Source organism: Stenella coeruleoalba (genome assembly GCF_951394435.1).
Source record: "Stenella coeruleoalba genome assembly, chromosome: 13".
Taxonomy (NCBI): Eukaryota; Metazoa; Chordata; class Mammalia; order Artiodactyla; family Delphinidae; genus Stenella; species Stenella coeruleoalba.
This window is the reverse complement of record NC_137159.1, coordinates 11,838,114-12,092,143: the sequence shown is the minus strand read 5'-3', so window position 1 is coordinate 12,092,143 and position 254,030 is coordinate 11,838,114. Positions and strand designations below refer to the sequence as shown.

General features: G+C 41.6%; 4 protein-coding genes across 12 annotated transcripts; 1 reads left to right on the top strand and 3 right to left on the bottom strand.

The window, feature by feature from the left end:
• Positions 1-18,114: 18,114 nt before the first annotated feature.
• On the bottom strand, positions 18,115-71,182 carry ZC3H6 (zinc finger CCCH-type containing 6). The gene is made up of 12 exons (XM_079941617.1): positions 70,659-71,182; positions 51,554-51,734; positions 44,651-44,773; positions 38,545-38,821; positions 35,938-36,071; positions 30,873-30,989; positions 30,136-30,247; positions 27,795-27,904; positions 26,536-26,789; positions 24,178-24,689; positions 23,623-23,856; positions 18,115-20,739 (listed from the first exon to the last, which is right to left on the bottom strand). Exons 1-12 carry the CDS (start codon positions 70,688-70,690, stop codon positions 19,271-19,273), a joined length of 3,555 nt encoding a protein of 1,184 aa, XP_079797743.1. The 5' UTR covers positions 70,691-71,182; the 3' UTR covers positions 18,115-19,270.
• An 8,095-nt stretch (positions 71,183-79,277) lies between these two features.
• ZC3H8 (zinc finger CCCH-type containing 8) lies at positions 79,278-114,594 on the top strand. Of its 3 annotated transcripts, XM_079941618.1 has the most exons (9): positions 79,280-79,532; positions 82,585-82,681; positions 93,120-93,357; positions 94,250-94,389; positions 96,443-96,565; positions 96,965-97,078; positions 98,085-98,192; positions 99,447-99,496; positions 114,019-114,594. In XM_079941618.1, the coding sequence occupies exons 1-8, from the start codon at positions 79,390-79,392 to the stop codon at positions 99,474-99,476; spliced, it is 993 nt and encodes a 330-aa protein (XP_079797744.1). In that variant the 5' UTR covers positions 79,280-79,389; the 3' UTR covers positions 99,477-99,496; positions 114,019-114,594. The 3 variants fall into 3 exon arrangements, with proteins under 3 accessions (XP_079797746.1, XP_079797745.1, XP_079797744.1); XM_079941620.1 differs by lacking the exon at positions 82,585-82,681 and having other exon boundaries at positions 79,278-79,532; positions 93,125-93,357; XM_079941619.1 differs by lacking the exon at positions 114,019-114,594 and having other exon boundaries at positions 79,278-79,532; positions 99,447-103,434.
• A 17,731-nt stretch (positions 114,595-132,325) lies between these two features.
• FBLN7 (fibulin 7) lies at positions 132,326-177,641 on the bottom strand. 2 transcript variants are annotated; one of them, XM_079941199.1, is made up of 9 exons: positions 177,399-177,641; positions 163,520-163,596; positions 155,563-155,722; positions 150,790-150,960; positions 138,501-138,626; positions 136,294-136,431; positions 135,145-135,282; positions 134,307-134,445; positions 132,326-132,918 (listed from the first exon to the last, which is right to left on the bottom strand). In XM_079941199.1, exons 1-9 carry the CDS (start codon positions 177,475-177,477, stop codon positions 132,546-132,548), a joined length of 1,401 nt encoding a protein of 466 aa, XP_079797325.1. In that variant the 5' UTR covers positions 177,478-177,641; the 3' UTR covers positions 132,326-132,545. The 2 variants fall into 2 exon arrangements, with proteins under 2 accessions (XP_079797325.1, XP_079797324.1); XM_079941198.1 differs by lacking the exons at positions 136,294-136,431; positions 163,520-163,596 and having other exon boundaries at positions 177,403-177,570.
• Positions 177,642-182,821: 5,180 nt separating this feature from the next.
• Positions 182,822-244,244, bottom strand: TMEM87B (transmembrane protein 87B). Of its 6 annotated transcripts, none has more exons than XM_079940202.1 (19): positions 244,006-244,244; positions 241,024-241,084; positions 237,446-237,537; positions 235,498-235,632; positions 234,479-234,532; positions 232,753-232,843; positions 230,840-230,901; positions 230,417-230,600; positions 227,422-227,521; positions 223,403-223,496; positions 221,794-221,864; positions 216,265-216,374; positions 216,121-216,179; positions 214,772-214,875; positions 213,389-213,462; positions 205,237-205,310; positions 202,856-202,908; positions 197,608-197,638; positions 182,822-183,034 (listed from the first exon to the last, which is right to left on the bottom strand). In XM_079940202.1, the coding sequence occupies exons 1-19, from the start codon at positions 244,162-244,164 to the stop codon at positions 182,870-182,872; spliced, it is 1,773 nt and encodes a 590-aa protein (XP_079796328.1). In that variant the 5' UTR covers positions 244,165-244,244; the 3' UTR covers positions 182,822-182,869. The 6 variants fall into 6 exon arrangements, 5 of the variants coding, with proteins under 5 accessions (XP_079796328.1, XP_079796329.1, XP_079796331.1 ...); XM_079940203.1 differs by lacking the exon at positions 182,822-183,034 and adding an exon at positions 192,316-194,631; XM_079940205.1 differs by lacking the exon at positions 182,822-183,034 and adding an exon at positions 194,506-196,464.
• Positions 244,245-254,030: the final 9,786 nt, after the last annotated feature.

Here is a 254,030-nt window from a genome sequence, read left to right as displayed (position 1 = left end):
TAAAAATCATATGATCATCTCAACAGATGCAGAAAAAGCTTCTGACAAAACTCAACATCCATTTATGATAAAAACTCTCAATGAAGTGTGCATAGAGGGAACATACCTCAACATAATAAAGGCCATATATGACAAGCACATGGCTGTCATTGAAAAATTAATCAGTCAATCTAAGAAAGAAATGGAAGATTTTATTTGAGCCAAATTGAGGATTGTTACCTGGGAACAGCCTCAAGGAAAGTTCTGAGAACTGTTCTGCCCATTAGAGGTCAAAGCACAGTTATGTAAGTTTTTAAGACAGATATTCTAGAATCAGCTTGTCTGTTATCTCCAGAAAATTATGCTGGGGTTTTGATTGGAATTACATTAAATCTATAGATCAGTTTGGAGAAAACTGACATCTTAACTATGTTGAGACTTACAATCCATGAGCACAGTGTATCACTCCAGCATTTTGTAGTTTTTAGCATAAGGTTCCGTGCATATTTTATATATTAAACCTCAATATTTCATTTTATAGAATTGTTGTAAATGGTACCATTTAAAAAATTTTTGTTTCCAAATTTTATTACTAATATACAGAAATACAACTGATTTTTAAAAATGTTAACCTTGTATCCTGCTACCTTCCTAAACTCACTTATTGCTTCTAGGAGCTTTTTGTAGATTCCTTAGGATTTTCTATGTAGATATAACTGTCATTACTGTAAAGTTTACTTCTTCCTTTTTAATCAGTCTGTCTTTTATTTCTTTTCCTTGTCTTATTGTGCTGGCTAGAACTTCCAATATAATGTTGAGGAGAAGGAGTGAGAGTGGACATTCTTGCCTTGTTAGGGGGAAAGCATTCAGTCTTTCACCATTAACTATATTGCTAGCTGTAGGCCTTTTTGGTGAATGTCCTATATCAGGTTAAGAAAGTTCCTTTCTATTGTTATATGTGAGAATTTTTATCATGAGTGGATGTTGAATATTGTAAATACTTTTAATGCATTGCATTAATTAATATAACTACGTGGGGGTTTTAATTTTTGTTTTGTTTTTGTTTGTTAATATGCTAGATTACATCAGTCAACTTTCAAATGTTGAAACAACCTTGCATTCCAAGGATAAACACCACATGGTCATGACATATTATTCTTTTGATGTATCGTTAGATTCTATCTGCTAGTATGTTTTTGTTGAGGATTTTTGTGTTTGTGCTCATGAGGAACATTGGACTGTAGTTTTTGTTTGTTTCTTTGTACTGTCTTTGGTTTTGGTATTAGTGTAATACTGGCCCCGTATAATGATTTGGGAGGTGTTCCCTTCTATTTTCTAGCAGAGAATTGGTGTTATTTCTTTTTTAAATGCTTGATAAAATTCATCAGTGATACTTTATGGGCTTGGTGTTTTCTTTATGGGAAGATCTTAATTAAAATATTATTTTTAAATAGGTATAGGATATTCAAGGAGTTAACGGAATTGTTTATTTCTTTTAAGGTCAAATTTATTGGCATAAAGTTATTCATAATATATTATTATTCTTTTACTATCTATAGGATCTGTATTTATGTCACTTCTCTCATTCCTGATATTGGTGATTTGTCTTTACTCTTTTTTTCCTAATAAGCCTCTGTAGAGATTTCTCATCTCGATTTTATTTATTTTTTTATATAACCAGCTCTTGGTTTTGCTGACTTTGTCTTAGATTTATGTTTTCTATTTCATGAATTCCTTCTCTTATCTTTAACATTTATTTTCTTCTGATAACTTTTGGTTTAATTCTCTCTTCTTTTTCAAGTTTCTGAATGTTGATGGTAAGGTCTTTGTTTTGTGGCATTCTTCTTTTCTAATATGGGCATTTACTGCTGTACATTTCTAAGCCCTATTTTTGCTTCATCCCACCAATTTTGATATTTTTTTATTTCTCATTATACATTCTAATTTCCTTTTTAAATTATTTGTTGACCCATGGATTACTTGGAGCTGTGCTATTTAGTTTCAAAATATTTGGGGGAATTTCCAGAGATTTTCTGTTTTGACTTCTGATTTAATTCCTTTGTGGTCAAAAAACATACCTTGTAGTACTTGAATCCTTTTAAATTTATTGAGCCTTGTTTTATGGCCTGGGTTATAGTCTATCTTGATAAATGTTCCATGTACACTAGAAAAGAAAGTGCATTCTGCTGTTGTTAGTTGGAGTACTCTATAAAAACCAATTAGGTCAAGTTGACTGACACTGTTGCTCAAGTATTTGATGTCCTTACTGATTTTCCTTCTACTTGTTCTATCAGTTTTAAGAGTAGGATATTGAAATTTGCAAATGTAATTGTGAATTTGCGTGTTTTATAGTTCTATCAGAGTTGCTTCATTTATTTTAAAGCTCTGTTATTAGGTGCATAAACATTTATATCACTTGGATGAATTAACTCTTTTATCATTAATAAATTAATCTCTTCATTCCTGGCAATATTATTTGCTCTAAAATTTGATTTTTTAAATATTTCCTAAGCTTTTACTTAACTTACGAACATGTGGGATACCATTCTAATAATTCTTTTAATGTCTTTTTCTCTACAAATTCTTACATCTGTGCCCCTTCTGGGTTGCTTTCAATAGATTCATTTTTCTCCTCATTATGGGCAGTATTTCCTGCTTCTTTGCATGCCTGGTGATTTTTTTTACTGTGTGCCATACATTGTGATTTTGCCTTTTTGGGTGCTGGCTATTTCTGTGTTCCTATAAATATTCTTGAATTTGTTCTGGGAGACAGTTAAGTTACTTGGAAGCAGTTTAATATTTTCTGTCTTGCTTCTAAGATTTGTTAAGTGGGATGAGAGTAGAGTTCAGTCTAAGGTGAAATAATTCCTTCTGAGGCAAGACCCTTCTGTGTACTCTATACAATACTGTGTACCCTATCCAATGTAGATTTTTGAAAAGGCTGTGGGACCTGGGAGTGTGCACCTGTGGCCTCTGATTTGGAACCCCGGTCTGTCCTACACCATAGTGAATATTCAACGAGCTCCTGCTGAGGAACAGACACTGTGTGAGGTCCTGGGGAGATGGAAGCAAATGGGAAGATAGTTCACAGTGCACCTGAGAAGACAAATTTGTAGTTCATTAGAATGGAATGTGATTGATACTATGGGAGCACATAGAGAGACCGATTAGTTCTCTGCAGAACCAACTGGGTCTGGATCTGTGGATCTAGGGGTGTGACAGCCAGAGTCTGGAAGGCACTTGGAAAAGGAGCCTCGATTGCAAAGCCAAGGAGTTTGGACCCGTCGTACAGATAAGCGAAGTCCCTGTGGGCTTTTAAGCCAATGAGTGGCGAGGTATTCGCTATGCTTTATGAGAACTGGTTGCCCTGTGGGGGACTTGCTCCTTTGGGGTGATTCAAGTGTGGGATCCAGCACCCCACCCCAACTTGAGCCAGGATGTCTCTGCTTTCATCCATTTTGTAGGCTGGATTTCACATACATTTTTCATTTGAGAAACGTAGGATAGAAACTCCCTGAGGACCAGGTCTTTTTGTTCACAAATGAGCCTAGAATTGGCAGAGAAGCTGATAAATAAATATTTGTTGAATGAGTATGAATGTTTGATACAGAGAATTGATTCAAGTGTTCTGATAGTTTAGACTATTATTCAGCAATTTCTCACCCCACTCCCCTTCCCACTGTGGACAGAGTGTATTTCCCCAGATTAAGATGTTAGTTTTGGCCACGGAACTTGTCTCAGCAATGGAATGTTGTTGATATGATGTGTTAGTTGAAATGTGCTTATATAGTTGGGTTCATCCTTCTGTGCTCTTGCCTTTTGTGATAAGAAGAATGTGCCTTAACTAGACTTATTGTGGTGATCATTTTTCAATTCTTACAAATATCAAATCAATACGTCGTACAACTGTAAGTAATTTAATGTTACATGCCAATTATACCTCAATAAATTAAAGGAGGAGGAGGAGGAGAAGGAGGAAGAAGAGGAGAAAAAGGAAGAGGGGGAAGAAGAATGAGAATATGCCTTAATTAGCTGCTGGCCAAGGAGAATAAGATGTGGACCTGAACTGCCGCTTGACAAATGTATACACCTTGTAACCACGGTCACACTATAGAATATTTCCCATCATCCCCCAAAGTTCCCTTGTGTTCCTTTACAGTAAAATTTCACCCATCTCTGGGCCCAGGCAACCACTGATCTGTTTTCAGTAACTACAGATTTGTTTTGACTACTCTAAAACTTCACATAAAAGGAATCATATGGTAAGGACTGTTTTGTGTCTGAATTCTTTCATTCAGCACAACCATGTGGCTTTGTGTATCAATAGTTTGTTACTTTTTATCACTGAATAGTATTTCAATTATGGATATAGCATAGTATCTTCATCCATTTGCATGCTCATAGCTATTTGGATTCTTTTCAGGTTTTGTTATTTTGGAAAAAAAATGAACGTACGAGATTTTGTGTGGACATGTATTTTTATTTCTCTTGAATAAATACCTAGGAGTGGAATTGCTGCATTGGATAGTAATTATACTCTTACTTTTATTGGAAACTATGAAATTATTTTCAAAAGTGGTTGTACCATTTTATATTCCCACCACTTGATATTGTCAGTCTTTATAAATTTAGTCATTCTCAAGGGTGTCTAACGGTATGTCACTGTGGTTTTAATTTGCATTTCCTTGTTCACTAATAATATTGAGCACCAAGGGACTTCCCTGGTGGTCCAGTGGTTAAGACTCTGCACTTCCACTGCAGGGAGCATGGGTTCGATCCCTATTCAGGGAAGTTCCAAGTGCCACATGTGGAATAAATAAATATTTATTTATTTAAATTAAAAAATAAAATAATAATAATATTGAGCACATTTTCTGGTACTTATTGGCCATTTGTATCGTTTTCTTTCATTGCCCATATTTTTTGGTTAATTTTTATTAACCAGTGAGTTATAACAAAGTTTCTTATATATCTTGTATACAAATCCTTATTGCAAGTATTTTCTCCCAGTCTGGGGCATGCCTGTCTGTGTTCATAAAGATATCTCCTGAAGAGCAGAAATTTAAAATTTTTAGTGAAATCAAATTTACCATTTTTTCTTTTATAATTCACTCTTTTTGTTTTATATCTAAGAAACCTTTGCCTATCCCAAGATTGCAAAGATTTTCTATTTTTTTCTATAAGTGTATATGTAATTTTAGCTTTTACAATTAGGTCTAAGATCCATTTCAACTTACTCTTCGTGTGTGGTGTCAGAAAAAGGTTAAGGTTTATTTATTTATTGCATATGAATATCCAGATGTTCCAGCATAACTTGCTGAAATGACTCTTCTTTCTCCATTGAATTACTTTAGCTTCTTAGTGAAAATCAGTTGGACATATATATATATATATGGGTCAACTTCTAGTGTCTCTCTTCTGTTACACTGGCCTGTATGTCCATCCTTAAGGCAATCTGACTCTTGATTATTGTGGATTTATAGTGGCTCTGACAATCTCTGTAGTTTAGGTGGAGTGTTTAGACCATTTACATTTAATGAAATTATTAACAAGGTTTGTTTTCCTCCTTTTTCTCCTCTTTTCCTGCCTTCTTTTGGATTACTTGAACATATTTTTATGATTCCATTTTATCTCCACATTGTTTTATAAGCTGTACTTCCCTGGTGTATTTTATGCTAATTGCTCTGGGGTTTACAATATTCATTGTTAATTTATCACAGTCTACTTTTAAATGATATTATACCACTTCATGTACTGTATATCTCTCTCTCAAAAAAAACAAAAACAACAACAACAAAAAAAACAACCTTCCATTTCCCTCTCCTTTCCCATGTGCCACTGTTGTAACATATATTTTATAAACACCACAATCCACAGTTATAATATTTTCTTTAAATAGTAATTTTTCTTTCAAAGTCTTTAAAAGTTAAAATTTTTAATATTTTCTTACATATCTACCATTTCTGATGCACCTCATTCCTCATTTATTCCTGCCCAAAGAACTTCCTTTAACATTTCCTATTGTACAGGTCTGATGGCAACAAATTCTCTCAGCTTTTGTTTGTGTGAAACTGTCTTAACTTTTTCCTGATTTGTGAAAGGTATTTTCACTAGTTACCTAATTCTACATTGATAGTTTCCTTTAGTACTTTAAAGATGTCTTTCCATTGTCTTATGGTTCATTTGGATTCTGAAAAGAAATTTGCAGTTATTGTTAGGCTTATTTCTCTGTACATGTCTTTTGTTTCTGTCTCTCGAGTTTCCCTTAATCACTGATTTTCAGGAATTTGATTATGTGCCTTGGAGTGTTCTTCTTTGTGTTTATCGTGCTTGAGGTTCATTGAGCTTCTTGCATCTGAACTTATAGCTTTCATCAAATTTTGAAAAGTTTCTACTATCTCTTCAAATATTTTTTTCTGCTACTCCTTCCCCCACCAATCCTCCTCCTGGGAGTCCAATTACATGTATGACAGACTTCTTGGTATTGCTCACAGGTCACTGAAACTCTTGTTCTTTTGTCGTTTTTTTAAATTTATTTTTTCTTTGTGCTCCATTTTGGATACTTCCTATTGCTACATCTTCAAGTACACTAATATTTTCTTTTGCAGTGTCTTATCTCTTTTTAATTGCATGAAGTGAATTTTTACTTCTGATGTACTTTTCAGCTCTAGAAATCTCATTATTTTCAAAATTATCTTCCATTTCTCTCCTCAATATGCTAATATTTTCCCTTAAGTATGTAAACTTATTTATAATAGCTGTTTTTATATCCCTGTCTGCTAATTTCATCATGCTATACTTTCTGGATATGTTTCTACTGACTTACTGTCTCCTAGTAAAAGACAATACTTTCCTGCTTCTTGGCATGTCTACCAATTTTTGGTTGGATGCGGGACATTGTAGATCTTACGTTGTTGAATGTATGGATTTTACTGTCTCACTTTAAAGAGTGTTGAGCTCTGTTCTGGCAGACAGTGCAATCACTTGTGGTTTAGTTTTATCCTTCTGAGCCTTATTTTTAAGCTTTGTTATATCAGACAGAGAGTAGTCTCTACCTTAGGGATAATTTAAACCTACTATTAAGCTTCAGCCTTTCTGGAGTCTCTGCTGCATACTCAAGTGATCAATGAGAACTCTCCCCTCTGACTGGAGGAAGCCTGAACAATTCCTAGCGGTGGTAAGAGTTCCTAGAACAGTATAACTCACAGCTCCCCAGCCACTCTTTATCCAACCTTGTGGAGTTTCACTCCACAAATTCACATTTCAGTGTTCAACAAAGGCTCAAGGGGACCCCTACACATATTTCTGGAATTGTTTCTGCTAGCTCTCTCCTCTCCAGAACTCTGCCACACAGCTGCCTCTGCCTCCTGCTTCCATCTTTGCCTCCATTTAGTGAGACTGCTGTGCACTGCCTGGGATCCTCCTCCCTACTCTGTGGTCCAGAAAGTAATGACAGGCAAAGAGCTGGGGTGATTGCAGGGCTTCCTTAGTTGTTCTTCTTCTCTTAAATATCAATGTCTTTCATGGACTATGGTCCAATGTCTAATAGAGTAATTTCATGTATTTTAATCCAGTTTTCTAGTTGTTTAAAGGAGGAGGATAAATCCAGTCCCTGTTACAACATTATGACCAGAGCAGAAGTCATGTTCAGTAGTTTTCACTGGAGGGATATAGCACACATGTAGGTGAAGTTGCCGCCATACAGAGACTGAACAGAGAAGGGATGCCTGGAAAAGCAAATCCTTAGGGGAAGGAGGAGACAAATCAAGATTTGAAAGTGGGGAGGTAGGATGGACAATCCCTTCTCTAAAACAAAATGAAGTAAAAACTGGTAAAAACCTAGGTATGGCTGGAGATCAAAAAACAGAAGAGGGCAGGAGGAGGGGACTTAGAAGGAGTGGACAGGCAGGCCAGTCTTCCTCCTCCTCACAACCCTGCACACTGAAACTGGAACACTCAGGAACTTGTATGTTGAGGAGATAGAAAACATTCTTTTCCTTCTACATTTCTTAACATTATCATGGGACTTAGTAGCCTCCTGAGACAATTTACACTTAATTCACAGAAGAATATTAGGGTGCTTCTCTTAACTTCCTACATTTAACTCTGAACTGAGCTGGTACCTTGTCCTGATTATATGGACCTAATAGGCAACTGGCACCGATTCCAAAACTAAACACTGGGACATCTGGTATGTCAGCACAACACACACACACACACACACACACACACACACACACACTTAAACAAAAAATGGACACAGAGATCCAGAAACATACATATTTATAATTTTTAATCTGGAACAAGAAATTTCATTCCTCAAATTAAATGCATCATTTTACTGAGGAGACAACCCAATCCCATAGATGGGGCCTTGATAGAATACCAACTTAAGATTTCCAAACCAGTCTTAGAGCAGTTGTAACAACGAATGCAAACCTTTGTGAGGCTGTCTCACTGCTTCCTAGGTCAACTATGTCCACTTTAGTTGTACTTAAACTTGTATTCAGTTCATTAAATGAAACCACAGTTTAGCCTTATCCATAGCCTTTATTTTTCCTCTGAGACTCATTTAAATTAATTTTCTATCTAACCTATCTTACAACTATGCTTGCTTGGCCTCACCCATGACACTCTTCCTTTCTATGTATACTGAAGCCCTCTTGAACAACACGTTGCCAAATTTCAGGGTCTGCTGCCTTCCTGGAAATGGATGGCAGTAACTAAACTGCCAACACCACCTCCTGGAACATGTAATGAGATATTGTCTCAGTAAACCCTTGGGTTCTGTGTAAGAATTGGACATCTGGTGAACTCTCTCTGAGCCAGTGTTCCATGGAAATAGTGGACGAGGCCTCAGAGTAAACACTGAACTTCTGTTGCCCCGTCTGCTGTCGTGAGCCTGGGGGAACTACAAACTCCAGATGCTTGATGGAAAGTAAGCTGCTCTTCAGTAAGTGTCTCTTGGGTTGCAGATTTTAGCTCACACAACTCAGATATGGAAAGGTTTTTTGTTTGCTTATTTTGTCCATAACAAAATAGACTGTCTGGCCTTTCTCCTGAGTTCACACCCAATGATCAGCAGGAGAAAATTAGGTGTCCAAGCTGGTTTAAAACTTAGTAGGATTCAGTCTCTCCTAAGATGGCATCTAGGGGTGTGTGTGTGGTGGGGGGGGGGGCGGAGCGGGGTAGGTGGGGAGGTTCGGTAGTGAGCCCTGTAGTTTGCACACACATTTTTTGGCTTGGGGGTAGGGGTAGTGAGCCCGGCAGCTTTGTGCTGATCCTGGAGTGGCCACTGGTTGAAATCCATTGCTCTGATCACTATCCACAACACCTACTGGCCTCTCATGCCGTATCTACACCTGGGTAAACTGTGGCCCTTTCTTCGGCTTGGGAAGTGCTCCCAGGGAGCATAAGACAACTGCCCTCACAGCCTTTGCTTCTCCTTGGCTCCTAATGGCTTAAGCTCTTAATGACCCCTTCCCTAGCTTCTGCTGTGTGGTCACATCTTATCACAGAGGGCACCCATGGACACACAGGTTTGAGAGTGCCCCAGGAGAATCAGGACATCCTGAGCAAATACTTCCATGTAACCTTGGCTGCCCCACATCAGTGATGGGACCTCTGCACTACAGTCTCCTCCCAGAATCTCAGACAGAAATCAAAGCTCTCGTTACCCACAACCCCCAAGAAAACAATTCTGGACACCCATCTGATCAATCCCCTCTTCTCCTTTCCTCTTATGCTTTTTCTTAGAATTCTCCAGGGATAGAAAGAAAAAGGCTTCCTTCCTCCACCACATTTCTCTTTTGTTTGCCCCCTTTTTAAGCAAAACTCTGGTCATTGATATATTGCAGGGGTGATAAAGGAATTCAGATAATTATTTCAAACCAGGTTATGATATTGCTGCAAAATCCCATTTTTGAGTGTTAAAGCTGAATATTACCTTCATTCTCTTTGTATTCCTTGTAACAAGCCATAATGGTCTCTTCTCTTTCACTCCACTATCCCAGTTGGATGGCTGTCACAAGCCAATGAGGCAAGAGTTTGCAAACTCCAAAAGACAAAAGAGAAAGTCCGTTAATAATGTGAAAAATGACACATATTTTAATGACTGTTTCTGATGCTACTTAGGGGGAGGAGGTAGATATCAGGGATGTAGAGAGGCTTGGCTCGCTTTTGGGAAACGAGCTTCTAAGGATAATTAAAAGCACTTAGGGATCCTTGAGAGACCTGCCAGGTTACATGCCTGTAAGATCAATGGAAACATGTGCTCGTCTGTGGTTATGGCTAATAAATCCTATGCTGGAATTTTGCTTTGTTTTATAGGAACACTTTGGTCTTTTCACTTCCTTGGATGCCATCAATGTGACAGTGGTGACCATATTTCACTGGTCTAATTCCAGCTTCAGCAGCTGATTGGAGATCTGAGAACAAGACCAATCTGCATTCTTTCTCACTCACTAGGTACTCCACATGCAGGAGAAGATAACTGCAAGTGTGTGAGTCTTTCCAAAGCCTTTCTAAGTTGAAATTAGTCCATTCAGTCAATAAATATTTATCGGCCATCAACAAAATGAAAAGGCAACCTGCAGAATGGGAAAAAATACTCGCAAACCATCCATCTGATAAGGGGTTAATATTTAAAATATATAAAGAACTCATGCAACTGAATAGCAAAAGAAAAAAAACCAATTTGATTAAAATATGGGCAGAGGATCTGAACAGACATTTTTTCAAAGAAGACATACAGATGGCCAACAGGTACATGATAAGGTGCTCAATATTGCTAATCATCAGAGAAGTGCAAATCTAACCCACGAGATATCACCTCACCCCTGTCGGAATGGCTACTATCAAAAACACAAGAAATAACAAGTGTTAGTGGAAATGTGGAGAAAAAAGAATCATTGTGCACTACTGGTGGGAATGTAAATTGCTTCAACCGCTACGGAAAACAGTATGGAGGTTCTTTAAAGAATTAAAAATAGAACTACCAATGGTCCAACAATTCCACTTCTGGATATTTATCTGAAGGAAACAAACAAACAAAACTAATCTGAAAAGGTCTATGCACCTTAATGTTCACTGCAGCATTATTTGCAATAGCTGAGACATGGAAGCAACCTAAGTGTTCATCAATGGAAGAATGGATAAAGAAAATGTGGTACATATGCATAATGTGAAATATTTTTCAGCCATAAAAGAAGAAGGAAATCCTGCTATTTGTGACAACATGGATGGACTTGGAGGGCATTATGCTAAGTGAGGTAAGACAGACAGAGAAAGACAAATACTGAATGATCTCACTTATATGTGGAATTTAAAAAACAAAAACAAAAAGCCAACTCAGAGATACAGAGAACATATTAGTGGTTACCAGAGGCAGGCTGGGGCAGGGAGGGGTGGGGTGCAAAGCTGGTGAAGGAGGTCAAAAGGGACAAACTTCCAGTTATAAAATAAATAAGTCCTGGGATGTAATATACAGCATGGTGACTACAGTTAATAACACTGTATTGCATATCTGAAAGTTGTTGAGAGTAGACAAAAAATTTGTAACTGCGGGGTGATGGATGTTAACTAGATTTATTGTGGTGATCATTTTACAATACATATATAAATTGAATCATTATGTTGTACACCTGAAACTAATAGAACGTTCCATGTCAATTATATCTCAATAAAAATATTTGTTGAGTATTTTATTGATGGGGTATCCAAGAATATATTGTAGTAGAAAAAAGTAACCAGCGTGTTCGTCACATGGTGAATATTTAATTAATCCCCAAGCACACTGCCCATCATTTATTGAGGTTTTACTGTAATTATCATAAACACTTTTGGGCTCTAAAATGTTAGGCAGACGAATGTGCCATTGTGGAGGATGAAGTTTAAGGGGCAGAGCCATGACCAATGTGAGGATATTAGAGACGGGCATGGTTTGCTTTGAAAGAATTATGTAACATTATGTCCACCATACTTTTTTTTTGTTCCTTGTCATTTTCTAAAACATATCCTTGTGCACTTGATCATTTGATATTAGCCGCAAAGCACTGTGACTTCACTCACTTTGTAGTAAGTCTGATTTAAAAAGCAGTCTATCTTACCCATCTCTGTAACTCAAAACATAATAGCAAATGCTAAGTGCTCAAACAATCTTTCTTTAATAAGTGATGAGTCCCCATTTTGTCCATGAGGAAAGTGATACTCACTGAAGTCCTAACTCGCCTCGCGTTGCACTGCTCAGGAGAGACTGCACCAGGACCAGATCACGCTAGCTCTCAAGGAAGAAGTTTCTGATAATCTGAGTTGCTCCGTAATTAAATCCAGTAATCTACTAGGTTCCCTTATTTGAGACAGGGTGCCCTTGGCCATTGAACATACTAGAACAGAAGTCAGAAAACACCTTTTAATGATACTTCCTGACCTTTGAGGGAAGCGTGACTAGCCACTTCTTTGTTGCTCCTGATCTTGGAGGGAAGAATGACCAGTTGCTCTCTGAGAGCCTTTCCTGCAATGAGATCCTATTTTGACCCTGAAGAGCTCTTGTTCTACACCAAAGCATTACATTTGCTAGCAACCTCTCAGATTCAGATCTTTTAACAGAAAATTGATTTAAGCTAATGTAAGAGGTACTCCCTTACGCAGGATAGGGCCTTAAATGCTGTTAATCTCTGTGGTTAAGTGAAGCACACTCTCTGTGCACTAAGGATAACCTGAAGGACAGTTTACTGCTGTCCCCTTCTTTCAGGAAGACCTGGAGGTGTTCCATTTACAAACTCTCATACGAGTACACGGCTCCCCAATGCCCTATCTTTAACTACTGAAGATTTATTAAAGCAAAGCAATGCACTGCCAGACAGATATTATTAGAAACATTTTTATTTAAAGTCAGACAATAGAAAGATGTCACAGAAGAAAACTACAGAAACTTGCAACAACAGAATGCAACTTGGAAAAGTTTTTAGTAAATGAGAAGGGGAAAAAAAAGATATTCCTGATGTTACCAAGGGATTTGTTAGTCCTCGTGTAGAATAATTTATCAATTCAGCCAAGTACACCCTTTGCTGGTGTCTTTTGAACAGACAGTAGGTTAATAATTTAGTTAATCTACTAAATTGGCATCTATTAAAACCCTCCAAAGTGAAACAGTCAAGGCAGCATTTCCCCACCATTTGAGATACAATGTGGGGAACTGAAATAATTAACAGTAGGAAGTTTAAAAAAACCCACTACTTCATACTGCATAGGTTTAATCTGGATTTCAGCCTACCTTACAGATGGTGCTTGTAAATCTGATAGAAAGTGGGCGACCAGGAATCTGGACACAACACCACCTCCTACCAAACACACAGACACATGACATCCTAGGACACAAGTGCCATCAATGCCCTTACCATGTGCAAGCACAGCAGCCCTAGACTAAAAGCAAAATGGCCTAGAACCCTGGCTTTATACTGAGCCCTTTCTGAATCCTTGGTGGAGGAGCACTGGGTTTACGGTAAGAAACATAAACTTTTTAAAAACTTTGGCAAGTAAGTATAGAAATGACTATTTCTTGATTGTCACTTTTAAAGGAAATTTCATTCTACTTCAGGAAAAGATATTCTCCTATCTTATGTGACTTCTCTCTCAAACATTTGGAGGGCAAATTCCTATAAAATATAGGTGGACTAAGACCTCTTATCTGCAATACTAGTTAATTATTTTTCACCTTCTCTACTTAAAAAGCACATAAAATGTATAGTCTATCACGGACCACAAACCCCAAGATCTTGCTTGTAATGGAAGTTTGGGAAGAACATGACTAATTTTCAAAAATTGGGTCTGTGTGTATTTAACTCCTTTACAATAACCTATATATCACATCACTGACAAAATAATATTATCTAACACAAATTTCGCCATTCCTCTCAACCTTTAAAACCTCACAGAGGTATTAAAATCAGTAGAGTAATGAGCCAAGGAGCGTGGAGCCGGAGATTTTCTTCTAAAATGCCATAACAAGCTATATATTAACTTTTTTCTCATAAATTCTAAGTTTAAAAAAACAAGAGATCCAATGATAAACCAAGCTACAAGATATTGTTCCAAGAACTCATAGTTGTTGGAAAAAACGGATTTCCTTTATGCTCACAACTGTAGCACATGACTGTTCTGTTCTAAAGGGTAAGGAAGGGTGTTTAAGGACAAGACACAAGACCCAGATTTAGAGTCCAATTCATGACCTGAAAGGGTAAGTTAATGGTCTTAGGATAAAATGCGATTGGATATTCACTAGGTTAGGCATATCTTCATAATTTTGGTTGAATTTTGAGGAGAATAGGAGGGGGAAATTAGAGAAATATATTTTAACATAAAAACATAAGACTCTAGCATGGAGTTCTTTCAGATTACAGAAAGAACCCTTCATAGATCTATGGGGATAAATTACTGATCTATTCAAACTTCCACAATGAAGTAGTAAAATTATCTTGTAAGTCTGGAGGACTCATAGAATTACGAACTATTGTAGAAACATATAACTCCTAAGTAAAGCTGCCATAACCCTACTTTCACATTGTTTGGGTGGGAGGTGGGGAGGGGAGACAAAAAAAGAGAAGGTTGGTGCCCTGTGTCCACTGAAGGAGGTATAATTTATTATTGTACTCTTTCTAATACGATCATGGAATGGCTCTGTCGCATCTACTCTAACAGATGACAGCACCTGCAAAATCTAAACTTGGATGGACGTTGGGAACAAAGCACCCACGGTGTGCGTAGCACTAGGCTTGCTGCAATGGGAAAACAGAGAAGCAAGGAGACACATATGGGTTCTGCCTCCAAAAGCATAAAATACAGTTTAAAATGTCCTTTTTATTTCTTATTTTAAAATGAGAAATTCTAAATGTTATGTTGACATTAACTTAAAGTCCTTTCTTAGGTATGTGTCCTTTCCAAGAAAGGCAGGTTAATTTGGACTTTGTTACAACTGGCAGACGCTGCTAATAAATAACATACTCGAAAACATAACGCCAGCAATAACAGCGATTGGTAGCTACTGGCGCTGGTTCTGCAAATCACGTAAGCTACTTCGGGAAGAGACATTACATAAACACCAAGTCCTAACACATAAGTGAGAAAAACAGCTTTAAACACTCAGACCCTGTTTGGTTACATTTTGTCAAAGCTTTAATTTCCTAAACTCAGCCTTATTTAAACTAATTAAGTTTACTAATGACCACTAAATTTTGAACATAACAGCATCAAGTGCTGCCAAACCATTTCTGAAAAGATAATTACAACCCTTCATTCTAGAAATTCACAGAAAGCCCAATATTGAAGGTTGCAGGCACCCTATCAGTGGACTGCTTGACTGCAGACCACCTCGCCGAGGTACAGCCTTTAGCACAGACAACCCCTCTGAGGTGTAGCCCTCAGCCCAGAAGGGTGAGCTCAGGGAGAACATCTCCACCGTAAGACTCTGTCCTGTGCAAATGGAAATACATTGACAAGCCCTCACATCTAGATCCGTAGGAACTTCCAACGTCAAGATGCCATTAACCGAAGGAAAATGTACCTTTATCAATATCAAGCAAATGGTCACTAAGAAAGACCTCAATGTCACATGCTTGCAGAAATATATATTAAGAGGTGGGAGTAAACATCCCTAGTGTTTCTAAAAGCCAACAGCCCTTATACTGACTGAGTTGGCCACTTCGCCCACAACACACGTGCTATGATTCAAGCAAATACGTCATACAACACTGACTATCAGAGGATTTTCACCCTCCATCAATATCCAACTTGCATAAAATGGGCAGAGCGGTCAGATCTTGAATAGACACTACAAGTCCATAGAGCTCTAAAATAGGAAAGTCCTGTGTTTTACTGATACACAAAATGTTTAAGGAAATTGCCAACTTGATGGGTTAATATTCTCTGAAACAACTTCTCAGGCAATTCTACTGTGTCTCAAATGTGTATCGTCTGAAACTTCATAGAACTGGTGCATCACACAAACCATATCATGTTATTTCGGAATCTGTACAACTTAATGCAAACCCAGTGGGAACGTAATGATTACGTTTGTGAAAGTCATAAAGCAATTTTATATTTACAAATACTTAAAAATGATAATTACTTCACTCCTTACATCAAATCTGTAAACAGTCAAAATTATACCCATTTCACAGAAAACGAACTAGACATTAAGATAAAACACCTATAAATCAATTCAGAACAAGAATATGAATTCATTGTCATAAACCTCTAGCCCTCATAAGTTCTCCTTTCCTCCCTCTCTCTCTTCTAATTAATTCAGCAAGTAGCTTATACGAACACTCATACAGGATTTTTTTTTACTAATCAACTATTCTTCTACTCTTAAAGTAAGTACGACTATCAAGGAAAACTACTAAACTCCTAAGGCAAGTTAAAAGACAAACAAACCTAAGCAAACATCATTTCATAATTAGGCTACTTTGGTTGCAACCTAATTCTGGGGTTTAGTGCATATGGCTGGGTAACACAGAGGGTCTGTACAGCAACAGACCTAACTGCTGAGGCAGAGTTTGAAATCACTCCAACATTTGGTTCATTTTCAAGATTCAGAATGAGGTCCTAACTAGGAAACCTCCAGAGATAGGAGTTGGGAGCAAACTAAACAAGACATGGGAAAGTAGCTGCTCAATCTAAATTATGATCATCTGGATATCCCAACTCAACACCCTGATATATCCCACTCTATTCAACATCAAAGGGAACAGGTATAAAACTCTCACAAACCAGTATGAATAGTTAAGTTACATCTCAACCAATGAGTCTAGCAGACTCTTTAAAGACACAGTTATTTCTGTTATCTGTAAATGTTTGGCTTCTAAGAATAGGGACATAATGTACTTTTCAGTGTAATAGTGTAAATCAAATTAGATGGATTCTAAAAACACCAATTCACCTTACAAGGAGCTTATTAATTAGAGAGAATGGCTACTTATTAAATTTTGGTAAAAAAATGGGAAAAAAGGATATTAAGATAATCCAGGTTGATAGGATATAATAGAATATTCCCTAAAGTTATCTCAATTAAAAAGCATTACAAATAAAAAATCATTATTTTAAACATAAATAAAACATTTTCATAAAAAATATATTGTTAAATTTGAAGGTAAGTTCAAACTTTCTTGTAAAATAGCCTCCAGGCCACTAGCCGATGTAATAGGGGCTCAAGAATACTAAGTAAATGAACTTACTTAGTAAGTAAGTATTAATGGTTTTTAAATCTTACTTTTAAATTAATCTTTTAATATCTCTCTTAGTAAAAAGGATCTTCTGTTAAGAATCTGGAAAAAAATTTGGATTCCATTTTGATCTTTAACATCCAAATTATCTTTTTTTGTGTGATATTTTAAATGTAAACAGCATCACTTAACAATAATTACAAAATCATGAATTAAAGATTTGCTAAAATTTTCAATTTAATTACTAAAATTCAGCAATTTTACTGATTTTATCCTGATAAAGGAATATTATTCTTAGGAATATAAATGTGTCTATATTTTTTTTTGTCAGTTTTATCCATTTTATTGACTTTTCAATTAACAATAAAGTTCGTTTGGATAGTAAGTCAAAAAATTCTTTCTATCATGGCTTTAAACTGCATTTTTTAACCCCAAAACATTATCCAGAACCACTTTAGGCTACAAGGTAACCAAAGTATAAATAGTAGGAACTCACATTCCCTTGAACAACTGTCCTTCCACTTAGAACACAATGAACTTCTTAGGTAGGCAGGCAGAATTCTTGTTCACTTAACTGCAACCCCATTTAAGCACGGAATCAGGGCAAAAAAAGTAAAAAGTGAAGAAGGGAATAGAAAGGATATACATTAGTATTAAACCATATGCTATCTGAGTGTTAGGTTCCCACATAAATATTTTACTGTATATTTTAAAAATCACTTCTCAAGGACTGATTTCCTCTACTTCCATTATTTTTATAATGAAATACTCCTTTTCAAGTTACTTATTAGAGTTGTTACTAGCAAATACTGTCACATACCTCTAGTTCAAGATATTAATATATACACTTAGCCTGAAACTAAGTGTACTACTTAGTTTTAGTTATAAATAATATATGTATAAAACAGGTAGGGTTGCCATTATTTATATACTGCAATAAATATACAAGAATGAGTACAAATTATTTTTCATAAAAATACAACCTCTAATCAATTCAGGAGGTTTCCAAACTATGACGACATTGAATACATTAAAACACCAGGCAGTCTCCTCTGTTATAGAATGCCAGTCAGGTGAGATCTGAAAGAGATTCTTTATTGGTAGCCATATACAGTTGACTATACCATCTCTGTGTTTTCTCGCTATTTAAGAAAAAATATAGAACCTGGACATTTAAAACATTATCAATGAAATAATCACCACAGACTCACTGGATCTTTTAAAATTTTGTTAAAAATTGCCAAAGTCATGATGAATACAATTATTGCAGCTACATCATTTGAAAAAGTAATATAAATTATGCTGCTAAAGACAAAAAACATCGAAACGCATAAACATCATAATGTAACACAGCAGTAACTCATAACTATTAATATGAAAAATTAAAAAGTTATGTTAGAGAACTCGGGAATTTTTCATTTTAGCAAAACATTCTATTTATATATCTCCAACTTCTATGATACAGTATACCATAAAATACTTTTAAAAGGTACAACATTCAAATGCTTCATTTACACAAATAATATTGCCAGTACTAATAAAAGTGATGCCCTTAAACATGAACTGCTCTGCTAATTATGATTTTAAAAATGTTTTACTTCATTTTACATTTTAGCTAGCAGTCAGCATTACATATTAATCAGTTCTGTGTTGACAAATAGGATCCTAGTCAAAATACTGTTTCTGAAAAGTAATGTACATTATATTGCTTGAAACTAATAACCATATAAAAGTGGTAATCATTTATCTAAACACTGATTATGAAAGACAACTGGCATATATTCAGGCAGAGTGTTGAGTTCATGATGGTTTATTTACAATAAAAGTACTTTTACTGAAGCTAACGTGATATATAGGTTTCTATGTCAATTACTACAGTCTCTTAAAATTATAAAAATATTATATAAAATACCACAGGCTTTAGAGGATATAACTTCATGTGGTTCTGATACTAGCAGCTGAAAAGTGTTTATAATTTAAAAATAAATAAACTATAGAGGTAAACCAGTTACAAAACAGCAGGGGACTGCAATAGTCACAAGAGTGAAAAGAACTGCTTAATTACACAATAGCTAACAAAACGGTGAAGCAGTTGGATCAAAAGTTTTAAAAACCTCTTTCAGAGATTTGTCATCTGTTGCTCTACGAGGGTCATCATCTGGGGTGGGGCTCACCTGACCCGGCTGCTTTGACTGTCTTGGATCGCTGTACTGGGGTCTAATTAAGCCTGTTAATGCCTGAATCGGAAGACTGTGCACTGCTGGGACCTGAACAGTACCGGAACTCCCAAGAATATCTGCCTCTGGGTCAGCTGGCCCATCAACAGGGACGTCCACGTTTGGAGCGATTTTCTGTGGTAGGACTGCTTCTCCAGTAGGAGGCTCGTTTTTATCACTACTTTTTAAACCACCACTTTTTTTCTGGCTCTCTGCATTTTCTGTTGCTGGCTCTGATGTAGATGATGAACTATGCTCCCTAGGGTCATACAAACTAATAGCACTAAGGACTGAACCTGGAGTTCCCAGGGGAAGGCCAGCTGAAGATGAGAGTTTAGGGGCATATGGCGGCAAAGCCCCAGGACCAGAATTGCTAGATACTGCCCCTAAGGGCTGTGATGAACCAGAGTTTGATCTGGCTACATGAGGGGCACCCTTTGATGTATGTGAATCCTTCATAACTGCTTGATGAGACTCTGTACTATGCAGTCTGTGAAGTCTAGGATCAAAACTTTTTTGCAGCCTAGGGTCTCCTAACTTACTTCCTGAACTATGTGCGTCTCCAAATTGTTCTAGGTAGCCTTCTCTGTTTGCTGGGTTAATTTTGGCCTTGCCTGCTAGTTTTGCATCAGTGGGCACTGTGCTTTGACGAAGATCACTTTTTGTATTCCACAACCTACTGAGCCTCTGATCAGCTATAAGAGGGGGCAGAGGTAAATTGATTGAAGATACTGGGTCAGGTTTAGGTAAAGGGACTGGAAGTAAGTCTTCTGGAGCCCACACGATGTGTTTTGCAAAGTTGGGTTTGGTTAGGGTAATATCCATTTTAATGTGACTAAACTGTCTCAGTTGTGACCTTGGATCCTGGAGCATTATACCAGGGGAAGAATCCAAAGGTATTAAGAAAGCTTTTTCTCTCAGTTCTCTTTCTGTATCTTCATCGTCATCGTCTCCTCTTTTGTGTTTGACATTAGGGCCAGCATTTCCATGATGTAAATCAAACTTTGCTCCACCAACAGAAGAACCTATGTGACCACTTCCATTCCCTCTTAATTTCCTGGGATCCCACGCAAGTCTAAGATCCAGTGGGGTAGACTCAGAAGATTTTCTAACGTCTTGCCTTGAGATAGTCCTAAGTCTAGGGTCAACCACTTGGCTTCCTTTATTTTTCTCTTTAGCAAGTCTTGGATCAGTAGGAGTGCTGAGTTCTGTGGAAGGTTGTTGACTCCTTAAAGTTTCTGTTTGTTTCTGCAATGTTTTCAGTATTGACTTGACACTGCTTCCTTCTTCCTCTTCACTACTGGAATACCAGTTAACAGTATCATCTAAATGCAGACAAAAACTATGGTAAAGAATGAAGCATTCATATTTGGCCTTAATTAAGATGAAAAAAAACACATATACTATTTCTGAATAAGTGTAGTCTAACTTCAAGAAAACGCATCATAGAAATGACAGAGTTTCAACACTGGAACAAGATAAGATGTGGTATAACAATCAACAATTCAGTCACTATACTTTATAAAGAAAGAAGTATGATATTAGAACATGTGTAATGTCCTACTAGTCAGAGAACAGTCTGAACCTTTAATTCCAACTGATCAAAGGGAGCTCAGAAATGTGTGGTAAGACAGAGCTGGGGGAGAAGGGAAAACACTCTTGAAAAGGAATACCAAAATGTTTTGGCTCTCTTTAATTCATAGCTCTGGATTTAACTTCATAGCTTAATCCCTTAAACTTCATAGCTCTGGATTTATCAGGATAACAAGGGAGAGCTATAAAAAAAAATACCTGGAAAGAAAACAAAACACTAACAATGATGGTTAAGGAAGCAAAGGGAACCGAGCAAGTGTGGGCTCAGGTGGGGACTTTTCACTCATACTATATTTTTAGATGTTTGACCTGTGTGAATATATTAATTATTCAAACATTAAATTAAAAACAACAAAGAAGCCTAAAATTTATATACTTTAACTTTACGAGAACACTTTGGGCCTTACTCTTAAAGCCTATGTAACCCTAGTGTATTAGGCACAATGTTAAGACGCTTAACCATCAGAGGTCTTCTCTCTAGTAGAGAAGGGAATAAAAACTGATGCTTCAGGAGGGCGAGTCTCCTTCCTCTCCATTAAAACACACACAGGTTATCTCTGAATTGGCCATATGTATATATGTGTATATATATATGTATATATATATGTATATATATATATATACACCTATATATATACACATACACGAACATATGTACACATACTCATACGTATCCTAGAATATCTTGGATCAATAGAACAGCATATATATTCTCACTTTTACCTCATCTCACTGCTCACTAATGTGTTTCCACAACATCGAACTTTAGTGCTACACACTTAGTTTGAACAGAACAGTGCTGACAAAACAAGCACTCGGGAAAGCAATTATACTCCAATAAAGATGTTAAAAAAAAAATACGTAGAACAGATCCTTCCCTCACAGCCCTCAGAAGGAATCCACCCTGCCGACACCTAGATCTCAGACTCCTGGCCCCCACAACTGTGAGACAATAAATATCTGTTGTTTAAGCCAAAACCAAAACAACAACAACAACAAAAACAAGCACTCGTATTTAGGGTGGGGATGTGGCTTAAAATAGTATATATCAATATTATATCACAATGGCAAAAAGTTTTACTCATATCTCGGTGTCTGAAAAAACTACTTCTAGACACCGGATCTCTTTTCTTTTTTTTTTCCTTTGACTTCCAGGAAGTCTAGAGCTAGACTTGTGATTCACTTTCAGCTGTTGTAGTTATTTTAAATATTTCTGTATAGGAGCTTCACTCCTCATAGAATTTGGTACTTGATCCAGATAGGTAAGACAATCCAAATCTGATCCAAATAGGTAAGATGCTATTTTATTTTCACTTTCATATCAATGTATTTTATAAGCAGTCTTAAATTCTTTTTGGAATAAGAATGAATATAGAGCAGAAAGAAAGTAGAACAGTAGAGAAAGGTCAGTGGAAAGCAGATATTAGACAGAAAATGATAGTTAAGAGGTTTCTATGAGCATTTTATCAAAGGACAAATAAAATTTATAAAGGCAATAAAATTTCTAACAATGAACAAAAACACAAAAAACCTAGCTGTTTAAGAAGTTTTCTGTATTCCGAGAAAACAAGCCTCATAAAACATTACCAATTTTATAGTATTATAGTATAAAATTTTGTATCATGTAGAAAAGTTTTAATTTTCTTATCTATGAAAACATAAAGCTTTGTTACTTTAAAGAAAGATTACCATTAAAATGGCTGCATATTAAAATTAGCACCTAAAAGAGTACACATAAATTTTACAGGAATTAACTTATTAGAAATTCCTCATTTCCCTGTCATGCTAAATAAATGAAGAGTTAATAACACCTTTTTTGAAAACATAACAATGTTTATATAATAGCTTGTAGCTACCTAGTGTTATCTAGTTTTACATAGTTATTCATAAATTTCATGGGGCTTTGTTTTTTGGCTGCACCTCGAGGTATGCAAAGCTTCCCAGACCAGGGATCAAACCCGTCTCCCCTGCAGTGGAAGTGCAGTCTCTTAACCACTGGACTGCCAGGGAAGCCCTAAATTTCATGTTTAAGAGTGGCCAAACATCAATTTTGTAATTCATAAGAAGAACTGGGTGATTTAAAGTTCTCTGCCCTTAACTGAGTTAACTAATTGCTGTACACATATCAATATCAAAAATACTAAGGGAAACTTAGTGTCCCCACGTAGTCTTTTAAATTAAAAATAATATTCCTTAATAACATAGCAGAACCTGAAGTATACAGCCTCTGCCCATGAAAATCTAATAATCAAATAACTTTGAGCTTGAGTTACAGGTTAAAATTCCTGAACTGGAAGGTATCTTGTTCCTGTTCTATTTATTTTCTTTAAAAAAGAAAAAAGAAAAAAGGCATAATAGCAAGTCTGCTTGCCCAGGCCTCACACTCCAGCTTCAGTCTCTTTATTGCTTCAAATCAAACCCTTTGCAATTAACTACTAATGCATCAATGGCACTGGAAACTACAATCAATCCCAAGAAGATAGGAGCTATGAGATAAATTGGAAATAGAATAGATAGTTCACAGGAACTCCTTTTTCAAATTTTAACTTATTCAAGACCATTTCAGGAACTGAGTGATCCAAATAGGTAAGATGCTATCATACCACCTGACACACCTTCTTCCTTGCTTGGTGCCCTCTGAGGTTGGGTGCTGCCTGGTTCTTCATCTTCTTGGTATTTCTGAGTAAGTCTAACAAAAAGAGCTCTCTGCACTGCAGGGAGGAGACCTGGTGCAGGCAGGGGGCCATGGCCTGTCACATTACTGCTGCTGTCAGACCCACTCCCGCGGGTAGGTGAGTCTTGAACGATAGGAGGCTGATGCTGGGCAAATTCACCATGCCACGTCCCATCTACATATATAACATGGAAAGAGACACTGATTTAGCGTAAAACTCCACTAGACAAGTACCACTGTGAGTTGTAAGAAATTGAGTTACAGTAATATCACATTTGATTATCAGATTATTATGTGATTGTAAGCACTTTTCAAGGTTATCTAAAGGTCTATTGTTACAAATATTTGGTTAAATTTAAATCATATTTTAATGTTTCAATTTCATCACATTTTACGTTGCTTTATTTAAAACATGCATTCTTTCCATGCTTTTAAAGAAAAATAGGACTTCAGATATTTTAAATTAGAAATGAGTTATTTCAAAAGGTAAGCTTACCACCAGAGTTATTGGGTGGCTGAAAATTATGTACAGCATGCTGTGAATAGTAATTGTCATAAAACTCAGCTGGGTTTTGTAAGGACTCATAATTGGTATTGAGCTGCATTTCACCAGGACTTTGCAGGTGTGATGAACCTGGAGAACAGTGATTCTCTCTAGGTACTTTCATCATGTGTTCTGGAAAGCCAGGGCAATGGTAAGCACCACTCATATTTGGTGGTGTCAAAGGTGTATCCGGTTGAACAAGTACTCCCGCTTGACTGTGAGGGCCTACAATTCCAGGTGGACCAGGCGGCAAAGGTGGGCTCTGCGGCATTGGTAGACCAGGAGGTCCTGCGCATGGATGATGTCCAGGGGAGCCTGGGTGCATCACAGGACTATTGTGTCCCTGAGACATATTAGGTCCGGGACCTGGACTTGACCCAGAACTATACATATGTTGAGTATGTGGGCTGCTTTCCTGAAATTGTGGTCCTGGTGGTGAGGCACTGTTATAAAATGCTGGTGGCCTGTAGACAAAAGAATAATATTTCTTAGTTCAAAGAAAAGAGGCAAACAAGAATGTTACATTTCTAAATAGATATTGGTTGAATGTTTTACAGTATCAGAAGAGAAAACTATATTTTTAAGAAGCAATTTATTCCATATTATCTATAAGTAGAAACACCAACATATGTATCTTGCCTTCATTTTAGCACACAAGTTTTCTAAATTGCTGCTTACTATCATCTGTTCTAAAACTTAATATTGATGTTTTCAAAAATATAGAAAAATACAAAGATAAATATGATTCATCTCTAATCCTATCACCCAGAGATAAACTTTTTGATTGGTTCTCTTCTAATCCTTTTTCTAGGTACACACAGACCTTTTTATAACAAAATTAGAATTATACTATATAAACGTACTGCTTGTATTATAATTTCTAATTGGTTATTGCTTGACATGAAAAGATTTTAGTTTTTGAATGTTGCTCTTCTTTCTGGGCATCTTACTAATTTAATTACAGTTGGGCCTCCATATCGGCAGGTTCTGCATCCACAGATTCAACCAACTGCAGATCGAAAATATTCAGAAGAAAAAAATTGCAAAAAGTTCTGAAAGCAAAACTTGATTTGCTGTATGTACTCCAGCAACTATTTACATAGTATCTACATTGTATTTACAACTATTTACATAACATTTGCATTGTATTAGGTATTACAGATAATCCAGAGATTATTTAAAGTATACGGGAGTATGTATGAAGGTTATACGCAGATACTTCACCATTTTAATATAAAGGACTTGAGCATCTGTGGATTTTGGTATCCATGGAGCTCCTGTAACCAATCCTCCTGAGACACCCAGGAACAACTGTACAACTTCTAATAGTTTTGTCAGTGATTCCTTTGGGTTTACTAAGGGAAAATGCCCAAATAATGAGTCTGCCCCACCATTTCTAATCATATCTATTCTATCTTTCTCTTTTTGCATTGACTAGGATCTAATCTATAATATTTAGCCAAGCAGTGGACAGACTTGTCTTCTTCTTGACTTTAATAGAAACACTTTTTTTTTTTTTGCGGTAAGCAGGCCTCTCACTGTTGTGGCTTCTCCCGTTGCGAAGCACAGGCTCCGGACGCGCAGGCTCAGCTGCCATGGCTCACGGGCCCAGCCGCTCCGCGGCATGTGGGATCTTCCCGGACCGGGGCACGAACCCGTGTCCCCTGCATCGGCAGGCGGACTCTCAACCACTGCGCCACCAGGGGAGCCCAATAGAAATACTTTTAATGGCTCATATTAACTGTGATATTTGCTACAGATTTCTTATTCCTCAATTGCTGAGATCTCATTGCTTCCCCGAGTCTTCAGGATTAAAAGAATAATCAACAATGGGACTTAGAGCCCAGGTGCACAGACCCTGGTGGATGGGAAACAGGACCGGAAAATGCAAACTTGGATGCAGCCTCATCCAGAGGTTTTCCTCTAACAGCCCAAGGAACGACTTCTCTAAAAGAATGAATATGCTGGAGACATATTACCCACTATTTGAAGATGTTATCAGTGACAGTCCTGCCTCATAACAAGGTGGTAGGAATGCCAGTTCCATCCACCTGGCAGTGCCCTTCAGGATTAGTGTGTGGAGAGGTTTCTGAAGCTGTGTTAAGGATTCTGTACAGAAAAGCACTGATGGCATGGCAGGCAGCAGAGGGTGGGGCAAAAAGGAAGTGGGAAGCAGCAGTTGGGGTGCATGCCAGACATCTGCTACCTCTACCTAAGTTTAATTATATGATTGACATGGAATACAAGTTAGTTTCTTAATAAGAATTTTTAGGGGGAAAATGCAGCCATTTTTTGAAAAATTTAACTTACTTCTTCCCAATTTTATGTGCTAAATCCACAGTAGGTTTTACAACTATTTCAAAGAGAGATGGAATTTTCTTGAAATCATCAGAGAGATCTGTCTGAAAATCATCTTCGGGATCAGAAAAGGGAAAATGCTCTGGTGGGGTTGGCAGAAGCCCAACTCCTGGAGGCGGTTTGGGAAGAGGAGTTATGCCACGCTTTCTAAGTTCTTCTAACTCTCTTTCATCTTCATTTGTAGCTTCTTCTTCAGTATTCAACACCTAAAAATAATCGGCAAGGATTACTATTTCAAAACGAGCTTTCTTCCTCACATTTAAAACTGTGACGACTTGAGTAAACTAGTTTTGTTAATAGAAAAATACAGTATTAAAGTTGAAATAGATCAGAGATAGCTAACTACTTTTTTATAAAGAATATGAGGTTCAAAGAGGTAAAGGATATTTCTTAAAGTAAATTAGCTTTTTTAGAGGTCAAATTTTGTGGTTGCCAAGGTAGTGGGAGGAAGAACTGGATGAAGGTACTAAAAAGGTACAAACTTCGAGCTATAAGATAAATAAGTACTAGGGATGTAAAGTATAACATGGTAAATGTAATTAACAGTGCTGTATATTATATATAAAAGCTGTTAAGAGAGTAAATCCCAAGAGTTTTCATCACAAGGAAAAAAATCTTTTCTACTTCTTTAATTTTGTATCTATGTGAGATGATGGATGTTCACTAAATTTACTGTGATCATCATTTCAAGATGTATGTAAGTCAAATCATTATGTTGTACACCTTGAATTTATACAGTGCTGTATGCCAATTATATCTCAGTAAAATTGGAAAATAAATAAACTGCATTTGAACAGAAGCTCAACTGAGAGAAATAAAATTTATGAGGGACTGGTTCAAAAAATTAGGTTTTTTAATGGCAGAACAATGATAAGAACAAAAGATTCTGTTTTTTTTTAAGGTTAAGGCAATTGTATTACTTACTATCATTAATAAGTAAAGGATACTATAACAGGTGCCACTATTGAGCATTTACTATTTACTAGGAGTGGTATGAAGTGTTTCATATACATCACATAATTTAATCTTTTAAGAACAAAAGATTCTTAATTCTTAGTCCAATATTCCTGCTTTTCTAACACATTACATTAACAGAATAAAACATAAACTAACAAGTCCTTGATCTCTCAGCAGAGTTTTATAAACTATGACTTATAAAACATGATTCAAGTCAAATGAATCTGTAATCAAGGTACAAAAATATTACTCACTTTGTCCAAAAGTTTCTTTGTTTCTTTAGTGAGATCATCATGTGAAAATTTACAGTTGTCTCCTTGGTAACATTTTGCTCCACTATGATAGAACTTGCATGGAAATTCATGTAAATAAAAATATTAAGGAATAGACCACGTAAAATCAAACTCTCATATTTTTATACCCAAAAACATAACTGCTGAATCAATGACTTTATTACTAATACTGTACTAAATTTTCTATAATCACACAATTTTTTAAATTTTAAATATTTTAAATACATGGCAAAACATTCAAAAAATTTTAAGTCTCCTCTACTCTATTAAAACTAGAAAACATTTTTTAAGAGCTTAACTTTTGTATTTAAAAAAAACTTAACTGTACAAACTATATTACCTGTTATTTTTTTCTGTCAGTGATAAATGTTTATATCTTCTATCATAACAGAGTTAGTAATGTGGGTAATTAACACAGACTTCCTTAGAAAGAGCTTTGGGTCAAGATTTTACAAATCATCTCCCAAATTACCATAATATAAATTATGCCAAAAATTCTGTGCAAAATCTAGATGCCTTCACCACTGATCAAAAGAGTCATGTTAAAGTTTCAATAGTTTGTTGAGAGTACCATGATACGAAATGTTAAGTATAAATGTTAAGCTTGGATAATTAGCTAATTCCATTAATATTCTTTTTTCTCAATAACCATTTTTTTAATTGAAGTATAGTTAATTTACAATGTTGTGTAAGCTTCAGGTATACAGCAAAGTGATTCAGTTACACATATATGTATCTATTCTTTTTCAAGAAAACAATTTTTTAAAGTAAAAATATTTATGATGGCTATAGCAAATATTATAGTGTAATTTAATTATGTAAACTCTGTTACTTTACTCAATAAAATAAAATATAGAACAAATAAATTTTGTAGCAAGAGCTCATATCTATGAAGAAAATAAAGGGGTCTGATATGTCAAATATCCCAAAAATGAAAACTACAGGCTAATCTTACTTAAAATTTTAGAGACAAACTTCTAAAGAAAATATTAAATCTAGAAGTATAGTGAAAAATATACCATTTTCAGGTAGTGTATGTTCTGGAAATTTCTGGGTAGTTTTAGGAAATTTATTATTGTAATCATCACATTGATAAGGTCAAGAGAGAAAAATCATGTGATCATCTTAGCAGATACAAAAGGCAACTGATAAAATTCAAGATCTTTTTTTGATATTAAAAACTGTTAGTAAAATAAGGATATACATACTTGAGTTTTAAAAAAAATCAATATTAAAACTACAGCCAAAGCAAAAGGGCATTATCTTTGAAACATGTATTATGCTGCCACAATCACTATTATTTAACATTCTTCTGGAAGTATGGACAATACAGTTGAAATTGTCATCCCACAGATGGCATGACTATGGAGAAAAACATAAGAATAGATGGAAAGCTTTAAGAAACAGTTCAGTAAGGTATCTGGTTTCTAAAGAAGTACGTCAAATCTGAAAAAAAATTTTCTTTGATTGAATAAGACAAATTTATCATAACATTTTGATAAAGAAAAAAGGAGTATCTGCCCTAGTATCAAATATAATATTACAGAGGGGAATGGTCAAAGAGCACAACGTGTAACAGTAGTATAGAAGCAGAATTATGCACAGAGGAAAATTTAGAATATGGTTAAGGTGATCTTTTAAATCTGTGAAGAGGGGACAATGAGCTAACCATTTGGAAAAAAATAAGGTCCTTACTGAAGGACAGTATACATATATATATATATATATATATATATATATATTTATATTTATTTATTTATTTATTTATTTATTTTTATTTATTTATTTTTTTAAAGGACCATATATAGTGAAATGCCATAGGGGTGGAGGTAGGAATACAACTGAAATGTATAGATTTCCAAAGGGAGAAGTAGGGAAGACTATATAGTGCTTATCATTAGGTGGTAAGATTTGATAAGACTTTGGTTTAATAATTTCCAACAATGACAATTTATTACTTATGAACCTAAGTAAATAATCATTTAGTCACAGAATAAATATGTTGCGAACTACTCCTTCAGGAAGCACAGTCTCTTGAAATACTTATAAGCTGAGTATATTAAATATGAAGTATATTTATTTCATAGATTTTTTTCCAAAGGGAAGTTATTTCATTTCCCTAAAGAAAAAAATTCAGTTTGCCCTTTTGAAGTGCAAAGGCTGATTAGACCTGGTTTATATAACGTGCTATTTTAAATTTAAAACCAAACTAGGCTTTCTGGGTTGTACTTATGATTTTTAAAGTCTCAGTGATGCTTGAAAACTACAATATTTTGGTTAACATGTTTTTAATAAAGGATATTATGCATATAAATGCAGTTCTCTCCTTTGGTACAATATCCTTGTAAATAAAATTTGCAGATCTCTTTTCTCTTCTCCAACTCTGCATCATGATCAAATTTACATTGATCTCCCTGTTCACAAAAAAAGAAAAGAAGAAAGAGGGAAAAAAAAGAAACCACTGAATTGAATTTTCTCCATGGTGTTTCATGGTAGAACTATGGTCATATCTCCAGTCTTTAAATAATGAGCTAATAATAATTCAAACAGTCCTTAGAATTCTTGCCCAAGACAGTGGATGTGGCTCTTTGCAGAGAGCCAGCACAGTCAGCATGACCTCAGAGGATACTGCCTGGCTCCACCAGCACTCACCATTTGTAGCTGAGCTACTCTGGGGACTTATTTAACCTCCTGGTTTGGCCATGTTAAAAATGAGGATAATAACAGTGACTACAATTCACTGTGTCACTGTAAAGATTAAAACATTTAATATTAGTAATCTACTTTGAACAGTACTTGCCATACAGTCAGCATCATGTGTTTGTTAAATAAAATCTCATTTCAACAAGTTATATTACTGCCCCAGAATATAATTAAATGAGTTCTGATATACAGTATTCAACGCAAGATACATTTTGAAGAACCAGTTTTATTACAACTATATGAGAAATGAAAAAACTAACCACCCCCTAAAATGACTTTACATTTTAAAGATTATTTCAGAAGTTAAAATGATTTATGATACCCCTATAAATTTACCTTAATACATCTCCCTTCCAGAAAGTATTTACAGATTTGTTTTCCTTTATGTTCCACTGTGTGCTGATTAATAAATTCCTGAGTCATAACCTTCCATTTTTTCCCTGGTTTACTATACTGCAAGAAAAAAAATTATTTAAATAAAACATATGAAGTAGTAAAAAGGTATTAAAATGTATAGTCAAATGAATCTAGAAAGCAGTATACATTGATTATTAAAAGTAGTGAAGACTGGACATTCTGATGCTATTCATTTACTTGGAGAGAGATATGCTTCTAGAAAAGTGCTTATTGCTATACTAGTAGTTGCAAAGAACGCTATTTCTAATTTAATGAGGACATACAACTACATTTTTCAAAATAAAATTATGAAAATCTTGAAAATTAACAATAATACTTTGGCAAAGGTACAATAAAATATTTACTCTCGTGTACTGTTGATGGAAGACGTACAACATCCATACTGTTTGACACAAAATTTGTACTTTTCAGGATTATTCTGAAGGAATTATCCGGAAGGCACACAAAGAGTTATTCACAAAAATAACTACTGCAGAATTATTTACAAGTAAAACAAACAAACAAAACAAAATCTAGAAATACTGTACCCATCCAAAACTAGGAGACAAGTCAAACACATTATGATACACTTAGGTGGTAGAATATTATACTGTCATTAAAAAATCATGGGATGGAAAGACAATTTGGGGACATAAGAAAATGTTCACAATACCTTACCAAGTGAAAATGTGACCCCAGTTTATAATAATAAAGACAAAGAAAAAGACTAAAAGAATATACCCCTACCTTTAACAGTGTATGTCTCTAGGTATATCTCTAAAAAATTATAGATTGCTTGCGTGTGTGGTTATTTTGTACTTTCTATAGGAAAAAAATGGAGGATGCATTATCTTTAACTTTTAAATTAAGAAAATTAAGAAAAATTAGTATGTGGTAGAAAATCTCACAGCCCTACCTGTTTTTCTTAGTTCTTCTCCTCAGTCTCCTATTCAACTTTTGCTACAAGTATAAGAGGGTGGAGTAGCAAGAGAGTATGAAGCTTAGCCAAGCTAAGGACTTCCACTCATGAGTGCTATAAAATATCACTGTTTTTCAGGCTCTTAGCATGCACAGTGCCTTGAACATCGAGGAGCTTAATAACTATTGATATTTGCTCTTCTGATGTGATATCAGTTTTCCCTTTTCCCTCAATTTGTTAGAAGATGGAGAACAAAGCACAATCTACTGAAAACAGGAAACCGCCTCTCAGCAAACACTTAAGGAAATAGATGGCTAAACTTAAATCTGACCCTCAGGGCTCCCAACTGATGAAATATACATTTTACTAGAAGGATTCTGAAAAAAAGTACAAGAATACCAGGAAAATAGAGAATCTTTGAGGTTCTTTTAAAAAAATACATATATATACCCAAATTGCCCAAGGAAAACGCAAAGAAACTGCTTATACTCTACTCTGATGGGATCATTTAAAATGTCTTAAATCTACGTAAATTTTACTTACAAACATTTTCTATTTCTAGGCTCACTTAGAACAGGTAGATATAAATGACCAGTTCACATATGCCTTCTGTACAAGGAACTGTGGCTGTAATAAAATAGGCAGCCAAAGAGAGTGCATTGTGCAAAGTCAATGAGCCAACCTGAGGAATATAACTCTGAAATTAAAAAGTAAAAATATTAGGTAATCACCCTCCCCCCAAAAAAAACGCTGAAAAATGTACCAAGTTGTACCTATGTTTCATTAATAACTTACTCTTTCTATGTTACTTTCTAATGATACACCTCGTTGTCTTAACGGAGGATCGCTGGGGGCTGTTTTTTTCCAGTTTAGTTCTGTTTAAACAAGTAGCAAGTACTGCAGTACCCATAACTATGGGAAAACTGACTATAATCAAGGTATTCTAGAAAATCTAAAGCAACTTGAACAAAATTTCAGGATAAAATAAAGTGCCTAGAAGGTCTTTTAAGCTTGAGCATACAGAAGAACCACAAATGTCCTCTATACATTTAAAAAATTTTTAATTTAATTTTTATTTTATATAGGAGTATAGCTGATTCACAATGTTGTGTTGTCCTCTATCCTTAAGATCTTTTATGAACTATAAGAGCTGGAAGAATGACAGAAGTAATCTAGTTCATCACCCTTACTGGACAAATATGAAAACTGAAGATTAGTGAAGTTAGTGACTTGCCAAAGTTTACGTTTCATGTTAGGAGAATCAAGATAGAACTCTTTGCACTGTACCACACTGTTTCAAAGAAAACACAATTCAAGAAAGAGGGAGAAGGAATTCCCTGGTGGTCCAGGGTTAGGACTCTGCGTTTCTACCGCAGGGGGGCATGGGTTTGATCCCTGGTCAGGGAACTAGGATCCCGCAAGCTGTGCGGTGTGGCCAGAAAAAAAAAAAGAAAGAAAGAAAGAAAGAGAGAGAAGGAAAAGACAGAGAAAGGGAGGGAAAAACCAAACTACCCACTTGGTGATTTTAAAATTTATTTACTCTAGAGGATGTATTATGTTGGTATAGGGAACAAGAGCATAAAAGATTTTTTAAATATACTAAAAAGAGGAGGAAATTAAAGGATCTACTGGGAAAAGAATATGTATTTATAAAAAAAATTTAATAGCTACTATAAAGACTAAAAAATTTTAGGAGTTTTATGGCCAAAAGACTGAATAAGGCTTTAAAATCCATCAAAAGTTTGCATGTTCTGTGACTATACTTGAGTTTTCAAGAAAATTAGTGTGGACATGCAGGTATTCCTAAATTTATCTGGCCTTTGGAGGATATTATACTCCTTGAAAAGGCAAGGGTAAAAATGGGTCTATGTTGGCCACTCCAAGTATGTTCACTCTACCCTGGATGGGCCTCCACCAAAGCACTCCTGAACATGAGCTGCTTCCTTGGACTCTGACACGCTCCTGCTTGTTTCTGGAACCGTAAGAAGAAATCTCTCATGAGAGCCAATAAACTGACATAGTGTTAATAACATATTTTAATCTTGATAAAGAAAGGAAACATATTCTAAATCTGATAAATGTAAAAGAAAGAATTTATTCTGATTTTCTACTACATGATAAAGAAATCTTTTAGTTGCAGCCCAGATCTGCAAACATCTAAAATGTTAGTGCTTGAAGAGGCCATTAGAATTAATACTGTACTCTAATTTTACAGATCGAGCAAACTGAAGCTCAGAGATAGGCAGTAACATGATCAACGCCACACTTCCTCGGAAGCTAATATTTTTTCACATATAGGGTATAAGTACTGAATATAGAAGAAGACTTACTTAGAAAACATTCACACTAATTTCGTCTAGTGAAAGCAGCACATCCTAGACATCTACACGTGTCTAGAAAGATGGACAGGCAGGTTATAGTCACCCAGAAATTCTAAGTTTGTTTCCATGGAGCGGTGAGTTAAGAGTAAATGTTAGTAGGTGTGTAGGAAAAAGAGTTCATGGTCAAGTAAATTTTGAAAATGATGGGTTGAACAAAGTAAAACAGACTTCTTTATGCCTAACCTGCTCAGAGTGTTTAATACATTAATGTTGACTGAGAATCCCCAAGAGTAGCGTAGCATGTGCTGGGTTTCACAAATTCATTTGGGCCCAAACTTCTTTTTTCTGTTAACAACTCCCTAAGTAGTACCTTAATGAGTACATATTAAGAAATCTTTGCCCATTATCTTTAAACCCAGAAATGAGAAAACTGAGCATTTTCCAATTATAATATGTTACTATCCCTTTTCTTTTTTTTTTAATTTTTAAAAAAATTTTGCCCGCATTGGGTCTTTGCTGCTGTGCACAGGCTTTCTCTAGTTGTGGTGAGTGTGGGCTACTCTTCGTTGTGGTGCGCGGGCTTCTCATCACAGTGGCTTCTCTTGTTGCGGAGCACAGGCTCTAGGCGCGTGGGCTTCAGTAGTTGTGGCACGTGGGCTCAGTAGTTGTGGCGTACGGGCTTAGCTGCTCCGCAGCATGTGGGATCTTCCCGGACCAGGGCTCAAACCCGTGCCCCTGCATTGGCAGGCAGATTCTTAGCTACTGCACCACCAGGGAAGCCCCTACTATCCCTTTTCTATCAATCAAGGTTGCAGCTACTGATAATCCACCCTTGCTCTGTACAATTCAATCAAATCTTACTGGAACAGTGGCAGAATACAGGAATTGGACCACTCTAATCCAGAAAGTCGCTACAAGGTTGAAATGTACTGTTCAGAGTTCAGTTCAATTCAACATGTATTTATTCAATACCTACTATACACATAATTCATAAATTCATCTTTCCAACCATTTATACCTCCTTTTTTCTCTTTTAATGATTTCAACTGTAATAAGTAAGTGAATTTACTGCTATCTCCCTTCTTGGTCCTGCTACGTATTGAGCTATTAGCATTTTATTGCCATTTGCATCTAGGGACCGTGACTCCTAGGAAAGGAAAGTACAACAGAGAACTAACAGAACAAACATTTTTGCTTTCAGACATATCAATTTTATTTTGAGGTGCTTTCCAACTTACCGATTTTATTTCGAGGGCACCAAAACGTGCATCTGTGTGCTACTATCAAAACTAATTAAAACAATACTTCTTTTCTGGAGTTCATCTATACTCATTCGATCTGAACTGGAAAATTTTCATTTACTAGGAAAGTAGCATTAAAATCACAATGCTGGGCTTCCCTGGTGGCAGAGTGGTTAAGAATCTACCTGCCAGTGCAGGGGACATGGGTTCAAGCCCTGGTCCAGGAAGATCCCACATGCCACGGAGCAACTAAGCCCGTGCGCCACAACTACTGAGCCCACGTGCCACAACTACTGAGCCCGCGCACCTAGAGCCCGTGCTCCTCAACAAGAGAAGCCACCTCAGTGAGAAGCCCGCTCACCGCAACTAGAGAAAGCCCACACGTGGCACCGAAGACCCAGTGCAGCCAAAAGTAAATAAATTAAATAAATAAATTTAAAAAAAATCACAATGCTTTCTTTTGCAGCCAAATAAGTTACAAAACGGAAAAGCTCCTCTCCTCATTATATATAAATTCTCAGTACCTCTTGAAAGTCATCCGTTCCTGAAAACACATTAGGCCCTTTATTGGCCCTTCCTCCACGGTCTTTGCGTTTGATTTTCTTCGGCAAGCCGCGTCCACGAGCAACATTAAAACTTTTAACCCTCTGTTCAATACCTAAAAAAGTTAAAATGTACTTCAGATAGTTAAAAAAACAGCACACTAGACAATCTACTAGTTTACAGGGAATAGCTTATTTTAAATAGTCTATAATGTACAGTGTATTCTTTTTTTCCCTTTAGATTCAGTGAAAACAATTAATTCAGTCTTTACATTTTACTTCGTGGGTACTGCTCCTTATTGTTTTGTTTCTTAAGGGATGTTAACAACATAAGGAAGGCAAGAAACAAGGACATATACATGGCTGGAGAGGTCAAATCTAGTTTTATTCTTCTCAATTTTCCTTAGAATAAGCAATTAACAATGTTTTCTGTTTTTAAGAGAATTAAATATTACATTCATCTCTAAGGAAGACATTGTAGGTATTCGTGATTAATTTGTGGCAAATTGAGTTTCTACTGATAATGTTGAACAGACATCACATATATCTCCAAGCAAAATTTATACTTGTCTTTTACTTTTGAAAAACTTGATATTTAAAAGTCTCTAAAGAGACACTCAAATGACTAAAATTATATATTAGGGTAGTAAGTTACAATACAAAGTGATTTCTCATTATATCAAAGTCATACTGAACTAATAAGTTTTCTAATGATATTAAACCTACAAAATAGCCAATAGATATATAGAAAAATGTTTCACTTCATTAAAGAAATCAAAGAAATTAAAAATTTAAAGATAACATAACTATTTTCACCTCATAGAATAATGTTGGTAGGGATTTGGAGAAATTGGCATTTGCACACACTGGCAGGGGTGTTATAAATGGCTACATCACCTTTTTGGATATCAACTTTGTATATGGATCAAAAATCTTCAAATGTAGCTATGTCTTTTGACTCAATTCTATATTTCAGCATTTACTCTCAAAAAAAAAAAATGTTTGCCAAGATGTGTATAAATATGCAGGGTTAATCACAGAATTTTTAAAAATGGGTGCAACTTAAATCCCAAATAATTACTAACAAACAAACCTAACAGTTTAGTAGACAAATTATGGCATATCTATTTAATTGAATAGAATGTAGACATTAAAATCTACTTATTAACATCAGAATGACTGAGGTACAATTCACAGTTAAGGGAGAAAAACAAGTTATAACAGTGTATATAGTTTTTTGTTAAAAAATAATTGTCAAAAAATTCTAGACGAATGTATACGGGGGAATTCCCTGGCAGTCCAGTGGTTAGGACTCCGTGATTCTACTGCAGGGGGCCTGGGTTTGATCCCTGGTTGGGGAACTAAGATCCCACAAGCTGTGGCACAGCCAAAAAAAAAAAAAAAACAAAGTATACCAAAAATATTAATAGTAATTGTCTCTGGGAGTAGGGATTCAAACTGCTTTTGTTTTATCTTTGATCTTTGCTGGGTTATCTTTTCTACACATAGAAAAAGTTTTCTACATTTGACCATATATTATTTTCATAATTCTGGGGGAAAAATGAAAGTCAAAATAAAATGCAATACTCAATTCTTTAACAGAACAAACAGAAAGAGTTTGAAAGGAAGAACCCCAGGTGGGAAGGGATGAACAAGGCCTCTACATTCCCCTTATTCCCCAAGTGGAATGATCCCTGACACCACTATGTCTGGACTCCAGGAACAAACTTACTAATTACAATAGCATATGCATAGACAAATTCCTGTCTCTTTAGTTCAACAAAGCCTAGATCCACATTTTTCAAAGGAATTTTGCTTGGAAATCAAGAAAAAATAAAGCCATAAAAATAACCAAATTTACTCGTAACTGATTCCTTTTTTCAATGATAATTAAATGATAGTTACATAGGGCTTGGTGCTCACTACTTCACCTCAGCCTCATCTCGCTCCAGTTTTCTTGAAGCAGACATATTGACCGGACAGTTCTTAAGGCTGATTTGACCCTGATGTTACCCATAATTTCTATGGCAATCTTGTACTGGTCTCTCCAGGGACGATGTACCTCAATATAGCAGATGAATAGGTTATCACTCCAGAAATTTCTTTAGACTATGTTCTTATTTCTGATCCTGAAGGATGTCTATAGTCCTGAGTACATTTACATAGTGAAGATGATCACTACATTTTAAAGCCTAATAAAAGAATAGCTTCCCAGGATTCTGTCCTTAACAGGTCTAAAACATAAAGTAACCCAGAGTAACAGAGACAGCTGAAAAAGGTAGGTTATTTCTTTCAGTATACTGATACCATATAGAAGGGAGGGGAAAAACATAACAGGAAAGTTGTTTTACATTTTTATACACTTTAAAAATATTAAGAAATCTTTTAGATTCAAATTTTAAAATATCATGCAGATTGAAATATTTGTAGATTTTTGTCCTCAAGGTCTACAAATAAAAAAAAAAACGAATTCAGGAAGCACAGGAATAAGCTGATCATGAGAAAGGGCAAAGAAATTTAAGATTTTACTTCATATTTACCTGTTTTAATAAGGTTCTCATATTAAAAAACAGACAATTTCAAACTTACCTTGCTGAATCCCTTTCAATCTTTGTTTTTTCCCTGGTTCTTTAGAAAAGGATGATCCTAAAGCAGTATTTGAGGTTTCTTTAGCTTGCCTGTATTGTTTCAGCCGACTGGCAAAATCTTCCTCTGTTTCCTGACTGTAGTTACCAAAGTTGTCATCACTGTAGTTACCAAAGTTATCATCACTGTAGGTACTGTACTCATCATATTCTTTACTTCTAAATTTTCTGTTATGTTGACTCTTCTTTGATGCCATGTAGCTTCCTGATATATGTCCATGCTAAGTGAAAACGCACAACCATTACCAAGATTTTTCAGTTATATATAGGAATTGATAGTAACACAGGACATCTTTTCCCCCCCAGAAAGCTGGGAGAAAGAAGGGGAAAAGACAGTTATTAGTTCTGCCTCTTGGTTAGAACTTATCTATGGCACTATTTAAAACTAAGTTCAAAAAGCTAAATGCTACTCTGATGTTATTAAACATTATTAATGTTCATAGAACATTGCTGGAGAGTGTGTTTTGTTCACTTTTTGTTTTCCATGCCCATGTCTTATGTTTCTCATGCTCCATGCCTCGATATTTATACACATAAGAGTACTTTAAAATCCATACTGTCATACAAAAATTCCGTCTCCAAAAAACTGAAGAGGTCTTTTTGAAAACAGAAAAAAAAAATAGTGAAATAGCTTGGAGCAAGGGTAGAAAATATATAGAGTCTCCTAAGATTCAAAAATTCCCACATGACACGTTTAAGCATATTATATTTAATTAAAAAACTATATGTAAAGTCAAATTTGTAAAAAGAAAATATTTATATTTGAGGTCTAATAGAAAAAACAGAGATTTCCCTAATAGTAAAAAACATCTAATGAATAAATTGCTCATTAGAAACTATTTATTGCACTTATACATTATTAATTTTATTGCTTTTTACTAAAGCATGTAAAAACAAAAAATACATTGTAGTCCTAGAAGTTCATTTAATGATAGTATTCAAGTATATCTCTATTTACTGAAATATTTTTATTACTTCTATCATATCTATTGTCAATTTTTTTATAAGAAAGCAAGAAAAAAATTGCACATAGGGCTTCCCTGGTGGCGCAGTGGTTGAGAGTCCGCCTGCCGATGCAGGGGACACGGGTTTGTGCCCCGGTCCGGGAGGATCCCACATGCCGCAGAGCGGCTGGGCCCATGAGCCATGGCCACTGAGCCTATGCGTCCGGAGCCTGTGCTCTGCAATGGGAGAGGCCACAACAATGAGAGGCCCGCGTACCGCAAAAAAAATTGCACATAATTACAGCTTGAGGATCTAGAAAAAGTCAGACCATGACTCATTTTCAGTTTAGTACATTTTAAATGTGATATAAAAACACTGCCCTGGCAGAATACCAACACGAGACTGTGTTTTTAATAAAATGCAGAGAACATACAGAGTGAAGTAAGTCAGAAAGAGAAAAACAAATATCGTATATTAACTCATATATGTGGAACCCAGAAAAATGGTACAGATGAACTGGTTTGCAGGGCAGAAATAGAGACACAGATGTAGAGAACAAACGTATGGACACCATGGGGGGAATGCGGGGGTGGGGGGGCGGGTGGTGGTGGTGGTGGTATGAACTGGGAGATTGGGATTGACATATATACACTAATATGTATAAAACAGATAACTAATGAGAATCTGCTCTATAAAAAATAACAATAAAATAAAATTCAAAAAAAAGTAAAATTCAGAGAAATATTAAGTCCTTTTCAGCAATTATAAAATAGAGAAAAAGTATATAAAGCAATCAAGAAAATCAATTAGCTCATCAGTTTTAAATTTTGAAGACATTATATTAGATTTCCAAATTTTTTTAAGCAACATTTTTAAAGTTTATAAACTGTTCTCAGTCTAGCACTTCAGAAATTCAGAAGGGGATCTACAATTATAGCCAAAAGACTGTTTCTTACATTTAAAAAAAAGCCACTATGAAAATAAAACAAAAAATAATTGCTTTGATTAAGTTGAAGATTTATTAGTTGAGTGGTACTTACATTTCCTTTTATAAAAAATGTGATTACATTAATTCTTCAAAAATATATTTCAATGCCTAATGAGCAAGGATTACTCTCTGTTAATGGGCGAGTATGAATTTTTCTCTAGAGATTAGATGCTTTTCACAAAAGCTTTAAGTCTTAATATTAATCCAATTCTCTGATTTTTCACAGCCTTTACAAAAATAATCTCCATAATTCCTACTTTTTCAAGCAGAATTATCCCTAAACTTTCAATCCATCCCTCCCTTGTTTTCCCAACTGCAAATAATCCTAATAGCCCTCTAATTATGCAAACCTCAGGGCTTCTTCTGCAGTGACAGACTCTAATGTGGCTTGCTGCAGTGCTTAGTGTTTGCATCAGGGCACCACCCATGCGGTGCAAGCTCTCCAGGAAGCGCTAAATGAATGAGGGGTTACAGAGCAGCCCCAGTTCTCTAGGAGGGTATCTCCTCGTGCGTCACATGTTCACCATTTGGAATGAACAAAATGTACTCACCAGCAAGGATCTAGCAAGTATTTTTAAAAGCCCTCCTAAAGATAAAAGAAATGAAAAAGACTATAAATTTTACTGAAGGATATAGTTTCTCCAATCACTTTGTTTATTGATTATTAGGCTATCTACCTGCTAGAATGTCTGTGGGGGCAGATTTGGTTTCTGTTACACAGGCTGTCACTCTAAGCATGAAATAAGAGAACAGGAGACCCTGAACAAGGATGAGGAAAAAGGAGATATATTAAGTACTAATTTAATAGCTAGATGCTAATACTATATTCTATTGTCGGCCTATAACTGTAGAAGTGTCATATAGTAGATACTCGTTATCTAATCAAATGAGATTTTTAGGATATACTTTCTAACCTCAGTGAGTCAACACTAAACCATATGTGAAGGAAATGATCCTGAACTTTCTCTTCTAATGGCAGACTAGGTAATTTAATTCAGATCAGTCCTCCTCCTAAAAAAATGCAGCAAAGATAGACAAGATATTTCTTTCAGACCACTGTAGACATCAGAGAGCTAACAAATTAGTGAAGGATTACTGAACCGTTTCCCATGGAGTAGATGAAAATCCCCAGAAGTGAGCAGTACTTGGAGCTGTTTTTGCTCTGAAAGCATCAGCCCAGCATGAAAAATCATCTGAAAAGGTTCAACAGCACTTTTGACTATCCTTTCAATCTTTGGGAACAAAAGGAGTCCAGAGTCTGGAAAAAGCGGAAGCCTTAGCGACCCCCACCCACCGGAACTCAGAAAGTCTGGGGTTTTTCAGATACATGCACACTGACCTGAATACTCCTCAGTGCTCCTGAGAGCATCAGGATTTTTCTAGCACAAAATAATATTCAGATTGAAGATTCTGTTCATACAGTGCAACATATTTAAGGAAGACATAAAGTATATCATGTTGTTTTAATTTTTTTTCTGTTTAAAACACATCAAATAATGTTTGCACTTGAAGAGGTAGGTGGCACAAAATTCATATACTGAAGCCCTCACCCCCAGTACCTCAAAATATGACAGTGTTTAGAGAAAGGGCCTTTAAAGAGGTGATTAAGTTAAAATGAGGATGTTAGGGTGGGCCCTGATCCAATTTGACTGCTGCCCTTATAAGAGGAAATTTGGACACACAGAGACACAAGGAGTCCACGTGCACAGAGAAATGACCATGTGAGGACAAAGCAGCACGAAGGTGACCATCTACAAGCCAAGGAGAAAGACCTAAACAGATCCTTCCCTTGTGGCCCTCAGGGGAAACCAAACCTGCCAGCACCTCGATCTTGGACTCAGATCTAGCCTCCAGACTGTGAGAAAATAAATTTCTGTTGTTTAAGCCACCAGTCTGTGGTATGTTGTTATGGCAGCCCTAACAGACAAATCCATGACATAGTCTTTATTTTCAAAGGTTTAAAATTTGTAGCATATGTCTTATAAAATATTTTTTTAATATCAGAAAGCAAAGAATGAAATTGAAAGTTTAATTTTTCTCTTTAAAAAGCAGTAACTCAAAACCACAGTGAGATATCATTTCACACCAATTAGGAAGGCTGTTATCCAAAACAAAACAAACAAACAAAAACAGAAAATAACAAGCTTGACAAGAATGTGGAGAAATCAGAAAAATCTCATGCATTGTTGGTGGAAATGTAAAATGGTGCAGCCTTTGTGGGAAACAGTTGGTAGTTCCTCAGAAAGTTAAATGTAGAAATAACATATCATCAAGTAATTCCACTCCTAGGTCTATACTCCAAAGAATTGAGAGCAGGGTCTCAAAGAGATACCTATACACCCACGTTCATAGCAGCATTATTCACAATGCGCAAAAGGTGGAAGCAATCCAAGTATCTATCGACAAAATGTGGTATATACATATAATTGAGTACTATACAGCTTTGAAAAGGAAGGAAATTCTGATACGTACTACAACACAGATGAACCTTGCAAAAATTATGGTAAGTGAAATAAGCCAGACACAAAAGGACAAATACAGCATGATTCCACCTATATGAAGCACCTAGAGCAGGCAAATTCATAGAGATGGAAAGTAGAATAGTGGTTACCAGGAGTGGAGGGAGGGGGAAATTAGGTATTATTGCTTGATAGGTACATGGCTTCTGTTTAGGAAGATGAAAAAGTTTTGGAAATGGACAGAGTGATGGTTGCACAACATCATAAATAAACTTAATGTCATTGAACTGTATATTTTAAAATGGTGAAAATAGTGAATTTTTCCAAAGACATACAAATGGCCAACAGACACATGAAAAGATGCTCAACATCACTAATCATCAGGGAAATGCAAATCAAAACCACAAGGATAGGGCTCCCCTGGTAGCACAGTGGTTAAGAACCCGCCTGCCAATGCAGGGGACACGGGTTTGAGCCCTGGACCAGGAAGATCCCACATGCCGCAGAGCAACTAAGCCCATGTGCCACAACTACTGAGCCTGCATGCCACAACTACTGAAGCCCGTGTGCCTAGAACCTGTGCTCCACAACAAGAGAAGCCACTGTGCACCACAATGAAGAGTAGCCCCCGCTCCCTGCAACTAGAGAAAGCCAGCACACAGCAACAAAGACCCGATGCAACCAAAAATAAGTAATTAATTTTTAAAAAGCACAAAAACCCACAAGGACATATCACCTCACACCTGGCAGAATGGCTATCATCAAAAAGACAAGAAATAACAAGTGTTGGTGAAAATGTGGAGAAAAGGGAACACTTGTACGCTGTTGGTGGTAATGTAAACTGGTGCAGTCGTTGTGGAAAACAGTACAGAGGTTTCTCAAAATATTAAGAATAGAACTACCAAATATCCAGCAATTCCACTTTGGGGTATTTTCCCAGAGAAAATAAAAACACTAATTCGAAAAGATATATGCACCCCTATGTTCACTGCTGCATTGTTTATAATAGCCAAGATATGGAAGCAAGCTAAGTGTCCATTAACAGATGAACGGATAAAGAAAATGCAGTATATATATATATATACATGCAGTATATGCAGTATATATACAATGGAATATTACTCAGCCATAAAAAAGAATGAAATCTTGCCATTTGTGACAATAAGGACGGACTTAGAGGGCATTATGCTAAGTGAAATAAGGCAGATAGAGAAAGATAAATATCACTATTATTTCTCTTATATGTGGAATCTGAAAACCAAAACAAATGAGCAAACATAACAAAACAGGAACAGATTCACAGATAGAACAAACAAGTGGTTACCAGAGGGGAATGGGGATGAAATAGGTGAGGGAGATTAAGAGGTACAAACTTCCAGTTGCAAAATAAATGAGTCACAGGGATGAAATGTACAGCATGGGGAGAACAGTTAATAATAATGTAATATCTTTGTATGGCGACAGATGGTAACCAAACTTATTGTGGTGATCATTTTATGTACAGAAATATTGAATCCTATGTTGTGCACCTGGAACTAACACAGTGTTGTAGGTCAATTATACTCCAATTTAAAAGAAAAAGAGAGAGAAAAAGAAATAGTTAAAATGGTAAATTTTATGTTCTGTATATTTTATGACAATAAAAATAAAGGCAATACCTGAGGAAATGGAATGTCATAATCCCTGTAGAAACCACTTCTTTTTCTGTGGGAACTTTCTGTATGTTCGACCTCTGAATCAAGGCTGTAGTCTGAACTATCATCACTGGATGGAGAATTATGCTAAAAGAAGGAAAAACCAAAAATGTTACATTTACAAAAGGAAAAAAATTTAACTAGTATCTAGATAAGCTTGTTTCAGCCAGAGGTGCCAACCAACAGATTATATTATCCTAGTAGGTTCTGAAGTATTAACTGGAAAATTCTTGTTCCAAAGACCACCTCCACCCCAACTCCTCTGAAATTTTCTGAGGAATAGTACATCTTCCTCTTTTCTCGGGGATTTTAATGGCAGCATTTTCCCCATCATCCCTTTGGCCCAAGGACTTCAAATAGAAAATACTGCACCTCTATGCTCTAAAGTGATCTTAAATTTAAGTTAATCTTTATTTTTAAAATCTTTGGCTGCGTTGGGTGTTTGCTGCTGCGTGCGGGCTTTTAGTTGCTGCGAGCGCGGGCTACTCTTCGTTGCAGTGCACGGCTTCTCACTGTGGTGGCTTCTCTTGTTGTGGAGCATGGGCTCTAGGCACGCGGGCTTCAGTAGCTGTGGCACGCGGGCTCAGCAGTCGTGGCTCGCGGGCTCTAGAGCGCAGGCTCAGTAGTTGTGGCGCACGGGCTTAGCTGCTCCGTGGCATGTGGGACCTTCCTGGACCAGGGCTCGAACCCGCGTCCCCTGCATTGGTAGGCGGATTCTTAACCACTGCACCACCAGGGAAGCCCCTAAGTTAATCTTAAAGGAAATAAAATTGGTTCCTCATCACCAAAAAGAGTCCTAGAACATGAATAGAGTATGAAGTAATTTATTTTTACCTAAAACAGCTTTAGAGTTCTTAATCTATTGCATAAGTACCCTAAATCTAAAAGATATCAAAACATTCCAAATCATAAATATAACATAAATCCAACCCACAAAATTGAACAAAGATGAAATGCAAACCACAAGTAATTGACAGTGATTGACAAATATCAAGAATAAGCTTTTTCAAGTATGAATGCAATTTCAAAAAAAAAAATCACGAAATATCCTCCATCTAGCCAAAATAATTACCTTCCCAGGTTGAGCACCCTCTTTAAAAAAATTTTTTGAAGTTCTTATCAACAAAGACACTGACTCTGTATTTTATCATCCTTGCATTCCCAGCATCTAAGACTAGAACAAACTCAGTAAAAATGTGCTGAACTAAATTGACCTCTTGATACTTTTACAGTAGAAGGATCTGTTTTCTTCTACTCCATTCTTAAATGCTGGTTTAAGAAGACAAACTGTTTTCCTCCACCTTGTTCTTAAATGTTCTGGGGTTTAGTTTTGGGGTGCTGTTAATTCTGCTTTTGTTGATCTGATAGGTGATATGAAGATCTTTTTATAATTATGCTATGAAACGCTTCAAGCTTAACTACCTAATCTTTTTGGTTAGGACTTGAAATAAATATTGTCCATTTAAAAGCCAAGTTTGCTCTGTTACTAGCAGAAGTCAGCTCTGGCTCAAAAGAAAACCTTTACCTTGAAGAACACTAAAGGGGTAAGGCTTGCTTAAGAAGAAGTTCAAACAGAGGCACTGCTTCAGGAAGAGCCATCAGAGAAGAGAAGATTCTGTTTAAGGGAGAAGATTCTTCAGGCTAGCCCCCAAAAATGAGTCTAGAACACAGACGTTAAGAAGTCATTAGGAAGGCTATTATAAAAAAATATGTATGTGGCTCACCTACAGTAATAAGAAGTAATTATTAACCCAAAATTAAAAATAGCTGGAAATAGTAGAGAGTAATTAAAAATTATTAAATTTTTAAGTGAAAAGGATAGTATACTTTTTTTATTTCAGAATTTTTGAGTTTCTTTTTTTTGGTTATTGTTTGGTATCTGTTTGGTGCTTGAAAGTGTTCCCTTAATTTTGTTATTTTACCTATAATACACTGGTGGATTATTTCTTTCAATACACTTGGTTGGTAAGTACTAAAGTTCAAGTCTAGGGACTTTCCTGGTGGTCCAGTGGGTAAGACTCCACGCTCCCAATGTAGGGGGCCCTGGTTCGATCCCTGGTTGGGGAACTAGATCCCTCATGATGCAACTAAGAGTCCGCATGCCACAACTAAAGATCCTGCATGCTGCAAAGAAGATCCTGCATGCCACAACTAAGACCCAGCCCAGCCAAATAAATAAATGTTTTAAAAATAAATAAAGTTCAAGTCTCAGTGATTATGCTTTCTGTAGAACTCTTAACAAACATGACACCACAACGTGGTGAGTAAAGAGGGCAAAAGACATAGTCAAGAACTAATTAACAGGATAGACATTTAGTGACCCCTTTAAATATTCAAACAGTAACAGAAAGAATTTAGGGACTTCAGTGACTTCCCCAAACCATGCCAGCCTTTTCACACCTTTTTGCTTTTGTATTCTCTGTGTCTCTTTGGTCAACGAGCTAATTCCTACCTGTCCTTCAAGATTTATCACAAAAAATCTCCATGTCCAATAGTAAGAGAATGATACTAAAGTATAATACAATACAGAGCAATCAATTAAAATGGTATTTTAGAAGATTTTATAGAAACAACAAAATGTTTATCTGTACTATTAAGTGAAAATGCAAAATATAAAATCAATTAAATGGCATTTCTCTAATAATAATTGTCCACAAATTCATTATTACTCCTACCCTCAAGAGGTGGAGATTAATTCCTCTCCCTTTGAGTGTGGACTAGACTTAGAAGCTTGCTTCTAGCAAACAGAATTTGTCAGAAGTGATTAGGTTATAAAAAAGACTGTAGCTTTCATCCTGGGTGCTCTCTCTTGCTCTCTTGCTTTGGAGGAAGCCAGCCAAAGCACGAGGTCAAAGAAGTGGTATGTAAAGGGGTCCACATGGTGAGGAACGGAGGCCTGCCAAGAGCCACATGACCGAACTTGGAAGAGGATCCTGCCTTAGTCAGGAGATGACTGCAACCTCGCAGGAAGCGCTGAGCCAGAATACCAAGTTAAGCCGTGCCCACGTTCCTGACCCACAGAAACTAGGAGACAAACTTTTGTTGTTTTAAGCTTCTAAGTTTGGGGTAATGTGTTGCGCAGCAATAGTTAACTAATACAGGTTTTGGTATCTGGAAATGCGGTGCTGCCAGTACAAATATCTAAAAGGTAGAACTGGTTTTGGAACCAGACAGTGGATAGAAACTGGAATGATTTTAAGAGGGCACTAGTGAAAGCCTAAGATCACCCTGAATTATTGTTAGTAAAATTTTGGACTTTGGGGCGACTTAAAAGGAAAGTGAGAGAGATCTTATTAAAACTGGAAAAAGGGAGATCCTTGTTATGCAGTGGCAGAAATCTAGCAACACTGTTACATTCAGCAATATGGAAAGTAGAAAATGTGTCTAATGAACTAGGTGATCTAGTTAAGATTTTCAAGCAAAATGTTGAAAGTACCTATCTATGAGGAAAGATAGATGAATTAAAGGAAGAACTGTTAAAAAGGAACCAGGACTTGATGGTTTTAAAAGTTCTTAGCCTCAAAATATCTAACTTTGTTTTTGTGCTTCCCTTTTTTCTTAATTAGTTTGGCCAACCCGTGCTGCAGGGGGCACAGGTTCGATCCCTGATGGGAGAACTAAGATCCTGCGTGCCGTGCAGCATGGCCAAAAAAAAAAACAAACTACTGACTTTTCATTCTAATTTGTTAAATTCTACTTATAACTTTATTAAGCCCTTCCTTTTTGTTTCTGTCTTACTTTGCTGTTTTCTAGATTTTAATACTATAATAATTTTTCTTCTGATAATTTTTTAGCTATCTTCCATATGTCAAATTCTATTATTATTTTCATGTAATTCGGCAGATTTAGTCTGCATTCAAAAGTGTTTCTGTTTTTCGACTTTGTTATTTATGTCTAGATTTATTGCATTGTGGTTTGAGATTGCTCTTTGTACTATTTCTACTCCATCAAATTAATTGGAGTTTTCTTTGTTGCCTATGACATGGTCTATTTTTATGAATATTCCAAGTATACTTGAGAGAAAGATATATTCTCAGGATTCAGAGCTTACTATATATTTATAATATTTATAATACTATATATTATAATATTATAATATAATATTATAATATTTCTTTAATATCCTTACCACCTTTTCATCCATTTGATTAATCTCCTTGGGTTAAGAGAGGTATACTGGTGTATCTCCTGTTATTACTGTATTCCTGTCTATTTCTTCTCATAGTTCCTATAGTTCCTGCTTTATGAAAACTGATGTTTAAGGGGATATTAAATAACAATAAATAAATAAATCTTCACTGTGAATTATAACCTTAACATTATAAAATGCCCTTCTTTGTTTCTTTCAATGCCTTTTTGACCTAAATTTGACTTTTTCATATATCAACACTGTGATTTCTGCCTTTTCTTTCTTTGCATCTGCCTGGTATAGCTTCACCCACTTTTCATTTTTTTATTTTTTTTAACATCTTTATTAGAGTATAATTGCTTTACAATGGTTTTACCCACTTTTTAAATCTTTCTCTTTTACATAGCTTAGAGTTGGATTTTGCATTGTTGGGAGGTATATCTTTTGGTATTAGAAAGATTATATTTTTGTTTCAGTTATTTCTTTCAAGTTGTCTTTTTCCAATAACCTTAGTCCCTGTCCCTTCTTTGCATACTATTTGTTTACTAGTAGGACCAATATTGAAATTAGGCAGTAACCTCTTCTTCTACTTCCTCTCTTTCATTCCCAGGATAATAATTTGAAGTATATTTAAAAAGTCTCAGTTAATAACTAAAAAACTACCAAGAAGGTTATCCTGCTTACCATATATTCTTCTGCTTTCCCTGACGTTTTTTACAGCTGTAATGTTTCAATACATAATTTACTGCCCCCCATGTCCATCATTTAGTCTTAGCTTTACAGACTAATACGTAGTGTATGTAGATCACTCTCACTTTTTCAACCAGTCATTTTGGTTATCTGAACGTGTGCTCTAGGAGATTCTATGAGAAGTCTTATGATAATATTTCCTGACTTCTATTATATACAGCTTTTCTGAGGACTTTATATTTGAAGTTCAGTATTTAGCTGGATATAAAATGCTTGGCTTGCATTTTATTCAAATATGTTACTCCATTATCTTCTGGCATAAAATGTTGATATCAAAAATTTTTCTATAAATCTGACTTTCCTTTCTTAATAAGTGGCTTGGTCTTTTTGCCTAAATGACCAAAGGATTCCCTTTTCCCCCAGTTCTGCTGATGCTGTTTGATCATAGTCTGTATTATTTTCTTAATTTTTAAAAATCATTTTGAAATGTTAGGTTAAGTTTTTCATGTTTTGTGGGCATTCTTTCCTTTCTGGAAGAATATTATTCTCCCCAGTTTCCTCTTTTTTTTTTAATAAGAATAACGTATATGGAATGTGGTCATGGTCCAATCTTGTTGCTCATGTGTCAAAGGAGGAATGAGCCAGGAAAACTTTCCTAGCTTCACTCTCTAGGGTTATTTCTTCTGTCGTTAGCACATGAGGTATTAAAAAACATGGCTGTGTATCTTCTGAGATATGCCACCCCTGCTCCCTTCCCCCATTTTCTTTCCTTGGCCCTAGTATTCTTGTCCTCTCAACTTAGATTCTACTCCTAGCAGTTTTCTCCTCAGGGTGGGACTCTGTCCTAGAAGAGATTTAGTTGATGAGTATTCATCAGGCACAGACCATTCTAGCACCATACAATCTTACGTGGTCACCTTATACTCATGTGGGAATTGGGAGCTAGTAAAGCCCCCTCTCAGTTTCCATTGCTGTTTCTCAGTTTGGCCGACAGGCTTTCCATGTTCACTGCAGACTCCTGCATTGAGATGAATACCTGTTGGTAGTTTGTTTTCTGGAAGTTCTTTTTACCTTTCTTCTGCTTCATTTCACACAATTGCTGATCCTACTCTGGTCTTGTTGCTGTCTGTGGTTGCTGTCTGTGGTTTTTTATTTTTGAGGTTTGTGAAGATAACTTGTTAGTTCATTTTTTGGTAGATGCTGCCAATGAATTTTTGGTTTTGCTATTCTAATTGCTCTGTTTTTATGGGGGAAATTCAGGGAGTTTCAAAAACTACCCCACCACTGCTGCCAACTTTTCTCTGATTTCTCTGTCAGTATAGGTTTCCCTTCTTCTCAACCGCAATCCACATTATTCTGTATCCAGCACCCAAGTGCTCTCTTGATAGCATTTGTTTTTCAATTGTTTACAGCTCTCTCCTTCCCTTTTCAATGTAATCTCTATAACAGCAGAGACCATTTCATTCATTACTATAACCCCCAGCATACAGCACAGAGACTTCCACAGCAAGCACGCAATAATACTTACAAATGAATAAATAAATGAATGGATGGACAATGCCAGTGCTGTTAATCTACATCTGTAGAGAATGAAACTTTCTTTCCTTAAGCTTTCAGTATTCTTGCATACAATCTTCCATCAATTTAAAAGATTTATTCTAATTTGCATTAAAAGTTACTTTGATTATTTAATTTTTTTATTGGAGTTGAGTTGCTTTACACTGTTGTGTTAGTTTCTGCTATACAGCAAAGTGAATCAGCTATACGTATACATATATCCCCTCTTTTTTGGATTTCCTTCCCATTTAGGTCACCACAGAGAACCTAGTAGAGTTCCCCTGTGCTATACGGTAAGGTTCTCATGAATATTTTTTAAATCTTTAAAACATTTCATATAATCTTTATGTTCATAAAATTTCTTAAGCACATAAAAAGATCTAATCCATATATTTTATAAGAAAACAGGCAATGATTTATACTTTGTAATTTTCAGTGTTTTATATTTCATAAAAATTTACCAAAAGAATAAAAAGTAGATTCTAACTAACCTTATGTTTCTCACGTTTTCTCCTTTTGGACTTTTTCTTCTCTTTTTCTTTCTTGTGTTTTTTCCTTGATTTTCTGTAGGCTTTCTCATTTTTCTGCTTTTCATCCTCTTTTGCTTCCTGTTCTTGTGTTTCTTCAAATCCTGCATCATCTATTTCACCATCTTCTAATTCACCATCTTCTCTGTAAAAGACAATGAAAATTTTAATTTTCAAAAGTCAATTCTAAAGAGAATCTTACAGAAACAGTTCCAAAAGAAAAAAAAAGCATGAGCCAAGAATTTAAGTTATACTCATTTAGATCAGGGGTTGGCCAATTTTCTATAAAGGGCTAGATAGTAAACATTTTAAATTTGCAGGCCACATATGGTTTCTGTTGCAAAATCTCTCTTTTTTTACAACACCCTTCAAGAACATAAGAAGCAATTTCAGCAGCCATAGTTTGCCAACCTCTGATTTAGAGTAAGAGCATTGACTCTCACTCAGTAAACGAATGAATGCATGAATGCAATAGTATCCCAAGGTAATACAGCAATAGTTACCATCTATAATACTAAGCTACCATAAAAATGAAAGAAAGAAAGAAAGAAGAAAGAAAGAAAAAGAGGGAGAGAGGGAGGGAGGGAGGAAGAAAGGGAGGAAGAAAGAAATTAAAACACTTTAGGAAGCAAACATTCTAACTACAGGAAGGAATTTAACTTAGTGACCTGTAGACAGCTATAAATAGCTTTAAAATAAAAGCAATGTAATATATTAATTCTCACCATAAGAGTAAACTTCAATAAGAAGACAAATTTCAATAGGTAGATAAGTAATCTACCTACTGAAACCTGAACCACAAAAGCAGAATAATAAATTCCTCAACTTGAATCTGTAAAAAATATTCAGAGTAAAACCCCAAATCTACAAATCTTTATATTAATTATGACATTTTTATAGTTATAGAAGCCCCAACGTTCACTAACAGTATTTTAAATGCAAATTAACCAACTGATCTACATGGGAAGATAAATACATAAAATAATTTTAACATTTTATCCTGTTTCCATACAGTTTGAAAAAATGCAAACAACTACAAATATTACATGGTGATACAGAAAGATAAATGTCTTTTGTGACTGGAAGCAAATGAGAAGCACACAAACTATGGTGTGTGCATTTTAAAGATACTTTTAAATTACTAGAAATGTGTGATTTCTAAAATGCAAAACTGATCATGTAGCACTCTCCTGCTAAAAATCTTCAATGATGTGATATCTCAAATTTGCTTCAAACAATCCACTGAGGATGAAGGAAGTGGTCTCAACAAGACTGGCCATGAGTTGGTAATTGCTGAAACTGTGGGCTGTGTATATAAGGATTCATTCTACCATTCTATCAATATGTGTTTGAAGTTTTCCATAATAAAAAAGACAGTATCAGTGATTCCCTTCTGACCTGAGGATGATGTCAACACTCCTTGACTCCAAAAGGCCCTTTATAATTGAGTCCCTGATTCACCAGCTAATTTCAATTCAAGTCCCCAAGCCTTAAACATTGCCTTAAAAACTCTCATTGCCCTGCTCCTCTCAACATCCACCCTCTCACCTCCTTCACCGGCTAAGTCCAATTCAATCTTTAGGACCCGGTTTAGATGTCCCTTCCTGCAAGATGCCTCCACTGACTACTCAGGATTAGGTGAGCTGCTCCATCCTAAGCACTCCCCTAATAATTCTCATTTCTTTATCTCTGCACTCTACACGTTATGTCTGAATGACTTGCTTATTGGTTGGTGAAAGCAGGGTATGGGACTGTCTTTCACAGCTGTATCTCCTAATCCCTAGCACGGTGCCCTGCTTTTTACTGAATGACTGAATGTAAAATACCCATAACCCTTGCCATTACAGAACAGGCACACAATATCACCCTGTATTGACTGTGAAGTCAATGTTGTTTTTCTCCAGTTTCCATCATAAAATCAGAGGTATATGTCTATTTAGGTGGACTTGAAAATTTCATGTGAGGCAGGTTCAGCATACTGGCTGTTTTAATTTAAAAAGTTTTGAGCTTTCATAACACTATAATACCTATGGCCCAAGAAAAATGAGTGCATATATTCACCCAAGGACAAGTATAAAGAAGTTTTTTAACAGCTTTAGTCATGATGGTAAAAAACTGTAAACAACCCAAATCTCCATGAACACGTGAATGGATTAATAGTGTTTCATTTACATAATGGAATACTATAAAGCCAAAAAACTTAACTACTGTACTGCTACACATAATACGATGAATGTTACAGACATAAGCAAAAGAAGCCAGACACAAGGGACTACTGTCTGACTCCATTTATATGCACTTCAAGAACAGGCAAAACTAATCTATGGTGATGTGAGTTAGAACAGCGATTACCTCTTGGAGGGTTATAGCTGACAAAAAGGGAGTACTAAGAAGCCTCCTAGGTTGTTAAAATATTCTCTATAGATGGGTATGGTGATTACTACATATACACGTGTGTAAAAATGCATCAATTCTTAAAAATTCATTTAAGAATTGTGCATTTTACTGTCTACATGTAAAAATCTAAATGCAAACAACAACAAAATCTACAGGTGTTCATCCTTTCTTTTACCATCATTCTCCTCCAGTTTGAGCTCCTTAAATCATACCTTAAAACCACTAATTCATAATTAGCATTTTTGACTAGAGCTATTTAAATAAAATACTCAAGCTGAAAATGCTGCACATGATTATGTTCTACTTTACTTAAATTCTTTACCTGTGACATACGGGAATTTATATTTGTTATTAAACATAAAACACTGAAAGTTTAAAATTTTTTCTTTCTTTTCCTTTAGCCTCTTTATCATTTCAACATTCATACAATAACACATTTAAATTTGTAAATTTATGTTTGGTTACATAAAGGAGAGTAAAAGGAAATGAAGAACAATGATCCACACTTCTATGAGCTGCTTCCAATGCTTTAAAAAATCACCTTTGGGCACAGATGGAAAGCATGTGTGGCATAATGGAAAAAGGAGACTTAGTAGGAGGAAAACTGGATTCTAATTCTAGCTCTGTCAGCAAAATAAAATAAAGCTTTCTTGACTGAGCACCTACCAATGTATCAGATACTAATCCAGCTCTGTGAAAAATCAAAAATAGAAGAGATAATAGAAGTAATTAAGAGTGCTTGCCATTCTCTAGATTTTGAATTAACACTATTATGAAAGCTGTTGTGGTTATTAAACCCAAGATAATTTGTTTTTTTTTTGTTTTTTTTTTTTGCTGTACGCGGGCCTCTCACTGTTGTGGCCTCTCCCATTGTGGAGCACAGGCTCTGGACGCACAGGCTCAGCGGCCATGGCTCACGGGCCCAGCTGCTCCGCGACATGTGGGATCTTCCCGGACCGGGGCACGAACCCGCATCCCCTGCATCGGCAGGCAGACCCTCAACCACTGCGCCACCAGGGAAGCCCAATTTGTTTTAATTTAATAAATAAAAAATAAAAGTTCCTAAGTCAACCATATATGAGTGACTTTTTATTAATGTAAAAATAGGGGGCTTCCCTGGTGGCACAGTGGTTGAGGACCTGCCTGCCAGTGCAGGGGACACGGGCTCGAGCCCTGGTCTGGGAGGATCCCACATGCCGTGGAGCAACTAGGCCCGTGAGCCACAACTACTGAGCCTGCGCGTCTAGAGCCTGTGCTCCGCAACAAGAGAGGCCACGATAGTGAGAGGCGTGCGCACCGCGATGAAGAGTGGCCCCTGCTTGCCCCAACTAGAGAAAGCCCTCGCACAAAAACGAAGACCCAACACAGCCAAAAATAAATAAATAAATTTAAAAAAATAATAGAATGATTATGTCCTTTTTAGAAGGAGTCATATTCATGTCACAGACATGTACATAACCGTCCAGTTAATAAACAAAATTATCTTTAAAAGAATTTCTCTCAGGCATATCCATAAAGACAGTTAGACTAGAGGAAGAATGGGGAATGATTGCCAATAGGTACAGAGTTTTTTTTAGGAGTGATGAAAAGTGTTCTAAAATTAGATAGTGGTAGCAGTTGCATAACTCTGGAACATCCTAAAAATCAGTGAATTGTATACTTTAAAAGGTGAATTCTATCTCAATAAAGCTGTCATTTTAAAAAATAATAAAATAAAATTTTAAAAGATTTTATCTCTAGATTTAAATATCTAGACTGGAGACAACTAGAGAAAATCATAATACACTGTAGTATAAATTAAAGACTCTGAAACTGGTCAATGCCCTCACTGTTCTTATTCTGAGGTAACTAGTCACTAAATCCTTACAAATTGATACGCCTCAATAGAGAATTCTACTTTTCTCCATTTTGATATTGTTGGCTATTAAAATAAATTAACCTGAACCATTCAGTCTTACCTCCACAGGTAGTGTCTGCTTTTTCTTTATGCTTGCCTAAAGGCTCCTGTTACAAGCTATAGATCAGAAACTGAGTCTTCTGGAAGAAACACAAAAGCCTCAATAAAAGACTATACAGGGCTTCCCTGGTGGCGCAGTGGTTGAGAGTCTGCCTGCCGATGCAGGGGACATGGGTTCGTGCTCCGGTCCGGGAAGATCCCACATGCCGCAGAGCGGCTGGGCCCATGAGCCATGGCCACTGAGCCTGCGCGTCCGGAGCCTGTGCTCCACAACGGGAGAGGCCACAACAGTGAGAGAGGCCCGCGTACCGCAAAAAAAAAAAAAAAAAAAAGACTATACAAGTGCTCCTGATGGATGATATTACAAAGATATTACTCATGAACACAAGCTTCCTGGGATAAGCTGATAATGATCACTACAAAAAAGACATTTTTCAGAGTAGACAAGTTTATAGAAGTAGACTGCTTATCCTAAAACCAAGAGAACACAAATTTTCTAGATGCTTGAAAATGATTGCTTGTAGCACTTTTCATGCTTTGTTCTAATTCATCCTGTCATTTCTCCCTTACCATGGATGATAAATGTAGAGGAACTGCTCTGTACCAGTGCCCTGGCAACCCTACATGTCTCCGCATAGGCCACACAGGCAAGGCTCAACCACAGGCTGACCTAAACCTTAGCAGATGCCCTGTGGTCCCCCCGAAGTATGGAAAGATAGGTGCTGCTGCAAGGCTATTTCTCACCCACCTCCTTATTTCGTGGGAGGCTGCTATAAGGCAATTTCTCACCCACCTTCCCTGCTTCCGGTGAGGACTTAGATTTTCCACCTTGCCCACTCCTAAGTGTACAGCTGCAGGCTGAAAAAAACTGCATAGCTGCAGTATGGAAACTGTTCCTCAGCAACAAGAGTGCCCTACCACTCACATTACCTATGATCCTCTGGTCTCTTTGATTTCAGTGTTATCCTGTAGGACAAGGGACACGAGAAGCTGACCCGATGTTGATACTGAATTTGTCGTCTATGTATGAAATAAACTCTCTGAATCTTACTCGCTGAACCTGTAAGCAGGTGTCACAAAAAACTTGCTTGGGTCTAGGATTTGCCCATGCCTGCTCTGATTGTTTCCCTCAATCTGTATAGCTTATGTGTGATCCTCTTGATTAAGCCCTAACCTAACTCCCTACCTTATACCTCCCAAACTAGGTATTTCCCCTCAAGGAAAACACTGGCTGGCCATATTGGGGTCATGGAAGAGCTACCTAACTTGAGTTTCTGTGCTTTTATGTTTATCCCAAACTGGACCTTGAACATTTACATCCTAGATGGTTTATCAGCATTTGTTTCAGAGAGTTTGTCTTTACAAATTACCAGTGGTAAAATCTGGATACCTACCAGCCTTCAAATCACTTTTTATCCTTATCCTTTACCCAATACATTCTTACACCCTCTGGAATGTACTGGTTTGCAGAAACTCAGCTTATCCCTTTAAAATGACTATCTACAGCCACGGCAATTTTCACTTGGTTTGTTTTACTCCCCACGCCTGTCTTAGAACTTAGTCAAAGTCTCAACCCAAATACAAATTCCTTCAGGAATGGGATTTTGTACAAATATATGGGCGAAATTATATATTTTAACTAGCCTAATAGCCTTCATAGTCCTATGACAATCTTTGCAAATTTTGTTTAATTCTATGTATGTTATCTGTACCCCAGAGATAACAGAATTCCTTTGTTACTTTTGTTACAAGTAATTGCTCTTTTGTTTTTAAAACTATATGTGGCCCTTCTAATCTTTATTTCCTGAATCAACAACATGGTTTCACATATTTACTTCATCAAAACCTAACTTGCATATATAAATAAAAAGTATATATAACAATGTAATAATTAGACATTTTTAGATATTTCCTTCCTATCTCCTTCAGGAGACCATGCTTCTCTGGGAAGTGTCTGAAGGGACACTGATCTCCCTAGAGAAAAAAAAAAACAAACACTGTTGCTCCCTTAAAGCTAGAATCCTTAGGGCTCTATCTTCAACTAAGGGGGTCATATAACTTGGAAAAATATATCAAAAATGTGTTGTTAACATTGACTGAAAGAATAAATAATACTGTAAAGCCCTAAAAGTACAACAAACTAAAGTCATTGATCCACGTGGTTGTAGATCACAGCATGGCCCTGGACTTCTTCCTGGCAAGCCAAGAAAAATATACAATATGGCTGATACTTCCTGCTTCTTATGGAATAATTCCATAAGGAAAGTTGACCAATCTATACTCAAACTAAAAGACAACTTGGCTATCAAATGTGGACTCAGCAGGAGCCTTAACATCTAACCTCCTGGTCAAGTGAGGAATCTTTGGTCATCATTCTCAAGTGCCTTCCAGTTTCTCCTTTTAACAGTCACGGCTACTCTTACTTTTCTTTCAATGCCTGGTCTCCAGAGTCAGATATGCTACTGCACAGCTGTTATTTCATGAGATGGTACAAAAATTTATTTTTATAACAGAAGGAAAACAAAGGGACTCAGTTAAGCCAAGGCCTTTTTAATCAGAGTTCCTACAAGATCGTAGCGTACACGTTAACTTGCTGTTTACGTGAGTAGGACAAGGGGAGACTGTTAAAGCTCTGCCAAGTTCCCAACATGCGCATACAAAAAAAGTGCTGTGTGTCCTTGAGCCTAACAGACACTTTCACATCCCTCCTCAGACATCGTCATAAAGCAATGCCTGTGCTTTTGTGACAGAAGCAGAAAAAAATCAAAAGGAAGAATTTCTATTTCCCAAATGAACCAATCAGAACGTAATATCTCGAATTCCTCCCAATATGTAATAAACATTTTATACTCCTCTTTATCCCTTCCACTTTCAGCATGGAGAGACCCACTGAACTTGTTTCTTAGCCAGCAAGCAGATTAACAGATTAATTTTGCCTTTTTTTTTAAGGTTCTGATAGAGTTCTATTATTCCTTGGAAGCTATTTATAGAGACTTTTATTGAACAAACTGTAAAATATGTAAATAAATCACAGTTAAAATTCTAAAGCTTAAAACAGTGCTAAGACTAAGATTAGTTTACATAGCGGCATGCCAGAAATCCCGGACTAATTTCTAGATGTAAGCTGCAAATTTGACCCTGAGCTTTAGGAAACAGGATAAGGTATAAGACAACAGTGCTTTTAGGACAAGAACAGATCAGTTGCTCAAGAGAAGCACAATTTTGTTTCTGGGAGAAGGGAGAGAAATTTCTCCTCTGAGTCCTTATAAATATTATCAGATACAATGGGCAGTACTTGATACAATGGACACTATCTTCAATAGTGTCCATACAACAGTTTATCACTTACAGCATACCCCAATTTGAACCAAGGGCATGATGCCAAAGTTCAATTGAGAAGAAGCAATTATATGAGGAAACAAAGTAATATTGTCCAAGTACACAACTGTCTGGTGTTCTGATTTAATCCAGGGATGAAAACCACAGCATCTAGAGCAGCATTTCTCAAAAACTATATGTTTATAAGAATCTTCTGCCCTCCCAGCAAAAAAAAAAAAAAAAAGTGTCATTCATTCATTTAACGTATTTATTCACTACTAACTGGGGATACGATGGTAAACAAAAAAGACACGGCTTTCTTCTCTCATGAAGTTTTCAATCTAGTGATGGCGGAGACAGACATCAAAGAATCACACAAATAAATATAAAATAACAACCATATACGAAGGAGGTAAAAGTGCTACGAGTGTACACAATAGGGAAAAGTCATGTCAGGGAAGTCTGGAAGGCTTTCCCTGAGGAAGTCATGAATGAACTGAGATGATGAGTTAGCCTAGGAGAATAGGGGTAGGGAAGGGCCTCTGGCAGACAGAGAAAATAGGATGAGCAAAATTTCTTTGTATGAGAAGTGAGGCAGGAACGGAGACAAGGCCAGTGTCACTGGATCATAGAGGAAAGGGGAGAAGCTGGTTCGTAATTATACTGGAGTGATGGGTAGCACTAGATCATGCAGGGCTTTGGGCATGTTTGGAGTTTATCCTAGAGAAATGAAAAAACACTGAACGTGTTTTTTCCAGGAAAGGAGGCATTGTAATTAGATCTCCATTTTGAAATACAAATTTTGGCATTGTAATTAGATCTCCATTTTGAAATACAAATTTAATTGAGAGTGAAAAACAGATCTAGAGGAGAGACAAAACAGATACAGCAAAAGCAGGATGCCACTGCAACAATCCAAAAGAAGAATGGAACAGATATGGAGATGCTGATACTAGACGCACTCCACTCGAATACAATCACTCTGTTACTGATAGGAATGTTTTTTCTCCAACAGTGTTGAAGCAAAAAAAAAAAAAAAAAAAATTAGCTGAAAGCTACTAATATCGAGAAATGAATAGACTATTATCTTTCAGGCAATCCTCTGTGAATATTACAAACATTCCCATGATTTATACCTTTAAAATGTCACCTCATTATTGCTGAAGTGACCATTCCTTTGAATTGGGTCAAGATTTCCCTTAAAAATAGTAAGGATATGAATGAATAATATGTTAATATTCTCTATCATAGCAGCACGTAATCCCAATCATTTAAGCCTCAAATTATTCAAAGAAGGCATTATAATTACCTGATGCAGTAATGAATGTATCAGTAGCATAATAAAGAAACATCTAAATTCAAGCAATGTAACTTCCTGGTGAACTTCCCAGTATAAATTTTGTGCAGAGTACACCATGAAGTTATTAAATTAAAAATCTTTTGAACAAAGAAAAGGAGTCCTTAGAGGGAGATTTATGCTTTTATTTAAACACATTTTCAGGAAATAACAAAGATTAAAAACAAATGATCTATACATTCAACTAAAGCACTTGGAAATGGGTAAACTGAAAAGAAGAGTGAAAATAATACATAAGAGGACATAAATCAACAAAATAGAGAAAAACAATAGAGGATACAAATAAAACTAAAGGTTATCTTTTAAAGAAGCATTACAAGTCCCCATTCACTACAGTACCAGGTTGTCTTAGTCCTGCAAGCATTCAAATCTAGATATGAACAAACAGAAAGTGTAAATGATTCAATTTTAGCTGTAGTAAGTTAACTCTGTTTCCCCATAAAGGCCAAAATATTGCCTGGAACCTTTCAAAAGCTTGGGGCCATCAGAGGATTATGGATATATGACTTAAACAAATAATTTAAAAATATTCCTCAGGGCTTCCCTGGTGGCGCAGTGGTTGAGAGTCCGCCTGCCGATGCAGGGGTATACGGGTTCGTGCCCCGGTCCGGGAAGATCCCATGTGCCGCGGAGCGGCTGGGCCCGTGAGCCATGGCCGCTGAGCCTGTGCATCCGGAGCCTGTGCTCCGCAACGGCAGAGGCCACAACAGTGAGAAGCCCGCGTACCGCAAAAAAAAAAAAATTCCTCAGCAATTTTTCGTCTATACTTTTCGTCATCTAATTATTTCACTATTTGTCTATCTTCAATTCCAGCTAATGTGTTCATGATAAACTAATATTAATTCTGAAGTAAAATAACATCTCAATCCAAATCTGTAGTCAAAAAATAAAATTATTTTTATATCATCATATAATACGATTGTCAACAATTACTGAGCACTTACTAGGCTGCCAGGCATGTTGGGTCAGTTCATTTTACCCTCATGTTAACTCTATGAAATACAGGTGACCCTTGAACAACATGTGGGTTGGGGTGCCGACCCTCCACGCGTAATTTATAGTCGGCCCTCTATATCTGAGTTCCTCAAAACCATGGTTCCGTATCTGCAGATTCAACCAACCCAGGTTCGTGTAGTACGTAGTCTTTCCTATTGGGAAAAAAAATCCAAGTGGAAGTGGACCCAGGCAGTTCAAACCAGTGTTGTTCAAGGGTCAACTGTAACTATTATTATCCCCATTAAACTGGTGAAGAAAGGAGACAAAAAGCTTAACTAACTCTGCTAGTAGATGACAGAGCTAGAACCCAGCCTAGGCCGTCTGATTCCCAGGCCCATCTTTCTTAACCCTGTTGCTATAATAGTCACAACATGTGTTTAGTCTTAGGAAGAAAGTGCAAATAGCTAAACCCCTTAATAGTAGCTGATATAGAGATTAAGAATCATACCAAATGGTGGCTAACACATGAGGGTGTTTACTGTAAAAATTTTTTCAACATTTTTGTATGTTTAAAGTAATAAAATTTGGGGAAAAAAACTTCATCAACACATGATTTGGGTGGTATTTTAAGAGATGATACAGAGAAACTTGCGGTCTGGAAGTTGCATTTCTGACACGTAAAGTAAATGTGCTATACTCCAATAAAAATTAATTAAAAAAAGAGTAAATGTGAGTTACTTAAATTCCACAGGAGTTATTTTAAGATCTGTCAGGAAACAGAGCTACCAGGCTAGACCAGTTGGATTGATGATATAGGGTTTTCTTTTTAATGAACAGTCTGTTTTTAAGTGCTCAAAGGAAAATTTTTTTATTGAACAGATTAAAAAAAAGACTTGATCAAATCATGAGAGCTGGAAAATGGGTCTCCCTATTTCATTTCAGGGTTCCAAGCAAGCTGATAAAAAGGAGTGCAGTCCAGGTAACCGCCTACCAAATGAAATTCTCTACATCAAAGTCAGAGAGGGGAAGAAAAGAGAGGAATGTTGCAAGAAACGAAAATTGCTATGTTATTACTAAGGCTTGCCATTCAATTAAAACAAGACGGGGCTAAGCACCAACATCCAGAAAAGAATGTGTAATACTTAATAAGGTAGTTGGCTTTGACCCAAACCAAAATCTAACAGGCAAAAAACCTCTCTTATTTAATGAGGACCCAGGGCTCTGGCAAAGTGAGGTCACCTGAACCTGGAAATTAAAGTAGGAGTGTTAAACAAGTAACCAACAACAGATTTCTTAAAAGGACTATATAATGCTTTAAACTTGTGATATGTTAAAACTGAATACTTAAAAATAATCATAGTAGGGCAGAAGAAGAAAGGTTCTAGAGCCAGAAGGATGTGGCTTCAAATTCTGTTTCTAGGTATATAACCTTGAACAAATGATCTCAACCTCTAATATTCAGTTTTCTTAACTACAAAATGTAATGAATCAATTTACCAGCACAGAGTTAAGGAGTAAGTGAGATAAAGTTAGGTAATTACTTAGCACTGTACCTAGGAGACAGCCCTCAACAAGTTTCCTTTCTTCTTGTGATCTACTTGAAATACATGCATTTGAATAAAATGGGTATGCTAGACTACAGGTACTTCCACAGAAACTGGGAAAGGTTATAAATCCAAGGAGCATGGATTGTAACGGGAAATTTCTCTTATTTTCCTTCAGAGAATAACAATGAAAAACTATCTGAAACAAGTAGAAGCAGAAAGGAATCTGGGGTAGACTAACTTTGGAGTCTGTTCCTGAGGGCCTTTCTACTTATCATTAAGCAACACCTAGCAATGACAGTCTGTGTGAAAGCTTCCATATTTCCAAAGTCTCCTGAATGCAGCAAGACACAAGATGGAGTATAATACCTAGTATTCAGAGGGATTATGATGACAATACATATTCATGATGATCCTAAGTAACTAAGAAAAAGCTAAATCAGTAACTATTTAGTAAGACATGCCATGTATTTTAAGAGTTCCTTCAAAAAAATTCACAAATTTGGTTTCTGATAAAATCTTTGCTAATGCTTAATTCCCTGCCCCCATCCAATGCCAGCTAGAATAGGTACTGCTGTGTATCAATTTATGAAATTAAATTTATTTAACGCATCCTTAAACTTGTATGTTTAACATCATGAAGGAAAACCATACTATTCCTCAAACATCCTTTATGCCATGAGCAGAGACTATAACATAATTAAAACTGAATTAGCTTGCCATAGTTTTTTTTGAGACTACATTTAAAAAATTCCTTGTTTTTGGCCCCGCCATGTGGCTTGCACGATCTTGGTTCCCCGACAAGGGAATGAACCCAGACCACGGTAGTGAAAGCCCAGAATCCTAACCACTAGGCCTCTCCCTAAAATTCTTTTTTATATTTCATTCACTATCTTTGCTATCTCACTAAGCTAAAATTCATTTACTTTCATTCCCTTTCAATTTATCCTTTTGATTTAGGTCCTCTGATGTTGACCAGAGAAGCTAGAAATCCAACTGAAACGAATCTCAGCAAATAAAATACCCTTAGAATTTGAAAGCCAGAAAACAATCTTCTAGGCATCATGATATCAAAACAAAAGTTGAAGAAGTCTTGAATGAATCTATAATGAGCTGGGTAAAACTGCGTGTGACCCAATAATATCCAAAAAGGATACTTGGTATATAAGTGTCCAATATCCCAAATTAACTGATAACCACATTAACTATAATATGAGGAACTAGGGCTCCAGGATTTGGGGAATGTGGTGGGAGTATATATATTTTTTAAATCCAAAATAGGCTTTGCCTGAAGTATCCAACTAAAGTACCTTTCTTCGTTCTACCTTGGCCTGCTTCAAGTCAGCTCTGGTATCCCTGAATGTGACATGATCAGGGATTGTGTGATCATTAGTTTAGTGTAACAAGGTCATATATTAAAAGGCTGTATCAAGTGAATTTACTGTTAGTATCTGAATATTCACTTTCCAAGTTAAGAAGATATTCTAGGTGCAATTTAGAACTAGAATCTCCTTGTGTGCTTCATATATTGACAATTTATGAATTAGATGAAGTATAAACGTACATTATTAATGCAAGAGAAAAATGTCACAATTGATGATTATGAAAGCTATTTTACGTACAAAAGAAATTTTCAAATAGTCAAATAGTGTAATAATATTGCAAGAGTTAGCTGATGACTTTAGAAAGAATATTATATCCTTTCTGAACTGACAAATAATTATAAAAATTTAAATAAAAAATGCAAAGTAGAATAATAGAAATCATGTCATAATTCTAACTTTGTTCAATTATTGGCATACTAATATCGACATCATTGAACAAAATAACTTCTAAAGACTATGTTTAGTTTTTAATTATTTAATTCCATAAATCTTTCAAGAAAAAAATGCCATTTGGGAATTCACATCTTTTATGGATAAATGAAAAACAGAATGTTAACTTTGCTACCTCAAAATTTCATGAGGAGAAAAAACTCCAGTTATGTGCAACGTAATCAATCATGTTTGCCCCAGAGAGTTAAAAAATATATAAAAAAGAAAACGTTAGAGGAAAAAAAATTCCCTCAACTATCTTGAATTCCACTAATCTCAGTTGAAAATGACCCTCCATTCACTATCATGTGCATTACAGTAATCACAGGAGCACCTAACAAGAGGCAGTGCTGAAAATTATTGTTACTGTACTGTAATGTCCTATTTTAAAAATTAGATCTCTAAAATTTCTAATAATAAATTGAGGGACAATATTTCAGATTTATTCACATATTTCAAAAGTTTAATCTATGGCTTCAGCCCTAGCGTTAGTCAAATACTGGTTTTCACACTTGGACATTTGGCATTCGGGGAAAAAAATGGTGTGTGTGTATGTATATATATATATATATATATATATATATATATGTAATATATATACAAAGTCAAATATGCAGGTATTTCTAACTTAGATGCGTTATTCTATTTCATTTTCATTTGCTTGCACAAAACATAATTTTAAAACAGACTCCTATGTACTCCAAGGGTGTAGAAAAGAAATCAACCCACAACCTCCTTTATAGGCCAAAGAGTAGAGGTTATAAAGAACTTAACCCCACACACAAGTACCAGTGAGCTAACATTTTATTGTCAGCTGCAAGTATTCAAGGAAAATCCAAGCAAAGAGGTAACGGTTCTTCTGACCTCTTACGAATTTTCAGTGAATTCCCTTAACAGTTTGAAACTTGTGTTTTCTATAGTTAAAAATTTGTAGATTTAAGTTAATTTAATTGATTTCATAATCCCTTTTAAAAAAATGTGAAAAAAGTAATATTCTTTATAAATTCGATTTTAATGTTTTAAGATTTAGAAAAACCCTTTGTCATATAAGATGAATTTATAATGAACTACAATGAAATTGCCTGTGATCAATACCTCAAAAAAAAAAAAAAAACTTTTAAGTGTCCCAAATCCAACCCAGCATCTGCTATCAGATTTCCTACCTTTATGACAAAATGGAGGCAACATAAAGAGTACTGAAACCGAATGCCGTAAGACACAAATTGTGCTTCTCAGCTGCCTAGCCACCTTGGTCAAGTTATTTACCCTCTAAATCTATTTCCGAAACTATAAAATGAAGACATTAATATCTGTTCTTTCTATATGGACCAAATGAATTCAAGTACATTAATTATAAACAGCAACATATGTATAATATTGAGTATCATGAATTCTAAATCTAGGTTCATTTTTGTACCACTTTTATAAACAGATTGTTATTTTTATGTGGTTTTACGTTATAATTTTAATGATAATTAACTTAGGACACCTTAAAAACTCGTTTTACGTGACTAAATTGGCATTCTGATATACATATACATCCTCATGTGATGAAGATGTCTATTCTACCATAAAAGTGTGGGCTCTGGAGTCATTATTTGAGCTCCCACTGATTTACTCTGTGAATTTTGGAAATTTACCAATCTCTCGTTTACTGGAGTCAATGCCTTCCCTCACTAGGCAATTAGTTAATTTATTCTTCCAGTTTCATTGAGATATAATTGACATACAGCACTGTGTAAGTTTAAGGGGTACAGCATAATGATTTGACTGGTTGTTTGTAAAACCAGACATTGTGTAGGAAATCAAAGTGAACTCTGATGTAAGAAAAGGCATCTGCAACTTTTTAAATGAAAATTATTGACTTCTTAAAGTAGGAAGGGAGATTGGAAGTAATCTAGTTCAACTACCTTATTTCACAAATAAGAAAAATAATCATGAAAAAGAAGAGAGCATTAACCAAGCTAGAGGAAAAACTAGGATCACAACCAAGGTTTCATTCAGAGAACGGAGCTCTCTTAAATATACCACATTTCAATCCCAAACAATTCAAGAAGTAAAGGCTAGAATTTACTGGATTACTTCCCCATGCAAACTTAATGAAGAGTTAAAACTAACACTGCAGGTAGGAGTTTGCATTCTGGATTCTTACCTAGGCTCTATCTGTGGGATCTCAGAGAAATTACTGAACATTGCAATACTATATTACCTCATGGGATTAATGTGCGAATCAAAGGAAAGCCCTGTTACAAATGGAAAGTGTAATCATCTTCTTCACCCTCACCTCTTCATACTCTCCCGTGTAAGGTTTCAATCGCTATGTGGGGGAGGGAAAAGAAGGGGAGGGAAAGGAAGGGGAAATATAAACTACTACAATTCTGACTAGCTGGAGTTTTGGTGATCTCGGTTTACATGAGGAAGGAAAGCGGGGAGAGGAGGGAAAGAAGGTGGGAAGGTTGTTCATCATGGGCAAAGAATAACTTCCTCCCAAAGGAAAGTATTACCCATACCTCCTATCAGTTAGACTCTGAGAATCACAAGCTCTCATACTGATCATGTTAAAATTATCCTTTTCCCCAGTGTAGGCCCTTAAAACTTTTGACCTTTAGCATATTTCAAAAAATATGTAACAATTACCTGGGCATATATTTATCTTTCCTTCTCAACTGTACTTGTGTCCAGAGCAGGGCCTCATACTATTTAGCCTTTAAGAGTTATCTGTGAGTTGTTTTAATTAGGTCAACATCCAGCTGAAATATAAAGCTAGGTGGCTGGAGCTGTGCCTAAGAGAACTGGCTGAAAGGGAAGAACTGAATGCAAAGAGAGACAAGACCTTTATCTCCCTTTGACTTGCTCCAACTCCTTCTCCACCTCTATTAATTCTAAAGATCTATGCATAAGTCCTCTTCTAACAGTCTACATAATCACAAGTTCATTTATAGGTATTTTTATATTAATAACACTTTATAAAAATACAATGTTTTCACTCCAGGCATGAAAATATTTAAAGGAAAGTACAAATGGGTATTTTTTTTTAAGTTAACTAATTTGGCAAACAAATCTTATGCAAAATGTTCACCATATAAAACACGTACAAGAAAACAATTTTTTAAAAGAAAAAATTGTTCATTCTGTGAATTTCCATTTACATGTAGAATCTCATTCTCATGTAAACCATCATAGTAATATTTTAATTTGTATAATTATAGCAGTTGTAAATAAAAATCATAGATTTAACTTTTTTCCTGTATCTTTTTTTCCAATATCTTAATTTTCAAAAATGACAAAAAAAGAATATCCTTGAGACAATGCCAAGCTCCAAATACCAGAATTCATATATCTTCTCCATTTAACTCATGGAAAGTTTTATCACAGTATAAAGTAACTATAGTATGAAAGCACAGAATATTTTGGGATTCCACAGATTAGTCCATTTTTTCCCAAATTTCTTAAAAATTACCCAGGGAGCCCATTAAAAATACAGATTACCACAATCCTCCCCTAGAGATTTCTTTTCCCCCCTAGAGATTTTGATTCAGTTGCTCTGGACAGGACAAAAATCTTTATTCCGCAAAGTGATTCTGATGATTAGCTAATATTGACCTAGTATAGTGGTTCTCAATTTGATACATGTTAGAATTACCTGAGGAGCTTTAAAAAAATCTTAAAGCTCAGACCAATGGAAACGATTTCAACATTTTTTAAAAACCTCCCCAGAGAAGGTTGAGAACCACTGATCCTGTAGAAGTCGAAAAATTCTTATACAACCCTCTTAACAATTAAGAAACTAAGCCTGCTCAAGTTCACAAAGCTAAGTAGTAGCAAAGCTGGAGCCAGAACCACTTCTCCTGAATCCTAGTTCACTTTGTTTTTAGATATAGTTGTTTTGTTTTTCATGTAGGTTGACTTAAAAAAGTGTGAAAAAGATAAACCTTCTTGCCTCAGAATAATACTGCCACTTAACAAATGGATAAATTAAAACAGAGCTAATCTTTTTGCTTCAGAAATCACCAGAAAATAGTTTTCCTACTCCTAATATAAAACAAAAAAAGACTAAATACACTACTGCTTAATCCCTACTTCCTATCGCCAAGCTGGTTATATATCTTACAAAGAATTATTTAAATTTTTATTTTTAATTTCTAATTCAGTATTTTAAAATTTCAAATTCTTTTTAAAGTCCAGCATCACAGTTCCTTACTAGAAAATTAATTCGATATCTGAATTTGGCAACATGGTTGCTTCCTTAAGTAGAATACATAATTCTACATATTGAAGTTTCTCTGTGAACTAACAGAGAACAGATTTCCTTCTTTCACACAAAGAATGAATTTTAGGCTGCATTAGCAAAACCCCATCATTGGTTTGTCCACAGATACTCAGAGTGGGAAACTTCGCAGGTTATTAGTTAACCCATTCCAAGAATTTTCTCATTTTAATAACAGGATAATGTAAAATAATCATGAAAAATGTGTCAAGTGCAAGCTTACATACCCATAATTTTTTTAAGAGCATTTTTGACTTTCTAAAAATTACGACACGTTTAATTAACCTGCCTTCTAGCCGTCTACATTTATTATTACGGTACCAAGGTTGTTAAAATAACATTTTTATCCCTCTCAAAGTTGCCAGATATTTCGATATTTCAAATTTCAGTAATGTTTGTGATTTCTGCTTTTGGATTTAAAAAAAAAAAAGAAAAAGTGTTTGGTATACTTTACCAAAGCAGGTCACATTACTTCACAGGTAAAACTTCAGCAATTTGTATACAGCCTAGAGTACAATGTATACTTCTGATTAACGCTATTCACAAGGGAGTAACTGCCGGGTTCTGGACCTTTTAAATATTCTAAATAAGAATCAGATGCAATGGGTTTTGTTCCAGCAATTTTAATGAATGAAAGCCCACCCTTTCTTTTCTAACGATTAAGATGGATATCAATATGAATTCAAAACCTAACCGAAACTTAAGGATGCTACTTGCGCTATTTAAAATAGTAAATACCCGCAAACCGTTAAACGGAACGAAGAATGGGCCTCTTAAGCCATAGTAAAGATAAAAAATCAGAATCTCAGTTAAATGTTCAAATGATACATCACAGCATTTAGAAAATCGGGCTAGACTGGACAATCCATGGAGTTTTTACTTTAGGAGAGATCTGTGCTACACTCAGGTTTGCAAAGTCTAACTATTTTGTGTTAACATTTGAAACTTCCCATTTCAAATTGCGAGGGGTAAGCCTGTACAGATACACGGCCTTTAGGAGCTGCTTAAAATTTTCCTAGAAAAAGACCGAAAAACCACACATGTTTATTTTTAGGAGTGTACTAGGGTAGTAGTCAAATAAATCACCAGTTATTGACAATTCTTGGCGGGTCCTCGTCGGACGGGGACGCCGGGCCCCGCACCGGGAACCGCTTCCTCCGAGCGCGGGCTGGACCGCAGCCCCGAGCCGGCGCGCGGGAACCGCCCGGCGCCGCCGAGCCCGCCCGGGGGCGGGGGGCTCGCACGTGCGGCCGGGGGCGGGGCCGGCCGGGAAGGACCCCGCGCGGGGAGGCGGGCGCGGCCGGGCCGGCCTCCCCGCGGCCGCGGGCCCGGGCTCTCCATCCGGGCGCACGTCATGGGACGGACGGAGCCACACAGAGACGTCTAAGTCATGCAGGAGGCGCGCGGCCCCGGCCCGCTCCCGCCGCCCCAGACCCCTCCTCTCAGCCGACAGAAAGACAGACAAGAAGGGTTCCCGACCTGTCGTGCCCTGCATGTTCAGAGTCTGTCATGTTTGGTCAAGAACGGGGCGGGGCTGGAGGGCAGGTCTGCGAGGCCGGCGGCGGCGGGGCGCGGGGAGGATCCCTGCGCCGCCTGCGGGTACCTGCTCCCGGCCGCCGCCGGGAGGTGACGAAGTGGTAAAAACTCACGGTTACTAGTGAGCGACACAGACACAGACTTTCCAGTCTATTAACAACCACGCCAGAGAGGTGGGGCTCTAACTGCAAACACTGGGCCACGGCCCCGCGCTGCCGGCGCTGCCGCTTTAGTCTCTATTCGCCGCCGGTGGCTGAGGCTTGGGAGCGGGCGGGCGGCGCGCAGCGACGCGGGGATTTGGACAGTGGCCGTAACGGTGATTTCTCCTCACCAACATGGCGGCACCCGCGACAGGCGACTCGGTAAAATGGCGCCTGCCGCAACACCTAGCCCGGGACTAAAGGGCAGGAGAGATTCCTCCGCGTGCCGCGGCCCTTGCCCAGCCCGCCGGGGCCGAGCGCGGCGCCCATTGGAGGAGACGCCCCGTCAATCACCTCCGGGGGCGAGCTCTCACGCTTCCCCTGCGAAGCGGCGGAGGAGGCAGTCTCTGATGGCGATGCCGGGCGGCGCTTGTAGTTCAGGGGGTGGGGGTGGCGTCCCGCGGGACCTGCAGTCCTTCCGCGCCTCCGGGGCCGGTCCGCGCCGGTCCGAGGTTTTCCCTGCGAGACGCCGCCTCCCAGTGATGGGGAGTTTCAGACGTGCCCTAACAAACGGGCCCTTAAAGCCAGCGGTTGTGAGCCCGGGTGGGGTAATAACTCGCGGCTGCTGGGTCGTCATTTATTCTTTTTTTTGAGTCGTCATGAAAAAACAAAAAACCTTGGTTGCTTAAATAATGGGGAAATGTACTTTCTCGTTCAAGGTTGTAGCGAATGTCTCTTTTTGTAATGTTTAATACTCAGAATCACGTTGTGAGGAAAACTTGGCATGTAACTTTTTCTGTTATTTAATACTAAATTTACCTACCCGGTTATTAATAATGACAGAAAAATCGTTAAAAGAATCATAGGTTTTGAATGATTTCATAAAAACGTTGATAGCAAAATACATACGAATATTTTATAAATAAAAACAACTAGCTATTACATTTCTTTGCACTTATGAACGTGATCTTCAGAAAAAGAATTTTTAATGACAACATTTTGGCCTGTTTAGTGTGCTACCTTAGTTTTGAAGGAAGGTCCTTGTTTTTTATTAACGTGATGGATTGATTAATCCTCTCAAATATCTGACTTCCTTTGAGTAAATGTGTTTTGCTGATGCATAAGTGCAGTGCATTTAGAAGCAAATGCAATTAGATTAAATTTTCAATTAAAAAATGTGGTTATGTGTATTGAAAAAAAATCGCACTTTCTTTTTTTCTAAGTTGAATGCAGCCGTTGACAGGAGATGTACACTGATGGATAATTCTGGAGGCACCTGCCACGTTTGGACATAATACATTTCTAGGAAACTTTCAAAAGCAGCTATATGAGCGTTTGGAGTTGCATTAGAATCTCTACTTTGTCTCTTGTAGCTGTGTTACTTAGATCTTACTGTAGCTAATTAGGAGAGACATTTCTTTGCAGTTTTCCGAGGACGTTTGAGGTAAACAGTTGCTGTTCCTTCTTTGCACTTCAGTTTTTCCTCTCCCCTATATCTGGGGGCATCAGGATCTCTTTCGAACTTTAGGGCCTTTGGTTTGCTGTGGTGTGGAACAATGAATACAGTTCTCCCTAGATGAAAAGACTCCTTCCTAATCCTTGATGCACACCACTTAATAGGGCATCGGGCCCTGGTCTTTTCTTTTCCCTTGGGTAGCTGAAAGGGAGTGACAATGTGGGTGGTATGGAGGGCGGGAGGTGGTGCTCCTTTGAAGCCCTGTGTTTCGAATCTAAAAGTGCTCAGAGATGTTAGATAAAATATATTTAAGTTGAGGGCTAATCCAAGCTCAGCATTCCTCACCTTTAACTGCCTAAATTAAGAAGGCATGCATTCATCACAGATTAAAAGAGATCATTAGTTTTCAACCTCGTAAATGTTACCTAACATTGAAAGATGGACTATAAGAACTGCAGAACTCTCTGTGCATAACAACTCCAGGGAAACCTCTGCCCCAAGAGATAGCTATATTCTAGCATGACTTCTAGCAGCATAAGACCAGACCCTTAGGAGGACTCCCACCTCCCATTAAAACGCCCGTCTGAGAAAGCTCAATGCTGCCAGGAGAATTACTGTTTGTTCTCGCCAACACCTGACACAGGCCCCTGCCCCCTGTACTTTTGTTTCTCCTCCAATTCAGGACTGTCTTTCTCAAGGACCTAAAAGCCATTCCTTTGAAATGTAATCATCAGGAAGATAAGAGCCTGTCTCCCAGTCTCTGGCAGGGGGGTGGGGTGGGGTGAGGGCTTTACAAATAAATACCTGTTTTAATCACATTCTTCGGAAATTTTCCAAAGAAAAACAAGCACCTGCATATTAGCCCAGGCTTTGCAAAAGTGCTTTCAAAATGTTGCCTCCAAATGAGATTAAGATACTGACACAGATGGCAGGCTCCATCTCCAGAAAAGACGGCGGTGGTCCCTTCTCTAGTTCATGCTCTCTGATAGCCTCAGATGGAAAAGGTCAGGATTGGTCCATAATACACTTCAGGTGTCTGTCTCAGACGCAGAATTCAGAGGTCAATGAGTCATATCAGGGGAATTCCCTGGCTGTCCAGTGGTTAGGACTCCCAGCTTTCACTGCTAAGAGTGAGGGTTCAGTCCCTGGTCGGGAGACTAAGATTCCCAAGGTCCACAGTGCAGCAAAAAAAAAAAAAAAAAAAAGTCATCAGAACTTCCTTAAGCCTGTTTCTTAAATACTTGACTCCAAATTCTTTGTTATTCTTTCCCAAAGATAATGAACTCAGAGGCGGCTCTCAGCAGTTGTGAAAGCATTTTCTGATGCAAAAAACAAAAAAAAATAGTCTTTATTTTAGGATATCACTTATGTACACCTGTAGTAGAAATGTGGGTTTGTTTCTTTGTTTTTTTTTTTTCCAGTAGTAGGAATGGTATGTGCTGAGCTCTATATATCCCTGACCCTCACCTTTTAATCTTAGAAGAATTGATTCACTGATATGTTTATTCAGCAAGGATTTATTGATCATGTCAGTCTGCTTTAGATATTGTGCTATTTTCTGAGCACAGAGTTGTGGATAAACTACTTGGGATGTCTGTTTTCATGGAGCTTAGCGTCTAATAATTTGCACTTGTGAAGTTTGCATTTATCAAAATACTAATTGGGGTCAAGGGTGCTTACTCAGTTAAAATTGAACTTGACTGCATATAATGAAAACTCAGCTATATGGCTTAACTAAAAACAGGTTTTGAGTTTCTTTAATAACAATATATCTGGAGGTAGGAGTCCAAGACTGATGCAAGTGCTCACAGAAGTCATTATAAACACAGGCTCCTGTTGGCTTCTTGCTCTGAAATTCATAGCCCAAAGCTTTCATCCTTAACTTCTAGCTCAACTATCATGTGTTCTAGGGCATGGTCTATATAATATCTATTCTTTAAAATGTATTGATGTTTTATGTACATGATTAATTTTTATAAATACTCCATGCATGCTTAAGAAAATATAAATTCTCTCAAATGTCCGTGATTCTGTTTCAAAAAAGTTTATTTTTTATTTTCTCCTCCCATGAACCTCCCAAGCTGCCCCCATCCCAAGCTCAAGACAACCACCATGGACAACATTTCAAAGTAGCACCTCCTCCCGCAAACTCCACCATTACCCTTGGATCCCCAGTGGTTTCTCACAATTTTCTGTTTCTTGTTATTTTGTTAATATTTTACTCTATTTGCTTTAGTGTACTACTAGTTATCTATATTTCCCTCTATCCATCCATCAATCCATCTAATTTTTTGACACATTTACTTGTTTTTTCTGTGGCTGATTTAAAATTTTTCTCTGCTTTTCTGCAGTTTCACTATGATGTGTCTAGGCGTGAATTTCATTTAATTATTTTGCTGGGTATTTGTTGAGAGTCTTGATGTGTGGATTGGTATGTTTCATCAATTCTGGAAAATCATAGCATTTTCTCTTCAAACATTTCCTCTGCCTTGTTCTCTTTCTCTTCTCATGATTAAAGTTAATTATATTTAGACATTTTGAGTTATTATTGCTATTTCTAATAGTCTCTTTCATAGATTCTTTTTTTAAAGGTGGGGAGGTCTCTCTGCATAGTTTCTTCTGACTTGTCTTCCAGTTCACTAATTTCCTCTTCCACCCTGTCTAGTTTTCTATTAAAGAGTGTCTTATTAATCAAGTTTCAGTCAGAGAAGCAGAATCACTAAGAGATAGATAGATTTACAGGCAGTTGGTCTTATGCAATTGTGGAAACTGTTTAAAATAATCTCTGTAGAGTTTTTGTCTGAGTCTAGAACTTAAGATCTTCAAGGCAAGGGTTCAGGAAGGGAAGTTGGATGTAAAGAAGGAGAGTAGAAATGAACTGGAATCCTTAAGGACAAACTAGAACCTGTATTAGTCTCTCACCATATCCAACTTTTATGATGTGGGTGCTTTGAAGGAGAACCTTGTGCCTTTTACCATGGAGCTAAACATACCTTGCCCAGAATTTGGAGAAGCTGAAGGAAGATCTGTGACAAGGTGTGTCAGCTGAAGGTCTGATTGTTGCCCCATTTCAGCAAGGTGAACTAGCAGATAAATGATTATGTGCATGTGTTGCACCAGCATCTGTCACCCCTGCAGTAACTTCCTGAGTATAAAAACAATATGACTGCTGTTTCACTTCCACCTTCCAAATTTTGTGCAAAAATCTCTCTGATAGCCCATTCTAACTGGAAACATGCAAGGATAGGAATCCTGTAAAACGTAGAGCAGCCCAGCCGAGATGACACACTAGAAAACCACCAAGTACACACTTTTCAACTAGGCACCCATATGTACCACTTTAACTCATACTTAACTTCCATCCAGAATAAAAACAATAGCAAAGTCATGCCTTTGCCTATTATGATGCAGCTACACAATGTTTAGCCAAAAACATGTTAACCCTTTCCCCTAAAAAGGTAAAAACTCTCTTTTCCATCTTTGGCTGATGTTTATTCTTCTAGTTTTTCCTTTAGCTCAGTCACATTCCTTTCATATCAAATACTTGAGTAATGAGATATAAAGTTAACTACTATTAATATATCATGTGTTAGTAGGAGAATGGGAGAGGGGAAGATTTCATATATTATATAAAATATACATATTTATATTTCACACACATGTATGTGTACACATACACATATCAAATTGAGGATGAAATATTCATAACCACTACAATCATTTTTGCTACTGGCCATTTGGGAATCAATCTACCACAAACATATGTATAGCTTTTGATAGTCTTTATCTGAAAAGTCTAGTATCTGATGCCTTTGCAGGTCAGTTTTTCTTGCTTGCTGATTTTGCTGTGCTTTTTTGTTGTTGTTGTTTTTTGTTTTGTTTTGTTTTGTTTTTTCTTTAGCGGTACGCGGGCCTCTCACTGCTGTGGCCTCTCCCGTTGCGGAGCACAGGCTCCGGATGCGCAGGCTCAGCGGCCATGAGTGGGCCCAGCCGCTCCGCGGCATGTGGGATCTTCCCGGACCGGGGCACGAACCCGTGTCCCCTGCATCGGCAGGCGGACTCTCAACCACTGCGCCGCCAGGGAAGCCCCTGTACTTTTTTTTTTTAACCTATCACTTTAATTTCCTTTGGTTGCCTGGTTATGTTTTGCTGTATGCTGGACGTTTTATGTGAAAAAGTATGTATGGTAATAATTTTTTTTTTTTTAACTTGGGATCTTAGCTCCCCGACTGGGGATGGAGCCCGCACCCCCTGCAGTGGAAGCATGGAGTCTCAACCGCTGGACCGCCAGGAAGTCCTATAATTTGAGTTTGGAAATACAGCACTTTCCTCCAATGAAAGGATACTAAAGGTAGCTTAATTCAATTTTTCTCTTAATTTTTAGTAATGATTCATGTACAAAAGAAGGTGACTGCCAATAATAGAAACAACAGGGGAAAGTACAACTTCTCTGGGGAAGATGTCTGGCTTCAAAGAATTCCGTTGTCTTATCTGTGAAGTGGACCCTGATTCCTGCCAGGAGTCAAACAGTCCTTCACTAAGAGAAGCAAGTCAGGCTCTGTATCATTGGTCCAACCTACCTTGTGAGGGTTTTTTCCCACGATTCCCTTATACTGGCATTACATTAAGCAAAACTAAATAATTCCCCATTTTTCAAACTGCACTTTATTTTCCTGCCTTGATACATTTCTCTCCACGTGTGATGCCCATTTAACTTCATCTCTTCTAATGGAAATTACCTCAAGACCAAGCTCAAATATACCCCTTTTAAGAAGCCTTCCCAACCAATGTGCTTTTTTCTCTTCTGAATCCTCTTGGCACTTAGTACCCACCCTTTTTTCCCTCAACTAACCCTGGGCATCTTCATTTCAGAAAAGCCCCCTATCAACTGTATTTTTTTTTTTTTTTTTCCGGTACGTGGGCCTGTCACTGTTGTGGCCTCTCCCGTTGCGGAGCACAGGCTCCGGACGCGCAGGCTCAGCGGCCATGGCTCACGGGCCTAGCCGCTCCGCGGCATGGGGGATCTTCCTGGACCGGGGCACGAACTCGTGTCCCCTGCATCGGCAGGCGGACTCTCAACCACTGCGCCACCAGGGAAGCCCCTATCAACTGTTTTTTAATAGACTTTGTTTAGAGCAGTTTTAGGTTTATACAAAAATTGAGAAGTACAAAGTTTCCTTGCCCCCCCAAAACACAGTTTCCCCTGTTATTTACATCTTATGTTAGTTTGGTATATTTGTTACAATTGTTGAACCAATATTGATACATTAACATCCACAGTTTACATTGGATTCACTCTGTGTTGTACATTCTATGGGTTTTGACAACTACATAGTAACACGTGTTCCTCATTACTGTATACAGAATAGTTTCATTGCTCTAAAAATCTGCTGTGCTCTACCTATTCGTTCCTCCTTCCCTACCCTACCCCCAACCCAACACGTGGCGACTGCTGATTCCAAATAATTGACAAAAAATTCTGGAACTAACAAGCAATTAAAGCAAGGTTAATATACAAAAGTCAATTGCTTTCCTACATACTAGCCATGAACAACTGAAATGTGAACTTCAAATCATTTGCATTAGCACCAAACAAAAAAAACCCTCACGCGTAAAGCTAACAAAATATGTACATCATCTATATGAGGAAAACTACAGACCTCTGATGAAAGAAATGAAAGAAAATCTAAATAAATTGATATTGCTTCATTGAATTTTAAAAGCAAACTCTCCACTCAGTGAGAATCAGTGACTGGCAGAGCAGAGGGGCAACCACTCATTACAGCCCTTTATTGGCTTGGGCTGGCTACACAGGACCCACCTCAAGTCAGAGATTTAGAAATGCCTTCCTTCACAATGACGGTTAACAAAAAATATCCCCCAAACAAAGGTAGCCCCGCAGGTGTGCAGCTTCCAGTGAAGAGCCCAGGGCCCTCACCCCTGTTAGTTGCAGCAGGGAAAGAGGCACCAAGATAAAATACAAACAAGCCTTTCGTATATATGTATAAGTCCTAAATATTGCCTGGAACGTACTCATACTAAAATGTAAAAAAGTTATTTGTAGCTTAGCCAAAATTCAAATGTAACTGTGTCTCCTGTATTTCTATTTGTGATATCTGGCAACCCTACTCCAAGGCCTCACTGTGGCAGGACTTAGAACGAGGAAAAACAAGTATCTTAGGTGTATTCTGTGGTTGACATTTTTCAAAGCCTTTCAACTCTTTTCTCTCAGGATCTTACTACAAGTCTGGGAGGAAAGCGGAACAAGCATTTCCATTCTCATTAACCAGATGGGAAAAAAACCCAGACACACCTCCACCCACCCAAAAAAAAAAAAGAAAAAAAACCACACAGTAAAAAAACAAAACAGGGAACAAGAAATGGAAGGACGCCTACCCAGGTCAGGAACACAGCTGGCTCTGATCATTCTTAAGCCCACCTGTTGAATTAGCCCAGGTTCAACCTTGGAATCACCTAGGGAACTGCCCCAAACCCGCTGATACCCGGACCCCACTCCTAAAGTCTGGGCGTCTTTTAAAAACATTTTACCTATCTACTTATTTATTAATTTAAATCAAAAAAAATTTTTTTTAACCTTTGGACCCTCTCCACCCATTTCTCTTAGCACGTGGTACTTTCAGTGGACTTTTCGGCCTTAAAGTCATCTTTATTTTAATTTCATTAGATTGTAAAGAGTCTGCAAGTCGCAAAATCAGTCCACCGCTCTGGTTACTCATCTGAAAATGTGGGAGGTAATAGTGTATTTCTTAGAGGGCTGTTAAGATTAGGTGAGCGAAAATGTGAAATGATTCCTGGTACAAAGTGAGCGCTCAAATAAACGTCAGCTACCATGCCTTAGAAACACTGTGACTTCGATCGAAGAGTTTTCACTAAAGGGAAATAAAGGAGGACTACGTTTTAAAATTCTACTAAATACTTGAGATAACGTGTCGAGAAGCATACACGCAAACGGCCAAAAGGGCGGCGCCGGCGCCTGCGCAGGGCCGGGGGGGAGGGGGCGAGAGCGGGCGTGCGCAGAGCCGGGGATGGAAAAGCGCATGAGCGGGGCGTCCTGCCCATGCTGCGCGGCGCCCTCCTCACGCCGTACCTGTTTCTCGGTAGCTGTCGGGCTCTGATGAGAATGATGGATTTTGAGAATCTTTTCTCCAAACCCCCCAACCCGGCTCTCGGCAAGAAGCCCGCCACGGACTCTGACCAAAGGTGACCCCCGGTCTTTTTCATGCTTTGAACGCAGGGGATGCAGTTAGGTTCCGCCCCTTTGTTCCTTCGGGAGGCCGCGCTGGCAGGGCCGCCAGGTCCCGCGGGGAGCGCGTCGGGCCGGCCGGGCCGGTGCGACGGCCGGGCGCCCACAGGTCGTTCCGGGGCAGGGGTTAGAAGCCGGGAATGGGGCCCGGTTCATAGGCCGCCGGGGCCAGCGGTGCCGGGAGCCTGGGCCTGGGGGAGCGGCCCAGACGGCGAGGGAGGCCCGGGATGCTCCCCTTTCTCTGCGACCCGGCCCCTCTGGCCGGGTGGGAACCCGCCTGCGGCCCCATAGCGCTTTGCCCTTGCAGGCAGTCAGCTCCTAGGGGACAGAGATCATTTGTCATTCTCACTGCACGTGCTAGGCCCTTTTGGGTAGAAAAGACGTGCGGTGAAGGATAGAGTCTCCTGATTTACATCGGAAGATCCTAAAGACCATAATAGAGCAGCGAACTCCATTGGGATATACTGTTTCCTTTAGGTTGAAAAAGGCGTTGAGACTGCCACGGAGAAAATGGAAGCAGGTTAGGGAGGTAAGAGAGGATGGGATGGTAGGGAGGAGGTAGATCTTTTAAGTAAGGGAGGTAAGGAAAGCCTCACTAATAACATCATTAATATTTGAGTAGGGACCTGAAGGAGGTGAGAGAGGTTGGTTATCTAGTGGGAAGAGTATTCCATATAAAGGTCCTGGGGTGGAGTGAGCTAGATGTGATGGGGTGTTGGGAGCGAAGTAGCCAGAAAGACAACTGGCGTGGAGTAAGAATAGTGGGACTGGTAAAGGGGAACTCGAGAGGTATTGGGATGGGGGGCGGAGGGGGAGGCAGCTTGTGTAGGGACTTCTAGGTGCCGTAGTAAGGACTCTGGCTCCTACCCTGAGTGAGGTGAGAGGTCTTGGAGGGTTTTTAGCCGAGAGTGACATATTAGCAGGACCATCTCGTTATGTGGAGAGTAGAACGGAGGGGGGGCCAGAGTAGCTTGGATCGTAGTTTTAGCAACAAGAAGTGGTCAGGTAAGGATATATTTGGAAGATAAACTATTTCCTCAGAGATTGGATGGGCGGTCTGAGAGAGGAGTTAAGGTCAACTTCAAGGTTTTTGGTTTGTATCATTAGAAGGTTGGAGTTGCTGTTTAAGATTGCAGGAGGATTAGATCAAGAGTTCAGTTATGGGGAGTTCCCTGGTGGTCCAGTGGTTAGGACTCGGCGCTTTCACTGCCGTGGCGCAGGTTCAATCCCTGGTCTGGGAACTAAGATCCCGCAAGCTGTGCAGCGCGGCCAAAAAAAAAAGAAATAAAGTTCAGTTTGGGATATTTTAAGATTTTGTCTAGTAGATATCCAGGTACATATTTTGAATAGGAAGTTGGCTCTGCCTGCCTGGACTCAAATCTCAGCTCCACCATTTGCTAGATTTGAGGCAGGTTACATAAGCCTTCCGTATTCCGTTTTCTTATCTGTAAAATGGGCTTTTAAACCATAGTATATATGTCATAGGCTGTTGTGATGTGTGTAATGTGCATGGAGCAGCGCCTGGCACAGAGTAAGTGTAATGCAAGAGTCAGCTGCTGCTGTAATTGCTGCTGTGGTCATTATTGCTCTGCCTAAGGAGAGGTTGCTTCCTACTCCGTAAGATGATTCATTACCGAAAACTAGAACAGTGAAACTCCACAGCATTTGGTTTATTGGCTCTTGTAACGATGGCCTCTGTAGAAGGCGCACACCTTGGTCTCCCATCTGATGGACGTGACTGAAGCTCTGACTAGGGACAGATCGGCGTCGTAAACTGTTGGATTGGATGAGGCTGTGAAGCCTGAGCTCCTCCTGTAACTTTGAAAGAAGCACAAAACCACTCTTCACATTCCAGTGCTAGCAGTGCCTTTCGCAACATGTTCTTTTGAGAACATACACATTGCCTAGTCCTTGCCTTTATCTGGCGTGCAACTCAGATCTTAAGCTTTTATCTCTTGATCACTACTTGCTGAGACACAGTTGTCTTCAGACTTCTGTGTCTATAGCATCAACCATTATTTAGATTTACCTGTACATTTTATTGGCTTCTTTGTTTCTTTTATTCCCCATCTTCATCTTTCTTAGGTTATTTTTAGTTTTGCTGGAATAACCTCAAATAGTCATCTCAGATGGTATCTATGCATGTTCAGCTTCTCAGTCCTAATGACCCTGACAACAACTTTTCTTTTTCATCTTCCCACTTGAATATAAGTTTAGTTCTCTCCGGACCTCGGAAGGCACCCTGCATTCTACCTGAAATACTCTTCTCCCTGACATTCCTCTTTGTTTTTAATTCTTACATATCTTTTTTTTTTTTTTTTTTTTTTTGCGGTACGCGGGCCTCTCACTGCTGTGGCCTCTCCCGCCGAGGCTCCGGACGCGCAGGCTCAGCGGCCATGGCTCACGGGCCCAGCCGCTCGGCAGCATGTGGGATCTTCCCGGACCGGGGCACGAACCCGTGTCCCCTGCATGAGCAGGCGGACTCTCAACCACTGCGCCACCAGGGAAACCCTTACATATCTTTTAGGTTAGGAAAACTTCTGGCCCCCAAATCTAGGCTAAGTGTTCCTCATGTATGCACTGATACTTAGCACACCATACGGAAATTGCTTTCTTTTTTTCTCCCAAGTAGATAGAAAGTTCTTAGAAGGCAGGAACAAGGTCTTTTTCATTGTTGTATTCCAGGATTTAAGGTCCAGAGCCTGGTGTGCGGTGGATACTCAGTATTTGTTGAATGAATGGATGATTTATATAGCTGCTAATAGTTGAACATTAAGGTTATGTAATATAAAGTTTCAGCTTTGCGGTTTACTCATAAACGTGTTGACATGTACTACTCATCATTGAGTAGTAATGATGGAATGTTTCTCTGGAATATTTGGGGTAGATTTTGAATTTTGAATTTGAGGGCAAGTTGAAGGTAAACCAAAGCAGTGAATTTTAATGTTGTGGTATGAACCCTTTTCATGTTGAAAAACCCGTCTGTGTTATTTGATATTTTTGCTGCAGAATCGATGGTGAAATAGATGATACAGAAGTTGAAGAAACACAAGAAGAGAAAATAAAATGGAAAGTAAAACTGAAGTGTGAGCAAATTTCCAAAAAAGTAAGATTAAGTTGGTGTATTGAAAAAACAGACAGAAATGGCTGTGAGAAGTTGATTAGGGATCCTATTTGTCTCCTTTTAGTCAGCATTTGAGAGGTTACTTATATCAAAGGAAACCTTGTTATACTTAAAAAAAAATTAATCATTTAAGAACTTTGTTGTTTAACATGAACTGTTTCTAGTGCATTGTCTGTGTTTTGGTTTCCCCTATCTTTGAAATGGTTGTTAACGGTTTCAAAATCTTCTTTCTTTTCAAATTAGATTAAAAATTTTGATTTGCTGAACTTAACTAACTGTAGTGATTTATAGCTTGAAGCTTGTATTCAGTTGCTAGGAGTGCCATAACAAAGTACCTCATACTGGGTGATTTAAACAACAGAAATTTATCGTCTTGTGTTTCTTGAGGCTAGAAGTCCAAGAGCAAGCTGTCGGGAGGGTTGGTTCCTTCTGACAGCTGTGAGGAAGAATCTGTTCCATGCCTCTGCCCTAGCTTCTGGTTGGTTTGCTGGCAATCTTTGGTCTTCCTTGGCTTGGCCTCCAGAAGCATCATCTTGATCTTTACCTTCATGTTTGAAGGGCATTCTCCCTGTGTGAATACGTCTGTGTCTAAATTTCCCACTTTTATAAGGACACCAGCCATATTGGATTAAAGCCCACCCTAATGACCTCATCTTAACTAGTTATACATATAATGGCCCTATTTCCAAATGAGGTCACATTCTAAGGTACTAGGGGTTAGGACTTCAACATAAGAATTTGGGGAGGACACAGTCAACCCACAGCAACGCCAATATCTGCATCTTTCTTGCTTCTTCTCTTTTTGAACTTTTTTAATTGTGAATTTTAATGCACTGCAAAAGAATGGGTTCAAATTGACAATGAGACTCACAAGACATACATGGGCTTTCATATGATATTCTTATACTCAGCTTTATAAAAGGTTACAGGACAGAAAATCCAGCAGGTACAGCATCTTCATCTCCTCAGGAAGTGTCTCAGCTACCCAAGTACATAACTTCTTTTGCCCTTTGGGGCATATATGGCTGCTGTGGACGAGAGCTGTGGTGGACACCAAGAAACTGCAGTTTGGGTTTCCCACACCTTTTTTATGCTATTTTAGTCATGTAGGTCCCAGTCTTTCATGCCCACTTAAAGTTCCCCAGTCCATGTATAACCCCATACAGGAGATAGACAGGTACAGCCTTCCACGATTATCTTGAGGAGTTTCCCAGAAACAATACTGTGAGAAGATGGATGCCTAGATTATTTCTAAGTAGGCTTACTCCAGGCCAGGCTCTTTACTTAGGAGTGTGTAAAACATAAATGTATAGTATCACAGCTAATTAGAAAGAGAACACCCAAGTAGACACTGCAAGTCAAGAAAGCTTTACCCACAGTGCCTCTGATGCCTCCTTTTTCAGTTGTATTCCCTTTTCTCCTCCTGGAGATAACTACTGTCCGAACTTGTATACTAATCACTTCCTCATTCTTTACAGTTTTACTACTAATGCTGTCACGCCTCAGAATGCAGTTTTCTCTTGCCTGTTTTTGCACTTTATAGAAATAGAACAGTGTTGTATGTGCTCTTTGCTGTCTTATTTTTCTCAATGTTATGTTTATAAGAGTCATAATATACACGATATATACATGTAGCATATACATAGTATACACAAGTGGCGTATACTGATTTGTTCATTTTCTTAGCGGCATAGCATTCCATTATTTGAATATACTAGGTTCTGGTGTTGGTAGACATTTGGTCTTATGTCCAGTTTTGGGGGTTATGGGTAATGCTGCTACGTCTCTCACTTGTATCCTGCTGCACATCTACTCTACATTTACCTAGGAGTGGAACTGCTGGGTCTTAGAGTACAAGCATCTTTCCCTTTACCATGACGCCAAACTGTATTCCAGAGTGGTTCTACTGATGTTTATTCCCAAAGACAGTGTATGAGAGGCTGTATTTTTACTGCTGCTCACTTGATATTTGTTACCTTTCTTATTTTCTGCCATCTGGTGAGATATCTTCACTGTCATTTAGTTTGCATTTTCTTTTTTTTTAAATTTATTTATTTAATTTATTTATTTATGGCTGCATTGGGTCTTCATTGCTGCACATGGGCTTTCTCTAGTTGCAGTGAGCAGGGGGTACTGTTCGTTGTGGTGTGCGGGCTTCTCATTGCAGTGGCTTCTCTTATTGCGGAGCACTGGCTCTAGGCGCATGGGCTTCAGTAGTTGTGGCACGCAGGCTCAGTAGTTGTGGCTCGCAGCTCTAGAGTGCAGGTTCAGTAGTTGTGGCACACGGGCTTAGTTGCTCTGCGGCATGTGGGATCTTCCCGGACCAGGGCTCGAACCCATGTCCCCTGCATTGGCAGGTGGATTCTTAACCACTGTGCCACCAGGGAAGCCCAGTTTGCATTTTCTTGATTACTATTGAGCATCTTTTCATGTTTGTCCAACTTGGATTTGCCTTTTTTGTGGGCCACTTTAAGTCTTTTTTTCATTTTTTTCTTTATTCTGGATGTAGGGGATGTTTTCCCCTTCTTTGTGAATTATGTGTTGCAAGTAGCTGCTCATTTTGCGGCTTTCTTTCCAGTCAATGGCAGTTTTTGATAAAAGTTTTATAATTTTAATGTATTCAAATTTATTAATCTTTTCCTTTATAGTTAATGTTTTATATGTTTTATTTAAATATCCTGAGGTAATAGAAATATTTCCCTACAGTGTCTTCTAGAAGTTTTGTTGTTTTTCTTTCCCATTTATGTTTATAATCACCCAGAATTGATTTTTATGTATACTGTGAGGTAGAGGGGACAAATTTCATTTTACTTTTTTTTCATTATCATACCCGATTGTTCCAGAACCATTCATTGGGGGGAAAGAACTGTCTTTTCTCCCATGAGTCTGCAGTGTCATTGGTGTCAAAAATCAAGTGTTTGTGTTCTGATGGGTCCGTTTCTGGACTCTCTCTTCTCATCTGCTGGTTTATATGTCTGTCCCTTCCCCCAAGACCTCACTGTGTTGATTATTACAGTTTTATTATAATAAGTTTGAATATCAGATAAGCAAGTCCTCTCACGTTGTTTTTCTTCTTTAACTGTCTCAGCTCTTCTTAGCCCTTTGCACTGCCATATAAACTTTAGAAAGAGTTTGTCAAGTTCCACAACAAATCCTGTTGGGATTTTCACTTTGGAATGCATTGAATCTTTAGGTCATTTGGGAGAGAATTGACATCTTTAGAATATTGGATTGTCCAGTCTTTAACTCCTCTTTAATTTATCTCAGCAGTGTTTTATAATTTTCTTTGTAGATGTCTTCCATCTTATATACCTTTTGTTAGATGTATTGCTGGGTGTCTGATGAGGCTATTGTGAATTACATCCTTTCCTTTTTTTTTAAGCACCATTTTCTAACTTGTTTTCTCACTTAGCTGGCATACATTGTTAGATAGGAATGCATGGAATTAAACTTTTGAGTTCTTGTAACATTTCTGAAAATATCTTGACTTTATTCTCATAGCTGACAGGTAATTTGGCTGAAATAGAATTCGGCTTGAGCTTATTGCCCTATTTTCTTCTACTGTCCAGTGTTGCTAGCGTGAAGTCTTGGCAGTCTAATTCTAGTTACTTTGTTAAGTATCCTGTTCTCCCTGGAAGCTTTTAGAGTCTTCTCTTGGTGGTGTTAGAGACTGAATCTTTTTTCATTCATTGTGCTTAAGTGTTTGGTGAGACTGTTTACTCATACCCTTCATGTACAAGGAATATCTTTTATTTTTATTCTCTTTGCCTTTTTTCTTTATATTCTAAGACATTTCCTCTATTTCTATTTATCTTCATTTTGTAAATCATAATTATCACGAGTTCTTCCTTGTTCTGTTGTTATAGCTTTCTAGCATTTTTAAAAAATATACCATCTTGGGGCTTCCCTGGTGGCACAGTGGTTGACAGTCCGCCTGCCGATGCAGGGGACGCGGGTTCGTGCCCCGGTCCGGGAGGATCCCACATGCCGCAGAGCGGCTGGGCCCGTGAGACATGGCCGCTGAGCCTGCGCGTCCGCAGCCTGTGCTCCGCAGCGGGAGAGGCCACAGCAGTGAGAGGCCCGCGTACCGCAAAAAATATATATATACCATCCTGATATCTTTGTTTATTTATTTAAAAATTTTTGTGCTCTTTTCTTTTCCTTGAATTGTATTTGCTTCTTCTGGATCAGGTTTTCTCTTTCTCCTGCTTTTTTGTTTTATTCTCTAGATTAGGAGTCAGTAAATATTTTCTGTAAAAGATAGGCTTTGCAAGCCAAAAGCAAAATTGAGGGTAGAATGTAGCTACTGATATAACAAGTGGGAGAAAACAAATTTCCACAGCATTTTTACTGACAGAATTTAACATATAATAATTGAGTTTTTTGTTGTACAGGTTTACTAGTGAGAATGAGGGGATTCTTCTTTTGGGGTAATAATTTGTTTAACTGGAGTTCAAAGTTAGTGTTTCCTATCAAAATTGATTGCAAAGATTCATCTGTTAGTGCTGATCTGTAATTAGACTCTATACATTCCATCTTTAAAGGTGTTTTTTTTACTGCAGGTGCTGCAGAAAACACTTATCAGTTCACCAGCATGATTGTTACTGAGTATATTCATTGCTTGGAAGGCATTTTTAAAACTTTATTAGATTTTTCTCTTGAGATTTGTCTTTTAGCCTGTCATTACATTGCAGATTAATTACTTCCAATTGAAGGTTAGGTGATAACTCCTCAGTTGCACAGTTAAATGGATTTTGAAATAGCGATTTCGTCTGCATATACATTAAAATCTGAAAAACACTGCTGGAACTGTAGTTTGAGCCTGGAAGATAAATCTACTGCAAATTTGCGTGAGAATGGAGCTCTTGCTTCTTGTTGTAACTTTGGACAGCACAGTGATATGAGCGATGTCAGTAACATCTGTCAACTCATCAAGAGCCAAGGAAAACCACCTGATATCATTTGTCTTATTTTTTTAGTTGGCAGAGTTTCTCCCAGTTCCCTCACGTCTTTGAGAAACTGTTGTCGCCAAAAGGCCAGTTTTCTTAAACAACTTTTTCTCTGGACAGTTCTTCAATTGCTGCAATCAAACATGATTTAATTAACTCACCATCAGCTTTCTTTGGCTAACAACTGAGCCACTCAGAAACTTACTTTGATTGCAGCCTCATTTTCATTTTTGATTTTTGTGAGGAAATAATTTTGTGATGAGATATTTTGCTTATATTTTCTAATTTTTCTCACCATGGCTTTCCTGTGAGTTGGGATTATTGTGATGAATGCTTAATATTGTCAACATATATTGTGTTCCTTCAGCACTGCTGTAGTATCATTGTGTAATAACCGTAATGCTTTGCCACCTAATTTGACAGTAAAATAATCCACACTTTACTGTGTCTTAAATGCATGGCATTCAAAGTCTGCTTTTCATGTTTTGACATGGTGGATGTGCACTGGTAATGAAACAAAAAAGTATCATGACTTGGTGATATGTGACGTATTCAATATGCTGTCAAGTTATAACGGTCAGGGTTTCCCTGGTGGCGCAGTGGTTAAGAATCCACCTGCCAGTGCAGGGGACACGGGTTCGAGCCCTGGTCCGGGAATATCCCACATGCCACGGAACAACTAAGCCTGTGCGCCACAACTACTGAGCCTATGCTCTAGAGCCCACGAGCCACAACTACTGAAGCCCGCGTGCGTAGAGAGCCCGTGGTCCACAACAAGAGAAGCCACTGCAGTGAGAAGCCTGCGCACCGCAACAAAGAGTAGCCCCTGCTTGCAGCAACTAGAGAAAGCCCGCGTGTAGCAACGAAGACCCAACGCAGCCAAAATAAAATAAATAAATAAATAAATAAGTAAATTTATTTTTTTAAAAAGTTATGGGCTTCCCTGGTGGCGCAGTGGTTGGGGGTCCACCTGCCGATGCGTGGGGCGCGGGTTCGTGCCCTGGTCTGGGGGGATCCCACGTGCCGCGGAGCGGCTGGGCCCGTGGACCATGGCTACTGGGCCTGCGCGTCCGGAGCCTGTGCTCCCCGGCGGGAGGGGCCACGGCAGTGAGAGGCCCGCGTACCGCAAAAAAAAAAAAAAAAAAAAAAAAAGTTATACTGTCACAAATTCATGGTATGCTGAGCATGAGTGTAAAGTGATGAGAGAGCCACAGCCACACCTACGGTCTCTTCTGCTTCTGCTCAGCTCTCAAAGCAACCAGTGTAATACGTAAATGAGTGAGCATGGCTGTGTTCTGATAAAACTTTATGGATGCTGAAATTAGAATTGTATATAATTCGCGTGTCATGAAATGTTATTTCATTTTTTTTCCCCCAACCGTTTAAAAAATGTAAAGACCATTCTTAGCTTGCTGACTATTACAAAAACAGGTAGCAGGGTAGATTTGGTCCTTGGTTATATTTTAATGACCACTGCTCTAGATTTCATCGTTAGCTTTTGTTTTTCTTCATGTCTCTTGATTTAAGAAAGGCCTGGAGAGCTGATGGATGTTCTTTGCTGGTCTTTTGGTAGGTCTGTGTCTCCATAGGCCTTTCTTCTAAATGGAAAGCCTGATGGGGCATTCGGTACGTGAGTGGGCCGTGTGCATCTCTAGGTGTCCAGCAGCATAGTAGTTCTTAACCTTCTTTGTGCCATGCACCCCCTTTGGCAGTCTGGTGAAGCCCATGGGCCCCTTATGATAATGTTTTTTTTTTTTTTTTTTTTTGTGGTACGCAGGCCTCTGACTGCTGTGGCCTCTCCCATTGCGGAGCACAGGCTCTGGACGCGCAGGCTCAGTGGCCATGGCTCACGGGCCCACCCGCTCCGCAGCATGTGGGATCCTCCCGGTCCGAGGCACGAACCCGTGTCCCCTGCATCGGCAGGCGGACTCTCAACTACTGCGCCACCAGGGAAGCCCATGATAATGTTTTTAAGTGTATAAAATATGTTAGATTACAATGGAAATTGATCTTATTGAAACACAGTTATCAAAATATTAAAGAACAAATGGGGTAAGAGTAATATGCTCTTTATAAATGCACTAAATAGTAAGATCCAGCGTTAGGTCTAATTATTGTAATTTTGACATAGTGATGACATAAAAGATATTTTGAGGTCTGCAATAAGGATAATATATGAAAGTGCCTGTGATTTCTAGTGGTGACAGTCGCAGCTGCTGCTAATACTACTGTGGTTTGTTGCTGTAGTTCAAAGCAGAAGAAAATGCCAAATGTCAATTTAGAGGTTGATGAAAATAATGTGTGATTTTTATTACTATCCAAGTTCATTGAATTCTATCCATAGACCCTTGGCCAGAGGCAGGGCGGGGTGGGGCCATCTCTGGACAGCAGGTTAAGAACCCTGATACAGAGTGAGTGGATAGAGTGTTTTTCTCGTGGGAGTTGCTCCCAAATGTCAGAATATGGAGGAATTCACTCTGGGGTCTTAGTACCCATACAAGAAGACTTGGCTTTTATCAGACATTTTAATACATTTCTTTAGCGAATAGCTCTCTTTTTGCCCAGGGTAAATTTTTTTTTTTTAATAAATTTTAAAAATTTATTTATTTATGGCTGCATTGGGTCTTTGTTGCTGCGTGCGGGCTTTCTCTAGTTGCGGCGAGAGGGGGCTACACTTCGTGGCGGTGCACAGGCTTCTCATTGTGGTGGCTTCTAGTTGCGGAGCATGGGCTCTAGGCATGCGGGTTCAATAGTTGTGGCACTTGGGCTCAGTAGTTGTGGCACTTGGACTCTAGAGTGCAGGCTCAGTAGTTGTGGCACACGGGCTTAGCTCCGGGCATGTGGGATCTTCCCGGACCAGGGCTCGAACCCATGTCCCCTGCATCAGCAGGCGGTTTCTTAACCACTGTGCCACCAGGGAAGTCCCCAGCCCAGGGTAAATTTTTGTTTGATTGTATTCTGCGTTGGGGGTGGGTGGGCAGAGATAATTTGTTACAATAGCTTTGTTTGTTTTTATGTAGAATTTTAAGTCATTCTCATTTATAGCCCTATTTCTCACACTGCACCCTAAGCCCAACTTCCAAATTATAACTTGCTTTTTGTTTGTCAAAAATTTGCCAGGAATTTGTTGAACTTTTCTTAATTCCTAATGAGTGTACTTCATTCCCTGTCTCCTATACACACACTATTTTAGGACTATTAATTTTTATATTTCTATACTTTTATTTCTGTGGAATTTCAGGAGGCCATATGAGTTCTATATACCATCCTGAATCAAATGCAAGAAAATCTTTTACTTAAAAAAGAAGAAAAATACTTTATGTAGACTCCTTTATAAAACATAAAAAAGTTGTAATATCGTGTTCTTATACTTTCCAAATTATATAGAGAACAACAGACATCGAAGCAATGAGTTTATAGTTAGCTTCATGAAGAAAAGTATTTAAGCAATCATTTGTATATTGTGTATTTCGGTGCCCTCTGAAAAGAATCATATCAATTAGGAATACTTCTCTATAGTAAAACAATGTAGTTGATGATTGTCCTCGTTTTATAATGTTGCCAAGTCATCTCATCTCTTCATTTAATACAAATAAGTCAGTTTTGTTACTACTTGTAGTAAAAGGGGTCTGCTTCAGTACTGCAGGCCCCCACATCTTGTGCGGGGGAGGGGGAACACATACTCACCCATTTGGATCCTCGTAATATTTTGATTCAGATGCACTGAATAGAATCTCATGTTTGATTGAGCTAAACTTCTTGTGAACTGTTGCATATTGAATGATTTTTTGGTTCTCCCTGTGCCTACTAAATAAAATTAAAGGCCAAAACCAAGGTAAACATAATAATTATGACAGGAGTCAGCCAACTTTTTCATAAAGGACCAGATAAGTGCATCTTTTTGACTTTGTGAGCCATATCGTCTCTGTCACAGCTAAGCAGCCATAGATTAATGAATGAATGAGTGTGACTGTTCCAGCAAAACGTTATTTATAAAAGCAGGAGGCCAGGCCTAACCCCTAACCCGAAGCTGTTTACAAGTTGGTATGTTGGAAAAGGGTGCTCTTTTCTTGAGGACTCAGAGATGAGAAACTTGGAGGCTTGAAGATTGGATTGGTTGGTAGTCTTGTCTGGTGTAATGAAAATAAGATGTACAGTGAAGCCCTTGTCAGGTTAGGCAACCTTCTCAGCTTGTTCGGATTCTTCAGGCAGGGGGCAAATTCATTTTCTAGGCCATAGTCAACCCTCCAGTGGTACAGCTTCTAGCTTGGAAGTTAAACATCAAAGGTAAACCATTAAACTGGACCACCTAGTATATTTTGTGATTCTCCTTTGCTGCCTTCCTCGGTTATGTGAGGGTAGATGAGACCAGCCCCAAAAGCTCTGGAGCAAGGTAATTGGCCAATTTAATGACAGACATATCATCTCTTCCTGAGATCAGAATAGGAGCCCTTTGGCAGTTGGGCTTTTTTAAAATAAACTTTTTAATTGAAATGTATTGGTTGTAATTATACAGCTTGATACATCTGTGTCACCAAGTATAGACACCTCTGTAACCAGTACTTGGAAATTTTTATATGCAAAGTGCTTTAAGTTGTCTGCTTTGATCACCTCGGGCTGCTTCAGGGTCAGCTGCCATACCTGAGTTCCTGTTCCAGTGGATGCCTGTGTTTGTAGCTGTCACCTTGGGGCAGCTCCAACAACAGAGTTAGAAGACTATTTCTGAAAGTAAAATTAACTTAATTACAGAGAATGGGGCAATTCTTTCTTCTCATCATTGCTGCCACATCCTATGCCACCAGTGCTGTGAGTTATAGGGAAAAAATAGGCTTTGGTATGTGTGATGTATCTCACTTAGTATAGCGGATTTTCAATTGGGCCATTACAGTGTACTTGTTCTTTTATGAAATGACGATCTATTGAGTTAAACCGTTTAAAAGTATAGTCCATGCAAAGGGAGAAATAAAATGTGAACTATAATTCTGTAGTTCCTTTATATCAAATAATTAAGACATAGGGCTTTAGTCTTTCTTTTTTCTTTTCTTTTTTTCTTTTATTGGGGTATAGTTGTTTTACAATGTTGTGTTAGTTTCTACCGTACAGCGAAGTGGAGTTCCCCGTGCTATACAGCAGGTTCTCATTAGTTATTTATTTTATACAGATTAGTGTATGTATGTCAATCCCAATCTTCCAATTCATCTTACCCCCCGGGGCTTTAGTCTTTCAATTCAGTAAAGTACAGTATACAAATTCAGAATCTTCCCTCAAACCATCTTTAAGGATAGATTTTTTTTTTTTTTAATTCTGGAAAATTTCATATACTCAAGAACGGAAAGAATAGCATATGAAACCCCTACGTACCCATCTCCCAACCTCAACAATGATCATGGCCAGTCTTTGCTTCTTCTTTATAACCAGATTGTTTTGAATCATGCTAGGTTTTAAAAATTGAAAATGTAATTTTCACTTAGTTTAGGCACTTTGGAAACTCTACATCACGGAAGAATTTGCAACGTAGAAAATCAAGAAGTAAGGACTATGATGTATATAGTGATAATGATATCTGCAGTCAGGAATCAGAAGATAATTTTGCTAAAGAGCTTCAACAATATATACAAGCTAAAGAGATGGCAAATGCTACTCAATCCTTATCGCTTCCTGAAGAATCTGTGAAGAAAGAGGGAGCAAAGGATATCCAGAAAGGTAAAGGTAAGAGTCCAATTATTTTATCATTTAAAGTTATCTATAGAAGCAGTCACATTTGTCCACATATGGATGGGGGGGAGGGGTTCGCTTGCATTTTATCTCATGATAAGATCACGTTTTCCTGGATCTTTACACCAAATGTGAGCTGGTCACTTGGTGTACAGATGCTTAGTTTGCGGGAGGAGCGGAGAGTGCAGGAGGGTTTTCAAAGGACGTGACTACTTTGAAAGGGAGAATGCTAAATCCCTGTCCTCAGCATGTGTGAAGGACAGGAAATACCTGTTTGCTGTCCTCTAAAGAAGAATGGGTTTAATTAATTTCTGGGATGGTAGTGTGGCCGACTAAACTCAGAAATATATTCTTTTAGATGACTAAAATGAAATTAAGCCACAGATAGGAGAATAAATGACAATTGTAAATGAAATTCTTAATCTTCTCATTTTATTTTTTTTCCCTCTTTAAATGTTCTTCTATTTAAAATGGATCTATAGATAAACTTAATATATAAAATGTTTTCAGGGAGTAATCTGACAGCCATATATGAGGTCATTTAAAACATTTGAAGGTTTTACTGTTACAGTGCTATAGCAGTTCCTACTTAGATCCATTGTACTCTGAACACTTCGGAAGGATCTGGCTGATGGCTAGCAAGATTGATTTCGTGAATTATCTTGTTTTTTCCCCCAATAATGCCTTACATATTTTCAGAAAGAGTTAATTTGGGATCCATAGTATATTAATCCAAGAGCTTCTAGAAAGACAGGTCCGCATCATCCTAGTTATTACGCTTCGAGCAGTGGAGAAGTTTTCCTGGATTGTTAGAGAATATACTTCTTAAGAGTAAACTGCTATTGGACTTTCATATCGCCTTTAAATTGAACTTTCTTGCTTTTAGCTGTTAAACAAAAGAATAAAAATAAAAACCTTAAAGCTGTTCGCAAGAATGGTAAACAGAAGAAAATGAAGCGAAAATGGCCTGGCACTGGAGACAAAGGATCAAACGCTTCCCTGAGGAAGAGTGGCTCACAGGAGCAGGTATGAGAATATACGCCTGTCTGTCGGAGGGCACTGCCTGCCCTTGGATTTTTATCTTGCACCCCAATGGGATCTCCTCTTACCTCCAGTGCGCTCCGTGGGTTCTTCTTTCTCACTGTTGGGTGGCCTTCCCTCACACTCGTTACCTGCCAGCGCCCACTCAGGCCTTAGTGTCGTACCTGTTGCCCCTGTATACACGCACACAAGCCCCCTGATTTCTGAGGGCTGTGCAAAAACAGATATGGGAGGCAGAGAGAATATAAGATAGCCATGAGGACATTCCAAAGGCCACAGAGTCTTACAGAGTTTCTACTCTTAAAGTCCCTGGTCTGTTGGTTTTTGACTCCCTCTGGAAATTAAAAATGAATATTTTTGAGCTTTGACCTTATCAGACAGTCCCTACCCTCCTGGAATTTTGATTTTGCTTTGTAGAAGTTCCTCTTCCTTGGTCTGCAGATGTAATCACGGTAGAACAATAAGTGAGTCCTCTGGACTCTGCTTTTCTGAGGGCTTCTAAGCTGGATGGCCACCTTTTTGTTGTTAGACTTGGTTCAGGAGGCAAGAGTTGAGGGTGGTAAACTGTTAGAAATACCAAATATTATAGATTGAAATGTATTTATATAAAATCTGTTTTACAAAGGAGGAATCCGAAGCCCTAGGGTTTAGGTAACTGCCTGTAGTTACAAGGGCCAGGGCAGGGCTAGACCCAGGCAGTTTCCCTTTCCTTTGTTTTTTTTTAAAATATATATTTATTTACATATTTATTTATTTATTTGGCTGCGCCAGGTCTTAGTTGATTCATGCGGGATCTTTAGTTGCGGCATGTGGGATCTAGTTCCCTGACAACCTGGGCCCCCTGCACTGGGTGCGTGGAGTCTTAACCACTGGACCACAAGCAAAGTCCCCCCTTTTGTTTGGTTTAGATTGACTCAAATGATTATTCAGCCAAAGCTGACAGCCCTGCTACATGAGGAACAAATGCAAACATATATGTTAGAATTTAATAACATAATCAAAATAAAACCCAGAGTTAAAACTGACATTTATTAGACACATAATTTTGATGGTGCTAAGTGGAAGTCTGACATTATTGCAAAGTAGATCACATAAATATACAGCCAGCTCCCTTCTTTGTACTTACTGAATTCCTAAGACTGTATGCGGGTATATGGTACGTAGAAGCTGTAAGTTGTACCACAAGTTAACACACTAAAAGTGATTTATGTTTCTAAAGACGTAAAATGAAATTCCCCTTTTGTTTTCATACCTTTATTGCCATTTTTGAGGGTATATTTCTAATTATGTTTGTTAATTTGAGCTCATCAGTACACTCAGCTCACACGTAGTGAGCATCTCGCTGAAATGAAAGATCACACTACTTTTGCTTTACCTTATGATTTTGAGGTTTGTCCCCATTGTTCTAAAGAGCCTTGTTCTTAGACTTCACTTTTTAATCAGAAGTAGTGGTACTTTCCTTCTAAAATTTTTAAATTAATTTTTTAAAACGAGTGATGGAATGCTGTTGAAACTGACAGAACATTAATTTTTTTCAACTGATGTACAAAAGTCCACATCTTACCTGCAGGCCAATTCAGAAGAGTTACTTTTTAATGTTGTTAAAGGTGGTTTAAAATAATTTTGTACGGCCTTCCCTGGTGGCGCAGTGGATAAGAATCTGCCTGCCAATGCAGGGGACACAGGTTTGATCCCTGGTCTGGGAAGATCCCATATGCCGTGGAGCAGCTAAGCCCATGCACCACAACTACTGAGCCTGCACTCTAGAGCCTGCGAGCCACAACTACTGAAGCCCGTGTGCCTAGGGCCCGTGCTGCACAACAAGAGAAGCCACTGCAGTGAGAATCCCGCGCACCGCAATAGAGAGTAGCCCCCGCTCGACGCAACTGGAGAAAGCCTGCACACAGCAACGAAGACCCAATGCAGCCAAAAATATATAAATAAATAAATAATTTAAAGAACACATTTTTTTGTACAATGGAATAAAATATTTAATTTTTTATTTCTCACATTTAGTTTTTTGTTTTTGTTTTCAAAGGATGGTAAACCTAAAGAGAAGCAGCAGCCTGTGAGAATGAGTCAGGGATTCATCAACCAACATACGGTGCAACGCCAGGGAAAACAAATTTGTAAATATTTTCTTGAAAGGAAATGTATTAAGGTATAAAAAATGTGTAAGCAAAAATATACTAAAATGTAAGATATAGCAAAAATGTACTAAAACCAACTCCTCTTTCCATTAGACACTCCAAAAGCATACCTGTACAATTTTAGAACTGTTTCCTTCTGGGAAAGTTTCAATTAGGAAATTTTACTGAAATATTCTTTTATGTTTAGGAGAGAGAGTAGATAATTTTTTTTAAATGCTTTGTGTTAAAAATATTAAGGACTTGACAGATTTTTAAGCAGATATATATATGTGATGTGGTTATGATAGCTCGTTAAGAATTAGACTGTACTGCTTCTAAGACTTTGTTTTCTTCTAGAATCATTAAGTAGGAATTGTAATGACTTAACTATGAGGAATAATGGTTTTTCCTTGTCCCTTCTTTTGGCCCAGGGAGACCAGTGTAAATTTGATCATGCTGCAGAGATAGAGAAGAAAAAGGAAATGTGTAAGTTTTATGTACAAGGATATTGTACCAGAGGTGAAAACTGCCTGTATTTGCATAATATCCTTTATCACAAGGTACAGTAACTTTACTTTTCATAAACATTTACATGAATGTAAAATTTTGAGTGAAACCAAGTGTTCTAGCCATGGCAAAATTACATTATCCAAGCTCAACTCAGTATTGAAGTGATTAAATTGTACACACATTTTTTTTCTTTTTCCCCCAAGCAAGAGTCTTTAGAAATTCTCTCAAATGCACATCCTCTCAACCTGGGTAGTGTAACAGCTTCATGAGACCTATTCAGACCTATCCAGAAAAACTTCTCTGAATTTCTGCTGTGACCTCCACTAATTGAATCTATATTCATGTAATCTACTTCATAAAAGAGGCAGGAATTGCACAGTTTGGGAGTACTCGTTTTCTGCACATTCAGTATTGTATAGAGGTACATTGTCCCTTAATTTGAAGAATAGCCCTAACTCTTCAGTGTAAATGGTCTAGACGTGTTGTAAAAATACAAACATAAACATTTTAGGGTAATTGGACCTTTGATCAACACAAAAGTTGTTTTCCTTCAGTCATTCAATACAAGGAATCGCAAATTCTAACTTGAGAAATTTTTCCTAGAAAACAATATCGAAGCTGTATAAATTGTTCCTATTTTATACAAGCCTAATATATGAAGGATCCAGATTTGTAAGACATATCATTGTCATTGACTTTAATCCCCCCACCGCAAAAGAATGCTTTAAAAATAATCCCATTTCTCAAAGTATTTAAAGTACACATCCCTCTCTTATATTGGTGAAATATACCTGTAGTTTATTTTAAGAATGGATATGAAGGAAAAAAGTGTCCTGTGATAGCCAATAAACTTTATAATCATCCTAAAATTAGATTTTTCTTATAACCCAGTTAACAATTTACTGTCTCATATTTTAAATAGAGAATTTGTTTCTACTAGTAGAAAAGAACTTTACATAGGAAAAATAAAGTTACTAAATTAATAACAAATTATTTTAGTTGGATTACGGTTGTTCTTTTCCTTAACATTTGGGTTAACATGAATATCCTTGCAAGTTTTACCATACAGGAGCAAAATGTTATCAGGGAGAACATTGCAAGTTTTCACATGCTCCCCTGACTGCTGAAACACAAGAACTGTTGGCTAAAGTAAGTATAATTTTAATTTTTCTTTCTCTCTTTTTTTTTTTAATTTTTTAAATTTTTTATTTTATTTTTGGCTGTGTTGGGTCTTCGTTGCTGTGCACGGGCTTTCTCTAGTTGCGGTGAGCGGGGGCCCCTCTTCGTTGCGGTGCGCAGGCCTCTCATTGCAGTGGCCTCTCCTATTGTGGAGCACGGGCTGTAGGCGCACAGGCTTCAGTAGTTGTGGCACGTGGGCTCAGTAGTTGTGGCTCGCGGGCTCTAGAGCGCAGGCTCAGTAGTTGTGGCGCATGGGCCTAGTTGCTCCGCGGCATGTGGGATCCTCCCGGACCAGGGCTTGAACCCGTGTCCCCTGCATTGGCAGGCAGATTCGTAACCACTGCGCCCCCAGGGAAGGCCCTGTTTTTCTTTTTTAAAGAATACTTTTGAACTAAGGGTGGAATTTGAAAAGACACTCACAGTTTCTTAAGGAGAGTGCCTCATAGGGTAGCATGTGGGTTATATTAGGACTGATAATCTAAGGATTTACTTCAGTTTAGAAAATTCATTTGTATATTTTTCCTTGTAGCTTAAAGGAAAACTTATACTTACTGCTGGTGTAAATTGGAATGTTCTTAAAACCTTCAGTGTAGTTAGCAACCTTAGTAGCTAAGTTAACCAGAGGAAAACAAAGCAAATAGGAGAAGTAGTACTCCTGTTATACTCTTAGAAGGAAAGTTAAGGATCATCAGTTGATAAATATTTTAGGGTTACATTAAAACATACTTAAGTAGTTATTTCAAAGTTTTCTTCAAATATTCTTTCAGGTGTAAGAAAAGATAATTGAAAAATAATAGTCGTTTATGTTCTTTCATTTCCCATGTATTAATTGGAGCTAGTCTCTTCAAAATTAAACTGAAATATAAGTGAAAATAAAAGATTCTTTTAAAACCAAACCATTCCATCTTGCGGCAGAAGTTCCCTTGACTATATTGCAAATATTAGTCAAAGGTCCTTGTTTCTGGATATTTTTAGTTGTGAAATATGAAGGGTTACCCTGGAATTAGAAATTATACCAAATATTTGGTTGTTCATTAGCATGAATGTATGTGGAAAAAATGATAAATGTAAAAGTCATTTTCCAGTTCCACTTATAGTAAATATTATTAGATAATTACTAGGATGAATATTATTGGAATCTTTAGAAAATTATAAGAGTATGATGATGTACCTGAATTTAATGCATAAAAATGATTGCGTGATTTTTTTTTTCCCCCAAACTAGGCTTTGGATCCTGAAAAGAAGTCGTCATGAAAGTAAAATGCATAAAAAAGGTAAAATTAATGATTTAACACTTTTTTCCCCCTCTGAAATGTCTCTAGAAATTGGCATGAGGACATAGGCCTTTTTACATTTTCTCAAATAGAAGTCTTTTTCTCTCTCCTACCCCACTAAAAACTTATCAAATATTTGATACATATAAATAGATATATATGTGGATCTCCATGGACCTGCTTCCCTTTCTGGATTTGTCACTGTCTTTTTGTGTTTTTATTCTTCTGTTTTGTTTCTTTGTAAATTTACCAAATGTGTATGATTCACCAAATATTATATTTAGTTTTGCTTGGGTTTGGATATTAAACAGTATCATATTCTATACTTATTGGTGACTTGCTGTTTTCACTCAGCATTATGCTTGTAAGATTCATTCATGTATATGCATGCAGCTGTCATTCATTTTTACTCTTGTATAGCATTTATTCTATGAATATGTTACAAATTATTTAGTCATTCTACTATTGACGGACATTGAGGTTATTTTCAATTTTTAAAATATAAACTGTTATTATAAATAACTGTTTCACATGTCTTCTGATGAAAATGTGGGTGAGTTGTCCTGAGTGTACCAAGGAATAGAATTGTTGTATCATCTTAAAACTTAAGACAATACCAATCTTTTCTGAAGTACTTATAACAGTTTTTATTGCCATCAACTGTGTAAAAGAATTTCTGTTGCTCCCCACTCACTAATGCTTTATATTGTCATGACTTTAAATTTTTGGACCAATTTAGTGGGTGTAAAAATGGTGCCACATGGCTGTATTTTCATAAAGTTCAGCATTTTTTCTTAAGCTTACTGGCTTTTGAGCTTCATCTCCACAGAAATGCCATTAATGTCTTTTGCCTATGCTTCTGTTGGGCTGATTGTCCTTTATAAATTGATTTTTATATACAAATTGTTTGTGACGTATGTGTGACAAGTCTTCTCCCATTTTGTGGGCTGTCTTTTCACTTTTTTAAAGGCGTTTCAGTGAGCAGAATTACTTGTTTTGGCGATCTTTTTCTTTATGGTAGGTTTTGTGTTTTGCGTCTTACTTAAGAAATCCTTCCTATCATGAGGCTGTAAAGTACTTTAATTTTTTTTAGGTTTTTGGAGTTTTGCTTTTTACATTTATATTTTAATCCTTTGGAAATTCTATCAGTTAACAGTTGTCACAATAATGGTGTTTAAAACCAACCACAAGACTCTCAGTAGCATATAAAAGTAAACATTTCTTTTTCCATGCATCTGCAGGTTGGCTGGGAATAGGCTGATACAGGCTGGCTCTGGCTGGGTTGGTTGTGCTTCATAAAGCAGAACCACTGGGATGGTTCTGCCCCACATTTGTCTCACTCTCTTCCTGGGACCAAGGGGCTAGCTGGGGCATGTTTTTCTCATGGCATTGGCAGAAGGACAAGAGGGCAAGGCCCTGTTTGTATCACATCATGTTTACTTACAACCCATTGACCAAAGTAAGTCACATAGGCAAGCCCAAAGTTAGGGTGTAGGAAAGTATACTCCACTTTCTGTACTTTCCATGTGGGAGGAGTTGCTAAATTACATGAAAATTTTTCTGAAGGGACCTTGAGGGAATTGTGCTAAGCAGAATAAGTCAGAGAAAGAAATATACCATTACGATTTCACTTATGTCTAAAAAACAAAACAAATGGACAAATAAAACCAAACCAAAATCATAGATTCAGAGAACAGAGTGGTGGTTACCAGAGGGGATGGGGATTGGGCAGTGGGTGAAACAGGTGAAGAAAGGGGTCAAGAGGTACAGACTTCCAGCAATAAAATAAATAGGTCATGGGGCTGTAGTGTACGGCATGGTGACTATAGTCAGTAATGTTGTAGAGCATACTTGAAAGTTGCTGAGAGAGTAAATCCTAAAAGTTAAGTATGTATGGTGTTAGGTGGTAACTAGACTTACTGTAGCAATCATTTCTCAATCTATACAAATACTGAGTTATTATGTTGTACACATAAAGCCAGTATAATGTTATATGTCAATTATACCTCAATAAAAAAATTTTTTAATTACACGAAAAAGAGGGTAGCTGTGGGTATAGGGAAAAGGGAAGAATTAAGACTAATTGATTTTTGTTTTTTTTAAACAGTGTGCTATAGGGACTTGATTTTCTTTTTTTACCCCATACGGATAACCAATCTCCCAGAACCATTCAAATGAAAAGACTGCCCTTTCCCCGCTGATTTGTAATGCCCCCTCTGGTATATATCGAGTTTCCTTCAGAGGTCTATTTCTGGGGTCTCTGTTCTGTTCCTTTTGTCTTTTGCTCTAGTACTCTACTGCCTTAATTACTGGAGCTTTGTTGGATTTTGATATAGTTTGATAATTTTTCTAATGTTGTTCTTCAGGAGCACCTTGACTGTTTTGGACCCTTTTACTTTGTTAGTTTTTTAAAAAACAGCTTTGTTGAGGTATGATTTATATATCACTTGTTGTAAGTGTATAATTCAATATTATTTGGTAAATTTACAGAGTTGCATAGCATCACAAAATCTAGTTTTAGAAGGTTTTTGACACCCCCAAAAGATTCCTTTTACCCATTTGCGGTCACTTCCCAATCCCACTAATGAATTTTCTAGATTTGCCTTTTCTGGGTATTTCATATAAATTTCAACATGTGGTCTTTTTTTGTTTTTGTTTTGTTTTTTTTATTTTTGGCTGAGTTGGGTCTTCTTTGCTGCGCGTAGGCTCTCTATAGTTGCGGTGCGCGGGCCTCTCGTTGCAGTGGCTTCTCTTGTTGCGGAGCATGGTCTCTAGGTGTGTGGGCTTCAGTGGTTGTGGCACACGGGCTTAGTTGCTCTGCAGCAAGTGGGATCTTCCCAGACCAGGGCTCGAACCCGTGTCCCCTGCCTTGGCAGGTGGATTCTCAACCACTGCGCCACCAGGGAAGCCCCAGCATGTGGTCTTTTGCTTCTGGCTCTTTTCATGTAGTGTAATGGTTTTGAGATTCATCAATGCTTTAGCATATATCAGTGATTTTTTAAAAAAATAATTGCTCCATTATTCCATTGTATGGATGTACCACTTTTTAAAAATCCTTTCAACAATTGATATTTGTGTTGTTTCCAATTTTTAGTTATTATGAATAATTCTGCTGTGAGCATTTGTGTATGAATCTTTGTGTTGTGGACATACTTTTTTTTTTTTTGGAAAATGAGAATTCTAAATATATTGTCAAAATATGCCTTGGAGATAGCACACAAAAGCAATGTTACGAAGGTACCAAATGCGTAAATGAATATTCTCTTGAGGAACTTCTCATCTAAGGACTTTTTTCCCTTTTGGTGGTACAATTAGGAACAGGTGGGGTTTTTTTGTTTTTTTTTTTTTCTTTTTTGCGGTACGCGGGCCTCTCACTGTTGTGGTCTCTCCCATTGCGGAGCACAGGCTCCGGAAGCGCAGGCTCAGCGGCCATGGCTCACGGGCCCAGCTGCTCCGCGGCATGTGGGATCTTCCCAGACCGGGGCACGAACCTGTGTCCCCTGCATCGGCAGGCGGACTCTCAACCACTGCGCCACCAGGGAAGCCCAACAGGTGGGTTTTGTGAAACTTTTTGGTGCTGGTGGGTGGCTGTCAGTTCAGGGTAGGTTTGGACCTGTGTTATTTTGAAGTACTTTTTCCTCAGGCAGGGATGACTTATTTCTAGGTCATGGGATCAAGAGGTGACTACTTGAGATCACAGAAAACCTTAGGTTGCATCAAGGAAGTATTGGTAGGTGGAAAAATCAGGATGAGCTTATTATTAGCTTTGCAGACATACATTTTTATTTATCTTGAGTAGGTTACTACTTTAGTGGAATTTCTGGGTCCGACAGTAAATACATGTTTAACTTTTTAAGAACTGCCACATTGTTTTACAAAGTGGCTGCATCATTTTACATTCCAGACAGCATTGTAGGAAGATTTTAGTTTCTTCACATCCTCACCAATGCTTGTTATTGTCAGCTGTTTTGATTATAGCTTTTCTGTTAGGGGTGAGCTGGAATCTCATTGTAGTTGTAATTTGCATTTCTCTAATGGCTAATGGTGTTGAGCATCTTTTCATGTGCTGTTGGTGGATTCAGATCTTTGCCCATTTTTTAATTGGGTTGTAAGCTTATTATTGAGTTGTAAGAGTTCTTTATATATGTTGGATACAAATCCTTTATCAGATATATAATTTGCAAATATTTTGTCTCAATCTGTGGCTTTGTCTTTTTGTCCCAATTTGTGCTGGCCTTTTAAAAAGAGTGTCTATTGAAGCATGAACGTTTTCATTTTGTTGTAGTACACTATCAGTTTTTTTCCATCATGGATCATGCTTTTGGTGTTTCATCTAAAAATTCTTTGTCTAATCCAAGGTCACAAGATTCACTTTTATGTTCTAAATTTGTTTTAATAGTTTTAGCTCTTATATTTATGTCTGTGATTCATTTTGAGTTAATTTTTGGGAATGGTGTGAGTTAGGATCCAAATTTTTGTTTTGCATATAGATACCCAATTGTTCCAGCAAGCATTTAAAAAAACTACCCTTTCCCCACTGAGTTGCCTTGGCACCTTTGTCAAAAATCAGTTGAACTAAATGTAAGGATTTATTTCTGGGCTCTCAGTTATGTTCTCTTGATCTATAATGTTTATCCTTATATACTGTCACTGTCTTGATCACTATAACTTTATATTTGTTCTTTGGTATCCAAGGGGAATTGGTTGCAGGATCCCACAAATACTAAAATCCATGGATGCTCAAGTCCCTTATATAAAATGGCATATTTGCAAATAACCTAAGGACATTCTCTTGTATGCTTTAAATCATCTCAAGATGACTTATAATACCTAATACAGTGTAAATGCTGTGCAGATAGTTGCTGACGCATGACAAGTTCAAGTTATGCTTTTTGGAACTTTCTGGAATTCCTTTTCCCAAATATTTTTGATCCACAGTTGATTGAATCTGTGGATGCGGAAGCTGCAGATACGGAGGAGTGACTGTACTAAGTTTTGAAATAAGGAATTGCAGGCTGTCTAGTTTTGTTCTTCTTTTCCAAGATTGTTTTGGCTATCCTGTATTTTGCTTTTCCATATAAATTTTAGGATCAGCTTGTAAATTTCTGCAAAAAACGTATGCTGGACATTAAAAGGATCATACACCATGATCAAGTGGGGTTTATTCCAGGAATGCAAGGATTCTTCAATATATGCAAATCAATCAACGTGATACACCATATTAACAAATTAAAGGAGAAAAACCATATGATCATCTCAATAGATGGAGAGAAAGCTTTCAACAAAATTCAACACCCATTTATGATAAAAACCCTGCAGAAAGTAGGCATAGAGGCCTCAACATAATAAAGGCCATATATGACAAACCCACAGCCAACATTGTCCTTAATGGTGAAAAACTGAAACCATTTCCACTAAGATCAGGAACAAGACAAGGTTGCCCACTCTCACCACTCTTATTCAACATAGTTTTGGAAGTTTTAGCCACAGCAATCAGAGAAGAAAAAGAAATAAAAGGAATCCAAATTGGAAAAGAAGAAGTAAAGCTGTTACTGTTTGCAGATAACATGATACTATACATAGAGAATCCTAAAGATGCTACCAGAAAACTACTAGAGCTAATCAATGAATTTGGTAAAGTAGCAGGATACAAAATTAATGCACAGACATCTCTGGCATTCTTATACACTAATGATGAAAAAATCTGAAAGTGAAATCAAGAAAACACTCCCATTTACCATTGCAACAAAAAGAATAAAATATCTAGGAATAAACCTACCTAAGGAGACGAAAGACCTGTATGCAGAAAATTATAAGACACTGATGAAAGAAATTAAAGATGATACAAATAGATGGAGAGATATACCATGTTCTTAGATTGGAAGAATCAACATTGTGAAAATGACTCTACTACCCAAAGCAATCTACAGATTCAATGCAATCCCTATCAAACTACCAATGGCATTTTTTACAGAACTAGAACAAAAAAATTCACAATTTGTATGGAAACACAAAAGACCCCGAATAGCCAAAGCAATCTTGAGAGAAAAAAACAGAGCTGGAGGAATCAGACTCCCTGACTTCAGACTATACTACAAAACTATAGTAATCAAGACACTATGGTACTGGCACAAAAACAGAAATATAGATCAATGGAACAGGATAGAAAGCCCAGAGATAAACCCACGCACATATGGTCACCTTTGATAAAGGAGGCAAGAATATACAGTGGAGAAAAGACTGCCTTTTCAGTAAGCGGTGCTGGGAAAACTGGACAGGTACATGTAAAAGTATGAAATTAGAACACTCCCTAACACCATACACAAAAGTAAACTCAAAATGGATTAAAGACCTAAATGTAAGGCCAGAAACCATCAGACTCTTAGAGGAAAACATAGGCAGAACACTCTATGACATAAATCACAGCAAGATCCTTTTTGATCCACCTCCTAGAAAAATGGAAATAAAAACAAAAATAAACAAATGGGACCTAATGAAACTTCAAAGCTTTTGCATAGCAAAGGAAACCATAAACAAGACCAAAAGACAACCCTCAGAATGGAGAAAATATTTGCAAATGAAGCAGCTGACAAAGGATTAATCTCCAAAATTTACAAGCAGCTCATGCAGCTCAATAACAAAAAAAAAACCCCATCCAAAAATGGGCAGAACACCTAAATAGATATTTCTCCAAAGAAGATAAACAGATTGCCAACGAACACATGAAAGAATGCTCAACATCATTAATCATTAGAGAAATGCAAACAAAACTACAATGAGATATCATCTCACACTGGTTAGAATGGCCATCATCAAAAAATCTAGAAACAGTAAATGCTGGAGAGGGTGTGGAGAAAAGGGAACACTCTTGCACTGTTGGTGGGAATGTAAATTGATACAGCCACTATGGAGAACAGTATGGAGGTTCCTTTAAAAACTAAAAATAGAACTACCATATGACCCAGCAATCCCACTACTGGGCATATACCCTGAGAAAACCATAATTCAACAAGAGTCACGTACCACAATGTTCATTGCAGCTCTGTTTACGATAGCCAGGACATGGAAGCAACCTAAGTGTCCATCAACAGATGAATGGATAAAGAAGATGTGGCACATATATACAATGGAATATTACTCAGCCATAAAAAGAAATGAAATTGAGTTACTTGTAGTGAGGTGGATGGACCTAGAGTCTGTCATACAGAGTGAAGTAAGTCAGAAAGAGAAAAACAAATACCATATGCTAACACATATATATGGAATCTAAGAAAAAAAAAATGTCATGAAGAACCTAGGGGTAAGACGGGTAAGAACCTAGGGGTAAGACACAGACCTACTAGAGCATGGACGTGAGGATATGGGGAGGGGGAAGGGTAAGCTGTGACAAAGTGAGAGAGTGGGATGGACATATATACACTATCAAACGTAGGGTGGATAGCTAGTGGGAAGCAGCCGCATGGCACAGGGAGATTAGGTAGGTGGTTTGTGACCACCTAGAGAGGTGGGATAGGGAGGGGGGGAGTGAGGGAGACGCAAGAGGGAAGAGATATGGGAACATATGTATATGTATAACTGATTCACTTTGTTGTAAAGCAGAAACTAACACACCATTGTAAAGCAATTATACTCCAATAAAGATGTTAAAACAAAAAACCAAAAACTATGCTGGGATTTTGACAGAGTTTGCATTCAATCTGTGGAGGATTGCCGTGTTAATAATATTGAGTCTTCTGATCTGTGAACATCTTCATTCATTTAGATTTTTTATTCTCTCAGTGTTTTGTAGCTTTCATTGTACAAGTGTACTGTTTACACTTTTTCTGTTAAATTTATTCTTACAGATTTTATTCTGGTTGATGCTGTTGTTGAATGGAATTGGTTTTTAAACGTCATTTTTCGGTCATTCATTTGCTGTATTTAGAGAGAGAATTAAGTTTTGTTTATTGATCTTGTTTCCTGAGACTTTGCTGAACTCACTTATTAGCTCTAGTAGGGGTGTGTGTGTGTGTGTGTGTGTGTGTGTGTGTGTGTGTGTGTGTGTGGTGTCCCTTAGGAATTTCTACATGTAGGATCGTGTTATCTGGGAGTAAAGACAGTTTTACTTCCTCCTTTCTAATCTGTGTGCTTTTTATTTCTTTTTCTTGCCTGATTTCACTGGCTAGAAACTCCTTTACAGCGCTGAATAGAAGTGAGAGAGTGGGCATCATTGTCTTTTTCCTGATATTAGGCAAAAGCGTTCAGTCCTTCATCATTGTGTGTAATTTTTGCTGTAGGTTTTTGAAGCATACTCTATTAATTTGAGGAAGCTCTCTTCTATTCCTAGTTTATTGAGAGCTTTTATCATGGATGGGTGTTGGATTTTGTCAAATGCTTTTTCCACTGTTGAGATGCTCATACCATTTTTCCCCTTTATCCTATTATACGACATCCTACATTAATATGGCATATTTGAACATGTAACCAGTCTTGTGCTCTTGAGATAAATCTGCTTGGGCATGGTGTATAATCTACTTTATATATTTTGGGATTTGCTTTGCTAATATTTTATTAAGGATTTCTGTCTTTGTTCATAATGTGTATTCCTGTGTAGCTTTTTTTTCTTTGTGATCTCTTTTTCTAGCTTTGGTATTGGTAATACTGGTCTCCTAGGGTGAGCTGAGTAGTGTCCTTTCTTCCTTTATTTTCTGGAAGAGTTTTTGAAGGATTAGTATTATTTTTTCTTTAATTGTTTGGTAGAATTCACCAGTGAAGGCAGCTGAGCCTGAGCTTTTCTTTAACAGAAGATTTTACAAACAGATTCAGTGTCTTTCCTTTTTATAGGTTTATTCAGATTATTTTTTTCTTGAGTAAGTTTTGGTAATTTGTACTTCTTATTAATTTTTCCATTTCATCTAAAAGTTGTCTACTTTATTGGTATAAATTTGTCCATAGTATTATTTTATAATCCTTTTGATCTCTGTATCAAAAAGATTTTTATATCAAAAAAAGATTTCTATGTCAAAGATTTTGATTTCTGGGGGACGTCCCTGGTGGTCCAGTGGGTAAGACTCCATGCTCCCAATGGAGGGGGCCTGGGTTCGATCCCTGGTTGGGGAACTAGATCCTGCATGCATACTGCAACTAAGAAGCCCGCATGCCTCAGTATACTGCAACTAAGATGTACTGCAACTAACGTACTGCAACTAAGATCCAATGCAGCCAAAATAAATAAATAAATAAATATTTAACATATAACAAAGATTGTATTAAAAAAATGATTTTGGGGCTTCCCTGGTGATGCAGTGGTTGAGAGTCCACCTGCCAATGCAGGGGACATGGGTTCGAGCCCTGGTCCAGGAAGATCCCACATGCCGCGGAGCAACTAAGCTCGTGAGCCACAACTACTGAGCCTGTGCTCTAGAGCCCGTGAGCCACAACTCCTGAGCCCATATGCCGCAACTGCTGAAGCCTGCGTGCCTATAGCCTATGCTCTACAACAAGAGAAGCCACTGCAATGAGAAGCCTGTGCACCACAACGAAGAGTAGCCCCCGCTCACCGCAACTAGAGAAAGCCCGTGCGCAGCAGCGAAGACCGAACGCAGCCATAAATAATGAATAAATATATACATACATACATACATCTTAAAAAAAACAACTGTGTTAAAGTATACCTTACATGCAATAAATTGCACCCATTTTAAGTGTGTAGTTTAGTGAATTTTAACACATATACATACCCATGTGACCACTACCACAGTTAGCACCCCAAAATGTCCCCATGTGACACTTTGCAATCCATTCTTCCCCTCCGTCAGGTCCCAGGCAACCACTGGTACTCTTTCAGTAAGGAAAGATTCATTTTGCCAGTTCTAGAATGTCATGTAGGTGGAGTCCTGTAATACACTCTTTTGTGTTTGTGTCTTTTGTGCAGCAGAGTGCATTTCTTTTTATTGCTGAATTGTATTCTTTTGGATGGATATACTTCAGTTTGTTTATCCACGCATCTGTTGATGGCCATTTGACTGTTATCAGTAAAACTGCAGTGCACACTTATGCTCCAGCCTTTGTGGCGGTACAGTTTTTTCTTGGCTGCTCCGCACTGCACGTAGGATCTTGGTTCCCTGACCAGGGATTGAACCAGTGCCCCCTGCAGTGCAAGTGTGGAGTCTTAACCGCTGGACCCACCAGGGAATTCCCCTGCAATTTTAAATAAAAGTAGTGATAGTACACTTTTGTCCTAGATGTTAAAGGAACTGCTGTCAATACTTCCTCAATTGACTGCAATCTTTGCTGTGATTTTCTGGTAGATACTCTTTATCAGATTAAGGAAATTCCCTTCAAATGGTAGTTTGATAAAAGTTTCAGAGGTTTTTGTTTCTTTGTTTTATAATCGTGAATAGATGTAGATGTTGGATTTTTTGGAATTCTTTTGAGATGAGCACGAGTTTTTCTATTCTGCTAATGTGACGAATTATATCTATGGGTTTAGAAATGTAAAGCTACCCTTGCATTCCTGAGATAAACAAAGTTTTCTAATTTAAAACTTTTTGAATGTTTTGGCATAATCATGATATTCTCTTCTTAATATCTGTAGCATCTGAAATTATAGCTGCCTTTTTATTCCTTATATTGATTATTTGTGCCTTTTATTCTTTTTTTTTATAAATTTATTTTATTTATTTACTTTTGGCTGCCTTTGTTTCTTTGTTGCTGTGCGTGGGCTTTCTCTAGTTGTGGCGAGCGGGGGGTGGGGGGGCACTCTTCGTTGCAGTGCGCGGGCTTCTTATTGCAGTGGCTTCTCTTGTTGTGGAGCATGAGCTCTAGGCACGAGGGCTTAAGTAGTTGTGGCACGCGGGCTCAATAGCTGTGGCTCGCAGGCTCTAGAGCGCAGGTTCAGCAGTTGTGGCACACAGGCTTAGTTGCTCCGCAGCATGTGGGATCTTCCCGAACCAGGGCTCAAACCTGTGTCCCCTGCATTGGTAGGCAGATTTTTAACTACTGCACCACCAGGGAAGCCCCTTTTATTCTTTTTGATCAACTTTTCTGGAGGTTTAACAGTTCTATTATCCTTTATAAAGAACCAACTTTGCTTTTGTTACTTCTGTTTTATATTAATCTTCCATTTCATTAATTTCTTTATTATAGCATTCATTTTACATTCTTTGAGCTTATTTTGCCTCAAAATTGATTGTTTCCTTTTGTAATACGTACATCTAAACCTATAAATTTCTCTCAATGTACTATTTGATTTATATTCTTGAAGTTTGTTTCATTAAATATTTTTTATCAAGGTAGTATATTTAGATAGTTTTAAAAGTCATGTAGTTTTACAAGGATTATCATGGAAAAACAGCAAAATGGAAGTCCTTCATTTCATGATTATTTCTGTAGATGCTGAAAAGGCATCCTCCAAAATTCAACGCTTGTTTTTTATTTGAAAATAAATACTTGAGAAGATAGGAATGGATGGATGCTTTTTTTTAAAAAATTGTGGTAAAATACACATAACATATTTACCATCGTAACCATTTTTTTTTTTTTTTTTTTTTGCGGTATGCGGGCCTTTCACTGTTGTGGCCTCTCCAGTTGCAGAGCACAGTCATCCAGACGCGCAGGCTCAGCGGCCATGGCTCACGGGCCCAGCCGCTCCACGGCATATGGGATCTTCCCAGACCAGGGCACGAACCCACGTCCCCTGCGTCGGCAGGCGGAATCCCAACCACTGCGCCACCAGGGAAGCCCCATCGTAACCATTTTTAAGTGTAGGATTCACTGGTATTTGAGTACAGGCATATTGTTGTGCAACCATCGCCACCATGCATCTTGCAAAACTGCAACTTCATACTCCTTAAAGAAGAACTCCCCATTTCACCCTTCCCCAGGACCTTGGCAATCACCATTCTACTTTCTGTCTTTATGATTTTTGACTACTCAAGGTACCTCTTGTAAGTGGAATCATACAGTATTTATCTTTTCGTGACTGACTTATTTCACTTAACCTGTATCTTCAAGGTTCATCCATATTGTAGCATATTTCGGAATTTCAGTCCTTTTTAAGGCTGAATAATATTCCATTGTATCGGGACTTCCCTGGCGGTCCAGTGGTTAAGACTCCATGCTCCCAATGCAGGGGGTGCGGATTCGATTCCTGGTCGGGGAACCGAGATCCCACGTGCTGCACGGCGCAGCCAAAAAATTAAAAAAAAAAAAAAAATTCCATTGTATGTATCTACCACATTTTGCTTAACCACTCCTCTGTCAATGGTTACTTGGGTTGCTTCCATGTTTTAACTGTTGTGAATAACGCTACTGTGACCATGGATATGCAGGTATCTTTTGGAAACCTTGCTTTCAATTCTGAGTATATACCCAGAAGCAGAATTGCTGGATCATGTGATAATTCTATTTTGAATTTTTTGAGGAACCGCCATACTGTTTCCCAAGAGGCTGTACCATTTTTACATTTCCACCAACAGTACACAGGGTTCCAATTTCTCCCATTCTCATCAACACTTGTTATTTTCAGTTGTTTTGACAGTAGCCTACCTAATGGGTATAAAAGGTGGTTATCTCATTGTAGGTTTGATTTGCATTTCCCTGATTAGTGATGTTGAACACCTTTTCATGAATACTCTTTTACTTGAAAGAATAACTCAGAGGCAGGGACTTCCCTGGTGGTACAGTGGTTAGGAATCCGCCTACCAGGGCAGGGGACACGGGTTTGATCCCTGGTCTGGGAAGATCCCACATGCCATGGAGCAACTAAGCCCGTGTGCCACAACTACTGAGCCTGCTCTCTAGCGCCCACGAGCCACAACTCCTGAGCCTGCACACCTGGAGCCTGTTCTCTGCAACAAGAGAAGCCACTGGAATGAGAAGCCCGCACACCACAGCGAAGAGTGGTGCCCGCTCAACAGAACTAGAGAAAGCCAGTGTGCAGCAACGAAGACCCAACACAACCAAAAAAAGAAAAAGAAAAAAAAAAAACTCAGGGGCAAACTGTTTGGTTTTTTCAGATGTGGATGTTTGGCAAGTAGATTTTCACAAATGAATGGAGTGACCCTGTCACTTCAAGAAAAACAACTGAAAGTATATGTTATTGATGATAAAGTTCTGGCTTTTGAGCAAAAATTACAGTTTTGGAAGATTTGATCTGCCTCTGTGAGCTTGAAAGCTTTCCTGTACTTAAAGACTTTTTGGTAAGATTGGTTGGTGATGATATTAAAGAATGTGATTCTTAAAATGCTATAGAATGAAGCATTCGAAAGATCTGCATAAATTAGTAAGGTAATATTTTCCAAATAAATAATGCATGATATTATAAAGTATGCCTGTGTAAAATACACATCCAACCTACAATGTAGATTAATAGATTTTAATGTAACAGTACAGAAAATTTCTTGTTATGGTTTCAGATTCTACATTGCAGCCAGAGATTTGTTTGCGCTTGCTTTTAATATTCATTGGCCCATCATTTTATTTTTAGCTTTCCTGAGTCAGTTTAGGTTTGTTTCTTTAATAGTGCATAGTGTTGGGTTTTGCTCTGTGAGCCAAGCCATAAATCCATTTTTTTCTTTTGGTAAGTGAATTAATCCGTTCACATTTATTGAAATTACAGAATGTTTGATTTATAGTTACTGTGTATATTATGTTATCTCTGTGATGGTTTTTCTTTTTTTTGCTCTTCGTTTTACTTTCTTCATCTAATTTTTATTCTTTTTCTTCTTCCACTTTTGTCCATTTACCCTTATTAAGTTTCCATTCAAATCTGGTCTGTATTATAGTCTTCATTTTTGATGTGATTACTGTTTCTTCTGTCATTTCTGGGGTCAGTCAACTCTTGTTTCATTACTTTTTTAAAAATCTTTATTGGAGTATAATTGCTTTAGAATGGTGTGTTAGTTTCTGTTTTATAACAAAGTGAATCAGCTATACATGTACATATATCCCCATATCTCCTCCCTCTTGCGTCTCCCTCCCTATCCCACCCCTCCAGGCGGTCACAAAGCACCGAGCTGATCTTCCTGTGCTATGCGGCTGCTTCCCACTAGCTAGCTATTTTATATTTGGTAGTGTATATATGTCCATGCCAGTCTCTCACTTCGTCCCAGCTTACCCTTCCCCCTCCCCATGTCCTCAAGTCCATTCTCTATGTATGTCTGCGTCTTTTTTCCTGTCCTGACGCTAGGTTCTTCAGAACCTTTTTTTTAGATTCCATATATATGTGTTAGCGTATGGTATTTGTTTTTCTCTTTCTGACTTCCACAGACCCTAGGTCCATCCACCTCACTACAAATAACTCAATTTCGTTCTTTTTTTATGGCTACTTCCATTTTTTTGGTTCGGTTTTGGACTTAGTTTTTGAATTGCAATTCAAGTTGTTGTGTTTTTTTTTTCATATACCTAAACTGGGATATTTAATCCAGCTTGGATTTTTGTGTTAGTTTTCTTCCGTGCATGTTGTTGTTGGTGGAGTCGGTAGCTAAGTTGGTAAAATCTTTACCAGCTCATGTGTTTTTGTTTTCTCTTTTCTTCTGTAGCTTTGTATGGATGAAGAGTGCTTGTGTCTGCCTGTTGAAGACTATTCAAGACTTGATTTGGAGTGGTTTACAAGATTCCTCACTTAAAGCGCCCTCTTGTGTCATTACAGTGATGTGCACCTCTTCAGTGGGTGGCGCTGAGGGATGAATGTAGTGTCTAAGTGAAGGGTTGGTCTTCACCAGGATGGTTCCAGCCATTGAAACAGGGGAGGAGCATATGTGACAGAGATGCTGGCTGGTGGGTAAACGTTGTGGCAGTAGATTGCAGAAGTCTCTTCTGATTGATTGCGTTTTCTCAATAAAATAGGAAGAAGGTTAGGCTGAGTGAGGATGGAAGAGAGAAAACTATGTTCCACTGGGAAGACATTGGGATAATAGACAATGAATATACAGCTAGATCTTTTCATGTCATTAAATACATTCACAACATATTTTTATTGTTTGCTCGCAGTTCTGTTTTATGGCTTAAATTATGGTTCTGTGATCTTTTAAAACCAGTTTCCTATTGGTGAACGAAAAAGTTGTTTCCGATTTCCTACTGTTATAAATAAAACGGAGCAGTGTCTCTTGCTATACCATTCCTAAACCTGGAGTTCTTAAATTTTTTGTTGTTAAAATATAAGAATGGTTATCTTTTTCATTGGTTCATAAACTGTAGTCACATTATACACTTGTAGAACATAAATTTTAGGAGTGTGGTGATATTTGTAATATAATATTGCAATACAAAAATTTCCAAGCATGAATAATAAGATTCTAAATATGTACTTTTATATAGTGGTGCTGATTATTATTAGAAAAATGAAATTGAAACTATTATCATAATATTGTCTTATTGCTGGGAAAAATAATAGCATCACTAACTTGCTGTATACATTAGAGTCCACCAAAGTTAGTGACGCTTCTTACCAAAGTCTTTTCTGAAAATATGAGTCAGAATTATTTTGGTTGTAACCTGATCCCACAAAAGCAAGAAAGGGAATTGCTTATACTCAAGCAAAGGTATATCAGACAAGACCTGGGAAAGTAAGAAACAATGATGGATCCTGGGCCCTTAGCACCAGGAGTATGTGAGCTGAGAGTGAGTCATCTCTCAGCGCCCACTGCAGTCTTCCACGTTCACTCCATGGCTGTGATAGGAAGGAGGGAAAGATAATGCACTAGAATCGTCCAGAGGAAGTCACAGGGGAGAGGGGCTGAGTTGATGCTTTAAGAGGGTTCATTACAAGAAGCTTCAATAAGTTAATGAAATTGTGCAAGGGAGTGGTTATATTACCTGTAGAATTGATACTTCATATCTTCTTTAAAGATCACATACAGTGTAAAGGAATTCACGATCTTGTCATAGGGCACAATTGTAGAAGGTACATTTTATGGCCAATCTGTACATAAGCTAACATTGGCTGACATAAAGTTTATGTATGAGAAAAAAGTAATTCTTATATTCCAAGAGGCAGTACCCATCTCACCTGTAAACTTAAAAGACCAAGCAGAGATTTGAGGGAGTGAGAATCAGAGAAGTTTAAATAGCTACAACTACCATTATTTTGAAGAGGCAAACATCGCTGTGTCAGTGAAATCTCTTAACTTGTGTTAAATCAAGTTGAGGGAGAGACGTTTTCCCTTAGATGTGCCCTGTGCGCCTGAAGCAGCCATCAGGCTGTGGGTCTCTAGTCTGTGGGTTATTACAGCCCTTTCTAACTGGACTCCAGCCTCCAATTTCCACTTTCTTCTCTACAATTCTCTAAAGAGAGCTTTTCCTCAGAGCAGATTTCCCAATGTACTGCTTCAGTCATGCCTCCACTGTGCTGTACCTTGAATCAGGGTCTGTTTGTCTGCCTGGCTGTAAGTGCTCTGAAGTCTGGCCATCTCGGCCGTACGAGGCTTTAGTGCCCATTGGCCTCTGCTCCTCTCTGCTCCCTTGGGTTTCCTCTTATGAAGTAAATCTCACTGACCCTTGATGCAGCTCCCAGCAAGTATGAGTATAATAATACCATAGGTAAAAAAAAATCTGAGCCAGAGGAAATATAAGCAAGAAAGTTGTAATGGGGAAAGCCGTACATGGATTTACATGTCATTTGGTCAGCATGGTTATCATGGCTGTATTAAATTTATCTCTGATCTTTTTAAGAATTCTTTTGGCTGCACTGCGTGGCATGCAGGATCTTAGTTCCCCGACCAGGGATTGAACCCATGCTCCCTGCAGTGGAGACATGGAGTCTTAACCACTGGACCACCAGGGAAGCCCTATCTCTGATCTCTTTTGGAGCCAAAACAAAAAGGATGAAGTGGTTATCTATTTACCTCTCATTTTCAGAAAAGAGGGAGGGTGCAAAGCCTAACTCTTCTAATAATACTTCATAAAAATGGTTCTTACGTAGGTCTTCATTATGGAAATCACTGAGTAGTATGGAGAGAATTCTTATTTCTAAGATTCTTTGTGACAGGTTTCATATAACTTTTTTACAGTCAGTTACTGAAAGCCACGTGACAGCAAAACTCAATTTTTGTCATTTGGTAAGAGAATATAAGTCACGTATGTAGTCTTCCAGTGTGTTAACTTGATCTAGTTGTAGAATGTCAGGAATTCAGGCGCAGAGGTATTGAATGACCTGCTCCCTGTCTTAATAGGATTCCTGACTTCCAGCACAGGTACCTCAGTTCACTGACTGGTTTTAATAAACATAACCATTGAGGGGTTAAAAAAATACTGATGCCTGGGGCCCACTCCCAGAAATTGTGATTTTGGGGAGTTTGGGGGGAAGGCTGGGATGTGGACATGAGATTTTTCAGTAGTTCCCAGATGGTTCTACATACAGCCATTGAAAACCACTGGTCTCAACAACTAATGGGAGTGCCATTCTTGCCAGTAATTGCTTTAAGCTTTATTTGTTGTTGTTTTGTTTGTTTGTGTTTTGGCTGTATTGGGTCTTCGTTGCTGTGCCCCGACTTTTTCTCTAATTGTGGTGAGTGGGTACTACTCTTCGTTGCAGTGCGTGGGCTTCTCGTTGTCGTGTGCGGGCTCCAGAGCGCAGGCTCAGTAGTTGTGGCGCACGGGCTTAGTTGCTCCGCGGCATGTGGGATCTTCCCGGACCAGGGCTCGAACCCGTGTTCCCTGCATTGGCAGGCGGATTCTTAACCACTGCGCCACCAGGGAAGCCCCGGTTTAAGCTTTAAATACGAATTCGTGTCCTCTGGTGTGCTTCTGGAGAAGCTAACATCTCTTGAGATAGACGGGAAGAGGTTAGACGTTGCCATGCCTAAATAGACTCCCAGAACTGATGCAGCTGTCTTAGGGACCTCAAGGGGAGCCAGCTAAGCAGCTGAAGACGACAGAGAAAAGAGATGGGAAGAAGCTGGGTCCGTGAGAACAACTGAACCATGGAATTCTCCGCTCTTAGAGAGGAGATAGCCAACCTTCAGATTTCATGTTATGGCACATGAAATCATATATTCTCCTTACCGTTTAAGCCATTTTGATTTGGGCTTTATATTACTTGCAGCCAAAGGCAGGCTAATACGTGTGAGCCAAGGATAAGCGACTTTTGTCCATCCGAAGGCCATGGGTCCCCACTCACCGCCCTCCTCACCGGAGGCTGTATTCACCGTCTGGGCTCCTGCAGGCAGCGCACAGTAAGAAACGAGTGTATTTATTTTTGTGGTCGACATCTCTGAAATTGGGATGTACTTTACAGTTGATAGAATATCATATTTTCATTGGCAGGTTATTTTTTCTTATTGGTGCATTAAAAATGGTGGCTCTTATTAAGTTACTGACATTTAGATTTGGTTGAATGTAATTTTTAAATGAAATTACATATGTGTATAGGGAAAAATTTACTGTGAAATAAAATTTGTTATGGGATTTATTTTGGATTAATGAATTACGAAAACATAAAAAGGTTTTTAATGAAAACAAGTGATTCCCTGTATCCTCCCTTTTTCCCACCCCCTTTGTGGGAAGTTGAATTCTAAGACGGCTCCCAAGATTCCTCGTCCCCAGTGAACACAGCCTGTATAACCTGCCGAGTGTGAGCATCACTGTGAGTAGGATGGACTTCACTCCCATGGTTAACTTATATTATATGCCAAAGATGAAGTGGTTTTTACCTTTGGTGTAACTAAGATCTCAAATCAGTTGATTCTGAGTTAATCAAAAGGGAGATGATCCCAGGTGGAGCCTAAGTAATCAGATGAATCCTTGGAAGAGACTGGGCTCTTCCTGAAGTGAAAGATTAGAAGCGTCAGATTCCCCTACTAGCCTTGAAGTAAGCTGCCCTGTTTCGAGAGGGCCGTGTATCCAGAACTGTATCCAGAACTGTACCCAGAACGACAGGGAAGAAACGGGAGCCTCAGTCTTAAAACCACAAATTACTGAATCCTGCCGACAGCTTTAAGAACTTGGAAGAGGTGCTCCAGGCTTGTTTTGTATGTTCCTACCTTGGCCCTTGAATGGGCCATTTCTCTAAGGAGCCCAGATTCCTTTTAATTGAGAAGACAGTCCCCAACTTAAAATGGTTCCACTTAGTGATTTTCACACACGATGGTGTGAAAGTGATTGCATTCAGTAGAAACCATGCCTGGGTTTTTGAGTTACGATCTTTTCCCTGGGCTAGCGGTATGTGGTAGAACGCACTCTCATGATGGGCAGCCCTGCAACATGAGACTAAACAACCGAGAGCTTAATGACCATTCTGTACCCAGACAACCTCCTGTTTTTCACTTTCAGTACAGTATTCAATACATTACATGAGATAGTCAACACTTGATTATAGATAAGGCTTTACGTTAGATGATTTTGCCCAACTAACTATAGGCTAATGTAAATGTTCTGAGACATTTCAGGTAAACTAGGCTAAGCTACGATGTTCAGTAGGTTAGGTGTATTAAATGCATTTTCAGCTTATGATATTTTCAGCTTACAGTGGGTTTATTGAGACGGAACCCCATTGCAAGTCGAGGAAAATCTGTAGTAGTTACAATCCAAGATCTGGGTGCTGGATGTGCTTATTGCTTTTGAGTCTGGTCAGCTGAAGACAGGCCCTGAGGATGTAGTGTGAACCGTCATACAAATCAAAGACAATTTAGGGAGGAGTGGATACGGCTTTTGAGGAGCTCCCCATCTCTTCTGCCTGGTCTGGGGGACTATGGGTCCTGGTCTTCAGTTGTCATTTTGGGGCTCTTGATTTTCAAGGCTGCTGTGGAGCTGGGGAGAGGAGAATGGGATTAGGGCAAGTCATTGTCACGAGGCGTTTTACCCAGATGCAGCTGTTTTTCATGAGTAAATTCTCTTTGAATTGTTGTAAGGCTTTAATTTCCAGAATTCTGCAAAAGTTGATTTTCACTGTTTTTGCCAGTGTTCTCTCATGCCTTTTATGGAGTAGTAGGTTTCAGAGATTCTTAGTCTGTCATTCCAGAAGTGGTAACAACAGTTCACTTTTTTTTTTTTAAAGAAGACGTTGGGGGTAGGAGTTTATTAATTAATTTATTTATTTTTGCCGTGTTGGGTCTTCGTTTCTGTGCGAGGGCTTTCTCTAGTTGTGGCAAGTGGGGGCCACTCACTATCGCGGCCTCTCTTGTTGCGGAGCACAGGCTCCGGACGCGCAGGCTCAGTAGTTGTGGCTCACGGGCCTAGTCGCTCCACGGCATGTGGGATCCTCCCAGACCAGGGCTCGAACCCGTGTCTCCTGCGTTAGCAGGCAGATTCTCAACCACTGCGCCACCAGGGAAGCCCCAACAGTTCACTTTTAAGTATTTGACTTTTTTTTTTCCATGCCTGTACTTTAGAAATATTTATCTTTGATATGAAGACTGACTGTGTGCCATTTTCCTAGTCCTTTTATTTCAGAATCCCCCTTTCCTGCCTGGCGGTCCAGGAACTCATCTTCCTGGCAGGATGCTCCTCATTCCTGAGTATTTAGGGCCTTCGTTCCTGCTCCAAATGTTTAAACTGCCTTTTTCAGGGGTTCCACAGAAGTGGCCTTATTTACCGTTCACATAAGTCTTAAATAAATACGAGTTTTGTATCCCAGCTGTATCCTGCGCAAAAATATTTCCAATTTATTTGCCTGGATGTGTTGCTTGGCAGGTAAATTTGTTACATAATAATATAAACTGGACTTTAATCTTGGACTTCCTGAACAGATTTGTGATTCAGCCCATATCTGCTGACACACCAGCTCTTTCAGCCTTCTGTGTGCCTGAGAACTGCAAGCCAACTTCAACTTCCTCGTGGAGCTGAGCTCAGTTAGGTGAACCCGGAATCAACAGAAATGCTCCTTATTTCAGCCAGAGGCACATAAAACAGTCATTTCAGTCCATGAAGAAGGAAAACCTGGTCCCAGTGAATTCCTGATTGTCTCGGGGGCTGAATGGCTGTCCTTGTGCAGCTGTGAAGGGTTCTATGTTCTTCCCAAGCTGGGGAGGTGATGCGAGCCGCCCCTCAGGAAACAGAAGCCGCCCAGCCTCCCGCAAGACCGCCAGCAGCTCTGCAGGGCTGTGCTCTTGGGGATGCGCCTTCCAGCTAGATCTGCACCAGAAAAAAGAAGGGGGAAAATGACCTTGACTTTCGAATGGGATGTGCGGGCCCCTCCAGCTGGGGGTTCAGAAGGCAAGAGGGGAAGGAGGAGCAGACGGGGAGACACTGCTGCTGCCCTCGGCCTTTGTTCTGTCAAATTTCAGCAAGATGCCGTGGCTGAGGTGCTGCAGCTGCATGAAGGACCATGGAACCGGCCTCCTGGGCCCACCCACGAATTAGCGAGGGTCTGTTCAGAACCGTCCAGGTCAAATTACAGGAGTGGGGAATGGGGGTTCAGGCCAGCAGTTGTGTCCATGGCCTCAGGCCCTCACTGGCCTTCCCTCTTTCCTCTGAGGCCTCACCCACATTTTCTCTGTGCCGGGGGCAGCTTTAGCGAACTTAAGGCAAGGGCATCCCTCGCCCTCCACCCTCCGTTGGGCTCAGCAGCCCTCACACCCCTTAAATTGCCCTCCCTGATATTCTGGAACTGTTACAGGGGGTGTGCGGTGTCTCTGTCTTGTTGAAGGCTGTACTCCCTGCAAGGGTCAGGCACATAAAAGGCCCTCACTCACTAGCCGTTAATCACCTCCCTCTGTGTGACATTCGCATGTGCGTGTGCACGGGTGAGGGGCCCTCCACGCTTGGCACGGTTCCTTCTCATTTCCACACTTGGGCCTCTTAACTAGTACCAGCCGCCAGCTACCTCGCACACGCCTCCCAGCTGGTCACCGCCTACCGGTGTGTGTGGATCTGGGGAGCAGGTGGATCCCTGGTTGCTCACGTTGGAGGTTGGTGCCCATCAGTCAGAGACCACCCGGCACCCCCTTAGGGTCCACAAAGCAGGTTTATAATTTGCTGCATCAAGACAGAGATTGCATTTCTGGGGACTGGGGGCAGCTCAACAGGAGGGAGTGAGGGAAAGATAAACAGAGTTTTTGAGTCAGTCCTGGGATGGCCTTGGCGGGAGTGGGGCAGAATTTGTCAAGTACAGAGGTGCTGGAAGAGCCGGCGGTCTTGTGCCTGTGAGTGAGCTGGTGTTAGGAGTTTACACTTAAGAGTTTGCGGCGCTCACACTCTGAATGGGTGCAGTTTCTGGGTGGCGTGAGTCCCAGAGCAGCCTGTTTTGAAATGCTGTGGCTTCTGTTTCAATTTTCAGTTTCCCCCTAAGGTTGGCTGGCAGCCGAGCAGTTTTTCGCTCTTATCAAAGTGTGGCAAGTAAGAGATGGAGGGATGCTAGGAAATGACCTTCCTGTCCAGCAGTGGGAGGGCGTTGCGTGCATGATGCCCGAGGACACGGCAGGATGGTTTCTCAGATTCAGGAAAGGCCCCGACTCTGAAGGAACTTCTGCGGAATTCCTGTCCTTTTTTTTTTTTATAAATTTATTTATTTTATATATATATATATATATATATATATATATATATATATATAATTTTTGGCTGTGTTGGGTCTTTGTTGCTGTGCGTGGGCTTTCTCTATTTCCGGCAAGCGGGGGCTACTCTTTTTTTGGGCGGGGTGTATACTATTTTATTAATATTTAAATTTTACCAAGAGTTCAAGCATATGCTAGTCATTTGTTCAGATTTTTGAAATAAAGACAAAATGGGCAAACAGCTTTAAGGGTGCGATGTACTTAACACTGCACAATATATTCACCAACTAGACAATCTAAGGGGCGGGATAACTATACACTTTGGAGCACCAAGTATAGGAACAAGCCCTGGAACTGGAGGAAAAACCCGCCTTTCAGGACTGCACAGAGGTCCTTGGTTGCCAATAGAATCTCCCCTTGACTTCAGACTTGAGACAAACCCAGGGAGCCTGTCAGTATACAAAAACCACTGCCTTCAGTAACAGGATGGACTGGCCAGGGCCAATTCAAATTGTGGGGGCCAGTCTGAAGCAGGCAGGGTTGGCTGGAGGCTGGACATGTTGCAGCTGAAGTCCAGCATCGGCAGATGAGAGCAGCCATGTTCTAAAAAATCGCTGATTTCTACACAAGTCGGGGTGGGGGGGCTGCTCTTCGTTGCGGTGCGCGGGCTTCTCACTGCGGTGGCTCCTCTTGCTGTGGAGCACGGGCTCTAGGTGCGCAGGCTTCAGTAGTTGTGGTACACAGGTTCAGTAGTTGTGGCTCGCGGGCTCTAGAGCGCAGGCTCAGTAGTTGTGGTGCACGGGCTCAGTAGTTGTGGCTCACGGGCTCTAGAGCGCAGGCTCAGTAGTTGTGGTACACAGGTTCAGTAGTTGTGGCTCGCGGGCTCTAGAGCGCAGGCTCAGTAGTTGTGGCGCACGGGATTAGTTGCTCCGCGGCCTGTGGGATCTTCCCGGACCAGGGCTCAAACCCGTGTCCCCTGCATTGGCAGGCAGATTCTCAACCACTGCGCCACCAGGGAAGTCCCCTGTCCATTTCTTTTGACTCAATTTTTTTTTTTTGGCCGCGTCCCACCGCATGGGAGATCTTAGTTCCCCCACCAGGGATGGAACCAGTGCTTCCTGTAGTGTTAGTGCAGAGTCCTGACCACTGGACCGGCAGGGAAGTCCCTTGACTCACTATTGATCTAGCTTATAAATTGTGTTCCCCTTCTGTGTGTGTCAGAGGAAAAGGAAATGCAGGACTTGCATTCCGGTTTTTAGGGCAGAACCTGACTTTATCTGTACTTCACTTGCTCCACGATGTCCCCTGCTGTGAACGACAGCAGTTTCATACACTGTAGACCATGGGGGAGGGGACTTCTGAGGCTGCACTGTCCTGGTGGGTGGAGGGGGGAGAGCCGCATCTCCTGCTGCTGCAGGAATGTTGCTGGAGAGGTGGTAGGGGTGCGGGGGACCCAGGGTAGGGGCTGTGGGGAGGGGAGGAGCCCTGCGAGAGGAAGCTTTTGATCCTGCAGACCCTGAGGGGAGAATGGTTTTGATTTCATGTCCAGTCTTCTAGGCTCATAATCCAGGGTTGGGATTAAGAGTCCATAAGTCCTTCCTTATCCCTGGACTCAGTGAATCTCTTTATGAAATATGCTGATTGAGCCCCTTGTTTCAGCTCTTACTGCTGAAATAAGTAGAATTATGTCACTGCTGGTTATAAAATTAGTCAACTTCTCTTTCAAAAAAAAGAAAAAAGGCCACAATGTTTGAAAATTAGCCTCCTGAATGTCCCCAGCGTGACTCTGCACTCATTGCAAAATGGTCTTCTCTGACTCTCAACTGAGCAGGAATTACACAAATAAGGTGATTGTTTTTTTATCACTTTTAAGTGCTCCAAAGTTATTGACAAAGAAAAGGATGACCAGGCTGGGATGTGGGCTTTTGAAGAGAAGAGTGTGCTTGGCACTGGGTGGCTGTCCAAGTTCCCCAGAATGGAGGTGCCCCTCCCTCGGTGAGGTGGGATTGTTGACCCTCAGCAGATGCTCTGCAGAGGAGGCCAGGATACAAGGTGTGTTCATTTGCTGTAACAGAGGACCACAAACTCGGTACCTAGAACAATGGAAATGTATTCTCTCAGTTCTGGAGGCTAGAAGTCTAAAGTCAAGGGGTAGGCATGGCCACACTCTGAAGGCTCTAAGGGATGGTCCTTCCTTGCCTCTATCTAGTTTCTGGTGGTGACTGGCGATCCTTGGCGTTTCTTGGCTGTGACAGCCTAACTCCAATCTCTACCTCTGTCTTCTCTCCCTGTGTATGTCTGCATCTGTTTTCTCTTCTTATGAGGATGCTGGACATTGGGTTAAGGCCCACCCCAATCCAGTATGACCTCATTTTAATGAACTATTTACATCTGCAAAATCCCTATTTCCAAGCAGGGTCACATTCACAGGTACCAGGTGTTAGGACTTGAACATACCTTTTTGGCGGACACAGTCCCACCAAAACACAAGGCCTGTTCTGCTCCCGAGGCAAGAGGTTGCAGTAGAACTGAGGTTGGGCCTTTGGGGCCTCCTAAAACTCCTCTGTGTTGCTGGGAAGCCTACCTCAGCCTTTGAGACATACCACCGTAGCCCAGTTTTGCAATTTAAGGTATCACTTGTGTGTGTGGCTTTTTTGTTTGTTTGGTGTTAAGCACGTATAAGGAGTTGAGTTCATCCCACCCCTCAGTCCGTAGCACGATCTCATCGTCAGTGATGGAGGGATTCTCCCTTATTTTATTTTTTTCCCTTTCTGCCCTGCGTCAGTCAGGATAGTTATGCTGGAGTGACAAACAGCTCTCAAATCTCTGTGGCTTGAAACAGCCAAGGATGATATTTTGCTCATGCTGCGCACATCGTGGGCCAGCAGTTCACTGTGTCGCACAGGTAGCACCTAAGCTGTCAGCGCAGCCTCCACCTGAGTGGGGCCAGATGCCATCAGGGAAGGGAAAGAACTCTGCAATAGTGTGACCGAACCACAAGGGGGCAGAAGTGCCCAGAGGTGGGAGAATAGGAGCGATTTGGCCAGATTTGCCAGTGTTTGCCCTGATCGCCAGCTCTTTTATTGGGTTGGCCAATTGGGAAAAAGTGGAATGAACTTTTTGGCCAACCCAACATTTTGCGGCTTGTCTGTCACCTTGTCCATGGGTTTCCATTAAGGATTTCCATCTTCAGGAGGCTCTCACTACTGTTTCCCTCCTACTCATCTTTCTAATAGTCCCTTCCCCAACCCACTGCCTCAGGGCCCTGATCTTTACAAACTAAATTAAAGCCAAGTTGTTTGTGGGTGCGATGGGTGGCCCCTCTTAATGCATTCACGTTGGTCCTCATGATTTAAGGTTCTCCAGTCATCAGTCTCTAGGCAAGTGTCGAGCACCTGCCGGGGAGAGCGGGTGCTGGGGCTACATCAGCAGGTGTGCAGACAAGAGACTTCCCTGGTGGTCCAGGGGTTAAGAATTCACCTTCCAATGCAGGGAACGCAGGTTGCAGCCCTGGTCGGGGTACTGAGATCCCACATGCCGCGGGGCAGCTAAGCCCTCGAGCCGCAACCACCGAGCCCGTGTGCTCTGGAGCCCACGCACCACAAGTAGAGAAGCACTCATGCTGGAACAAAGACCCGGTGCGGCCAAAAAACAAAGATGCCTGCTCTCATGGAGCTGGGATTCCAGCCAGTTAGATCCAGGATGCTTTGGGCTACAAACAACAAGAATTCCATCTCAAATCCATTTAAACCATAACCCCATTATCATATGTAACAGGAAGTCCAGAGGCAGGAAAGTTTTCAGGGGTATTTCGATTGGGACCCCAGCTCCATCTGGCTCTGCCTTTCACCAGGAGGCTTTTTCCTTATACTAGCTTCTTTCATTGTCCGTAAAATGGTTTCCAGCAGCAACCATGATGACATATTCCCTCTTATTCAGTGGAAAAGATAGAGACCTTTCCAACCATGTAATAAGAAAGCCGTTCCCTTCATTCACTGTGGTTGCCTTGGAGCCTGGAGGGTGAGTGGTGGGTGATCGCCTACCCGAGTCACAGGCTGGAATGAGGAGTGTATTGGTTTACTAGGGCTGCCATCACGAAGGACCCAAGACACAATTATGGAGGCTAGAAGTCTGAGATCAAGGTGTCAGCAAGGCTGAGTTTTGTGGCCTCTCTCCTTGGCTTGCAGATGGCTGTCTTCTCCTCCCTGGGTCTTCACACGGTCTTCCCTCTGTGTGTGTCTGTTGCCTAATCTCTTTTTATAAAGACACCAGTCCTGTTGGATTAGAGCCCACCCTAATGGCGTCATTTAAACTTAATTACCTCTTTAAAGACCCTATTTCCCAATACAGTCACATTGAGGTACTAGGGGTTAGGATTTCAACATCAGAATTGGGGTGTGGGTACACAGTTCAGCTCATAACAAGGAGGGAAGGGGCTCTGAGCAAAACAGTTTTCTTTATGGAAGGTGGAAAAGGGAAATGGATATTGGATGGGCATCCAACAGGCTTCATGCTATGGGGAGAGACAGAAAACAGTAAACAAATAGCATTTCAGATAGTGAAAAGTACTTCTGAGGAAAGCGAAACAGGGAAAGGTAATCAAGAGGGATGGCAGATGGGTAGCAGCATTGGCAAGGGCAGCTGGGACGGCCGCTCTGGGGAGGGGACTTTTGAACCCACCCAAGTGGAGAACAGAATAAGGGGCAGAGCAAGCAGGAAACGGCAGATCCAGAAGCCTCAGGGTAGGAAGGAGCTTGGCAGAGTCCAGGGCAAGGAAGGAGGCTGGTGCATTTGGTAGCATCCCAAGCAGGGGTCCAGGAGGTCGGCGGGGGCCAGCTCACTCAGGGCTCTGGGATTTGGGGTTGCCCACTAAGGTCCGGCTGCACTCAGGGAAACAGTGGTCATGACTGAACATGGAGTGTGTTGAATTTCCACGTGGCCAAGTGACTCTGCAGAGATACATCTGTCCCGTGGGCAGACTCCAAACCACTGTACAGCCAGCATTGGAGTGAGAAAGACCCCTCAGAGGATGGTGCCCTTTCTCCAGCTTCCCAGGCCCAGTCCCCAACCAAGTTTGGCACTGCCTGCCAGCTGAAGGCAGGAAGGGAGGACTGAGTGCATAGCTCATCTTAGCCCACAGGACTCTGGCAAGGGGTGAGGAGCAAAACAAACTCTCCCTGTGATGGAACTTGATGGCTTGGGTGGGGAGGACAGATGAGTCTAAGAAACAGAGATCTTTATCTCCAGCACCACGTGTGACCACTCGGCCAACTGTAAAGGGAAGGAAGGCGAGATATTGTCCAAGTGCCACCACATGATGGTTGTGGATCCTGGCTCAGGTCAGCAAGGTATACATACCATGGAGCCTGTTTTTCCTCTAAAAAGTATATCTAAAGAGCTTCCTGGAGGTAAAGAACTAGATGGAGAAAATCTGATTTTTCATCTGGAGGTGGTGGTGAGACTCAGAAACTTCTGTCAGCCCAAACCCAGTTTTCACCAAGTCATACTCTCCTGTGTGCATGTCAGCTGACCTTGCCATGGCTTTGCTGATGCTGGATTTTGTTGGAAATGCTCCTTGTGAGAGTGAGTATACCGGGAGATGGCTTGCATGTCCCACTAGAGTTCCCTAGTAAGAACCATTTCAATGCCAGCTCCTCCATGAACTGGTCCCAGCCCTTCCCTCGACCTCTGAGCTTGGTGAACCTGCAGCACCACGCATGGGGACTTTAACTCTGTTTCTCCCGTTGTCCCTGGTGAGATATGTGAAGATCTTATCTCCCAGCCTGCGTATAAACCCTGTCTTACGCAGGGATCATCTGTTTGCAAAGAACACCCAAAAGGGCTGTCTGATGAAACCCACAGGTCAGAAGCCAGATTTCCGGAGGCACTGGAGCCCTAAGCAGGAAAGCAGGAGTGGCACGGTTAGAACACGGCCCTAACATCCTTTGAAACCTCTCAGTTCAACTCAACTCCGTGAGGTCCCGGGCCCATGTCCACTTCCCTTGACCCAGTGGCTGCCTGTGACTGTGTCAGCCAACAGTGTGGCGGAGGTGACCCTACGGGACTTCCGAGGCTGGGGCATAAAGGCCATGCAGCTTCTACCTTGTTTTCTGGGACATGCACTCTAAGAGCCCTGAGCCGCCATGTCAGAAGTCTGCCGACTCTGAGGCCACCATGCTCTGAGAAAGCCAACCCACAAGGAGAGTCCAAGGATAGTTTTCCCATTGTCATCCCAGCCCAGGCCAGACATGCAAGTGAGTGAATGACCCCTTCAGGTAAGCCCAGCCCCCAGCCAAGGAGTCTTCCCAGCTGAGGGAGGCACAGACATTGTGGAGTAAATATAAACCACCCCACTGTGCTCTCTCTGAATTCCTGACCCACAGAATTTATGAGCATGATAAAGTAATTGTTTTAAGCTGCTCAGTTTGGGGATATGTTATACAGCAGTAATAACCAGAACACAAAACTAGGCTCCCTGCCTGCAAGTTTCCTTTCTGCCCACGTAGCATCGTCGTCCTCTCTGTGTAGGTGAGCCCAAGGTGGTCATCCCAGGCCTTGCTTTACATCACGACTTCCTTCAGACCCTTGAGATTCTGAGTCCTAATTCCAAACACCAGGAAATGAAATCTGATTGTCACCACACACGATCACAGTGTTTGCAACACCTAGGCTACGTGGATGATATATCTGTGTATACTTATGCATACAGTTAGTATATACTGACCACCCTCTTTTGCTGCCTTTATTTTCATAGCACTCATCTCTCTTTGAAATCACACACTTTTCTTGTGTATCTATATTATCTTCTCGCTTGCTGTAGTGTAAGGGTACCATGAGGTCAGGGTCTCTGTCCATCTTCTCATCCATTGTATTCTGAACAACTAAAACAGTGCCTGGAACACTGTAGATATCCAGGAATATTTATGCAGCTTATAAACACCTACAGATTTTCATTGTTCAAGGTAAAAGTCGTAGAAGTCCACTTTTCTCTCCCTGCACTGTGAGCGTGGTGAAAGTTGAGTCAGTGGCTGGTGGACCCATTCAAGGCTGACCATGTCTCTCCTTGGGGCACATGCTCAGATGCCCAATAAACCAAGCGGTGACCATGACCATGCAGTTTATTGTGACCATGCAGTGATATTCTGTTTTCGGCTTATTTTCCTTTTAGTTTGCTAGTGTTGTAAGTATGACATTTTAAAAATAAGATGATTTTTTAAACCTAGCTAACCTTCCATCCCTCAGGAGCCTGTGATCCAGTTGGCTTGTCCCTCTTGTCTTCCTAGTGAATGTTGACTGCTACTCAGAAGTCCAGGACCGGAGGGTGGGCAAGCTGTGGAACAGCCCTCCATTCAGGCTTCTCCGTCCTTCCAAAGCGGAGTCGGGTGGATGCACAGATGTGAGAACTGGGGACACCACTGGGGCCTTCTTTGGTTTTAGGACACAAACTTTCATACACTGTTCGTGGGGATAGAAAGTAGTATAATCCTTATGGAGGAAAAATTGGCCCTAGAGATAGAGAGGCAAAAATGCAAAAAGGCAAGTGCATATCGTTGCAGTATTTTAATAGCAAAGGACCGGAAACAACCCAAATGTCAATCAAGGGTGACTGGTTGAATAAACAATGGTATGTCCTCATAATGGAGCATTTTATAGGAGAACATTCTATCTGGTTCTATGGGATAATATTCAATATATTGTTAAGGAAAAAAAGCAAGATCAAGGAAAGTGTGAAATGAATTAGTATGCTATCATTTATCATGTGTTTATATGTTTTTAAACGGAAGGGTAAAATGGAAAAAACTTGATTATCTATGGTAGAAGGAGGACGTAGGGTGGAGGGGACTGGGTTAGTATATAGACTTCTCTGATTACAGCTCATTTTGTGAATTTGACTTTGGAACCATGTAAACAGTTTACACAATTACTTTTAAAAATTAAAATAAAAAAGCAATCTCTAAAAATTTAAGCAAAACAAAGTGAATAACCATAACCCTGATTCAAGCTTGGGGCATAACCACAGAGAGAGGAACTATTCCAAGTTATTTGATTGTATGTCCCTAATAGCATAAACCCTAAGGACAAAAAGAACTGAGAAAGAAAAATCTTAACTGTTTTCAGTAATTTTTGGATGATAATTTTGTTATCATTGCATTGTTATTCTGAGGATTTAAAACAATGTATAATTATTTTGGTGATTTTGAGAAGGAGGTCTTCAGAATGAGAGAGAGAAGAGCAGATGTAAGATCAATGAGGTTACATGACAAACCCTGTACTCCTGAGCTGGGTTGGAAGTATCAGTATAAACTCATGTAGTGTTTCTTCTTAAAACAAAATGAATAGTACTTATTTCCTAGCTCTTTCCACTGAAACCAAGAAACAATGACCAAACCACTACCAATGAGCCCTCCTTACACTCAGATTTTGATCTCTAATGACCATTCCCCACTGAAAGGAACCAGGGATCCCTAGGTAAAAAAATCGATAACTTCAGGGCTGGAGCATGTACAAGATGAGCTTGAAACGTCTTGTCATACAAGATAACTACAAAGCTCTTATTAGAGACCACTAGGGTCATGTCAAAAAGAATCAGCCAACTTGAAGCAGTTCACAAGAGCCAAAGAGGACAATCTGAGTGACAGGAAAGATAAGAACTGCAATGGATTGAAACGTACATATCAAATATGTTTAAACCATGAGTTCATAATGTAATGTAATGTTTCCAGTAAGAAAACAACTCTCCCTGGACAGCTTGGAAAGATGCCAGGGAACCACCTTGGAAACTGACAAAGGGGAAGAAGTAAAAAATATATCCAGTCTTTCCTGTACAAACCAAACCTCAGGGCAACCAAATAACTGATGAAAGGAAGTTTCTCCTTATAAGGTATGCCAGCTAATAAACGAAGAAACAGTAGCACTAGAATACTATTTGCAACCCCTAAAGAAGTAGTGGGATCTATGGAATAATCATCAATAGTTGTTAACATCAGAAAAGAGAGGCAACTAGAGATGAAGTCCAGGACAGGTGGGTGGGCTAGCTGTGCAACAGCTCCCCCTGGAAGAACCTATCACCACCAATAAAGTAGTCTTGCGAAAATAAACCTAACTGGAGTCTGATTGAATTTCTAGATATAACTACTGATATATAAGAAATAAATAGGACAGAGGACCATGTTAAAAGACACTACAGACAATGTAAAGCAATTATACTCCAATAAAGATGTTAAAAAAAAAAAGAAGACACTACAGAGACAGACTCAGGAAAACCCAGACTGTGAGAAATTCTACAGGACAAAGGACCTTCTAACAAGGACAAAGGAGGCTTCTTCCAACAAGCCTCCAGGTTGTCTCAATATATTTTAAAGCGTGAGAACCACCGCTACAGATTAGAGATTTAAGAAGTGAATCAACAAATTACAGAGCATGGACCTAATTCAAACAAAAAAAATCATGAGCCACTCAGAAACTTGAACCATGACTAAATACTTGAAGGTATTAAGGAATTATTGCTGATTTTTTAGGTGTCATTGATATTGAGGTTATGCTTTTTTAAAGTTCTTATGGTTTAGAGATAATGCTGAAATATTTACGGATGAAATGATGTGAGGTCCAGGATCTGCTTCAGAATCATCGTGGGGTGGGGTGAGAGCAGAGATGAAGCAAGATTGGCCGTGAGGTGATTGTTGAAGCTGGTGATTTGGACGTGGGGTTCCTTCTATTGTCTGTACTTCGGTATATGTTTGCAGTGCTACCTTATAAGAAGTTTTGGAAGCCCCTTGCCAAATAACATGAAACTGTATTCCTTGGAAAGGGCTGTGTTTTCTTATTCATTTATCCCAGTGGGTCCAGCCTAGACAGGAAGAGGACCAGGTACCCCCTCCTAGGAGGAACTGGGCTAGCTCACGGTCAGGGACAGGCCGGGTGGGCAGGGATGAGCCGCAGACTTTACTTCTTCAGTTATAATAGCAGGTTACGTTTTGAGATATGATTTCTCGAAAGGGAATTAATTCAGGCAAAATCTACACGTGAACATTGGTTCCTCGATCTGGATGAATCTGCACTGGGGACCAGGCCCTGCCACGGCCCTCTGATGAGAAGGCTGGCAGGCGTGTCACAGAGGGGAATGCAGACAAGAACGTGCTGGGTCGTGGAAGGGAACCCTGCCCCCCCATCCCATGCCACGTGCACAGGGGCATGATTTGACCCTCAGCATGACCAGAACTACTTCATAACAAGGCTTGACTATAACAATACAGGAGGCTGGACAGTCATCTCAGACACATGCCGTAAGCTCTTCCCTCCCTAGCTAGTTCAAGCTCACAATGCCACTCAACACAGCATTTTGAAAAGCTGCCCATTCCGCTGTAAAAAAAAAAAAAAAAAACAACTGCGAAAGTGCATAACCTAAGGCGAGGGCCTTAAAGCAGAAAAACGTGTGATGGCAGTAGCTTGGGTTAGGGGCTGCGCTTTGGTGCCACTTCCTGGGACAGAGTGCGGCGCTGCCCTAGGAACGTGGGGGACAGGCAGATGGGCAGTGGGCAGGGTGGGGAGAGATGTCTGTCGCAGTCAACGCCCGCAGCTGAGTCTTTGAGGAAGAGAAATGAGCCCAGATTGCTGCACACCGTGACCCCATGGCACCCTCAGAAGTCATAAGGGGACACAAAGATGGTGACCTTGGACACGTGGTTGGCCTGGAAGGAGCGGTCCAGGTATTCGGACATGTCAACATCCACCTCCAGTGTCTGAGGTCCCTCCAGGGTCTGGACCAGGATCAGCTCCCCTGTCTGGCGGTCCGAGCGCTGCATTACAAAGTGGCCGCGGCTGTTCCCACCCACGATCCCAAATCGCAGGCTGTTGGGTCCAGGCCGGCCGGGGGCCGAGGCCGTGGCCATGCGGAAGAGCGTGATGGGCGTCTTCAGGTTGGAGGGCAGAGAGAGGTAATGGAAGGAGATGGTCTTGGGCATGTGGCGGCAGGGCCTGCTGTCCATGGGGCAGGGGTTCCGTTCACACTGGCTGGAGCAGAGAGGCAAAATGTAGGGAGCCGTCAGCCTTGGGGGAAGTCAGGAGGGGCTGCTCTGACCGGGCTTGTCTGCCCACCCGCCCTCCTGCAGAGGCCACCAGAGTGACCCAGCCACGGGTCCCTCGCCACGGGCGCTCCAGAGCCACAGGCCAGTGAGTGTCATGACTCACCTGTATATGTACGCCCGGGTGTGCATGCATGTTTATATATGCCATTACTACCGTTTTTACAGAAAAATAAAGCCGGGGAAGATTAAATAACGGTGCTGGCATTCAAAGCAGGTGAGGTGCCCCTTCTACACGTGCTGAGACCCCAGCAGTTAGCTGGCAACATCCTGGAATGTGGTTCTCCACATGTGGTGGGCTTTCTAAACAGCCAGTGTCTGTTCTTTTTGGGGGGGGGCGCGCCCCAGGGCTTTTGAGATCTTAGCTCCCTGACCAGGGATCAAACCCGGGTCACGGTAGTGAAAGCGCCAAGTCCTAACCCCTGGACCACCAGGGAGTTCCCCCACTGTTCACTCTTAAAGCAGGACACCCTGTCTTCCTCAGGCATGTGGAGCCAGGGGTGGTGTGGAAGTGCTTTGATAGTTTTCTACCTTGTCCAACGCAAGAGACAGATGCAGTTTAGCGATTTTGGTGACTCAGATCGTCACCGTTAAGGAGGTCAGATAGCCCTTCCAGATGTTAATCGGGGATGTCCCCAAAGGCTCTGACATACAGGTCTCTCTGTCCCTTCACTACGTGACACTCTCAGTGAGTAGCTGCCACTCTTCAGCGCCACCGACTTTCTTGCTGGTTCTCATCTGCTTTAGCCTTGAAAGCAATTCAGGCAGCTAAACGAGCGAGGCCAGTGCATTCTAAAGACAATCTAAGGCTCCTGTGATCTCTTTCTCAGAAGAAAACGTGTACTTTGTGATAGCTGCAGTTATTCTCCTTAAAAGCCTGTCTCCCACCTTTTGAAAAAAAAAAAGTCTGTTAGGTGCTGAGGTTACTAGAAATCGAACTTCCTAGTAGCATTGGAAAAGCAGAGTAATATATTGCAGAGTGTACAGTTACCATGTGAACACAGGAAATGATCCTCTCCTGAACCTGTGTAACATATACCTGCCTCCTGGCCGCCTCATCATGGCCCTCTTCCCTCCAGTGGCCTCCCTGTCAGCAGGGGAGTGCTCAGAACATCATTCTTAAGTGCGCAGTGCATTCAATGCAACCTCTAAAGGGAGATGGGAGCTCTGAGAAGCCAGACTCCCAGCTCCATGCCTTTCATCAGACATAACTGTACCTTCTCCCAAGAACGCAGAAGGAAGAATGCAGCCCAGCCCCCAGGAGGCCTGGGCGAGGGATGTACGTGCTCAGCCATGGGTGGCCCTGGCTATACTCACAACGGAGAGGTCTTCACGTAGCTCACGTTACCGCTGCCCTCGGGGCACTCGGGGCTGACGCACTGGAAGCCTCCACCCGTGTTGATGCACACGGTACCCCGGGGGCACACGTGCTGCGGGCTCACACACTCATCGACATCTGAAATACCGGACACCCAGTGAGGGTGAAGATCCCCCGACACCCCCTCCATCACTGGACGGGACTACATGAATGGCCCGACGGGCACTGGAATGAGATGCTCCACACGCAGTGAACTTTCCAAATACCCAATGCTGATTCTTAAAACCGGAAGCCCGGTCGTCCTTAACCATTTGAAATCCAGATCTGGTGGAAGTGCTGGGGAACTCCCCTCCCTGGATCCCATCCTCCCCCCGCCATGACAGGTTACAGAGGCGCTGGAGGGCACGGACGAGTATTACTGGTCACAACACTTCTCTCAGACCTGCCTCCTCAGCCAGAGGGCCCAGGAGTCTGCCCTCCATGGCTCATATCATGCCCTTTATATGTTCTCTCCTCCCTTCACACATGAGTTCCCGGGCTGGAGGCTGGGTTTCTTCCCAGCCTCCGCATAATCCTACGCGGGCCTTCGTGAATACTTGTGGGATGGAAGGATGGATGGATGATGGGTAATGGCTGTCTGGATGTTTTCTCCCTCTAGTCCCAGGTGACCCACTCCTCTGAGCCCCGCAGTGGAGCCCCACTAGGACGTCACTGGGGAGCTGCCTGTTCTCTCAGGTTCCATATCAGCCCATGGAGGAGCCCTCTGCGCTCTCCTCCTCCCCCAGTAGTTCAGAGCCATCGTCTGGGACCACCTGCCTCTGCCACGACCTCACTCACCCTCACAGCTCTTGCCATCGGCCAGGGTCCGGTATCCGCTGGGGCAGGCACAGCGGTAGGAGCCGGGGGTGTTCACGCAGGCGTGCATGCAGAGCCGGGAGCGCCCCTCCTGTCCGTAGAGCTCGCATTCATTCACATCTGGGGACAGAAATGCCCAGTATGACTCCAGGAACCACCAGGCGGGCGGCCACTAACAGTGCCCCAGGATGACTGCTGTGTCACCATCGCTGGCAGCTGTGGCTAACTGGCTGGGTGGGGTGTGGCCACCAGGCCCTATCCGCGGCAGAGCATGCAGGAGCGCTCCCCTTTCTCCCAAGCCAAGGACCCCGAGGGCTGAAGGGAGGAGTCGGGGGTCTGATGTGGTCGACCTTAGGCCAGCTCCTCTAAGGCTGATGCCTACCTGGGGAGACCCTGCAGAGGCTGTCAAGTCAGGCCCAGCAGCCCAGGGAGGAAGGCGTGGGGCTGCAGACCCGGACTCCCACCCTGGTTCCCAGCCCCACCTTAAGCCTCCTCGTCTTTAGGAGTGTTGTAAGAGGATTTCTGCTGCTCTAAAATGAGGCTGTTAGCACCAAACGGCCAGTTCTTAGGTTTGAACCAATGGTTTGAGTTGTTTTCAGAAGGAACTTCAATGATCGGGAGAGATTTGCAAAAGTGGGCCAGTCAGTAAAGGTAAGCCGAGAAGGGACCAGAGAATGAGCCCAGGCCCCTGCACAGCTCCGGGGGGCGGAGTGCGGGGAGCGAGGGTCCGTCTACGGTCACAGCGACTCTAGCTCCTCCCTGCCACCTGCCCTGCGATCCCAGCCAAGAGGGAGCGGATAAGGGGCCTGAAGCCTCATCCTAGACGAGTGTGCGTGACTGGGGGGAGACCGGGGACCCCTGGCTGCTTTCTCTACAGTCTGGCTTTCTTAGGACCGCCCCTGATGTCTCCGCACTAGCTGTATCCTAGCAACCATCTGCGCCACACTAACCTAAGCCGCAGGGTGGGCGGGCCTTTCTGAGACCACGTGCCCAGGAAGCCGCTCGCCCGCGCGCACCCGGCCCCTGGGCGGGGACGGGGAGCGCCCGGGGGGACTGCAGGTTGGAGCCCGTCTCCCCGCAACCCCAGCGTCCCCCGCTCCGCCTCCCTCCCCCGGCCGAGCCCGCGCCTACCCTGGCAGACGCTGTCCCCGGCGGCGCCGCTCAGGTGGAATCCGGCCTCGCAGCTGCAGTGCTGCGTCCGCTCCACCTGCGCGCACCGCGGCGCGCGGCTGAAGGCAGGGTCCCCCGCTTCGCTGCCCTCGAGGGCGACTGCGGGGAGAAGACACCCTTAGGGCCGGGCCCGGCGCACCTGGGCCTGACCTTGGAGGAGCCCCGAGATCGGGGCGTGGCCCCTTCTCAGAGCTTACTCTGGAGTAGGGAAAGGAAAGGCACGGAATTAACCGAAACCCAGCCGTCGGTCCAGGGCCCACCGGAAGGGGCGAAGGACAGGGGACGCACCCGAATAGAACGACGCACGAAAAGCAGGCCACACAACTGCACCCTGAGGACCACCGTGACGTTAAATCCGCGTTTCACTTACAAAGGCTTAAAACACCAAAATTCTAGCCGTGATCACTGTAGTTTAAAACTATGCAGCTTATCGAAATAATGCCATTTGCAGCCACACGGATGGACCTCGAGATTGTCATACTGAGTGAAGTAAGTCAGACACCGAGAGACAAATATCATATGGTATCGCTTATATGTGGAATCTAAAATAAGGGTGCAAATGAACTTATTTACAAAACAGAAATAGAGTGACAGACGTAGAAAACAAACTTCTGGTTACCAAGGGGGTATGAGGGAGGGATAAACTGGGAGATTGGGATTAACATATACACACTACTATATATAAAATAGATAACTAATAAGGACCTACTGTACAGCACAGGAAACTCTACTCAATACTCTGTAATGGCCTATATGGGAAAAGAATCTAAAAAAGAGTGGATATATGTATATGTATAACTGATTCAGTTTGCTGTACAGCAGAAACTAACACAACATTGTAAATCAACTATACTCCAGTAAAAATTAAAAAAAAAAAAACTATGGAGCTTAAAACACTACTTCTTTTAAAGGGTTCTTTTTTGTATTTTTAAAATACTTTCCTAAAGTGTCTCAGCTTTTTGTTTGTTGTAACTAAGGACATAAATCAATTTTCTTATCAGAAAGAAAGTGTTAGTTTTTGAAAGTTTTCAAAGGATTGAGAGCTCTCATATGGTCAGAAGAGACTGCAAAGGAATCGGTGGTAAATGTAATGTGACGCACAAGAGGACTCTTCCTGTGTGATCCCACTTACGTGAGGTTCTTAGTGGTCAGAATCATCCAGACAGACAATAGGATGGTTGTTGGGGGAAGGGAGGGGAGGAGTTATTGTTTCACGGGCACAGAGTTTCAGTTTTGCAAGACGAAAAGAGTTCTGGAGGTGAATGGTGGTGATGGTAGCACACAACATTTAAACCTGACCTTGAGCTGGGTCCAATGCAAGGATATCAAGTATTGACAAAGCTTGTGCTCTCTGAACACCAATTCCTACCCCCCCAACCAAGATTCCACTCAGAAATCCAGACGGTCAGACAGGACACTTCAGGCTTTTCTGGCAAAGGAATAAGACATCTTTAGGTTTTGACTTTTTTTACTTCATGGCATGCAGGCTCTTAGTTCCCTGACCAGGGATCGAACCTGCACCCCCTGAAGTGGAAGCATGGAGTCTCAACCGCTGGACCGCCAGGGAAGTCCTGGTTTTGATTTTCTTATATAAGAAATGTTGCCTGCAGCATAGTGTAGAACCGCCCCCCATCCGCCATAGATTCCTTATCACTGGATTTTCTTGGCACCTGCAAAAACAGCCACAGTGTGACAGCTAGACCTTCAGGCTGGACAAACAGACTCAAGTGTGGATCACAACCTCATCACCAGTCGAACGTCTAGTTCATCCAGCTCTGAAAACACTTTGGCCTGTGTCAGTAACTACGAATTTTGCAGGATGTGATGAGAGCATCTGCAGGAGAAGCTGTTTTGCTGATGTGCAGAGGAAAAGTCAACCATGTGAAGGTGGCAGCAAGAAAGCTTCTCAGGCCAAGTTCCCAATCTGGAGGGTTTTCAGGGTGGGGTCAATCCTTCCACTTGCATTTTCTTCCATAAGAAGGATCAAAACTCTGGTTCCACAAAAGAACTAAATGCCATCCCAAATAACCACTTCAGGGAACCAGAGGGATCCTTGGATGTAAAAGAGAGGACATCCCGCCTGGTCTGCCTTTGGTGACCCATGACCAGGGTCCTACTTCTCTCTCTGCAGCAGACCGTCCTCCCCCAGCCCCACAGCTGCTACGTACCAGTCTGGGCGTGATGCTGACAGCGGCTCCCCGTCCTTCCCGGAGGACAAATGCATTTGTACTGGTTGACACCTTCCACACATGTGCCACCATTCTGACAAGGCTGGCTGGAGCATTCGCTGATATCTAGGAAAATAAATAAGTTTCAAATACAAGTATGTGAGTTCTAAAATGAACAAACAGAAAACAAAGATGGGGTCACTCTCTTTCCATGGCAGGATGATTCCAGTTTGTGGCCTGCCCACTCTGCCCATGCCACGGCCCCTCCCAGCAAGAGCAAGAGCTGAGAGGGGGCCAGCGGGGCTGAGATGTAGCCTGCCCTCCATTCAGCAGGCCATGGACCCTGGCACACGCTGCGCCCACCTGGAGCTCTACCTGTGGGAGCTGGCCCGTCACCCAGCTGTGTTCCACCCAGAGGCACCATTTTCTAATTTGCAGTGTAGACGCTGTAGCGGGGCAGAGGCAACTACCTGTGGCCTGTGCCCACATTGCCTTTGCGTCGAGCCTTACAGCCCCGCAACTCTGCCCCTATCAACCAGCACCCAGGTAGAACACCTTCTGAACAAGAACTCAATACAGAGGCTTATAAGAGGGAGGGGTGGCCCATCAGAATATCCAGAGATGGGGAAAGTGAACTCTTTCCAAATTCCCACCTGGACCCTTCCTGTGCTCATTATTTCCTGTGCGACCAGGGAGGAGTTAATCTTAACCTTGACGTTTCCTTAATGTCGGAAAAGGGAAATGTTCTTTGCTTATATACACAATGGTCCTGTGGACAATATATAGAGAGATATATTAAACGTGTTTAAAATTTTAATAGGTTTAGGGACTTCCCTGGCGGTCCAGTGGTTAGGACTCGTCGCTTTCACTGACGGGGGCCCAGGTTCAATCCCTGGTTGGGGAACTAGGATCCTGCAAGCTGAGTGGCGTGGCCAAAAAATATGATAATAAAATAAAAATTTAATAGGTTTAATAGGTTTTAATAGATTTTTCTCTGTGTGGTAGATTACAGGTAATTTTTGCTTACTGACAATTTTTTATACTCTTCCGTCTTTCCACAATAAATTTTCTAATGAGAAAAAATGATTTTTTAAGACCCTCGGCCCACACCTGCTTGTTGTGAGTTCCTTAAGCCCAGTTTTAATGCACAGAGCACAGGCTGTTTCCACCAGAGAGGAAAGGTTTGTCAGTTCACTGACTGGACCACAGTATCTTGGGAAAGAAAACTGGAAGCACCTTCTTGTTGGCATAAGAGCATCCTTTCCTGCTGTGTCTATCAAGAGGGAGGAAAAGGTGCTTTGCTCCTGATGAGAACAACAGCCTTCCTGTGGGTGGGTTGGCAGGGACTTTGGCTTCTCTTCAGCCTCCTCGTAATTTGGATGTTATGTAGACGATTCCATGGATTCTATTAATCGTGAAAGGACCCAGACCATCCAAATGCTGCTTATCCCTGGAGAAGGAGCCATTCCGATTCCGCAGTAACCTCAGCCTGGGGAGGGGAAACTCAGCGATCGCCCCCTCTATGTTCTGTTTTCAGATGACCGGTTTCCAGGAATGTGTCTGGAACAACACAAATGCCCCAGAGCTTGGAATTCCTGTTTCTGTCCATTGTCCAGCACCATCATTGCTCCCCAGCAAAGTCTGAAAGTGGGCAGATCACTAGGCTGGGAAGTTACGGGCAGAGAGCCAAACACTGTGAACCGGAGAATCTTTCGGTTTGGCCCCGGGCGGAGCCCAGCGCCATTGTCTGTCCCCTGCGGGGCTTCCAGTGGAAGGCACTGAGTCTAGCTGCACCTGGCTGGTGTGGGTGTGGGTGTGCGTAGGGTGGGATGGAATCATTGGCTTGACAGAGAAATGCAGAGGTGCCCTGCTCCCGTCTGGATCTTGTTCCCCAGGATTTTCATTTCTAGACAGGCTCCATTCGACTCTCTTTATTTCTTATCTTGATACAATGTCAGGCATTCCACGGTCTGATGTCCAGTTCTGGCGCCCCATCTGTGACCTGACTGAGGTACATTTGTCATCACATTCTTATCTGTCCGAGCTGTGGCATTTAGCTAAATGCATGTCAGAGCTGTAAAGAGGGCACTGGCAGACCTAAATAGACATTTCTCCAAGGAAAGCGTACAGATGGCCAACAGGCACGTGAAAAGGTGTTCAACATCGCTAATAATTAGAGAAATGCAGATCAAAACTACCATGACGTCCCACCTCACACCGGTCAGAACGGCCATCATTAAAAAGCCTACAGGGGCTTCCCTGGTGGCGCAGTGGTTGAGAGTCCGCCTGCCGATACGGGGGACACGGGTTCGTGCCCCGCTCCGGGAAGATCCCACATGCCGCGGAGCGGCTGGGCCCGTGAGCCGTGGCCGCTGAGCCTGCGCGTCCGGAGCCTGTGCTCCGCAACGGGAGAGACCACAGCAGTGAGAGGCCCGCGTACAGCAAAACAAACAAACAAACAAAAAAGCCTACAAATAACAAATGTTTGAGAGGGTGTGGAGAAAAGCGAACCCTCCTACACTTTTGGTGGGAATGTAAATTGGTGCAGCCATTACGGAAAACAGTATGGAGGTTCCTTATGGTACAGTTAGATGATCAGCAATCCCACTCCTGGACGAAAACTCTAATTTGTAAAGATACATGCACCCCATTGTTCACAGCAGCACTATTTTTTTTTTAATTTATTTTTACTTTTAAAATTTTTGGCTGCGTCGGGTCTTTGTTGCTGTGCGCGGGCTTTCTCTAGTTGTGGTGAGCGTGGGCTACTCTTCGTTGCCGTGCGCAGCCTTCTCATTGTGGTGGCTTCTCTTGTTGCGGAGCGCGGGCTCTAGGCGCGCAGGCTTCAGTAGTTGTGGTATGCAGGCTCAGTAGTTGTGGCGCACAGGCTCTACAGCACAGGCTCAGTAGTTGTGGCTCACGGGCTTAGTTGCTCCGCGGCACGTGGGATCTTCCCAGAGCAGGGCTCGAACCCGTGTCCCGTGCATTGGCAGGAGGATTCCCAACCACTGCGCCACCAGGGAAGTCCCCATAACAGCACTATTGACAAAAGCCAAGGCATGGAAACAACCTAAATGTCCATCAACAGATGAACTGATCAAGAACATGTGGTATATAAACAATGGAGTATTACTCAACCATAAAGAATGAAATATTGCCATTTGCAGCAATATGGATGGACCTAGAGATTATCATACTAAGTGAAGTAAGTCAGAGAAAGACAAACATTATAGGATATCATTTATATGTGGAATCTAAAAAAATAATACACATCAACTCATTTACAAAACAGAAACAGACTCACAGACATAGAAAACAAAATTATGGTTACCAAAGGGGAAAGGGACAGAGGAGGGATAAATTAGGAGTTTGGGATTAACAGAGACACACTACTATGTATAAAATAGATAAACAACAAGGCCCTTCTGTATAGCACAGGGGAACTATACTCAATATCTTGTAATAAGCTATAATGAAAAAGAATCTGAGAAAGTATATGTATATATGTATATATATACATATATATATATATATATATATATATATATATCCGAATCACTTTGCTGCACACCTGAAACTAATACAATATTGTAAATCAACCCTACTTCAATTTAAAAAAAAAGAGGGTACTGGCAGAGACTATGGAGAGGCTGGAAAGCCAAAAGCATGGATAATTCCATTTTAATCTGTTTACTGAGCACTTACTGTTTCCCTGGAACCAAGCTAAGTGTTTTACATGCATGAGCTGAGTTTTCCTCTTTGATTTCGGTTTCCTGTTGTTTTATCATCTTGCTTCAGATTTTCCATTTCTCCAATCACCTCATTTCTAAGGTTTTCTGATTTTTACTTATATTGTCCTTTCATAGTTTTTAATCTTTCTAAAGTTTCTTTCCACTTGTTTGGAAATACTAGGTTACAGTTTTCATCTTTTTTTTATGGTCATGTCTTTCTGGGATTTCTTCATTGACTGTAGAGAGTTTATTCTCTGTTTTCTTATAATAATTTGTATGGAATTTGGCAAGAGTCCTTTTCTGTTACTCATACTCAGGGGAAATAAGTTTTCCCGCATAGCTTTTCTGACTTCCTGACTCTTAATCTCCCCCTTTAGTTGTTTCTCAGGGTGGCTCATGCCTTCTCTGCTCTGCCCCATCCTCTCTCTTACTTTCACCTGGACCATCCCTTTCATTTTTTTGCGCCGATTTTCCTTTTTGGGCTCAATTTGGATTCTCCTCCTATTCGAGTCTCCTCCACACTGGAGCTTTGTCGTGAGAAGTTTCCAGAGATCCTCGGGGCCAGATTGCTCCAGCCACTGCAACTTCTTAATGCAAAGATAAACCCCACACCTGAGAAAATTGACCCAGAAAGGCCAGTACTGACCCGGATCCCAATACAATTATTGGATTTTCAAGAAAAATTTAAAAATCCTTTGGGCATCCAGGCACAAAGACGTACGATAGCAACAACAGTATCAGTTAAAACAGGAGACGTGGAAGAAGACATTTGAGATACTTAAGAAAATGTGAGACAGGTATTTTATGTCCAATCCAACAGTCGTTGGCTGGTAAAGCTGTACACTTTTCGAAAGTGTAAGAACTCGGGGAATTGCCCCCCCTGAGTCCCTCTTCAAGGAACTACTGGAGAGAGGTCAGCATGAGGGCAGTGATGCTTCCCAAGGCTCAGCATCACAGGAAGAGAGATGACGGACAGCAGGGACTTCCCAGCACAAGTATGTACCGCCGCTCTGCCCAAACAGTACAAAAATCTCACCAGAATCTGATCAAGCCTCTGGAGTTAGCTACCAGTTTATAAGAAATACAGAGACCAAAAACTTACACACTTCCAGTCATAAGATAGGTACCAGGCATATAATGTACAACGTGATGACTGTGGTTAACTCTGCTGTGTAGTGTATTTGAAAGGCAGTAAACCCTAAGAGTTCTCATCACAAGGGAAAAAAAAAACACATTTCTTTTGTATCTGTAGGAGATGATGAATGTTAACTAAACTTCTTGTGGTAATCATTTCACAATATATGGAAGTCAAGTAGTTACGCTGTACACCTTAAACTTACACAGTGCTCTATGTCATTATATCTCAGTAAAACTGGACACACAGACAAAAGAAATGCAGGTCCTGTTAAACGACCCTACAGGGATGCAGTGCGCAAGATCAAGGCTGTGGGAAACAACCCATTTTCTTCAACAAGTAAACTGCAAAGGAATGGGAGACGGGGAAGAGCAGTGGTCTTCTTCAAAACGACTGTGGATTGAAAGAGGCGCAGGAGACACATCAACCGACTGCAATGTGTGGAACTTATTTGGATCCTGGTTCAAACAAAGTGTTAAAAATATGAGAGACAATTGGAGAAACGTTTACCCTGACTAGATATTTCAAGATATTAAGGGATTTGCCGCGTTGATACTTACTGGGCTATGAGTAGCTGAGAACCATGAAACTATTCTTTCTACTTTTGAATGTTTGAATTTTTTCATAATGAAAAATGCTTTAAGATTGCTTGTCTTGATGAATGGATAAAGAAGATGTGGTACATATATATGCACACAATGGAATATTACTCAACCACGAAAAAGAATGAAATAATGCCATTTGCAGCTACATGGATGGACCCAGAGATTATCACACTAAGGGAAGTAAGTCAGACAGAGAAAGGCAAATACCACACTGTGGCGGGGCGGTGGCGGGGATGGAATGAGAGGTTGGAATTAGCAGATGCAAACTATTACATATAGAAGGGATAAACAACATGGTCCTACTGTAGAGCGCAGGGAACTATATTCAATATCCTGTAATAAACCATAATGGAAAAGAAAAAAGCTTCCTTGTCTCAGCATTGGTTATGATTATAGAAGCAACAGAGGAATAGTTAAGTATAGAATAGCCCTTATGAGGAAATGCTTCATAATCATTAAAAGTTATGTTTAGAAAAAAAAAAAGTTATGTTTAGAAAGAAGAGTTAATGGAGATTAACTTGTGTTAATATCGACCCACAGAAGATGTTGAATATGTAAAATTTGCATATATCTGCTTAGATAAAAGTCTGGAAGGAAATTCATAGTTTCTAAATATAACCCCCCATTCATTCATTCACTCACTCACGCATTCGGTAAATCAGCCAGCCAGTCAGTTTCACAGTAACTAATTATCAAGTGGCTACTATATCAGAGGTCTTTCAATTGCTGTTTAAAGGTCTCTGAGGAAGGGCCTCATGATATGAAGGCAAGGGAACTGAAGCTGTGCTCTATTCTGACTCCAAGATAACCTTCCAGACACCAAATCCAGTGCACGACCCTGCTTTTCCGCAGTCTCCCTGTGGTTTGCCTCTACAGGCTCTTCCTGTCTCCTTTGCCCTCCTTTGTCTGGGTCCTGAGCTACTTCTTCTTTGTTTTTTTTGAGAGGCAGGATCTGATATGAGTTTATTTATTTATTTACTTTTGGCTGCGTTGGGTCTTCATTGCTGCACACGGGCTTTCTCTAGTTGTGGCGAGCGGGGTCTACTCTTTGTTGCGGTGCGCAGGCTTCTCATTGTGGTGGCTTCTCTTGTTGCGGAGCATGGGCTCTAGGCACGTGGGCTTCAGTAGTTGTGGCACGTGGGCTCAGTAGTAGTTGTGGCTTGTGGGCTCTAGAGCACAGGCTCCATAGTTGTGGCGCACGGGCTTAGTTGCTCTGTGGCACGTGGGATCTTCCCGGACCAGGGCTCCAACCCATGTCCCCTGCATTGGCAGATGGATTCTTAACCACTGTACCACCAGGGAAGTCCCCTGAGCTACTTCTTTTCTCTCTCCACCCTCTTCTCTGGGTGCTCTTATCACTGTCCATGGATTTAAACACCATCATTATGCTAACATTTCCCAACTGCGTCTCTCTGGCCCTCCTTTGCCCTCGACACCAGACTTTACATCCAACTGTCCACGTAACTCTATTGGGAAAGGAAGTCTTTGGCCCCCTACTGGGCCAGGCACACTCCCTCAACATGAGACAAAGCATCCCCACGCCTGTGCTGGGTTTACCACCTCGTGTGGCCATATCTTTCCGTGCTTCCTGCTCCACAAGTGCTCTTTTGTTCTGCTGAAGTTGTGTGTCGATGGCCCTCAGGCCCGCCCTCAGCTCCAGCGTTTCAGTTTCCTTGGGGAAGTGGAAGGGCGGGGAGGAGGGTCCTTCCACTGCACGCAGGTGAGCTGCCCCGTGCAACTGCTGCTGAGAGAGACCCACCCGCCCTGGGCGACGGACGCCCACGGCTGGAGCTCATCTTGCTCTGTCTGCTCTGTGTGAGGACAGCGTTGCTCCAGCCGGGGCCCGACTGCTTTGTGTTTTCCTTGGCGATGCCAACACCGAGATGCAGTGGGCAGAATGTGCTTGGAGCCTTACTGGGACTGGTGACCAGGGCACGGCACTGTGCCCGATGGTCTCTGTGGGTTGAATGTATGGATCTCTACTGGGATGTTGCACAGACATGTTAACATGACCAAAATGGAATTCGGGTCAACGACCCACACACACAGGTTGTTTAAAACAAACCTACTAATTGACATTCCCACCAAGAGAAAGAAGAATGAAATAATGCCAGTTGCAGCCCCATGGATGGACCTAGAGATGATCATACAAAGTGAAGTAAGTCAGACAAAGACCAATATCACATGATATCACTTATATGTGGAATCTGAAAAGATAATACAAATCAACTCACAAAACAGAAACAGACTCACAGACATAGAAAACAAAATTATGATTACGAAAGGGGATACGGGAAGGAAAGGGATAAATGAGGACTTTGGGCTTAGCAGATACACATTAGTATATATAAAATAGATAAACAAGAAGGATTTACTGTGTAACACAGGGAACTATATTCAGTACCTTGCAATAACCTGTAACGGAAAAGAATCTGAAGCCGTACATCTGAAACGAACACAGTATTATAAATCAACTATTGTGAAACAAACACAACAACCAAAAACAAACCTACGTGTGTCGCTGGGTCTTCATTGTCTCATGCACCCTGTCTGGGAACCTGGGAGCCTCACCTTCCTTTCCTGCTCACATCCCACATGGGATAAGTTCCATCAGTTCTGTCTCCAAGTTTACTTTCAGTCTCCCCTGCTGTATCTCTCCCCTGCACCTGCTAACAGCCACCTAAGCGGTTTCCCAGCGTCCATCTCTTCTAGTCACCTCCAGTGCATGTCTACACAACAGCAACGTGCCCATCCAATCAGCACACCCCTCTTCTTAAACCTGCTTATTGTGCTCAGATCTAAAACCCCACCGACAGCACGGCCCCTATGGCTACAAGAGCTGGCTTACGAGTCTCTCCACCTGGACTCACTCACTCTCAGCTCACACGCTGCTCCAGCAACAAGGTTCTATATTTTATATTTTTGTTTCCTCAAACATGCCAAATTCTTCCCTTTGTCAGGGCCTTTGCATGTGTCACTCCCTCTTCCTGGAACGGCATCCTCCTCATGCCGCCCGTTAGTCACCATCATCCCATGGCCGGGTCCCGCTCACCCTTTCAGTTTTTGTCACCGCCCTAGAGCGACCCTCAACTGTCCCTCACCCCATGGGATTTACTCCCAGTTCCTTGTTAGATCCCTTCGAAGCACCGACCACAAATGTCGATTTGTTGACCTTTGTGTTTGGTGACCTGTCTTGCCTACACCTTGGAGTGTGAGCCCTGCGAGGTTGGGCAGTGTCTGTTAGATTCAGCATTGAATCCCTAACACGATGCTTTGTGCATAGCTGGTACCCAGTGAAAACTGGTTGAATGAATGGATGAATGAAGGTTTAAAAAAAGGGAGGGTGGGGATGAAGAATGAAAACAATTCTTTTTTCCCAGCATGGCGGTAAGGGACAAGGGTATTTATTTCTCTCGTGTTGTTTTTTGGTCACCCATGTTGTCAAAGGGACAAGGTCTGTGGCTATGATTTCCTCAATTCAGGAAGCTTCAAATCTTAAAAACCTGCTCTTCTGAGTAAGAAGGGAAAAAGGGAACTAATCCAGGAAGCTAAATGGCTGTTTTCCATCCTGGAGTTTTGGAGCCTACCTCTGCCCACTGCGTTTTTTTTTTTGTGGTACGCAGGCCTCTCACTGCTGTGGCCTCTCCCGCTGCGGAGCACAGGCTCTGGATGCGCAGGCCCAGCGGCCATGGCTCACAGGCCCAGCCGCTCCGCGGCATGTGGGATCTTCCCGGACCGGGGCACGAACCCGCGTCCCCTGCATCGGCAGGCGGACTCCCAACCACTGCGCCACCAGGGAAGCCCCTACTTCTCCTTCTTGACAGGCTCGGGTGCCCCCCCCTTTGAGGTTCCTGCTAGAGACAGCCTCCATTAATCGAATAAATTCCTGCCCAGAACAGAACTGTCAGTCAGGCACCGTCCACTCACTTGGAGAGGGGTCATGTCCAACAGCTGGTTGGGCACCTTGGTCGTGACATATGAGTGTTTTTGTTTCATCACCACGCGAGGGTGAACTCCATGCCCAGTTTACACTTAAACTGTAAGATGAAAAACATCCCTCTAAGATCTCGGTGTGGACTGGCCACCGCCTTGTTCCCTGAGCCCATGCTTCTCAGGGTTTTAGATAGTAGACGTGGCCCTCGTAGAAGTCCAGGGTGGGCTACAGCAAGCCGTCCTCCGGCACGGAGGTCAGGGAAGAAGGACCAGTGGGCAGAGAGGAGGCTGGGGGAGAGGGGAGACCAAGAACACACGGCGAATCTGGAATGAGCTGGGAAGTTCCATGTGAATGAGGAGCGCCGTGCTGGACAATGGGAAAGATCAGTAGACTTGCTGGTCACTCTTGGCAGTGGTCCTCCAGGGAAGGTGACCTCCACATCTCAGGAGAGGGACTGCTCAGTGAGACTGTGTGCCCTAATGTTTGTCAGGGCTGGCTCGACCTTCCCAAAATGTCAGTGCTGGTGAAGGTGTCTCACCTGGTCATGCCCTACTGTTGGCTCACACCTGGCAGCCCTTCTGATTGGTTAGGGCCCCAATACATCAGTGCTTCAAAACGTTCAATATCCTTTTTTGTTTCTGGCAGTGGCAAAAACCAATAAAGTGGTGTGTCTCAAAATCCGGTTCACGTCAGAATCGTAAGAAAAATGCAGATTTCCCAAGTCTCATCCATAAAGATCTCACCCAACTCGGTAGACCTGTTGAGGCCTCAGAGCCTGTGTTGTACAAGCTTTCTGGGTGACTCTGGAGCATCTGAAAGTTTGGGAACCACAGCACACAGGCCACACTGCAGTGGGGCTCTGTTTTCCATTAAGGGGGTCCTGCTGCAGGGAGGTGAGGTGCTAATACATGATCGACACGTGCAAGGTCAACAGGGCAGCTGGCAGACACGCCCAGGATCCTCTGGGAAGGCCTCCTAGTCAGGCTGGTAAGATGACACTGGGCTGCTTTGGGTCCCAACTTGGTCAAGCAACAACGTATTCCTTTGTTCCTGAGCCTCTGGTGTTTCTTCCTTATCTGCCTAAATATGCATTTTTCAGCCGTCTTCTCCTTCAAACCCATCTTTTCATTTAAACCACAGGATGCTCACTGTAAATCGTATCACCACTGTGGGCTGAATATGGATAAGACCTGAGCAAGAAAGAAGACTTGCACTTGGGTAAAATGTGCTTGCCCACAGCACTGCCGGGGGAGCGTGGGCTGGTGCCGCCCTTGTGTAGAGCGGCACGGCAGCGCTCGGTGCAAAGGAAGTGAGCGTGCAACCAACTGCCCCCCAACTCCGGCCCCATATACAGGGCCCAGAGACAAAGAGAGGGGATCAGGAGACCTTGTCAGCACTGTTTGTGGTGGTGGTGGGGAGACGACCATCTGGGTGTCCGTGACAGGAGTACCAACAGGTGAGACGCGCCCGCACCTCATGGAAGTTGGTGGGGCCATCAGAGGCACCTGGCTGCTCGGAGGAAGAAACCAACTGGGGTCAGTAACTCAATCTGTAAGTTAAAAATACAGACACCCAAAGCAAGGACAATGAAATGCTGTTGTGGTCCCACCTCTGCTACCATAGTTTTTAGCACACATAAGGTGCTTTTCCTGGATGGAGATCTTTCAGGGTCAAGGGTAAATCCAGATACTGGCATTTCCCCCGGTGTGTTTGCAGGTCATGTGGCTTCATTTCCTGGCTGGCTCCCAGGTAAGTCTGAGAGCTGGTACCTGTCATCAACCTCTGAATCACTGTTCTTCCCAGGAGGGGGAAACAGAAGTCTAGGTCCACGAATGTGGTGCTGGTTGCCCTGTGCCTCTCATGTCAACCTACACTCGTCTTCAGAGATGGCCTCTTTTTTTTTTTAACATTTAAAAAAATATTTTATTTATTTATTTATTTGGCTGGCCCAGGTCTTAGTTGCGGCAGGCGGGCTCCTTCGTCGCGGCATGTGAACTCTTAGGTACAGCATGCATGTGGGATCTAGTTCCCTGACCGGGGAACGAACTCGGGCCCCGTGCCTTGGGAGCGTGGAGTCTTAACCACTGCACCACGAGGGAAGTCTGTTTTCTGATGTTCCTTTATATTTTCAAGTTATTTATGCATTTGAAATCCTCTCCATACTACTCTTGACAACGGACTTATTTATGTAATATTTGCATTTTCCCCTTCAATGCTTGGGCTAAAATCATGGACATTCTGCCCCAGCAGATGTCCCGTGAATCCTGTTCTGAAAACGAACAGGATATCCGTGATATTTTGACCACATACTTTTAAAAAACCAACAAATTATGCGTGCCAAGAAAGTACTGTTTTCAAGCTTAGCACAGAGAAAAGAAGCCTTTTCATGCCCCCCTCTCATCCCAATGGTCTCTCCTGGAGTCTGTCTACACCAAGTCCCAAAGCAGTCACAAAGGACACCTGAGAAATTTCCTCCACCCTACAGATCACCAAGAGGCTCGCCAGTAAACTACAGCCCCAGAACAAAGCAGCCCAAAGGAGGCACATTTCCCTGCAGTACCTCTTCTTGCCCCTCCCCTAACCCACAGAAGACTTCTTGCCCCAACTCTGGGGTCAGAGTGTATGGTATGAATCAGTTCAGCCCCAGCTGTGTGGCCTTGGGCAAGTTCCTTCACCTCTCTGTGCCTCCATTTCCCCATGTGCAAAATAAGAAGACTCAATCGTTGGGAGGGTCTGGCGAGGGCTTATGTAGATAGATGCCGGCCCAAGCCAGGCTGTGGTCATCAGACAAGCTGGCTGCTCTTCTGCGGTTGAGGAATTAGGCAGAAAAGCGTCCCCCGGAATGACCCTGCCCATCTGGCAGGCCCCTGGGAAGGAAGGACCGTACCTCTACAGCGGGGCTGCTCTCCCGTCCAGGTGCCGTTGGGAAGACACACCACGCTGCTGGGCCCAACCAGCCGGAAGCCAGCGTTGCAGGTAAAATGGACTTCGTGATCCACTAAGTACTTGCTCCCAAACTTTCTGCCATCTGGAGGGGTGCTCAGAGCAGGGCAGGAGACTGTAAGGAAGAAAAGAAGGCCCACGGCCGTTTAGACATCACTCTGGGTTACAAGGCTTCTCACCCTCAGCGCCCTGAGGTCGAGTGCCTGCTCCGGGCTGTGCACTGGGCCGCACATTTCATTTTTTCTTATTTTCTGGCTGCACCGCGCGGCTTGCGGGATCTTAGTTCCCCAAGCAGGGATCGAACCCGGGCCCTCAGCAGTGGAAGCAGAGTCCTAACCAGTGAACTGCCAGGGAATTCCCTGGGCTGCACATTTTACATACCACGTGTCACCGAACCCCCCAAGCACTCTTGGGCACAGGCAACGCATGCCCGCTTGGTGAAAGATGAGGAGACCGCAGCTCAGAGACTCCCAGGGTCGTGGGCAGGGCCTGGCAGCCTGGGAGGGTGGGAGCTGGGACACCCCCCCCACAGGGCCCACCCTCTCGCTCTGCTCTCTCAGAGCCCCAGCCGTACCCGGGGTTTCCTTGGTTCTCCTGAACAGGCTGGGCTCAGTCCCACCTCCAGGCCTTGGCTTTTGCCCTTCTCTCTGCCTGGAATGTTCTTTCCCCAGAGCTGCCCATCTCTGGCTGCTTCGCACTTTCCAAGTCTTGACCTGAATGCCCTCCACCTCCCAGAGTGTTCTCGAACCACCACGTTCTGCTAAAACCTCCCCTGTGAGCTCACTTTGCTTTCTTCTAGCACGTGTAACCGTTGGCGTTATCTCGTTGACGCGTTTGTTTCCACAGTTGTTGTCAGTTTCTCCCTCAGAACGCAGCTCCAGAGGGCGGGGACCTTGCCCAGCCTCCTGTCCCTGCTGTATCCCGGCACCAGCCCAGTGTCTGGCACATAATGAGTGCCCAGTAAATAATTCTTGACCAAATGAATGAGTGAAAAATTGTCTATTGGGTTCCTACCATCTGCCAGGCACCATGTTAGGAGTCTGACACTTAGTGAACGAAACAGATGAAACCCAGCTCTCGGGAAGCACCCTTCTAGCAGGGGAGACACGTGATAAGCAAGATCTACAAGCAAATAGCAAGGAGTGACGAGAGGTGACAAGTGTCATGTAGAAAATGAAGTAGGGAATAGTGCTGGGGATGCCAGAGGACGGCTCAATTTGGGTATGGTGGCCGGGGAGGTCTCCCTGGGACAAAAAGTTGAATGAGGTGAAGGCATGACCACGCAGATATCTGCGGAGGACAGAGGGATCAAGCCGGTGCAAAGGCCCTGAGGTGGGTGTGTGCCTGGCAGGTCTGAGGAATGTCCAGGAGACCACCGTGGCTGCCGTGGAGAGGATGAGCTGGACAGTAGCTGGGGATGAAGCCAGAGAAGCGTCAGGGAGCGACACAGAGCAGTGTCACATGGCACAGAAAAGGAAAGAAAAGGCCACGTAACTGGCTCTTGGCATGAGGTGGGGCCGCTGGAGGGTCTGAGGAGAGGCGGGAAGTGACCGACCTGTACGCGAACAGCATCACTCTGGCTGCAGATTGAGTGCAACGTCCAGTGCGAGAGAGGACAGAGAGGGAGGTAAAGCCAGGGGCAGGATGAAGGTGGCTCAGCCCAGGGTGGGAGCAGGGAGCCAGGAGCGATGGCTTCAACCCTGGCTGTGCTGTGAAGGCAGAAGCAACCGGATTTCCTGAAGGACCACCGTGGGCTGGAGAGAGAGGGGAGACGCTCCCCGTTCTTCCTCCACCTGCAGCAGAGTGCCATGCTTGGTCCACGCTTGTCTAAAAGGAGTGTCCCGAGTTGTGACAGGTTGGGTTTGGATTTAGCTGAGCTGGAAATTCAGAGCCACTTCTAACACGTTTTAAAGTAGGTTCCAAATGTCATTTGTAAAAATATTTTCAGGGTTTTAGACAGATGAAAATGAAGCTATTGCTTCAGCTGTGTAGGTTGTAGTGCGTGCTGGAGAATCGCTCAGCATCTCCCTCGAGGGGAGCATCTGCCCACACGTCACTCTGGGGGCACTGGGCAGCCACCTGTGGCTCTGCCCCAAATCCCACCTGTGTCCCGGGAGAAGGGCAGGAGCTGGCCCATCCCCCGAGGACTCTCAGTGCTCTTCGGTTACTGGGGAACACCTGACCATGCTGTGTCACCTTCCTTTATGAACCTCCAAGTGGGCACCCGTGGTAATGACCTTGTGAGCAGGAAGCCAGGATGAGCCCACAACCCAATGCTTGGGCGCTCCCAGCTCGCTGTCTCAGTCCCTGTAAATACACGACTTTATATTTCTCTCTGAAAAATCTACTACTGCCTTGTGCTGAAAAGGATTCAAAATGCTTTGGGGGAAAGGAGTAGGGTCTCTTTGGGGAAGAGAAATCTTTAAAAACCCTCAAAAAAGAAAACCTACCTGCTGGAGCAACTCACAGGTAAATGGTACCAGACTGGATGGAGTCAGTATCTCCACACAGCTCCATAAATGTCAGTAGACTTAATGAATGGTTACATATTAATTAAAAATCAATTTGCAGGGACTTCCCTGGCAGTCCAGTGGTTAAGACTTCGCCTTCCAATGCAGGGCGTGTGGGTTTGATTCCTGGTCGGGGAGCTAAGATCCCACGTGCCTCGTGGCCAAAAAAACCAAAACATAAAACAGAAGCAATATTGTAACAAATTCAATGAAGACTTTAAAAATGGTCCACATCAAAAAGTCTTAAAAAAAAAGAATAGCAAGGACTTCCCAAATGGGAGCCAAAGGTTTCTGTCGGGTGGAAAGACGTGCCCCTTGGCTGGTTCATTTCATCATGACCGTGTCTTGGTGAGTCTGCAGGGCCACAGGGAAGCTGCCTACACCTTCGCGAAGGAGGATAACATGTAATGAGCTTGGCAGTGAAGGTAGCTATGGTTAAATGACTGGTGATTTGGGAACATGATTGGAAGGAGGGGCCGAGATAAGCCCTAAAGCTGATGGATTGTGATGTTCTTAGGAAAACAGGAGGGAGATACTTAGAACACAAGCCAGAAAGAGGAAGGCCAAGAATTTTCCAGGACTAGAAATTATTCTTTCCGACTGCCTGCAAATGCCCTTCTAAAAAAAAGGAAAAGATAATTTTCCCACTATGTGCAGTTTGATCTGGAGCAAGCTTCTGCCTTCCCCCGTCACCTGTGTGGCATCCCCCTCCCCTGCAGGCAGTCCTGACAGCTGCCAGCCCCATGTCCAACACAAAAGAGACAGAACGCATGACAGCAACTCTTTAAAAAGAGAATTGGCCACTTTGAAAAATCTTGTATGGTTCAGAGGAGAAAGACCTTGAACCTGGTGACAAGAGGATTAGCAATTTAACCATAGCTACCTTTCTGTATATACTCGTGGACAGGGACCTCTAACATGGACAGAGCAGTTGTAGAAATTATCTCCTGCAGGTTCTTCTTGGAAACTCCCAGAAATGGCAGGAGCTCTGATCCCATGAAAACCGAAAGAGTCTGTGTGGGTGAACCTCTAGCAGAAAACAAAATCACCAGAGCTGGGACCCACTACTCCTAACTCACTTCTCTTGGCCTCAGTTTCCCCATCTGCAGGAGAAGGGAAGGATGCCCTGCCTGCCTCTCGGAGTCCGGCTGTGATGAGCCCCACCAAAGGCTGGGGCCTCTCGGCGCCTTGGAAAGTGTGAGGGGTTTGGCCGGCAGGTCTAGTTCTGCACCCCTGGGGCCAAGGAAAACAGCAGGAGTCGACTCAGGGCTGTGGTGACTCTGGATCTGCTATACCACAGTCTCTGAAAAGGTAACTTCACCTCACACCACAAAGAAGGCCCTTGAGAAATGTGTCTTAAGTGAGTAAATGATGTCAGATATTCCATAGGTTCACGACTCAGAACAAACATACAACCTTCCCCCCTGACCTCCATCAATCATCCTGAGGAGAGGCCAGAGGAAATCCAGCCCCCCACCCTCGGGCCTTGACAGCATGGAAGCTTGTCACTGGGACAACCAGGAAAAGGCCCAGTGTCTGTCAGTGTCCTACCCCCCAGGGGAAGGGGTCTGGGGGGCCCCCAGTAACCTCACCAGACAAACGGGACTTGCCCTCAGCAGCCCCTCCATCCCACCCCACCGCACTAACGGGGGACTCATGGAGGAGCGAGGACTTGTTTTCATGCCTGGAAAACGGAAGCCAATGTTGGTTCATAGGCTGTACCCGTGAGTCACACGAGTGCAGGGTGTTGATGGTGGGAAGGCCGTGTGTGTTCGGGAGGGTGTATGGGGGACCTCTCTGTGCTTTGCATTCAGTGTTGCCATGAACTGACAACTGCTCAAAAAAATAGTCTATTAAATTTAAAAAAAAAAAAGGAACTACCTAGGGTCCACCTGCATAGGGACAGGGAAGGGAGAGCAGCTGGTGCTCTGAAAGTGGTTCCTTTCGACAATTCTCTGGAGACGCTGTGCAGACGTGAGGGTTGCTGAGCCTGGAGTGAAAAGGTCTAAGAGGAAATGGGTACCACTCAGATGATGGGGGGAGACGGCTGACAGATGCCGTCTTCACACACTCCTACCGTCCAGCCCCAGACAGAAGGGGAGGCAGGGGAAGGCCCGCGACTCAATCCACTGTGAACCCTGGCCAGGCAAGGGAGATCAGGGCGGGAAGAGGCCCCCGGGGCCCGGGGTGGTGACTTGGGGACCCACCTGGGGGCGTGTCCGGGCCCGCTCTGCTCACAGAGCTCTGCAGCGCCACCAGCCGGCTCTTCATGTGACGGACGCCCTCGGCGAAGCGTGTCTCCTGGCCCTTGAGCAGCTGCTGCAGCTGGCGGATGGCCGAGAGGAGCTGCTGTTTGTTGAGACAGTTCTGGGGAGAGAAAAAAATCACCACCACCAGCAGTATGGGGGCTGGTTCAGTCCCATCCTCCTCCCGTGGGCTTCCAGAAATCACCCGACCCTTGGGCCCAAATACCCTGGAGGGTCACTGAGCACAAGGTAAAAGTGGCCCCAGCAGGCGTCCCGACATCTGTCGGGTTAGGTCACCAAAAGGCGGCCTCAAGTGCACGTTAACGGAGGCCCAGTTCACCCCTCAGCGAAAACAAAAGTCCCGTTTTCAGAGCGCAGGGCAGAAGCGATGAGTCTAAGTGATTGGGTGGTGGAACAGTTACCTGAACGCAAATGTGCCTTGTATCAGAGGTCGTACCCCAAGGAACCCCCAGCACCCCCCCCCCAATTCTTCACTCTAAGTTAATGCTCTGAAATCTGGGCCTCAGGGAACCTTTGCTTTCTTTCTTCCTTGAATTTTTTTTTTCTCCCTTGGGTATTTTTAACAGCAGATGGATAATAAAACATATAAAACAGGCAAAACAGGGATCCCCAATGGTTCTTTTATATATACATTTATTTATTTATTATTTTATTTTTGGCTGCGTTGGGTCTTCGTTGCTGTGCGCGGGCTTTCTCTAGTTGTGGCGAGTGGGGGCTACTCTTCGTTGCGGTGCACAGGCTTCTCATTGCGGTGGCTTCTCTTGTTGTGGAGCACGGGCTCTAGGCACGTGGGCTTCAATAGTTGTGGCACACAGGCTCAGTAGTTGTGGCTCGCGGGCTCTAGAGCGCAAGCTCAGTAGTTGTAGCGCAGGGGCTTAGTTGCTCCCTGGCATATGGGATCTTCCCGGACCAGGGCTCGAACCCGTGTCCCCTGCACTGGCAGGCGGATTCTTAACCATTGCGCCACCAGGGAAGCCCCCCAGTGGTTCTTATACTTTCAGAAATCTAACAGGGCAAATAAGAAAAAACTCAATAGAGTTAAAGAAGCATTCACTAGAAGTCAACACCGAGTTCTGACAATTTTTAAAAACCTTAAAAAATAGAAAAAGGAGGCTTGTGTTTATTCCGATAAAGACTAACTTAAAGCAATACCCAGCATCATGCGTAGGGATAAAAATCTGAAGGTTTCTGATCCTAATCGCCTTTAAGAGCCAGGAAGTGAACAGGAGGAAAGGAGAGATGAATACAGTGGGCAGTTACAGGACCATGGCCGTGGCTCACACGGGCGTCGTGTGTTACCTCAGCATAGCCTGTTCCAACCTGACTCATACGACCTGCACGGAACAAAGGAGAGCAGAATGACGGCTTTCTCTAGGGATAGGCTTGGGGATCGCTTTTCATTTTATTTTTTTATACTTATGTTTTTCTACAACGATTATTAGTTTTATAATTAGAAAAAAATGTCTAAAAGTCAGCAGGCGGCAGGCAGGCATGTGGCCTCTGCAGCCTGGGTGGCTTCCAGCTTCGCCAATGGAGCGCTGCCACCGCGGTGGAAACAGAGCTGCAGCCTCTCTCCCAGGGAGGCTGCCAGGCCGCTGCACCTTGGAGATTTCACCAAACAGATGACTCACTGGCCTGGTTCAATGGATGCTTTTGACAAAGCTGAATCCCCAGTTGCCCCTGGAGCTCGTTAATCCATGGGGGCTCCTTGGCCTCCACCCTAAGCAGGGCCTGACTGCGCCTGGCCCCGAACGCCATTTCTGGGAAGTTCTGTTTGTTTTCCTTCTCCTTCCCTTGTTGTGGCCCTTCCCACACAGGTTCTGGGCACCTGGGTAGTGACCTCCTGCCGTCCCCTACCTGCCCAGCACAGCCATCCACCCAGTCCTGATTGCCCACACCCATCTCCCTTCCCTTTATTTATTTAATTCTTTTTTAAAGATTCCTTTTTTTTTTTTTTGATGTGGACTATTTTTCAAGTCTTTATTGAATTTGTTACAATATTGCTTCTGTTTTATGTTTTGGTTTTTTGGCCACGAGGCATGTGGGGTCTTCCCTCCCTGACCAAGAATTGAACCCGCACCCCCTGCATTGGAAGGTGAGTCTTAACCACTGGACCGCCAGGGAAGTCCCTCCCTTCCCTTAAAAAAAAAAAAAAAAAAAGAGCCGCTTTCAGAGATGGCTTCGTGGCTCATGTGTGATTCACATTTCTGAAGTTCCTCACAGTTTACTAAGCTACTTCCTACTTCTAAAAGGAGTACTGGCTCGCAGCAACCCTGCGTGAAGAAGGCCTGGGACTGTCTCTATTACACAGTCAAGATACAGAGGCTGAGAGTCGGGTGACTTGTCCCAAAGCATGTGGCTCATGAGCGGTAGAGCCAGGCTGGGGGCCTGCTGACTACCGCCCCAGTGCCCCTGCCAAGCAGTCCTTGCCCCAGTGGCTGCCTTATGCCCTAGAGCATTTCACAAACGCCCCTGTGTGGTGAATGGTCTTATTGATTAATCTGCACTAGGGACTGATAACTCTGTGACCCAAGCAAAATATCCCACAGGAGTGGGTTTCTAACTCCCGTCCAGACCTCAGGTCGGGGAGCAAGGGCAGTGGGGACAGGAAGCGGGGAGGGGTGGAGGAGACAATCTCACACACTGAACCAGGCCAGCAGTTGCCTCCAGGGTGTGAGAGCTGGGAGAGGGCTGTTCCAGGGGACAGGGAAGGGCTGAGTTTTGAAGTAGGGGACAAGAGATCAATGCCGAGGCCTCTGCCGGGAACCTGGGGTTGGGGACATGAGGCTCCAGTCAGCACAGAAAGAAGGGCAGCGGGAGTGGAGTGAATGGGGCCTCTGGGCAGTCAAGTGAGTCGAACCCCAGAGCTCCTGGGTCTGGGCAAACTGTCTTCTGCGTGTGGTGGCACTGCCCCCGAGCCCCCCTTAGCCCTGTACCGTGGATAGCAGGCACCAGTGGCTTTTCCTCAAGGTGCTCGTTACAGGTGAGATGTGCTCATCTCTCCAATCACAGTGGAAAAACCTTCCAGACGAAGCACACAAAGGCCACATGCAGGCGGGAAAGGAGGGGGAAGGGGGGTGGGCGGACTTGCTGAGGGAAAGTCAGGAGATCTCCGGCCTTGCCTCTGACCTCACTGGAGTGATTCTAACCGAACAAAGTGTTAGAAAATCCTTGTGAGCCCAGAAAAAACCCCATGCATATATGGTCAATTAATTTATGACCAAGGAGCCAAGAATATACAGTGGCAAAAGGACAGTCTCTTCAGTAAATGGTGCTGGGAAAAAGTGGACAGTAACGGGCAAAAGAATGAAACTAGACCTCTCTCTTAACATCATACAAAAATCCACTCAAATTAGATGGAAGACTTGAACATAAGACCTGAAACCATAAAACTCCTAGAAGAAAACATAGGCAGTAAGTTCCTTGGCACTGGTCATGGCAATGATTTTTTGGATTTGATACCAAGAGCAAAGGCAACAGAAGAGAAAATAAACAAGTGAAACTAAATCAAACTGAAAAGCTTCTACATAGCGAAGGAAACCATCAGCAAAATGAAAAGGCAACCTACAGAATGGGAGAAAATATTTGCAAGTCATCTGCAAAATATCTGATAAGGGGTTAATATCTAAAAGTATACAAAGAACTCATACAACTCGATAACAAAAAATAAGAAACAAACAAACAAACAAAAATCTGATTTAAAAATGGGCAGGGGCTTCCCTGGTGGTGCAGTGGTTGAGAATCTGCCTGCTAATGCAGGGGACACGGGTTCGAGCCCTGGTCTGGGAGGATCCCACATGCCATGGAGCAAGTAGGCCCGTGAGCCACAGCTACTGAGCCTGCGCGTCTGGAGCCTGTACTCCGCAACAAGAGAGGCCGCAACGGTGAGAGGCCCGCGCACCTGCAATGAAGAGTGGTCCCCGCTTGCCACAACTAGAGAAAGCCCTCACAGAGAAACGAAGACCCAACATAGCAAAAATAAATAAATTAATTAATAAACTCCTACCCCCAACAACAACAACAACAAAAAGAGTACATGTGAATTCGAGTTTACTTATGAGGAGGTTCTATTAAAAATTAAAAAAAAAAAAAATGGGCAGAAGGGCTTCCCTGGTGGTGCAGTGGTTGAGAGTCCGCCTGCCGATGCAGGGGACGTGGGTTCGTGCCCCGGTCCGGGAAGATCCCACGTGCCTCGGAGCGGCTGGGCCTGTGAGCCATGGCCGCTGAGCCTGCGCGTCCGGAGCCTGTGCTCCACAACGGGAGAGGCCACAGCAGTGAGAGGCCCGCGTACGGCAAAAAAAAAAAGAAAAAAAATTGGCAGAGGATCTGAATAGACATTTTTCGAAAGAAGATATTCCAAAGATGGCCAACAGGTACATGAAAAGATGCTCAACATCACTAATCATCAGAGAAATGCAAATCAAAACAACAATAGGTATCATCTCACACCTCTTAGAATGGCTATTATAGAAAAGACAAGAAATAACAAGTGTTGGTGAAGATGTGGAGAAAAGGGAACCCTCGTGCACTGTTGGTAGGAATGTAAATTGGTGCAGACACTATGGAAAACGGATTGGAGTTTACTCAAAAAATTAAAAATAGAACTACCATATGGTCTAGCAATTCCAAAGGAAACAAAATCATATCTCGAAAAGATATATGCACCCCCATGCTCACTGCAGCGTTATTTTCAATAGCTAAGACATGGAAACCACCTAAACGTCTACTGATGGATGAATGCAAAAAGAAAATGTAGGAAAAGCCATAAAAAAGAATTAAATCCTGCCATGTGTGACAACAGGATGGACCTTGAGGACATCATGCTGAGTGAAATAAGTCAGACAGAGAAAGGTGAGCACTGTATGATCTCAGTTATATATGGAATCTGAAAAAAACCCCAACACATAGATACAGAGAACAGATTGGTGGTTGCCAGAGGCAGGGGGTCGGGGGGTTAGAGAAGTGAGTGAAGGGGGTCAAAAGGTCAAAACTTTTGGTTAGGGGCTTCCCTGGTGGTGCAGTGGTTAAGAATCCACCAATGCAGGGGACATGGGTTCAAGCCCTGGTCCAGGAAGATCCCACATGCCACGGAGCAACTAAGCCCTTGTGCCACAACTACTGAGCCTGCGCTCTACAGCCAGCGAGCCACAACTACTGAGCCCGCGTGCCACAACTACTGAGCCTGCGCTCTACAGCCAGTGAGCCACAACTACTGAGCCTGCGCTCTACAGCCAGCGAGCCACAACTACTGAGCCTGCGCTCTACAGCCAGCGAGCCACAACTACTGAGCCTGCGTGCCACAACTACTGAAGCCCATGCTCCTAGAGTCCATGCTCCACGACAAAGAGAAGCCACCACAACGAGAAGCCCACGCACCACAATGAAGAGTAGCTCCCACTCGCCACAACTAGAGAAAGCCCATGCACAGCAATGAAGACCCAACACAGCCAAAAATAAATAAATTAAATTAATAAATTTATAAAAAAAAAACTTTTGGTTTTAGGTTAAATAAGTCTGGGCATGTAATGTACAGCATGGTGACTATAGTTAACAACAATATATTGCATATGTAAGAGTTGCTAAGAGAGTAGATTTTTTTTTTTTTTTTTTGTGGTACGCGGGCCTCTCACTGCTGTGGCCTCTCCTGTTGCGGAGCACAGGCTCCGGACGCGCAGGCTCAGCGGCCATGGCTCACGGGCCCAGCCGCTCCGCGGCATGTGGGATCTTCCCGGACCGGGGCACGAACCGGTGTCCCCTGCATCGGCAGGCAGACTCTCAACCACTGCGCCACCAGGGAAGCCCAAGAGAGTAGATTTTAAAAGTTCTCATCACGAGAAAAAAATTGCAACTGTGTGAGTTGATGGATGTTAACTAGACTTACTGTGGTGATCGTTTCACCATATATACATAGAGCAAATCACTATGTTGTATACCTTGGACTAATACAAGGCTATTACACATTTATATTATATTATACAATTATATCTCAATAAAACTCAGTGGGGGGGAGACATAAAGTTTGCAAGAAAAAAAAAAAAGGAAGATCCTTGTCTTCCTGGCAAGCCAGCATGGCGGGGCAGAGCCAGGGTGCCAGGGCAGTGAAAAGAATGACTGCCTCTCGACATGAGATTTGATGGGTCTGTGCAGCAGCTGCTACTAACAGGGCAGCCCCTTGATCCCAAACTGCTGGAAATGGAGTCCCCAGGAGCCACTCTCAGAATCCATCACCTGCAGTGGACCTCAGCTTATGCCTCAGAGGCATAACTGAGTTTATCTGCAGAGATGGATGACAGGCTAGAAAGCTTCGCACCAAGTCAAATGCTCAAGAGGTCTTGCACCTTGGGGACATTAGGGGGCATCATGGAGACAAATCACGTCATAGGAGGGGGACTGAGAACCCAAGTGTTTGCCCTTTTCAAACTGAGAAAGCTTTATCGTTTTGCTTGATCATAAAAATAAAGCATGCTTCCTGCAAAACCATTCCAAACGCAGAAAAACACATCAGAACAAAGGACAAGTCCCATGACCAAAGACAACCACTGTTCATTTTTTGTGAGGTTTTAACACATGCACATGCACATGCACACACACACACAGGCATCAGCTTGCAGGTGCTGGACCAAGGGACGCAGGTCCTACATTAACTCTTTACTCTCCACTCTGGGTTGTGGCATCATTTCCATGTCAGTGAGCAGAGCAAAAGTTGGACCCTGAGCCTCAATTTCACTTCTGTTCCTCTGTGTTCTTTTCTGTCCAAGAAGGGGGTCTCCTTGCCCCCCTCCATTCGTCTGCCCACTTCTCCTCCCACACCCACCATCTGCTCTGGGCCAAGAGAAGCCACACATGGGAACGGATCATTTCCTTCTTTATAAACATAGCTCGTCAATGAGGTCGGCCTGAGGGGGCTTTGAGGGGCTGCCAGGGTCTCAGAGGCTGGGGGACAGGAAACAGCCTGGACCCTCAGGTGTCACCCATCTGAATTTCAGCCTGGCCCTGCCACAGTGAAAGCTGGATTCCCATCTCAGGGTCCCAGACCCCAACTGTAAAAAGCAACTGTCCACTTGGGCAGGAAGGCTCACAAAGGCTGTGACTGGGCAAAGGTCAAATCCATGCAGGGGGGTTGGGGGGGGAGGTGGGGGGAAGGGCTGGGAAGAGGAAGTCTCCATACCAGGGGGAAGGAAGGCGTATCTCAGAGGAAGCTGCCAAACCAGGGCCCCCACCTGCCAAGGTCTCTTCCAGGACTCTTTTTAAAATTAATGAATTAATTTATTTTTGGCTGCATCGGGTCTTCGTTGCTGCGCACGGGCTTTCTGTAGTTGCGGTGAGCAGGGGCTACTCTTCATTGCAGTGCGCGGGCTTCTCGTTGCGGTGGCTTCTCTTGTTGTGGAGCATGGGCTCCACAAGCCCATAGGCGTGTGGGCTTCAGTAGTTGTGGCACATGGGCTTCAGCAGTTGTGGCACACGGGCTCAGTAGTTGTGGCACGCGGGCTCAGTAGTTGTGGCACGCAGGCTCAGTAGTTGTGGCTCACGGGCTCTAGAGTGCAGGCTCAGTAATTGTGGCACACGGGCTTAGTTGCTCCGCGGCACTTGGGATCCTCCCGGACCAGGGCTCGAACCTGTGTCCCCTGCATTCGCAGGCAGATTCTTAACCACTGTGCCCCCATGGAAGTCCCTTCCAGGACTCTCATTTTTAATATTTTTCTCAAAGAAGAAACCCTCAAATGGTCTAAGTTTGCATCCTTTCAATACCTGGCTCCAAACCTGGCTACGCCATTGACAATAAACAATGAAAATTCGTTTCCATTTCTTAGAGTTAATAACGTATTTGTAATGGAATCAAGAAAAGACATGCAGTAAAACTCTTCCATTCTTGAGTAGGAAAAAGATCAAGATTTACCGCTTCTGGTATCAAACTCTGCCGCAGAGGGCTGGTCACTTCCCTGAACTCAACACCAAGGGCAGTGTTTGCAGAGGCGAGCAGAAGCAGAGACAGAAGTAGCAACAGCAGTCACCCCAGCCAGCTCTTCCTGAGCTGGGATGAGGTCAGGCTCCTGGGAGCAAGGAGGTCACAGAACTACCCTCCAGCCACCCCACCGCTCCTCCAGGGCAAGTCTTGTCCATCTTCTCTCCAACCCACCCTCTCACATGGATCTAATGGAGACGCCTCAGGGCTGACAACGGCCCTCTTCCTGGGAGGCTGACCAGGTCCCGAGACCCCACCTGCTGGCCCAGGGGTAGACACAGACAAAGATGCTGTGTGTCCCCCAGCTCACCCCATGCCCGTGCCAGAACCCGGTAGGCGGACCTTCCCACCCCAGCCAGGCTTCCTTGCCATCTGGGCTCAGTTTACAAGTGAAGCCCAGCTCTCAAAGCCCTGAAGGGCCCAGGCATGGGGGGGCACAAGGATGGGGGTTCCTGGAGGCTCCATTCTCACGTGACCTGGCTCGACGGTCATCCTGACAGCGACAGTCTCGGCACAGTGGCTATTTCTGAGAGCCACCTCGAGGATAATAGAGCCCCAGACCCCTCCAGGCAGCCACGGATGACCCCTTGGACCTCGGAAGGGCCCTCTCACGCTGGTTTCTTCTAAGCCACAGCTATGTGTCATGTCAGCATGTTGTTAATGGGAACACAGATGTTTTGATGCCTTTAGATCTATGAAAGGACGGAGCACACTTGCCAAGTGTGTGCCTGCTAGCCAAGGCTCGAGGCTCTTTGCATCTGAGTCATGTAGAATTTGCACAGGATTTTTTTTCTCCGAAAGTTTTTTTGTTTTGTTCTGTTTTGTTTTTTTAATTTTAGGCCAAATCAGAAGCGGGTTAGAACTCCTCAACTTCTCTCATTCCAGTGACCTTGACCCAGCACCCACACAGAAGAGTAAAGGAAGGACACTTCTGGGGGAAGTGAGGGAATTTTACTTGGGGAGGTGCCCAAGGCCCTTGTTTTAGGGTTCTCCAGAGAAACAGAACCAAGAAGAACCAATTATATCTGTACACACCCTGTAGAGAGAGAGAGAGAAGGAGAGAGATTTATTTTAAGGAATTGGCTCATGCAAAGTGTGGGCTGGAGACCCAGGGAAGAGTTGGTATTGTAGTTCCAAAGGCCGTCTGGAGGCATAAAGCCCTCCTTCTCTGGGGACCTCAGTCTTTGGGATGAAGCCCACCCACATTATGGATAGCAGCCTGCTTTACTCAAAGTCTACCATTTAATGCTAATCAAGTCTAAAAAAATACCTTCACAGAGACTTCCCTGACAGTCCAGTGGTTAAGACTCCATGCTTCTACTGCAGGGGCCGCAGGTTCAATCCCTGGTCAGGGAACTAAGATCCTGCATGCCGCACCGTGTGGCCAAAAAAAAAAAAAACCTTCACAGCAACATCGAGACTGGTGTTTCACTAAATATCTGGTCTAGCCAAGTGGACAAATAAAATTAGCTGTCACAACCCTCCAGCAGAGTCTCCCTTTGTGTACTCAGGGCATTTTGGTTTCTTACGATGCCGGCTGCCCAAAATTCTATATTTTCGCCCCAACTCAATTCTTGTCTACTTTTTGAAACGGCCACGGGAACAATGACAACAGTGGAAGCCAAGAGGCAGCACTGCCACCACACTGCACACAAGCGAACTCGTTAGATGCTCACGACAGCCCCGGGATATGGGCACCATTATTACACCCACTTTACAGGCAAGGAAGCCAAGTAGTCACTTGGCCACGGTGACGCATCCAGTATTGAAATCCCAGCAGGCCTCCTCCAGACCCTGATGTGAAACTTCAGAGAGGGGTCCATGGAGACCCCCCAGGAGCCCTCCTCTGTCCATCTCCCGACTCCTCTCCTTTTCTAGCACCCCCTTGACAGGCAGCTCTGGTCACCTCTCTCCTGGCCCCTTTGCATGCCTGAGGGCGGAGAACAAGTTACAGACAACTTGGAATCCTCATCACTGAGGACAGGACCTGAGTACACACGAGATGCTCATTTGAGCGAACCAACAAAACAGATGAATGAGGAGCGAAGGAAGATGTAAGTGTGAGCCCAGGGCAGTCTTCCTCATCTTACTCCCCAAATCCACCATATTCTTTCACCTGCTTGCTGCCCAGCCAAGCTTCCCGTGGCCACATTCACCTGCAGACTTGGTTGTGCCTTTAACACTATCACTTTACGTCCAGCAAATATCTCCCCTAACGCCCAGCCCAGTGGGGAGCTCCGTGCACACACACACATTCACACACACACATACACAATACACATATACACACACATACCACATACACACAATACACATACACATACCACATACAAACATACACACACACATATAAAACCAGCCACAGTCCCCTGTGGAGCCCCCTGGTACTGGGCCTTCCCCTTGCCTCTCTCCATAACTTGAGGACCTCCTGGCTGCAGAAATGGGGCATGTTTTGCTTACTTCCTTTTGGGACTTGACCCAATATGAGTAGAGAAGGAGAGAGGAAGTTGAGAAAATAAAGAGGAAAAGAAGAGGAAAAAGAAACTTAGTATATCGCATCTTCTCCTCACTTACTCATTTTTTGTTTGATTTTTCTTCTCTTTTATATTACATTTTTTATTGCGGTATAATTGACATACAACATTCTGTTAGTTTCACATGTACAACAGAATGAGTCCATAATTCATTCATTTATTCATTATTCCACAAATATTCACTAAGCATCCTACTTCGTGCCAGGTACTGACGTAAGAAACGGAGCCATCATTATCTCATTTAGTCCTCCTTGCAGCCCCCTAGGCAGGCATGGTTATCCCCATTTCACAGCTAGAGAAACTGAGGCTCAGGGCATCTGGTTGGTCAATGGCAAGGCTACCTTTCCACTCACACTGTGCCCAGTCCACCCACTGGGAAGGTACATTCTTCTTCTCTCTTCAGCCCGAGGGAACCAGGACGAGGGGCTCAGAGGCCCCAGTTTGCTAGCCGACCCTCTCAGTCCCCCCACTGTCCCCCCCAACACACGCATGGACCCTTCAGGGAATGTCAGCCCACACGTGTGCACATTCACACATGATCCAAGATTTCTGCGACTTGTGAAAGTGGACATCTGGATCTGACCGGGTCTCCTGGGGCTGACGCCAAGGAGGCGGAGGGCGCTGGGGGGCCCGGTCCTGGCGGGCAGCGTGGGCAGAATGAAGGGGACTGATGAGGTGAGTGCGGTAGGCATGGCCATGCATGAGAGGTGGAGCCTTGGAGTCCTTACTCTTAAAGTAACTCACCTGGATGGTGAGTTACTTTAAGAGTACACACGTGTACACACGTGGTACACTTTCAGATCTTCCTACCTTCGCTAGCGAAAAATCCCAAGCGTTTCTCCGTGAGCAGGCAACGGTGCGACAGAAACTACCCTGTCCTGCACCTACACCTGCGTGCCACCTGCTCTCCCTGCATCCTCCCGGGCCCTCCTGCAATCGAAGCTTCCCAAAAGACAGAGGTCAGAACTCCAACACAGGACTCACTGGGCTAAAATCAGGGTAAGGGTCTCAGGTTTCTGGGATAAGAACATAGATATCTTTGGGCGGAGGGCATTATTCTGCTTACAGAGCCGTATGTGATCAAGCCCTGCCACCTCCAACTGTGTCCAGATCAGGCACCTTCTGTGTCCCAAGATTCAGACCTCCTCTGTGTTTCTCCACACACCTCAGCAAGATTACTTCTACCTCAGGGCCTTTGCACTGGCTGTTTCCTCTGCCCAGATTCTGCCCCTGGTCCTTGCAAGCCAGGCTCTTGTCTTTCCATTTTCATGTAGAAGCCCCCTTCTCAAAGAGCCCTCACCTGCCTACTGAGTACTAAGCAGTCTCCTGGCCACCCTCCAACACAACACCCCACTTCCACGCTCTGCCTCCAGATACGTTCAGGTTTGTCTTGTTTTTCTCTGCCTGCCTGGTGAGCCACGTGACAACAGGGTCTGTGTCCACCTCATCGTTCTCTACCCTAACACGTACTGAGCCCTTATCTTGGACCTGTTCTCTGAATGTCACTCATTTTCTCCTTCCTACAACCCCATGAGACAGGCATCTCAGAGGAGGAGACTGACTCACAGAGGCAGGAACTTGCCCCGGGTCACTCAGCCGGGAAGCGTCAGAGCCAGAACACAGACCAGGCACTCAGGGTCTTCTCCACTTGCTACGCTGCCTCGGGCCCTGCTGCCCCGCCAGACCCAGAGAATCACCTGGCAGGAAAGGCTCTCAGAACATAGTTGTAGAATCTAACCTTGGTAGTTAGATTCCTTCTGGGAAGGTAAAATCTTTAATTATGCCATCAGAGAAGGCGCTGGGAGGTAATACTGACAAGTTTGAATGTTTTTCACACCACAGTGTAAATGACTGATGGTGTCTGATGCTTCCCTGGAAGAAGCTTTTCTTTTTGTCTTTTTTTGCCTACAGACACCCCCGGCGCTTTCCCTTTCTTCAGGTCAGCCAAGAATCCTCTGATTCTCTCCGCTCCCTGGGCCACGCACCCAGTTACCGATCACACTCTGCCCCCAACCCCTCCCGCAGAGACGGGAAGCCCAGCCTCGGGGAGCAGAGGGAAGGGCATCTCCTGAGCTGGCAGCGCGCCACTTCTGTTGAGGGTCTAGAGGTAACCTGATCCCCGGCATAAAGAGACATGTCTGAGTCAGGAGCCAACCAGGTGACAACGGCGAGGTCAGGGGGCAGCCTAGGGTCTCCTGAGTCCCTGGAGTTGCCATCCCACCCCCACACCTCCAGTCTTTGATGTGAATGATGTCACGTCTCAGTCTTACTTGGAAACGCAGCCCCAAGGTGAGCTCCCTGGGCTTTGCTTCCCATTTAAGCTGCTTCCCTCTGCAGAGTCTGGCGCCCAGAGGGACACGTGTTTTCCCGCATACAGGGAAAATCAATGGTTACTTCCTCGAGATAGAGGTTTACTTACTGAAATGGGTAGGTTTGGGTCCTGTCAAATGGTAGGTGCCTATTGTTTTCTTAAATGAAGATGTCTGTGACATCCTTATTTTAGGTTCCAGGCAACTCCAGAGAAGCAGGGAAGACTCAGGTAGAGGGTCTGAGAGGACATAGAAAGTTCTGCCCACTCAGGGAGTCTGCCCCGTTGTCCCCAGGGCCCCAGGGCTGCACAAGCCTTGGGAAAGTTGGTAGAAGCATGGCAGCCCACCATTGCCCCTATAGATCAGGGGCACCGTCAGGCCTCTGTCAACAGTCAGGGGATGGACACTCCTCCTGGAGCAGCTGGCTGGGAGGCAGGTGGAGGTGGGCACATGGAGGGAGGGGCCGGTGCCCAGATGGTGGGGTGAGCAGCTCCACAGGCATCTGGCTTGGTCTGCCTGGAATCAAGTCCAGTGTCAAACAGAATCCTCCAGGGGGAGCAGGCCTGGGAGGGCATCAGTTCCTGCCTGAAAGACTCCAGGCCAACCCGAGAACCCAGGGCACTGCCTCCTTCCCCAGCTGTTCACATCCAGTCCACACCCTCAGCACTCGTTGCCCAACGCCCCCGGGGGCCAGAAACTGCCCCACGGAGCAAAGGGGTCTCCACTCTTCTCTGTAATCAGGGCCGTCCTCGACAGGACTTGGAAAGAGTCCCCCTCCTGAAGTTGCCAGGGAAAGGTGGAGGCTGCTGGAGAAAGTGGAAGACGCCAGGACAGCCTCCCGGTCACCCATCCTCACCCTGACCCCACCCGTTCATCTGAACACTGTCTCTGGGGGCAGTAAAGCCCTGGATCACTACTGATGAAGGTTTGCAGAATGGCAATCTCTTCCTCCCCACACCCACGCCATCTGCACGGAGGCTCTGCCAGTCTTCCCATCCAGAGGGAGGTCTGTTTTCCCATCTCCGGATATGGGCGGGTCTTGTGACTTGCTTTGGCCAACAGAATGCACTGGAAGCGATATACCAGTTCCAAGGCTGGCTCTGGATTAACCACATTGTCTAGTTTCTGTATGTGATGTTTTGACATCTGGGGCCACGCTGACTTGGCACAGACTGCCCCTCTGTGGCAGGGCCAGCAAATTCCTAGAGACAGCAAACAACACAACACCCTCCCTGCCCATGCCCAGCACACCTTTGGTAGCAAACCAACTGAACCAGAGCCCATCCGCCTGCTTATCTGGCTCTGAAGCTTGTGAGACACTAACACCCGCCCAGTCCCCACCAACAAACCTGGGGTTCGGCATCAGACGACTAGGGGCAGCCCTATACCACCATCCTGCTACAATTATCCCAACTAGCCAATCTTAACCCGGTTAGTCTCCTTAACCTGTCTCACCCATTTCTTCCCTCAAAACCCCCAGTAAAGGCTTTCCAGAAGTTTCCCTCCCTCTCTTTCTGCCTGCTGTTCTCTCTGTAGCCCAACTTGGTATGACATTCTCCCTCCTCGATAGTGGGCGTAACGCACTATCTTTTCCGGCAGTGTCTCCTGATCTGTTGGCCTCACCACACTTGGAGGACGCCAACATCCCAGCTTCACTTTAGAACAGCGTCTCAAGAAGTCTTGGGCATTCTGCTCGTCCTGGCCCTTGACCACTTTCTACCATGTGAAAAACCCAGCTAGCCTGCTGGAGGATGAGAGGCTGCATGGAGCAGAGCCACCCTGGACCAACCAGCCGCAGCGAACCTGGCAGCCGTCCACAGGTGAAGAGGAGCCCAGACCCGAAAAGCGGAGCCTGGAGCCATTGAGCAGAACAGTCGAGCGGAGCCCAGCTCAGACTGCCACCCTGATCAGCCAACTCCAGATCTAGCGCGGCCCTTTCAAAACCAAATGCACGGTCCTTGTCTGTTTTGTTCCCGGCCTGGGCCACGGCAGTCAGCAAATATTTGTTTGATGAAATGCCCCATTTTCAAAATGGGTGATTCCCACGTCCCCGTAGCTTCCGCTCACCCCCATGTATTCTTATAATACAGGCGCCGGTGTATAAAACCCCGCTGCAGGGTAGCAAATACTCGTGGTGCTGCGAGCACGGCAGATACCTTTAATCGAGCATGGTATCCTTTCGTGCTGAGTTCTCAAGTAAACAGCAATCCTTCTCAACCTGGAGTCCAGCCACTCCATCGAAACTGGCAGTAGAATTGACATCGATAAGCTGACGATACTACACCGGCAAGGAACATACTTGGGTTTTCATATTTCCACCCTTCTTCATCTCATTTGTTCTCAGACCAGGGAATAGGTCTCAAACCCTCCCCACCTCCTTCCCTCCCGACTCAGTCAGTGGGGGGACACTGGATGGGGGCATTCCCACCCCCCCCCCCCCCCCCCCCCCCCCCCCCCCCGCTCCTTCCTCTGGCTTTGTTCCCAGTATGAGGATTCAGCTGCCACTTCCTCAGGCACATCAGGCTCCCCATCTCCAGCGTGGGGATAATGGTGCTACCGTTGCCTGCTTTAAAGTTTCAGGGTAGAAAAATGGTGACATCTACAATAGGAAAGTGATCCGGGAAGGGCTAAGGATCGCAGATTAAAACATCATTTTTCCTGAGAACGTGTTCAAAAAAACAAGGGAATAAGCCAAGAAAGAGGAAGACATATGATCTAGAAAACATAAACTCCAGCGCAGGCCAAAGTCCCTGGGTAGCCACAGGGCCATGAGCCCAGAGAAGGTCAGCATGACTGGGATCCAGGGGGAAAGCAGCCCGACAGAATATGGACTAGGAAAGAGATTATTGGAAACAACTGTGCTTATGTAGAGGACGAACCGGGCAAAAGTGAAAAATCTTGAGGAAAACCAAAAAGTTACACAAGAAAGGAAATTAATCATAGTAGACTATTTGGCTTTGCAGCGAACAATGGAACAAAGTACTCATCTGTCATTACAGGAGATCAATTGTTGAGAAATGGGGAGTAATTTCCAGGGCATTTAAAATCAGTTACCTCAAGAGACAGTGAGGACTGTGGAACAATTTCTTGAAAGCCACAAGCTACCAAAAGTCACCCAAAGGAAAAAGGCTACCCTAAGTAGTTCTGTATCTGTCAGAGAAATTGAATTCATAGTTAAAAACCTTCCAGAAAAGAAATCTCCAAGCCCACAGGGTTTCACTGGTCAATTCTACCAAACATTATAAGAGGAACTGACACCACCTCTGCACAGTTTCATCCAGAAAACAGAAGAGAAGGGGACAGCTCACAACTCATTTTAGGAAGCCAGTATTACCCCGGTAACAAAACCAGGTAAAGACAGTAGAAGAAATCCATAAATGAGGGATAGCAAACTGTGTAGAAAGAGGGCCAGAGATGAATGAATACTCCATCAAACTACGGCTAGAAGAGAACCTTAGCCTGACAAATGGCATCTGCAAAAACCCACAACCTAGCATCCCACTTAATATTAAAAAACGGAATGCATTCTTCGCAAGTTCTAGAACAAGGCAAGAACGTCCACTCTCTCACGCAACACAGTACTGGAAGTTTTAATAAGTGTAATAAGGCTAAATAAATAAATAAATGGCGCATGGATTAGAAAGGAAGAAATAAAATTGCCCCTATTCACAGATAACATGATTGTTTATGTAAAAAACATCTGAGGGAATCTACAAAAAAAAAAAAGCCCTATAACTAATAAGTGTGTTCCACAAAGTCACAGGACACCATGTCAACACAGAAAAGCCCACTGAATTTCCATACACAAGGAATATAGCATTGGAAATGAAAAAATTTAGAACCTAATACCACTTAAAATAGCTCCAAAAATGAAATACTTAGATATAAATCTAACAAAACATGTTTCTGTTGGTAACGAAAAAATGCTGATGAGGGAAATCAAGGAAGATCTAAATAAATGGAAAGACATATTGTTTTCACAGATTGGAAGACTCAATATTGTTAAGATGCCAATTCACCCCTAATTGATCAGTAGGTTTAATGCAGTTCCAATCAAAATTCCAGTGGAATTCTGTGGATAGGGACAAGCCGATTCTAAAATTTTAATGGAAATACAAGCTATAATAACCGAAACAATTTTGAAAAAGAATAATAAAGTCTTAAGATCTATCCAATTTTAAGTCTTATATAAAATTACAGTAACGGGACTTCCCTGGTGGTGCAGTGGTTAAGAATCCGCCTGCCAATGCAGGGGACACGGGTTCGATCCCTGGTCTGGGAAGATCCCACATGCCTCTGGAGCAACTAAGCCCGTGCGCCACAACTGCTGATTCTGTGCTCTAGAGCCTGCAAACCACAACTACTGAGCCCACGTGCTACAACTACTGAAGCCCGTGCGCCTAGAGCTCGTGCTCTGCAACGAAAGGCCACTGCAATGAGAAGCCCGTGCATGGCAACGAAGAGTAGACGCCTGCTCGCCACAACTAGAGAAAGCCCGTGTGCAACAAAGACCCAATGCAGCCAAATAACTAACTAACTAAATAAATAAATAAAATTACAGTAATAAAGATAGTGTGTTACTGGCAGAAATAAACCCATATGACGCACTGATTTTTGACAAAGTTGCTCAGACAATTCAACGGCAATTCAACAGTCTTTTCTACAAATGCTGTTGGAACAACTGGATATCTACAGGCAAAGTGTTTATCTCAACATAAACCTCACACTTCACACAAAAATTAACTCAAAATAAATTACAGATCAAAATGCAAAAATGCAAAACTACAGAAATTTTAGAAGAAAACATACAAGAAAATTTTCATGATCTGGGGTCAAAGAGTTCTTAGACTTGACACCAAAACCACGATCTATAAAAATAAAAAATCGATCAATTGGACTTCATCAAAATTTAAAATCTTTGGTCTGGGAAAGACACTGCTTAGACAAGCTGCAGTGAATGAAATCATGCCATTTGCAGCCACACAGATGGACCTGGAGATAGTCAAAGTAAGTCAGAGAAAGACAAACATCATATGACATCACTTATGTGGAATCTAAAAAAAAATGATACAAATGAACTTATTTACAAAACAGAAATAGACTCACAGGCTTAGAAAACAAATTTATGGTTACCAAAGGGGAAAAGTGGGGTAGGGAGAAGAATAAATTACAAGTTTGGGATTAACATATACACACTACTATATATAAAATAGATTATCAACAAGGATCTACTGTAGAGCACAGGGAACTATACTCAATACTCTGTAATAACCTATATGGGAAAAGAATCTGAAAAAGAATCGATATAGGAATATGTATAACTAACTCACTTTGCTGTACACCTGAAACTAACACAACATTGTAAATCAACTATACTCCAATATAAAATAAAAAAAACTTTTTTAAAGACAAGCTGCAGATAGGGAGAAAATATTGGCAACTCACACATCTGATAAAGGATTTCTATTTAGAATGTATAAAGAATACTCAAAACTTAACAATAAGAAAACAAATCACCCATTTGGAAAATGGGCAGAGGGCCTGAACAGACACTTCACCCAGTAAACTATTCAAATGGCAAATAAGCACATGAAAAGATGTCAATATTATCAGTTATTAGAGAAATGGAAATTAAAACCACAATGAGATACCATTCCATACCTCTTAGAGTGACTTAGAAACAAACAGACAAACCCGATAATATTAAGTGCTGGTGAGGATGCAGGGCAACTGGGTCTTTTATGTATTGCTGGTGGGAATGCAAAATGATACAACTGATATGGAATACGGTTTGGCTGCTTCTGACAAAGTTAAAGATACACTTACCATATAACCCAGCAATCCCACTCCTAGATATTTACCCAAGAGAAATGAGTGTTTTTACATTCACACAAAAGCTGTATGGGAATGTTTACAGCAGCTCTAGTCATAATCACCAAAAACTGGAATTGATACCATGGGTGTCATCCAGTTCAGTGGCTGAATTGATTAAAAAAAAAGCTGTGATACGTCCACACAATGGAATACTACCCAGCAATAGGAAGGAACTGTGCATCCCCAGAACGACATGGAAGAATCTTAAATGCTTTATGCTAAGTTAAAGAAGTAAGAGTCAAAAGTCTATGTACTTTTTGCTTCCATTTATATTACACTGTGAAGATGAAAAAACCGTAATGATGAAGAACAGATCAGTGTTGCCAGGCGCTGGGGTGCCCGAGGGTGTGACTACATAGGGCATGATGATGTCATTTTGGGGTGGTGGAACTCTTCTGTCTCCTGACTGTGGTGGTGAGTACCACATATAGAACATCGTTCTATGGTTAAAATCATGGAAATGTACACCAAAAACATTTCTTTCCCATTACACTGTAAAAAGCAATGTATCAACTGGGAGTAGACAACCAAAAGAATGAATCTCTAATGGTGGAATTTGGAACCCTGTGACATGTGATCACAAGGAGAGGTTTTGGAGAAGGGGAAACGTTCTGAAATACCATAGCCCCCCCTCCCCACAGGCAACGAGGAGGCCGAGAGCCATTGTGGGGGAAGAGGGTGAGGCGTGGGGTGTGTTAAATGTTCTCCCTTTCCTGTCTCCCCAGCAAGGCAGTTTCTCTTCCTGGGGGAAGGCCACACAGAGTGGGCAGTAGTGTTGGGAAAGGGCTCCCACTTACGGGATCCCCACATTGCTCAACCTCCCCTCCTTCCCCAGGACCACTGGCTCTCCAACAGCAGGTCACAGAAATCTTGCAAAGTGACCCAGGACAGATGTGCTGAAAAGTCAGACAAGGATTAGGGGTGAGATTCCCCCGACTACATAGGACTTTGGGTGAAGGACAGTTTCACTAGAATTTTTAAACTAACTTCTATGGAGAATCCCTTCTGCTCCCTTTCCCCTTCACAAAGCCCAGTGAGGCAGGTGCTCTCGCAGGTAAAGAAACCAAGGTTTAGAGGAGAAGGAATTTGAGAAAGCCTGGACGTGGCAGGGCAGGGATGGGACCCAGATCTCCCCCAGGAACAGAGCCTGAGAGAGCTTACTTCCCTGCTTGAACAGCAGCTGCAGACATCTGAGAACTGCCAAGGTGTCACCACTTTTCCAGGTAACCTTCAGAGATCGGATAATGGCAGTGTAGAGCCCCTCAGCTTCCTCTGGTACTTCCTATCCACCCTGCCCCCTCTCCTGGCCTGGGTGGGGAGCCGGCTCAGGGATGCACCTACCTGTGCTTCTGGCTTTGAGCTCTGGGCCTCAGGTTCTGTTATGTAATCTGCATCGTGGGTGGGGCACCCCACTGTTCTGTTGGGTGGGTTGATTGTGGCCCTAGACCAGGCTTCTGCTGCCTGGTGGCTGAGTGACTTCCTGCAGTGGCAACTCACCGCATTCTGCACTCACACGGGCCGTGTTTGGTCTGAACTGAGTTCTCCCTGCCTGGAACCCCTTCCTGTGCCCCAAGGGCTTCTAGGTGGCCACGGTTGTGCCTGTCAGGTATTCAGTCCATAGGTGAGAGTCTGTGGGGAAGGGAAAAGGCTTGGAGACCAAGGAGAGAGATTAAATTTACTCCACTCCTTCCTGGCCATGTGAAACTTGAGTAAGTCAGAATCTCCCTGGGTCTCAGCTCCCTCATCTGCAAAATGGGGATGACAATAGTTCCCAACTCACAGCGCTGCTCTGAGAATAAAGAGCCTGCAAGATGCTTAGCAAAGAATACAGCACTCATCACTCAGTGAGCTTTCTTTCCGTCTGCCGTTACTATTATTGTTATGGACGGTATTCTTGGGGTAGCTGCCCCACAGCCCACAGGACACGCCATCACAGAGGGAGGGGTCTCCAGTTTCCAGAGCCAGTCTGGTGATAGCTGGCTCTGAATCGAGCAATTCCAGTCTCACCTTTGGAAGACACATTTTTATCTGCATTCTTATCTTAATTTTAACCATGAGTTTTTACTGCTTAATGTAAAAGTGAACCTGGTCAAGCACATAAATCCAGTGGGACTCCAACAGACACAAACGTCAGGGAGAGAAAAATTAAACGGCGAGCTGCCTGCAAGTGTGGGAAAGAAATGCAGTCCCAAATCTAAGGTCCCCTAGGCTCAGGTGAGGCTGATTCAGAACCCTCCCACCTGTCTCTGCCTGGGAAACGCGGCGAACTGCTAAGAAAGTTCTGAGCCTTTAAAAGTTGGTGGTGGGGCTTCCCCGGTGGCGCAGTGGTTAAGAATCCGCCTGCCAATGCAGGGGACACGGGTTCGAGCCCTGGTCCGGGACGATCCCGCGTGCCGAGGGAGCACCTAAGCCCGTGAGCCACAACTACTGAGCCTGCGCTCTACAGCCCGTGAGCCACAACTACTGAGCCCACCGCAGCATCTACTGAAGCCCGTGCGCCTAGAGCCCGTGCTCCGCAACGAGAAGCCACCGCAATGAGAAGCCTGCGCACCGCAACGAAGAGTAGCCCCTGCTCCCCACAACTAGAGAAAGCCCGTGCGCAGCAATGAAGACCCAACGCAGCCAAAAATAAATTAAATAAATAAATTTAAAAGTTGGTGGTGGTAAGAATGATATTTCAGTTAGAAATTTAAATGTTGGAAGTTGGAGGGGAGGGGACAACCTCTATCCTAATTGGGCGAGCAGGGAGCTCTTCTGGAGACCTGAGGAAGACCAATGTCTCATAAATCCCAGGGCAATCTTTCTGCAACGCACGGTTCTCACGCGGAGCCCTCTCTCTCCCTCCCCCCAGCGGACCGAGGCTTTCGCACAAACTGCTCGGCTAGACCAGCCCAGGCTCTCCCAGACGCCCGGCCCGCGATGCATCCGATGACAGATGGCGGGGATCTCACGCTTCCCTCTTAAAACTGAACCCCAGCTCCAGCCTCGCTCCAAGCCCCCAGCCCGAGCATTCCGGTGGAATGTGGCGAGCCCAGGTCCTCCGGCCTTGGCGTGGCCTCCCCTGCAAGCGAGACAGGGGAGGGGCGGGAGGGACACTGACCTGGGAAGCCCGCGATTCGGGGCAGGCGAGGAAAAGCAGCAGGAGGAAGAGCGCGCGGGGACAGTTGGGCACCATCTTGCCAATCGGAACCTTTCTGCTTGGGAAGGGGAAATAACTTTGCCTTCCCTGCCGAAGTTGTCCCAAGCCGATGCCGCAGCCGCCCCTGCGGGGAGCGGGGCTCCGCGCGGCCCCGAGCGGCTCGGGCAGGGAGGGAGGCGGGAGCCCCGGAGCGCAGCCGGGCCCGCCGCGCTCGGGAGGCGCAGTCCCGGGTCCAGGTGCGCCGCGCGCAGACCTGCAGCCGCAGCGTCCAGGAGCGTCCGCAGCCGCCCGCACGAGACAATCGCAGCGAGGCGGGGAGGCGCCAGCCCCTTGGCCAAGGCCGAGGAGGAGGGGCTGCCCGGCCAGGAATGCGCCTGGGAGCGCGCCCAACCCGCGCGGCTCCCCGAGGAGGCCGGGCGCGACGCCGAGGACGAGCGCGGGCATCTTCAGCGCCCTGGCGGGGGAGGCGGCCGAGGCGGCGCGCACGTGCGTGCGGGATCCCGGGAGCCCACCCCGCGCCGGGCCGCTCCTGACCCGCCCCTTTCCCGGCTGGGGATACTGAGGCTGACATCACCTAGCAGAAAGTGGAGCTTCAAACCCAGGTGTGTCCAACTTCAGAGCTCACGTGAGGACATCTTCCTCCACGGCCCTCGGAAGACAGGACTAGATTGGCCAGGAGATGGGCTTCATGAACTCAGACCAAGTTCTCCACCCGAGTAGACTAGTGTCTTTTTTTTGTTTGTTTTTTGTTTTTTGCGGTACGCGGGCCTCTCACTGCTGTGGCTTCTCCCGTTGCGGAGCACAGGCTCCGGACGCGCAGGCTCAGCGGCCACGGCCCACGGGCCCAGCCGCCCCGCGGCAGGCGGGACCCTCCCGGACCGGGGCACGAACCCGCGTCCCCTGCACCGGCAGGCGGACTCTCAACCACTGCGCCACCAGGGAAGCCCAGACTAGTGTCTTTTTAAACAATGCTATCGGGGTACAAGAACACACACGCACGGTGACTCAGAATCGACAGCCCTCCTCATTTGCTGTCCTCCGTTCCCCAAACGGAAGGAGAAATTCAGTTTGGACTGGAGGCCGGGTTATGGGAACACTGGATGCTTTGCTAAGGTCGGGTGGGAAATGCCGCTGGGAAGGGCAGACATGAGCAGTCTGAGCATCCAGGGGCTGTGGGAGGAACCAGATGGCCTCAGCCCCAAGCTCCTGGAAAACATTATTTAAGTTCTTACTGGAAGAATGTTTTCAGAAGGCAACACTGCAGATGTCATGGTGCACACCAAGTCTGGCCAAGCCTCAAATCTATTTTTCCTTTTCCGAATTTCACTTAGCAGAGCCCACTCAGAGTTCAAGGCACAGAGCTCAGAAGGCTGCAGGCTCAGAGCAGGAACCGTTTTCCTTTGGAAAGGAAAGTTGGAGACCCCTGGAAAGGGGACTGGTGGCGCCTGGTGCAGCCTGGCCACCTGGGCAGGAGTTACCCAGGAAATCCTGCTGGGCTGCCCCCTCCACCTTCCTGCCGGAGGAAGGAGAGCAGGTCTGGTACTCCTATCTGCATTCCTGTGGAGACGGCTTGAGAGAGACCTGGGCAGAAGATTGCTTTTCCCTGTCCAGGTGTGGGCAGCAGTGACCTGAGCCCAGGCGGCCTGTGGGAATAGTGGTTTTCTGCCTTTGCTCTCTGTGCCAAAGCCCGGCGTCCCCCTCTCTGTCTGCACTCTCCCCACCCCTACCCCCAAGGAAGGATTCCTTCTGGTCACTGTGGCTGTGTTTATTTTGTATTTTATCCTACCTTGTGTTTACATGGCAGCCCCCAAAGCCAAGGCTTCTCAGGCGTGTTCCGGCTGTGTGCTGGAACCAGACAGATGTGCGCTGGAACCAGCCAGATGTGCACAAGACCTATTGTCCCTTGAGCCCTCTGAATGGATTCGTAAAGCTGGAAGGCACTCCCGATCTCGCCAGTGAAGAAACTGAAGCCGGGAATGGCTGAGTGACTTGCCCATGGTTTGCAAACCCGAAGGTCTCCAGAGCAGGGCTGCTTCCAGCACAGGCTACCTTATCCCACATTTTACTTAAATAATGCAATCATAGGATTTCAGGAATTTTATTTACAGGAACAGAGTTTTTCCTGTTTCTTTTTTTTTTTTTTTTTTGGTTTCTTCTTCTTCTCTTTCTTTTCTTCTTCTTTTACTTTTCAAGCATTTCTAAGTTTCAACACAGTTTTTTTTCCTATTATCAATTTCCATTTGTTTCCCTTGTCCTATGGCTGACTTCTATCTAGTGCTCTGGCATCTGCTCCGAATTAACCTTCTAAGGTCCCACTGCCCCAGCAGTACCGTCCCTTCTCTCTCTGTCCTCAGCTGCCCTTGACCTGTGGTCATCAAGGCACACCCTCCACAGCCTGACCTGCCAAGGCTGCGAAGAGCAGACAGACCGTGAGAAGAAGCCAAGCGCCCTCTATTCAGGGCTCCGGAAACCAACCTTTGACTTAATAAGACGGGCCTACCTCGATATTGTTTCTTCTGTTTCCTCTCTATCTCATTTTCAAGAGACTATTCTGGAATGTCAGGGGATGAAGGGGGTCTAGATGTCGAAAGAAAATATTGGTAAAGCCTTTCGGCAGAATCGGTTGCCATCTCCTGGGCTCAGTGCTGTCTCTCTGATACACTCACATTCCCTGTGTAAAGTGGGAATACAAAATGGGGGAGGAGCGGAGCGGCTGGGCCCGTGAGCCGTGGCCGCTGAGCCTGCACGTCCGGAGCCTGTGCTCCGTAACGGGAGAGGCCACAACAGGGAGAGGCCCGCGTACCGCAAAAAAAAAAAAGAAAAAAAAAAAGACCCGATCAGAAGCAGTACCCAGTCTAAACCAGCCATTCCAGAGCGGTTTCCTGGGACCCTCACAGTGACTGACACGTCGCTTTTTCTCTTTCGGGTTTCTCGGGCGTCTCTGTGGCTGAACGTTGTCTGTCATCTCATTCTGAGCTGCTTCTCCCTCTTTGTCTCCTTCACTCACCTCTATCTGTGATTCTAAGTGTAATCGACCCCCACTAAGCACCTGCAAAGGGGCCCAGGAACACAGCCCAGCATGTGAGCCCGAGCCAGGATAACAGCGTAGGAACAGGGGGAGGATGGTCTAGCAGGAGCGCAGTGACTCAGTCTAATTTACTCTTTACACAAATATCTATCAGGTGCTAGCTCTGAGCACGGCCCTTTTGTGAGGGGCTATGGGAGGCTTTCACACTAAACCTCGAGCCCCAGCCAACCAAATCGTGTACTCCTGTGTTGAACTTCGAAGACTGTCCGCTTATGTGTGATGTCATGACAGCTAGAAGAGACGTTCCTCCCTACAAAACCGTTTCCAATTTTATAAAATGAAAATCTGTAGGAAAACAGATTCAACTGTGCCTTGATTAAAGACCGAACACCAGTTAACATCTGCCAAAAGGAGGAAATGCTGCAAATCCATGAATGCCGTCCCACAGTGAAGTCCAAGTCCCTGTGGGAGAGGCAGAACATGGACGCAGCCAAGGACACACAGCCCTTGAAATCAGACACACCTGGGCTGGATCTTACCCACTACATGTTGCCAGTGTGACCTTGCAGCTCTCCTAAGCTTGGCAGGTCTCAGTTTCCTCAACTATGTATGGAAACAGCATTTATCTGAAGAATTATTGAGGGATTTCAAAATGATGAACATAAAGTGCCTAACACAGCGCCTAGCGTATAGTGGGGCTTAGTTAAAGAGTCTTTGCCTAAACTGACTCACGGTCCTTCACACGGGGACAACATAAGAAGGGAACCAACATTTCTTTAGCACCTGCTGTGTGCCAGGCCCTCTGTTAAGCGTTTCATGAATGTTCTCATTTATTCCCTCACAACCCAGCAAAATAGGTCCTATTATTATTCCCATTTTGCAGATTGGGAAACTGAGGCTTAGAACGCCTGATCACCCAAGATCCACATCAGGTTAGTAATCGGGAGAAACAGGATTTACACGTGGGTGTGTGCGATCCCGAGGAGCATGCTTTCTGCTGCCTTAGAAACTAAACACAAGAATTTGCTCACCGTTCTCCTCAGCCCATGTTTGATATCTTCTAAGGCAGATAGATCAAAATTAGCTTCAGGAGTACTTTTTCAGGGATACAATTTTACTGCAAACTGAGATTACACCTATACAATTAGGCCTGATTACAATAACCTCCAAGGAATTGTTGAAATTAATTCCTGGGTCTAGAATTTCATACTTAATATTCTTCAAAACAGGATGGCTTTGCCAGATGACTCTGGCATCCCTCCGGATGCACTCCACACTCGTTCCCACCCTGCCCTCGGCCTCGATGCCAACCTGTAGGGACTGCATCAACACCCTTGGGTGCTCTGTCCTCTGGCTGTGTGTAGCAGGTGGAGGTGCTCAGTGGGAGGTCAGATAGAGAACGGTGAGGTCCTGAGCTTGACTCAAGCTGGCTGTGTCCCTCGACAGAAGATCACTGCTCTTTTCAAGGCAATCTGTTCTCTGTCCCTCTCTTTCTCTGGGATTCCAGCAGCCCCTCTCCCTCTCATCCTCCGGGGTCCAGAGGTAGGAAGAGCACCTGCATTAGAAGCTCTGGGATAGGGCACTCCCCTGGTTGGCGTTTGTACATCCTGTTCATATCCTGTTAATAAATCATCTGCACATTATACTAACTTGAGCGAGCCATCTCTCGGCTTTTGACTGATAGAGTGACCATTGGCAATAAGTTGAAAATATCTTTTTTCTCCAGAATTGTGGCTCTAGCAGGAAATGAGGTGACATACACACACACGATCAAGCTCGTGCACACACACTCTCTGGGCGAGGCACGAAGAGGTTACTGACAATCTTTCCCCTTGGTAATACAATACTATTTTTGTCTAAGGTTGTAATATACCCAGTTAAAAATACCCCTATACCACCTCTTCAGACTCCCTAAATACAGACTCCCTTGGCTGCGTGACCCAGTTCTGACTGATGGGATATAAGTGAAGTCTGGTGAGTGGGGCTTCCAGGAAAGCCACTTTCTTGATAAATAGAAAGACTCAACTGGTGTGTGTCCTTCTTCCTCTTGCCTGGAGCATGGGCCCAATGCCTGGAGGTGCGGCAGCCACCCCATGACCATGAGGACCAGATGGAAGTTTAGAAAGAGAAAAGGCATATGTTCATAGCAGCAGTATTCACAATAGCCAAGACATGGACACAACCTAAATGTCCATCGACAGATGAATGGATAAAGAAGACGTGGTACATATATACAATGGAATATTACTCAGCCATAAAAAAATAAATTAATGCTATTTGCAGCAACATGGATGGACCTAGAGATTATCATACTAAGTGACGTGAGTCAGAAGGAGAAAGACAAATACCATATAGTATCACTTATATGTGGAATCTAAAACGTGACGTAAATGAACTTATTTACAAAACAGAAACACGGCTTCCCTGGTGGCGCAGTGGTTGAGAGTCCGCCTGCCGATGCAGGGGACACGGGTTCGTGCCCCGGTCCAGGAAGATCCCACATGCCGTGGAGCGGCTGGGCCCGTGAGCCACGGCCGCTGAGCCTGCGCGTCCAGCGCCTGTGCTCTGCAACGGGAGAGGCCGCAACAGTGAAAGGCCCGTGTACCGCAAAAAAAACCCCAAAAACCAGAAACACAGTCATAGACATGGAGAACAGACTTGTGGTTGCCAAGGGGGAGGGATGGATTGGGATTTTGCCGTTAGCAGATGCAACTATTATATAGAGAACGGATAAACAACAAGGTCCTACTGTATAGCCCAGAGAACTATATGCAACATCCTGTGATAAACCATAATGAAAAAGAATATATATATAAAACTGAATCACTTTGCTGTACAGCAGAAATTAACACAACATTGTAAATCAAGTATACTTCAATAAAATAAACTAAAAAAAAAAAAGGAAGAAAGAGAGAAGGCAGAAGAAGCTTGCTCCCTCAGTGATTTCTTTGAGACATGCCAGTCCTTGGGCCTCTTACTTCCAGATGTCTTGTTTGCTAAGAAGCGTAAATCTCTGTTTGGTTAAGCCACTGGTAGTTGGATTTCTGTTTCATGCAGTGGAACCCAAATCTATGAGTCCATTGGGTTATAAATATATAAATGATTAAATAAATAAAAGGGGGGGACAACAACTCTTCCTTATAGAAAAATTACAATCAGTAAAAGTAGAAAAAATGTAAAAAACAGAAAAGTCACCTTTAGAACACTACAGTAATAATTGCTGCAGGTAAGACCCACTGATGAATGCTAAAATTAGTGGGTAAATATTTAAGCAGAAACAGGAGTTTGGCATAGCTTCAAAGTATCTCCCCCCAAATATTTACAAATATTAGAAAGGGAAAAATGTAAATTTACAGTGGATCAATGGGGCATATCAACATCAATATCATGTACCCTCTGATCTGAGGCACAGAGAAAGGTACGTCACTTCTGGGACACGCTTACCCAAAATGCATAGCATCAATCCAATCATGAGAAAAAAATGAGATAAACCCCAATTGAGAGACATACTGCAAAATACCTAACTGGTATTATCAGGCAATGAAAGATCTGGAAGACAAGGAACTGCCCCAGATAAGAGGTGCCGAAGAAGACATAGTAAACGCAGTGTGGGATCCTGGAGTGGGTTCCAGAACGGAATATGGACATGAGTGGAAAAACTGATGAAATATGCATAAATGCTGTGCTTTAGCTAAAGGTATCGTAGCAAGGTTTCATTCACAGCTTTGACAAGTGTTCTGTGGTTATATGCTAACAAAGGGGGAGGCTGGATGAAAGGAGTAAGGGAACTGGACTAATTCTGCAACTTTTCTGTAAATCTAAAATTACCTCAAAAAGATAAAGAAGCATGTCTGTATGTTATAAAATTTGATTTTTAAATTTCATCTTATATCAATTATGGTAAATGAGAATATTCAAGAACTTTTCCCGTTTTATCTAATTTTTCAAATTTATTAGCATAAATTATTGGTATTATTCCCTTTTTATCTTTTAAAAATCTGTTGGATATGTAGTGATAGCCCCTCTTTTATTCCTGATATTGGTAATCAGGGCTCTCTCTTTTCTTTCTTTTTTTAAAATAAATTTATTTATTTTATTTATTTATTTTTTGGCTGCATTGGGTCTTCATTGCTGCATGCGGGCTTTCTCTAGTTGTGGCGAGCGGGGGCTACTCATTTCGGTGCGTGGGCTTCTCATTGCGGTGGCTTCTCTTGTTGCAGAGCACGGGCTCTAGGCACACGGGCTCAGTAGTTGTGGCTTGCGGGCTCTAGAGCTCAGGCTCAGTAGTTGTGGCGCACGGGCCTAGTTGCTCCACGGCATGTGGGATCTTCCTGGACCAGGGCTCGAACCCGTGTCCCCTGCATTGGCAGGTGGACTCCCAACCACTGTGCCACCAGGGAAGCCCATCGATCTCTTTTCTCTTTTTTTTTTTACTAGTATAGGTAGACATTCATTGATTTTGTTTATCGTTTCAAAGAACAAATTTTTAGCTTTGTTAACTTTGTTTAAATTTCATGGGTTTTGGATTTTTTAAAAAATTGAAGTATAGGGGACTTCCCTGGCAGCACAGTGGATAAGACTCCACGGTCCCAATGCAGGGTGCGCAGGTTCAATCCCTGGTCAGGGAACTAGATCCCACACACATGCTGCAACTAAGAGTTCACATGCCACAACTAAGGAGCCTGCCTGCCGCAACTAAGACCCAGCGCAACCAAAAAACAAAAAAACCTTTAAAAAAAAGTTTGAAATATAGCTGATTTACAATATTAGTTTCAGGTGTACAACATAGTGATTCATTATTTTTACAGATTATATTCCATTTTAAATTATTATAAAATGACTATATTTCCCTGTGATGTACACTATATCCTTGTGTTGCTTATTTGTTTTATAATTAAGAGTTTGTATCTCTTAATCCCCTACCTCTATCTTGCCCTTGTCTCCTTCCCTCTCCCCACTGATAACCACTTGTTTGTTCTCTATAACTGTGAGCCCATTTTTGTTTTGTTATATTCTTTCATTTGTTTTATTTTTTGGATTCCACCTGTGAGTGACAACAGAGCATTTCTCTTTCTTTGACTTGATATTACACTAAACATAATACCTTCTAGGTCCATCCATGTTGTTGCAAATGGCAGAATTTCATTTTTTATGGCTGAGTAGTATTCCATTGTACACATGTACCACATCTTCTTTATCCATTCATCTGTTGATGGACACTTAGGTTGCTTCTGTATCTTGGTTATTGTAAATAATGCTATGAACATTGGAGTGCATGTATCTTTTTGAATTATTGTTTTCATTTTCTTCCAATGTATATCCAGGAATGGAATAGCTGGATAATATGGCAGTTCTATTTTTAGTTTTTTGAGGAGCCTCAGTACTATTTTCCATAGTGGCTGCACCAACTTACATTCCCAGCAACAGTGCACTAGGGTTCCCTTTTCTTCACATCCTCACCAACATTTTTTATTTGTGGTATTTTTGATGACAGCCATTCTGACAGGTTATCATTCTGACAACGATATCTCATTGTGGTTTTGATTTGCATTTCTCTGATGATTAGTGATGTTGAGCATCTTTTCATGTGCCTGTTGGCCATCTGCATGTCTTCTTTGGAAAAGTGTCTGTTCTGGTCTTCTGCCCATTTTTTACTCAGGTTTTTTTTTCTTTTTCTTTTTGATATTGAGATGTATGAGCTGTTAATATATCCTGGATACAAACCCCTTATTGGTCATATCATTTGCAAATATTTTCTCCCATTCAGTAGGTTGTCTTTTCGTTTTGTTGATGGTTTCCTTTGCTGTGCAAAAGCTTTTAAGTTTAATTAGGCCCCATTTGTTTATTTTTGCCTTTTTTTTTTTTGCCTTCCGAGACAGATCCAAAAAATATATTGCTACAATTTATGCCAAAGAATGTTCTGCCTGTGTTCTCTTCTAGGAGTTTTATGGTTTCAGGTCTTAACTTAGGTCTTCAATCCATTCTGCCCCCCTGCAGATTGGGAAAGTAGACCCTTAATTGTGAAGGCTACCGCTGAGCTGTATGGTAGTAGGACAAATCAGAACACCACCAAGCTTGATATTCTTACTGAAATTCAGGAATTTTTATTGAATAAATGCGCCCTAGGTTGCTGCAAGACTGGTCAATTTCCAAAGTTCAAAAAAGGTTAATTCTGAAAGTTTTCATGAGGATTTCCATTGTTTATATGATACATTTTCAGAGGTCCTTAGTCCCCATTTTCTCTGATGTCACCCCACGTTATGTTTTTAAGCAGTCAGTTTACATGGTTGGACTCTAGCCAAACTTTGTCTCTTATGTTAGCAGAAATCTTAGTTTCATTTTTTTAGCCTTAGATGGGTGCATGGAGTCTGTACCACCATACATGCATAGTTGAGGGAAAGCCAGTGATTTAGGAGGTTTATACACAGAACATGGTTCTTACTTTCTTTGGTTCTCTCTTTCAGTAATTCTTTCACTTTCCAGCTGTTGTGGTTCTTCTAATTTCTGTCTTCCAGCTCAAGTAAAATTCAGGTTTTATATCTGGGTTTAATCTCCACTCGGCACAAACTGTGGCCTGCCCTGAGTGTAAAAGCCATAAAAATGGGAAATGCACCCAGTACAATTCCCTTCATCCAAGTGTTGAGTACCTTCCAGTGTCTCCCTGTTTCTGTCTCTCTCCGATGTCTTCAAAGTAGCTGTTATTTAAATTTTATCTAGAGTTGTTGTCTGCCGGTAAGGTTGGTTCAACAGAAGGTAATTCTCCATTATCAGAACTTGAAATCCACAAATACATTTTATAATAATAAATCCATTATTTAAAAAGCAATTTCTTAGTGAAAAGGCCAGCTTGTTCATTCCCCACTTAATTTTCTTTTTTTAAAAAAGAAAGGGGACTTCCCTGGCAGTCCCGTGTGGCGGAAGTCTCTGCGCTTCCACTGTAAGGGGTGTGGGTTTGATCCGTGGTCAGGGAACAAAGATCTTGCATGCCATGCAGTACGGCCAAAAAAATAAAAATAAAAATAAAAAATAAATTGAAAAAACAAAAAAGGAAGATAACATTTAGAATAGAATATTTTATTATCAGTATGTTCAGTAGCATTAAAAATAAAATAGACACTGTCTTTAACTCTCTGGAGTCTACTATGCCTCAAGGAAATGTCCACTTATCAAATTAAGAACCAGAGAATCAGAATTATGACTCTTTATGTAGAGACAAGAATGTGGTGGCTAGAGTGAAAGACAGCACAGTACTATAAAATGACGTAGCAAGGGATAACCAAATCATAGAAAGTACATTTCAAGTTTTGATGTGCAGTTCAACCTGCCTGTGGCACCTCCCTCCCTCTGACCCTGAGGATCTAGAATTGAGAAGAGCAATCTAGGAGACAGGCTCCCACTCTGGCCTGAGAGACCTGGGGCCAAGGAAGCTTTCCTGGTTCCTTATTTTCTCATCTGTATAATGAGCTCAGAGGTCCCTTGGAGCTTTCAAGTTCTAATTCTGAGAGAGACTGGAAATATACCTAAAGGAAAAGGTTTTTTTTTAAATTTATTTTTGGCTGCGTTGGGTCTTCGTTGCTGCACACGGGCTTTTCTCTAGTTGCCGCGAGCTGGGGCCACTCTTCGTTGCCGAGCACGGGCTTCTCATTGCGGTGGCTTCTCTTGTTGCGGAGCACGGGCTCTAGGCGCGTGGCCTCAGTAGTTGTGGCTCGCGGGCTCTAGAGTGCAGGCTCAGTAGTTGTGGCGCACGGGCTTAGCTGCTCCGCGGCACGTGGGATCTTCCCGGACCAGGGCTCGAACCTGTGCCCCCTGCATTGGCAGGCGGATTCTTAACCACTACGCCACCAGGGAGACCTGAAAAGTTTACCTGAGAAGTTTTTTTTTTACCGGGATGGTGGTACTCTTTGTTTACATTTAAATTTTTTAAAAAAATTTTATCCCTAAATTGGCATTTGGTAAGTAAATGAATAAAAATTTTGAAGGCAAGAATTAGAGGCCAAAAATAGAGATGAGCCTTCTTCAGAGACATTACTTTGGCACCATCTGCTGGATAGTGTTTAAAAGCGTTCCTGTACATAAACTTGCCTGGAGCTTCTTCTTATTTCCCAAATGATTTAAAGGAAATACTGTCAAAATTATTTACATCCGAATTCAGTACCATACCAGCTTATGTTAGTAGGAATTTAGCTGTCAATCCACTATCACTGAAGGGGCACAGGACATACCTTGGGTAACTTCATAGTTTTTTAAATTTAGTTGCTGATTCTTTTATTCAGTATTAATGTATGTCCACCATGTGCCAAAAAGTGGTGTCACATGATTTTGGCAGAGACGACTGTTGCTCATGGAATACCACAACTCTTCCATATTTCCCAGGGGTGCACTCTTCCCTTGAAGGTCAGGTGAAAGGAAAATGCACCCTTGTGCTTTGGAGCACCAAAACTTCCGTGTGCTTCCTTCATCCCACATTTCTCTGCCAGAGAGACTCAGAACCTGTATTAGTTTTCTATGGCTGCTGTAACAAGTTATCACAAACTGGTGTCAGAAACAATTCAAACTTATTATCTTACAGTTCTGGAGGTCAGAAGTCCAATATGAGTCTCCCTGAGCTAAAATTAAGGCGTGAGCAGGGCTGAGCTCCTTCTGGAAGTCCCAGGGAAGAATCTGTTTCCTTGAGTTTTCCAGCTCCTCGAGGACACCTGCATCCCTTAGCTCATGGCCCCTTCCTCCATCTTCAAAGCCAGCCATGGTGGCTCAAGGGCTTTTCATAACGCATCTCTCCGACTCATGTCCTGTAGTCACATCTCTCTCTGAGTCAGTTGGGAAACAATCTTTTTTTTTTTAATTCGAGTATAATTGATTTACAATGTTGTGTTAGTTTCTGCTGTACAATGAAGTGAATCAGCTATATGTATACCTATATCCCCTCCCTTTTGGACCTCCCTCCCACCCATCTAGGTTGTCACAGAGCACCGAGCTTAGCTTCCTGTGCTTTATAGCATGTTCCCACTAGCTAGCTATTTTATGCATGGTACATATATACAATGGAATATTACTCAGCCATAAAAAGGAATGCAATTGGGTCATTTGTAGAGATGTGGATGGACCTAGAGTCTGTCATACAGAGTGAAGTAAGCCAGAAAGAGAAAAACAAATATCGTATATTAACACATATATGTGGAATCTAGAAAAATGGTACAGATGAACCTATTTGCAGGGCAGGAATAGAAAGGGAGACATAGAGAACAGACATGTGGACACAGGGAAGGGAGGGGAAGGTGGGGCGAACTGGGAGATTAGGATTGACATATATACACCACCACGGGTAACTTCATTTTAATGCACGTAAAGAAACCTTAGAATGTGTTTGAATTTCGTATGGAGTTTGTTTCAACTGAGTCTCAGTAGCATCTACCACAATCATTGTTCCTTTTTTTTTTTTAACTGTTGCATTTTTTTTTATACTAACCTTATCTGTCTTGGGAAGGCCTGTACACCAGGCACTTTATTTTATTTATTTATTTATTTATTTTTGGCTGCGTTGGGACTTTGTTGCTGCACATGGGCTTTCTCTAGTTGTGGTGAGCGGGGCTACTCTTCGTGCACGGGCTTCTCACTGTGGTGGCTTCTCTTGTTGTGGAGCACGGGCTGTAGGCACACGGGCTTCAGTAGTTGTGGCACGTGGGCTCAGTAGTTGTGGCTTGAGGGCTCTAGAACGCAGGCTCAGTAGTTGTGGCGCACGGGCTTAGTTGCTCCGTGGCATGTGGGATCTTCCCGGACCAGGGCTCAAACCTGCGTCCCCTGCATTGGCAGGCGGATTCTTAACCACTGCGCCACGAGGGAAGTCCGCACCAGGCACTTTAGATACAATCTCTTAATCCTCTAACAAGCAATCACATGTTTGTGAAATGAAATTTCCCTTCTCCCCAGGACTTTGAGGACAACCCTTCAAGGACACTTCTCACCCATAGCTGGTATTGTACCAGTTTTGTCACTGGTCAGGAGGGTGACCTTGGGTAAGTTATTTAACCGCCCTGTCTCAGTTTCTTATCTATAAAGTGGGTATACCTCCCTCATTGTCTACTATGAGACCACAATGGTCAACAAAGCCTGGCACTCTCCAGCACTCCCAACACTCCCTGAACTGTCATCACAGTCATGACAACAGACCCTACTTTTCCTCTGGGACTACCCATCCTGACCACCCCCCAAGGCTGGGAGAATTCCCATGAAGAAAATTCTCCACGTCCCATCTACTTAGGGCCAGATGGGTTTTACTAATTAATGGACTCAGCTGTGATCTGAGAACACATTTGTTTCTAAAGTTTCTGATATCATACAGCCTAGTTATGGCCCTTTAACATATTTATTTCTCAATATGTTGACCTTAGAAAATTGGAAAAACATAGGTTTGGAAGTCTCCCCTAGGCCAGTGACCCCAAATAACCTGTGGCAGAAGCCTTGGTTGTCCACCAAAATCCTTACTCTCCTTTCACAGTTAGAATAGCAGGCAGGGATACGGCCCGTGCCATTTCCCAGTCCAGCTGGCAGTTCGGTGTGGCCACGTGACTGAGTTTTGCTAATGGAATAGGCTAAGAAGTGATGGGCACCACTTCCAGGTCTAGCCCTGCAAAATCCCCAGGCTGGAGCAACTCTCCCCTTCTGCTGGCTGGATGCAGATGACAGGCCCCAGGAGACGTGGGCCCACAGGATGAAAATAAACCTTGGGCCCCTGAGGGACATGTGATTGCTTGTTAGAGGATTAAGATACCGTATCTAAAGTGCCTGGCACAGACTTCCCTGGTGGCGCAGCGGTTAAGAATCTGCCTGCCAATGTAGGGGGCACAGGTTCGAGCCCTGGTCCGGGAAGATCCCACATGCCCTGCTCACCTCTACACCTATCCTAGCACAGTTACAAGGTCAAGAAATAAACTTCTTTGTCTTAATCTACTGAAATATGATTGAATTGTTATTTATTATTAATTACAGCCTAGCTGAACCTGAACATTCATCCTGAGTGCCACTGTGATGTGTTTTCACTCAGTCCTTTCCCTACTTTGTGTTTACATAGATGAGTTCACATGTGACTTTGTATTATATTTCTTACAAGTACGTTTCTACGTTGTCATATATTCTTCATAATTTAATGGTTGCAGAGTATTCCATAAAGTAGCTGGTAAACCATAATTCACTTAACCATTCTACTGTTGATATTTAGTTTGCTTCTTGTTTTTTCTCTACTTTAAATAATGCTATAATAAACATTTTTGTGCAGAAGCCTGATTCTATATTTTGAATCATTTTTAAAAACGTCACCAGAACTGGTATTATTCAAAGGTTATGAACTGGTATTATTCAAAGGTTATGAAAAGGTTGAACTTCTTTTCACAAAGACTGAACTAGTTACACTACCATCACTAATGATGTGCTCATTCCATCAGACATTAAAAGCAAAGTAGTTTTACAAATACTTAAGAGCATAAACATATCAACTTGATTTTTTAAAATTTCCCCTTTTATTTTGCATTTCTTTGATCACTACTGAGATTGAACACTTCTTCATGTTTGTTAATTAGTGGTACCTCGTCTTTCGAGAATTTTTGTTTATGTCCTGCCATCTACTGGAGTCTACATTTCCTGTAGATTTAAGTAATCTTAGCACTCATAAATCCTATCAAGAATGGATGATACTTCCCTGGTGGCGCAGTGGTTAAGAATCCACCTGCCAATGCAGGGGACACGGGTTCGAGCCCCGGTCCGGGAAGATCCCACATGCCGTGGAGCAACTAAGCCTGTACGCCACAACTACTGAGCCTGTGCTCTAGAGCCCGCGAGCCACAACTATTGAGCCCATGCGCTACAACTACTGAAGCCCGCGCACCTAGAGCCCATGCTCCGCAATGAGAGAAGCCGCCGCAATGAGAAGCCTGTGCATCGCAACAAAGAGTAGCCCCCGCTCGCCGCAACTAGAGAAAGCCTGTGCGCAGCAACGAAAACCCAACACTGCCAAAAATAAAAAAAAAAAGAATGATCATCCAAAATTTCAGAAAGCATTTTATTGTCAGAACAAATATTAAGGCACAAAAATACATCAGTTTTTTCAAACAAAAATCTTTGAAATAGTTTTGTCCTACATTCAGAGCAGCTTCTTCCAAATAATACAATAATTTAACCTTTTAAATAAAAATATATAACTTCTTAAGCCCCTTTCTTCCCAAATACATGTTTTCCTAGTTCTAAAGAAGTTTCTTATTGAGCTCCTGTGTTATAATGTACATTTCCTTAAATCTAGTTTTGTCACTTATATACATTCGCTATGTAATTTAGTACTTTAACCAACATGTTAAACTTCTTTCTTATAAGGCATGGTGTTTTGTATTGCTTATCACATGCTGTTGATCATACAAAGACACAAGTACCAAAACTAGGGACTTATAAATCTAGCATAATACGTCTCATAAACCAGTCCTGTACGGCCTAGTGCAATAGACTCAAATCCCTTTTGAAAAAAGGATATAAAAATCGTTTTATACTTTCATGTACATGTATATCTTTTATACTTTCAGTCTTCACATTACAGTAGTGCAAATATAATATACTGCCGTAGAGGGGGAAAGTCAGTACTCTCTGCAGGATATGTGAAAGATTTTAAATATTATTTTCTTTACAGGAAAAGTAAAAAGTATGGGAGCATCATCTCTTGGGCTTAAAAAATTCACATATTCATCTATTTTTCCTTATTTTTTGAAATAAACTAACTTAAAGCTCCACTAAAGCAGATACTAATACTAATCTAACTCAAATCATGAAAATTCCCTTTTAAGCAGATTTCATACTTCACGTAAACCTAACATGAACTGCATAATAAAAACACTTAAGCATTTTGCCTAGGAACACATAAAACCGGACTCTTATTCTCAGATCCCTGCATTAACAGGGAAACCCATCCTGATGGCATCCTAAGAATAAAATGATGTGACAGCCTCAAAGACCCTGATGCCCAGTTTCTGGAAACTTTGTGCAGAAGCGGGGATGACGAGCTGTACAGTGGCTCTGAGTGTGACTTCTCCCTGGGGTCCTTCATCAGAACTATGGCTACAGCCCCAGGGAGCCCCTCCTGTGCACACGAGGGGGCCGAGAAGGCCCTCTGTAGGAACACTCGCTTCAGCTCACGAGTCACCAACAAACACAACTGCCACTGAAGGTGACAGACACAGTATACGCCGCTTGAAAAACATTTCTGATGAGGTTATCAGGAGAAAATACTGCTTTCTGTGATTTGGAGAAAAGTCTGCATTTCGCTGTGCACCTGAGCCATACCGGCAGCATCATTTTTCTTGCCAGCTGCAGGCAGAAGTGTTTTTATAAACACTATCAAGGTTATGTGAGAAGCATTTTCCCTTATTACTACACAGTTACCATCAACTCCCCACTCGCACTCCACAACATCTGCAGCTGGAAACCCAGGATTCTACATTTCAAAATTCAACTAGAGCCCTATGAGTTGGGGATCAATCTGCTTCAAAATCTGGGGACTGGTGTTAGACACAAATGTTAGGAACAAGAAGGCACTGGTCAGCTCTGAAACAACTGGGCTGAGGGTAAAATACACCAAAACCAGAATGGACATAAATGCTGGGAAAGATGGTAGGTGGGAGCCCATTATTGTGGCAGAAACGGAAATAAGGAAGGGAACCCACACTGTTAGATGTTCTTTCCTTGGGAAGGATGTCCCAAACCTTTCTCAGTACAACACAGTCAATAGTTACTACTGCAAATAAATTTGAAAGTATCTTTCAAGAGGCATTACTACTAGAAAGTTTTTTTTTTTTTTTAAAGAAGATGTTGCGGGTAGGAGTTTATTAATTTAGTTATTTATTTTGCTGTGTTGCGTCTTCGTTTCTGTGCAAGGGCTTTCTCTAGTTGTGGCAAGCGGGGGCCACTCTTCATCGCGGTGCGCAGGCCTCTCACTATCGCGGCCTCTCTTGTTGTGGAGCACAGGCTCCAGACGCACAGGCTCAGTAGTTGTGGCTCACGGGCCTAGTTGCTCCGCGGCATGTGGGATCCTCCTGGGCCAGGGCTCGAACCCATGTCACCTGCATTAGCAGGCAGACTCTCAACCACTGCGTCACCAGGGAAGCCCTAGAAAGCTTTTTTACTAACTCCTATGAAATGAGAAAATGAGAAGCCAATTCATAACGCAGGCTTTTGAAAGAAATCATTTTGTTTTGTGGCTTCACAATGAAAAAAATCAATGAAAGGTTATGATTTAAGTGCTTGTACTGGTTAAGAATTTAATGCTTAATCAAAAACTCTGGTGGCTTCCCTGGTGGCGCAGTGGTTGGGAGTCCGCCTGCTGATGCAGGGGATGCGGGTTCGCGCCCCGGTCCGGGAGGATCCCACATGCCGCGGAGCGGCTGGGCCGTGAGCCATGGCCATTGGGCCTGCGCGTCCGGAGCCTGTGCTCCGCGGTGGGAGGGGCCGTGTACCGCAAAAAAAACCTCTGAAATCATCCTCAACTCACAAGGTTAGAACTCCTTCAAAGAAAGATATATAGGATTCTAACTTTAATTCCTATTCTAAATGTTCACTAGGCTGTATCTTTGGTCAGGAGAGCAGCAAAACATTCACCATTTTCATCATACTATATTCAACTGCTTTTCAAGTTTAGAACGTTCTGCATTAAAAAAATTTTTTTTTTAAATTTCAAATTACACATTACATATATAATGTAACAAAATAATGTATAAAACATGGTTTAAGGTTAAAAAATTAGTTACAAGATTAATAGTGATGTACTATGCAGTTAAATATATAGTTTTTTATGAAACCAAATATGCTAGGATTACATAGAAGGTTCTAGTTTCCTCAAGGTTCACTGGTATGAGCCTCCCAGCTCGCCAGGGAGGAAGTGCTCTGGTGGAGCCATGTGGCCAGGGGACCCCACCTGCCCCAGGCATTCAGCAGCAGCACACAGATATCTGGCCTGAGGGAGGGGACAGCGGCAGAGCAGATCTTTGGAAGTAACCTGTCTCCATGTACTGTGCTCCCCTGAGCTCAGACAGAAAAGACCAATGCTATGATTTGATGTGTGTGGTGATAATTACACACAAGGGCTTTGTGCAGATGTGCATACACACACACACACACACACACACAGAGCAAACCTAACCATATAAACATCCTTATGTTCCAACCTTAACCAAGTTCTACTTCTTATCAAATTGCTTCAGCATGAAAATCAAAGAGAATTATTATTGCATCTAGTAACTATAAACCCAAGAGGTGGAGACATTGCTTTACCACACCTCAGAAGAATCACATCACTTGAATCAAACAAAGGTCAGTGGAAGAACAGTAGGAGTGTTCATGTAAAAAAGTTGTCTTAGGGCTTCCCTGGTGGCGCAGCGGTTGAGAGTCCGCTTGCCGATGCAGGGGACACGGGTTCGTGCCCCGGTCCGGGAAGATCCCACATGCCACGGAGCAGCTAGGCCCGTGAGCCATGGCCGCTGAGCCTGCGCGTCCGGAGCCTGTGCTCCGCAACGGGAGAGGCCACAGCGGTGAGAGGCCCGTGTACCGCAAAAAAAAAAAAAAAAAAAAAAAGGTGTTTTAAATTGTCATATTTCCCAGGAAAAAAAAAAAGAGAACCCAAACCCACACGCCTGCCACCCATCAGCTAAGGGCATTTGGGCACCTATCTATAATACTTCTCTCAGGTCATTGCCAAGTCTAGGCAATTTAATGGACATTAAACTGGCATTCAAGAGTCAGCTTAATAAGGGTTGCAGAACCCTCCCACCATCTGAATTCTTAGTTTTAGTACACAGATTTCCAAGATCATGCAATAAAAACTTATTGTACTGTATCAAAACAGAGTTCTCTTTTAGTCTTGAGGAAGTCCTTCACTGTTATGTAAGCTTCATTTATGTGGGTTCCAATCACATTATTTTTTCTGAAGAGAACATTTTTTCTGCCATTTCAGATCTGGTCATAATTTCCTTAAAAAAAAAAGGGAAGTTATTCATCAAAATGTCGATGCTCCTTCCAGGTCCTAACAGAATTCTCTATAGCGTCTCTACGAAGTAGTCACGATTTTGTGGGGTACATACACGCCACGATACACACAGAAATATTAGATATGGAAAATGAAAACCATATAATCCAGACTTCCAGTAATGGAGTGTAATCAATTATCTGTTCAGCTCAGAAAACTGTAACATTTCTAATTCAGAATCACCAGTGTGAGGCAGGGACAGAGCTAAAATGGATTTCTTAGGCATAGAGCTCATCTAGGGATTTGCCTGACTCTACTACTTTAGGTATTTTTGAAATTACAAATCAATTATTTATCAAATGAATACTACAAATGCCCTTTTAAAAGTAATTCCAGGGTATATCTTTCCATAGAGTTATAAATCCTGGAGTTCAATGGTTTTGTAGCAAGGTGCGTATATATGGCAGCCTGCTCAAGACTTCCCATCCCACTGTGGCCAAATCCCCGCGCCGATGCCAGTCTTCTTCCTGACCTTTCAATGAACAGAGCTGTAGCTTCTCTCATATTCTACAGCCACCACGTAAGTTACTCCTGAGCTACCGCTCATTTCCCGCTACTCTTCCTCTGGATAAACTGGTGGTCTCCACGTCCATCCTTTAATCCTTGCACTTCAGACGTCTTCCTGTCCTGGGCCACCCTGCAGTGTCCAGATGATCTATAACTCATTTTTTCCCCCCAAAAACCTTCCTAAATCCACATGATCTATTCACATTTCCTACCTAGCAAATGTAACTCAGTTAGAAACTTTATTTAATACCCCAGGAAAATATCTACAAACATAAGAGATTGATTTAGACAAACCGCCACCTTGAAGTCTTCTAAACACTTACATCTTAAGATGTTAGAAAATCATAGACTCAAAACCTCCTGGAAGGATTCTTCCCTCCTTTCACACCAATAAGCATTTATCTTGCTCCTGTTTTAAATGAGGAGCCAGTTCCTTAAAACTTTACCCACAACTCAACGCCGTCTTTCCATCTGCTCAATTTGTAATCATTTGCAAAAGTAACTTTCAGAGCTTCTTTTGAAATACATTTCTACCTTGTGAAAATAACAGCTCCAAGACATAAGCAAAAATATATTTTACCTCATCTGAATCCACTAATACTGGAAGAACTCTGAAATAAAAGAAAAAAAAAGTTGACAATGTTATTAAAAGGCAGTGTGTCTACAAGGCTGAATATAGCATATCCTGTGATCCACCAAGTCTCACTCCTGGAAGACAGAGTCAACAGAAGTGAGTACCTAGTGTTGCCAACAGACACGGAGAAGAATATTCATAGCAGTGTTGCTCTTAACAGGCCCCAAATAGGTAAACTGGAGTACTATACAGCCCCCCAAAGAGGTATAAACTATTGAGGGATCAAATTTTAAAAACTGACACAAGTAATCTACAGTTACAGACATGAGCACAGCAGTAGCTTTGGGGTCATGATTTGGGAGGAAAACAAGAAGATGGTTTTTAGGGTATTAGTGATGTTCCAGTTTGGTTTTTTCGTTTTTTTTTTTTTTGCCGTATGCGGGCCTCTCACTGTCGTGGCCTCTCCCATTGCGGAGCACAGGCCCCGGACACGCAGGCTCAGCGGCCACGGCTCATGGACCCAGCCGCTCCGCGGCATGTGGGATCCTCCCAGACCGGGGCACGAACCCGTGTCCCCTGCATCGGCAAGCGGACTCTCAACCACTGCACCACCAGGGAAGCCCATGTTCCAGTTTTTGATCTGGGTATCTGGGTGCAGGTTACATGAGTATGCTTATATTAAAAATTTACTGAGCTATCTACTTATTTAGAATTTGTGCACTTTCCAGAATGGGTGCTATACTTCAAAACTTTCAGTTAAAAAATTAGCTGATATATGAAAATAATTATAACTTCAAAGTGGAAACAACAACAAAAATCAGCAATTCTAGAGGCTAGTATGTTGGAAGAACATCAAGGACTAAACCATGATGAATGAATAATTCCAAACACAGTGGGCATCCAATTATATCTTTGTTTTTTAAGCCCCTGGTTATTGTTTACTTTGAATAGTTGGACAAATATCTTGACTAGTGATGTGCTATCTAATTTGAAAACCCACATGTCATGTACTTTTGTGAGAACTTAAGAGGGATGAATAGGCTTGACTGTAGTCATCATTTCACTACGTACATATATATCAAATTATCATGTTGTACATCTTAAATAAACACAAATTTAATTAAAAGATATACCTATTTTTAAAAAGATGGATGAGTAAACATATTATGAAAGGTGGTATTTATGGTATCAAGTATTTGTTTAATCCTATGTCATTGTTACCATTGACTGGACATAAACCAGTGAAGGATACTGAAGAGAGAAAAAGTTATGCAACAGAACCTTTACTCGGGAAAGATTATATGGATAAAAAGACAAATGTAGAGCTTCGATGTGCAATGGAGCACTGAGAGGGAGAGCCCAAAGGGTCTGCATGCCAAGGTCACAACATGAAAGTCACATCAACGCACAGTCCAGAGGATGCTACTAAGAGTGCAGCCCATGGTGGAGACAGAAGAAAGAGAAGTCGGGGCCTCGCTAGATGTGAGGAAGGAGCCAACTTATATGGCTTGGAATAATATTAAGGGAAATCCAGACTGCTTTAGGGAAAGATGATCCAGAACCTTGGGAGCCCAGAAGACAGCCCATTGAGTGCTTAGCACCTCGTTTAGAGATAAACACTGCAATCTCCAAAATGGTTCCTTTTGTGAGGTAAATGACTATTTAAAACTTATTAAGATGGACTCAGTGCATTGAAGAGGAAGGAGAACTATGCTAAGCTGGTCTTTTTGGTTTATCAGAGACACAGAAAAGCCATAATGAATACCATACGAATATCACATAACACACTAGATCATATGGTTATTCATGATCTGTTTAAATTGTCCTATGGCTTGCAAAAGTTTTGGTCCACTTCTATTGATGTATAAAGAAGTGTTTACCTGTACATGAAGTCCGGTTTCTAAACTTGCCACGTAAATTGCACATGAATTTTGGGTAGCATTGTGCTAAACTTCTTGTGTTTTAAGTTTTCAGAATGGACACACAGGTTCCTAAGAACCTAAAATGCTGGAAGCTATCTTGGATTGTACAATTCTACTCATTTCACATAAATGGTTCATGAGAACATAAAAGAAGACATTTTGCTCTTTTATATTCCAGAGGAATTTTTGTAATCAGGCAGACATTCTACTTACAGAAAGAAATCGTAGAGACTAATGACTCTCTAAGACATAAGGAGAACTGCCCAGGAGCCTTATTGCTTTCCACCAAGAAGTGGTGGCATAGTATGGGGTTAGTCTACTCAGGTGATTTCCTTCTAAAGTACTCAGTAGTGAATTTCCAAATCTGGAAGATAACGGTTGCCACCTAATCTGAATCTCTCCACACACCCTTGCTCAAAATTCCATGAAGTCCCTAAGGATTGCAAACAAAACCACACACAACTCACAGTCTTCGGCATAACCAGGAGAACACAGCAAATCTGAAATTATACGTAAACAGAGAAATAAATGCCAATACCAACAAATTCCCTGCTGTCACTGCAAGCTCATGGGTACTGAGAGTGGGGAAAGAGAGGTTTGAGAGACTCTGTGAAAAGTAGAGGGGAAGGAGAATTTAGACAAAGTATAGACAAACCTCTTCAAGAAAAATCAACACTAAGTTCCAAAATACTGACTGAAGGCCAGTGACTTGGTAGTTCACAGTATCTGCTACAGGGAAGGGGCTTAAATTGAGTGGAACCAAAAGTAGCAGTCTTGAACAATCATGGTTTTCAGGGGAGAACCAGATACATGGAGGAGTGGTACCCTCAGAGCTACGGCAGCACCATGAGTAAAAAGAAGGAAGTAGAAGGGGAAGATTAAAGATCTTGTAGAAATAAAAGAAAAATAAGACACCACCAACCTCCCTCTCTCCATACCTCCATCCCATCAACATTCTCCTTAAATAAAACTATAATTTATGCAACTGATGGAAGAAAGCACTCAGACTAGGAACTCTCACTACCAAATGCCTAGGAATAGGAAAAACAAACAAAACCAATTCCATATAATGGTGCAGGAAGAAAAAAAGAAGGAAAATGAAAATCAAAGTGTTTTACGGTAGAAGAAAGCTACAGCTATAACACAACACTGCAAATTAGATGAAATAAGTTAAAAAGAATATTTGGTGATATTAAAAACTACAATAAGAAATTTTAAAACCAAGAGCAAAAATGGATAAAAACAAAAGAGGAAGAAATTCAAAGAGTCCATTAAACTCTGGGAAAAAAAAAAGAAAAAATCATCCCAGCAATGAAGAAAAAAATTACAAGGCACCCAAGGCAGAACGAATTTAAATAAAAATGTAATATGTGGCAAGAAAACTACTAAGAAAATGAAAATGATATAAAGAAAGAAGTAAAAAGGATTACAGAGAAACTAGTAAAAAAAAAAAAGGAAGATAGCAGGTAAAGGTGGAAAGAAATCAGATGATTCCTCCCACAGAAACATTTATAAAACCTGGACAAAAATATTAAAAATAAGTAGTTAAAGGCACTGGAAAATGACCAAAGGGAGTGGGGATATGAATTCAAGTAGCTCAACAAATTCCAACAATACTCAAAAAGGAAACCACACCTAGGCACATCACACACACACTGTGGAAAGCCAAACGTAAAGAAAAAAATCTGAAAAGCGGCAAAAAAATGACACAGTACACACATGAGGACAATACAACTAAAAACTGACTTCTCTTCAAAACAATAGAAACCAGAAGATATTGGAGGGATGTGTTGGAAGAGCTCAAACAAAAGTCAATCAAGATTTTTATATCCAGCAAAACCATCCTTTGAACAGGAGGGCAAACAAATACACTTCACATAAATAAAACTGAAAGAATTAGTTTCTATCAGACCCATACTGTAAGAAACACTAAAGAAAGACCTACAGGAGAAGGTGATAACTCAGATATACAGGAAGGAAAAAAGAAATCATAAAGGCATGTGAAGGATATTTATACACCTATTTTCCTTTTATGACTATTAAAAGAAAGAAGTATAATAGTGTACTATTAGTTTCATAACGTAAAGGCAGTTCTTACCTCATATGAATCTGATATGTGTGAATTTCAGTTACCACAGTTTAATTAAACAACACCAGTCCCTCAACAAGATAGTTCAAATTTCAGTCACTCAAAAGCACAATGAGATACCACTTCACAGCCACTAAGAGATCTAAAATCAAAAGGTGAACAATTACAAGTGCTGACAAGGATGTGGAGAAATCGGAAACCTCATACATTACTGATAGGATTATAAAATGGTTCGGCTCTGGGAAAACTGCTTGGCACTTCCTCAAGATGTTCAACATACAGTTACTGTACGATCTAGCAATTCCACTTCTAGGTATATACCCAAGAGAAAAGAAAAACCCAAGAGAAGGAGACAGTCCTGAAGGCAGCCAAAAACAAAACAGAACAAAACCCAGGTAACATATGAAGGAAAGTACAGCAGACTTCTTTCTAAAACTATGACAGCTGGAAAACATTCAAGTGACAATCTTTGAAGTGCTGAAAGAAAAACAGTCAACTAGGAATTCTATAACCCAAATTCTATTTGGCTTCCCAAACAGCCAAAACAAAGACTTTTTCAGACAAATAAAACCTGACAGACTTATTACCAACGTACTTGCATGACCAGAAACATACAAGAAATTCTTCAGGCAAATGTGACATCATACTAGACAGAAACTATCTAAAAAGGAAGTAGATGGGAGCAGAGAAAGGAACAAACAACATGTGAAAACATCGTATTTGGCTATCCTGTTGTCTACCGTGGAAACAGCTATCTGGAATTTGTGTGTCATAAAGGACACTGATAAAGAAGAACCTGAAGAGCTCCAAGTTCCCGGAGGGGCTTCCTCTGCACTCTAGTTTTCCTATGCTCATGTTTTTCCTCCAAAAGCTTCCCCACCGTACATGGTATTGTGGTTACATGTGTTTAAAAAAAAAAAGTTTGAATTCTTCCATATTATAAAGTTAAAACAAAATGATTCTGATCCTGATAAACTTATATAAGAAAATGTTGGAGTTGGTTATAGGGCAGGAGTATTAATAGAGTTGTTGTACAGTGAAAAAGGAAGGAGAAAGACAGACCAAGGCAGGGCTGTGTTTTCTTTGCATTTCGATATGAAGTTAATCAGTCATATACTAGTGATAGGGGCCTATAAAAACATACAGAGGTGAGAGTTTTGAAAAGCACATAACAAAGCATGAAAATTATCCCTTTATACTACAGCCTAAATTTTAGATTCAAACTTTAGCAGAGGATATTTACACATCTGTGAATGAAGAGGGAATGTTTTCCTCCACCCACTTCAAATCTTCATCCTGTGGAAATAAATATTTACATATTAGCTTTTGCTTAATAATGCCTGAAAGCAGAATTTTTAAATAGCATGTATATATAATTTAAGCATTTAAATTCAAATGCATGACATTCTTTTCATTTCTACATAGCCTAAGAAGTTGACACTTATGCCACACGAAAATTATGCCAGTATTTTCTTAAACAGTCAAACGAACACTTGGATTTTGGATTTTTGTACTTCTCTGGTTTTGGTTAGATGCACAGGTGTTATTTTTCTGTCTTGAAAAACCACAGTAAAAATACAAAGAGTTGATTTATAAGATAGAAAACAGCAAGAATATTGACTTGTATTAATTTCTTGCTTCCAGCATTCAGTATGCCTCCTAATCTGTTCACTTTATGAGTTTATAATTTTTCAGCAGAAAAAGGTGATGGTACAGATATTCTAACCTTACAAAAGCCTATTTATTTCAGTCACTTGTGTTTAGTGCTCGTGTTTCTGTAGGAGAAAAGAAAAGCAGGTCAATTGGGGTATCTAAATTTTTTTTTCAACAGAAACTTGCTCACAGTTATCTCACTGGGAGTAAGAAAAATAAAAGGTATGTTGAATATTTTGGTTTATAATGTAAAATAAATCAAAATGGCTACATGGAATCCTCTGGTTCTACCATTAATTATATCTTGCTTACTTACAGAGAGAGAGAAAGCAACTGAGCCAGTACTAATAGGCACCCCAATTCTCTGAGTGAATCTTGGGTAGAAATGAGTCAATCAAGGAGAGACAAGGTCCCCGAGTTCTGATCAAGAGCTGACTACACGTGACTTCCCTGGTGGCACAGTGGTTGAGAGTCCGCCTGCCAATGCAGGGGACACGGGTTCGAGCCCTGGTCCGGGAAGATTCCACATGCCGCAGATCAACTAAGCCCGTGAGCCACAACTACAGAGCTTGTGCTCTAGGGCCCATGAGCCACAACTACTGAAGCCCGCATGCCTAGAGCCCATGCTCTGCAACAAGAGAAGTCACTGCAATGAGAAGCCCGTGCACCACAATGAAGAGTAGCCCCCGCTCACCACAACTAGAAAAAGCCCGCGCGCAGCAACGAAGACCCAACGCAGCCCAAAATAATTAAATTAATTAAAAAATAAAATAAAATAATTATCTAAAAAAAATAAGAGCTGGGCTTCCCGGTGGCACAGTGGTTGAGAGTCCGCCTGCCGATGCAGGGGACACGGGTTCGTGCCCCGGTCCAGGAGGATCCCACATGCCGCGGAGTGGCTAGGCCGGTGAGCCATGGCCGCTAAGCCTGCGCGTCTGGAGCCTGTGCTCCGCAACGGGAGAGGCCACAACAGTGAGAGGCCTGCGTACCGCAAAAAACAAAAAAAAAAAAACAAAAAAAACCAAAAAAATAAGAGCTGACTACACAGTTTAGAGAAATGAAAACATTTTCCCTTGCTATATGTGCAAATACTGAGCTTTAAAATAAACTGAAACATATCCCTAAAATAAGAGGAAAATCTCTTAGCAAGCTGAAACTTTAATAGTTCTAACATCAGATAATTAAAACTGTGGAACTTTTTAAAGTTTAGTTAAATTACCAAAGAACTACTCAAAGAACACATTTTAAAGAATTATTAATTACCAAAAATAAGGATTAGAGAATTTACCAAATCCAACAAATGAAACTGTTTCATACACCATCCATCCTGTCAGAACTTAGGTGCGTACATAAATTTTTACACCTTATTAACCGCAACATATGTAACTGTAAGAAAGCCAAATGTAAAACTGTATGGTAGGCATTTCCATTTTTAATTACTCTCATAATTACCACTTTTATGCATAAATAATATGCATAAAATATTTAAAAACTCATCTCTACCCAATATTTTAACGTTTTATTCAAGTTTACATGGTTTAAAAGTCCCTTTCCAACAGACAACAAATGTTATCTGAAATAGCTTCAAAAATCACATAAAAGTGCTGAAAAATTAACACAAACTTTCACTATAAGAAAGCGTCTCGATCTTTAATGTGCATGTGAATCACCTACGGAATTCTGTTAAAAAGCAGATTTAGATTCGGGACATCTGGTGTAGGCCTGAAATTCTGTGTTTCTAACAAGTTCCCAGGTGAGGTTTGTGCCGCTGGTCCAATGACAGCACATGAAAAGTGAGGGTTTACAGCAGTACGGTTGTCAGACTTAACTAGTATCACTACTTAGTAACATTTATTTTCATACCAAAAAAACTAGTAAAAAGTGTTCTCCTGAAGGTCCATGAATGTGACACTCATATAGAGTTCTAAAGTATTAAAGACTGAGATGCTATTAAATATATACTATACTCACAAAATTATCAGAAGTAGCAGGTTTAGCTGTTCCATTGGAAACCATTTTTGAGACTCTTAATTTTATTCCTTCAGCTGTAATGAGAAACATTATAGAAATTCATAAAATTATAAAATAATAATATTTTCCTTTGTAGCTTCACATTTAATAACCCTATAAAGAGAGTTAATAGTGGAAGCTTTGGGCTGGGTGCTGGCTTTAATATACCATTTGGAAATGTAGGAGGGACAGAAAAAGTTAAAAACGTCATAACTGTTTACAAAAACAACCAGGTTCTCAAGTTGCTAGTCTGAATTCCAGTTTTAGAGGAGTTTAAATGAACAAGCAAACATACATACATGCACACATTAGGTAGTTTCAGTACATTTTAAAGTTCATGGATTTAAAAATCTACAGGATTTACAATATATTTAAGAATAAAACACACCTTTGGCCATGCTTTCACTTCTCTAATGTATAAATTTTAAAAATGTGTTTATGGTATAAATAAAATAGGGAAGAAAAAGATTTTCCTTGTATTTGACCAAGGCTCTTCTTTATGCCAGCAGGTTTAGCAGAGGAGAGGTTAAGAGCATGAGTCCTGAAACTAGATGGCTTCACTTGGAATTCTGGCTCTATCTACGTAAACTCAGGCTAAGCAATCAACTTTCTGTGACTCAACGTCCCTGCCTGTAAAATGGAATAATAATAATGTCTACCTCAGAGAATTCTGATGAGCATTAAACAAATCAGCGTATATAAGGTACCTGAAACATAATCTCTATGTCCAATAAGTATTCACTTCTGTTACTACAATAATTTGCAAAAAGTGCTTCTCCATAAACTAGGACAGTTGGTACAATATGATGAGATCAAGTGCATAAGTGGATATAATGAGTGAAAATGAGGTTCCTCAATCTGAAAATGTTTCCATGGGGCGTCTGAAATCTCAACATTTGAGATCCTTCTCTTAAAGGTGTAATACACTGATTTTTTTTAACTGAAGTATAATATACAAAATAAAATACAAACTTTTAAGTGTACAGTCTGAAGAGATTTTTATCAACTCTTGTGTAACTACCATCCCAATCAAGACATTTAACATTTCTATCATCACAGAGGATTCTTTTTTTTTCATTTAATATTTTCTTTCTTTCTTTATTTAGGTCTTAGTTGTGGTATACAAACTCTCAGTTGCAGCATGTGGGATCTAGTTCCCTGACCAGGGATGGAACCCAGGCCCCCTGCATTGGGAGTGCAGAGTCTTAACCACTGTGCCACCAGGGAAGTCCCCACAAAGGGCTCTTTAAATTCCTTTCTGGTCAATCCCAACCCCACCAGAAGCAACTATTGCTTTGATTTACATAATCACCACAGTTTACTCCTGCCTGCTCTAGAACTTCTTATATAAAACCATAAGGACTCAATATTCATTGGATTTGACTACTTTCACTCAACATAAAGGTTTTGAGATTTATTCATGTTGTATAGTGTTGATTACTTTTGCTTCCCAAACAGTATTCCATTGTATAAGTATACCACTATTATTTTATCCATTCATCTGTTGACAGACATTTGGGCTATTTCAGTTTTGGACCATGAAGGATCAGGCTGCTATGAAAGTGCACACAGTGTCTTTCTGTGGACATCTGCTTTCATTTTCATTTTTGGATAAATATTTTGGAGTGGTATGGCTGGGCTATATGGTAGGTGTATGTTTAACTTTTTAAGATACTGTCAAACTGCTTTCTTAAAACTTCTTATGACTTCTTCCATAATGTATGAGCGATCCAGCTGTTCTACATCCTCTTCCGCGTTTCACGCTGCCAGTCTTTTAAATTTTAACCATGCTAGTGGATACATGGTAGCATTTCACTCTGGTTTTAATTTGCGTTTCCCTGACGACCAGTATTATCGAGCACCTTTTCATGTGCGTACTGGCCTTTCCTTTGTCTTCTTTGGTGAAGTGTCTATTTAAGTATTCCATTTTTTTTTAAACAAATTGAGTTATCTTTTATTGATCTGTAGGAATTCTTATATTCTGGATACAAGTTCTTTGTCAGATATATGTATTGAGAAGGTTTCATCCCAGTCTAGGGCTGGCCTTTTCACTTTCTTGTTTCTCTTGATGAACGTAAGTTTTTAACTTTGGTGATGGCTAATTTACCAACCTTTTTATTTTACGGTAACTGCTTTTTGTGTCCTAAGAAACTGCCTAACCCAAGGTCATGAAGATATCTTCCTGTTTTCTGCTAGAAGAGTTATCGTTTAATCTTTTACATCTAGGTCTGTGATCTCTCTTGAATTAATTATAGGTGATATTCACGGCAGGAGTCTAGGTGATTTCCCCCCATGTGTTTATCTAGTTGTTCCGCACTCTTTGTTGAAAATACTATATTTTCCTCATATAAAGCCTTGCTGCCTTTGTCAAAAATCAATTGACAAATGAGGTTTCCAATTTGGAAATTTGGAATTTATAATTTAAATATTATATCTCTTTTAAAAACAAAAGCTTTAGAGACCTCCTATTACATTGGAATCAATCTGGTGCTAGTAAGAGTACATTCTTTGAAGTGTTATTGCATTGATAAAATAATCTGAAGCAACAACAACAAGATCCACTGAACAATATGTACAGATTTATTTTTGGACTATTTTTTTTAAGTTGTCTGAAATTTCATTTCATTTTATTTTAGTTATGTATGTTTGGGACTCTATTTTGATACACTGATGTATGTATCCTTATGCCAATACCACACTGTCTTGATTAGTATAACTTGAAATTTTCGTCTTGAAATCAGTGTTAAGTCCATTAATTTAATTTTACTTAGATATAACTTCCACACCATAAAATGCACCATTTTGAAGTGTACAGTTCAGTGGATTTTAGAACACAGAATGGTGCAACCATCATCACTGTTCATTTCAGAAGCTTTTCATCACCCCCACCCCCACCAAAACCTCATACCTATTAGCAGTTACTCCCAACTCACTCCTTCCACCAGCCCCTGGCAGCCACTAATCTATTTTCTATCTCCATGCATTTACCTTTTCTGGACTTTTCATATAAATAGAATCATATAACATACGATCTATTGTAATTGGTTTCTTTCACTTAGTATAGTGTTTTCAAGATCTACGTTGTAACTACAAGAATGTTTAGGTTCTTCCAGATCTTTTGTATTTCCATACATATTTTTAAATCAGCTTAACCATTTTTTAAAAAATCAGCCAGAATTACAATTGGGACTGTACTGGATCTACATATCAATTGAGGAAGTGATGGCTTAATAATATTGAGAGTTACAATTCATAAACATTTACTTATTCTATGATTTCTCTTGGCATTGTTTTGTATTCTTCAGTGCAGTTTTCCCCATTTTTTTCCATTAAATTTATTCCTAAATATTTTATTTTTTGAAGCTCCTGTAAACAATATTTTAAATTTCATTTTTCAATTACTTCCAGTTATATAAAAAAATCTAATTTCTGTATTTGGACATATATCCTATGATTCTGTTATATTATTCACTTATTAGTTCTACAGTATTTTTTCTTTTCTATAGACTCCTTAGGATTTTCTACATACTTAACGTTGCTGAGGAATTACCTGGCACTCCAGTGGTCAGGACTCCGTGCTTTCACTGCAGAGGGCGTGGGTTCAATCCCTGGTCGGGGAACTAACCCCACAAGCCGCGCGGCACAGCCGAAACAAAACAAAACAAAACCTTGCTGTTTGTAAATAAAAACAGGTTTACTTCTTGCTTTCTACACTTTATGCCTTTTGTATTCTTTGGGTTGGTTTGTGTTTTGCTTTTCTGCACTGGCTAGGAACTGCTGTCTGATACTGAGTCAAAGTGGTGAGCAGATACTCACGTACTTTGTTCCCAATCTTGGGAGGAAAGTATTCACTATTTCACCATTAAGTATGATTTTAGCTGTAGAGTTTTTTCACACTATTCTGTAATATGTTTGCTAAGTGGGTTTCTTTTTTAAAAAATCATGAATAGGTGAATTCTGTGACGTGTCTTTCTGCACCTACTGAGATAATTATGTCATTTTTCTTCCTTACTCTTTAGATGAATTACACTGATTGAATTTCAAATGTTGAAACGGCCTTGCAACCCTGGGATAAAGTCCACTTGACAATGATGGTCTTTCATTATTCTTCTAGATTTTATTTACTAAAAATAAAATAAAATAAGAGTGGTATGTGGGATCTTAGTTCCCTGACCAGGGATCAAACCTGTGCCCCCTGCAGTGGAAGCACAGAGTCTTAACCACTGGACTGCCAGGGAAGTCCGTTTAAATGAATTTTATGTCTCTACTCATGAGTGACACTGGTCTGTAACTTTCTTTTGTCTTTGTCAGATTTTGGTATCTGAGCTGTGCTGGCCTTATAAAACAAGTTGGGAAGTATCCCTACCTCCTCTATATTCTTTTTTTTTTAACATCTTTATTGGAGTATAATTACTTTACAATGGTGTGTTAGTTTCTGCTTTATAACAAAGTGAATCAGCTATACATATACATATGTCCCCATATCTCTTCCCTCTTGCGTCTCCCTCCCTCCCACCCTACCTAACCCAGCCCTCTAGGTGGTCACAAAGCACCGAGCTGATCTCCCTGTGCTAGGCGGCTGCTTCCCACTACCTATCTATTTTACGTTTGGTAGTGTATATATGTCCATGTCTCTCTCTCACTTTGTCCCAGCTTACCCTTCCCCCTCCCCGTATCCTCAAGTCCATTCTCTAGTAGGTCTGTGCCTTATTCCCGTCTTGCCCCTAGGTTCTTCATGACATTTTTTTTTTTTAGATTCCATATATATGTGTTAGCATACAGTATTTGTTTTTCTCTTTCTGACTTACTTCACTCTGTATGACAGACTCTAGGTCCATCCACCTCACTACAAATAACTCAATTTCGTTTCTTTTTATGGCTGAGTAATATTCCATTGTATATATGTGCCACACCTTCTTTATCCATTCATCCGATGATGGACACTTAGGCTGGTTCCATATCCTGGCTATTGTAAACAGAGCTGCAATGAACATCGTGGTACAGGACTCTTTTTGAATTATGGTTTTCTCAGGGTATATGCCCAGTAGTGGGATTGCAGGGTCGTATGGTAGTTCTAGTTTTGGTTTTTTAAGGAAACTCCATACTGTTCTCCATAGTGGCTGTATCAATTTACATTCCCAACAACAGTGCAAGAGGGTTCCCTTTTCTCCACACCCTCTCCAGCATTTATTGTTTGTAGATTTTTTGATCATGGCCATTCTGACCGGTGTGAGATGATATCTCATTGTAGTTTTGATTTGCATTTCTCTAATGATTAGTGATGTTGAGCATCCTTTCATGTGTTTGTTGGCAATCTGTATATCTTCTCTGAAGAAATGTCTATTTAGGTCTTCCGCCCATTTTTGGATTGGGTTGTTTGTTGTTTTGATATTGAGCTGCATGAGCCGCTTGTAAATTTTGGAGATTAATCCTTTGCCAGTTGCTTCATTTGTAAATATTTTCTCCCATTCTGTCACCTCCTCTATATTCTGAAGAGTTGCCTAAGATTAGAATATTTCTTCCTTAGGTATTTGAAAGCATTCACTAGTGAAGCCAGCCATCTGGGTCTGGAACTTTATGGGAAGATTTTAAATTTCAAGCCCAATTTCTTTAATAAATATATGGCTATTCCAATTAGTGGCATAGGGTTAGAATTAAGATTAGGGTAGTTTCTTAAGTGTATTTCTCAAGGAATTTGTTCATTTTATCCAAATGCCCAATTTGTTCATAATAGCCTCTTACTTACCCTTTCTTGCTGTAGTAATGTCCGCCCTATCTTTCCAATGTTGGAAATTTGCCTTGCTATATTTTATTTCTGGTTTAGATTACCTAGAGGTTAATCAATTTTTATTAATCTTTTCAAAGAAACTACTTTTGGCTTTGCTCATTTTCTCTATTTCCCCCTGTTTTCGATTTCATTGGTGTAGACACAACTTCATTATATCCTTCCTTCTAATTACCCCAGGTTTAATTTGCCATTCTTTTTCTAGCTTCTCAAGATGGAAACATATTATCAATGTTTTCTTGGTAATACAGGCATTTAAAGCTATTAATTTTCCTCTAAGAATTGGTTTAGCTGCATCCTGTAAAATGTGACATGTTATGCTTTTATTATCATTAGCATGAAATATTTTCTAATATTCCTTCAATCCACGAGTTACTTAGAAATTATTGCTTAATTTCTAAACATCTGATTATTTTGTAGATATCTTACTGCTGTGCATCTAATTTAACCATTGTGATCAGAAACATACTCTGTATGATTACAATCCATTGAAATATATGGAGACATTTTTAATGGCCACACATATGGTCTATCTTATTCAACGTAGACTTGAACCTTTATTCTTTGGTTGCTAAATGCAATGTTCTATAAATATCAATCAAGTCAATTAGGTCGATGGTTTTATTCAACTCTAACTGTGACATCTGGGCCACCTCTAGATTGATCTTACTGATTTTTCCCTCAACTATGGATCACGGCTTCCAGTTTCATCCTATGTCTAGTAATTTATCATTGTATACTGGACATTGAGAATGGTATCTTATAGACTGGATTCTCTTATCTTCCTCTGGGAAGTGTTGTGTTTTGTTCTAGCAGGCAATTCAAATTATTGCTAGATCACTCTGATCTTTGGGGGATATGCTTTTAGATTTGATTAGGGTTTATTTCAGTTTAGCTTTAGTCCTAGGGTAAATTTCAGTGGTCCTAGACTGTGGTCTTTACTTCTAAGGAGTGGCCCTTCTGGGGTTTTCATGGAAAGCACTTTTAACTTGTTGAGATTTGAATTTCAAACTCTGCTGTGGCAGCTGCTGAAACTTCTGTTCCGCTTCTTAGCCTAATAGCTATTGTTTTCCCCCTGGCTTCTTGGAGTCTCACTTTGCACATACCCAGTTCAGGTATCAGATAAGACTAGAGAGACTATAGACTTTTGAATTTCCCCCTTTGTGGCTCTCTCTTTTATGGATTTCTTCCATCAGTCTCCAGACATTCTTACAGCCCCAAATTTCACTCTCCAATTCCCTGCATCAGTAAGATTATACCTGTCTGCTTGTGCTCTAGCCACTGTACTGTCTCATTGACTGGGCATGAACTCTTCTTTCATGGTTCTCTTCTTTCAGCAGTGAAATCTCCTCCAGTTTCTGCCTGCTTTTCTTTGCTCTCCAGTGCCTCCAATAGTTAATTAAAAAAAAAAAAATCTGTCCAGAGTTTATTCTAGCTATCAGCAGGAAGATTAGCCCCAAACAATTCATTCCATCATTACTGGAGCCAGAACTAACACACTGAATTTTAATATCTCTGCTGTGAATAAGTTTTGCAGATTTCTTTTCTTAATAGAAAAGTCAGAAAAACGTGAAAGAATTAGTTGTAGGTGATAATCTGATGAGAGGAGGTAAAAGGAAGTGTGGACACTGAAGACACACTGATTATGTTGCAAATTTTGCTGACTGGGTAGATTATAAAATTTTCACAGTAGAGAAACAAAAAAAAAAATTGTGAAAAAGAATTGGTACTAATAAGAGAAACCAAAGTAAGAGGAAGGAAGAGTGGAATAAAGATAAAATTACTCTTTACATCTGAGTTACATACTTATATTGCCGTAACAGATGCTTTAATTACAGTGTTTTGGTAAAATTAATAAAATAAGACACTTATGTATAAATTAATAGAAAGATGAAAACTAAAGCACTAAAACCATAATTAGAAATGCTTTGGGCATGACCGGGAAATTACAGATGTGCACAATTTTCAAGAGCAAGAAGAGGTGATACAAAGAAATTCAGCAATCATCATTAAGAAGACGAATATTGTTTAGGAGCTAAGCACAATATACACCAAATCACTCTCGTGGGAAACAGTGCAGCTATTTCAATACTTAGACTTTAAGAGCAAACACATAACAAAAGCTCAAACTATTTTAGCAATCTTGAAAATTTCATTACTGACTTCTCTTCTGTGACTGTCTACCATAATAGAGGTTTCTGCAGATACAGTTTTAAAAATATTTTACGGGAAAAAAAGTGTATCTGACCTTGCATCACAGGTAGAGGTACAATATTTCTTTGTTACAATATATGCAATGGTCATTTAATAAGAAAATATGCCACTCACTTAAATTTTCAGATGTTACCATGAATTCTTCAATTTCATCATCAGAATCATCTATTAAGGGCATGAAGGCATATCTAAATCAAAAACAAGGAGTAGTTTTACTAGTGTGTTTGAACCTGTTCAACATTCAGTTTACATCTAAAAGAGTCAGTACACACTTTAAAAAATATATACACTTAAAAAGTTTCCCATAAATTGAAATGATAAAAATTTAATTATTTTACTCTCAAATCAGCAAAGGTTACTGTGAAGAAACTGAAACTGGGGTTCCCAGACCCGTTGGTAAAAGCATCGATGGATCAAATTTCTCTGGAAGCAACTTTGAAATATCGAATGCTCAGGGAAGGGAATTTTCTGCTGTACTTTTTTCTCCATGTCAGGTTTACCTCCCTGCCCACTATTTTTACTTATCTCCTAACGAAAAGGAATTGCTAACCTGATTGGTGAAAATAAAGCACACCACTCAAGCCACATTTACTGGGTCCAACAGCATTCAAAAAGCACTGCTGATTTTAAAAAAAAAAAAGCACTGCTGATAATAGCAACAAAACTAGAAACTAAGTGTCTAATAATTAGGGACTGCTTATATAAATTATGTTACAATCATATGGAATGCCAGAAAGCTATTAAAAGTAATATGGTAGGTCTATACAAGATGATAAGGAAAGACACATTTTAAACAAAGAAAGTGCAGAATAGTGTATATATGTATGTATGTACTATCATTGTTGTTGTATAATATTTAAATCTGTTTTTAATCAAAAAATTTTCTATTGAAGTATAGTTGATTTGCATGTTGTTGTATAATTTTAAAGAGAGAGAGAAACACACACACTAGTATATACTTTTTCATTTTTTCCTAGAAGGAAGAAACTTAACAGTGCTTTGCTTGGGGAAGAGGAATGAGGCAAGGGAAGCTGTGGGGCTTCCTGTCACATGTAGTGTAAAGTACAAGTTTCTGAATTTCGCATTCAAGCTCTTTATGATTTTGCTCCCACTTTTCCTTTCCAGCTTTATGTCCCACCAATGTAAGGGTAGTAACCAAACTGTATGGCTTGTTGGCCTTCAAAGTATGCCATGTCTGTTCCCGCTACTCCTAGAAAACCTGCAGTCTTTCGCAGGTCAGCCAGTCACTGTCCTACTCCTTTCCTAAAGGTGTAACATAAATGCTGCCTTTTCATGGACCCCTCTTCCACCTTCCTGCTGGGCTTATATATCTCTTATTTCACTGTCTTGCTTTTGTTACATTTGTCTCCCCACTTGACTGTATGTACACTCTTTAACAGCAAGGACTACCTCTCCAGTTTCTATAAATGCTGTTTTAACATTGTAGCAGATGATGAACAAATCCTTGCCAAATTTGAACTTTCCTATGTTAGGTACCTCTGATTGTTTGCTGATGGTCTCCACAAAAACATTATTACAATAAGGATAAGGGAAAAAAGGAAGCTCCAAAACGCATCATCAATCCAGCGTTCCATCCAATCCTATAATAAGGACAATTCAAACAAGAAAAGTTAATTTTCTGATAAACATACAGATTTCCCATTCAAATAGTACATAATGACAAGTACTAATGAAATCTTTCCAACCAGTAAGTCTTCCAAATGAATAAGCACACGTTTTTCCGAGAAAGATAAAAACTAAGAAATGCTATCTCTATAAAATCATTATGCTTACTTCAGTAATATTAATGCTTACTTCAGCCTTATAACCAATATAATGAATAAAATCCTAACAAATTATATAGTATCATAAAAAGAATTAGAGGGACCTCCCTGTTGGCGCAGTGGTTAAGAATCCACCTGCCAATGCAGGGGACACAGGTTCGAGCCCTGGTCTGGGAAGACCCCACATGCCATGGAGCAACTAAGCCCATGCGCCACACCTACTGAGCCTGTGCTCTAGAGCCTGCGAGCTACAACTACTGAGCCCATGTGCCACAACTACTGAAGCCCGCGCACCTAGAGCCCGAGATCCGCAACAGGAGAAGCCACCGCAATGAGAAGCCCATGCACCACAACGAAGAGTAGCCCCCGCTCGCTGCAACTAGAGAAAGCCTGCACACAGCAACGAAGACCCAACACAGCCAAAAATAAATAAATAAATTAAAAGAAAAAACAATTAGAGTTTAAAAGGGCTTCAGAGGTCAATTATTTTCTAGACAAGAACAGTTTCTTCTCTCACTAAATTATCCCTACAGCAGCAGAAGTCCAGGGTTTTCAGAGGCCTCCTTATAATTATTTATATGGAACTACAGACTATTTCCAAATCAAGAAACCCCCAAGAGGGTCTTTTACTATTTTAAGTCTGAGAAATGTATCTTCTTCTAACTAGAGAATCCATGGAGGGTATCTCCTGAATGTTCACAATGAGTATACCATCCTAGAAACATGTCAGGCTTAAGGTTGACAGTCCTAAGTACAAAACAACCCAATTACACTGTGTGCTGGAAGAAAAAGATTTCCTGTTACCTAAAATTATACAGGGGGAGGATTCCTTTTCAAAATATACAAAAAGAAAAGGGCGTAATTGGAAAAGGAGATTTAAGAGGAACTTTTTCAGACATTTAAAGAAGGCAAATGTTTTTATAATTCTTTACAAAATAATTCCAAGTAAAGAAAATCTCCACTCAAATTATCTGTCTACAAACACAAAATTCTTCAACCTTACACAAAATCAAATAGAATAATTAAAAATGAAAACTGTTTAAATAGGAAGATTATACTTACTGATTGACATTTTGCAATTCTAAATGTCTTAGTTGTCCACACCGTAAACACTACAGATGCTGAAACACACCAAAAAAAGTCAACCATTGAAAGAATATGCAATACTAAAATAATGTATTTTAAAAGACAAGTTAGATAGCTTACCCATTATGGCAAAGATCAGGGTATTTGTGAAGTGCCTGTACAAAGAAAATTTCACTGTGTTCTTTCTTAGCCTTAGGGTCTTCATAGTTTGTGCCAAACTTATAAAAATGTGAAAAAAGTTAAGGAAAAAATTTAAATAGTAATATACAGGTAAGATAAAAAACAAAACAAGAATCTTCTGCTACATTTCCAAACTTAGCACTGCTATATAGTACTGCTACACATAATTCCTATAATTTAAAACTAATAAACACACAGAAAATGTTGTCTTATCCAATACTGTATAATCAGGATACCAATTTCATCACAGATATTGTTTTACAATATACCACTGTCTGAACTAAGTAAACACACTTCAAGGAAAAAAAAACATAAGCAAGAAGACCTATGATGTGCTCCTTCAATGCCAAGTTCTTGAAACAGAGAACAGAGCAGGACACACACTAAATGCCAAGTTCCCCTTAGGCCAGACACTCTTTACAGATCCCATCATGACATGCCACTTGGCGTGTGCTTTTCTGTCTGTTTCTTTCTTATTTTGTTGTTTCTGGTCTATTCTCATTTTATCCTCCAAATGACCATAATTAAGAAGTTACACCATCTGCCAATTCCATTTTATAAACTGAAACTGAAATATGTCAAGTAACACAAATCTGGACTTAGGTAAAAAGAGACTTTATTGAAGAGATTATTGCAATAGGGAGAATGTTCCGACTATAAGATCCGAGAGAGTCCCAAAGGTCAGGCAGGGAAGGGCTTTGCTTTTATAGGGAGGAGTAAACAGGTGTCGAGAGCAGCAGGTGTGAGAAGTGGGTGGCCTGACGGGACAGTTGCCCAGAGAATGACTTTCCTTGAAGTCTGCAGGTTTTCAGGAGGGGCCATGAAGGAGGGCTGCGGGTGTATGAAAGCTTGGGAACCCGAGGGAGGGAGAAGGCTTAGTTTGGTCCAGTCTGGTATTTTGTCCAGATTGGTCAGTGGGTACATAGGTATGTGTCTGGCCTTGTCACAAGTGAACATGGGGGCACCTGGGAGTCTCATCGAAGTCCTATGGGGAAAGGCATCTGTTTGTATTGACAGTAAGCCTTTTCCCGGAACACGAAAGGGTGGAGGCTGTCTTAACCACGGCTGTTCCAGGAGCACAGGGCTCAGGTAAAGTGCGACACTGTCAGGTACAAAGAAGCAGAAAGAGGCTTGTCCACTGGCTCCTCAGTAGTGCAGCTGTGCTCAAGCCAGAGCTCTGTAAACGGGAGCTGCTTCCTCTGCAGCACCTGCCAAGCCCCGTTCAGGGACCACACTCTGAACATACGTAACAGAGTTGAGCAAAGGAATGGAAGTGGCACAGTTTGCACTTAGGCCTCCTATTTAAATTCCAAATACTTCACTCATCAAAAACTTCACTTTAGTACTAAAACTACCAAAGCTGCTTTTCAATCTTTCTGAATGACCAATAAGTTGCAACAGAAGATCAATTTCTAAAATAGCACAACTCAACCAATTAGGCCTGCTGTCAGAATTTACAGACATGCAAATGTGCTTTATTCAATAAACATGATCAAGACCGAATACTTCTGAAGCAGTAATGAAAGCACACAGGCCCCATGATCCTGACAAGAGAAGCACCTTGGACATGCTGCTGCGCTAGGAAAAGGATATCCACCAGCACAAGCTAGAGTCAAGAAGAGACAGAGGGAGGCTGGCCAGGAGCACAAGATCAGATCATTTGCCTGCAGCAAAACAGCAAAAGAATAAAACAAACAAGCAGGAGAAAAGAGGCAGAAGGCTGTGGCTTTGGGCGCTTTCAGGCTATTTTTTCTATTAATATAGAATTAGATTCTTACAGGAGGAGCTAGATGAGGTTCATCAAAGGTGAAGGAAGCAGGGTCATTATCCCAGCACTCAATTCTATAAGGACGTAGTCCTGCTTCTTTGCTTGTCATTGGTAATCATTTAGGAAATCCACTACCTTTTTGTACAGAGAAAGCAGACTTTTCATCTCAGTAATGAAAATTACCAAACGGCAATCTAAAAGCAAACGTCAGAAATTCAGGTTGAGGCAGAAATGGATAATGCTAAATTTCCTTTCTCTCACCATGAAATACTAACCAAGAGAACTTTAATTTCTGGATTTCTTTATGACTTTTACCTCAAACATGTTTATTAAAAACATTATTAATTAAGCAAGCTAAATCTTTCCCCTTATTTTCCTTATCTCCCCATCCCAATCTGGCTCATTATGTGTTGGACCAAAGCCATTGCTGTCCATAAAGGTGGTAAGTTACCCTCATTCAAATCCAGATGGAATCAGAGCGTTTACAGCCACTTTCCTCTGGAATTTTCTGCCAAGTTGCATTACTATGTATTTTTCCCAATGAACCCATGTACCACCTTGGAGATGATTAAGAACAAGAATACTCTGAAATACGTATCTGTAAATTACCAGGAGAAAAGATAATATAGATTTTTAAAATGTGAAGTTTACAAGGCTCTAAGCATATACAAGTTTAGAAGTAAGACAACTCCAAAATGAATAGATGTCTTAAGCTCATTTTCTAAACTCACAGTGACAGAAGAGAAGACATGAAGATTGGAGACAGTAACGCTGAGCCCAGTAGCTAGTTCACCTCCCCTGCAATTCTGCCTGTCCAGGTCCCAGGGTGTTCGCACTGCCTGCCCCTTATCCTCAAGTCAGGTGAGAATCCCTGACAAGCGATGAAGCCGGGGCTTCGGCAGAGTGGGCTCCACGCTGGGGATAAGTACTCAGAGCTGGAACCCTGTTCACCTGCAGAACTGAGGAACGGACTTCACCTTTTGAACAACTGAATGACTCTACATGGTTTTTTTTTTTTTAATGTAGAGAATATGAAAAATTACATTAGAGTCAGAAATTTTTACGACTCGGAGAAGATCAGATTTATATTACTATAATTTTATTCAGTAAACTTGGATTCTCAACTGGTAGCTCTCAACAGAAGTAGAATCCAGTTTTCAAGCAAGTTGGTTGAAACAACTCTTTAAATCAGGTATCATCCCTTTACTGACACCCCTCGGACACTAGGGGCTACCTGGACATAATTTAGGAGGTCTGCAAATGCCTCACTGTAGGAAAAACTCCTCGTGTGAATGACGTGTGTGTTTATATATAATCTGTGAAGAGGCTCCACAGCTTTCATCAGATTTGCAAAGGCATTTCTGCTGCCAGAACCCAAACAAGGCTAAGAACCACTGCTTTCGAGAATAAAAATAAATTAAAAGATTTTTGTTTTGTTTTTAACTTGGAAGCATATCGAGAATTCACAAACAGGGAATTTAAAGAATAGATAAGACCGGGTTTACCCACAAGGAGCTCAGAAAATCCTACTAAAAAAAAAAAAGAAAAAAGAAAAAAAGAAAATCCTACTAACAGTGTTACACCTGTTAGCGCACCTTCAGAAAGGGACAGCTTCCTGTAGAGAAGGGACACAGGCAATTTTAAGCCCTCCGGCCCTCCCTGTGAGAGACAAAGATGAGAACATGGAAAGAAACACAAGGAAAACAAAATCACATTTTACGTTAAAAGCTAAAAGACAGGGCTTCCCTGGTGGCGCAGTGGTTGAGAATCTGCCTGCTAATGCAGGGGACACGGGTTCGAGCCCTGGTCTGGGAGGATCCCACATGCCGTGGAGCAACTAGGCCCGTGAGCCACAACTACTGAGCCTGCGCGTCTGGAGCCTGTGCTCCGCAACAAGAGAGGCCGCGATAATGAGAGGCCCGCGCATCGCGATGAACAGTGGCCCCCGCTCGCCACAGCTAGAGAAAGCCCTCGCACAGAAACGAAGACCCAACACAGCAAAACTAAATAAATAAATTAATAAACTCCTACCCCCAACATCTTCTTTAAAAAAAAAAAAAAAGCTAAAAGACAATTATCAAAGACAATAGCAACAAAAAGAACTGTGTAAAAATAAAAGCTTATGAGTTTCAAAGAGGACATAAATGTCAACGAAACAGATACAAATAATGTTCTGGATCCACAGAACCCTGCATTCTGCTCTGACCAGGTCGTAGTTTCTCTAGAATCCCTCCCATTTCCACGAATGCACTTTAGAGGGTCCTGCCTAGGAGAGGAAAACAGTGGAATTGCCCAGACGCCACTGGAGTCACTCAGTCAGCGAGGAGGAGCCTCAAGGATCGGTTAACACTGTCTCTGAAACTTTTCCTGCTGTGCTATGGCCTCTGGCCCACCACCTCCAGCGAACCCGCTCTCTTGCTGTCCGCCGTGACCCCTGGAATGAACCAGGCAGACAGGTGCGCCTCGGGAACTCATCTCCCTGCAGCGCTAGCCACTGCTGAGCACCCCTCCTTACCAAAGCTTTCCTAGTCTCCACCCCAGGACGACTTCCTGGTTCTCCCACCTCCCTTCACCCTGGACTTCCTTCCATGCATGTTTCCGCCCCATGAGGCACTGTCCTGGTTCCTCTCCACTTGCTGGTCTACCTGTTCTTCTTGGGTCACTTCCACGGCTGCGACCTTCTCCCACACAAAGCTGACTCCCACCTTCGTCACCAGCTCTGACTCCTCTTGCTAAGCCAGGCTGGGACTTCCAACTCTCTTCTTCACACTAATGCCCCAGGCAACTCAACCCTCACCCACTGTGGTCCCTTATCCATGTTTACCACCCTGAGCATGGCAACACTGGTCCAGCCACCTACTTGAGACGTGCATGTCTTCCTGGGAGCCCTCTCTCCCTTTCCCCACCCATTTCTAGCCAGCTTGTCATCCAGAGTCCTTCTTCCATTTCCTCTGCCCCACTTCTAACACTCACTATCCCTCCTTTGGCCCACTGCAAAGGACTCCTTACTAGACCTCCCAGCTCTAGACTCTCCTTTCCCAGGCATTTTTAAAAATGCCATCCTTGAGTTCTTTCTTACAAGATTTCATCATGTCATTCACCTGTGCAGCCTCAACTCCTTGCTCCTTTCCACCTTCTAAACTCTCGAGCATGTCATTCTATCCTTCCCTTCTGGTCCCACCTTCTATGATTCTCCTACACACGTTACCTACAGGCAAGCTACTCTGAGACATCGTGCCACTGTCTCTATATTTTCATGCTTCCAACTATTTGGTTCCCTTAAATCTTCCCAGAATGCTTTCCCCTCAGTTCTTTTCCTAGTAAACCCCGATTTGTCCACTCAGTCTCAATTAAAATGTCACCATCTCCCTGAAATCTTTCCTGATTTTCACCCTGGAGTAAATTTCTCTTTCCTCTATCTGCACAGCACCTCTCTAACGTGGCAATTACTATCGTTATGTTGCTCCTAGTTATGTTTTTCTTCCTTACCAGATCGCTCAATATGTGCATTTAAGTTTGCTGAACTACTAGAAAAAATAAGGATATTTTTTGTTCGAGGAATCGTTACTTTTTCACCTTCAACTAAATTTCTATATTGAGGTAACAATAACGCATGAGTATATTTCTCTCTATTATTATTACACACTAAAAATAATCCGATTTTAATGATACAACAATTTTAGGACACAGTAAAGGATATGAACCATACAAAAATGGAGTCAATAACGGCTAAAATAATGTCACCAAATACAACAGCTAAATGGTTAGAACCCTGAAAAATAAAAATAGGGAAAAAAATCTGAATGTAAAAGTTTCATTGTATTATAATAATTATCATCTGATGAAGAAAAACAATTTATCTCATATCATTGTTTTATAAAAGGCCACATAAAAGATGTTATTGCCTAACAGAATTGTGTTTGAGCACATGGAAGTTACCTGTTTTGGTGTCAACAAATGTTTGTCATCAACTTGTCCCGTGATAACGTAAAAGTGTGTTATAAAGTGGCAAATAAAACATAGCGCATCCCACCCAACTCAGGTCAACCATTTCAATCTCTGCCCTCTCCGCACCAAACCTGCAGCCACGGCTCCTAAAGAAACGGACTCCTCATCATCCCCACGTGTGTCAAAGGACATGCAAAAAGTAAAATAAGGAAAAGGAACTGTGTGGAAGGGTATAAACAAACCATCGGCTGGATGCGTACTCAAGAGCTGACAGAGAATCATATTTAAAACGGTCACATCTAAGATGCTGACTGTGTAAAATTTTAAAGAGATACAATGCAAGCTATCCATGGGGTGTTTATCCTTTCCATTTTCTTTCTAGCACAGATTAGTTTTCTGTGAATTATACATGTAAATGCAAAGTTCTTCATTATCATGTAAGAGTAAAAATAAATGCACCTTTCAAGGAGCAGGTGTTATCTAACCCAGAATGCAGATGTGTCAAAGACACCAGAAGAGGAGTGAAGCTTTTAACATTATTGGACAAATGTCCTGCTTTAAGGGTCAGATCAACCTACATGAAGTAGACGTACGTGGCAATATACAGATTATTCACTCTGTGCACAGTGATCTGATTTAAACATCTAATCCAAAAGATGTTTTGAGTAAAAATTACAAGGTTCTCTGAATCAAGTAAAAATATAATAAGCTTCTTAATCACTCAGTTGTCAGCCATATTATTAAGGAAAACCTAGAGCTAGAAATGTAGGGGTCTTCACAGATACAAATATTCGCTCTTCTCTAGAGTAAAGCATTGCTGCCCATGTTGCTAGAGCCGTTTCTCCCCAGAACACTACCTCCTCCTGGTTTTTCCAAGCGTGGAGTCTGCTGAATCCCCCAAATTCTGAGCCCACAGGAGTCAGGGAAAACTTACAACCAAAGGAGACTTTAAAAAGCAATGACACGTAATATCTGTATGCACAAAAGGTAAAATTAACTGCTCTTCACTTACACGTTTAAGCCAAGGGTTAAGGAAGAAATGAATGTGTTCAGACTGCATAATGATAAAGATGAATGTTCTTCGTGAAGAGCAACCACGAACATTTTTGAGATGGAGCTAATTCCTAGGATGACGTCAGGTGGTGTGTTCATAACCACATCATTTAAAAAAGTGCTCTGTTTAGCCTTATACTTTCAGGACGTGTTAGAAAAGGGAAAGAGTCCACACGGGGGAAAATAAACTCAAATTGGGCCTTTATCACAAATTTCCTATCTTTAAAAATTCATCTCAGGAGACAGAAGTAAAATCGTATTTCACAGCAACGACAAAAAAAAGTGCAAGTGGAATGATGTAGTTTTTACCCCAATGACTCTTATCACGCCTTCAGCAGCTGCAAAGATAAAGTAAAGGATCCCCAGTCCGATGACCCGGTGCATGACTGTTCCTAGACGAGGCCTGGTACAAGGAGAAGCAAACCGAAAAAAGAGAAAGAAGAAGCAAGGTAAGTAAAATGTATCTGACTACAGTAACTGGCCCCATTTCCAACACCAGGAACGTCGCTATCCAATCACGTCAGTCCCTTCCCACCTCGGAGGTACTTTGTTTTGGGAAACAGCATTGTTTCCTGGGAAGAAGGCAGAAACAGGCTCAAGGAAATCTAGCCTCCTTCTCTAGGACTTGAAGCTGTACTGATGCCTATGAAGCAACATTTTTGAGGCCAGAGGATCTTGCTGCTGAAATCCAAGCAATATGATTAACATAACCCAGGTACTATGTCTACAGAATGGACGAGAAGAGTGATGAAACCTAGGAAGTGAGCGCCAACTTCTAAGTGTCACTGGCAGAAATAATCATTTAATTCTTCCACTAACAGAGATTGTAAAGTGTTCTGAGATGTGTCTTGTCAGCGATAATCCACTGATTCTATGACTTGGGCAGAGAAATAGCAGGATGTCAGGAGATCGAATCCCACTGCCTTCCCCTCTTAATATTCCCAAACGACAGTCCGGAAAGACTTCAGCTTTCATTCTTCGGATTGAAAAGAATTAAAATAACAGTTTTGATTCTTTGAAAGTATAAATGAGTTGAGAACATGCAAAGATGATGATTTTTGCGATTAGTCATTTGAAAATAGAACTGAAATTTCGAGAATTCCCTGGTGGTCCAATGGTTAGGACGCGGTGCTTTCACTGCCGTGGGCCCAAGTTCAATCCCTGGTCGGGGAACTAAGGTCCCTCAGGCCGCACAGCGTGGCCAAAAAAAAAAAAAAAAAAAAAAAAAGAAGAACTGAAATTTCATGACACTTGCAAATCAGAATTTATTATGAATATGTTTTAACTCAAAAACCCTCTTTTCAGAGTAATTAGAAGAAAAAACTGGTTTTGAAAAAAAAATACTTATGATGAAAACTGAACTAATACCCATAGCTCATATTTCAGACAATTTATCTAATTTAGTTAATCTAAATTCTGGTTCACTATAGCCAGCTTACTGGAACCCTGCAACAGCCAGAACTGTTACCGCTTTGTAAGGGTTGAACACAAGTTGACAGTGAAGGGATTCAGTCAAAAAGGGCTGAGCCCTCACCCACCAGCTCAATCTTCTATCCCTTTCTCAGCCACCACCCTCTGCACCCTGGCACCTGATGCTCGTAACTACAACTGTGAGCTGCCACTGGGACCCAGAGGGTTTTGTGTTCTATATACTGTACTGAGGCCAAAAAACAAAAGAAAGCAAAACAAACGAAAAGAAGGTTTCCTCACTACAGTCTTGGTAACTGCACCAGTCCGGAGCTCAGAAGCACACGTGCGTGCATTAGTGCACGCTTACTGAGTGCACGCTGTGTGCCGCCCAGCGCACTGGGGCCTTGGGATACAGCAGGACACAATACAGGGAAGTCACACACAAGTGGGGGGAAGAGACAACAAATGCTAAGAAACACATCAAAAGGCATGAGGGACTAGAGCGATGGAGGATGGGCACTGGTTAGGGTCCCAAAGGGCCATCCTCCCTGGGGGGTGACGGTGAGGCAGAGAATTAAAGCAAGTGAGGGAGCAAACCATGCCTGGGATCCGGGGGGGAAGCTGACAAGCAGAGGCCTCTTCTGCACTGTGAGACACGTGTCTGCTGTGTTTAAGGAACAGTGAGAGCAAGAAAAGCAGCAGGAGGGAGCAGAGTGTTTGGAGGGAGAGTGGCAGGAGATGAGGTCAGCCATCGGAGAAGCCACAAGATGGAATCTGGGTTTCACTGAGTGAAATGAGCAGAAAAGTAATGAAATTGGAGTTACATCTTAAGAGAATCATCCTGGCTGCTGCTGTGTTTGAAAAGACTGACAGGAGACCAGGGCAGAAGTGGGGAAACCAGTTTGGAGGCTACTGGAGTGTAGTCTCGGCAGGAGAAGATGGTGGCCTGGATCAGGGTGGTGGCTGTGGAGGGGGTGGGATGGGCTCATTCTGGACACTTTCATCAGTCAGAGCCACAGAACTGGATGAGAAAGCCTCGGGGATGCCGGTCACTAAAGCAGAGGTCTGGGGCCTGAGCCCAGGGCCCCCCAACACTGGAGCTCGGGAAGACGAGGGGGCTCGGCACAGGAGACCGTGAAGGAGCCTCCACGACCGGGCACCTGCAGGGGGCTGAGCGGGGCCCTGCGATTCGGCAAGGAGAGGTCAAGGTGACCTTGACAGGCGCAGTCTCAGTGGAGGAATGGGGCCAAACCTCACAAGGACAGAAAGCGAGGGAAGTGGGAGCAGCCAAGTACAGACAACACATCTGAAAAGCGCTGCTGCACACAGGGGAAAAGCAATGAAGGAGAAACAGAGGAGAGGGCCATCCGGGTTCAAGGGAGGCTCTGCTTCTGAAGATGACAGAAATAACAGTGTGCTGATGGGAACGGCCCACCGGAGAGGGAAATTGACGCTATCAGAGACAACAGGACAGACTGCTGGGACAGCTTCTTTGACAGAGGAGGTAACAGGACCCAGGGCACCAGGGCAGGGCGGGGCTTAACCGCACACAGGGATGGTCCACGCCGTACAGGAGCAGAACAGGCTGCGTGTGGTCCAGAGGTGGGGAGGATGACACAGACCTGACAGCCGCAAGTCCCTTCTGGTGGCTTCTAATTCCTCGGTGAGAGAAGAGCCAAGATCAGCTACGCTGGATGAGGGTAGGGAGGTGCGAGGAGACAGAAGGGGTGAATGGTCTTGCGCAGAGCGGAGAGTCAGAACACGAACGGCACGGGGACCAAGAGGTGCCAGCAGCACTGAGGGCGCCCTTCAAGTTCAGGGTCACGGAGTGAACTGAGCCAGGCAGTGCGGCGGGGTGTTCTCCTCAGGCTGACGCCGAGCCTGCGCAGATGGAGAGCTGGATTTATCGAGGGAGGCTGGCAAAGGAGAAGGCGGAGGGCCTCAGGGGTGGCAGGGGTCGTCAGTGCCCTGCCGGACCGTGGAAGGCGGTGGGATCAATAGGCCGGAGGCCACACCAGGGACCAAGAGTGCCTACAGCTGACGCATTAGAGAAAGGAAACAGGAAACGGGGGAGGCTGAAGAGTAGATTGCTTCAATGTGCCACCATGGAGAGGGTGCAGCTATACACGATAATAAATAGATACTAATCAAGTCCAGAAAACGGCCAGGGCACTCAGTAGTTGAGGGGAGGTGACAGGTAAGAGCGGCAGAGGTGAGGGGGTGAGGTCAGGTTTCTTAAAGGATCCTCACACGGATACTCAAATCACAGGGAATCCTGACAGTGAAGTGCTGAGGACAAAGACAATAAAGCAAGTGCTCGGAGCGGTGAGGGATGAGGGGAAACCTGGCGGCTGACAAGGCCTGCAACCCGAAGATGCTGCTGTGGTCCAGTGTGAGGGCTTGAGTTTCTGGGAATCAGAGGGTCTTAGGCAACAGGCTCTTCCATGTTCATGCCCAGGGACTCAAAAGTAAGAGGGAGAAAGGATCTGCTTGAGAGGGTCCCGAAAGCGGGTCCTCAGGCGACTGCCAGGTTTCAGCCAGAAATTCTGCTGACCCTGGTGTTTCATGAGAGCACGCTCTCTTACAATATCTCATACACAAACATGACCCCTAACTATGTTGTCTAGGAAACAGAAAATGGTCTGAACCTCGAGAATCATTTAGAATTTTCCATAATCCTTATAGTTGATTATTCATCTAACTATGAAGTTACTGGAATTCAACTTCAGGATCTTTATTTGAGAAAAGAATAAAACAGCCAGTGCATGGAAATCTTTTAAAAACACGTCCTTGCAGGTATTTCCCTCTGGGATTTGTGTTAGGACACTGAGAGGTGCCGGGTTTCACAGGGGTCATAGCGGAGATGGATGGGATCACAGGATGGGGACGCGGCGTCTTTTCTGGGCCCCGGTACTTACTTCACAATGCCGTATCCCAAGCTCACAATGATCACCAGGAGGCGAGCCAGCGTCCTCTTAATTGCAGATATCAACTCCGCAAAGATCAGTAAACTCTGGGCTGAGGGGGGGACGAAGGAAAATCATTCGCCCTGGGTCCATCTGGACGCCTGCCGCGTCTAGAGTCTAAATGGGTACTGTGTACAGTTACGTCCTGACCTCAGACGAATTCGCCACGTTGAATTTAAAGGTCATCTAATCCAAGTGATGTTTGAAACCTCAATGAAGGGGATTCTGATCGGCTCTACTGGGCACAGCTCTCTCACGTCCACTGGAAATCCGTCTCCCCGAGCTCCCCTCTGTTCTTATTCTTCCCCTTGAGGTTACAAAGGATTGTAGCCCTTTCCTGTTCTGTAAATATCTGAAAACCATAACGCCCTCAAGAGCTCTCTTTTCCCCAGGTTGCCCTCATCATTTACTCATTCACGCTCCTACCGTGTGGCTATCGCAGTAAAAGACACACCACGTTCCCTGCCCTCGTGAAGCCTGTACTCTGGTCGGGACAAGTAAACGGACAGAATTCAGCAAGTGCTGGAGGTCACGCTGTATCTCCCAGGATTGTGATGAAAGCGACCTAATCCACACGGGGCAGGAAAAGCTTCTCATAGGAAGTGACATCTACACCAGGGTTTGAAGGCTGAGTAGGAGTTAACCGTTTGGAGGAGGGAAAGGGGAAAGCAAAGGAAATGGCACATGCAAGGGCATGGAGAGAAAAAGAGACAAAGCCAAATATGCTGCAAGAAGTGAAAGTTCGGCATGTCTGCAGCAGAGCGTGTAACGAGGGAGGTCAAGAAAAGAGGCTGGGGCAGAGGCAGGGCCCAATCACCTCAGTTTTAGGCTAGGCCATGAGTCAGGGCTTGTTGCCGAGGGCAGTGGGAAGTCAATGATAGTAAACAAGGGAGTGAAAAAGGAACTAGTCAACTACAGCCCACAGGCCAAATCTGGCCCTACATCTGTTTTGTAAATAAAGTTTTATTGGAACACGGCCATGCCCATTTGTTGTCTGTGGCAGCTTTCATGCTCCAATGGCAGTAGTTGAGAAGTTGCAACACAGACTACATGGCTCGCAAAGCCGAAAATATTTACTGTGTAGACTTTGCAGGAAAAGCTTGCTGACCCTTGGAAGAAAGTAGACAGCTTTATTTTATCAAGATTGCTCTACTTAATGGCTTGGAGAGGAATAGACTGTAGGCGAGGAAAACGCTCAGGAGTCTATTGCAGAATTTAGCCAAGAGATGATGAGAGTGCTGGCGGTAAAGACGGAGAGGAGAAAGCCATTCAGAAACGAGTTGTGAATCCACCTAACATTCTTGTTTTCAGTTCATGTTTCTCTGCCTTCTCTAGAAGAAACCACAAGAGACCTTGCCCAACACATTGAAGAAGTGCAGATATACTAAATTTATTACATTTGCCTAACTGCCAATCTAGAAGCACAAAACAAAGAAGTCAATGGACACGACCTATTCTTAATGTATCCTTGCTGGGTCCTAACAATCACTAAATCATCATTGCTTGATTTTTCTGAAGTCTATCCTTCCAGGACCAATGCTAAGCAAGACAGCCTGGGTTACAGAATTTACACTTGGGAAAATCAGAAACAACATCAACCCAGGCCCCGTCTGGCGCCTCTCCTTTCCACAGGACTCCTCAAAGACAAGGACGGCAGTCTGGGGTTTCTCTTCCAAGGGCCTTCTGGTGTCATCTCAGAGGGCTTGAAGGCCCTGAGGAAGATAGATGGTCTTTCCTTCTCTCCATGGATCTCAGGCTTTTGCTGCCCTTCACCCAAGTTCACGCCACCCTCTTCTAGACAGAGACGCCCACCACTGGTAGCAAAGGAGCTGACCCGCCTTCTCTGACATTCAAGAACGCTTTAACCCCCAGTCATATGCAGCCGCTCTATCCTTCCTTCTTTATCTGGTTCAGGGCAGGCACACACACATACACACGCACGCACGTCACTAGAACTTCTTATAGGGTAATAATACCTCTAACATGTCTCCCTGGATGTTTGTCTTTTCTTTATTGTCTTGTACATGTCTTTTTAAACTTTTTATTTTGGGAAATTACAAACATTCTTCGACCCAGAGAAAGCGATATAATGAACTCCCACGTACCCATCACTCAGCTTCCATAATTATCAACATTATGCTAAATTTGTCTCATCTATTTTCCAACTCACCCTCTTTTTTTCCCGGAGTATTTTAAAATAAAGAGCAGACACAACTACACCCTTTGAAAACCTGTACCACGATCATTTGTAACTGACCACTCAGAAGCACATTCCTGAGGGCTTTCTACCCTTCTGAGCTATCTCCCTTTTGAAGGTTCAGTGATGGAATTAATTGTGCCTTTACTTCTCTGGCCCTTTTGAACTCTATCTTCTAGAAGTCTGGGGCACCCATCTGAGGATGCCCCACTATATGCCCTGCCTGCTTGCCACATGCCACTGTGTAAGCTGGGATGGTATCTCCCACGGTCACATGAAGTTCTTTGCAAAAAGGGTGCAGTCACCATCCATCCTGGCACTACTAATTTTACTCCCTGTGGCCAAATTTTCTTTTCTCCTTTGGAGGGGAAAGGAGAAGAGAGAGGATGGGGAAAAATACAGAGAAATACGTTAAAAGGATTGGCAGCCCCCGATGTCCCCAGTCCAGAATTTCGTGTTGTTTAAAGCCAGTCACGGCTAGCTGAACCTTAGGGAACAGGAATTTTCTTTTCCCCAGGAGGGAAGTAAGGGAAAGCCAGCAAGAAGAAAACAGAAAATGAAGACCACACACATGCTAGCCTGGATCAGAGCCCTACTCTGATATTCTCTTCTTGGCTTCCCTCCTCTTCACCTATATGGTTGTTCCCAAACCACTGTATGAAGGTGGGGCGGGGAGTCCCCACAGCTCTGCTCACAAATGCTAGGTGACTCTTGGGTCACACCATATTCATGGACACAGTCACCACTTACTTGATAACCCAGTGCTGTTGATGTTTTGGTATTCAGCATAAAAAACTGCTTTTTCAAGCATTCCCAGGAAAATAACAGCTGCAATCCAGAACTGGATTCTTAGTATATCTTTCCAATAGCAGGCAGACCACATCAGCCAGAGTATGCCATATAAGATATAAACGATACACATCACCATGTAGAACTGTGGGAGGAGAAGCAATTTTAGTCAGTTAAGCCTTCTGATCATTTGAAAATCGACATTTCTACATTCAAGTTTGCAATCCTTTATTTTCCAGTCACCATGGAACCAGAAATAGAGGGTATGTCAAAGTGTTAGCTACTAAGGAATTACCACCACTGAGCTCTTAAAATGTTTAAATGTTCCAATTAGGATACAAAACTCATTTTTAAAAAAAGGAAGAAATGATGAGAGATACTCACAATCATCAGAGGCCAATCTGATGCAGAGATATATCCATGAGGCCCCATCATAGAAAGAGAAACTGGTGAAGGCAGGGTGGGGATAAAGAAATTAAGGCATTAAAATTAACAACCAGTTTTCCTTAAGTTTTTCAATGTAAGCTCATTTTAAGACTCCAAGAATACACACCAAGTTAACGAATGCTGAATTTTAACCTTTGATTATGTAACTGTATGAAGATATCTTTACGTATTTGTAGACATGCTCTTGTAAAGTGTGGGCCAAGTCAGATCTTATGCAGACAGCAAAGTAGTCCTGGTCTGAGATTGGCCCTGGCTGAGTCCCTGACCTAGCTGAGGACTTTGTCTTTCTTAATGTAACTTGGACAAATTCTGAACTCCAGGGACTTCCCTGGTGGTCCAGCAGTTATGACTCCGAGCCCCCAATGCAGGGGGCATGGGTTCCATCCCTGGTCAGGGAACTAGATCCTGCATGCTGCAAGTAAGATCCCACACGCTGCAACTAAAGATCCCGCACGGGGCAACGAAGATCCCGCTCGCGGCAACCCAGCACAGCCAAATTAATTAATTGATTAATTAAAAAAAATTTTTTTTTTAATTTACTGAACTCCAGAATCTAGTTTGGGTTGTTGTCTGAGAGCACTAACAAACAGAGTGCCGAATACAGTGCAAGACTTGCAAGGCTTAGCAACTGCGCCAGTTACTAACCAGCAGAAGCTTAAAGCTGCCTGCTGGTGTCAGAGGAAAAGACGCCACACCTGGGAAGGCAGGGCGCACAGGCTGGGGAGCAGGATGGCAGCGAGGCCCCTGCTCCCTGTGTGGCATGGTCTGGGCCCATTACAGTACCTCCGGGAGGAAGGCCTGCTTCACACTCTCCGGAGCAGCGCCCCCACCAGCTTCCCTGGGGAAGACCAGCTCTGGGCCTCCTTTGCGGCCATGCCTGACTCACCTCACTGCTTTCTCCCTCCTCTCTGGACTGGGTACCCCCCAGAGACAGAGCCTGGCTTCACTTCTGTGTTCCAGTGGGTGAATCAGAGCAGTTTGCAAATCCCCAGGATCATCACATGCTGCTTGGCTGCTGTCAGCCCAGCAGATAGATACCCAGTACAGAAAATGACCACTAAAGCAATGCCAGGACCCATGGAAGCATTCGCTCCCTTGAAAACCGCTTAGTGTGAGCCCGCTCTCACACTGGGTACCAGGAGCTACGGTTTCACGAGGCAAAGAGCATCTACCTTATGGGCAGGCAGGGGAGCTCACAGACTGCAGAAGCCACAGTTGCCAGACATGCTACTTCTACTCCTAGGCTACAAACAGATTCTTTTTTCTTAAACTTTTTAAAGAACAAAAATTTTGAACCCCTGATGATGGCCATTTTCAAGTAACAGAATATAATCCACTTCAAGTACGATTAAGGTGTCACCTACCCATTTCTACATGTTAAAAAAAAATTTTTTTTAATCTGGAAGGATGGAGAATTTTGTATCCCTCTATCAAGTTTAAAACTTTTTAAATTAATCTTTTTTTTTAATTCACCCTTTTATTTATTTTCTTTTATTTATTTTTTCTTGGCCACGCTGTGCAGCTTGTGGGATCCTAGTTCCCCGACCAGGGATTGAACCCTGGCCCTCGGCACCCAAAGCACAGAGTCCCAACCACTGGACCACCAGGGAACTCCCAAAGTTTATCTGAAATTAATTTAAAATTTCCATTCCATTAAAAAAATATATATTTGAGTTAAGATAAGCATAAAGTTCTAAGTACCCCAAATAAACAGATTATTCATTTTTGTGATTAACAGAAAATCATTTTTGAATAATGTGTTTTAACAGAGAATGTAGATTTGGGTTAATGACAAAAATACAGAATACAGTAAAAGCAGACAATAAAACATGCATACTGTTTAACTATACCATTCAAATTCCAGCTTGCATCTGTTTTTTCTGTTTTAATAGAAACAATAAAGATATGAAACCCATCTCTCTGTGTTTTGGCTACAACATCCTGAAACAGAAAAAAAAAAAATCCTTCATGTTATTATTTTTTTTTTTAATTGCTATATAAGATATAGCTAAACGATTGTCCACCACATTTTAAAACAACTTTTAAGAATTGAATTGGGTTACTTTAAAAAAAAAAAAAAAACACAGATAAAAGGAATGGTGGGCTGTGGAAGGACAGTGGGTAGTGGAAGGATTTCCTCCATTTGTTTTTTTTTTTTTACCACCATCCTCCCAGGCCCAAAGGATGGAGGAGGAAAAAAGCCTTTTCCACTTGCCAATGTTTTCTACTTTTTATATAGTTCTACAGGTTTTCCCCCCAATGTTACCATTCTATGTTTTATTTAATACTACCTTTGAAATAGTTTTTCTAATATCCTAGTATAATCAAGCATTTATTTATTTATTTATACTTTTTGGCCACGCCCTGTGGCATGTGGAATCTTAGTTTCCTGACCAGGGGTTGAAACCGCACCGCCTGCATTGAAAGCACGGAGTCTTAACCACTGGACCACCAGGGAAGTCCCAAGCATTCAGTTTTTAAATGTGTGTTTTTTTAAATTGAACTGGGGGAGAAAGATGTCAGATAACATTGCTGGAAATGACTCAGATTCGGTGTACAGGCTAAATTCCTTAAGGCACTCTGTTGCTAGCAGTCCCACTGAGGCCTGAAACTGCCCACTGGGACTGCCTGTGAACCCTGCAGTGCCCTCATGTAGCTGGACCAAACTTTTCACACTCCTCCTTCCTGAGTATTTGCTATCCTTCCCTCTCATTTCCTACTCCTCCACCTGTGACAGTTTGTGCAAAGCAAAGAGTTGGTCCAGCCACTGCAGAGTGAATGCCCTTCCACTATCAGACTACTCTGTAAGATGGTTGGAGAAAACAGTATGAAAGCAGAAGGGTCCCAGTCTAAAGGCAAACATCAAGCTCTTCTAAATCCACTTTCAGTCCCTACACTCAACTCCTTGTAATCCTCTCAACCTCTTAGTCTTCTGACTTTGAGTAATTTCCCCAAATTCCAAATTTCCCCTCCCCCTCGTGCTGCATCATGGTTTCTATCTATTTCTTTACTTCCTTAATGACGATACAGCTCCGCCCACTGCTGTGCTGCCTCAGGTATTTGGCAGCGGAATTTTATTTTTTAAAATAAAGAAAGACTACATAGAAGTTACTGTTAAATCACACCTTTAAAGAGATTTTTAAACAAAGACAGAACCAGGTATGTACAAAATTCACACAGACATATGTAAGGAAATATACTGTTTTAAATAATGCTTCTTGGGCTTCCCTGGTGGCGCAGTGGTTGAGAGTCCGCCTGCCGATGCAGGGGACGCGGGTTCGTGCCCCGGTCCGGGAAGATCCCACATGCCGCGGAGCGGCTGGGCCCGTGAGCCATGGCTGCTGAGCCAGCGCGTCCGGAGCCTGTGCTCCACAACGGGAGAGGCCACAGCAGTGAGAGGCCCGCGTACCGCAGAAAAAATAAAAAATAAAAATAAAAAATAATGCTTCTTTTTTCTTTCCTAACTCTACTAACCCTACTTTAGATCACTCTCTGAGTATCTGTCCATCAACAGATTCTGCTCAGTCTTACTCTAACTTGTATGTATTTGATTTAAAGGCAAATAAAATGACTTACCGCTGACCCTTCCTGGTTTGTAACACTTCCGGTATTTGTTCTTAGTTCTTTATTCTGGAAAAATAAAATAAAAGAATTTCATTTTATATTGTTGCATTTCCATAAGGAAAAATAGTTTCAACAATTAAGAAAAAAAATGTGTTATGAAAAAGTAAAGATTAAAGCTGAACACCAGAGAACAAACCTCACTGTATCCCAAACACGTGTAACAAAATCCTACTTTTGAAAAATTACTTCCTTAATCAGGGCAGTGGTTACCGTTGGCAGGGAGCGTAGTAGGAACTCAAAGGGAGCTCGAGGTGCTCAAAGGCCCTGATCTTGATTGGGATTCACACGGGTGGGTTCAGGTTGTGAAAATTCATCAAGCCCTACGCTGCTGATATGCAAGCTTTGCTGTAAACTTACGTATATTTATTATACCTTGACACAAATTTTTAAAACAACCCTTTAACGTTTTTATTAAAGACATTTTCATTTCAGAATTTACAGGACAAAAAATCACTTAAAATGACCCACGGCCTCACCACCCAGAGATGACCGCTGTTAACATTTTAGAATCTAGTCTTCTAGGCTAGGAGGAGAAAGTGCACAAAGGAGAGTGTTCAAGTGTGTTAAATGCTGGTGAGTCAAGTACACTGAAAGACCTTCAGTAGGAGTAATAGACCTAGGGATCTAATGACGTGGAAGTCACTGGTGACCTTGACTAGAGCTGTTCTGATGGGATGATGGGGGCAAAGCCCTGACTGGGGTGGGCAGAAGAGAGATGAGGGACGGAATGACAGCAAATCATGAAAGGATGATAAAAGGATCCTCTTCCAAGGATGATGCTGCAAAAGGCACAAAGAAATGGAACAATGGTTCCACTTATTATGTACTGCCACACACACAAAAGAACTAAACCTAATAATTGACAACTTAAGCACCTTCCTTTATCAAAATACTGATAAAACAGAAGTTGATACTTGCATTCACTGGGAGAAACGTAAATTCTATTTCAACATCGCAAGACAGGTACTCACATTCAATGAGGGAAACGTCTGTGAATCACTGTTGCAATCTAAGTTTTCATTTTTTGTTGTCCAACATTCGCTGCTGTTGAAATAATGACCACAAAAGTCTTCACTGACACTAAGTTCATGTTTTTGTGACAGCTCCTATGCAAAGTAAGATTCTACGTCATAATTTATTTCCACTTAATATCTAAATAATACCAAAAAGTTATTCAGCTTGGAACACTTGAAACACGCAATAGAACAAAATACCAAAAAGAAAGTTTTGAATATAATTTTCAGTACGATTGAGGTAATCATAACATTTTAGCCATTCTGATGTGCTCAGATACAGTAATATAATACATAATATAATCATTCTCTTATAGTAATAAAAGTGATTAAGATGTTACTACAAGGAAATGGTTCACAGAGAAATACAAAATACTTTGTCCTGGGGTTACTTCCATTTTACTCCAGGTATAAAAGATTTTACAGAGAAAGAAAGCAGCATTTAATTACAAGGAAAGATAAACCAAACACTCAGTAACATAAAGCAAAGATGGCAAACCCAACTGAGTGCAGGGGGAACACTCATTTACACATCAACTAACAATGAGGCTCCTAGATGGATGAGGAAAACCGCGCTCCTAATGGCAACTCCCAGGCATGAAGAAAAGGTTAAGAGGCTTCCATTGGCCAAATATGAGACAATTTGAGCAAAATACAGAAAAACAGTAATAGATTATAACCCACCCAACAAAGTTAAAATCAATGAGTCCATATTGATAATTGATTGACTGACAGACGGATAAGAGAGAGGAAAAGAGTGCAACCTCATAGTCGAATGCTAATAAATGTAGAAGAAAACATGGAATTAGAAAATCATTGTTTAGCAATCATCACAGTGGTAACTGTGCCTTGATTCAGGCAAGAATCAAAGAATGTTAAAACAAGGACCGATGAAGAAACAGGATATTTACACATAAATACAGAAGTGTTTCTTCACAAATTATTGTTAACAACAAGGAGAAAAGTAGTAGCTTTACAGTGGAGAAACCTGGCAGAAACTTCCTTAACTGATCAAAGTTAATATCACCAAAAATGGGACAAAACAGTATACTTTCTGGTATGCCTGCCAAAAATATAACCTGAATTTAATCACGAGGAAACGTGAGAAATATTCAAATTGAGGGACATTTTGTAAAAATAAATGGCTTGTACACCTCAAATATATCAATGTCATGTCATGAACCACCCTCAACACCTCCACCCCCCCCCAAAAAAAACCCTGCAGAAATACAAGGTGATCCTGGATTGGATCCTGTACCAGAAAAAGAAAAGAAAAGAAAAGAAAAGAAAAAAGCTGCTAAAAAGGATGTTGTTGGGACACTGGCAAAGTTTGAATATGGTTTATTAGCTATTATATCAATTAGCATTGTATCGCTGTTAAATTTCGTAAATCTGATCTCTGTACTGTGTAATCTAAGGGAATATCTTTGTTCGTAGGAAATACACACTGACCTAACCCGGTCTCTTTTTCCTCTTCTCACACTCTCCCCCTCCTTTTCCCTCCTCTCCTCTTTCTGAGGTCTACGTATACTCACTAAATCTACTCACACTCACTGAAGTTCTAGGTTCCCTATTACTAATTTTTTGAACGAAGTGAAACTTTTACATTTCTTCTTTAAATTGAGTTGGTTTTCATTTGTGCGTGACCCACAGTCCCCTTATCAATGGTTTCCACAACTCTGATTTAAATATTTACTAACATTTTTCATAAGATACAAGGAAACTAAAAGATCTGTATTCTCAGAAAGCATATACTTTGATACAATTAAGGCGTTTATTGCCTAAGTCCCAAAATCTGTGGTACTTCTCTATTCCTGGCCTCCTCACTTGATAAGCTAATAAATCTTAAAACTCCTAACTTTTCCTTCATAGATTTAGACACATTTAAAATTTGTGTTTTACTTACTTCCAGCTCAGAATATTGATTGTGACAGGGATGATGTTCCAAAAGCCACACTATGGTAAACTTCACAGGCCCAGGGCAGCTGAATGACTTAACTGTTTAGAGAAAGGAAGTCTCATTTTACAGCAATAATAATATATACTTTAACATAAACTTAAGGTTTCAAGAATGCAATTTAAAATAGACTACTTTGGACTTCCCTGTGGCGCAGTGGTTAAGAATCTGACTGCCAAGGCAGGGGACATGGGTTCGAGCCCTGGTCCGGGAAGATCCCAAATGCCATGGAGCAACTAAGCCCATGCACCACAACTACTGAGCCCATGTGCCACAACTACTGAAGCCCGCGCGCCTAGAGCCTGTGCTCCACAACAAGGGAAGCCACCGCGATGAGAAGGCAGCACACCGCAACAAAGAGTAGCCCCTGCTCGCCACAACTAGAGAAAGCCCGCGTGCAGAAACGAAGGCCCAACGCAGCCAAAAATAAATAAATAAATGTTCCTTTAAAAAATAAATAAATAAAATAGACAACTTTAAGGAAACCATGAGTAAAGTATTACCTAATTTCTCCAAAAAGTCACTGCAAAATGAGACAGATAAATTCCTTAAATTAAATTATTACAGTTAACCAAGGCTGAGGCTGGTAGAGTTTCTGGGGCAGAGTACCCAAGAGGTGGGAACCACACAGAGAAAGGGTCAATGAAATCTGCATACAGATCCTTGGTCTCTGGCTGCATAACAGCCTGCCCGTGCACAGGGACAAGCTGAAAAATTCTGAGTTCACATGGGGATGGGAACTAGCCAGAGAGGAAAGGCCTCAGTAAACACACCCCGTGTCTGAGAGAGACGCAGAAGAGTCACACCTTAGAAGTGGTGCTAAGTTAGTTCTAGAGTAAAGGCTACCCCTGATCCCTCCTAAAAGAAATTAAAAACAAAACTGGAAAGGATCGAACTGACCCCAAAGAAACGTAACTGTCTGCCGGAACAAAGTTGTTCACGGAACACAACATTCTAGTACTCAAGAATGTGAAATTCACGATATCCACTAGCCAACAAAAATACTAGATATACAAGGTGGGAAAAGTTGACTCATAATCGTGACACGAATCAGTCAATTTGACAACGATGTGCACTGTTCTGTGTGTCTATCGCAGTTCCACAGTGTTAGGATTACCGTAGCTTCGTGTTCAGTTCTGAAATCAGAGCGTAAAAGCCCTCCCACTTTGTTCTTTTTTAAAATTGTTTTGGCTATTCTAGGTCCTCTGTATTTGCATCTAAGTTTCAGAAACAGCTCTCGCCAGTTTCTACATAAGTCTGCTTGGATTTTGATTGGGATTAATTGAATTTATAGGTCAATCTGGGGAGAATTGCCAGTATAATGTTAAGTTAGAGATTTATCATAGATGCCCTTTATCAGGTTGAGGCCATTTCCTTCTATTTCTAGTTTTCTGAGAGTTTCCATCATGGATAGGTGCTGATTTTTTTCAAATGCTTTTTTGTATATATTGAGATGATTATATGATGTATTTCTTTTATTCTGTTAATATGGTGAATTACACTGAGAGATTTTCACCAGTGGCTCCACATGACGGCATCTTGAATGGAGTAGCGAAGAGGGGTCACCTTAGCTTTCCTTAGGGAAAGCAAGGCATCTGATCCACCAAACAGCACGGACACATACCCGAGGGACCAATGCTTAACTTTGTAGGCACTAAAATTTGGCTCTGGGACTTCCCTGGTAGCACAGTCGTTAAGAACCCGCCTGCCAATGCAGGGGACACAGTTCCGAGCCCTGGTCTGGGAAGATCCCACATGCCGAGGAGCAACTAAGCCCATGCGCCACAACTACAGAGCCTGCGCTCTAGAGCCCGCACGCCACAACTACTGAGCCCATGCGCCACAATTACTGAAGCCCGCACACCTAGAGCCCGTGCTCCGCAACAAGAGAAGCCACCATGACGAGAAGCCCGCGCACCGCGACAAAGAGTAGCCCTTGCTCGCCACAACTAGAGAAAGCCCGTGCGCAGCAACGAAGACCCAATGCAGCCATAAATAAATAAATTAATTAATTAAAAAAGTCATTCCTAACAAATATTTTTTTAAAATAATAATAATAAAATAAAATTTGGCTCTGTGAGAACTCAGAGACTCAGTTTCATCTTTCACACCATGGATGTAGGCGTGTAAAACTTAACGCCCAATTACTCACTTAAACAGTAACTATAAAGTAGATGATGAGAAGGCTGCTTGGTGAACGTGGCAGAACAAGGAGGCTCAGGTGGGCACTTCATGCACCCCCGCCAGCCACAATGTTAGAGCTACGGTCATAGTTACAGAAAGACCTCTCTCCCATCAGTGCTGGGACACTGCCAGCTTTTACCTGACTAAACCCTCATTTTTTTTTTTACGTTTTTGTTCCTAACTCCCTTCTGCTGCCTCATTTTTCTTTCTTTAGATATGTTAATACTAAATTGTGGTCTCCTTTTAGGCTGATCTCGGACATTACATATTGATTTTAAAAAAATTCAAATTCTGTGTTTCAGTGGTCCATATAACTTTTTATTCCCCCATGTAATTTTTTTGTCTGCACCAGTGTTTTAAATGTTGTCTAGACAGTGAGACATGAATTTATTAAAGCACTGAGAGGCCAAAATTTTTTCCTCACCCACCTTGGGCTTCAATTTCCTCTTACCAAGCTCTTATCACCACTGATGATCTATATCACGAAGCTGCTTTCAACCGCCTTTGCTTTCTAGCTGATGGCTGGCCTACTTCCGTCAGCAAAGACCACACACGGCAGAATTCTCCAACAAATGTTCAGAGCACGGTGTGAGAGATAAAAGGGCCACGGCTGTGGGTCCCACGAAGCCAATTTGCTCTACCCAACAAAAAAACTACCCCTTACCCCAAACTTTAACTCTGGCAACCAACTGACCTAGTCAAGTTACTGGCAACACCTAGAGGGGTTAGTGCACAGTAAATATGATCCAATGTAAACTCATTAAAAATACTGCAAACCTCAAGATCTATGACTTGGTAGTCATGACACACCAGTATTTACACAGACAACACAGTCCCTAACAAATATTTTCACATAAGCTCTAAAACCCTAATTGTTAGTGTCTAATAATTTTTATTTCCTGCTGTGATCATGTGTATATTTAGAAAATTTTCAGAAACACAAAGGTTTCATCACAATCATGGCATTTCATATAACCATAAAAAGAATTTACTGAATTTTAAAAGGGATTCAGAGTCAAATTTCGGAGGTCAAATACTTTTTTGCTGAAGACTTCTTTACTAGGTTTTAACTATAATTTTTAAAGAATGATAAAGAATGATTCACATTACATTTTCTGAGACAGGATCAGAAAAATTCATTCTTGAAAATAACTATGACCCGACTGGAACAAAAGAAACCCTTAAAATGTTAGGATCACTTAAAAACATTTGCCTAGTTTAAAATATATACTATTACAATGTGTTATGTTAGTTTATGTTAAATTAATGCATGAGTTGATATTACATGTTGCTCATTTATAATTTATTGTTATTTTACTGTTATATTAGTTTATTATACTTACCAGAAAACTTGATCTCAGTAGAGTTAAACATAGTTTTCCTAAATATCAAAGGTCCTGATTTCTATAATGAAAAACAAAGAAATACAGAAAGCTCTTGTTAAAAAAATTTCTCTCTACTGTTTAAGAGTATAGTTTTATCCTGGAAAATACATAGTTCTAATCCTTTAACTCCTATGCCTGGAGTGATTATTCTTTGAAAACGTAAATCTGGGACTTCCCTGGCAGTCCAGTGGTTAAGACTCTGTGCTTCCACTGCAGGGAGCACAGGTTCAATCCCTGGTCGGGGAACTAAGATCCCACATGCCCCGTGGCTCGGCCAAAAAAAAAAAAAAAAAAGGCATTAAAAACATAAATCTGATCACATCACTCACTGGCTTAGAACGTTGTCTCATGTAATCTACTCCCTGCAGTGGATGTGAGGCTCCAGAAGGCTCCTGGGGCCAGCAACACACGGCGGGTGAGTGCGACTGCCACTGTTCGATGACTGCTGTTCAGACGGAGAACCTGTCTGTGCATCTGCAGCTGCTCTCGTGGTATCAACATAAATGCACTTCTGATAGAACAACTGACCCTCTCCCTAAGTTATGGTTTACCGTGGTCTCTTTATAAGAGACCAAATCTCACTGCCGCTCACAGGGCCCCGCCCACCTCTCTTGCACCTTTCTCACAGGTTCTCAAAAACATGGTACTCCTTCCTGCCCTCAGGACCTTAGTAGTCAACTTGAAACTTACTTGAAATCCCCTCCCTGTCGCTCTCTTTATCTAGTTATTTCCTTCTTACCCCTGAAAGTCCAGTTCAAATATCCCTTTCCTCAGGGTGTCTTCTCCTGGAGCCCACACCAGGCCAGGCCCTCCCTTCCATGGTCTGTAAGACCCATTCCTCACAACCCGTACCACAACCAAAATGAAATCTTACACTAGTTATTTAATGTCTGCCCTCACCAAGAAAAAAAATCCTGTGAGAAGGGATTACGATAAACGAACATGTGGTTAGGAATTAAAGAAAAACACTGACAGGACAAGCAGCTCTTTCTTGATAACCTCTTCTCCCTCCTCAACAGTTTCAACATCAATAAAACCCCGGGCCCAGACCCCTCCTCTGAGCTGCACATCCACATACCCAATTACCTAAAGGTCACGTCCACTGGATGTCCAATAGACAGTCCACACTCACTTGCCCTAAACCAGACACCTGGTCAGGGAACTAGATCCCTCATGCCACAACTAAGAGTCTCATGCCGCAACTAAAGATCCCGCATGCTGCAACTAAGACCCAGCACAACCAAATAAATGAATATATTATTAAAAATTTTTTTAAAAAAGAACCATTTCTTGATAGATTTGTAGAACAAATGAAAGAAAATTCCACTTTCCTTTCCTGTTCTGAAGAACAAGTTTTGACAACTTGAAATGGGGAAAAAAAAAAAAATCAGCCTACTCTTTGCAAAGAGCTTTATGGATTGCTACTGTCCTGAATCACACAGGACTAAAGATTACGTGGGACCCAAAGGTAATTTTTTCTTCCTCACGCAGGAAGCAAAGTCATTCTCTCCCCATGGCCTTTGGAATCTCACCATCCAAAGTATACTTGGCAAAGATCTTTACAGATATGGTCAAGCAGTCTGTATGCAGCCGATTCACTTCCAACTTATTCGGACTTAGTTTATGCTACTGCCTACTCACTACAGAAGCAGCATCAAACGGTAAGTGTGGTTCTCTGAGTTTTGCTTTTTACTGTTCAGAGAAATTTAATGATGAAGATACACAGGCTCTATCACTGGCGCACAAAATAGGGCACCAACCCAGAAGAATCCTGGAAAAGACGGTTGCACTGGGTCTTAAAGATTCAGAAAGATATGTACTCTCCTTCCTTTATGCAGCTTTTGTGTTATAGGAAGAATCTGTAGCCTCTGGTACTTTCTCTTTCCGGTTGAGGAAATCAAAATATAAGTTTTGCCTTTAGAATTGGGACATCGTTTCCATACATGTGGAAAATACTCATCTCAAACGGAGCTGGATGAAACCTCTGAATATAGAAAAGCAGGAGATAAGGCCTCTTCGATTTCCTGTCTCTCTTCAGCAAATCTTTCCAAAATTCTACCTCTGCATTCCTCCCACATCATCTCATGTAACTACTGGATGACAAGTTATCAAATGGTCTGCCCTGGAAAGGAAGCGTTTCCACGCACTCATGCCTCCAGACAAGCCTTGCAAACATCCCTTAATTTCTTTCCAAAATTCTACCTCTGCATTCCTCCCACATCATCTCATGTAACTACTGGATGTCAAGTTCTCAAATGGCCTGCCCTGGAAAGGAAGCGTTTCCACGCACTCATGCCTCCAGACAAGCCTTGCAAACATCCCTTAATTACACATCCTGCCCCCGCCCCCCGCCCACACACGCTCCCGGAGCTGTGATGTCAGGAACCCAAGAAGAGGGAAAGAGGGGTGGGGTGACTATTGCATGTTCCCTTCTCATTTAAAGAAAGAAAGAAAGAAAAGGCACAAGCTCTTTGTAAATTTATGCGGAAGCTGAAGCCCTGGAAAATCCACCCTGTGGCCACACGGGTGCGGCCCTGTGGCTGCACCCGGGCACGAGGAGAGGTCAAATCCAAAGATGCCGCTAGGAGTGCCGAGGGGTTCAGGGCTCAGGTCTGAATAAACGAGGACCTGATCTAGCCAGAGCAGGTCGGAGAAGAGCGAGGGGCCAGGACTTCGGGAATGGTGATCCTCATGAACAGGGTTCAGAAGGGATAGCAATCCCCCAGCACACAAGCCTGACTGATCCTCCCCACAGCCCAGGTCGGGCCGGAGGAGGGGGCGCTCCCCGCGCCGAGCAAAGAGCCCAGAGAAAGTATCAGGGCACCCGGGGCAGGCCCGGCCAGATCAACAAGACCGAGACCGGCTCCTGGAGCCCAGAGAGCCCGGGGAGGACCTGCGGGCCCGGGCAGCACCTCGCCTGGGTCCCGACACACCACTTACGTCATTGATCGTCGCTGCCCAGAGCCCGAGCTCGGGGACGGCGCCCACAGCCGCCGGGCCCCAGCACAGGAGGCAGAGGGTAACTCGCAGCAGCGGGCGCCTGGCGGGAAGGCGGCCGCGGGATGAGAACCAGACCCCGGCCCAGCTGGTAGCGGCCATCTTGACGCGGAAGCCGCACCTGGCGCTCCGTGGCGCCCGCCACGCCCCAGGCCCGCACCAGGTGCAGCTCCGCCCCGGGCGGGTTCGGGTCCGGGAAGTGTGGCTGGGGCATGGAGGCGGGGCTCAGGGCCGGCCGGGGCGTGGAGCTAGAGGTGGGGCCAGAGAGTGGAAAGGAAAGGGGGCGGGCTAGAGGGAGGGGTCCGAGCGTAAAGGCGGGGCCAGGCAGGGTTGGGGAGCCCGGAGAGGAGGCGGGGCCGGGAGGGCGTGGAGGAGATGGGCGGGGCTCAGAGTCAGGCCGGGGGGAGGAGGCGGGACCGGAGGGGAGGCGGGGCTCTAAATCAGGTCCCCGCTGGAAGCGGCTTCAGCCCGAGGCGGGAAGCTGAGGTCCCAGAATTTGCATGGCTCTGGTCGAATGCTTAGTGGGAAATATAGGATGGAGCTACTAGCTAAGGTTTTTCTCTGTGTATTTCAGTTTCTTGAATTCTCTGCATTTGTCCCCCAACCCCCTCATCTCAGGGGAAATAAGTTGTTCTCTAAATTCACGGTAAGTGCCTGGAAAGTGCTTTGAGGTCCGGTCCGTTGAACCCAAGGCGTAGTATTGTGAGTATAATGTCGGTAGGATGGTTAAAGATTTTTAGAACAAAGTTGCCTGGTTACTTAAAGCTCAGAGGGGCAGAGCTTGGGTCTGTCTTAACGGTGTACTTCGCCAGGCATTTTTGACTGTGAAACCTGAGTAAATGTCTTGCTGTCAAAGAGAACTACAGTAGTTTATTATTAAATGTAAATAATGTCCAGAGGGAGAATACAGTCCTAGTTTAACATTGTCATTAACGTAAAATAGGATCGATTTATAGTCAAGAGGATCTGGCCTTATCAGTCATCTTAGTCACTTATTTAGACTAATTACTGAGAGCCTAATGTGTAATAAAGACTGCACGTGCATTCCATACGTGCCTTTCCCAGCAAGCAGTTGTGATCATTTCTATGTGGATGGAAATAATAGACTACGCCAAGGCCTGGAGGAACAGAAAGACCTACCAGATGACTAGTTATTGGTGTGAGATGGACAGTGGAAAGACTGCGAATATTTAAACAGTAGCAGAACATCCAGGTCCTCCTAAACACTTTAGTCTAAGACATCAGAGGGGCAATGATGGTTTTTAAGCAAGGCGGATGAAGTGACCAGATTCTTTTGGTTAATCTCAGTCATATGAAAACTGTGTTAAGGAGGGCAATGAGATGATCAGTTAAGAATATTTCAATACTTTGTATGACCAGTTAAGAATAAATTACAGTAATTCAGAGATGGTGGCCTCAACCACAGAAGCTTCCATTAGAATAGAGATTTGGATAGATTCCAGAAATGTGGGAGATGGAGATTTTAAATTAAAAGACCTTGGTGATTGATTAGATATTGGAGCTTAGGAAGGAGAGGAGTTGAGGCTGGAACCAAGGTATCTGGCTGGAACAAATGAGGTGTGGACCATCTGGAAGAGGAGAAAAGTGAGGAGATCCAGGACTACATGGCTTCACAAAGGGGTAATTTATTTAGGTAACCGTACATTGGGGAAAGAGGAATACCCAAACAATTCAAGGAGTGTTGGACTCACAGTCTGAGTTGGTGTTGGCTCCCTATTAGAATGAGAGGCATAAGGGGCCAGGTAATAAATAGAATCTGGGCCCATAGTTGGATCCACTGGGTCCACAGACCCACGTGGTGGTAATTATCCTGGTTCCAGATTGTATAATTGGAATATACATAATGAGTAGCTGAAATGACCTTACACTAGTCCTCGGTGTCTAGAATAAGAGCTGTCTTAATGGGGAAGTCCAGGTAGAAACCTCTGAATCTGCCCTGCTGGCCAAACCATATTGTCTCCTGGGGGGAATGGCAGAAATTAGTGCTACCTTTAAAAGATGCAATGGTGGTGGCTACCATCACACCTCCATTTAATGCCTCTTCCACTGTAGGTGCTCCTGTTAGTACAATATTATTTACAAAGGACACTTTGTGTCCTTTTCCGTTGATCCACTCACATCCCTCTATCCCAGATATCCTTGTCCCAAATCTTCTGATCTTTCTCCTCCCAGATTCCTGACCAGCTGGCTAAGCCATTAACCACTGCCCATAAATCCATGTATGTTTAAACTTCAGACAACTTCCCTTTCCACAAAAAGTGAATAAACAGATGCATTGCCTGAAGCTCTGTCCCTATGCCCCACCCTGGGGACGCTGGAAGGATTTCTTCCTCACCTTTGTCTTTCAAGGCCACCCCTGAGCAAGACTAGAGTGCAGCTGCTATCCTTTTTCAACTTGCCCCTACCTATGGAGCTGATCCACCTATGTACCAAGCTCAGGCTTTTAACCTCTCTATCAGCTGGTCATAAATAGGATCTTCCTTGCAGCCCTGGGTGTGAACTGAGGGAGAAGCACTTTTGCAACTTTGCTTGATGTCAATGAAAGTAGATAAACAACGTCTATTAACTACAAAGCCCTTGATGACAGAGAAATGATTAAAAAGTTTTCTGAATTGGAAGAATTATTGTTAAAGTGCCCATTCCCCCAAAAGTGATCTACAGTTTCAGTGCAATCCCTATCAAAATTCCATTTTTTCACAGAAACAGAAAACTCCTAAAATTTGTATGGAAACACAAGAGACCCTCAAATAGCCAATGCAATCTTGAGAAAGAAGAAGAAAGCTGGAGGCATCACACGTCCTGATTTTAAACTATATCACATACAAATGTAGTTATTTACAAAAGAGAAAAATATGTACAGATATTGAAAACAAACTTATGGTTACCAAAGGGGAAATGTGGGGAGAGGGATAAATCAGGAGCTTGGGATTAACTTACACACACTACTATATATAAGATAGATAACCAACGAGGACCTACTGTATAGTACAGGGAACTCTACTCACTAGTGTGTGATAACCTATATGAGAAAAGAATCTGAAAAAGAATGAATATATGTATATGTATAACTGAATCACTTTGCTGTACACCTGAAACTAATACAACATTGTAACTCAACTATACTCCAATAAAATTTTTTAAAACTATATTACAAAGCTACAGTAAACCCCCCCCCCCAAAAAAAACAGTATGCTATTGGCATAAAACAGACATATAGATCAATGGAACAGAATAGAGACCCTGGAAATAAACCATTGCATAATGGTCAATTAATTTTCTACAAAGTCTCCAAGAATACACAATGGGGAAAGAACAGTCTCTTCAATAAGTGGTACTGGGAAAACTGGATATCTATATGCAAAAGAATGGATCCTATCTTACACCATACACAAAAATCAATGCTAAATGGATTAAAGACTTGGTCATAGAGCTGAAACCATAAAACTCCTAGACGAAAATGGAGGAGCTAAGTTCCTTTACATTAGTCTTGGCAACGATTTTTTGGATTTGGGACCAAAAGCAAAAATAAATAGTGGGACTACATCACACTAAAAGCTTCTGCACAGGAAAGGAAACCATCAACAAAATGAAAAGCAACCTATAGAATGAAACTACTTGCAAACCACACATCCAATAAGGAGTTAATATCCAAAATATACAAGAACTCATACAACTCAATAGCAAAAAAACCAACAACAAATAGCCCAATTTAAAAAATGGGAAAAACACCAGAATAGACATTTCTCCAAAGAAGACACACAGATAGCTAACGGGCACATGAAAAATGCTGAACATAACTAATCATCAGGGAAATGAAAGTTAAAACCACAATGAGGGTCTTCCCTGGTGGTACTGTGGTTAAGAATCCGCCTGCCAATACAGGGGACACAGGTTTGAGCCCTGGTCCAGAAAGATCCCACATGCCACGGAGCAACTAAGCCTGTGCACCACAACTACTGAACTTGCGCTCTAGAGCCCACGAGCCACAACTACTGAGCCAGTGTGCCACAACTACTGAAGCCTGTGCGCCTAGAGCCCATGCTTTGCAACCAGAGAAGCCACTACAATGAGAAGCCCGCGCAACACAACTAGAGAAAGCCCGTGCATAGCAATGAAGACCCAACACAATCAAAAATAAATAAATAAATAAAAATGTTAAAAAATCACAATGAGATATCACCTCACACCTATTGAGATGTCTATTATCAGTAATAAATAATGATAATACATAAAAGATTAAATAAATAGGACAGAAAGAAAACCTCTTCCTTACAGTAGGACACCAACAAGTAAATATAGAATGAATGATGGAGTTAGGAAATCATCATTTGGTAACTGTCATACGTACACTTGACTCAGAAAGAATCATCAATTGGATTCTAAAATTAGTAAAAGTTTGTTGAGGAAGTATCTGCCACAAACTATATTCATTACAAAGGGGAAAATAGTAATTTTATAGTAGCGAAACCTGGCAGACACCACCTTAATGATCAAAGTTAATATCACAACGAGTGGGACAAATTGACATGATATGTCTCACGCTGTGATGCCATGAAAAGAAGCAGCATCACTTCTGTGGTATTCCTGCCCGAAATGCATCACCTGAATTGAATCATGGGGAAACCTCAGATAAACTCAAATTGAGGAACATTCTACAAAGTAACTAGCTAGATTGAATTTCTAACAGTTGCTTTTCACAAGAAACTTGTATATCATATAAATATTTTTCTAGTGTGTCAAAGTTTTATTGTTTACTAATGCTTCATACAGACCCCTTGTTATGCAACCATTAAAATTCAAGAGCACTAGGAAATAGAATCGTTTCTAGAACACTAGCCAATCCTCACCAGTAGGTGACACTAGCTGATTGAAGATATTTTATATAAAATACTGTCTACTCTAAATGGCTTTTTAATCCAGAGTTTTCATCTTCCAACTTCAATTGATGATGCTATATATACCTCTAATTTAAGCCATTAAAACCTTAATCAGTCAGCAAACATTGTGTGCCTTAGTGCTAAGTATCACACATTTGATTGCTGGTAATGGACTCAACAGGGATTTTACATTATTAAAGAACAAATGCTTTTATGTGTTATTTATTTATTTATCTTTACATCATCTTTATTAAGCAAAATAATAACAACAGCATATATGTTATTTATTTTTTAAACATCTTTATTAGAGTATAATTGCTTTACAATGGTGTGTCAGTTTCTGCTTTATAACAAAGTGAATCAGTTATACATATACATATGTCCCCATATCTCTTCCCTCTTGCATCTCCCTCCCTCCCACCCTCCCTATCCCACCCCTCTAGGTGGTCACAAAGCACTGAGCTGATCTCCCTGTGCTATGCGGCTGCCGCCCACTAGCTATCTATTTTACATTTGGTAGTATATGTAAGTCCATGCCACTTTCTCACTTCATCCCAGCTTACCCTTCCCCCTCCCTGTGTCCTCAAGTCCATTCTCTACATCTGCGTCTTTATTCCTGTCCTGCCCCTAGGTTCTTCAGAACCATTTTTTTTTTAGATTCTGTATATATGTGTTAGTATTTGTTTTTCTCTTTCTGACTTACTTCACTCTGTATGACAGACTCTAGGTCCATCCACCTCACTACAAATAACTCAATTTCGTTTCTTTTTATGGCTGAGTAATATTCCGTTGTATATATGTGCCACATCTTCTTTATCCATTCATCTGTTGATGGACACTTAGGTTGCTTCCATGTCCTGGCTATTGTAAATAGAGCTGCAATGAACATTGTGGTACATATCATACTGTTTTGATGATGGTAGCTTTGTTTTTTGTTTTGGATGTATTAGGTCTTTGTTGCTGCACATAGGCTTTCTCTAGTTGTGGCGAGTGGGGGCTACTCTTTATCGCAGTATGTGGGCTTCTCATTGCAGTGGCTTCTCTTGTTGTGGAGCACAGGCTCTAGTAGGCCTGTGGGCAGGCTTCAGTAGCTGCAGCATGTGGGGTCAGTAGTTGTGGTGTGTGGGCCCTAGAGTGCACGGGCTTCAGTAGTTGTGGCTCATGGGCTCCAGAGCGCAGGCTCAGTAGTTGTGGTGCACAGACTTCATTGCTCCACAGCATGTGGGATCTTCCCGGACCAGGGCTCGAACCCGTGTCCCCTGAATTGTCAGGTGGATTCTTAACCATTGCGCCACCAGGGAAGTCCCTGCATTATATTTTGAAATCAGAAAGCATGATACCTCCAGCTTTGTTCTCCTTTCTCAAGATTGTTTTGGTTATTTGTGGTGCTTTGTGTTTCCAAGTGCCCATTAATAGATGAATGGATAAAGAAGATGAGACATATATATATACATGTGTGTGTGTATATATATATATATATATATATATATATATATATATATATATATATATATACACAATGGAATATTAGCCATAAAAACTAATGAAATCTTGCCATTTGCAACAACATGGATGGACCTAGAGGGTATTATGCTTAGTGAAGTAAGTCAGACAGAATAAGACAAATACTGTATGATTTCACTTATATGTGGAATCTAAAAAACAAATGAACAAATATAGCAAAACAGAAACAAAGTCATAGATACAGAGAATAAACAGGTGGTTGCCAGAAGGGAGGGAGGTGGCGGGGAGGAGAGAAATAGGTGAGGGAGATTAAGAGGTACAAACTTCCAGTTGCAAAATAAATAAGCCATGGATATGAAATGTACAGTGTGGGAAATATAGTCAAGAAATATGTAATATTCTAGTTACAATAAGTCTATGGTAACTAGACTTATCCTGGTGATCATTTTGAAATGTATAGAATTATCAAATCACAATGTTGTGTAACAGGAACTAACATAGTGTTGTAGGTCAATTATACTTGAAAAACAAACAAACTCATAGAAGAAGAGATTAGGTTTCTGATTTCCAGAAGTAGAGGGTAGAGAGAGGCAGAACTGGATGAAGGCATTCAAAAGGTACACGCTTTCAGTTATAAGATAAATAAGTACTAGTGATGTAACGTTATACATGAAATGTGTTCAGTGAGTAAATCCCAAGAGTTCTCAACACAAGGAAAAAATTTTTTTCTATTTCTTTAATTTTGTATCTATATGAGATGATGGATGTTCACTAAACTTATTGTGGTGATCATTTCATGATGTGTGTAAGTCAAATCATGATGCTGTACACCTTAAACTTATACTGTGCTGTATGTCAATTATATCTTTATAAAACTGGAAGAAAAAAATAAAAATTAGGTTGTCATTTTACTGTTGAGTTGTAAGAATTATGTATAAATTCTGGATAAAAGTTCCTTTTATCCAGACTGATGATCTGTGGTTTTGGATTGGAATATTTAATCCATTCACGTTTAGTGAACTACTCATCACTGGCTAAGCAAGAAACACTGGGAATGCCAAGCAGACTTGTAAACTTCCTGAACTTGGAATATATTATCCAAGCTACAGACAGATCCATAAACAAAATGTGGAGGCCTCATTGGCCCAAGATGTTTAAGTACAACGTCTGATCAATGATTGGCTTACTACTAAGCTCTGCTTGACTCCCGGATGACCCCTTAAAAGCCAGACTTAAAAATAAAAATGCGAATAATTTTAAAAAAGCAACTGAGCAGAGGCACCAGTGTTCAAACATTGCAGGAGAAACGCAATCTACAGGATTAGTTCAGGCAAACCCCTAAAGAAACAGTGATAACAACCACCCCTGGAAGGAGAGACAAATTAGAATCCATAGTTGTTGCAATATATGATCTGAAATATCCAGTTTCAACAGAAATAGATTAAATGGGTAAATAAACAAGAATATTAATGTGTACACAGGAAAAAAGTAGTCAATAGAAACTTTCCCTGAAGGGATCCAGATGTTGGACTGAACAGACATTTTATATGTAAAAAAGCATCTATTTATAAATATGTTCAAACAATGAAAGAAAACCATTTTTTTAAATCAAATAGAGAATATCAATAAAGAAAGAGAAGTTATTAAAATAACTGAATGGAACTTCTGGAGTTGAAAAAATACAATTACTAAGATGAAAAACTCACTAGAAGGGCCCAACAGCAGACATGAGCCAGCAGAAGGAAGAATCAGTGAACCTGAAGGTAGATCATCACTGATAATCTCACCTAAACGACAGGAAGAAAAAGAGTTGGAGAACCACACATTTTTGAATGAGAAACTATCTTCTGTCTCTGGAGAAACTATGTTAAAACAAGCCTCGTGGAGTTAAGTACTCATGGAGTACTCCGTGGAGTTAAAGAAGCAGCCTGCATTCTCTTGTTCAGACTTGTAACATGATGGAATTTTGGTTTTCAAACTCCAGCTGATGGCCCTTTAATTTTAAGTCAGATGGGGCTGGGCCTTGGAGCCTGCTTCCAGGAAAAGCGTTTGATCTAGCTCTGAAGTTTGTTACAGAGTCTGGACAGCATCTGCAGGCCTGGCTGATCTGCTTTACCGTGGTATTAATAGACTTCAATAAAATGTGCAAGTCAGAGCCCTCTGAGGAATAGTCTTTAAAGGAAAGTATTCATTTGAAGCCTTCTATTCCCTCTTCTGGACTGTTATCCAAGACAGCAAGGTCTAGATTGCTGTGCTCTGCAAATCCCAACGTCCCAGTTCTGTTCAGAATATAGTCACTAATATTCTCAGTGAGTATCAGTTGAATGGGTGAGTTGATTGTATCCTCACATGGTTGATGTTCAAAAACACTTTTCTTTTTTCAAAAATACTTTTTTGGTTAGAATTTGTAGATGTGCAGTTTCAGTAAATCCACAGATTCATTTAAAATGATTGTGTCCTTAAGAGGTAGGAAGGGTTAATATACATAATTCTCAAGCATCTCTTTCGAATATCTATGCATGGAATCCTAGATATTATACATGAAAATATTCTAAAGTAGTGGCCTTTGGGTTACAATTTCTGGAAATAATCACTACATTAAAATACAAATAAGTTAGGTAATTTAGACATGCTTTTTAAAGTTAAACAGGATTGGCAATTTTACTTCTATTCTTAGACCTTTAAAAGGGAGAAAATAAAACCTACATATAGAAACATCACACGTTACTGAAATGTTCATTAAAGAAAGCAAAACTTCCCGTTTTCCCATTTGTCACTCAAGGTACCTAAATGTCTTTAGAGAAGTTAAGTTGCTGTTATAACTGGTTTATTTTTGGGTGAGTTACTTTCCTACCGACTCAGCAGAAGTTCCAACTTGCTTTTGTCATTTACCAGGAGAAGTTACAAAATTCTTTACTTTCATGAGTCAGGACAAGTCTGGCCAGAATCGACCTGATTTGTAAGATAAGAGCTGTGGTTTGGCCTGTTTCCTGAGAGGGAATCTCTGCTTGGTCTGGGGGACATGGAAGAAGAGGGAGGGTCTCCTCCTCCCTGGAGGGCACTCTGACACCTCAGGTCCCCAAATCCTGTTGGTAAAGTTACCACTGCTTGCCATCACCCATATATGGAAAGAGAATGGTCACTGAAGCTCAAATAACTAAACTCCAGGACGAGACTGATAGGAGAGGTATCTGGGCATCGCTGTGTAGGCAGGTGCCGGCCTCTGGGGGATGAGGACCACTCTCCTGCACCCTGGCCACTTCCCCTACTGTGTGCATCAGTGGCAAAGATTAAGTCTTTTTCTTTTCCTCCTCTCCTTTCTCCTCTCCTCTCCTCTCCTCTCCTCTCCTCTCCCTCTTTCTCCCTTCCTCCCTCTCTCCCTCCCTTCCTGCCTCCCTTCTTTCTCTCTCTCTCTATTCTCCTTATTATTATTATTTTTTGGCTGCATTGGGTCTTAGTTGCGGGATCCTTCGTTATGGCGCTCGGGCTTCTCTCTAGTTGTAGTGTGCAGGTTTTTCTCTCTCTAGTTGTGGCGCGAGGGCTCCAGAGCGTGTGGGCTTTGCAGTTTGTGGCATGCAGGCTCTCTAGTTGAGGCGTGTGAGTTCA

Bases quoted from the DNA above. Each gene is read 5' to 3' on its own strand.
- TMEM87B (XM_079940202.1), bottom strand. From the start codon at position 244,164: ATGGCCGCTACCAGCTGGGCCGGGGTCTGGTTCTCATCCCGCGGCCGC. The intron at 230,601-230,839 runs GTGAGTATCTCT...CTCCTCCCACAG, and splicing joins CAGATTGGCCTCTGATGATT to TTCTACATGGTGATGTGTAT. The intron at 197,639-202,855 runs GTAAATATCCTC...CTTTTATTTCAG, and splicing joins CCCTCTTCATTCACAGATGT to AGTTCTTCCAGTATTAGTGG.
- ZC3H6 (XM_079941617.1), bottom strand. From the start codon at position 70,690: ATGACAGACTCTGAACATGCAGGGCACGACAG. The intron at 36,072-38,544 runs GTAAGTTTGAAA...TAACTTTTTTAG, and splicing joins ATTGAAAGGGATTCAGCAAG to GTATTGAACAGAGGGTTAAA. The intron at 24,690-26,535 runs GTAAGTTAAATT...TTTTGTCTACAG, and splicing joins GCACATAAAATTGGGAAGAA to GCCACCAGCATTTTATAACA.
- ZC3H8 (XM_079941618.1), top strand. From the start codon at position 79,390: ATGCTGCGCGGCGCCCTCCTCACGCCGTACCTGTTTCTCGGTAGCTGT. The intron at 79,533-82,584 runs GTGACCCCCGGT...TTTTTGCTGCAG, and splicing joins GCCACGGACTCTGACCAAAG to AATCGATGGTGAAATAGATG. The intron at 93,358-94,249 runs GTAAGAGTCCAA...TCTTGCTTTTAG, and splicing joins GGATATCCAGAAAGGTAAAG to CTGTTAAACAAAAGAATAAA.
- FBLN7 (XM_079941199.1), bottom strand. From the start codon at position 177,477: ATGGTGCCCAACTGTCCCCGCGCGCTCTTCCTCCTGCTGCTTTTCCTC. The intron at 163,597-177,398 runs GTGTCCCTCCCG...TGCTTCTGCTCG, and splicing joins ATCGCGGGCTTCCCAGGTCA to CCTCTGCAAACACTGCCCTT. The intron at 136,432-138,500 runs GTACGTAGCAGC...TTCTCCCCGCAG, and splicing joins TCAGCATCACGCCCAGACTG to TCGCCCTCGAGGGCAGCGAA.